We start from the raw sequence: 243,793 nt of genomic DNA, 5'->3' as shown, positions 1-243,793 counted from the left end.
TGGCCGGCGATTTGTTGAAAAGGGTCGTTTCTACTCCGTTTTCCCGCGAAGGAAAAGGAGTTGAGCTGGAAGCGTTGGAAGAATTATCATCTCCCCCAAAAAGAAAAGAAAACCCCAAAAACTAACTTTAGATTGTGTACAATTCTACGTCTCCCCGTTTGTAGGTCTGTAAGGGGTATGCATAAGCGCACCACTGTGCCTACCGTCCCTGCCCCATTGTCCTCTTTTATCGTTACATTTTACTTATGTTTATACAAACTACTATTATCCTATACATGTTTGGCAAATAAATTAAGTAAAAACCCCACCACAAAGTGGCGTTAATCTGTAGAGCTTTTCCACCTTTCCCGCTTTCAGATTCAATTATTTAATTTACAATACAGTATTTCCGCTGGAGCGCTGCTCCCCTAAACTATTTGCTCTGCAAGATAAGTTTCCCAATAATATCGATTTATTCTTGCGGGTTTAAATGAGGTTTGTTTCGTGTCTAAAATGGACGAAATTCCCAGAACAAGAGATGCTTTTGTGGGCTACCCTATATGGACTGCAAACATTCCCACGACTGCTAGACACAGAACAGTAAAGAGCTTTTTTTATCCCTCGGTTTCCATCTAGTGGAAATGGCTGTTCTGATTTTTCCACCTAAGGGTAGTTTGATGATATTGTACATGTAAACTAAGTTAGCAGCGTTTGATTGAAACATAGGATGAAACATTTAAACAAATGATACACTATGTCCCAATTCTTTTGGTTTAACATACCAGGCACAAAACCCCCACTATGGTTTATATGGCTCCATGTGATGTCAACATAAATCTATCTGATTTACATTGCTGATTCAATATTTCTTCAGCTGAGAAATCTGATTTTCCAGAATTCTCAAATCTCTTCCCATCCCTGCTATTGACAGCTGACCATTCTTTTTTTCCCTTCTGGGCTCTGGGTATGTTTTTCCTATCACAGTAAATGAAGTTTAATGTGTATAATTTTAAAAGACCTGTGTGTATATGTATACAGTTTATATAGTAGATAATGTTTATTTTTGTGTGCCTATGTGTTATATGTATACATATGGCATATGTACATAGAATTAAATAGTATACAGTATTTTGAATGTTCAGTAATAGTAAATAGATAGGGAAATTATATCTGAGACAAGGACAGGCACTCTAACCCTTGATGTGAATGCCCTCAAGTTGACCACCTTTAAGCCACCCGTCACATGATCATCAAGCCACTCCCACCTGATCACATGGCTAGCAAGCCGCACCCACAAGATAAGCCACGTCAAATATGGTAGTAAATTTTTTTTGCACTCTCACCGCAGCTGACATATCATTTAGCAACCTAGATCCTTGTATTGTAGTTTCACTCACTGTTCACCTCCAGCTGTGTGGCCTGTTTTTTAACAGGCCATACACCAGTACAGGCCCACAGCCTACGGCTGGGGACCTGCTTTACACCGCAGGAAAAAAAGTTGGTTCATAAGTTTATTGATGGTTTCACACACTTGTGCTTTTTGCTGAACAAAAGAAATACACCTTGCTTTATACACTTGCCAATACAGTGGGGATGGGAGTAGTAGATTGGTATGTACCATTACTGTTCTAATTTGTATGTGATCACCGACTTGAAAATGGCATATCATTTCCTATGGCTTATGCCCAGTGTCATTTGCAGAATCATTACATACTTTGTTAACATGATCCAAAGTATAAGTCCAGCAGGTCAAACTTTTGAAAATTTTCAGAAACTATAAAGAACAAGCTAATTCAGAGCATAACAACACACTCACTTTATACAAAGATGAATCTAAAAAGGATTAATTCCTCAGAATCTGAAATTAGAAATCAAATCTGAGATTGAGCATAAAAACCTATTCTTTTAACCTTTTTAAGCACACCCATTTCTTATAAACATCTTTTACCCCTTTAAACATTGATTCCTTAAAAAATGCCCATTCTATACTAATATAAGTTGTTACATTCATGGAAATATGACAGCAGTAATTATTGTAGGCTATAACCTGATGTGAATCTATTTTATATGCATAACACAATGAAAATGATATTAATTGAACAGCTAGAGAAGAATCCCATATAGTGTTCCCTCGACTTTTGCGGGGGATCCATTACAAGACCACCCGCGAAAATTGAATTTCCGCAAAGTAGAGATGCGGAAGTAAATACACTATTTTTGGCCATGGACAGTATTACAAGCCTTCCTTTAACACTTTAAACCCCTAAATTACAATTTCCCATTCCCTTAGCAACCATTTAGATTATTACTCACCATGTTTCTTTATTAAAGTTTATTAAAAAAAATATTTATTAAAGGCTGACAAATGTTTAGCGATGACATATGACACCATCGGGCGGGAAAAACTGGTATAGGGGAAAAAAACAGCGAAGTATTTTTTTAATTAATATTTTTGAAAAATCGTGGTATAGACTTTTCGTGAAGTTCGCACCTGCAAAAATCGAGGGAACACTGTATTCCCATTTCAAAAGTCGGTTCATTCTAATCTGACAGTCCATCAAGATTGTAATGTATTTGATGTCAGTTTCAGTGCAAGCCTTCCCTTCTTTGTGCAAAGGGAGAATAATGCCAAATTCAGAAAAAAATGCATTTAATTGATTATCAGACCAGGATACTTATGAATATTGAACTGTAAGTGGGTGGGTGGGTGGAAATAGATCTCTTGACATCCAGAACAGAATTTATATTGCTTTGTCTGGTACACTTAAAATACACCCTAATGTTTCAGTTTCATTGCCTCCTGATGTATTTTCTTGGGAAAACCGTAAGCTAAAATAGCAAGATTGTTTAATAGAAGGAGGAAACAACCTGTCCATAATTCACAAATTTTTACCATTTTTATTTACATTTATGTTATGCAACTGACAGTAATATATGGGAATTCATAATGTGAACGTTGCTTACAGAAATTCACGTTTTGTCTGCTAGGACAAAATATCTATTTCCAGTAAAGGTTTTAAAAATCTGCTTAAGGCCCATTTTCTAATACACTGAAAAAAAACTTAAAATGCAATTGAACCTTTCAGATGAGATTTTATCTTCCAAAGTTTGTTATCTGAAATGTTTTTAGAAATACATCATTGCTTAGCAGAACCATTTCCCTACCTAATTCTTTTATTGTCTATGGTCAAGTATTAGCAATAACTTTGTTTTATTATGTTTTGACTCAAGGCAATCTTATAATTTTTTTTTAAAAAAACACCTCAGCTGCAAGAGTATGTAGAAAATAAATGAGACTCGGGCACTCCCACTATAGTTTAAAATAGGATAATATACTGTTTCTTGCATTTGCCAAGAGTCTGTTCCTCCTTATCCACAATATTTAACAGTGTTTGTAACAAGTCCAAAAATAATAAAATCCATCCCAAGAATAAAAGTGATAGATCCATTACATACTACTTTTTGTCATGGTCTTGGCTTTGTTAGGAGAGTTTTAGTAGCTTTTATTAGCAACAATTTGGTTTCTTTCATGCATAGCAAACCTTGTACTGTAGACAGTTCATCAGCTGCTTGCATAGTACAGTATCAACATGGATTATTTACAAATTAAGCTTCAATATCACAATAAAACAAAATATATTAACAAAGCTGCAAGGAAATTCTACACCTTAGGGATAAAAAAACCCTTTACTGTGTTGTCTGAGTGAATTATCAATAATTTTCATTCTAAATGAAAACGTATTTCCATAAATGTAGTCCAGCTTTCACATTTGGCCATTTTTGATCTTTTCTGAGTGCCTCATTTTTTAAAATAAAACAAGTAATTTATGAAGTTTAAACTTAAGCGTGCCAGGCACCATCTTTAAAGGATTCCTCCATAGTATTTACAAGTAAATGAAAAAAGCATTGTCAATACACCTTTTTCAATGTTTTTATCCAGTTTTCCTAGTGATAATCCAAATTGCTGTACCAATTTTTATAGATATTAAACTTTAGAAAAGTTCCACAATTAAAATGGAGCAGATTGCTAAGTATATACTGAAATACCTTACTCTAGGAATGATCAACAGTAAGCAGATAGGGTATTTCCAATGCCTTATCAAAGTTTCTTTAATGCAAAGGTTTTCAACACCTGTAACACTATGGCTGCTAAAGCATCATTTTTAATATAATTCTGTATTGTTTTTGAAATGGGATAGGGAGGTGAGGGGAAAGGAGAAAATGTTTGCTTGTAACAAAGGCAGAGAATAACAGAGATGAAGGAAATATAAATTTTGAACATATAAACAATACTTCATATTTTAAGCAGCTTCCAAACGTTGATGAATTAAGTAACATGTATTGGTCATTTCTCTCACTTTTGTGAAACACTGCATTAAGCAGTTAGATGTTACATCTGGAATTTGTACCATACAAATCCAGTGATTAGAAACAACTAATACACACATATATTGTAATATAATAGAAAATTCAGAGATTTCCATTTCAAATATGTACGTGTACTGTATATATCATACATTAGATGTGTACAATACTAAAATGCCATATCCAATAAATACGTCACAAGACAATGTGGGTAGTAGGGCTCCTAAACTGCATTAGCCCACCATATACAGTTGCTTAAAATGTTTGATGAACAGAATTTAAAAGATACAAATTCTCTATTTTAAATTATTCATCTTCAGAACTGCTCAACTTTTTGCAAGAAGGGAACACTGTACCTTAAGAGAGGTAAGAAAAACATCACATAAAATATTTCAGTATGGAACAGCTGATTCATCACATACAGATTTTGTTGGCAAACAAACTCAGATCTTTTAAAGTATGAGCTTGTTATTACATTTGTAGAAAATGTACATTGAATAGTACAGTTGAGATGACAGAATACAGCATCAAAGAAAAAACATAACTAGTATTTCTATCATGAACAGTAGCCTGAAATCATGCATGCATGTTCAACCTATAAAATCCTTGTATTCTGCATGATTTTAGGTCTTGGGTCAATTTCACATATACTGGTGAATTAAACCCATTATTCCTAACCTAGCATGGCAGATGAAGGGATCTGTAGTTGAACTAAATGTGTATATGTCGCATATTTCTATCATTGCCATACCCAGCCCTTTATAGATCAATGTTAAAGAGAACGGAGCATAATGAATAAAAGCATGTAATCGTATCTCCAACAAATCCGTTTCATGATTGTCATGAAGCTAAAAGGCTTCTCTGGGCACCTTAGAACAGGTGGGCATCCTGTGGGCAGCACAAAGTCAATTCAGTATTTTTATTGCAGCTTCTAATATCCCTCAGATCATATTACTAAAATTTGATGGTAAGGTGCTGCACTTCTCATTACTGGTTAAAACAAACATCAAAATCCAAGAAAAAAGAGGTAAATTAAGGCTTGTGTAGAAAAGCTTTTAGAAAAATCCACCCTATTAGCACACACACATACACAAACACTCACCTTCACATAGCCTGGATTGTGGCCCATCCAGTTACACTGTTACTGTCCTAACACCTACACTTGTAACTATCAAAAATGTGCAACCTTTGGACACAAATACTATTTGCTATATCTTTGTGATATGATAAAAATGTAATAATTAAATATACTGTTCAGTTATTGAATGTCTATCAAGAAGTTGTAAACGATTTTCATTTCAATTTGAATATATCCATCATGTCATATTCTCTCTCTAGTTCTAAATTTGAAATGTTGGGTGATTAAAAAAAACAATTAGCAACACTGTTGGCTCAAGAAAAGGCATTCTCACTTAATATAAAAGTCCTATTTATGTTCCCTTGTTTAATATATGATTACCAGGAACTTATTTTGCACAGATGAAAATAAATGAAAACTATGGAGAAAATGAAAATAAAATCACCATGTGGAGTGCAGCACTAAAGTATTTTCAATTTTGTCTTCAATAAAGTATTTGCAATCTGGCAATTTTATTGTCACACCTCCTTCACAATAGACAAGATGTTTACCATATTAAGATTACATGTTGCCACCAAAAAATAAAAAGCCCAAACCAAAAGAAAACCAACTTTACACAGTTACTGTACATCTAAGCTGAAAAACTGTCCTTGATGAAAAACATTTACCTATAAGTGAAAATGGAAATAAATTTAAGATTAAACTCTTCGTAATGTACCATTTGGTGTTTCAATTTTTTCTCTATTTTCATTCATAATATGTTTAACCTACACAATTAAGGCAAACAGCTAATCCATTTCTGAAGAGGTGTTATGGAAGTTGTGAGCAAATAGCAAACATTTGGCATTAAAATAGGTAACACATGTAGCTTCTAATAATATACATAAAGCATTTTTGGGGAGGTGGGGACTCTAGAATGACAAGACAACAAACATGCTAACATATTAATAAAGTTTAAAATTCAATATCTAAGCAATTTCTAATAATGCTTTGCACTTCCAAGCTCTAAATGTATTGAATTTATGCAAATGCATTAAAGTATTACAGCTTGGCAAATACATCCAAGCAGGTTGTTAAACTATATATACAGAAAGTAAATGATAAATACAGGATTAAGAATCCCTTTTTTTCAAGAGCTGAAAATGGACAAAATTGAGGACAGTTCTACAATAGTAAACATTAGGTATCCACAGTAGCTGGGCCACCTAACTACATAAACTGAATAAAGTACTCAGATGACTTTGTAGTGTTTAATACAGTTCGTAGTCAAGGGCACAAGACAATATTTGACAAAAATAATCACAATAATGGACTTCAAAATTAAATGGAAATATAGATATGAATACAATCTCCAAAACCTGTATTTTAAGTGAATGTTAACCATTTATTCAAAGTTGTACAAGATTTGAAGAATAAAGTCTTCCGCAACATGATGCCATCTTACAATAATTTCGTGTCATAGTTGAAACTGAGTGGAGAGAGGGGAGGATGAAAGTTAGTAGGTCTCATCAGGCAGCTAGGAAGTAAAAATAGGTTCAACAGCAGCCTCCACCAGCTTGTTGTCCTCCTTGATTGCCTGCAAGTGTTGCATTGGTAGCAGCATGCTGAGGGCCGATTTTAATGCCATTTGCCTGAAATAAAAATGGAATGCACATTACTGGTTTGAAACATTGTCATGGAGTTTGAAAACATTCTATTTGTGATTGATGAACATGTTCTTTTGTTTTTATGTTAAACAAGCTGTAATTATCATAAATTGTAACAAAGGAAATGGTATATAGTTTTATTACATTACTTCTATTTTTAAAACAATTTTAAATGAATTTTAACAAATTCAGTACCAAAATCAAGTCTTGCTATTATAAATTCATATAATGTATATAAGCATTTAAACATGAAAAAGTTTTAAACTGCTTCATACCTAGAATTCCTCAACATTTCTAATAAACTTTTATTCACATCAAAAGAAAGTTCCTAGCTCCATTGCTCTCACACAAATGCTTTCTTCTTCTAAATGCATTTCTTTCTATGTTGAGTCAGCTGTACAGGCTAAGGGCATACAAGTGTTCTGTGTCATCAATAATTTCTATGATCCCCAAAGATGTGGCAACTTGCCAAGAACCACACAGAGAGTAGTTCTTTCATTCATCAAACTCACACTTATATCTTAACCCTCACTCCCTCAAGTGGATTGTACCTAAAATACAGCAATTTAAGAAAAGTAATACAGTAGCTTCAGAAATTAAGCTCTTAAGGAAACTTTGCGTCACAGTAAATCTCAGATTTATAGTGCTTGGCAGTTGTTCTGCAACAGTAGTAGCCTTGGGGTTTCTGGCACTAGCTTAGTATTGACAGCAGCTGATGTGGTTTCTTTTTGCTCTTTGACTCCTCTTTAATAAAAAGCATGCCCTATGGCTCATTGGTTTTGCCCCCTCTGGGTGGTAGCAACTTTTTGAGGAATCAAGTAGCTAGAGATGGCACTGAGCCAAATAAATAGCACGCACTGTTGGCTCCTGACAGCATATTGTAATCAAATCTTCATAAGGCACCATACAGCAGTCAGATGCTGTATGAAACTTGACAGATACAACAAGCATTCTTTTTCAAGAGCCATGATTGCTGTCCAATATATATGCTATTAACTATAAGCTAAAGAACATCTGGTATAAAAGTTATTAAGAGAAATCTGGGGAAAGAGTAAACAAATAGAAAGAGATGCTATACAGTGGTACTTTGTGATACGAACCCCTTGTGATACGAATCCGGGGTTCGGAAATTTTTTGCCTATACTTACAAACTTTTTTCAGCTTATGAACCCACCGCAGATCACAAAATGGCACTCCGCTGGGCGCTGCCGCCCGGCTGTCACCTTTTAAAACAGCCGGGGGGGGGGGGGGCTTCTCGGTGTTCTCCCGAACCTGAACTTTTCGGGTTCGGGTGACCGCCGAGAAGCGCCGCCGCCCAGCTCTCACCTTCTGAAACAGCCAGGCGCTTCTCGGCGGCCTCTGGAACCCGAACTTCCGGGTTCGGCGTTTGGGAGAACGCCGAGAAGCCCCCTGGCTGTTTCAAAGGTGACAGCCGGGCGGTGGCGCTTCTTGGCGGCCTCCCGAACCCGAAAAGTTCGGGTTCGGAAGAATGCCGAGAAGCCCCCAGGCTGTTTTAAAAGGCGACAGCCGGGCGGCGGTGCCCAGCAGAGCGCCATTTTGTGATTTTTCCCCCCCTTTGCACGCATTAATCACTTTTACATTGTTTCGTCTTACGAACTTTTTGCCTTACGAACCTACTTCCGGAACCAATTAAGTTCGTAAGACAAGTATTACTGTATTGTAAATTTCCCTTCCTTTCAATTTAAAGGAAAGTACCATTTTAGTGAGTATTTATGGAAGCCTTAATTTTACTGGGCACAATGGGCTATTCGATAATATATTTGGGCCCTGAATTAACATATATTCAAGCCTTCATAAATAAGCAGCAGGCCTTTTATTTTATTCATTCATTCATTTGAATGTTTTATAATGGTCAAACAGTGATAGACTCTTATGAGGAGGTTCTTCTTTGTTGTACACCATCTTCCACAAAACATCATACCCTAATAAACAAAATATGCTATGAGCTTCAAATAATTGTAAATTATTATTAGAAATTGCTTATATATTAATACTTTCACAAATATTTATTAGTTTTATTATGAACTTCGCATTTTGTGATGTTTCAATATTTATTCATATTTTGATATATGAGTACTGTATATTCAAAAACTACCACTGTGTAAAGCTGATAAGCTATCTTGCAAAAACACAAAACTTTAGAAAAAGATATACAACAGATGATAGGCTAATACAGGTAGTCTTTAACTTATAACAGTTCATCAAGTGATTGTTCAAAGTTACAACAGCACTGGAAAAAAGGACTTCTGACCATTTTTTCAGTTATAATCTTTGCAGCAGCCCCATGATCATGTGATCAAAATTCAGATGCTTGACAATAGGTTCATTCTTATGACTGTTGCTGTGTCCCAAAGTCATGTGATCCCTTTTTTAAATCTGAGAAGCAAAGTTAGTGGGGAAGCCAGATTCACTTAACAACCAGGTTACTAACCTATCAATTGCAGTGATTTACTTAACAACTGTGGCAAGAAAGGATGTAAAATGGGGCAAAAGTTGATTAGCAAATGTCTTACTTAACAATGGAAATTTTGGGCTCAATTGTGGTTGTAGGTTGAGGACTACCTATACAGGGGAAATCCAGATTGTTGTCAAATATCTAACCCAAAAGCTCACTCAATGAATTTGGGCCAATCTCCCTCTCCTACTCATCTGTAGCATAGAGGTGATGTATAGAAAAACAGAAGGAGGGACTACTATGTATGCCACACTGAGTTCCTCAACCAATAGTATTAGCATAATTACAAAGAATGAAAATAATAATGAACTACAGGTTAGGCAAAAGTCACATCTTATTAAAGTTTTTGCCTTAACAATTAACCCTCACACTCTATCTCACAATATTTATCCAATAAAAGGGAAAATGGGAAAACATAACTCTTAGTTATTATTTCATTTAATGAGTAGAATTAATAGAACATACTCTCCATTCTATACATAAAATTCCTAGTATTTCTGGCTATACAAAAAGGATTTTAAAAACTATTTTTTAAAACTGCTAAAGAAATACATTAGGCAAATTCAGGTGTCATCCCTGGTATGCCTGGGGCTGCCATTCCAGCGGGGAATGAAGGAACCAGGAACGAAGGAACCCAAGGGGACCTGAGAACGCCCACCCACCGCAAAGCATGCTACATCCAACGGACATGGGGGGAATAAGATGAAGTCATAAGATGGACTGCAAAGCACACACTGGATGGACAAAGAATAGAAAACCCCAAGCGAGCTGTTGCCACGGATCATAAGCGCAGAACAGCGGGGATGTTCCTGAAACACGAATGAAAACAGGAGAGCATCTGCGCTGGGTGCAAATAGCAATTGATAATCAATTGCCTTCCCTTGCTAGTGAATAATAAAACAGGTAGAAGAGTGAGGGTTGGGTGGCGCATAGGTGTGAATGGGCAGGGCTAAGGGAAGATTTAAACGGTGGAGAAGGAAAAGATGTTTAGTCCTGAATGTATTTCAACTGATAAACATCAGTTCAAGCTGGTAGTTTTGTGAGGAAGATAAAACAGTAAAATCTATGTCCTTTCGTTCCCCTCCCCACATTACACTGAAACCTGACATCAGGTTTTCCCTCCCTCCCTCCTCCTCATTGCTTTAAGTAGCAACTTTCAATGATATACAAGAAAGTTATAGTTTGGATCAAGATGTGATGTTCTCAAAACATATGTTCAAAATCTTAGATTTATGAGACAAATTGTGAGGAATTCTTTGAATTCTAGCAACTAATTAATTAGCTGAACCCACAGAGCCATACACGAAAACCATAGTCCATGGCATTTGCAGCCCATTGCAATCTGTCATTTTTAATTATAGAAATAGATTAAGATATTATGGTATGTCTTTTAGAAACACCCTATGCAACAATGCAACATTCATTAAAATAGCTGGACAAGACTAAAGTATATACTTATTATCTCATAGATATTAAGGATGCATTCCTAACCATGTTTATTTGGAAATAAATTCCATCATCATTCTAATACAGTAATACCTCGTCTTACGAACCTAATTGGTTCCAGGGGGAGGTTCGTAAGACGAAAGGTTCGTAAGACGAAACATTGTTTCCCAAAGGAAACAATTTAAAGTCAATTAATCCGTGCAACCAAAAAAAAACCCCGCAAAAAAAACACTGCCGCCCGGCTGTCACCTTTTAAAACAGCCTGGGGGCTTCTCTGCGATCTCCCGAACGCCGAACGCCAAACCCGAACTTCCGGGTTCGGCGTTTGGGAGGCCGCCGAGAAGCCCCCAGGCTGTTTTAAAAGGTGACAGCCGGGCGGCGGGGCTTCCCAGCAGCCTCCGAACGCCGAACGCGGAAGTTTGGGTTTTGCGTTCGGCTTCGGGAGATGGCTGGGAAGCCGCCCGGCTGTTTTAAAAGGTCACAGCCGGGCTGGGGGGCTCCCCAGCAACCTCCCGAACCCCGAACTTTTGCCGAACTTCTGGGTTCGGGAGGTTGCTGGGAAGCCCCCCAGCCCAGCTGTCACGTTTTAAAACAGCCGCGCGGCTTCCCAGCAGCTTCCCGAAGCCGAACGCAAAACCCAAACTTCCGCGTTCGGAGGCTGCTGGAAAGCCGCACGGCTGTTTAAAAAGGTCACAGCCGGGCTGGGAGGCTTCCCAGCAACCTCCTGAACCCCGAAGTTCAGCAAAAGTTCGGGGTTCGGGAGGTTGCTGGGAAGCCCCCCAGCCTGGCTGTGACCTTTTTAAACAGCCGGGCGGCTTCCCAGCAGCTTCCCGAAGCCGAACGCCAAACCCGAACTTCCGCGTTCGGAGGCTGCTGGAAAGCCACCCGGCTATTTTAAAAGGTCACAGCCGGGCTGGGAGGCTTCCCAGCAACCTCCCGAACCCCGAACCCGGAAGTTCGGCAAAAGTTCGGGAGGTTGCTGGGAAGCCCCCCAGCCCGGCTGTGACCTTTTAAAACAGCCAGGCGGCTTCCCAGCAGCTTCCCGAAGCCGAACGCCAAACTCGAACTTCCGCGTTCGGAGGCTGCTGGAAAGCCGCGCGGCTGTTTTAAAAGGTGACAGACGGGAAGTTCGGCAAAAGTTTGGGGTTCAGGAGGTTGCTGGGAAGTCCCCCAGCCCGTCTGTGACCTTTTAAAACAGCCGGGCGGCTTCCCAGCAGCTTCCCGAAGCCAAACGCCAAACCCAAACTTCCGCGTTCGGCGGCTGCTGGGAAGCCCCCCAGCCCAGCTGTCACCTTTTAAAACAGCCGCGCGGCTTCCCAGCAGCCTCTGAACGGTTCAGAAAAAATTTGCCTCTTCTTACGAACTTTTTTCGTGTTACGAACACCAAACCCGAACTTCCAGGTTCGGCGTTCGGAGGCTGCTGGGAAGCCCCGCCGCCCGGCTGTCACCTTTTAAAACAGCCGGGGGGGGGGGCTTCCCAGCAGCCTCCCGAACGCCGAACCCAGAAGTTCGGGTTTGGCGTTCGTAACACGAAAAAAGTTCGTAAGAAGAGGGAATTTTTTTCTGAACCCCGGGTTCGTATCTCGAGTTGTTCGTAAGACGAGGGGTTCGTATCTTGAGGTACCACTGTACTAGAAATATTTCAATGTAATATCTTACTTCAATAGTATTAAACAAATTTCAACTGGGTTCCCATATAGATAAGTAAAAGTGATTTTGAAAGGTATCTTTGCCTTGGAAAATAAAGTAACTATAACTTAAAAGTTTTTCTTTGGATGAATTAATGTTGATTCATGAATAAGGAGAATCAGTTTATAATCCATTTCAATTACAGTACAATGCCATCCTGTTTTATCACATAAGGCTGTCAAAAGATATTGTTCAGGAGCTATGCAGCTGGGTAGGTAAACAAAATGAATTCTCAGAAGAGTGCCATTTTCAGAGCCACAGTTGAGAAACATGAAGAGATTAAACAGGCTGATATCCAGAGTAGTCTGCGAAGTGGGAAAGTTCAGAAAGTCCAAGAATCTTGATTTACACTAAGCTAGGACCAAAATATTAACTGTTTATACTTCTCATGAATTAGAAAACAAAAGTTATATCCCCTGAGAAATGGTTACTTCTATGCTCTCACAAGAGTTTATGAAACTGAGTGTCTCTAGTTCTATAGTAAAGTTCATTTTATTTCACTGTCCTGTATTTTCTGAACCTGCACTCTGAGAAGCATTCTCTCTTTGGGCTACAAGAAAAATTCAAGAAAAGGAGGAATCTATCAAGATATGATGCTCCCAAGTTAGATTCTGTGGATTTATGACAATAGGGACTAGAAAATTGATTGTAGTGCATTCATTAAGTGAAGCATCATGTGACCATACCTAATTTAATGACCTTTTTGCAATGTGTGCCTCTAGAGCAGCATGCGGTTCTTTGGACCCTCTCCTATGGGGTTCCATCAGATGATCCCAACCAGTGGGTGGCATCGCCCCTCCCCCTCACTCCTCGCCTGCTCTGAGAACAGAAGGGCAACTGTGGCGGATGGAGGCTCTCTACGTATTGTGGAACAGGAGTTTTCCAGGCTTTGTTGGGGTTGTGTGCATCTCAGCTGCTGGGGGAAAGCATGACTTTTCTCTTCACCCGGATACTGGCTGTGCCGCCCAGCTGCAGTTGATGCTCCACGTCATAATGAGCTCCAGGAAGAGGAGGAGGGCACGCTGTCTCCACTATAGTGCAGCGTGCTATGTTTAAGTGCAACAGCAGCCATGGAGACGATGAGAGTTGTAGGGGAGATATGCCCCAGTTGGGGTCTCGAGGCAGAGAACGTCACGCATCTCCCCATGTTCCTTTCAAAATCTCCAGATGCTTGCTACTCTTGCACTTAAACCTGGCATGCTGCACAATGGGGGAGATGGCGTACCCTCCCCCTCCTTATGGTAGATTTAGTGCAAATCTTCTCAAGGGCTTTGGCCCTATGGCTCTAATCTTTCTGGGCTGGCTTTGAGGGCTTTGGCAGCTCAGATGGTGGGGGAGCCTGCCTTTGAGGGGACCACTCCCTCTGGGAGGAGGGCCTGGCCACTCCAGAGCTCCAGTCACTGGGAAGGGGAGCCACCCTACCCTCTCTTTACACTTGGTCGTAGACCAACCTCTGTAGTGCTTGCCCAATTTATCAGCCATAAAGCAATAAAATGCTAAAGGCGAAACGAGGCAATGGAGAAGTAAAAGGGATCCTTTAAAATGGCCACTGCTGCAAAAATGACCAAATGCCACACAAAATGGCCAATACTCTTACGGAGGAGTGAATAGGGGCCTTCAAAATGTCTGCCGCTGTGGTGTGGTTGAGTGACACACAAAATGGCCGCCGCTGCTGCGGAGGTGTGAATAGGATCTCTTCAAGATGGCTGCCGCTGTGAAGTGACCAAGTGACTCACAAAATGGCCGAGCGAGGCCAATAGCGGCAGCAACAGCCACAATTAGGAAGATCAGGGCCAAGAAGATCAGGAGAAGGAACACACTCCTGCCAGAGGGAGGAAATCAGTGACCACTCAAACACAAGGCTTCTGTGGCTAAGAGCAAAGTCCGAGGCGTCCTTCCCTTTTTGAGTAGAACGTAGCATGCAGCTACCCTAGCCATCAGCCACCTGAATGCAAGATTCATGTGCCTAGCTGTCAGATGGTAGTGGTGAGGAGCTGAAGCTGAATCAAAGCTCCGTGGCCAGTCCACCTTGCCTCCAAACCTCTAAGGTCAAACGATAATGCTGTGGGCGAAGGTTCTCAGCTGGAGGCTTGGCAGAACACTTACAATTTGTCAATGGCTTCTTAATGACCATTGGAGTTAACCTCAAGAATGGGAGCTATATATACACATCTTTTTTTGCCTGAGGACTCAGTCAAAGAGGAGGAATGGAGGCAGGAAGACTAAGATATAAATTGTCAGGCTCAGTCCTTACTGGCTGAAGGGACGATGTCTTCCCATTCTTGGAGGTTAGCTCCACCCACAATGGAGAATGACTCTTGATTTAAAATTAAATCATATGGTAAACCGCAACCAGAAGAAGAAAGAACTACATCAGCCAAAAAACCCCCACCTTGACCCTGGCCTGTTTTTGGAAATGGTTTGAAAGGAAAATCATGTGCACGCACACACACACACACACACACAAATGAAAGAGACAGGGTAGAGGTAGAGAGGTGAAAGAGAGGGAGGGGAAGAAAAAGAGACAAGAGGGAGGAGGAAAGAGGAGAGTGAGAAAGAGGAGAAAGAGAGGGAGAGGGGTAAAAGATGAGAGAGAATGAGAAAGAGGGAGAAAGAGATGGGGAAATGAAAAAGATGAGAGGGAGAAAGATGAGACAGAAAGGGGGAGGAAAAAAGAGATGAGATAGAGGGAGGGAGGAAAAGAGATGAGAGGGAGAAAGAGAGAGGGAAGAAAGAAATAGAAAGAGATGAGAGAGAAAGGAGGAGAAGAAAAAGAGACGAGAGATGAGAAACAAGAGAAAGATGAGAAAGAGGGAGAGGGAGAAAGAGAAGGAGAGAGAGAGACATCTGTTTAAAAGAAAATACCTGGAGCCATAAAACCTGGATAGGTGTGGCTTGGAGTGTGTGTAATGTGACTGAGTGGGAATGACTGATGTTGAGTTGGCCACGCCCACCCAGATTTTGTGGCTGTTTTATTTTTTGTGGGAAACAGGTTCAAGTGGTTCTTTGAGTGTTCAAGGTTGCAGGCCCCTGGGCTTTGTATTAGTATTTGAAAAACCTACCTCGTTATTAATGTCAAAAACTCCTTCCTGTATTTTTTCATAGATTTCCTTTGCTGTGTTAATAAATGCCTGAAAGAAAATGGAAACATTTGAAATAAATACAAAATGTATTTCATTTAGTTCTTCAATGGCTTATTATGTGTATGTCAACTTTAGAAATCTTTTTGCTTAACTTTTGGTTAAATTGCTGCTAAAACAGGGATTCCCTGTTTTAGAAAGACTGTGATAACCTTTCACTTGGTCACTGTATGTCTTTTGATTTTTTGATGAAAGTGCAATTCTTCATTTGGAGGTTCTTTGAATCCTGAGAAATTTCAACATTACTATTCCAAATGGACTAGTTTGAGAGTAATTACCAGGTTATTAATGAAATCTAGTGATAATCTTAAAACCTTTTCAAATGTTTAACTGTTTAACATACAGATAATATAGCATCAGCAGGCAAAACAAATTAATGTGTCCAACCAGCAAAGAATCAAGTATTATTTTCAAACAAAAAATTTCCTTTAAACCATGCTACTTATTTACAAACAAAGCTATAGTAAGAATCTAGAATGCATAATATTGACACCCCAGTTGAGGAGAGGAAGAGGAAAGATTCTGCAATATAAATATTCATACTATACGTGAGTAGAATTTGATGCATAGTTTAAATTTAAATTTGATGTGAAGTTTAAAAATGCTGCTCTACCTTATTCCAGGTGATACCCTTTGACCATCTAACCTATTATGATATGACTTGGCAGCAGTTCTATGGGGACTCAAGCAGAGATCTTTCACATCAGAAACTATCTATTCTTTTGTAACACAACAGGGAAAGACAAATTAGTTTTGCGAAAAGGGAATAGGGGAGAATGTTTGCCTTCTTGCCTTAATACATTTCCAAAATATAAATAACAACATGATCTTTGTTGTAAGTCCAATAATCCGGATGCTTCATCTGGAAACCCAGTATCAGGCAAACAAATGGATATACTGAAAATAATCTCAATCGCTCTCTCTCTCTCAGAGGAAGGGAAGGAGGGACGGAGGGGGAGAGAGAGAGAGAATGAGAATAAATTCATATGAAGTTGATCAGGACATTTTGCTTTCACTTATTTCATTAGAGCACTGTATTCCCATCACCATATATAGTAAGCTATTCTTCCGTCTTAAATAAGAGTATTCAACTATAAAGCAGCCCAGGGTCACCTTATCATGGAGATGGGTATTATATAAATAAAATAATCATATTTCATATAACATAATATTGGCCTTATGTTTTATTTACCTATTTATCACATTTATTTTTGCTGTCGCCACAAGGCAATTCTGGGTGGCTTCCAACATTAAAACAATAAACAATTGAATATATATATATAAAACAGCAAACCTATAAAATAAGGTAAAACAATGGGGAGGGAAGGATCAAAGTATGCAAGGGATGAGGTGGAATCTGCTATTACTCCATCAACCACTTCCTGCATGGCATTTGTTCACTGGGGGCCCAAGCCAAGTGGCAAAGTCAGGTTTTCAGGCCCTTATGAAAAATCAGGAAGGTAGGAACAGATCTCAATAAGATGTTCCAAAGGGCAAGAGCCTAAATTGTAAAGTGTATTTAAAATGTATCAATATTTTATTCAAAAATATATCAACATATCATACACACAACCCAATTAGTATTTGATACATAATTCAGTTCCTATCACTGTAAAAATTTAACATGATATACTATACTGACAGTAAGAGAGATAGCCTAAAGAATAAATCAAGCCCTGCCCTACCAACTTTTTATAGTCACTAAATTCTAATATCATATATTCAGGTGTGCTATACCTGATTGCAAATCTAATTTAAATACTAAAAAATAAACAGGGTTCATGGTGGAGAACAAATCATACCTTTCCTAATTTCTACTATAGAAACATTTGACTGCTGAACTTGCCACCAGAGCTTTGTTCCCTAATTAACAGGACTGATATGTTTTCACCTTTAAAGGCCTTACAGCTCCCCAGAGTAATCAATCTACTGCAGCTCAATTACTGCAAGTGCATACTACAGCCAGTGAAGGAGACTCAAATAATTGCAGCCATAAGTAGAAAGATATGAATATGCATAAACTGTAAGTGGAATGATAGAATCATCACAGAGGGTCATGAAAATTTGCAGCAACATAATGAGAAGAATTAATCACTACAGCTTCACAGGACATGTAGGAAGCAAGAGTTTTCAGACATGCTCTAGAACTCGGAAATGAATTATCTGATGACTCGGATCTATACTCTATAGAAATAATTGCTTTCAACATTAAAAGGGTGGTTGCAATGATTAAATTAAATATTATGAGGGCATAAATGTTCAAATAATTTAAAACCATAATACAAACTTTGAATTTTCTCACAGCTACAATCTCTTAAGAGATTTTCAATTTTCTAAAACAGAACAGAACAACTTTATATCAAAGCTCACACATATGCACACCATCAATCTGTTGCTTATTTAAAAATACACAAGTAATCGGATGTCCATTATCTAACATGGTTGTATCAAAGATACTTTTTCAGGAGGTTTTTTTTTGAAGATGTTACGCTTCTCACCCAAGAAGCTTCTTCAGCTCTGACAGGATAGTGTGGAATGGAAGGATTTATATTCCTTGCAGACTGCTAGTCATTTGCATCCTTTTAGAACAGGGTTGGCAACCTGCAGTTCCTTGAGCCCTCTGCTGTGGCTCCCTGTCATGGTAGTGGATGGTTGGAGCCTTAGTGCAGGAGCAAAGCGCCCCTGCACTTGCCTTTGTGCTGCTGCAATATCATTCCGCTGGTACATTTGCTGTTGTCACCAGCAAAGACTGCTGAGAGAGAACAGCGGGGGTGGATCTTGCGGGGTGGGGGCCATCTCCCAAACCTGCCCTTCTTCCTCCCTTGTTGGCAGGTCCAAGAGAAAGAAAAGGGCAGCATGGGAAAGTGCTCCCCTGTCCTGCAGAGGACAACAGCCCAGCGGTGGCAGTGGGGGAATGGCCCGGCAAAAGCATCCCCACAGCGGACAGGCATGGTCCAGCTCTCGCAACAAAACATACCACTTTCTCTTTCCTGTGCATTCCCCGATCTCTGATCTTTCAGCATGAGCTATATTTCTGTTTGCTTTCATTTCTCCGGGCAGCAATGGCTGGGGCCATGGGGTGGGGAGCAGAGGCGTCAGAGCTGCTACCCCGCCCCTCCCCAGCAAGACGGGCTTGGAGGAGCATGGGGAGTTGTGGGCGAGCACCGGAGGCTCAGAAGACGCGTTCCGATGGCACCCGAATACACATTTCCAGCACGTGCTCCTCTGTCCCAAGGTAGAATTGAGGAGGGAGCAGGGTGAAGGGAAAGAGGCGGCTGGCTGGTTTTCTTTTGGTGTGGGGCAGGGGGGGGAGGGAAAGACCCAATAGCCCCTCCTTAACCAGCAAAAGAGTGTTTCACAATGGAGGAGACTGGGTTCCTCACCCTCCTGAAGCCCATTCCCTGCCTCACTTGCCCCTGCCTCTCCCTCTGTCCCTCTCCCTCTCTCTTGGCACTGAGAGCAAACCCAGAAGTAGCTGGCCACCGTTTCTCACCAGTCAGGCAGCGAGCGAGAGGGAGGGACAGAGAAAGTTTCAGCTCAATTCAGTATCACTAAAGGCACTCGCCCCTCAGTCAGTCTCCCTCACTATATGTCTCTGTGTGTCTTTCTCTCTGTGTGTCTTTCTCTCTTTCACTCACTGCCTCTATGTCTCTTCTCACTCTCGGAAAAACCTGCAGCCCTGTGTATGCTCCAGCTGTGTTTCTTTCTTCCTTTTGGAAAGGCGGGCTGGCGGAGCCATGAGCACAACCTGTGGCAGAGGCTTCCCTCCTCCTCCGCACCCTTGCAGCCCCACCACAACCGATTAGGGGTCGTGAGAGGAGGAGGGGGAGGAGGAAAGCCTCTGCCCCATATTTCGCTCATTGCTTTGCCAACCCAGCTTTCCAAAAGAAGAAATAAAAGCAGCTGGTGAAAAGTCCCAAAGAACACACGTAGAGCTGCGGGGCTTTCCGAGAGTGAAAAGAGACACAGAAGCAGTGAGCAAGAGAGAGTGAGATACACACATTCACAGACATAGAGAGAGAGACACACACGGGAGGGGGGGGGGAACAGAAAAAGAAAGAAAGAAAGAAAAAGGAGAGAGGGATGAGAGGGAGATAGAGAAAAAGAAAAATAGATGAGAAAGAGGAAGTTAAGAGAGGGAGGGAGAGGGAGAAAGAAAAAGAGAGATGAGAGAAAGATAGAGACAGAGAAGGAGTTACCTATTTCACATAGAAAACATGGAGCCATAAAATCTGGATAGGCGTGGCGGGGGAGGTTCATGTGACTGGGTGGGAGTGAGTGACGTCCAGTTGGCCACCTCCACCCTAGTCTTGTGGTTCTCGGTATTTTGGTTTTTTTGTGGGAAATGGGTCCAGGTGGCTCTTTGAGTGTTTAAGCTTGTGGATCCCTGTTTTAGAGGGTGGTTGAAGCACTTTGAAATTTATCTGTGTGCTCAGGGTCACCTGAGTAATACTCCTGGTTCCTGTAATCTGCAATTTTTCCTTTGGAAATCCATTCCTACTCCCACACCATTCAAAAGGTGTTCATCCCAAATTGTATAGCTAAACAACTGTAGAGATTCTCAGTCATCCAGATCATAGTTGTCCCAAAGGTGCTTTTTCAAACTAGACTTTGTTTTTTCTTTTGAAGTCATTCTGCTTCTCATCCAAGAAGCTTCTTCAGCTCTGACAGGATAGTGAGGAGTGGAAGTATTTATACGTATTCCTTGCAATTGGAATAGATTTCCAGAGCAAAAATTGCAGACTACAGTAACTAGGAGCATGACTCAGGTGACCCCTCCAAGTGCTTCAATGACCCTCCTCCACTTGTCTCCTGAAAAAAACCACTTTTGGGACAATGATGACCTGGATGACTGAGAATCTCTACAGATGTTTAACTATACAATTTTGGATGAACACTCTTTGAATGGTTTCTGGTTTATTTATTTAAAAAATTTGCATAGTTGCCCACAATACAACTCTGGGCAATTTACAACCAATAAAACAATAACCGTGCGAAAATAAATATATAATTTAGGATGCTATTAAGATTTTAAAAATCCATTGTTTGATACTGAAAAAGTCAGATTCCTTAAGCTTTTTATGTAACATGCTGCCATCTGGTGGCAATATATTGATGATGAGATTTATAGTACCAAATCAATCCTAAAGTAACAAAAAAAACCTGAATACTATGTTTTCCCAAAAATAAGACATCCGCCAAAAATAAGTCCTCTTCCAAAAATAAACCCTTATCCAAAAATAAGCCCTCCCTAAAATATTTAAATGCATGGGCAGACGGCCCCTGCCATTTCCTGATAGAGTTAGGGAGACAGAGCTGGAAATCAGTAAGACAGTAAGAGGAACCCCGTCTTGCTCTACGCACCCCAAAATAATAAGACCGCTTCAAAAATAAGGCCAAGCGCTTATTTTGGGGTTCAAAAATTAAGACAAGGTCTTATTTTCGGGGAAACACAGCAATATATTTTTGAAAGGAAAATGTTTCACTTTACAAACATTATTTTGCATCAAAACCTCAAAATTTCATCCAACATTTTTTATTAAACTGGACATGTTTTCCTGGATACAAAACAAAATAGTTTTAAGTCTCTAAAACACGCATTTTATTCTCATACATAATTTTTGTATTTAAAAAAAATATTACTGCTGGATTGCAGGTCTTGAATGAGTATTTCAAAATATTTTTAAAATACAAATAAATATTTAATATCATCATCTATTTTAAAGTATTTAAAATGTATGACAATCAGATTAAAACAATTTTGGAATAACTGAAGTCTCTTTGGATGAAATATCAATTTCACAAGAACTGAATGCCTATAATAATGAAAAATAAGAGAACTTAAAACTGAAATGAATTTACAATAATGGAAGAGAAAACTTTAGCAAAGGGATATGTATCAAAAAGGAAATATTTCTTATTTCAAAATCAGAACAAGCCATTGTGTTTAAAGTCTACCATATTATTTTGAATCAGCCACCTCTCAGATGAACCTAATTATAGAAGTTTTTGGTAATTCCTGATTCAATGAAATAAAATCCAGAGAAATAAGAAGGGCAAGATCAGCACATCAGCGTTTTCCTTAACATAGTAGTTCTCACTGTGTAGCATATTTTGCCACTTAGCTAATGCATCTTCCTAGCACAATCCATTCAATTCCTCCTCACAAAACTGTTTTACCCAAAACTGTTTTAGTATATTTTGTAGAAGGGAAATGAAAATGCAAAGTTACATCCATATTTATCTTTTCTTTGGGTATTAAAAATAGGGTTAAATGATACAAAGTAGTTTACTTACAAATCATGTTTGCTGTTGACCTGAATACTGTACAAATCTTAATGTCTGCCTCATGTCTCTGTCATCCAACTTTGATCAAAGTCTTTTGTAAACAACCGATCAATGAACTCTAAATACAACTTGTGATTTACATTGGAGGTTCTATTGAAAATCATTCCTCCACTCCTTGGTGAAATACAACTCATATGGCACATTAAATCATGTGGCACATTTAATGTGCCATATAATTAAGAAAAAAATAAGCTTTTGTAGTTTGATTTCTGTCTTTTCTAGTCTCTCTCTTTAGGTTTTATTTTTAATCTCCAGCATTTATTCTACTTCCTCTAAGTAAAAAACGTGAAGACGTTTTAAAACTATTCTGAGGAAACCTATGGCTCTGTGAGAACTTGATGATTTTGCATGACAGACTAACTCAGTGGTCTTTAAACTTGGCAATTTTAAGACTTGTGGACTTCAACTCCCAGAATTCTCCAGCCAGCTAAACATAAATAATAATAATAATAATAATAATAATTCTCGTTTGTCAATTGGCAAATTTTCTAAGGTACGGTAGAAAAAGCAGGGCTTTTCAGATGACATTTAGATCCTTTCCCTATCCCTAGAGCATTTGACAGAATGAGAAGTAGCATGGAAGATAGCATGCTATATTTATTTATTTATTTATTTATTTATTAATTTATTTATTTATTAATTAATTTATTTATTTATTTATTAGATTTTTATATCTACGGAGGTATATATTGGTATATATACCGGTAGCTATTCAGGTCCAAAGTAGTAATAGTTTTTTAAATTTGGCATGGTCATGTTCACTCTATCATTCAATGGTTCCTTTAAAAAAAGAGTTTTGTGTATTCACAAATTGGCCATGTGGTCTCAGGATACACATTTGAGGTAAGTAGGCATTAAGGTATCAGTGAAAGGACTGAAACATGGCCAACAGCTGCACAACTTTACAATCTGCATAAAATGCCTCATTTCATCCTGTAGATTTTAAATGGGATTCTGGTATGGTTCAATAGTTCAGGAAAAATATTTTTTCTTTATTTTTGTATACTTAGAATTGTCATCTAACATATAAAAAAATACTCAAAATTACCTCTTCTACATTTGAAGCAGTTTTGGCAGATGTCTCCATAAAGATAAGGCCATGCTCTCTTGCAAATGCTTCGCCTTCTTCTTTTTTCACTTCTCTTCTGGACTCTAAATCACTAAGGGGAAAAATTGAGAACGATCAGAATTACTTAGCTGTACCTGTTTATAATATTTAAGTAATATTATAATTATGTCAAATTGTCTTCTCTCAGGCAGTATTATTTTTCTGAAGTCTGGATTTAATAAATTGCAAATATATTTACTGTTAATTAAAAACTTCAAATGGAAAGCTTTAAAATTTCTATCCAGTGCCAGAAATCCTACTTCTGGGTTTGCTCTCCACTCTGAGAAGAGAGAGAGAGTGAAAAAGAATTGCCAGGGATGAGTGGTGTAGGAAATAGGTTCCAGGAGAAGGGGACCCAGTCTCCCCCACTGTGTTGTTTATATGATTATCTATTTATTTGCAAGAACAAGTTACCTGACTATACAATAAATGGCATTTAATATTTTGCATAAAGAAAATGCAAAATATTTTAATTAAACTACTTTTAATAGCCTCAAGATTAGAGTTAAGGTTTTTAATTTTATCATTGCATTTGTTCCATACTTTCTGCAACTGAGAACCAGTTTGATTTAGTGGTTAAGGCACCCAGCTAGAAACCTGAAGACTGTAAATTCAGGTTCCATCTTAGACACAAAAGCCAGCTGGGTCACCTTGGGCAAGTTACTCTCTCTCTTTCAGCCCAATTCACCTCTGAGGATTGTTGTGGTGGGGAAAACAGTATGAGGCAGGAGTATTAGGTATGTTCACAGCCTTGAGTTATTTATAAAAATAAGATGGGAATTTAAAAAAATCTAAACTGTAAATTTTTATATCTAATTATAGAATTACAGTTATCTTAATGTACACCATTTCAGAAAGGAAAATACCTTTTATTTCCAATTAGCATAATAACCATATTGGAATTAGAATGCTGGCGGGCATCTTCTAACCATGTTGTCAAATGGTTGAAAGTATCCCTCCTGAAAAGAAACTAAAATGTAAATGAACGCCAAAAAAAAAGACGCAATAAAATATGTCAAAAGATTAACATATTAATATAACCCTTCTTAAAAAGGCCTTACATTTTGAATTTATATAAGATGCAATCCAGAGGTGGGCTGCTAAGGTGGAACGGTGATGAGTGCTCGCCTCCGTGGCTCTGAGTGCTAGCGGAGTTCAGCGCAATTCTGCTACTGCACCTGGACAGGCAGGTGTGCATGTGTTTCAGTGTGGTAATCTGTGTGTCTGTGTGCGATTTTGCTACCTGCCCAGGTGCAGTACCAGAATTGCGCTGGAGTCCGCTAGCACTCAGAGCCATGGGAGCGAGCACATGTCCACCTTAGAAGCCCACCTCTGATGCAAACTACTTAGAAATCATTTTTGCTTTGACCGATGTGATAAAGGAACAAGAATCAGTATTTAAAACTATTTTCATTCTGGTGCTTTATAATCTGAATAACATAAAAACTCTCAGCACAATATGATATTAAAATGTAATCTAATCCAGACAGAAAAGTAATCCACTATTTAATAACACACACACACACACACACACACACACACACACACACACACACACTTTCTCCACCACCTCCCCGCACACATTCCTCAAAGTGTTTATGTAATCTTTAACCAAAAAATACCTAGCATTCATCTGGTTGGGAATTCTGAGTTCCTCTACAGAAAAGTATAAATGCTTAAGAATGTAGCAGCAGCACACTGTGAAATCTTGTCTCAAGCTACAAGCTTTATCAGCTACACAGAAGATTCACTTCAGAGTTAAGTATTTGCCTTAGCCACATTAAATATTATTTCTGAAATTCAACATGAATATACACACCTACAAAACTTGAGTGTATTTTGACAATAGATATAATCCATCTTAATAAAATTTACAATAGATCCACTGATAGCAATAGCATTTAAATAAAGCATGAACTAGTAGACCGCCAGCTCAGTATACTTTACAAGAGTTACAAGAGTCTAAATCACACTAAACTGCAAGATTCTTACCTTGTAATGTCATACACTAGTAAAGCACCTGCTGCCCCTCTGTAGTATGACCTTGTGATGGAACGGAAGGACTCCTGCCCAGCCTGTAGTAAAATAAGAGCAACAGTTTTTTATTACTCATTTGAGAAGTATCAGTTTATTTAGCTACTCTGAAATTTATTTTAGTGAGATTGGGAACAAAATAAACAGCCACTATTTCTTGAAAATAAGACCTACATATTGAAAATAAGACCTACATATTCAAAATCTACAGTACCTTTAGAGGTAAAAAAATCAAGAACAAGATCTCTAAACCTTTTTTGGCAATCCCTGACAACCCAATTTACTGAATGGCTTCACAATACATGAATCATTATTAGAGTACAGAATGGACTCCTAGCAACTAAGCTCTGAAGACAAATTTGAAAGGAAGCAAATAGCCCAGTGCTTCACATTTGAATTCAATAACTCCCTCCCTTGGGCAGCTGTTGACACTAGAATAAATAAAGCCCATTGTAAATAAATGATGAATGACATCTTTACGCCCACCATCTGCTGGAATAAAAGTTGTATGAAGGCCAAGGATGCAGATTTTATCCATTATATCATAAATTGCAGCCAGATTTCAACAATCTTCAGATGGGTTTTTTTCTCCATCATTTTGTTATGAAAAGCAAGAGTTTTTAATTTGGTTTTATATATGTCAGTTATCATTTAAATAACACCCTGTACTTCTTAAACAAAGCTTATCAAGAAAATGAAACACACACACACAGGTAGAATGGCAAGCACAAAATACATACAAAACATCTTGTAAGTTGGTATTTCAAATAAATTACCCAGAAGTCTACATAAACTAATTATCAGTATAGTTTAGCACAGCAATGCAAAATATGTAATAGATGTTTAATCCATAATGTAATTTATAAATATAGAGATGAAAAAAATGAGCAGAATCCATGTCAGTATCAATAGTTTTTAATAAGCAGCTTACAGAAACTGCTTATTGTCTATTAGCAATAGTAAATCATGTGGTAATGTAAACAACATATAGAAGAAAATATATTTCTAACATCATCATCAGAAAAGATATAATGACTTTACTATCATATCTAAATAAATTATAGTGAAAATAAATTAAGGACATTTAGCAACCAACATTAAATATACCATGTTTATGTAGCTTGTGAAGTTTTAGTCTAATCAGAGCAGGACAGTTTGTTTCAAAAGCTCTGTTATATAGTACTGTATTAGGCAATTGGTCCATATTATAGAAACTGATATACAGTGTTCCCTCGATTTTCGCGGGGGATGCGTTCTGAGACCGCCCGCAAAAGTCGAATTTCCGTGAAGTAGAGATGCGGAAGTAAATACACTATTTTTGGCTATGAACAGTGTCACAAGCCTTCCCTTAACCCCTAAATTGCAATTTCCCATTCCCTTAGAAACCATTTAGATTATTACTCACCATGTTTATTTATTAAAGTTTATTAAAAAAAATATTTATTAAAGGCAGATGAACGTTTGGCGATGACATATGACGTCATCGGGCAGGAAAAACCGTGGTATAGGAAAAAAACCCGCAAAATATTTTTTAATTAATATTTTTGAAAAACCGTGGTATAGACTTTTCGCAAAGTTCGAACCTGCGAAAATCGAGGGAACACTGTACATGAAGATAGTACATAAAACATGCAATGTCAAAGGCCAATGATCATATATAAACCATACATAAACATATGATTTATATCCAGATCAACTCTATATTACAATTTACTGCACTTTTCTGTCTTGCTGTTTTAATTGTAAATTTGATATTGTTAAGATTTCTACTTGCAAATTACAAGATTTAGAACAGGAATACAGTGAACCCTCGAGTTTCGCGTCCTCAAGGATCGCGAAAGGGCTATTTCGCTAGTTTTCAACCCGGAAGTAAACTCCACCATCTGCGCATGCGTGCCCTTCCACGCATGCGTAGATGGTGGAGTTTCCCCGCCGGGCAGAGGCTTCCCTGGGTCTTCCCCCTCTTGCCCCGGTAAGACCTCAGCGGCGGTGGGCTGGAGCGCGAGCTTGGGGCAGCCTAGCTCCGCTTCCCAGCTGGGAAGCGGAGCCGGCAACAGCGTGGGCGGGCGGGCGGCGCGCGCGAGCTTGGGGCAGCCTAGCTCCGCTTCCCAGCTGGGAAGCGGAGCCGGAAACAGCGTGGGCGGGCGGGCGGCGCGCGCGAGAGCTTGGGGCAGCCTAGCTTCGCTTCCCAGCTGGGAAGCGGAGCCGGCAACAGCGTGGGCGGGCGGGCGGCGCGCGCGAGCTTGGGGCAGCCTAGCTTCGCTTCCCAGCTGGGAAGCGGAGCCGGCAACAGCGTGGGCGGGCGGGCGGCGCGCGCGAGCTTGGGGCAGCCTAGCTCCGCTTCCCAGCTGGGAAGCGGCCCCAGCACCGCGCGCGCGCTTGGGGAAACCCCAGATCCGCTCCCCAGCTGGGGAGCAGCCCCAGCAACGCGCGCGCGCTTGGGGAACCCCCGGCTCCGCTCCCCAGCTGGGAAGCGGCCCCAGCAACGCGCGCGCGCTTGGGGAAACCCCAGATCCGCTCCCCAGCTGGGAAGCGGCCCCAGCAACGCGCGCGCGCTTGGGGAAACCCCAGATCCGCTCCCCAGCTGGGAAGCGGCCCCAGCAACTCGCGCGCGCTTGGGGAAACCCCAGATCCGCTCCCCAGCTGGGGAGCGGCCCCAGCAACGCGCGCGCGCTCCCCAGCAACGCGCTGCGGGCGGCGGTGGAAGTAAAAACACCATCTGCACATGCGCAGATGGTGTTTTTACTTCCGCACCGCTACTTCGCGAAAAATCGATCATCGCTTGGGGTCCTAGAACGGAACCCTCGCGATGATCGAGGGTTCACTGTAATGCTGTAGTCTTGACTACATAACAGAACTTACAAGAGTGACTCTGTTAATGTTTCTTAAGGCAAAATGTTAGTCCTGTTAAAAATTATAATTTTTCTCATTTCTTGTTGGATTTGATACATTTATAAATAGAAACTTTACACTAAATCTTACTTATGTATTACTTGGTATTGTGAAATTATCATAAACTGAACTGTTACTACAGGATCCACATGGTCAGTCATCAGGACTAGAGGTTTAGTCCACCAAGCTTTTGTATTCATGCTGCAGCCCATCCTCAAAGAGAAGAACAGTAACTGAATTTAAACATGCCTGGGATAAACATATATCCATCCTAAGATAAAATACTGGAAATAGTATAAGGGCAGACTAGATGGACCATGAGGTCTTTTTCTGCGGTCAATCTTATATGTTTCTATGTTTCTTAACTTCTCTCTAGTGGAATAGTCTTTGGACTACTGTATGCATTATATTTATGTAGTTCCTGGTTGGGTGTGGCTTCCTATTGGTTAATTAATGTGTTGATGGTTGGCTATTGGCTGTTATTTCTTTGTGCTATCAAATCCTCCTAAGTATCTGACAAGCTGATGGTAAATTAGCTCTGCAGTTGACTAACAAGGGGCCTGTTTCTCAGGCTTCCTTCAATCATTTCCCTGGCTATCTTTTCATCTGCTCGGCCAAAATTCTTAGTAGCTGAGAAATTGAATGTATGTCCTTGTTCACTGCAATGTCAGGCTACCAATGAGTTCTGGTCTTGTCATCTGATGCTCACTTCTGCTCTTGCAGTCTGGAGATTAGCTTCCTCCCCATCTGTCCTACATAGTCACAAGGGCAATCCATGCAGGGGATCTGATAGATTACATTAGAAGTATTTCCTATCTCCAAGTGATCTTTGCAAACCATGATTTGTCCTCATACAGTAGCTTCTGGACGATATGCAATGCCCACTTTCAAATCTCAAAAGCTGCGTTGTACTGCTTCCGACCCATATAGGATCCTGCAACATTATCCTGGGATGTGTATATTTGCCTTCATTCACAAAGTATTGCTCTAATATTAATATAGAAGATACATTAATAAATATGATAAGGGAGCAATCTAGTAGCTTTCCACTATAGCAATGGACAATCTGTAATCTTTACCTATTAACTCAATCTTTTTTTATGTATCTCTCATATCCATCCAGGTTGTATTGCAAAAGCTACAATTTAATTCTGATTGGAAAGAGTCTCCCAATATCAGGGATGGGTTGCTACCAGTGCGGTAGGCAACTACGCAGGGGCAATCCATGCAAGGGAAGCAGCCACCAGATTGCGCAATTTATGTGTAACTGCTCCGGTGCCAGTCTTTTGGGCGCTGCTATATTTTTTCTTTAATTTTTAAATATTTTTTGCTTCCTGCACATGCACGGAAGCAAAATCACGCTGGGGACGTACATGCACATAAGATTCCCCATGCTGTGCACACAGCGCACCGGTAGAAGGAGGTAGGAGCAATCCACCCCTGTCCAATATTGTTGGAAATCATGACCCTTGTTCACTTTCACAACATCCCTACCTTGCTAATTCCAAAGCTCAATAGCTGAAGGGAAATCTAAGGCTTGGTCTTGTTTTCTCTTCCAGCAATTCTAAAGCAGAGTTATTTGATGGAAACAGGAAGCAACAAGACTTCCATGCTCTTTCTAATGTCCTGCTATAAGTGTCCAGTTTCTTGTTATTAGGTGCAGAAAGCAATACAAATACTTTTTTCTGTTTCTTTTTATGGCTAAGAACCGTGAACCATTATGTATTTATTTAAAATCTGGAGATTCATATTATTTTTGGTAGCTTCTATTTTTAAAAAAATAACAAACTGAATTTGTCTTAACAAAATCTTGCAGGAAGATTTTTACTTACTGTATCCCATATCTGAAGTTTTATTTGTTTCCCGTCAATGGTTATCATTCGAGCACCAAATTCTACACCTAAATAATGAAATAAAATCAATGAAATACACCGTTTCTTTATTTTGATTAACTATATACAAAAACAACAATCAGAAAAATACAAAAAAATTGTAAAAGAAGAAAATGAAATAAAGATCTACATTAGTTTTTCAAAAACATTGCAATACTGTTCTCCAGCTGTTTCAGTTCTTTTACACTATTTGAGACAGATTTGTTAAGTTTCCATTTATGACATAGTATATTTTCTAGCACTTAGGTGGCTCACACTCAAACCACTACTATAGCACAAAGAGGTCCTTTCTAAAGGATATAATTATGACTTTGCCTTCATCTCTGGAAGCTACTGTAAAGGCAACTTATATTCATTTTACCATTTAGATTGACATGCAAATGAATGGAGCTGCCTTACTTATGATGTTAGTGATAACATGGATTGGGATCTGTCTAATTCTAAGTTACAGCTTGAAGCTGTAGCATGTATGCCCTCTCCTTCCAGAGAATGAGCACAGCCTGTACACAGTCACAACTGTTTCTGGGACTCCAGCTCTGGATTTTGCCTCCAGGTTTACTCTTGAAAACTTTTCCAATAATGGATATAGCCACAAGGCAGTAGAGGTTTGGTAATCAGAGTTTCCCTTCTCCTAGAAGATGGTTTTGACATCTGCTGTTGGGATAAAGAGCCCTCTCCCACCTTCAAAACATTAACCATCTTCTCCTGTAACGCTGGAAAGGGGCCCTTATGAGCTGCTATGAGTTGGGCCAAGATTTTTTAATGAGATATTACTCCTCCGATATGATGGTGTAGCAGATGATGGTCTTTCAAGCATCCATATGTATTTGGACAACTTCAGCTCCCGCAATATTTCTCCTACTATAGTGGTTCAACCTTGGGACACAGCAACAATCATAAATATGAACCAGTTGCCAAGCACCTAAATTTTGATCACATGATCATGGGATATTGCAAAGGCCGTAACTGTGAAAAATGGTCATAAATCATTTTTTCTCAGTGCTGTTGTAACTTTAAATGGTCACTAAATGAAATTTTGTAAGTCAAGGACTACCTGTACAAATCTCCAGAAGACAGCAATATTTTCAATTCCCATCTTCCTATTTTTCTGATCATTTTAGTTAGGAATAAAAAGAGTTTCCATCACTTGGAAAGATTATCCTGGCTTGTTATTTTCTCACATACCATTTTTTTGATTCTGAAAGGAAATGATAAGCTATCATTTCCAGTTTATTTGCTAAGCACATTCTTCCTGGCCCAATCAAAAATCACATAGTAGAGTAGATAAATCATATGAATCAAGTTTTCCCTAGATTTTTCATACAACTATGAAAAACAGTAATTATATACAAATGTAATTATAATTGTACAAATACCGTAATAATCGTTTAGTATATATCTAAATTATGTATCAAATGGATTAGGAACTATTTACGTACAAATGTTTCATTTTTCATGATTTATCTACTAAGGACTTACCTATAGTAAGGTCATGAACTGGTTGAAACCTTTTGTCTGTAAACTGCAACAATAAACATGATTTTCCAACACCTGAAAAACAGGAATTTCAAGAATCTGCAGTTATACAATATTTACAGAGATGGAAGTATTTAAAGGTACACTCTGATTAAAACTTCAGTTTCTGAAGTTTAAAAAGGCTATTGCTTAATGCGCACACATAGCAAAAAAAAGTGACTTAGAACTCATTACTCCCATGATACTGTAATAGTTAAGAATCCACATATATAACAGTAGACCCCGAGTTATGACCATAACTCGGTTGTAAATCAGGACAAATATAAATGGAGGGGGTTTAAAGCAAGGCAAAGATTTTGGAAAGCTCATCCTGAAGCCATTGCCTTAGCATGCAGGTTCTGTTTTCCCAAAGCCTAGCAAGAGATAGGAGAGTCTTGCAGTTTTCCAACAGCCAGCTAGTGACTGGGGCAGAAAGCCTTGAAAGCAAACACAATTTCTGCAAGGAACTGGACCATGATTGTGAGACACGGGAACAGGCCCAAGTCCTGTGGAGTCCCTTTGAGATGGGTTAGGGAGAGAGGAGAGGGGCTTTGCAGCAGGGCTACCAAGTGTACTTTCTATTTGCTGGTAAAGGCACAAAACAGAGATGCATCAGTTCTATAGAATCGGTAGCAAACTGCTGGTGATATCACGGAGCTGGTTCTGTCGGTGCCGGCCTGTGGATGCCACCATCTTTTTAGGGGGGATTTTTTTTTGCTGCTTTTTTTTCTTCTCTGGGAATTTTTGGCACTGTGCATGCGCACCCAACAAGGTGTGGCTACGCCGCGTGAGAGGAAGCAAACTGGCAGTGAGGTAAGTTATAACCCACCCCAGTGCAAAAGGTATTCTTCATTTAGTTTTCTTTGGATTTAGCAGATTTGTTTAAAAAATAACTTAACTTTCGAAACTCCACATTACCCTTCTCTATCTGGTAAGATTATTATCCATTTTTAAGTGGTAAAGCCAAATTTAGTAAAACAAATGAAATCAAACAGAACCGTTATTTCCAATTTTTAAACACTCTCCTTGTAACCCACCCTAAACTCTTACACACGTTAACCAGTCTTGACCCCACTTTTTATAAATAATATTGAATTATAATACAATCAAATAAATTATAGTTTCCTTTTTAAAAAAATTCTAGTCAGGCAGCAATTGCTTAGAAGAACCTACTTTAGTTTTAAAAAGTTATTCCTTGTTAAAAATAAAAAACTTGTAATAGGTATCTATGTATGGTTCCTTATTTAACAACAGAGTAAGTTCATTTTTCTGGATTTCAGATTTGGGTCAAAGTAGGAGCAGGCAGTTGTTGATTTGGTCCCCATTAAATCACTTCATTTTCCAAATACACCTGGACAAACTGCATGTTGAGAACAGAATATGCCATACTTGAAAAACTTTACCTACTTTGCATAACTGCTAGGATTCTATCATTCAAACATTTGAGAAGTTCCCTATTTTATTAGAAATTTATGTACAGTCTTTGTAATTAAGATTCTTGTAATATTTATAAAGACATATCTTAGACATCCCTATCCTTCTGCTATACAGTGATCCCTCGAGTTTCGCGATCTCGAGCTTCGCGAAACGCTATATCGCGAGTTTTCTACCCGGAAGTAACACCACCATCTGCACGCATGCGTAGATGGTGGAGTTTGCATTACCGCCGGGCAGATCAGCTGCTAGGCGGCCAAAGGAACCTTCCCTGGGTCTTCCCGCCGGCATGGGGGGCTTCCTAGCACCCCCCCGAACCCCCAACCCGGGTTTGGGGGGGTGCTAGGAAGCCCCCCATGCCGGGGGAGACCTTTTAAAACACCCGTGCCGCTTCCCAGCTGAGTCCTGAAGCCAAGCGCAGAAGTTCCAAAGGCGCTTGGCTTCAGGACTCAGCTGGGAAGGGCGCGGCTGTTTGAAAAGGTGGCAGTCGGCCTGGGGGGCTTCCCAGTACCCCCCCCAACCCTGTCTCCTGCCGCCGGTTTAGCCAGGAGAGGAGCGGCAAAGTGACTTGGAGGAATGGGAAACTCAAACCGCCCAGTTTCAGCTTTCCATTCCTCCACGTCACTTCGCCGCTCCTTCTGGCTGGTGGGGGGGGGGGGGAGTTAGGAAGGTTCTACTTCTCCCCCCCAGCCAAAAACTCAAAGCCTGTCTCCTGCCACACAGTTTAGCCAGGAGAGCAGCGGCGAAGTGACTTGAAGGAATGGGAAACTCAAACCGCCCGGTTTCAGCTTTCCATTCCTCCACGTCACTTTGCCGGGGGAGTCTGGGAGGGAAGATGACGCGCCGGCAGCACAGGGGCGAGGGGTGGGAGGCAAAGCTCTGCGGGTACAGCCCCTTTCGGCCAAGCCTCCCCCCCCCCCGCCAAGCAGCCAGGGAAGCCGAGCCGGGCGTGACGGCGGCGGCGCTGCTGCTCCGGTCGCCCGATCGTGTCCTGCCTCCTGCGCCGATGTTCCACGCCCGGCTCGGCTTCCCTGGCTCCGTGGCCGGGGAGGCTTGGCTGAAAGTGGCTGGAGCCGCAGAGCTTTGCCTCCCCCCCCCCTGTGCCGCCCGCGCGTCATCTTCCCTCTTGCTGGCGTTGCCCCCGAAGGAAGCCGCCGCCACCACCGCTTCTTCTTCCTTGCGCCCCCGCTGCCTCTCCGCTCTCTTGGGTGGCGGAGCGAAGGAAAACAAGAAGACCCTCTTCTCCAACACGCCCGGAGGAAAGCGGGGGGAAGGGAGGAGAGAGAAGGAAGCCAGGCACGAAGAGTGTCCATGAGGGGGAAGAGACCCCCGCGCCGGGCAGGCCCACCGAAGCGGGAAGAGGGGGCGTGCACCCGGGCCTGTCATAAGCGTCCTCTGAGGGAAAAAGAAAGAGTCCGAGCTTGCCGTCCGGAAACGTTGAAGCGCCCTCACAAGCAAGAGGGGGAAGACCCATGGAAGGTTGGAACTGCAGAGCCGAAGGGCGGCCTTTTTGTCTGGGAGGGAAGATGACGCGCGGGCGGCACAGGGGCGAGGGGGGGGGAGGCAAAGCTCTGCGGCTCCAGCCACTTTCAGCCGAGCCTCCCCGGCCACGCAGCCAGGGAAGCCGAGCCGGGCGTGACGGCGGCGGCGCTGCTGCTCCGGTCGCCCGATCGTGTCCTGCCTCCTGCGCCGATGTTCCACGCCCGGCTCGGCTTCCCTGGCTCCGTGGCCGGGGAGGCTTGGCTGAAAGTGGCTGGAGCCGCAGAGCTTTGCCTCCCCCCCCCCTGTGCCGCCCGCGCGTCATCTTCCCTCTTGCTGGCGTTGCCCCCGAAGGAAGCCGCCGCCACCACCGCTTCTTCTTCCTTGCGCCCCCGCTGCCTCTCCGCTCTCTTGGGTGGCGGAGCGAAGGAAAACAAAAAGTTTCCCTTTCTGCAGCTCCTGCCTCCCGCCCACCCAAGACAATAAGAGCGGAAGAAGACCCTCTTCTCCAACACGCCCGGAGGAAAGCGGGGGGAAGGGAGGAGAGAGAAGGAAGCCAGGCACGAAGAGTGTCCATGAGGGGGAAGAGACCCCCGCGCCGGGCAGGCCCACCGAAACGGGAAGAGGGGGCGTGCGCCCGGGCCTGGCTAGAGCGCTTGATCTGCGGGCGCCTTAAAAGGGGGTGTGGACTCCTGGGAGACCTTGGCGGTGGAAGGGGACACACTCGAAGCCTCAGCCGCCTGTCATAAGCGTCCTCTGAGGGAAAAAGAAAGAGTCCGAGCTTGCCGTCCGGAAACGTTGAAGCGCCCTCACAAGCAAGAGGGGGAAGACCCATGGAAGGTTCCTTGGGCCGCCTAGCAGCTGATCTGCTCGGCAGCGCAGGCTGCTGCTGCGCTGCCGAGCAGATCAGCTGCTAGGCGGCCCAAGGAATCTTTCATGGGTCTTCCCCTCTTGCTGGCGAGGTGAGCGGGCGGGCAGCGGACAAGTGGCGGGCAGCGGGCTGGCGGTGCGGAAGTAAAAACACCATGGAAAAGTGGCACGCATGCGCAGATGGTGTTTTTACTTCCGCACCGCTATATCGCGAAATTTCGATTATCGCAAGGGGTCCTGGAACGGAACCCTCGCGATAATCGAGGGACTACTGTATATGGCAAATTTCTCAATCGGAACTCAATTTTATAGTGTGTTGAGTGAAACAGGCTAGTATCAAAATAACCATTACAAAAAAGAAGCAATTGCTTTTTCTGTCCTAGATTATGGCTAATAATTATTAGTCCAAGAAATTATGACGTGTGAGAACAAATATTTCTCAAATTTTATTGAAAGAAACTTTATCCGAAGCAATGGAAAAAACAGATATTATGCTTCAATCAGAAGAGAACAGATTGTGTCTAAGAATGCTCCAAATAAGATCCTTCTTACCTTATACAAGTTCCAATCACTAATTATTTATTCAATAGAAACTTCTTTCTCCTTTTAAAAATAATGTTTGTATATTTAAATTTATCAAAAATAATTATTTTAGAAGTTTGGTTCAAACATGCATGTCAATCATTTCAGTAGCATTTTTCACACACACACACATATGCACACAGATCAAAATGGTGATTCACTTTCAAAATGTCAAATTGGTATATTTGGTCTTGATTGCTTCATAATGAACAGTGTCCTGAAATAATAATGCTGTCCAAAACAGTCCAATTAAATTTAGAAGTTAGTAAATTCATTGCACATGCTTTCCTATCATTGCTTTCTAGTATTATCATTGCAATTATTTTAAATTAAATTAAATTAAATGTATGTTTCTGACATGGTTTTGTATATTTTTTAGAACAGGGGCTCTAGAAATGACTCAGAAACAAGTATGGAAGGCAGCCTACAGTACCTATGTATTTTATTTAATGCACGTTCTAGTGCAACTATATACAGACATCTGAACCATGCTATGAAACATAATACATTTAGTTTTAATTATAAAATATGTTTAAATAATTCCAAAAGAGTGTGTTAAAAGATACTTATAATGTCTTAATTTATAATTTTGTTAAATTGCAATACACCCAAACTGCAAAACACGCCTGAGACCCAAAACAGAGCTGGGGTGAAGGTGCGCGTGCCCACAGGTAGGGCTATGTGTGCCACCTCTGGCATGTACCCCATAGATTCGCCACCACTGTTCTAAAGTATACTTTGCAGGTGCCATAGTCAATTTTTTACTTAGTAGAGGAATTTAGTAAACTATTCTCAAACAGGTAACCACCTCATCACTGCAAAAAAAATCTAAGCAGGAAAAATCCATTAGTGCTCTATTCAGATTGTTAACAGCTCTTACCATCAAATTATTTTCATGCTATTAAATTTGAATCTCCTTTTAATTTCAAAGAGTATTTTATCTTCTTTAAGTCTTACGTTTTGCAAGTTTAGGCCTGTGGTTCCCATATCATGTACCATAGTAGTCCAGTGAACTCACAAGGATGCCGTAGGGTATTTTACTACTTAATAAACAAAACAGCTCCATGAGAATGTTTGGGAACCTCTGCTTTAAGCTATTATTCATGAGGATAAATTTCCAACCTGGTAATAAAACCACTTCAGCTTTACCATGTCAATTTCAAGTGGACATAGTACTCCAAGTGCTCAAATTAGCCCAGACTAAAACAGAGCTTTTACCTCATGTAATTTTGCTATAATACTTTTCTTAATGCAGACCAAAATTGTACTGGCTGTTTCACTGCAGCATCACGCTGGCTGTTTACATTCAACTGACCATTCATATAGATATTGCCACAAAACTAAGACTCCACATTTGTATACCTATACAATTAATACTTCTTTTTGAATCAATGCTGAACCATTTCCAAGTCCACCAAATCTCAAAATCCTCTAGCCCAGGGATTCTTAAACTTTTTACCATCACATTTTCCTTTAGTGTAATCTTAATACACACACACACACACACACAAATTTCAAACTGCAAAATAAACACAAATGAACAATGCCAATATAATGAAACTGGAAAAGTAGGATTTATTGTAGCAATGTAAATAAAAGGTTCCTCATACAGTAGAACCTCTGGTCACCACTATTATTTGTTCCTTAGGTTATGGAATTTGGTTGTGATCCAAACCTAATTTCCTACTTACAAAATTTGGTGCTTACAAAAAATGATGTGGAAGGGGAAATTGGCCTTGGCCGTGTTTGATTACCACCTAAGTATGTTTTTGTGACCAGATTCAAAAGTTTTGAGAATCTTTTGGTCGGAACCCAATTTGTTCAAGGTACGAAGTCTTCAGGACTAGAGGTTCTATTGTACTTCCCCTGGACACTGTCTGTGTCTTCCCAAGGGGATATAACTCAGAGTTTGAGAAAGCCTGCTCTAGCCTTATGTTACACTGCAAGGTTATGATGAAAGTCTTGTTATATGGTTTACTACACAGCATTTTCTTGGTTAACAAACACCATCATAAAAATAGATAAGGCTATTCTGGCACAAGTTTTTCTTAAGAAACGATGCTGCTTCTTGATAACAGTAGCATTTTATCTTAATGCTTCAAGACATGCTGTTGTACAAAGCATTTTAATTCCCTTGTCTAGAACAAATTCTAAACTGGCATGTGGTTCTGAAATTACTTCAGCCTGTATTTTTTTAATTATCAAATTTGTATGCCACTCCTCTTGTCAAAGGCAACTTTAACAACCTGGGATGTAATTTGTTTCACCATAGAGATCTAAATTCATTTAAAATAGCAAATTGGATTCTTACTATAATCTGAACAATCCTGAGACTTTTTTCTCTGTGTCCTGACATTAGAAAAGGCTCTTTTTGTCTTCTGAGACATCTCAGAACTAAGATATTAAGGAGTTCCACTTTCTCTTTACCTCCATCATTATGATTGCCCTGCTTTCCTGATGCAACAGACCAACAGCTTCTACTCCTTCTAAAATTTAGATACTATTATTATTGGAATTTTTCAGTAGCCTGTTATTAGTGTGAGCTTTATTTTTTATATTCTACCTATTCAAATAATCCCTTTACTTTTCCCTCACTACCCCCACTTTCCATTTTCTATGTACAGTGATCCCTCGATTTTCGCGATCTCGATTATCACGAAACGCTATACCACGGTTTTTCAAAAAATATTAATTAAAAAATACTCCACGGTTTTTTTGCTATACCACGGTTTTTCCCACCCGATGACGTCATACGTCATCACCAAGAGTCACTTCTCTGTCTCTTTCTCTTTCTTTCCTGTCATTCTCTGCTTCAATCATTTTCTCATTTCTCTTTTTTTCTCCCCTTTTTTCTATCATTTCTCTCTCTCTTCCTTCCACTCTTCTCTCTCTCTCTTTCTTCCTCTGTCTTCCTTCCTTTCTCATCTTTCTTTCTCTCTTTCTCTATCTTGCTTCTTCCTCTCTCACACTCTCTTCCTCCCTCTCTCATCTCTTTCTTTCCTTCTCTCTCTTTCTCTCTCTCTCCCCCTCTTGCTTTCGAGCGGCAAACGGCGGGCGGCCGGGCAAACGGGCGAGCGAGCGGTCGGGCGGGTGAATGGGCGAGCGGCGAGCGAGCAGCTGGGCGGGCGAGCGGCGAACGGGTGGGTGCTGGGGGGTGGGGGCAGCCGGCATTCAAAGCAATCTGTTGGCTTCCGCACTCTCGTCGCTCCCCGCCTCCACCATCTGCGCATGCGCGGCCATGGAAAAAAGGCGCGCATGCGCAGATGGTGTTTTTACTTCCGCACCACTATACTGCGGAAAATCGATTATCGCGAGAGGTCTTGGAACGTAACCCTCGTGATAATCGAGGGATCACTGTATTTCTTTTTTCTGCTTCAACCAATATTCATCCATGTAGGCCTGCTAAAATTTCTCCCATTTTAAACTGTTTTAGAAACTATTTGTGCCTATTCCTTGAGTATCTCGTTTAGAGAGATTTCCCAATCTTTTTATCTTTAAGGTTTTAAGTCATGGCATGATGCCCACATTTTAAAATATTAAAATCTTCCTTCTTGAGAGCCAAGGTATATGACTGACTTTGCTTAGCTTTGCATGAGTTATCTTGAACTCCAATATGACATGATTGCTTTCCCATGAGTACCACACACCTCCAGTCCATTGACTAATTCCTCTCTGTTGGTCAGGATTAGATCCAGGATAGCTGAAACCCTTGTTTCTTCTTGCAATTCTGAGAAATGAAATTGTCAGGAAGAGAAATCAGAAATTTGCTGGGCCTTCCATTACTAGTTTTATTAATTTTTCAGCAGATATTATCACTATAATCTACCTCTTTGAAAACGTGGGATGTAATTAAAAAACTCAACTCTTTTAAATTTAGTACTCAATGTCTTATAATAAAATTCGTATGTAGATATGACTTTGTTTCTTTAGGATTTTTAATCTTACTCAGAAGCTTTCAACAAAAGTTCCATATTTTTGGACACATAGCTAATTTACATACAAAATTACCACAATTTCATTGTGTCTGTCTCCTGAATAAACATCGCTTAAGCTTTGATCATATCCCAACAGATTCCTCTTTATTTATATCATATTATTTATATCAATAAATACGATAATATATCATATTTATTTATTTATTTTATTTATTATTTAGATTTGTATGCCGCCCCTCTCCGCAGACTCGCAGATTTGTTATAAGATTTCTAGTCTTCTTTATCCATATTGTACATAGTGAATACAAACACTGAAGACTTGAGGGTATCACTATTTATTGATGTCCCTACCACAAAATACTCTTTCCTGCTTTACAATTCCTCCATCACCATGTGCGATCACATTTATAATATCTAAGACTGAATGTCATTTTGTCTACCTTTCCATTTGGGGCTTAATTCAAAACTACCCTGATTTTCAAAGCTTCTGTCTACTTTTCCCTTAGCTTAGTTTTGCTTAAGAATCCCTATTACAATTCTGACATCATCATCTCCATATCTAGTTTTTCATTTTCAGAACATGACTTTCCTTCCTGTTCCTTGAACTTCAGCAGGAAAAACAAATGAACGATCACTTCAAGTAAGAATTTTGTCATCTTCCTATGCAGGATGTTATAATAACTTTTAATCAAGAGTATTCACTCTTTTCTAGCCTTGTTCCTTGTCTGCAAATGATTATTCTGCCAAAAAATATTAGAGAGAAGATAAAAGGTATCAAAAAGTGAACAGTGGCCCTATAAGTTATTGCATCCACACTGCCCTCATCGGGAATGTAGCTCTGAACAAATATTTTCAAATGAATGTTGCCCTTGATAAGGAAAAAAATTAGCCAAACCTGTTTTTGGACTTGATACTGTGTAAAACAGAATATAAAGCATATGCATATTTAACAAGCTGTGACTTTGCACAACATTTGAAACATTTGCAATATCTACTATTAAGTAATGCCTTACTTAAAGAGGATTTGTCTTGGAACACAATAGCATCAGAGGCTACAATAGTGTGGCACTAATAGCACTTGTTAACACAACCTTTCTAAGGTAAATTACTATGGGGAAAAGAAACATGGGAAACTAAATTAATTACAAAATTTGAATCAAGGTTTATTTGTTTGTGAAAGACAGTGAACACTGCATTTAAAATGTCTGCACCAGAGACAAATCCATTGAGTTAATCACATTTGACCAAATAAAGTATACTATTCTGTCCTGCTCTGTTCTCCTCTATACTATATGATACTATGATCAGAGCTTCTTCATAGTTTAGTTCTTTTAACAGATGAAGAAATTCTAATTAGGCAAACAAGTTATAAAATAGTGAACGACATAATGCTTTTTGAGACAAATGAAACAAAGACAAAGAGACAAATGTATCTTTTTCTTTTATGTACACTGAGAGCATATGCACCGAGACAAATTCCTTGTGTGTCCAATCACACTTGGCCAATAAAAAATTATATTCTATCCTATTAGCAGACACAGTCAACATTTACTGTACAGTACTTGTTAGACTAAGTTTATAAAGTCATAAGAAATCAGCACTCTTACAGAATAATATAGATGTTCCAATAAACGGGATGACAATCAGGTGTAAATGATGGGTTTTTCTCTATAAAAACATCATTGTAGGCCGTTCTTCATGACAGAGATTTCTGGAAGTGAATGATGCCCTGATCAAAAACAATCTGTGAACTTCAGAAAAAGTATTAATTTTATGAAGATTGAAAGAGCTACAAAGCCATCACAGAGTAGGTTTCTCTCTAACAACCCATGATAAAAGACAGAATGCATACAAGTGGAGAAAATGCAATACTACTGCTACTCTTCCCAAGACCAATGAAATTTTCCCCAAGAGCAAGTAATACAATACCTTGGGAGGTGATACAGGACTTGCCTAATGCTATCAACTCCCATAAGGAAAGCACTGAACAAGAATGACACACATGGAAAGGTATTAAAATCACTGCTCTCTAGAAAACATACTGGTCCCTTCCTCAAGTTTGTTAAAATTCACCTGAATGATTTAGAACAGGGTTGTCAGACATGCAGCCTATAGGCCGAATCTGGCCTGTGATATAGGTCCAGAGTTGTCCAGTGGGGCCATCCCAGAGATGGCAAGGAACCACCCCATGCTACCCCAGCAAAAGTCCACCACAGGCCCACTCACCCAATTGGCCACGACTGTGCCTACCCTGGCTCCCCAAGGGCAAACAAAATCCTGTTATAGCCCATAATGGGATTGAGTTGGACACCTCTGATTTAGAAGGTTATTTAAACTATGATCTATAGTGAAGGTTATTTAACTGTGATCTAGATCTATAAACAAGACTGGGACTTTCTAACATTAATGAAGATTGTTTGGGGGGAAAAAAACCAGAAGACTGCATTGCAACAAAAACATTTCATCCAAATATGAATAAGACGGGAGTTGGAGTGGGCCTAGATAGTGTGCTACCATTCTGAGAGTAATTGATTTTAGATTCTGTCAGCAAATTTTGTAAGACGCTGTCAGCAAATTTGTCCATGAAATAAAGCTTAAGCAAATGAGTCCTGCAGTACTACAATAATCACAGGTAAATCATAAATAAATGTACACAAGTAAACTATAGTAGAATGGCTAAAGCATAAAATAATTCACATTTGGAAGTGGTCAAGTCAAAACCTTTACTGTAGAATTTCAACAATAATGAGTTGGAACAGTTCTATAATGAGTCATGTCATTTGTAGAAACAATCAACAGGGACAGGAAAAGTTTGGTTAAAATCATGGCTACTAAAGAAGATTCCATAATTTACTAAATCAAAAACTACATATATTTTTTCCCAACAAAATTAGAGAATGCTATGTTACTGTGTTCAATAAAGATGTAAGATTCTACACTATTTTGTAGGTTGTTAATCCAAATCTTACCTATTAACAGGATTTAATAATTCCATGCTATTATTAGTATTTTTCGAATAGTACAAACTATTGGAATGCTTTCCCCTTTATCTTCCTCTCTCCCCCTCTGGTGTACTGAAGCTTGAAGTTAGAGCTTGCAAGTTTCTATGCTGGTGCTACTCGGAAAATTCCAAGTCTATTTATATTTTTATTTATGCTGTTAAAACTGTTAGTTGAAAAAAATGTGAATGCACAGTAAAACAATTGCCTGCTATACAGAGTACAACAAGCTATTGTGTTTGATGTTCAATTTTAGCTAGTAGGTTATATGAACTCAAGCAATTTGATTTCTTAATAATGCTAGGAAAACACAGCTAATAACTTGTATGATTTCTAGTAAATATGCCTCATACTTCCTTTTGCTTCCTTCTTGTATAAAACTATAAACTATAAAACACACACATATAGCCATACATGAAAACATGTTACAGAATTTCCAGTGTTCTGATATTTTATTTACTTGTTTGATAGTTATATCCTGTCTTTGTTATTTTTATAAATAATTCAAGACAGTGAACATATCCAACCATGCCTCCTCCTATTTTCCCCACAACCACCTTGTTAGATGAATTGGACTGAGACAGAATGACAGACCCAAGGTCACTCTGCTGATTTCCATGGCTATATTTGTAAATTGCCTATGTGCTTTAGGATTGAGACAGCAGATAAAGTACACAAATAACTAAAAAATAAAATCTATGAAGATGACTGTTGCTTATTGCCATCTGGAAGTATTCTAAAAATGAGTTCCAAATGAACCAGGAATGTTTTCTAAGCCAGTAAAAACAAGCAGAAATGTACATTGATAAATTATACAAATAGATTTCAAGTTACTATTTGTTCAGTGACCCTATGAATTTAAGGTGGCGTTGAAAAAAAATCACAATTATTAATTCCCGAAGTTACTATTGCTGCAGCACCCGCTTGTCACATAATCAAAATTCAGTTACTTGGCAACTACAGGGACAGTTCAACCCATCCCCAATCTGCCTATCTCTCTCTATCTCTGCCCCTTTGGTAGCCCTGCACTCTGGTGGCTCAGCCAACTAGCTTGTGCCCTGCCTTTGTTAACTGGTCCTACAGCCCCTGCAAAATAAAAACACAATAAAAATCCAAATTCAAATAAAATCACCATATCCAAATTAAAGACACAATCATAATATTAAAATGATATAGCATGCACCATGCAGTAGAGCTTACCTAACACCCCAGGCCAAAGCCAAACTTTAAATCCTTGTTGAAACAGCAACAAGGTTGTGGCCATCTGAATCTTATAAGGCAGTGGTTCTCAACCTTGGGGTTGGGACCCCTTTGGGGCTCGAATGACCATTTCACAGGGGTCGCCTAAGACCATGGGAAAAGACAAATTCCCAATGGTGTTAGCAACTAAAGCTTCTATTCTGGCATCTCGGAACATATTTTTACAATCCAACCAATCAGGCGTTTACAAGGGGGTGTCCCTCTGACCTCTTGCCAATCAGCTTAAAGATCTGTTGGAAGAACTGACGCTAAACTTAATAGTTGGGGGTCACCACAAGATGAGGAACTGTATTAATGGGTCGCAGCATTAGAAAGGTTGAGAACCATTGTTATAAGGGATGATGTTCTATATGGTTGGGTGCTGCAACACTTTTTTAAAAAGTGCCCCCCCCTTCTTGATTTATACCTTTCAAAATTACTTAAAGCTTTTATAATTGTTCCCTTTTTCCACCCTTCATTACCAATTTGCCATTTTCAGTGTTAAGATTCTGGATATTTTAATTATGATTTTCAGATGAATTAACAAATGAAATAGAATTACTATAAAAAGAATATTTTAATATAATAATTAATCAATACGAGGCACACTATATAAGAGACTGTAAGATAATTCCATTACAGATCTATTCATAATTGGAAGAAATTAAGGGCATCTCAGAAAACAGATTCCCTTGGGGAGTTTGCTTTGCTTCTCCAGATTAATACCTAAAATGATATGCTGTTAGCACACAGATCATCACACACAAAGAAATCTACCAACACACATATGGGTGTGAATAATGTGAAATCTCAGATTTACAATAGTGGTATACTAATAAATACATCTGACACTAATATGAATGTCATCATTTTTGAACCTGAGCCTTCAGAAAGATCATAAAGAAATGTATGAAACAGGAAAAAACATGGGTCACCACAGAAGTCAGGGTACTGGTTACTACAGTAGTAAGCTGCTGGATCAAATTCAAAATGTTGGTGATGACTTACAAGCCACTATGTTGTTACATCAAGTACCATCTTCTTAAATTTGAATCTGCCTTTCCAGTAAGAACTTCATATTAAACTCTTTAACTCCAAAGTTCAAGCAGCTTATTGCCTTTTAATACTGTACTTCATAAAACTGTTAAAACATTATTTTATCATACTTTTAAGCAGGATTGAATATTTTGCATAGTTGTTGCTTTTATTCAGCATTTTTTATTCTATTATATAATATTTGCTGGAGCAGGATACCAGAATTGTGAAAAATCCTTCCAATTACTTTGGGTTTTGTGCTGATTGTTCCCAACTTCATCTGCTGAGCTACATATTGATTTCAATCTGAAAATCTGTAGTCTTTGTTTAATATCTTAAAAGCTAATCCATACTGGTTCTATCCCCTATTTTAATTTTGTTTTCTAAAGTAACTATGTAGCAGTAAAAGTATGGTAGTCCTCACTTACCAAACACCAATAAGACTAACAACTCCATCACTATGCAGCATAGTTATAAAGTGAAAAATCATATGGATGTGCCCCATTTGTCCCTTGTGGCTGCAGTTGTTAAGCAAACCATTTACATCAAGTGCAACATCATGTGAATGCAACTTCCAATTTTCTGCTGGTTTTCCTGCTGATTTTACTTGTTGAAAGCTGGCTGTGAAGGTCGCAAATGGCAAACGTGTGACCACACAAAAATGCAACCCTTGAAAATGCACATTGGTTGACAAGCATCTGAATTGTGATCATGCAAATGTTCTTTTTCAGTACCATCATAACTTTGAATGGTTGCTGAATGACCAATCAATAATTGAGGAATGCGTATAAATATGTTGTGTTATTTTTGTACCACTATTTATGAAATACATGAATTATCATCAAAGTCGAACATGGTCCAACTACATCCCCAAAACTCAATGTCCTACTATTTTTAAAAAACCATAAAAAGAATCCTGCATAAATTTTCAAATTAGCAAAATATTCTTTTTTCTATTTTAGATCATTTCAAGTTTGGAAATAAAAATATTTTGAGCATTCTTTAAAAACTGGACAGAAGATCTGCATAGCACCGCTGTAGTATTAAGGAAGCTTGGATATTGTTTGAGACTGGACATATGTGTGTGGGTGGGTGTTGTTCCATAAAGAGCTGACTTAAAGTTAATGCAATTGTTAATGAAATAGCTGTTTAATGAAGAGAGATGTGCTATGTTCAGAAGAGATCCAAAGGATTTCTTCCAAATCAAAGTTTGTAGCTATATTAATATGTGCCTATTTGCTTTTTGTGTCTCCCCCCCCCCATCTTAATTGATTTTGTTACAACTTATTGACAAAGGAGTCCCTGGTTTATCAACCATTCTGAGAAGTTTATACTGAATAATATGGAAAATTTATGTATTAGTAATTCTTATATGCCATCCAACTCTATAAGATGCTTTGTATACAGTAAACCAAACATTCATTTTTAGTAATCTCAGAGTGAAAAATAAGGATCAAAATCACCATTGCTCCTCAATTACTAGTGAAGGCAGGGTTTACATAATTGCACCATTTAGGTTGCCAAATTTAGTTTAATGCCTCTTTCATGAATAACTATAAATATACATAAGCAGCATGATATATATCTGGATATCCTGTCTACCCAAAAGCAAATTACAGGATCAAGCCTTATACCAACCACAATATCGCTTATACTCTGGACTTTTCTTACAATTCGTTTACCATTCTTATGCTTCAGGAACGTTGGCCAATTTCACAAATCACTACAAAAAATACATTACACAAGAAAATACAAAAACCTAGAATACAGAGTTGCCAAGAATATATTAGCCATCTCCTTCACGTGGTTTTGTTTTTAAGTTTGCAGGAACTCTTTGGCTTTAGCTTTGTACCTACTTGGTGTCAGACTTTATTATATCTCTTTCTGACATTAACAAAATGAGTAATGCCTTGTTTTGGAATATATACACCTTCAAGTACAGCCGCCTTAATACACAATCACTGCTTCTTAAGAAAAGCAAATACAGGGAATCCAGAAGATGTAATTACCACAGAACTGTATCCGTATAAACAGATCAGATGACAAGTTACTCCAAGAGGATAAGGAGACTAATCTCAACAGGGCCAATATAAACTAAGAGAACAAAAAGGTACAGCAATAAGGGAAAAAAATCAGTACAGCAATAAGAGAAAAAAAATCAGGCCTAGAAATGCTGAAACAGGAGACTGCATATTCTCAATATTATATAGCTAAGATGCTGAGGCCCAAAGAAAGCAGATTATCTAAAATCATCGATCAATGTTAAAAACTCTATTTTAAAACCCATTTAATTCCAATTAAAAGACACTCTAAATATTTTGTGTTTCTCCAATAACTCGCCAATCTCCAAGGAATGGAACACCTTTTTTGCTGGAGCACCTTCAACTAAATTCCCGCAGGAGCCTCACTTGTACGTAATGAGAGGCTTAGCCAGGAACTTTCCAAAGGGTGGCAGGTTGAAAGCCTAGAATGGGAAACTATCGGGGCGTTGTCACGCTCCGTCACCATTATTATTATTATTTTGTTTTTCACCTCACCGAAGCTTAGCGCTCTTTAAAAAAGGGGGAAAAAACCATTAACCCACCCCAACCGCTCTTCTTGCGCGCTTCAACAGTTACCAAGGTTGGTAATGGCGTTGCCACTCCTCAACGAAATTGGGGTAGTATGAGGGGAGGGGAGAAAATAACATCCCGAGGCTTGACGGGAACCGCCGGTGTAGGCCTGACACTAGGCCGGCGTCAAGCTGCGGGCGGTCCCTAAGTCCAGCACCGCCCCCCTCCCGAAGCAGTCACTACCACGTCGGCGCAGCCAACACTGCGGAAATGGAGCGGCTGAGGCGGGCGTTTGCGCAGGCGGCTTGGCCCTCAAGGCCGGGCTTCCCAATTCCGCAGCGGCTTCTTTTTCTCCCCACCCCTTCCCCGCCCGCCACCTTTGGCTCTCTCACCTGTGTCCCCGATTATGATATACTTGAAGAGATACGCGTAGGCCATGACTTCCCGGTGCCCCGCCGCTTCAGCCCTCCTGCCTCTTTCCTCCGGTTAGAATTGTCGCTCCTCTGTGGCGTGGCGCGGCGTGACGTGACCGCCCCCTCCGCCCTTCTATGTCAGAGCTCGCGCTACGTAAAAGATTTGAAGCCCTGAGCGGCTTCCACCGCTCCACTCCTCCTCTTCAGCGCGCGCCGCACGACTTCCAATTACACCCCCCCTCCTCTTGTTTCCTTTTCCGAAGCGGTCACCAGCCAATGTCCTTCGGCTGTGCCGGCGCGCGCGGCCCCCTTTCCTTTCCTCTGCTGCTTTTTTTTTTCTTCTCCTCGCCGCGTCTCCGAAGAGGCTCGTTAAACGTCCCGAGGCGAGAGAGAGGAGGGAGGAAGGAAGGGAAGGGCAGGAACAATAACAGGCGGTGAGGCTCCTAGACAGTTCGCCGACGTCACGGAGCGCTCTCTACGCCGACCCCGGAAGTGTTCGAACCCCCTCCGCTGCCTCTTCTTGGCGTGTGGGCGGGGGAGGAGCCTTGGAAGTGACCTGCGGGCGGAGGCTGAAGGGCTTGGGGCGGGGTCTCGTGAGAAGGAAGATCACGGAACGGCCCTTAGAAATAATCCCGTCTCCCCTGCGGGGAAATGAGGGGAGCGAAGGAAGAGGAGAAATCCGTGTGAAACTGAAAAGTGAACTGGCGGCGTTCCTTATGAAAACAAGTACAAGTAAAAGGGCAGGAAGAATCAGTATTATAAAATATGGGACAAAAACTACAAATGGTTAGAAAGGAGAAACACACAAAATCCAATTATACATAAATACAAAAGCAATTTAAAGCTGAAGTAGCAATGCAATTGATATGTAATAATATAAGCATGTGAATAATGAACGGTATAAGAATTTTATGTTAACAGAACTGTATAAAGCAGTGTTTCCCAATCTTGGCAACTTGAAGATATCTGGACTTCAATTCCCAGAATTCCCCAGCTAGCATTCGCTGGTTGGGGAATTTTGGGAGTTGAAGTTCAAATATCTTCAAGTTGCCAAGGTTGGGAAACACTGGTATAAAGCATTAGTAGGGTATGTTGTAAATGTTAAAGAAAGGTAAATATTTAAGTTTTAGTTAATTCACTTATAGCTCTGGAAACAACGTCTGACAAGAGGGGCTGCAAAGAACCCCTCTTATATGTTTTGTGCTGGTTGGGTTTTGTATTGTATTATCTTAAATTATTTAATTAAACAATTAAAAAAACAATTTATGTGAATTTATAAACATATGATAAACTATTTTGTTTTTATTCATTTATTTTGTCAAATACCTATTGGTAGTATTTTATAGATATAATGCTGTTTATATACATGAGTACTAACAAGAGGGAAACATTAGGACAGGGATGTGCACTTGTACACTTACGCTCACCCACTTAGGAATTGGGTGAGGTCAACAGTGGATAGTCAATAAAGGTAAAGTTTTGGGGGTCAGGTAGTAAGTTCCAGGCATCAACTACTCGGTTTCTGAAGTTCTATTTTCTACAGTCAAGTTTGGAGTAGTTTACTTTAAGTTTGTATCTGTTGTGTGCTCTTGTATTGTGGTTGAAGCTGAAATAGTTGTTGGCAGGAAGGATGTTGTAGCAGATAACTTTGTGAGCTATGCTTAGGTTGTGTTGTAAGCCCAGGATTTCAAGTCTGATTGCATAAGACATTCTGTTGAGAGTAAACTGATTCATTTTGAATTGAAGGGCAGGAATGAGTCTGACATAAAAGCTCCCACATTAAAAATAATGGCCAGGAACCAACAGGCTTATTGTAGGGAAATAGAATGGTGTGTTGGATATGTTTGCAACCTTGAGTTATTTATAAAGTAATAAACAAGCAAAGAAACTATAGTGGCTACCGGAGTAGGAATAGGAATATACTTTTGTAGAAAACAATGACACAAGACTGTAATAGTAGCTCCTGTAAGTACTTTTAGGATAGGGTAATGGCAGGAATGATGGATCCTGGGGGAAAAATGTCAACCCAACAGCTAGGTAGATGGCTGTTAAAGACAAAAAAGATCAGGCACTGGAATTACTATCAGCAAAGTAGGAGCAACTGGCATCGTTCCAGAGACTGGAATGAGGTCAAGATAATAGAGTATAGATCAAGAACTAGAAAACCTTTCCTAAGGCTATATGGGCCTGATGTGTAATTGAAGAGTAAACTCTTGAAAATTGCCAAAACTTCTTATTCACAAGCATTTTCATTCTATTTAATTTTTCTGGGACTGTTATTCCACTCATGCAACTCATACTTTCAAAGCTCAGCCCTATCCCATTCCATGCCTTATTTTAAGAACTGTGTTATATAAATATTCACTGCGGTTTTACTCTCTTTTGCTGCTGGGGGAAAAATATCTCTCTAAAACAAACTCAAAGCCTATTGGATCAGTAATAAGACAATTCCTCATTTTGAAAACTAAAATCCTAACATGAAAAGAAAGTGGCTTTGAGATGGAAGAGGTGCAAACAAAGTTCACTCACTGATTCTGAGCTGCAATAATTTTGACAAGCAGCTGAAATAAAAAATGAGTCCTTAGTAAACCTTAGTAAGGCGACACCTGGAATATCACATCCAGCTTTGGTCACCATGCTACAAAAAAGATGTTGAGACTTTGGAAAAAGTTTGGAAAAGAACAACTAAGTTTATTAAAGACCTGGAGACTAGAATATATGAAGAGCGGCTGGAGGATTTGGGTTTAGCTAGTCTAGAGAAAAGAAGGGCTAGTGGGAATATGATAGCAGTGCTCTGCTATTTGAGGGATTGCCCCAAAGAGGAGTGGGTCACTTATTCTCCAAAGAACTAAAAGGCAAGACAAGAAGCAACCTGGATTTGAGAAACTTCTCCAAAGTGTGAACAATTAACCAGTGGAACAGCTTGCCACCAGAAGTTTGTGGATGCTCCAATACTGAAGGTTTTTAAGAACAGACTGGGCAATCATTTGTCTGAAATGAAATACTGTCTCCTACCATGGCCATAGGGGTTGGACTATAAAATCTCCAAGGTCCCTTCTAACTCTGTTACTCTGTTCTATTTCTTTCTAATATTCTTCTCTCAATTTTAGCATTGTTCTTTCAGATGCAGCAATGTTGTTCCAATGTATGTTACGGTATCACTGTATTTCAGTTACGTGGAATGGTCATTTGAGACTTTGGCCTGATGAATTATGATATTTTAGACCTTTGATCAAATGGATTACGTATGCAGATCTCTGGGAACAGGTTTAAATCTTGAGTTTTAGACACACATAAAACTCAAAACTCGAAAAACTGTTTGCCAATATATCTTTAATTCTTTAGTCAAAAAGAATGTTAATATTGCATGTTAATATAAAGGCAGCAAACACATTGTTGATACTGCATAAATAAATTCTGTTCTACTAGCTACTACACTATTTCTCCAAATTTCAGAATGTCTACAAAAGCAAGGAAATTCATCCTTCCCATTAAAAACATGTTTTTAAAATTAATTTAGCTTTTGCTTCCTCTAATGCCAATGATTCTCAACTTGGGGGTCGGGACCCCTTTGGAGGTTGAACGACCATTTCACAGGGGTCACCTAAAGCTTCTGTTCTGGCACCTTGGAATATATATTTACAATCTGACCAATCAGGAGTTTACAGTGGCGGTGTTCCTCTGACCTTCCGACCAATCAGCTTAAAGCTCTGTTGGGAGAATTGGTGCTAGACTTATGGTTGGGGGTCACCACAACATGAGAAACTGTATTAAGTGGTCGCGGCATTAGAAAAGTTGAGAACCACTGCTTTTGTAAAGTTGCATTTTACTTTATAAAGTCATAAGGCTATATCACTGTTTTATCTGATTCATTCATTCATTCATTCATTCATTCATTCATTCATTCATTCATTCATTCATTCATTCATTCATTACACCCTTCTGAGATGCAGAGTGGCTCACAACAAAGCAAATACAAAACATACAAGAAATCTAATATTAAAATACTCTAAAAACCTCAATACTTAAAACATAAAAATCTAACTTAATTTATATTCTAAAATCCCAATTCATTTAAAAATCAATCATCCTCATTGATCCTATCATATTCAGTCAGGCCGGGGCAGATGTCAAAATTCAGTGGCCCTAGGTCTGTTGGCAAAGGTGCGTTTTTAAAGACTTACGGAATACTGGGAGGGTGGGGGTGGTACAAATATCTGGGGGGAAGTTGATTCCAAAGGGCCAGGGCCACCACAGAGAAGACTCTTCCCCTAGGCTCCCCCAGACGGCATTGCCTGGCTGACTGGACCTGGAGAAGGCCAACTATGTGGGACCTGACCAGCCGCTGGTCAGATGGTATACTACTAACTTTCTCATTGTGTTTGTTTGTACTCTCATATTACTAGTTGAAATGGTCCATTATATGTTAAATTAAAAAATCTGGGACTCATTACATCTGTGAAATTTATATTTCTATGAACACACCAGTTTGATTTTAAAGTTGTGGCTGCTGCAGCATCCCTACAGACATGTAATCGCAATTTCCTATGCTCCCTGCTAGTTTCCCACAAGCCATCAATGCGAAAACCAACAGGAAGTTGGAATTTACTCCCACATCAATCTGTTTTTTTGCTTGGGTAATTAAATGTTGACTAAGTATTGCAGTTTATTTGCCAGTACAATTATTTTTCTATTTATGATATACAGTATATACTCTTCTTAAATGATCATGGGACAATACGGCATTGGCATAAAAGAAATATTCTCAGTCTAAAATTTAATATTTATTCTGATCACATCAGGCTTCATTACCTTCATCTCAAAGAAGGACCCAATGGCTCACAGGATTGTCTAGTATAGATTAAAATTTAACTAAAATTTAACAATTCAGCATGTAATATAATTATTTTGCCCAAATAAAAGAATTGACACTAATATCAATGAAACCATTACTTTTATTGGGGGGGGGGGGGATTTCATAATTTTATTTCCTTATTTCATGAAATCCCAGTAATATAAAGTTTTCAGAATTTTTGGCATATGAATAAATGCAACCCGTACTTATTGGCAGATGTATCATCTAAGCATTACGAAATATCAAGAAGTCAGAGTTTCAGAAGTACTATATTTCAGTCCTATGACACAATGATTGTATAATGTATCCATGAATGTGTTGTTTAAATCTTTATGATTTCTCATAGATTTTTAAAAAGAGAGATAGGGATTACATTCTCTGTAACAGCACATATTTATGGTATATAGCTTGGGGGTAGGTCTTTATATTGCTGGTCACCTATTGGGGGACTTATGTAGGCAACTCTACATGTATTTTTATAATAGCTATTAATCCTGTAATTTTCTTTTTAGCGTAATACTATGTACTGGGCAAGAATGTGACATTTAGCAATAAGAACTGAATGGGTCTTTCTATACATTTAGTTACAAATATCTAAATGTCATTGGATTATAAAATAGACTTTTGAAAGCTTCAGTAACATCTGCAAGTTTTTTTACTGTCGTTAAAAAGAGTAAAATGTTTTTATATAGTTTTTCTGAAGCAAGGCCTTTTGACAAATACTTTGCTACAATTATAAATCTGCTTCAAAAAAATAAGTCTTTATTTTTAACTGGATAATTGGGATGTTTGGTCATTTGTAGAGAGAACTCTGCAATAACTGCATAGCAATTATTAATGCATAATCAAATGATACCAGAAATAAACAGTGGATTGTTCTTTAACAGAATTAGCTTCTACAGATATTGAATTAATTATCAAAGTTATTAAGTTATGTTCCAGACTCAAAGGAGTACAGTGTTCTTGATATAATACAGAGAAGTTAGATGTAATCTTATTTTAGAACAAAATATGCATATGGCCCTTTGCATTTAGTCCATCTAGTTGACTACTATTAAGATAGGGGTTACTTGAACAAAACCTCCTTTTAATTTATAAATATTTATCTTAGGTTCTTTTTCTGTGAAAAACAAATCTAGTTAGCAAGTGTAAAATTAATATTTTACAATCTGTCACATGTATCCAGATATTTACATACTTACAGAAAATATCCCAATTCTAGTGATCAGTGAACTCAAAATTTGATACAAAGGTCATTGTAAATTCAAAAATCCAGTTTCCACAACTCCAAACTAGCAGGCCATCAGTTTCAGGCAACACAAGAGGACTGATCCTTTGGAAAATACTGTACTGCTGATCACAGCATGGAACTGTAGAATTGGAAGATAATTTGGCCTACTTTCTGTGGTGTGTAGGGGAATCAGTTAAATCATCCATGAATGGTGGCTGTCCAGGCTCTCTTATGGAAATGGAGATGTAAAACCACAATCTCTCTAATATTTCCCTGTTGTACAGGTCTAATTGTCCAAAAAGAATTATTCACATTTAAACAATATGTAGCAGTTGCAAATTATAACCATTATTTCCGACTGATTTCTGTGACCATATTTCTTGATCATCTTCCTTGTAATTCCCTCATTGGATCAGAATAAAGCTATGTCTCCCTTCAGTTTCCATTTCCTCATAGGGTATGCCCTCTAGTCCAGCACTCCCTAATCTTTAGCACATGCTCCACTTAAAACTGTGCATGCACAAATGGAGCTTTGTGCAGTCGACTGCCTCTTGTGCGGCCTGAGTCCCAATGGGCTGCAGACCAGTACTGGTCCATGGATCAGAGGTTAGAGACCCTTGCTTTAGTGTCTAGTCTCCTGGTTTCCAACGTGGGGCCCAATTTCATTTTTAATGGGAGCAATTGGAACCTTGTTTAAACCCAGTTAATAGTCTTCCTGGCTTTTTCCGCGTGAGTAGTTCACTTTTTGAATAATAAGAATTATACGTATGGGGAGGAGGCCTCAGAATTTTAGAGATGCTTAGGTGGGACATGGCTAAGGTGACCAGACATCCCGTTTTTGGCAGGACAGTCCTGCTTTTTAATAAATTGTCCTGCGTCCCATGGCCACGGGATTTCAAAAATGTCCCAATTTTGGAAGGGAAGAGGGGGATGACCAATGGCGGGGGAAGAGCAGGAGGGGAGTGGCATGTTTTAATTCTGTCCTCCCTCCTCCTCTTCATTGATAGAAAGGTCTTTTCCCTGCCCCTGCCCCAACCAAGCCATGCTGACCACGGCTTGGTTGGTCAAAGGCAGTCTTTGGGAGTGAGGTATTCTGCGGGATGATGCTTGGGGGCCACCGTAGCAGCCAGCGCCGCAAGGACCCAAGGAGATGGCAGCGTTGAGCCCTGGAGTGGCCCTCAAGCCGCGTGCAATGTCGCTCTCCCTCTTCCCTGGGCACAACTAGCGTTTGACAGGTTTTCCTCTTCCTCCGCTTCCCATGTGAGTCCTTCTGGCTTGCTCCTTCGGTGCGAAAGGCCCGACCGGCTCAGCTGCTGAGCCCCTTCTCTTTTTCCTCCCCCCTCCTTCTCTTCTTCCTCTGCCCTCCCTCTTGACTTGTCGTGCAGCGCGACCTTAAAATGGACTCATGATTTCGACCCTTTGCTGAGCCCGGCCTCACTGAAATGACGGGGGAGGGAGGGAGGAAAAAAGAGAGAGAGACAGAGAAACAGAGTGAGACGGAGGGAAGGAGGGAGAGAGAGATAAAGGAAGAGAGAGAGAGAGAAAAGAGGAAGGGAGAAAGAAAGTAAAAGAAAGGGAGTGAGAGAAAGAAAGGGAGTGAGAGAGAAAGGGAGGGAAGGAGGGAGAGAAAGGGAGGAAGGAAGAGAGAAAAGGAGAAGGAAGAGAAAGCGAGAGGGTGGGAAGGAGGGAGAGAGAGAGAAATAGGGAGGGAGAAAGAAAAAATAGAGAGGAAGGAAGGGAGAGAAAGAAACAAAGAAAGAAAGGGAGGAAGGGAGAGAAAGGCAGGGAGGAAGAGAAAGAGAAAAAAGAGGAAAGAGAAAGAAAGGGGAAGAGAAATAGAAAGGGAGGAAGAGAGAGAAAGAGGAAGGAGGGAGAGAGAGAGGAAGGAAGAGAGAAAGAGAAAGGAAGGAGGGAGAGAGAGAAAGAGAGGAAGGAAGAGAAAGAACGAGGGAGGGAGGGAGAAATAGAGAGAAAGGGAGGGAGGAAGAGAGAGAGAGAAAAAGAATTGTTTTTGCTCCATATTGACCAAATTTTTAATCAAGCACACACACACACAGAGCTAGCCAATGGTGTCCCACTTTACCAATGACCAATGTTAACATCTGGTTACCTGGGAACCACTAGTTTAGTCCTTCTATTATCTGTACTGCCCTCCTCTCACTAAACTCTCACTAAAATGTCAATAACCTTTTGAAAATGTAATGCCCAGAATTGTATACAGTACTTCAGATGTGATTTCACTAGTGACATATAAAAAGAATGAATTACTTCATGTGTCTTTGATGGTTTCTTCTAATCAAGACCAGAACAGCATTAGCCCTACCAGCAGCTGACTGGAATTAATGACACATGTTCAGCTTGTTGTCAATTACCACATCCCAGGCCTTCTCAGATGTGTGCTCCCACCTCATGGAGTTTTATTCCTGTAGGCATATCTTCTATTTTGTGGCTAACCAGCCAGTTGTAGCTCCATGGTATTATAATGCTATCCAAACCACACTTTAACTGCTTGTCATGTATAACTTGGTTAAGAGCAAAGTAAATTAGCTTCAGTATTTGCTTTCTTATCCTGTCACAGGAGGAGACAAAATTTGCCTCATGTGCTCTATTTTTGACAAGGGCATGTTTACTCTTAGCAGTTGGGTTATTTTTAAAATAGTGTGTTGTGTTAACTGCTCTAACATCATCCCAGATATCTATATCAGGCTGACTGAGCTATAATTACTGGGATTTTTTTTATGAGGGAGTCAGCATTTGCTGTTCTTCACTTGTGTGTGTGTGTTTAATACATGTGTATATATACATGTGTGTGTGTGTGTGTATATATATATATATATATATATATATATACATGTATATACATGTGTGGGTATGGCTAGCTGATGAGGCCAAAATAAGGCCGAAATAGATCTATCCTAGTCTCCCTTAATTTTCAAATTCAGCTTAAACATGTGACACATACAGATAGAATTGTCGGCTATCAATAAAAATTAACTGCCTTGGAAATGGCCCTGGGTTGGGCCGAGAGGCAAAAAAGGAGCTGTGATGTTCCTTCAATATACCAGGGTGATTCGACACAAAATGTAACCCTTCCCTGGTACAGAGCTGAAGGGATTGGATACTGTAGCCTAGAGAATAATTCTCTGCCTTACAAGGCAAAGGTTGCAGGTACAAGTCCCAGTGGGTATGGCTAGCTGATGAGGCCAAAATAAGGCCGAAATAGATCTATCCTAGTCTCCCTTAATTTTCAAATTCAGCTTAAACATGTGACATATATATATATATATATATATATATATATATATATATATATATATATATATATATACTGCTCAAAAAAAATAAAAGAGAACACTTAAACAACACAATATAACTCCTGTCCACTTAGAAAGCAACACTGATTGACAATCAATTTCACATGCTGTTGTGCATATTCAACTTTGTACAGAACAAAGTATTCAATGAGAATACTGTATTTCATTCATTCAGATCCACGATGTGTTATTTGAGTGTTCCCTTAATTTTTTTGAGCAGTATATACAGTATATGCATACCTACATATAAAAACAGGCATTTATGCCCCTAAGGCACTTTGTTGCAGTTGTCTCTCAGATGTGATCATCAGGCAGAGAAAGCATAAGGCTAATGAAGTAAGAAATTACATTATTATTATTATTGTTCAGTTCAGTTCTAAATATGGTGAACCATGGTCCCGAAGTATTGCTGAAATACAAATTTGAGCAGAATCAATCAGCATGCCAAGTGATAACAGAGGCTAAGACCTGTAATTTAGCATCTGGATTACCAGTCATCACTCTGGGAAATGAAGTTTTTAAAAAAATCAATCACTTCCCTTGTCTATCACCACCCCAACTATATCTCTTTCTTTTTCTCCTTCTCTTCTTCTTTTTCCTAAATAACTTCTTGGATTTGTTAGTTTTGATAGCTCCATCTTTATTTCTCCTATGACTGGAATAATTTTCTCTTCCTCATGGAACTGAAAAGATAAGTATAGTATTCTCCCAGATGAATCTTTTGGGATAGTTGCACTGACTTATACACAAAATTGTGTAAGGAACCCAAATAAAATCTTTATAACACTCCCTTTTTCCCAATTAGTACTGCTGATTTAAGACAGACTAGCTGTAAAATATGTATTAATAAGAGTTTTCTGTCTGCAAATGCCCCTTCTGTTTTTATTTTTATATATTCAAAAAGAAAGAAGACAGTAATATTTGCAAGTCAAGCAGTATCATTGTCATTTTTAAAATCATAATGTTTCTTTGGATTTCACTTACTAACCTTTTTACATAGCCTGTTTTATTTCCATTGGTAGTCCTAGATAATATTTTTCATTCTCATGAACAATGTCTGTTTACAACCCAGTAATTTGTGGAGGCGTACAGTTAAAATTTCAGTCTAGTCTTAGTACTGCCTATTACATTGAAGTCCTAAATTGATGTTTTCAGGGCTTGCAAAGGTTTTGATTCTACGATTACCTGAGAATATTTGCTGCAGAAAGCAGCTGAAAAAGTAGTTTTTAAGGATTGTTATCTGCCTGTATACAAAAACAAACTTACTGAATATGTTGAGTATTGAATATGGTATATTAAATATAAAAAAACGCTTTCATATATTTAACTTAATATTGTCATTGCCTCTAATGGTTTTTAGAAAGTTTATTTTTAAATAGATTATATTTTTAAATAGTTAATGTTCAAGGGCAGACATGATGCATTCTTTAAAAAAACAAAATCTCACTTAAATGGTGATATTCTTGAAAATGTTGTAAATGTTGATGATTTAATTTTACCAGAATCATTTTAATAATCTGATTCTTTTGTAATCCTGTAAATATACTGAATTTGGTCTTACCACTCTTTGTGTAACAATTAAAATTCTATTTGGAATTATGTTTCCTAATATCAGTCTTACATAGCATTGGTTTAGATAGTAAATTATAGTGAGTTATTTACAGGACAGCTAAGTTTTTTAAACAATACACAATAGATATTTGTCTGGTTTTAGAATTAGCAATTAGTCCACTAGGTGGAGAACTTGCATTAAGTTACATTCAACACATGTAATATAATATTAAGTACTGTAGTTTACATAAATGAATTTTCTCAGATATTATTTTTTCTCTGTGTATTAGAGTTGTAGTGAGATTCTGATACCTGATAAACTTAATTGATGAACAGAATATTGTACATTAAAAACAACCTCTATTAACTAGAAAAAGTAAGCAGTATCCAATCAATATAAAACTTTTTAAATATTATTGATTTAAGTAAAACTTTTCACATTGTAATCAATGGACTTCAAAATGCTTTGCTTTGACTGGATCATATCAGTTGTTAGTAGGTAATCAATTAGCAGAATTCTAATCATGAAGCATTTTTCTATTAACCTGCTCCATTTTAATATTCAGGTTTAGTACCAAATGTTTTTTAAGTTTTCAGTGTTAGCAAATAATGTCTGAACTTCCATGTAGCATTTTTCAGGTGCTAGAATCTTTATACTCCAATCAGTTAGTATATTTGAATCATCTAAAAAATGCCTTGGAGGGCACCTAGATTGAGCCATGTCCAGAGACCAATTAATAGAAGAAAATACCACAGGCAGTGTTGGCAAATCTTTTTAGCACCAAGTGCCGAAATGGTAGCGCGCAATGGGGAGCACTGGAAAACAGAAGAGCAACTCCCTGGTACACATGCCCGGGAGTGCTGGAAACTGAAAAAGCCATTCACCTGGTCGTCCATTTTCTGGTGTGCATGCGTGTGGCAAAGACAGGCTGACCAGCACACATGTGCACATTAGAGACTGGAATCTCAGCTTACCAGGATGCACGTGCACCAGGGAGCTGCTCTTCCAGTTTCTGGCACTCTCATGCGTGCAAAAATCAGCTGGCGCCAGCATGCCAGGGAACTACTACTCCATTGCTTCCACATGTGTGAAGGCCACTGCCCGGTACGCATTTGCATGCCAGAAACTGGAGCCTCAGTTTACTGGTGCACGTATGGGTGCCAGGAAGCTCCTCTTCCAGTTTCCAGTGCTCTCCCACACATGAAGACGAGCTGACCCGCATGCATGTGCCTGCTGAAAACTGGAATCTCAGCTTACTGGCGCACGTCTGCACAGCAGGGAACAGATCTACTGGTTTCCGGCACTCCCACATGCATGAAGACCAGCAGGCAGACGTGCATGGCAGAAACCAGAAGTTCAGCTTCCCGGCATACATGTGTGTGCCAGGGAGTTGCTCTTCTGGTTTCCGGTAGTCCCACACACGTGAAGACCAGCTGGTGGGCATGCATGTGCACACTGGAAACCAGAAGTTGAACTTCCCAGCATGCATGCATGCCACAGAGCTGCTTTTCCAGTTTCTGGAGCTCCCATGGTGCACATGCACAGGCTGGAAACCGGAAGCTGTTTCCTGGTATGCATGCATGCCAGGAAGATGTTCTTCTGGTTTCCAGCACTCCCGCACACTTGAAGACCAGCTGTCTGGAGTGCCAGAACCCGGAAGAGCAACAGCTGGCGTGCCCAGAGAGATGGCTCTGAATGCCACTTCCAGCCACCCCAGGTTTTCGGAGAAGGGCAGCATACAAATCTAAATAATGATGATGATGATGATGTTAATAATATGTCCATGGGTTTGCCATCATTGCCATAGGTTTTCTCTAAAGTGGGATAGCTTTGATGTCAAACCCAGGTTCTTCCCACAGTGATATGAGCATGAAACCCAATTGTAAGAATTGCCAAACCAATTATGGAATATAGCTTGTCCGCCTGGAACCCACACTGTATATCGGACATTAACACAATGGAGCGGGTTCAGAGGTATTTGACAAGAAGTGTACTCCACTCCTCTACTCACAATAGAATTCTCCATGCCATCAGGCTTGAAATTTTGGGCTTGGACAATCTATGGTCTGCCTATGGTCCGATATTGTCTGCTAAAACGTCTTGCCTGCCAACTACTTCTTCATTTTCAACTACAATAATACACGGGGAAATAATTGATACAAACTCAAGGTAAACTGCTTGAAACTCAATTTGCAGAAAATATGGCTTCGGCAACAGAGTGGAAAATGCCTGGAATGCTCTACTCAACTCCACTGTTACAGCGTCAAACCCTCACTGCTTCAATCTCACACTGTCTACCATGGACTTCACCCTATTCTTAAGAGATCCATAAAGGGGGAGTGCTTAAGTGCACCACCTTGCCTATCATTCCTGCCCTACTGTCTCCATTTATCCATATTTACTTCCTGTGATCATGTTTATGTTCATAGCCATACTTGTTATCTTGTACATGTTTGAGAAACAAATAAATCAATTAACCCAGGGGATATCCAGGTCCCGTTGGCCAGACAATGTTGTCTGCTGGGGCCTAGGGGAAGAGACTTCTCTGTGGTGGCCCTGGCCCTCTGGAACAAACTTCCTCCGGAGATATATACCGCCCCCTCCCTCCTGGTCTGTCGTAAAGCTCTGAAGACCTACCGCTGCCCACAGGCATGGAGGCTGTGAGAGACAAGATTGCCTCCGGCCGATGTTGTGAATGATTGAATTGAATGAATGGGAATGATTGCACATGGTTTTTTTAATGATTTTATAAATAATTCTTTTTAATAATAATTAGATTTCTTTATATACAGTATATTGTTTTTTCATTATGTTGTACGCTGCCCTGAGTTGCTTCGAGAAGGGCAGCATAGAAATCAAATAAATAAATAAATACGTTTATAAAGTCCTAAAGCATGCATAGTCCTTAATGGGACTATCTAGATCAGACCTGGGCAAGGGGCAGCCCGCCCACTGTCTCTGACTGACCCACCCTAGCAGGCCCTCCTGCCTTCACCTCAAACACACACGCACACACACACTTTTTGAGGCAGGAAATGGCTCGCCTCAACGTGTAACTGCTTCCTCCCTTCAAGTAGCCTGTCTTTTCTGGGGATTTTTTAAACATTTTTTTAAATTTTTGGCCGCCGAGGTGTCGAAAAGGGAGCCGCCGTGCTGCACTGAGGCGTCTTCAGGTGGAGGGAGGGACTCAAAGATGTCGGTGGCGTTTGCGTAGAACTGAGTTAATTATATTAGTCCGGCCCTCTAAAACCATCCCAATTTCTCATGCGGCCCCATGGCAAAATTAATGGCCCACCCCTGATCTAAATGGAGGGAAGTAAGTTTCCTCAAGGTCCTGTCTTGGGCCCTGGCACATACGCGCACTGGGAAGCTGAGCTTCCGGTTTCTGGCATGCACATGAGTGCCGGCCAACTGGTCTTTGTGTACACAGGACTGCCAGAAACTGGAAGAGCAGCTCCCTGGCGTGCATGCGCACACCATGGAGCTCTTTCTGGTTTCCAGTGTACACATGCGTATCAGCCAGCTGGTCTTCATGTGCATGGAAGTGCCAGAAACCAAAAGAGCAGATTCCTGGCAGAGATGCATGCTGAGGACCTGAGCTTCCAGTTTCCGCTGTACAAATGTGTGCCAGCCAGCTGGTCTTTGCACATGTGGGATGGCCAAAAATGAAGAGGAGGACCCTGGTGCACATGCGCACTGGTAAGCTGAGCTTCCAGGTTCCAGTGTAGACATACATGCTGGCCAGCTGGTCTTTGCACGTATATGCATACCAGAAAAAGGAAGACTAGATGAACAGCTTTTTCAGTTTCCAGCGCTCCCGCTCATGCATCCCAAAATGTTGTTCTGTTTTCCAGTGCTCCCCTTTCTTTTTTTAAAAGTTTGTATTGTTATTTTTTTTATTAGAATGTTTAATAAAATTCTCATTCAAAAAGATATGCAGTTTGTTTTTGAGAATTATCCTTATACCTTTTTTTTTTGGTTTGGCAGTTTCTGAATACTGCTACTAGTACAACTTTTACACTTGGTTCTGAATGATAAAACTAGCTTCTCTTAGCACACCAATTTGATTAACTTGTATTTCTGTATACAAGCTGGAGATATTTTAAATGCAGTACAACTTATTTTCTCTTTCTATTATTTTGTAGTCTTCTGAACAAGTTATCTCATTAAAATACTTTATTCCAGTCATGAGAATCAGCTTACTGTTCAACCCACATTCTTACAAAAGAATTATAGCTTAATTCCTTTCTCTCTGATACTTTGAACATTAGGAAATAGACATTGGAAGCTATAGTCTTCATTAAAGTTATTCCTAAGGTTTTTTTTGAGTGGTTTAATAGTACAAATTCAATTTATTTTCTCTTGAAATGTATAAGGCCATCTCTGAAATTTTAATTTCTGGATTTCTGTCTTCAGCTTCCACAGCTTTTTAATTTAAAGTCCTCCTGACTGAGATCAGAGTGATGTAGCACAACACATTCTCAGTCTTTGTGTGATGCGCTTTCAGGAGATAATAACAGAAGAGTAAAAATGGCTTAATTAAGAAATTTAACAACAACAACAATAACAACAACAACAACAGAGTTGGAAGGGACCTTGGAGGTCTTCTAGTCCAACCCCCTGCTTGGGCAAAGAAACCCTACACTACTTCAGATAGATGGTTATCCGACATCTTCTTTAAAACTTTCAGTGTTAGGGCATTTACAACTTCTGGAGGCATTTGTTCTTTTTATTGGTGCAATAAATTTTAACAATGAAGAAAGCTGTAACAGGATGTAGCAATCTAGCTGTAGAATTTAAACATTGCATTTTACACAATAATTGAGATAGAGCCTTCCAAATTATGTCATGAATTTGGTTTGGTCTCAGATGCCATGCTAAAGAAAGACAGCGGTTTCAGGAGAACAGGCAAATAAACAGATTTATTTATTTATTTATTTTATTTTATATTATTTTATTTATTTTATTTATTTATTTGATTTTTATGCCGCCCTTCTCCTTAGACTCAGGGTGGCTTACAACATGTTAGCAATAGCACTTTTTTAACAATTAGGCTATTGCCCCCACAATCCGGGTCCTCATTTTACCCACCTCGGAAGGATGGAAGGCTGAGTCAAGCTTGAGCCGGTGATGAGATTTGAACCGCTGACCTTCAGATCTACAAGTCAGCTTCAGTGGTCTGCAGTACAGCACTCTACCTGCTGCGCCACCCCGGGCTATCATAGTGGAGGTAAGGACAATTAGCCATTTTAAAGAAAGGTCAACTTAATCAGAATGCATGATCTGTGATCACAGATCACAGCCTATGATCTGTGTTACACTACCAACAAAGTCCAAGGGAATTGTTTTCCAAAGCCACTTTGGACGGAGGAATGGATGCAGCAGTCTTGGATGCTGGATAGTCAGAAAATTTGCGTAGCAACAAATATGTCTACTTTTACACAAGGTTGTTTTAAATTATGGGTAGTCCTTGAAAAACACCAGGCCACTTAACAATGGTTCAAAGTTACAACCAATATGTCAAAACTACATACAACCATGTTTCAAAATTATAACCATGTTTCAAACTTATAACAGATGCAGTGGTCCTGTAGCCTCCTAAACAGCTGTAAGGTATCTCTCTCAATGTGGATTTCCTATTATGTGCTTGCTAACTCTTTTGTAATCTTTCCCTCCAGTGAATAAGAACATAAGAAGAGCCATGCTGAATCAGGCCAAAGCCCATCGAGTCCAGTATTCTGTGTCACAGAGTGGCCCACCAATTGTCCATGGGGATCTTGAGCAGAAAGAGAAGGCAAGACCCTCCCTTTCCCTTGTTCCCCAACAAGTGGTACTCAAGGGAATCCTGCCTGCCTCAACCAACATAGAGGCGGTACATGGACATCCGTTTCAATAACCATCGATACACTTGGCATCCATGAATCTGTCTAATCCTGCCTTGAAGCTATCAAGGCTGACAGCTGTCACGACCTCTTCTGGAAGTGAATTCCATAAACCAATGACCCTCTGGGTGAAGAAATATTTCCCTTGATTTGTCTTCACTTTCTTACCTATGAGCTTTAGGGAGTGCCCCCTTGTCCTAGTATTGTGTGATAGAAAAAACAACTTTTCTCTATCCACCTTTTCTATCCCATGCATGATTTTATACACTTCGATCAAGTCACCCCTTAAACACCGTCTTTCAAGGCTGAAGAGACCAAGGCGTTGTAACCTGGTATCATAAGGGAGGCGCTCCATTTCCTTTATCATTCTTCTTGCCCTTTTTTGCACCTTTCCAGTTCCATTATATCCTTCTTGAGGTGCGGTGTGCAGTACTCCACAGTACTCCAAGTTAATATAAACACTAATTTCCCTTTATCAATAATCCCATAACTGAGGTGGAATTCCAAAGGGTGGTGAAATAGCAAAAAAGGGTTATAAAATTTATTCCTTTTTCCCAGCTTCTCCTGAATTGCGTTCTGGAAATCTTCCCCACCATTTGGGCTCACCCAGCTGTTTTGTGCTATTCTTCCAAGTACTGTATGTTGAAGGCAAATTTTTTAATAAATGTTTTTCAAAATTTAGTTCCATATTGTCATATCCCTTAATGTTCTTGTTATTTGGTATTTGTCCTGCAAATTCTAAATTAACCATCAATGCACAGTTTAAAGACAACATGTCCACATTCAGAACCTTTCATTATCCCTGAGCTTTCTCTTTCTTTTTTTAAAATCATATTTTAGACTTATGTTCATACAAATACACTTAACTTCGTAATCCTTTTTATAAGCAGATACTCACCAATCACATTCTTATTCGTTTTTGCATTTCCAAATGGCCTACTCATTTTTTCTGTACTGTCTTGTCTCGGTCGTGCCAATCTATTCAATTATTCAATATGAGAATTTTCCCCTAAAAATATTCATTTGAAATTCATGCACAATTTCCCCAGAACTAATTTATGATTATTCCATTATCACTGTGCACTGAGGCAAAACTGAAGAATGAATTTCCAGCTTTACAAGATTCAAAAAATTGTTACATAAACACCATCTACAATGAAGAGATAAAACCCCTCAGAAGTTCATGAAAAAAGTCGTTAAAAAAGAACCAGAAAAAAATATGCCGTAATGTATAAAGAAATATTATAATTCTGAACTGAAACTAGTTCCATTGATGAAACTCCTTTCATTCCTTTTGTTCATAATTACATTTTCATTCTTCTCTCAGCTGGTACTAGGATTAAAAGCCCTGCAGGCAGTGATTGAAAGATACAATTCTAGGTAAGCTAAGTTTACTGAAAAACAAGGAAATCTGCAAAGAAGAAATCCAATAATTATTGAGAGTAAAATGTAAGCCATATTTATTGTGGAACCAGCACGCACTTGCATTATAGTGTGATAAATGTTTTGAGTAGGGCAGCGATTAGCACATTTATTTATTTAATAATTTCTTCCTCATCTTTCAATTATCACTGTAAAATGTTTTGTTTCATTTACAGTAATTCATTGGACACTTGTTTAGATGAAAATAATTGGGTTCTTTTTCTTGGACTTATATTTTGCACAAAAATGCTCTTCTGCAATTTTGTTTGTGTGTGTATTCAAAAACAAGTCTGTTGATAAGGTGTTCAATGTGAGAATTGTGTTACACTTTATATTATGTAGATCTATCTAAGGGAATCCTCTTTATATTCATATATGAACTATTTTTTTATGGGATGGAGAATGGCACTGCATGTAAAATATCTGACTGTGGAAAAGTCAAAAACTCTTACCAAAACTTTTTCAAAGATAATCTAAAGCTAAATACAGTGATACCTCATCTTACAAACGCCTCATCATACAAACTTTTCGAGATACAAACACGGGGTTTAAGATTTTTTTGCCTCTTCTTACAAACTATTTTCACCTTACAAGCCCACCGCCGCCGCTGGGATGCCCCGCCTCTGGACTCCCGTTGCCAGCGAAGCACCTTTTTTTTGCGCTGCTGGGATTCCCCTGAGGCTCCCCTCCATGGGAAACCCTACCTCCGGACTTCCGTTGCCAGCGAAGCGCTTGTTTTTGCGATGCTGGGATTCCCCTGCAGCATCGCAAAAACACAGAAGTCTGGAGGTGGAGTTTCCTATGGAGGGGAGCCTCAGCGGAATCCCAGCAGTGCCAAAATGGGCGCTTCAGCTGGCAAAAGGGGTGAATTTTGGGCTTGCACGCATTAATCGCTTTTCCATTGATTTCTATGGGAAACACTGTTTCGTCTTACAAACTTTTCACCTTAAGAACCTCGTCCCGGAACCAATTAAGTTTGTAAGACAAGGTATCACTGTATGTTAAAGATACTGTATGCCTCCTATTAGGGTCTAACTGTAACTGCTTTGGGGTTATTGTGGAATAGTCATTCCTGTCAAATGGAGATAGGAAATCACAATCTTTGGATATTGGCTTTTCATTTTTCTCCTGAAGGATCAGATATTTTTATTTGTTCATTATCCTTTAGAGGCCATTGTGGCCCTATGCAATCACATCTCCTTTAATTGGTCCTTTGCACATTCCTCAACGTGTCACAGGTTATAGCGACATCATTTATACGGAGACTTTATGTCTTCTATTCATGACCTGTATTTGTTTGCCTATAGCACTTGCTATGCTCCAGCCAAGTTCCCTTCGCTGCCCCATTAGTCTTGTGAGGTGAAGGATGAGTGATTCTTTTGTAATGTTGCTACCAAAAAAAAAAAAAAGGCTCAATGTCAACTGTGTGCAATTTGTACCTAAACAATTCTAAGCACAAATATTTAAATAAACATTATAAAGTGAGTTCTTGTGATATTTATTGAACAATTGTACCTGAGTTTACATGCAGGACAAGATAGAAAGACTGACAGATAGACAGACACCTTAAATGTGCCAGTATATATCTATACATCTCAAATGTAAATACACAAAAATATGTATGCATGCATGCACACAATTATATGCATGTATACAACACCAATCACACATCTTCTTAAATATGAGACTTAATCCCATACTTTGTTTTATTCCTTTCTAAATATACTGAGCTGTAATAAATCTTATTCTAGCATTTGCATGTCTTTCTTGATTTTGCCGTTTCTCTGGTGTATGAACAGTTTTTCAAAGGTAAGAACAATTAAAGTTGAATGAGTGAATGAGTTACCCTAATTCTTTCAAGAATCCCATCTGGTCTTTGAATTAATTTAATTAGGTTGATTATCTTCTAATGTCTGATGGTGACAGTTTCATTGCGATAAATCTTGATTTATTTACGTTTTCCCATTTTACCTTCCTCTATAATTTGTTCTCTTTCTATCCTGTAAAGATATTGTATTGTAGACATTCTGTCACTTCATATCTTTTATTATTATCCTTTACTTAATTGACTCAGTATTGTGAAGATCTCATCACTTTTGATCTTGTGTACCACAAGGCTCTGTCTTAGCCCCAGTACTCTTCAATATCTTCATAAACGACTTAGATGTGGGAATAGAAGGAGAGCTTACCAAATTTGCAGATGACATTAAGCTGGCAGGAATAGCTAACACCCTAGAAGATAGGCTCAAGATCCAGATGGATCTTGACAGACTTGAGCTTGGCCCTATCTAACAAAATGAAATTCAATGTAGAGAAAAGTAAAGTCCTACACTTAGGTAAAAAAAACCCAAAAGTATATATCCATAATGGCGAATCTATAGCAAGTGGCACATGGAGCGATATCGGGCATGCGAGCTCAGGTCCAATGCACAAGTGTGCGCTGGCCAGCTGATTTTCGAATCTTTTGGGTCCATCTGGGAGTTGGGTAACAGCCTGGTTTCAGCTTCCAGAGGGGATGGGGAAGGCCCATTTTTTGCTCAAGGAGGGTGAAAACGGCCTTTTCCCCACTCCGGAGGCAGGAAACGTTCCATTTGCCGACTTCCATTTGAACCGGAATTTCCTTTTTCTTTTTCCCCTCCCCCCAGGCTTCAGAGCCTTTCTAGGAGCCTAGAGAAAGCAAAAATGGCCTCCCCTTTCAAATTGGGAAATGGGCCATTTATGGCCTCTGGAGGGCCTCCAGGGGTGTGTGTGAAGGCAATTTTTGTTCCCCCCAGGCTTCTAGAAAGGCTTTGGAGCTTGGGGAGAACAAAAAAATGGGCCTTCCAGTTAAACTTTCAACATCTTTCAGTGCAAATTGGGTGATCTGGGGTGGAGCTCCATTTTTGCTACACCACTGTGTTCCCCCCATCTGGGCAGTAGCCCACCCCTGGGGGGAGAGGTATGTTTTTTTATTTTTCTGCACCTTAAAACATAAATGAAAACATACATATCATTGGAACATCATCTTTCGGCTGTGGCGAGGAGGGCGTTTGCCCAGGTCCTATTTGGACAGGGAGTCACTGCTCACAGTTGCTCATGCCCTCATCACCTCGAAGTTCGATTACTGCAATGCTCTCTACATGGGGCTACCTCTGAAAAGTGTTCGGAAACTTCAGATCGTGCAGAACGCGGCTGCAAGAGCCATCGTGGGGCTTTCTAGATTCGCCCACGTTTCTGCAACACTCCGTGGCCTGCATTGGCTGCCGATCAGTTTCTGGTCACAATTCAAAGTGTTGGTTATGACCTTTAAAGCCCTGCATGGCATTGGACCAGAGTACCTCCGGAACCGCCTTCTACCGCACGAATCCCAGCGACCGATAAGGTCCCATAGAGTTGGCTTTCTCCGGGTCCCGTCCACCAAACAATGTCGTTTGGCGGGCCCCAGGGGAAGAGCCTTCTCTGTGGCAGCCCCAGCCCTCTGGAATCAACTCCCCCGATATTAGAACTACCCCCACACTCCTTGTCTTTCGTAAATTACTCAAGACCCATCTATACCGCCAGGCATGGGGGAGTTGAGACACCTTTCCCCCAGGCTTTTTTATATTTATGTTTGGGTATGTATATGTTGTTTGCTTTTTTAAATATGATAGGGTTTTATGTGCTTTTTAATATTAGATTTGTTTTCGCTGGAATATTGTTTTTATTATTGTTGTGAGCCGCCCCGAGTCTTCGGAGAGAGGCGGCATACAAATCTAATAAATTGAATTGAATTAAATTGAATATCAACCTCTAACGGTGTATCTAAAAGCATCTTATATAATAAATTCATAATCGAAAAGCTAAATTATATCTAAAAACAAAAGAAAGACTAATTCAATCTAAAAGAAAAAAAAGAAGAGAAGAACAATAATTCAAAATACACATTTTCTCCAATTTCTAATATTCATATTTTCAAATCTTAATTTCTTTAAATCAGGGTGAAATAATTTATCAAATGCTGCCAGCTTTCTCTTTTTGTCATTCAGGTTTTTACAAACTTATTCTTTTGAATTCGGGGAGAACCGGTATTCCTGACCACTGAAATTAGAATTGAAGATAGGCTGTAGTTTAAAAGACTAGTAATATTTCTGAGCGTGAAAAATGAACTTTGCTCTGTTCCAATTTAAGTGTCAGCTATAAACATTCCTGGAATAGGGAAGACCAAGGGGAAAACAAGGGGTTTAAAATTTTTTTTTTAAAAAAAACTCTCGTAATTGATTCACTACGGATCCAACTTCCTTTCCACCACATTTTCTAGGCTCCATCGCTTTACCTCATCGATCTTCTGACACAGACATTTTTTTCTTTTAACGCCGCCTTAACCTAAGCAACCGTGCAGACACAGCTAGTTGGCCGCCAGTAACAAACCGCGCCGTCTCAAAGAGAGGCGCCGCCTTCTGAACACGTGTCTCCCCGCAGCCAAGTTGCCCCGTCTTCACGTAAGTCCCAGCCTAGCAGTTCGCCAAGAAAGCGCCGGCTTCTGCTTTCGGTTCAGGCGACCGCCAGGTGGGAGAGGCGGCTTCCGCGCAGGGGTCTTGCCAAGCGCGGAAAGAAAAAAGCAACAAAACTGGCAGCTCCATGGAAGAATCGGGGCAAGCCGGCGAGAGAGAGGAGAGCGTGGATTGGGGCTACGAGGAAGGTAAGCAGGCGGTGGTGGCTGGGTCCAGTTTGTGACCTGGTACCAGTCGGAGGAATGGGAGGGAGTTGGAGAAGACGGAAAGCAAAGTAAAACCCATCCTGGCTCTTGTTCTCCCCCCCCCCATCAATATGGGCAAGTAATATTTTTATTTTTTTAAATTTTATTATTAGAGTTGGAAGGGACCTTGTAGGTCATCTAGTCCAACCCCCTGCTGATGGAGCAGACCCGACATCACACTTTATTTTTATTTATTTATTTTGTCCAATACAAATTGAAAGTTAAGGAGAATAAAAACGTGTAGTAGTAAATATCAGGGAAGGGATAGAAGAAGAGATATGAGAATAGAATACATCAATGGAGAGTAGAGGAAGGATATATGGATGGGAGAAAAGATATATAAAATATTGGACTAGATATATATATATATATATCTAGTCCAATAGCAGTCCAGTCTTTTCTTGAAAGTCTCTAGGGTTTTTTTTTATATACACTGCTCAAAAAAATAAATAACGGGAACACTCAAAGAACACATCCTAGATCTGAATGAATGAAATATTCTCATATTTTGTTCTGTACAAAGTTGAATATGCACAACAGCAGATGAAATTGATTGTCAGTCAGTGTTGCTGCCTAAGTCAATGTTTCCCAACCTTGGCAACTTGAAGATATTTGGACTTCAACGACCAGATATCTTCCAGTTGCCAAGTTTTGGAAACACTGGCCTAAGTAGACAGTTTGATTTCACAGAAGTCTGATTTACTTGGAGTTATATTCTGTTCTTTAAGTGTTCCCTTTATTTTTTTGAACAGTATATATAATATTTTCATTCATTATTAGATGGTGTCCGGGGTGTTCAATAAAGCAATTTTCTTTCAAGGAAGAACCAAAGGTTGCCGAGTGAAGCCAGCTGAATCCCAAAGCGAGGGGTTTTGTTTGGAGGTACAGTAAAACCAAAAATTGCAGGCAATGTGTATTTATTAGGGGCTCAAGATTCTTTTTCGGGCTGGATATTAAGTGAAAAATTGTGTGTGCATGCAGGAATAGACCTAGAAGGGACCTTAGAGGTCTTCTAGTCCAGCCCCCTGCTCAAGCAGGAGAATCTACACTATTGCAGACAAGTGGCTATCCAGTCTCTTCTTAAAAACCTTCAGTGATGGGGCGCCCATGATTTCTGGTGGCAAGCTGTTCCACTGGTTGATTGTTCTCACTGTTCGGAGGTTTCTCCTTAATTCCAGGTTGCTTCTCTCTTTCAATGGATGTTGTTCATGTGATTGTGGTGAAAAATTAAAAATTTACATTTTTTCTGAGATGATGGGAAGGAAGCATTATACGAAACTAGAAAGGTTAGTTAGTGAAATCAAGACATTAAACATTTATGGAAATTCTCAACATCCAGGTCATAGATTTCCCAAAGGTTGTTTTCAAAAGGCAACTGGACTTTCTTGGTTTGTTTTCCTTGAAAAACAGAAGATGCTTCCTGGATGAGAAGAGAAATGTTTTCATGGAGAGTGGGAACAAGAAAATCTAGTTGCCTTTTGAAAAAAAACACCTTTGAGAAGAGTCTTCCGAGAGGGGCGGCATACAAATCTAAGTAATAAATAAATAAATAAGATGTTAAACAGGAATTTAATCCCTTTATTCTAAAAAAAGAGTTTTAATCAACTTACATTTATTCCCTGTTTTGTGATGTTTCATGCCTTTTACTCAGGCTTAGCAAACTTTATCTTAAAAATCTCGATTTCCAGTTTTTATACCTGAATGACATTTTTATGACTTAAAATAGAAGGAATTAGCAGATCATGTGTTATTATAATGTTACTTTAGGATTCTTTGGCTGGCTCCTGTTTAACATACCTGCTGGAATTTTACTTGTAGATCTCTGTTAAGTTATTGCATGTCAGAAAATATACTCTTCTGTAGTTAGCTTATTCTATGTTCATCAAATGAGGACCCGGATTGTGGGGGCAATATGCTGGCTCTGTTAAAAAGTGCTATTGTTAACATGTTGTAAGCCGCCCTGAGTCTAAGGAGAAGGGCGGCATAAAAATTGAATACATAAATAAAATTGAATACATAAATGATGGTCATGCCAATCTGGTCTTCAACTTGTACCTCAGTCAAACTTAATATAAAAAATTCTGATCAATGGTTATGATAATAGAAATTGAAAATGAGAAGAGGTCACATAGTTTTATTTTCCCTAAAGAAATCTTTGGCATTTTTATATTATGGTATATTTAATATTCTTAAGAATAAATATTTGGCTTGATCTGCTGGTCCAAAGAGGATGAGATATTAAACACATCTTTGCATTAGACCAGTCCTTGTCAAATAGTGGGGCGCACCTCCCTGGAGGAGTGCAGAGCAATGGCAGGGGTGCACGTATGATCCCGGAGAACATGCATGGTCCCTCTCAATCGATTACCCCGGATGGGGAGTGTTTTCCCACTTGCACACTGCTCCAAGCCTGGAAGAGAAGGCGGCCAGTTGGGGCAGGACAGCTGCATGCGTTCTTGTTTTTCTCGGCGGGCGCCGCGGTAGCCATGAACTTAAGCTGCCCTGGCCCCATGTCAAAAGAGGGCACTAACCACGGTAGCCTATGCCTGCCTAACCGAAAACAGGTTCCACTGAGTTCAGTGTGACTTACTTCCAGGTAAATAGGTTGAACAGTCTTCCCCAGCCAATAGTTTGCTTGCAGTTTATAATAAGTAAAATAATAAATATTAACACTACAATTCCATTGGGGCCCAGATTGGAGATTTGGGGGTGTGCAAAATGTTTACTTCTTCTTGGGAGGGGGGGATAACACAAAATAAATAATAAGCACTGCATTAGACAACCATTTTTGAAAAAGCATCTTCGTGAATATGTGGGTATACATTGTTTATTGCTGGTGTTGAGCAGATGGAAAATGCAATCTTTCTAAATGTTGAAGCTCTTATAGGAACCATAACTTGGAAGCTTCAATTTGCATATAAAGAAGTAGTCCTCTGGATCATTGAATAGTTAATTAAATAGTTAATATTTTGACCCTGTCTTGAAGTGTGATATGTGTAAATAATTTTGGTTCATTTTCTTAGGGATTTTGTTCCACTTCTTTTGATAATGTGATCTGGAAAAAGTAGAAGCTAGTGAAGCTATATAAATCTAGTGACTGCTAGGCTTCAACTGCAAGCCCTATTGATAATGAAATACAGTACAAGGTTAAATTCTTGTGTTGCTCTTTTTGCCTCTGGTGTAACTAATATAACTACTCGTATTCGCATGGGAGGGATAGTTTCCATCTGCTCTTGTTTGGACTAGTCTGATGTCAGACTGTTTACTTCTGATCTTATGAAAATTATCTTCAACAGACTTTGAAAAAGGATAAATCTTGTCACAGTCTATTTTTCTAAGAGCATATAGATAAACGATTAACTTTCATTTCAATGAAATGTGTTATTCTCTTTTTCAGGAGTTGAGTGGGGGCTAATCTTTCCTGATGCAAATGGGGAATATCAATCTCCTATTAATTTGAATTCAAGAGAGGCCAAATATGACCCATTGTTATTGGAAGCACACTTATCACCAAATTATGTTGTATGCCGTGATTGTGAGATCCTCAATGACGGACACTCAATTCAGATCCTCTTGAAGACCAAATCAAGTATGCTTTCTTCACTAGTTACTTCCTTTGTTTGCTTTAGGATAAGTTAATACCAGCACCCATTGTTTCATTTTAAAATTACTGTATGTTACTTCTCATTACTATCAATAGTAGCAACATATTGAGAAATATTCTATTTGAATCAGTGGTGAAATCTAAAAAAATTTCCTATCGGTTTTGTGGGCTTGGATTGGTGGGGTCATGTGACTGAGTGGGCGTCGCTATGTAGTCATGTGACTGGGGTATTAAAAGACAGACTCTTACTTTAAAACTGTCCTGCTGGAGCAGGGTTAGGCTAGATGTCCTCCAGGTCCCTTCTAGCCCTAGATTATCCTCTGAAGCTTCATCCTGTGACAGATTAGTAGTCCTTCCTTTCCCTCCCCCTTCCTTCCTTCCTTCCTTCCTCCCTTCCTCCCTCCCTCCTTCCTTCCTTCCTTCCTTCCCCCCCACTCCCTGTTTTTCGCCTAGCAGGCTTCAGAGGGGGGAAAAAAGTTCCAAAGATCAGCTGTGTGGCCTGCGATAATTGGAACTTTTTTAAAACAACAACCACAACCTTTTTTTAGTATTTTTTTACTACCGGTCTGTGAACCAGTAGCATTGTTTACTATCGGTTAGGGCGAAGGCGGCATGAACTAGTAGCATTTCACCCCTGATTTGAATCAGAGAACTGAATTTATAATTAATTCTACTGCTCACAGTAATAATGTAAACTAATCTGTCAGAGAGTTATCTGGGCTTTCTTTGAATCCGTCCTGGAAGTAGAGGACACTCCTGGTAATTGGTTCCAGTGTCCAATTGTTCTTAACGGAGAGGAAATTTCTTCCTAACATTCATTCACTGTCTGTTTTTCTCTAACTCAAATGAATTTCATGATCTGCATTCTGAGGGATTGGAATCTTTGTTTGTACAAAATTCCTTTATGTACATGAGCAATGTCATAAAATTCTCCTTCTGTTTTCATATTGCTGTAAGGCAGAGAGGTCTTCAAACTTGGCAATTTTAAGACTTGTGGACTTCAACTCCCAGAATTCTCCAGCCAGTATAGCTGGCTAAAGAATTCTGGGAGTTGAAGTCCACAAGTCTTAAACTTGCCAAGTTAGGGGACCTCTGCTGTAAGGTATTGATTTTCCCCTCAATTTTTCTTTATGCTCTTCAGCTTTATTCTCCTCTGAACTTGCTCCAGTTTATAGGAATCCTCCTTTCTTTCATATGCATTAATTCTATCATTAATTCTATCATTTCTGAGGAGATTGAGCCAAGGTCTCTCATCTGTACTCTGAACTGAACTGTATCGGAACTGAAATTTTATGGTTGTGTAATATAGTATAAGAGTGAAAGAAAATGATGTTCCATGTATCAAATAACTGATTGGCTCAGGGCTTTCATTATTGATTTTCAGGGGTCTTAATTTATTTCATTTTAATTCTCCCTGTCAAACTGGGGCAAAGTATTTCAGCTACCCTTCACCAAATTGTTGGCCTCTAAATATATTAAACACATGTCCTTTGATTTTTTTTAATCAGTTAAACTTGTATACTTGTACATACTTTTCAGCACCATGAACAATAGTTCAATATATCTTTCAATATATCTCTAGAATGCCTGTTTAGAGAACATTGGATTCCTACTTCTCTGCTTTCATGTACATAATCCAAGTGTGATCAGTATGGAGAAGGCATCCCGTGAGCCTCGTGGAGATATTAGCTACCTATTGTTGTAACTCAAAGGTTGCTTGGAAAAGCAGATGATGGCTAATTGCTGGGAGTAAAAGGAATGAGAACACACCCCAGCAGGAAACATATCACATGTGTAATGTGTGCACAAATAGGAGATATGAATATACAACTCTTATACCTCTTTCAAATGGAAAAGAGCTCAGAAAATTACCTTGTCTAGTATACATTTTAAACAAACAACCATTCAGAGTTGATTATATACAAAAAACGTTAGTGCTTATAATATTCTTGGCAATGTTCTAAATGATTTGAGGCAGCTGGGTGTAGACAAAAATAAATTTCATTGTGATTAGAAGAAATGCTGCCCTGGTAACTTGTAGCTTTGAGTCAGGAAAGTTTTTAAGTCCACTTTAGATATTCTCCAAAATTAGAATTAAAAATAAATTATATGTTGCATATGTACAGATACTGGATTAGTGTCAAAGTGGAGGAATGTCAAACCTACTGAAGGATAGAGATGAAGGCAAATCCTTTAAAGTTTTTTTCCAGACTGTGACTGTAAGGATCGCTGGCACTGTCAAACCAGTGCAGAAGTTGGTGATAAATCAACGGTTTGCCACACTATCTCTAGAAGGCCTGGTGTTGATGGGAACTTGGGGGGGGGGGGGGTGATTTTCATGAGGGGGCAGATGCAGCCACAAAGCATTCTTTCGAGGGGTTCAAGGACATCCTATACCCTCCCACCTGGGCGGAAGCGGAAGGAGGACTGGCCACGCTGGCCTGATCTGAGTGGGCAACATGACAAGTTTGTGGTTGGGGGAACAAGGGGTGTGAACTTTCAACTGGGTGGGAAACTCAAGATTTAGGCTTCCCAGTATAGGTGCCAGGATGGCTCCGGCAATAAATTGGAACTTTCAGGAATACAGTGGTACCTCTACCTAAGGATGCCTCTACTTACGAACTTTTCCATATAAGAACTAGTTGGTACATGGGCGTGGGCGTAGTGGGTGTGGCCTAGTCAGCCTCAGCAAAGAAGGGTGTTTTTGCCCTCCCCGGGCTACAGAGGCTTTCCTGGAGCCTCCAGGAGGGCAAAGATGGCCTTCTCAGGCTTTCCTTAGGCCCATTTTTTTGTCCTCCCTGAGCCTCCGTGCATGCCCTGCACTTAATTGCATCCAAAATGGACTTCATGGGGACACCTGGGAGGGGAAGGGTGGGTGCGGCTAGCCAGGAGTGGGATTTGGGGGTTTTCCAAATTGCACAGAATCTTAGCTAGAGGTTCTCCTGAACCTCTGGAACCCCCAGCAACCCATCCCTGTTTGAAATTTAGGATTTAATTTTGCCCCATTTTTTAAAGAGTGGCCTTATTACAATATGATATATGAAGTAAATATGTACTACATTTGTTGATCTCAAAATTCAGAGATTCCCTTTCAATTTACCAGTCTGGATTTTGGGGGGGTTTTGGTTTTACTTTCAAGGAAAAAAGAGTCAAAACTGTGTGCCCTAAAGGCAATGTTTTTATGTACCAGAACCAAGGCTGACCAATGTTTTGCTTTGTCCATGACCCTTCTCTTTTGCAGGCTGAAGTAAGATTACGAAGTTCAACACTATATTAATCTATCAAACAAAGGCAGTTATTTTGTTTTTAGTTATGCAGAATGCTCATAATAAGCAAAACTCCACAAGCTTAAAATTAAAAAAAATAAAACTTACAAACTGTGTGTGTGTATAAACTCCCCAGAAAACCTCAAAATATACTGTTTTATAATGTCAGTCTCATTTTTCATCGACAATATTATGAAAAATGGGTTTTAAAAAAATATTTTCCAAATTTCCAATGAGAAGCTTGAGGAACATAAGAGCCGTGGTGGTGCAGTGGTTAGAATGCAGTACTATAAGCTACTTCTGCTGATTGCCATCTTCCTTCAATTTGGCAGTTCGAATCTCACCAGGCTCAAGGTTGACTTAGCTTTCCATCCTTCCAAGGTCAGTAAAATGAGAATCCAGATTGTTGGGGAAAATATGCTGACTCTGTAAACTGCTTAGTGGGTTGTAAAGCGCTGCAAATTGGTATTTAAATATAAGTGCTATTGCTTTTCTGAGTCTGGCTGGAAAGAAATAATTGAACACTAATTTATGTTTTGTAACATTTGCATGCATTTACTGTTATATAGTTTTAACACAAAGGAAAAACACAGCTTAAAATACTTCAAAATACAGTGGTATCTCTACTTACGAACCTAATTCGTTCCGTGACCAGGTTCTTCAGTAGAAAAGTTTGTAAGAAGAAGTAATTTTTCCTATAGGAATCAATGTAAAGGCAAATATGATTAGGGAAACCACAGGGAGGGTGGAGGCCCTGTTTCCTCCCAGGAGATTCCTAGAGAGGCCCAACAGAGGCTTCTCCCCGCCTTTTCCGGCCCTGTTTCCTTCCAGGAGATTCCTAGAGAGGCCCAACAGAGGCTTCTCTCTGCCTTTTCCGGCCCTGTTTCCTCCCAGGAGATTCCTAGAGAAGCCCCACGGAAGTTTCTCCCTGCCTTTTCTGGTTACAGTTTCAGAGGCTCTGGTTTGTAAGTGGAAAATGGTTCTTGAGAAGAGGCAAAAAAATCTTGAACACCCGGTTCTTATCTAGAAACTTTCTTAAGTAGAGGCGTTCTTAAGTAGAGGTACCATTGTATCTCTCAAGTATATTTATATGAATGTATGCGTTTGATATTTACTTGCCTGCTGTTGCTTCTCTTTATATTAATTAGTTTTGACTAGCTGATCAATCTTCATTGTTACATATTAGCAGGGCTCTCACATGGAGCTCACGTTTGATGTTTTATCTACAATTGGTTGCATGAGCCACTGTTGCTGAAATCAGACAATATGTGAAGTTACAGCCAAACAAATCACATTGTGGTGACAGTAATGTGTGTGTCCAGCTGCTGCTTGTTACTACTTATTTCATTCTTGTATTCAAATGGCCAAATATTTACTTACTTACTTACTTACTTATTTATTGGATTTGTATGCCGCCCCTCTCCGTAGACTCGGGGCGGCTAACAACAATAATAAAAAACAGCATGTAAATCCAATACTAGAACAACTAAAAAACCCTTATTTTAAAACCAATCATACACACAAACAAACAAACATACCATGCATAAATTGTAAAGGCCTAGGGGGAAAGAGTATCTCAGTTCCCCCATGCCTGACGGCAGAGGTGGGTTTTAAGGAGCTTACGGAAGGCGAGGAGGGTGGGGGCAATTCTAATCTCCGGGGGGAGTTGGTTCCAGGGGGCCGGGGCCACCACAGAGAAGGCTCTTCCCCTGGGCCCCGCCAACCGACATTGTTTAGTTGACGGGACCCGGAGAAGGCCCACTCTGTGGGACCTAACTGGTCGCTGGTATTCGTGCAGCAGAAGGCGGTCCCTGAGACAATCTGGTCCGGTGCAATGGAGGGCTTTATAGGTCATAACCAACACTTTGAATTATGACCGGAAACTGATCGGCAACCAATGCAGACTGCGGAGTGTTGGTGTTATATGGGCATTTTTGGGAAAGCCCATGATTGCTAGTCTCAAGGCAACTGTCACATAGTAAAACATGGACCCCTTATACGGTATAGCTTCCTAACAGACAGGAAGCAGCAGGTGAAGCTAGGAAAAATCACATCAGATACAGGTACGATTAGCACAGGTGCCCACCAAGGCTGTGTACTCTCACCACTTCTCTTCTCTCTATACACTAATGACTGCATCTCATACAATCCATCTGTTAAACTACTGAAGTTTGCAGATGATACAACAGTGATCAGACTCATTCGAGACAACGATGAATCCGCATACAGATGGGAAGTTGAACAACTATCCTTGTGGTGTGACCAGAACAATCTAGAACTGAACACACTCAAAACCGTAGAAATGGTGGTAGACTTTAAGAGAAACCCTTCCACCCTTCCACCTCTCACAATACTAGACAACACAGTATCAACAGTAGAGACCTTCAAATTTCTAGGTTCTATCATATCTCAAGACCTAAAATGGTCACCTAACATCAAAAACATCATCAAAAAAGCACAACAAAGAATGTTCTTTCTGCGCCAGCTCAGGAAGCACAAACTGCCCAAGGAGCTGCACCTCTATAACTGTCTGGTTTGGTGCTGCAACCCAACAGGACCGACACAGACTTCAGAGGATAATCAGAATTGCAGAAAAAACAATTGCTGCCAATCTGCCTTCCATTGAGGACCTGTATACTGTACGAGTCAAAAAGAGGGCGGGGAAAATATTTACTTACCCCTCACATCCTGGACACAAACTGTTTCAACTCCTACCCTCAAAACGTCGCTACAGTGCACTGCACACCAAGACAACTAGACACAAGAACAGTTTTCCCCCGAACGCCATCACTCTATTAAACAAATAATTCCCTCAACACTGTCAGACTTTCTACTAAATCTGCACTTCTATTCTACTAGTTTGTCTCATCATTCCTATCACCCATTTTCTCCCATGTTGACTGTATGACTTTAACTTGTTGCGTATATCCTAAGATTTTTATTAATATTGCTTTTTCATTGCTTATTTGACCCCTATGACAATCATTAAGTATTGTACCACATGATTCTTGACAAATGTATATTTTATTTTATGTACGTTGGGAGCATATGCACCAAGACAAATTCCTTGTGTGTCCAATCACACTTGGCCAATAAAAATTCTATTCTATTCTATAGTTTGTTTTCATAAACACAGTTTAATGTATATTTTTCACTAAGAAAAATGGTTACATTGCATAAATAAAAGAATGCAACTGGATACTATTTGTAGCATATCCATGAAGTATATTGCTCCACCAACTGTGTTAAGTGTGAACTCCATTGGAGTTTTCACATTTGACCTTTGCCCCAAGAGAAACAATTTCCCAACTGTTTGTTGAGAGCGGTTTTAGAACATTGCCAGCCATGAATATCACTTGCTATAATTTGTATTGTGCTCTTTTCCAGTGTTGGTGGGAGGCCCATTACCTCGGGGCCATGAATTTGAACTTCACAATGTTCGATTTCACTGGGGCAGAGAAAATCAGCGTGGCTCAGAACACACAGTTAATTTTAAAGCATTTCCCATGGAGGTAAGCGTGGTTTCACCTTACGTAGCCTTAGAATTTATTCTCTTAATGTTAAATCATTACCTCAATACCAGTTGGTTTCATTTTAACCCAGCATCTTATTGATTTATAGCAACAATTAAAGACAGTCACTTGAGGTGGGCACAGAGAATTTAAATTTACATGCATAGGATTATGCCTCTGGTGCAAATTCTGTATGATTAATTGGTCATAAAATTAGCAAACAGTACTATAAACTTTGGCATTAATAATATACTGAGAAATACCTGCCACAATAGTAATTTCTATGTCACCTTGAGTAACAAGTTGTTTTGCTTCCTCTGAATGGAACCAGCAGCCAAATCTCCAAAATCAAATAATGGCTCGGTCCTGATACTGAAGTTGTCCCCCATTTTGTGGTTTGAGGTGACTCTGAACAGCTTTATAAAGTGATAAAACATGCAGATATCAAAATAATTATGAGTATACAGTGTTCCCTCGATTTTCGCGGGTTCAGACTTCACGAAAAGTCTATACCACGGTTTTTCAAAAATATTAATTAAAAAATACTTTGCGTTTTTTCCCCCTATACCACGGTTTTTCCGACCTAATGACGTCATATATCATCGCCAAACTTTCATCTACCTTTAATAAATATTTTTAAAAATAAACTTTAATAAATAAACATGGTGAGTAATAATCTAAATGGTTGCTAAGGGAATGGGAAATTGCAATTCAGGGGTTTAAAGTGTTAAGGGAAGGCTTGGGATACTGTTCATAGCCAAAAATAGTGTATTTACTTCCGCATCTCTACTGCGCGGAAATTCAACTTTCTCAGGCGGTCTCGGAACGCATCCCCCGCGAAAATCGAGGGAACACTGTAAATCATATTTAAACTACAAACTAAAACAAAATTTTAAAAATTACATGTTTGGACTAGAGAGGTGGTGATGCCTTCTCTGTTACTGTGCCAACCCCTTCCTGCCAACAGGTCCTCCAGAGTCCCATGCCAGCCAGCATAGCCAAGTTTTAAGACTTTTCCCGAGACCTTAAAAAAGGTGGGGCAGATCTCACCCTCTGTGGCAAGATGACTCAAAGGATGGGGCCCATGGCAGAAATAGCTTTTCCCCCGGATCCCACCAGCTGAAATTCCTTGGCTGGTGGGCTTCGCACTAGGCCTTCCGCCAGCACGACTGGGGTAAGGGGGATTAGCCCCATTACAAAAATATGGTTCCATAAATTATTCTGGACCCATCCCATAGAGGGTTTTAAAAGTGATAATGAATACTTTGAGTAGAACCCAGATACAGTTTGGCCACCAATGCAGCTCACATAACAGTGGTGTTACATGTACACAGGGGCCTCCAAAACTATCTGTCCTGCTGCATTCTGGACCAATTGTATACAGTTTCTGAATGCTTTTCAAGTGTATCCCCGTACAGAGTGTATTGCAATAATCCAAAGGTGAGAAGACTAGGGCACCAGTGACTGAGCATAGGACCACATATATATAAATTCTTCAAAGTACTGTCCTTGGACCTCTACACATTTTTTCCAACGACTCTGCCATGACCAGTACTTGCCATGGAAGGCGTCTTCAGGGACGTCACGCAAGGTCTTTGTCATGGCTGATTAGATCTCTTCTATGGACAAAAAACGCTCCTTGCCACAATGCGCTACGAGTCCATGGGTTCCTGGCCAAACACCAGGTGCCAACGCTGCTCCATCACCCCTATAGTCCTGACGTTGCCCCAGCAGACTTCTTTTTGTTCCCAGCCCTGAAAGGAACCCGTTTTTCGTCCATGGAAGAGATCCAATCAGCCATGATGAGGACCTTGCGAGAGGTCCCTGAAGACGCCTTCCAGGGCGCGTACCGGTCATGGCAGAGTCACTGGAAAAAATGTGTAGAGGCCCAAGGACAGTACTTTGAAGAATTTTAAGTGTTTGTGCAAATCTGTTCAATAAATTACTTTTAAAAAAAAAAGCATTACTTTTAGAACGCACCCTGTATTCTAACACATTCCAATGGCTTTTTCTCCTGAGGACCCTGGCTACTTATGCCATCCATTGCCCATGGCAGTCACCTGTATACACTGAGGCACATGGCAGCAGTCACGCCCTGGCACTTCCCCCACCCAGCAGCAGTTACTTACCTACCTGCCAACCTGCTTACAAACCGACTGAGGCTTGCAACTTCCCACTGGCTTTCCCATTGACTGTAAATTGCACTACCCTATCAGCCAAGCTCTTATTGTCTTTCAGGAATAAATCAAAAGCTGTAGATGCTGTCATTTCAGCCTCAATAAGCAAAATTTAAGGAAAGTGATTGGGAGATTGCCCTGGCTCTGTTTCCCTTCCCACCAAGCATCATCTATGGAAAGGAAAGTATCTTACGTATTCTGAATTATGGTAGAAAACGTTCCATATTTATGCTCTGAATAGTGTAAGAGGCTGGCTGCAGGTAGAGAAATTCTGCATACTGCATGTCCTCCAGGAAACAGCAGAAGCTGGTTCACCAATTTAGATGAGGAATATGACAAGGACAAGGGAAATATATTCTCCAACTTATAACATGGCATGTATTCAAAAACACAGACCCACATATTTAGTAACATAATTAATGTCTTGACCCTTAGAACAATAGTGGTTGCTGAATGAGAAAGTGCCTTATAGCAGATATGTTTTTCAGTTTGAATTAGCTGAAGCTGATATAATATTTGCGGATGGTAGAGATTAGTAAGATTGTTTGCTTTATAAAATTGAAGTTTACCATTAACCCTACGCCACAGAATAAAAAGAAAAAAGTCAACAGATACTGGTACATCAAAGCTTCACAATTGTGGTATTATTTTCCAATTATAAATTGTTGAGAGGTTTGCTCTGGTTTGTTTTGTAAAAATGTTCTGCTTATAGGACCTTGACTGCTTTATATGATGTGCTCTTAGAGATCTCAGTTGTGGTTAGCTATGTTGAGAGCTATGTGTGCTAACACTATTTTGTTGCCCCCTTTGTAGTAAAAAATGCTGTCCTTTCCCACTATTAAAATAAGGTTCAACTAACACACGAGTAAGTAGACTAGACAGAAGCTGCCATTTTGTTCTTTTGTCAGCCCAATACAGAATACAATGATCTGCTCTCTGAAAAAGGCAGCTGAGGAAGAGACTCAGTCCATGTAATTACTACAACTATTCAGAATTTGTTGCAATGCAAAATGTATTTCAAATGCCATTTTGGTACTGTGGTTAAGACATCATATTAGAAATTGGGGGAATGTGAGTTTTAATCCCACCTTTGGCACAGAGCCAGCTGAGTGACCTTGAGATTGGTATATTCGGGTTTCTTCCCGTGTAGGATTTGGAAATTTCTGGCGACGTTTCGATGAGGTCCCACTCATCATCTTCAGGCTGGTGTTTCTGTCCTTGTTCTAAGGTGAAGCCATCGAGATAGAAAAACATCCCCAAAATATGAATAAGCGGGATGATACCTCCCGCCTCATCTGGAAACCAGCCCTCAAACGTAACCCAGCCATAAAAACAGAAACTAGACTCAGAACACATATTGCAAAACAATCAAGTAGCCTACAAGCTCCAACTACTCAGGATATCACGCCTAATCAACAACCATTAACTAATCAGCATACTTCAGCTACATCAACGACCCCAGATGTTACCCCACTGACTCACCAGGAAGTTTCTACACAGCAGGCAATTGCTGAGCCATCAAACCACACCCAGCCACCAGTATTTATAGAAGGAAGGCAGCTTAGGTCTCGCAGTGTTCGCTTTAGAACAAGGACAGAAACACCAGCCTGAAGATGATGAGTGGGACCTCATCGAAACGCCGCCAGAAATTTCCAAATCCTACACGGGAAGAAACCCGAATATACCAAGACTGTCATACCTGTACCCGTGAAAATCTACGAAAACAAATATATATATAAGAGACACCCCCCAAGAAGCAAGACACAGAACAGGACAAGGGCATCGCCCTCCTCCCTTACATCAAAGGCACCGCAGATAAAATCAGTAAAATTCTCTGCAAACACAACATCAAGACAGCCTTTGGTACAGATAAAAAAATAGCCAACATCCTAAGAAACCCGAAAGACAATATCCAGCTAGAAAATCAGGGAGTTTATCAAATACCGTGTAAAATCTGCCCAGCCACATATATTGGACAAACTAACAGGAGAGTAAATGCACATGTTGCAGAACATAAGAATGCATTAAGGAAAAAAGAAAAAACCTCCTCCCTTTTCCAACACTTCAAAACTACAGGACATGAAATTGATTTTGACAGTACCAAATAAATTTCCAAAACAGAACAATACAGCAAAAGAATAATCATGGAAGCCATCGAGATAGAAAAACATCCCCAAAATATGAACAAGCGGGATGATACCTCCCGCTTACCAGACATTTGGAAACCAGCCCTCAAACGTATCCCAGCCACAGAAACCAGACTCAGAACACACATTGAAAAACAATCAAGTAGCCTGCAAGCTCCAACTACTCAGGATATCACGCCTAATCTACAACCATTAACTAATCAGCATACCTCAGCTACATCAACGACCCCAGATGTTACCCCACTGACTCACCAGGAAGTTTCTACACAGCAGGCAATTGCTGAGCCATCAAACCACACCCAGCCACCAGTATTTATAGAAGGAAGGCAGCTCAGGTCTCGCAGTGTTCGCCTTAGAACAAGGACAGAAACACCAGCCTGAAGATGACGAGTGGGACCTCATCAAAACGTCACCAGAAATTTCCAAATCCTACACGGGAAGAAACCCGAATATACCAAGACCGTCATACCTGTACCCGTGAAAATCTACGAAAATGGGACCATCCTAGTCTCCCTTAATTTTAAAATTCCAGCTAAAAAAACCCAAACAAACATTTGACATACCGTGTTTCCCCGATAGTAAGGCAGTGTCTTACTCTCTTTTTACCCCCAAAAGCCCCACTGTGTCTTACTTTGGGGGTATGTCTTACATTGTCCCGGGCACCGGGGCCGGCTCGTCTTCGGGCGCGGGAAGCTGCCGGAAAGGAGGCGGGCGCCGACCTCGACGTTCGGCGGGTTGCGGGGAGCATCCCCTCGCCGCTCCCGGCAATGTTTCTCGGCAGGGGAGGCCAACTCCGCGGCGACACGGACGCTCGGCTGGCTGGCTAAAGGCAGGTCAAGGGGTGGATGGGCAGTCAAAAAGGGTGAGCGGCCGCCGCTGTGCCCTCCTTCGCCCGCCTCCTTTCCGGCAGTTCCCTGCGCGCCCCTCGCCTTCGCTCGCCGCGGCGCCACCGCCTCTTCCCCTGCCGAGGCTCAGCTGCAAGCGGCTCCGAGGCGAGCGGAAAGGAGGCGGGCGAAGGAGGGCGCAACTCCGGCCGCTCGCCTTGGAGCCCAGCGGCCTCGCTGGCCGCTTGCAGCTGAGCCTCGGCAGGGGAAGAGGCGGTGGCGCCGCGGCGAGCGAAGTGAGGGGCGTGCAGGGAGCTGCCGGAAAGGAGGCTGGTGAAGGAGGGCGCAGCTCCCTGCGCGCCCCTCGCCTTCGCTCGCCGCGGCGCCACCGCCTCTTCCCCTGCCGAGGCTCAGCTGCAAGCGGCTCCGAGGCGAGCGGAAAGGAGGCGGGCGAAGGAGGGCGCAGCTCCGGCCGCTCGCCTCGGAGCCCAGCGGCCTCGCTGGCCGCTTGCAGCTGAGCCTCGGCAGGGGAAGAGGCGGTGGCGCCGCGGCGAGCGAAGCGAGGGGCGCGCAGGGAGCTGCCGGAAAGGAGGCTGGTGAAGGAGGGCGCAGCTCCCTGCGCGCCCCTCGCCTTCGCTCGCCGCGGCGCCACCGCCTCTTCCCCTGCCGAGGCTCAGCTGCAAGCGGCTCCGAGGCGAGCGGAAAGGAGGCGGGCGAAGGAGGGCGCAGCTCCGGCCGCTCGCCTCGGAGCCGAGCGGCCTCGCTGGCCGCTTGCAGCTGAGCCTCGGCAGGGGAAGAGGCGGTGGCGCCGCGGCGAGCGAAGGCGAGGGGCGCGCGGGGAGCTTGGAAGCAATGTCATCGCCCCCCCCCCCGCAATACCGTTTATACCGTGTTTCCCCGAAAGTAAGACATATGTCTTACTTTCGGGGTATGGCTTATATAAGCCGACCCCCCTGAAACCCCCCATATGTCTTACAATCGGGGGGGTCTTACTATCGGGGAAACACGGTATATATATATATATATATATATGTAGATTGTTCTGAGTTCGGGTTTTGCCCTGTGTAATGTTTTGCATGTCTATGCGACGTTTCGGTGAAATCACATTCACCATCTTCAGGCTGGAGTTCCAATCTTTGTGTTGTTGTAAATGGAATATTAGCAAACTGACATTTCTTTCTAGTATGTAGTGTGGGGGTGGAGATTTGCTTTGAATGTAGCAAATAGATTGGGTGACTATGCTTCAGTGATCTGATTGGTTGGTGTAATCATAGTTATTAGAAGGAATGACATGAAGATTTTATGAAGTTTTTTGTTTAAGGCTGATTTCCAAATATAAAATTCTAAAATCATAATAATTAGAAGGATTGACATGTTGATTATTATGAAGTGTTTATTTTGTTTAAGGCTGGTTTCCAAATCTCTGGCAGACGGGAGGTATCATCTCTTTTATTTAAACAAAGGGGTCTCCTTTCAATTTCGATAGCTTCTAGAGAGATTCTTTTATATAAATTCTCTGTTTTGTGGAGTAATTTAGTTTTTTCAAAGTCAATTTCGTGCCCTGTTTTTTTAATGTGCTGGACAAGGGAGGAGGTCTTTTCTTGTTTTTTGACTGCATTCACATGTTCTGCTATGCGTTGGCTCACTCTTCGGTTAGTTTGTCCAATGTATGTGGCTGCACATGTTTTGCAAGGGATTTCATAGATTCCTTGGTATTCCAATTGGATTTTATCTTTGGGGCTCCTTAGGATATTAGATATTTTTTGGTTAGTGCAAAATGAGGTTTTGATGTTATGTTTGTGCAGGATTTTACTAATTTTATCCGTGGTGCCTTTGATGTAAGGAAGGATGGTGGTGCCATTGTCCTGTTCTTGATCTTGTTTTTTGGGGGGTGTCTCTTTATTGATTAGGTTTGTTATTGTTTTCTCTTTGAATCCATTAGAAATTAGTACATCTTTGAGTTTGTTCAATTCAGTTTTTAAGTGCTCATGGTCAGCTAAGCGTTTGGTTCTGGTGATGAGAGTTTTGGCCACTGAGGTGATTTGTGCGGGGTGGTGGTGTGAGTGTGCATTTAGATAACGGTTGGTATGGGTTTTCTTTTGGTAGATAGTATGTCCTAGGCTGCCATTGGGTTTTTTATAGACCAGTACATCTAGAAAGGGAAGTTGATCATTGATTTCTGTTTCCATAGTAAACTGTATTTTGGGGTGTAGGCTGTTGAGATGTGTGAGGAAATTGTCTAGTTTTTCTTTACCATGTGGCCAAATTACAAAGGTATCATCAACATATCTCAGCCAAAGTTTGGGTTTGTATTTGGCTTGCTCTAAAGCATTATTTTCGAAATATTCCATATAGAGGTTGGCTATGACAGGTGATAGAGGTGATCCCATGGGGGCTCCCTCTATTTGTTTATATCTTTGTTCATTATAGATGAAGTATGTATTGGTCAGGCAGTGGTTGGTAAGGTCTAGGATATATTTGGGGGGTTTGTGTTTGTCCTGGATAGCTGTCAAGGCTTCTTTAATAGGTATTTGTGTGAACAGGGACACGACATCGAAACTTACAAGTAGGTCATCGGGTTGTAGGTTTTGTTTTTTAATTATTTGTATAAAGTGGAATGAATTTTGAACATATGAGGTAATAGTTTCTGTATATGGTTGAAGGTATTTGGCTAAAAATTTGGCAAGGTTTTGTAGAGGGGAGCCTATAGAACTGACTATTGGTCTGAGAGGTATTCCTTCTTTGTGTATTTTTGGAAGGCCATAGAGTTTTGGACATATGGAAGATTTTTCTCTGGGGATGATTTTTTGCTGGATTTCTTCGCTGATGGGAGAGGCCTTGATTTTAGATTTGGTGGTTTTTTCTAGGTAGGTGGTAGGATCTGTGCTTAGGAGTTTGTAGGCCGGGTTTTGTAGTAGATTTGTCATTTTTTCTTTGTATTCTGCTGTGTTCATTACTATAGTGGAGTTTCCTTTATCGGCTGGGTGGATTATTATTTCCTGGTTTTTCTTCAGATTGATAAGAGCATCTCTTTCTTCCTGCTGTATGTTGCTTTTAGGAGGTTTACTAGAGCAGAGAATATTAGTGACTTTAAGTCTGATTTTGTTAGCAGTATCTGGGTTGATTTTATTTAAAGTTGTTTCAATTCCACATATGATGTTTTCAGTTGGTATCCGTCTTGGAGTTATTGCAAAATTAAATCCTTTTGAAAGAATATTGGTTTCTGTAGTGGTGAGTATCTTGTCTGATATGTTATGTACTGTTTTGGTCATAAGTTGTTGTGGAGGGCTGGGTTTTTGCTGTACCTCTAGTATTTGGAGTTTCTTATTATGTGTGTCTGTCTTGTATTGGGTTTCTGTTTCTGCCCTCCAGATTGATATTTGTTTGAATTTATCCCAGAGTATAGGGTGTATTTGGTTACTGATTTTAAGGTGAAGAGAGAGTAGACTTTTGTTGATTTCATCAAGTATGAATCTTTTTTTGTGGAGTTCATTTCTGATTAGGGCTAATTCAGTTCTTTTTAGGATCCTCTCTATGGTTGGGGTTTTTGGGTGGAATTTTAGTTGGAAGTATTTGGGAATTATTTTTTTGTCCCTGCAGTTGCGTAGGAATGTGAGATCACATAAGATGGAGGCTTTTCTGACTTCAAGTTTTTCATAGGTCCTAGTCAGTAGGAAAGTGTCCTCCCCGTAGAGGCAAGATATTTGTTTTCGTAAATTTTCACGGGTATATGTATGTAGATTGTTCTGAGTTCGGGTTTTGCCCTGTGTAATGTTTTGCATGTCTATGCGACGTTTCGGTGAAATCACATTCACCATCTTCAGGCTGGAGTTCCAATCTTTGTGTTGTTGTAAATGGAATATTAGCAAACTGACATTTCTTTCTAGTATGTAGTGTGGGGGTGGAGATTTGCTTTGAATGTAGCAAATAGATTGGGTGACTATGCTTCAGTGATCTGATTGGTTGGTGTAATCATAGTTATTAGAAGGAATGACATGAAGATTTTATGAAGTTTTTTGTTTAAGGCTGATTTCCAAATATAAAATTCTAAAATCATAATAATTAGAAGGATTGACATGTTGATTATTATGAAGTGTTTATTTTGTTTAAGGCTGGTTTCCAAATCTCTGGCAGACGGGAGGTATCATCTCTTTTATTTAAACAAAGGGGTCTCCTTTCAATTTCGATAGCTTCTAGAGAGATTCTTTTATATAAATTCTCTGTTTTGTGGAGTAATTTAGTTTTTTCAAAGTCAATTTCGTGCCCTGTTTTTTTAATGTGCTGGACAAGGGAGGAGGTCTTTTCTTGTTTTTTGACTGCATTCACATGTTCTGCTATGCGTTGGCTCACTCTTCGGTTAGTTTGTCCAATGTATGTGGCTGCACATGTTTTGCAAGGGATTTCATAGATTCCTTGGTATTCCAATTGGATTTTATCTTTGGGGCTCCTTAGGATATTAGATATTTTTTGGTTAGTGCAAAATGAGGTTTTGATGTTATGTTTGTGCAGGATTTTACTAATTTTATCCGTGGTGCCTTTGATGTAAGGAAGGATGGTGGTGCCATTGTCCTGTTCTTGATCTTGTTTTTTGGGGGGTGTCTCTTTATTGATTAGGTTTGTTATTGTTTTCTCTTTGAATCCATTAGAAATTAGTACATCTTTGAGTTTGTTCAATTCAGTTTTTAAGTGCTCATGGTCAGCTAAGCGTTTGGTTCTGGTGATGAGAGTTTTGGCCACTGAGGTGATTTGTGCGGGGTGGTGGTGTGAGTGTGCATTTAGATAACGGTTGGTATGGGTTTTCTTTTGGTAGATAGTATGTCCTAGGCTGCCATTGGGTTTTTTATAGACCAGTACATCTAGAAAGGGAAGTTGATCATTGATTTCTGTTTCCATAGTAAACTGTATTTTGGGGTGTAGGCTGTTGAGATGTGTGAGGAAATTGTCTAGTTTTTCTTTACCATGTGGCCAAATTACAAAGGTATCATCAACATATCTCAGCCAAAGTTTGGGTTTGTATTTGGCTTGCTCTAAAGCATTATTTTCGAAATATTCCATATAGAGGTTGGCTATGACAGGTGATAGAGGTGATCCCATGGGGGCTCCCTCTATTTGTTTATATCTTTGTTCATTATAGATGAAGTATGTATTGGTCAGGCAGTGGTTGGTAAGGTCTAGGATATATTTGGGGGGTTTGTGTTTGTCCTGGATAGCTGTCAAGGCTTCTTTAATAGGTATTTGTGTGAACAGGGACACGACATCGAAACTTACAAGTAGGTCATCGGGTTGTAGGTTTTGTTTTTTAATTATTTGTATAAAGTGGAATGAATTTTGAACATATGAGGTAATAGTTTCTGTATATGGTTGATATATATATATATATATATATATATATATATATATATATATATATATATATATAGAGAGAGAGAGAGAGAGAGAGAGAGAGAGAGAGAGAGAGAGAGAGAGACACACGCCTCTACTTAAGAATTTTTGTAGATAAGAACCGGGTGTGCAAGATATATATCTTGCACACCCGGTTCTTATCTACAAAAAATCTTAAGTAGAGGCGTTCTTAAGTAGAGGTACCACTGTGTGTATGTATATATCGGGTTTTGCCCCGTGTAATATTTTGAGTGTCTATGCGACGTTTCGGTGAAATCACATTCACCATCATCAGTCTGAAGTTGTAAGCTTCAGTTGTAAACTATATCTACAGCAGCACGAAGCTTACAACTTCAGCCTGATGATGGTGAATGTGATTTCACCGAAACGTCGCATAGACACTCAAAATATTACACGGGGCAAAACCCGAACTCAGAACAATCTACACACACACACACACACACACACACACACATACACACACACACACAGAGATACACACACATACACACATATATACATATATATATACTCTATTCAATAATAAGGTAGAATTAATATATTCTATTCAATAATAAGGTTATTATATGTTGTTAGAATGATTTCTTTTTCTTTTTCACAACTTTTTTCCCTGCCTGATAAAATCACAGATTAGTTCTCAGCATCCACCCTTAACACAGAGCTCCAAATCCATTTAACATGGAAGGAAGTTTCATTGATTTCACAGCCTGGCCGTCTGATTTAATGCTGCCATGTCAGCTGCAACAGTACAAAAAGTGCTTTGTCCCAGGGTAGCCAATTTAGCATTCTATCTTACGTGTTGGGCAGATAGCCCTGCAGTTCTTTTTCACTTTTGTCTTAAAAATTCTATGCTGTTGTGTCTTTTGAATTTGTAAGCTTCACAAAAGTTGCCATGCAACAATTATGTATCACACCTATAAGAATAAAGAAGGCACCTGAAGAGGGCTAATTATCTTTGTTCAGCTATAGAAGTCATATGCCATTTTAATTCTTAAAAAGCACTTCTGGGATAGTGTGGGAAACAGACATATAGCACTGTAGCAATAAAGGGGAATATTTGTAGCTCAGGATTGAAATGAGGGGTCCTTGGTACTCTCTGAGCTTGCCTGTTTTCTTGCAGACATTTTATTACCCTAACCAGGTAACATAATCAGTGCTAAGGTAGTAAGTGGTGTGCAGTACACTAACACTGATGATGTGTTAGTTTAGGGTAATGAAACATGGGAAATCAAGCTCATAGAGAACCAGAGACCCCTGATAGAGCACTGTCTGTTCATTTCAAAGCAGCTGGGCCATACTTGCATTATCCCAGTACAGCTGCTTTAAGATGTTGCAGAGAGGTGCTATGTTACTACATGTGTTTGGAAATGATCATCACTACATCTGGTGGCAGTGAATTCTGTAGTTAAACTATACCTGTGATGGAGAGCCACATCTGAAGCACTCGAGGCACTCAGTTCCAGCTTGTATGTGTTTTCTGGCCAGCTGATTTGAGGCCTTCCAGAGGGCAGGGGGGAGATTGTTTTAGCCTTCCCCAGGCTTCAGGAAAGCCTCTGGAGCCTGTAAATGTTGTGTGTCCAATCACACTTGGCCAATAAAGAATTCTGTTCTGTTCTGTTCTATTCTATTCTATTTAATGCAAAGTATCTTTGTGAAAGATATTAAGACAAACCAGGAGGTTGTTTTCTTGAGCAACACACATGCTAATTCTAGAGGTGTTTATTTTATACCTTTTTCATTTTTAGTAGTTTATAGATGGCATAAATTATTTTAAATCAGCTTAATTGAGATTGAGCATTCCAGTTTCACATCATAAAGTGACTCCCCAATGTGTAGACATGTAACTTCATTAGCATTTCACTGTTCTTAGCTCAGCAGTACTTACTCAATTGATTTAGAATAAATGCTCAGCTCATTACACAGACTGTAGATATCACTTTTATTTGAGAAAAGAGACTACTTCCAAACTCAAATAAAATGTTAAATTGGATATGACTGAAGCCAATTCAAATATTTATTAAACAAAATAGTAATGTCTATTTAGAAACAGAAAAAGACTCTTCAAATCATTTTAGCTTTAATACAGTTTTATACTTTCAGGAGGATATTAAACATTAAGCTCATACACTCATTATATATAATTTCTATTTTACCTTTTGTTCTGCCGGGTTCTCTGGTAGAAGCCTCCTGAAAATTCACGGGTACAAATTTCTTACACACACACGTTTGAAAATTCAAAACAATGTCCTTTATCACAAAATTCAAAAGAAACAAAGCACCCTTTTTGTATTGCAAAGAGCACTCTTCCCCAAAACAACCTTGTAGGCTGTACAAGTCCCTTAATCAGTCCTTAAGTACTTAGCTAGTAGCTGTGAAGAAACGTCGCAGCCCTCCTTCTTCCCACGAAGTGAAACGCACACACACACACACTTTACTCTGCTTTGGTGTCAAAGGCATGAAAAATCCACAAACAAAGTTCAGAAACATTGAGGCACGATCCTGAAGAACTGCAATCAGATAATCTTCCACAACGGCCAAACTAGCACGCTGCTATTTATAGCAGCAGCTCTAATTACTGGAGCCCTACCCAAACACAGGTGGCCTCTCTTATCTCTTGTAACATTTCCTCAATTGGTCTCTTCGATGCATAAGTCTGCGCCTGCGTGGGTCTAACACTTTGTCATCCGAATCGACCGAAGATAATGGTGATTGGCTTCCTGGGCTGTGTGCCAAGCCCCCCTCTTCCAAGTCACCCCCACCTTCTTCGTCCAAGGAAACTGCACTCCCTGACTCTGCCGGCAAAAAAACAGGCCTAGGACATGTTGACGTTTCCCCTGCCTCCACCTCCACATTCCCTGGGGCAGGAACTGGGCCAGAGCCAACCACAACACCTTTCATATTTTTTCTTTCTTTAATCATGCAGGAAAAATAATTATTTGTTTGTCTCTCTTTCTAATAAACAATGGCCCTGGAGGGAAGGGTTAGATTTGTCCTATTTTTGCACTTAAGATGTCCCAACTCAGGTCATGCCATATACCTGCAATCAAGTAAATAAAATTACAAAATCCCAAGAGCAAAGTGTAAGAAATACTTCAGCACTTTGAATTGAATTAGAAGAAAAAAAAATCAGTTTAGGCCAGTGATGTGTGGAAACGTGGTACAATCCGCTGGCCAGCATGCATGCACAGTCCAGTTTTCAGCACTGTTGCATGCGTGAAGGGATTGCGCTCCAGAAAAGTCAAACTTCTGGATTCTAGCACGCATGCACACTCAATAATCAGCTGGCCAGTGCATATGCTCATGCGAATTTTTGGCACTGCCACATGCACAGAGGGATCGCGTTCCAGAAAAGCTGAACTTCCAGGTTCTAGCATGGATGCGTACCTGACGATCAGCTGGGCAGTGCACATACGCGCACCTGTTTTGGGCACTGCTGTTTGTGCCAAGGACAGCTGATTATCACGTGTGCAGGAGCGCTAGAAACCCAGAAGGCAAACAGGCGGGGCAACATGGTTTCGCGTTCCACTTTGGGCACACATAGCATAGGTTTTCTATCATGGCTTTAGGGCAGTGATGGTGAACTTTTTTTTCCTTGGGTGCCAAAAGAGCATGCTTGTGCACTATTGCGCATGCATGAGTGCCCACACCCACAATTCAATGCCTGGGGAGGGCGAAAACAGCTTCCCCCATCCCCTGGAGGCCTTCTGGAGGCCAGAAATGGCCTGTTTCCCAACTTCTGATGTACCCAGTAAGCTCAGGTTCTCCACTGCATCTGGAAGGAGAGTCCAACATGGGTAATTTACCAATCCTATTGGTAGAGACTGAGTTAATTTAAATATTTAAATATGAGGTAGTCACCGCCCCTTAGCAGCCCCCAATACCTCAGTTTTAAAAACTCAGTCCAAGAGTAGAGACTGTTGAGTTTTCTTCTGTATAGAAGTAATGTATAGTAATAAATATCTTGATTAATTCTTGTGTTTTTCTGTTTTTTGCTTTTTACAGATTGCAGTGAATGAAGAGGAAAATCCTGGAAGGGGTCTCTGCCCTCCACGGGCACCCCCCCCCCACCGTATTCCTCCTCGGGTTTCCCTTCCCTCAGCGGGTACTATTCCTATCAAGGAGCGACTCAGCCTGGGGTCACTGGCCTCCGTGGCCAAACCCGGCTGCCAACCGAAGGTGAGGGGGTCAGTCCCCCTCACTGGGAGGCTTGGGGATGGCCTTTCCCTCGGCAAAAAAGACTTGGCGCAGGGCCAGCGCCTCTCAGTTGTTCGGCGGTGAAAGAAAAAAAACCGCCGCCGCTGCCGTGACCGCCGAAACCGCCGCCGCTTGAAAGCCGCTTGGATCGGCAAAGAGAGTCATTAAATGGAAGGACGGTGGGGCAGGCTCCTTCAAAGGGGGGGAAGTCACCCCTGAGGAAGAGGAAGGCGGCAATAGCGCGGAGATCGCCATTTTGGGCAAACAGTTTCCCGCGCCCGCCATTTTTAGGCGGGAAGGCAATTGCTCTCCGCCCAATCAGTGGGCGCGATCAACAAATAGAAGGCGCAGGCGTAAGCTCTGAGATGCTTAAATGCCATTTTGTTGAGAACTGGTTACGAGCAGCCTTCGTTCTCAACGTGTCTCTTCAGTCTTTGTAGACAATTTAACAGCTGTTAAAATCATAAGTAGCCATGGAGGATAAGGCTCCGGAGAAAACTTCCCCCAGCTTGGTGCCTCAGGATAAAGGCAAGCTGAAGCCCAAAGAGAAATCTAAGGCTCAGGCCTCCTCTTCCCTCAAAGAGGCAGAGAGGCGCATTAAAGCATTGGAGCAGAGGTTAGAGGCAGCCCTTCTGACACCAAGAAACGCCTCTCCTTTACTACAGGCCAGGGATCAACCAGCCCCTCAATCTATTTTGAGACCTGCAGAGACTCTGTCAGAAAGAGATTGGTCTCCAGAAAGGCAGAATCCTTTTATGCCTCGGGTTGTTCCTCCATCTGGCCATCATCAGGCGAGACCAGGGTCTGCTAGTCATTCATTGAGGAGTGCTCCCTCAGCCACCTTTACGCCCACGGCTGCTGGGCTTAGGGTGCAGCCTGACACTTGGCAGCAGATGTCCCCGGCTTTACAGGAACTCATCTCTGATGCATACTCTCAGGGGATGGCAGTGGGGGTGCACCAAAACGTTTAGCTGCTGGAGAAGCTGCTGGAATTTCCGCCTATTGACCAGCCGGTAATGACTCTGATTCCAAAGGCCTTGGTGCCATCAGAAACAGGCGATAGTTTAAAGCCAGAGGATAGAAAGGCGGAGATATTGCTGCGCAAATCTCATCAAATGGCTAGCTGGGGGTTTCGAGCAGCCACCGCAGCTTCATTTTTTAATCGAGCTTCGATAATGTGGCTGCAGGAAGTGCAGGCCCGCCTAGGTCCAGAAGAAGGCCGATTGCGTCAGGACCTCAGTAAATTGTTGGCGGCTGCAGAATTTTCGGCAGACGCCACCCTCCACGCAGCAAAATTTTCGTCTCGAGGGATGGCGGCGACGCTGGCCTCCGCACGCCTCCTTTGGTTTGAGGAGCTGGCCAGCTGACCTAAAGTCGAAGTGGAACTTGGCCTCATCTCCATGCCAAGGTGATAAGCTTTTTGGAGAAGCTTTGGACCCTGTCTTAATTGAAGACAAGGACAAACGGAAGACCCTTCCCAGAGCATACCGATGCCAGGAACGCCGTATTAATCCCTACACTCGCCGTCAGCCATTTCGGTGGGACTCCTCCTCGTCTGTGGGACAGACTAATAGGTCATACCCGCAGAACCAGTATAACCAGCCCACCTTTCGAGGTGACCGCGCGGCTTTTCAAGACAGGCCCAGAGGTTACCAACAGGCAAGGCGACCCTTCAGAGGGAACCAAAGGGGCTTCAAATGCACCAAATGACTTGGCTTCACTACAGCCCATAGGAGGAAAACTCCAATGTTTCAGTGCCTCCTGGAGGGATACCTCCACCGACAAATGGGCAATAGCCACAATATCTCAAGGGCTGCGTCTGGAGTTCCTTCAGCCCCCACCAAACCGGTTTGTCCAATGTCCAATGACTCGAGATCCAATAAAAAGGCATCATTTGCAATTGGAGAAAGATCATCTTTTACACATAGAGGCAATAGAGAGGGTGCCCGAACATGCCAAGGGCACGGGATTCTACTTCATCGTTTTTCTCGTGCCAAAGTCATTGGGAGGGTTCAGTATGATCCTAAACCTGAAACTCCTGAATACCTTCATTCGATATCGGAGATTTCGAATGCATTCCCTCCAATCGATTCTGGCCTCTATTCGACATCACGATTTCCTCACGTCTATTGACCTAAAGGAGGCTTACCTACATATTCCGGTTTGGCCGGCCCATCGTCGATTTCTCAGGTTTTGTCTCAACGGTGTCCACTACCAGTACCGGGCCATGCCCTTCGGCCTGTCCTCGGCGCCTCATACATTTACAAAGCTGATGGACATCCTGACAGCCCATCTCAGGTCCCAATCCGTACGTGTCATAGCGTACTTGGACGACATCATCGTTCTGTCCAAGTCACGGCCCCAGGCGCAGCAAGATCTGGCGCTCACATGGCGGACTCTGGAGTGGCATGGCTACACGGTCAACGAGGAGAAGAGTCACCTCCACCCTACCACGAGGATCCAGCACCTGGGGTCTATCATAGATTCCAACAGAGACACTGTATCCTTGACTCCAGAAAGGCTAGCCAACATACGGCGACTGGTCATCAATCTCCGTCAACAACGTCAGGTATCGCTGGCCATGTTGTTCAAAGTGCTTTGAACTCTAGTATCATCCATAGGAATTGTTCCATGGGCTCAGCACCACATCAGAGGCCTCCAATGGTTCCTCCTCCCATTCCAGAGGGACAAGGTGAGCCATTCACACCGGAAGGTAAGGATTCCTGCATCAGTAAGGCGATCGCTGAGCTGGTGGTTGTCCCCGGCGTTGATCCGAGGTTCCCCTCTTCACAGTCACGAGCGCGTGATTCTCACGACGGATGCGAGCCTGTCTGGCTGGGGGGCTCACATGGGTCCTCATATGGCCCAAGGTCTGTGGTCTCAGGAGGACTTGACCCCGGTCAATATCAACTTCCTCGAACTCAGGGCAGTTTTCCTAGCCCTTCAGACCTTCGCTCACTGGGTTCGAGGCAGGCATGTCCTATTTTTGACGGACAATGTGGCGACCAGGGCCCACCTGAACCATCAGGGGGGTACGAAGTCACATCGTCTCATGGTCGAAACCACAGCTCTTTTCGATTGGGCCGAAACTCATCTGGCTTCATTAACGGCAGAACACATTGCGGGGACCAGCAATGTACAGGCGGACTGGCTGAGCAAAGCCACTTTGGATCCTTTGGAGTGGCGGCTGGACCCAGCGCTTTTCAACCAAATAGTTCTCCGCTTTGGATCTCCAATGGTGGACCTCTTCGCAACCCCGGGCAACACCCAATTAGCCAGGTTTTACTCCCGGTTTCCAGCGCCAGGAGCAGAAGGGGTCAATGCCCTTTTGTCAACCTGGCCCCAGGGGCTGCTTTACGCCTTTCCTCCAACGTGTCTCATTCAAAGAATATTGGACAAGATAATTCAGGAGGGGGCAGAGGTGGTAATGGTGGCCCCCCATTGGCTGAGACTCCCTGGTTTGCAGACCTGATAGCCCTGTCTGTGTCTCCTCCGTGGAGGATTCCGGACCACGAGATATCGCTGAGCCAAGGGTCAGTTTGTCATCCGAACCCTCAGTGGTTCAAGCTGACCGCCTGGCACTTGAAAGGGCAAGTCTAAAACACCATCTTTTACCGGACAATGTCATCTCTACCATGCAGGCAGCTCGTCGCCCATCAACGGTGAGAATTTACCAGACTACGTGGGCAGCCTTTTGTAGATTTTGTTCAGACTAAGATGCTAACCCCAAGGAGGCTTCGGTAATATCTGTATTACAATTCCTACAGTCAGGGGTCAAGAAAGGACTAGCTCCAAATACCTTAAAGAGGCAATTAGCTGCTCTGGCAACCATCTTTCGAGTTCCTCAGTCTCGTTCTCTAGCCAAAGATCCTTGGATTAGGGACTTTATTAAAGGAGCAATTAACACTCACTCACCTCCAGTACACAGGTTCCCAACATGGGATCTCTCCCTGGTGCTACGGGCACTTACAGCACCTCCTTTCGAACCGATGAGGTTAATTCCGGTACGTTTGCTCTCAATAAAGACAGCCTTTTTGGTGGCGATTACGTCAGCACGCCGAGTGCCTGAACTGTCAGCTCTGTCTACTCGAGCAGATCTGTGTGTCTTCTACCCAGACAGGGTTGTGTTGAGGTTAGACCCGTCATTTATTCCCAAAGTGAATTCCGGATTCCACAGAGCGCAGGAACTAGTACTGCCAGACTTTTGTACGCATGGCCATCACCCTTCGGAGTTAAGGTGGCACAAGGTGGATGTTAGGAGAGCCTTAAAAATCTACATCAGACGGACTGAACAGTTCAGAAAATCTGAAAAGCTATTCGTGTCCTTTGCCCAACGAACAATGGGACTTAGAGTCTCATCAAAATCCATCAGTCGCTGGCTTAGGGATTGTATTGAGGAAGCATACAAAGCTCGATCTCAATTACCACCGGCCGGGGTGACAGCACATTCTACCAGAAGTGCAGCCACGTCGGCAGCTTGGACTACTCAGGCGTCCATTGAGGACATTTGTCGAGCGTCGACTTGGCCGTCTCCTACAACCTTCATCCGCCATTATAAACTTGACTCTGTAGCTTCGGCTGAAGCTTCCTTTGGGAGGCGTGTGTTGCAGCGAGTGTATTCAACTCCAACGACCGTGGCACAGCCCTTTCCCTCCCAGGGGATTTGATCTTTGGTATATCCCATGTTGGACTCTCCTTCCAGATGCAGTGGAGAAGAACCGTTGTACATACCTGAACGGTCTTCTCGCTGCACTGGAAGGAGAGTCCAAACCCGCCCGGCATGGTTTTTCGCCAGATCGCCGGAGTATTTGGGTTTACAAGTTTTCAATTGTTATGAGGTTTATGTGGTTATAGTTCAATAAATTCTGTTATCCTTAAACTGGCTTCGTTTTTAAAACTGAGGTATTGGGGGCTGCTAAGGGGCGGTGACTACCTCATATTTAAATATTTAAATTATCTCAGTCTCTACCAATAGGATTGGTAAATTACCCATGTTGGACTCTCCTTCCAGTGCTGCGAGAAGACCATTCAGGTATGTACAACGGTTCTTTCATCCTCCCCAGGCTCCAAAGGCTTCCCTGGAGCTGGAGAAGGGTAAAAACGCCCTGTCTCATCCCCCTGGAGGCTCTCTGGAAGCCAAAAACACCATCCCGGAGCCTCTGTGTGAGGCAAAAAATCAGCTGGCTGGCACACACATGCACGTTGGAGCTGAGCTAGGCAGCGGCTTGCGTGCCAGCAGATATGGCTCCCTGTGGCACGTGTGCCATAGGTTCACCATCGCTGCTTGAGGGTATAAAAACTTTGGAAAAGTTGCGAAGCAAATTTCCCCACTAGTTCCAGTCATAACAGTCCTCCGAACCACGGGAAATGCATAGGCTTGAAAGACCTGCAGAATTTTCATATCCCTGACTGTTCTTTTTGTCTCACTTGTATTTTTCTTAAGCCGCTTTTCAGAAATGTTGCAAGAGGAAGCAAGCTGTGATATTGTCACTGGTGCATTGCTGCATGTAGATATGTCACAGCAAAGGCTGTTTTGTGAGTGGCAGAAGGAAATGAGAAGGGCGTTGTGTCTGTCCCTATTCTTTAGAAGGTGTGGTCAGTAATGCACCTTTACAGGAAAAAGAGGTTACATGGCAATCTTGAGTTTGTATAACTGGATGTCTAGGTTCAAGCATGTGACCCAATATAGCATTTCCTGCTGAAGTTCCTCCCTGTGTTTGCTGGTAACAAGCTAGAAAGTCTGGCCCCAGGACTTAATATAATGTTTTTGTTTGATGAAATCTTGTCCTTTGGAAACATGGGCGAAAAACCTTAAATTGCGAAAATGTTCTTGTAAACAAAGAGTTTTCTAACTTTGTTCTTTAGTTTGTATGAGAAAACTAACTTCCAAAGACAAATAAACGTATCTGTATTTTTGAGTATCTGTAATTATTATTTATAAAATAATAAAATAAATATTTATTTATTTTATTTAGATGTAAAAGATACTGCTTGGATAAAATATAAAGCATCTTAAATTATTCCAGGATCTTAGGCATATCAGTGGCCATAGGGCCATTTCTGTATCCTATTTGTGCCCTTTTTAATACACATTGAAAAAAATAATAATTTGTTACTTGCTTGCTAGACAAAAGTTAAATGTTTTGCTCAAAATATACACAATCTCATGTTTATTGAACATCCTTTGTTCATATGTGCATATGTGCAATATGTAGTTCAGGTAACACGTTCTCTGCTAGCTATTGTATTTGATACCTGGAATCCATGTAAATTATCCAAAGCATCACTTGGATATACTTTACATATGGTTTCCTGCTGTATCACCTGACTTTTTATCTTTGCCTGTCTTGAAAGTTCTTGAATACTTTTTCTTCTAACCAATAAAAGTCTGTTTTATCTTGTGTATGAATAATAGATGAAAATACATACCCAGAGCACTTCCTTTAAAAAAATCCCTCAGCACCACTTGAAGCTTATAAATAGAATAAATTTATATCTAATTTTTGAGGTCTTTTAGATGCTGTGCACTCTTCATTCTGCTTTATGTTCCCAGTGCCAGATATATCAGGTCATTCATTTTCTCTAGCAGTGGAAAAAATTCTTTTTTCTGCCCTGGTATTTATCATTTAAGTATCATAAGAACATCCCGGAAATAAAAGGTAATATCAATGTGTTCCTTTAAAAAAAAAAGAAAGATACATCGTTTAGGTATTTTTTTAAGGTTGGGAAATGTTTAATTCCTTTGTATTTATATAAAAATATAAATCGGTGCTAGAAGGAAATAGAAAGCAAAATGTTTTGCAAATGCATGTTCACCTATTTGGAAGTTCAAAAACAGTGGCATTTATTTTCTAAATAAGCATGAGCCAGATCAAATTGCATAGCACTACTTTGGGCAAGTTGCATACAAGTTTTGCTCAAATAATATTTGAAGTCTAGGAGCTGTCAAAGTTTAATTCTATGCTATACTGTGTTGATCCACAGAAGGCCTCCTTGAAAAAAATATTTTTTGTAGGGAATGGACCATTTGTTTTCTTCCAAATTAATGTTGCTCAAGATGAATCCAGGCACAAGTGCCTACCTATCTGTTTCTCTCAAATATGATTATGATGTTATATAAAGGTAGTGATATAATGTGATACAATCATCAATGAGTATAATAACTACAGTGTTTCCTATGTGTGTCTTTGTTTCCTAGTAACCTCCTAATGATCATACATCAAAGTCTTAACATTAAACAATTTGTACAAAGCCTTTAGTTGGTTTGTATTAATAGTGTGACTGATGCATGACTGAGTGAAACATAATGGCAATACGTGTTTCGTTCTTGGAATACAAGTTTGCTCTTTGAAGGAATATGTATTTCTCAGATCATTGAGAAATACATACTCACTTTGTTTCAATTACTATATGCTTGCATTGAATCAGAGTTTTATATAAGTATAGGTTTCAAACAAAATTATCTTCATATCAAGTGACTAAATGACTGACAATTACATCTTTTCTCTATTAAGGAACAGTAAATACAGTGATCCCTCATTTATTGCAGGACCATCCGCGATAAATGAAAAACCGCAAAGTAGGGAAAAAACCATATATAATTGTATGAAAAATTCAGTTCTGAAGCCCACACTCACATAACCAAAAGTACAGCACTTTTGATTATGTGGGAGTGGGATCTTTAACCTTTATAGATATATAAATTTTGATTATGTGAAAGTGGGATCTTTAACCTCTATAGAAATAGAACATTTTAAAAGCACCAAATGACTTTTCTTGTGCTTTTTCCTTATAAACTTGAGGAAGATTTTAAAGGCATAATATGCTATTCTTCTTAATTGGTACTATAGTGAGATGATTTGCTCTAATTTCACAATAAATTGACAATTTCACAATAAATTGACATTGCTGTGAGCTGCCCCGAGTCTGCGGAGAGGGGCGGCATACAAATCTGATTAATAAATAAATAATAAAAATAAATTATATATTATCCTTATTCTATTGCATGCCTATATATAAGATGATTAATCCCACCAAGCATCTATCCATCCATCCATGTTTAGAGAATGGTTGGTTTCACATCTGAAAATTTGGTTTCTTCAAAGTTTCTTGATTAATCCATTGAAGTTGGGCAGCTAATGAATTAAAATAAATAAATAATGAATTCTGTTTCCAACCAAATGGGAGGACACAAAGTTAAAGAAAATAGCCTAAGCAAACTATTGATATTCTATTGGTTGGAATTTTTTCAAAATGATCAAGTACCATCAGTCACAAACTGAACCTGAAAAATTAGTTACAAAAGTTGTTTTAAAAATACACTGTAGTTCTTGCCTCAATTTGACATTAAGAGCTCTTTTTAAAATAAATACAGGAAATTTCCCTATTATTAAAAATGAGGTTCTTTACTTTTCCTTTAACATTCTTTACAAAGCAGTATTTTCTATTTAAGAGAGAAAAAAGATCCTTTGCAGCAATTTACCTCTGTGAATAAAGCCATGGAGAGAGATAGCATCAATCTCTCTCCATGGCTTTATTCGCTAAGATGTATAAAATAACCTGTGTAAATTGGGTAACTATTGCCTTTCATAGCATTGTTACAATTTTCTTTCTTTTATATGTTGACATTAAAAAGATAACAGGTGGAGTCACATAGAGAGCACTGTTTTCACAATAGTATTTGTGTCTAGATCTTTAACTCTTTAATGCAAGGATTTTCTTTCTGTAGATCTGTCTGTAAGATCAAGAGAGAAAAAATAACTTTTTCTTTGTTTTTGTTTTGCTTTTTATTTAATGTGATAGAGAGCAGGAGTGTCCTCTAGTGGGAACAATGAGAAATGTCAATTAAAATATGCTTAAAATAGATGTGATTATTGCAGGAGTTTTTTGCTAGCCTAATCCTAAAAAGAAATAAGGACTGAAATATCAACACATGATTTGGTATATAAATGGATCATTTAGCATTGAGAGAAGGAAAAAAATACCCATAGTTTTAAAACTGACAAATAATTGAAAAGAACAAAGTCAAACAATATATTTTGATTCTTTAAATTCACCAAACACCTTCTGAATGCCAAGCTGAGTGATATGCACCTTCTGACATATTTTATATTGTATAATATGAATTTTCCTCTTTTTGTTCTAAAATATATATATGTTGATGCTATAAGAAATTGTGCAATGAATATGACCTAGTAATGTTCATTGTCCAATATCTAGCTTGATATGGTAGTAGTGAAGGTTTTTGAATTAAACAACCAATTTTGAAATGCTGTGCAGGTTTCTGCATGCATCTGTTAGCAGCTCAGTTATCGATTAAGATGTTAGGCTTATCAGTTGGAAAGCCAACAACCCAGTTTGGAGAATTGAGAGCTGTGAGACAGGGTTTGTCTCCATTCTCAGCCAGCTCCTGCCAACCTATCAGTTTGAAAGCAATAGAATACTAGTACAGTGATACCTCGTCTCATGAACAATGCTTCCCATAGGAATCAATGGAAAAGCGATTAATGCGCGCAAGCCCAAAACTCACCCCTTTTGCCAGCCGAAGCTCCCCTCCATGGGAAACTGCACCTCCGGTCTTCCATGTTTTTGTGATGCTGCAGGGGAATCCCAGCATTGTAAAAATGGGTGCTTTGCTGGCAACGGAAGTCTGGAGGTGGGATTTCCCAGCGAGGGGAGCCTCAACAAAATTACACGGAAGTCCTCGAAACCCCACCTCCGGACTTCTGTGTTTTTAAGATGCGATTTCGCTGAGGCTCTCCTCGCTGGGAAACCCTACCTCCAGACTTCCGTTGCCAGCGAAGCGCCTGTTTTTTGCGCTGCTAGGATTCCCCTGCAGCATTGCAAAAACACGAAAGTCTGGACATAGTGTTTCCCATGGAAGGGAGCCTCGGAAATCCCAGCAGCACAAAAACGGGCGCTTCGCTGGTAACAGAAGTCTGGAGGCGGGGCATCCCAGTGGCGGCGGCTTGGGTTTGTAAGGTGAAAATAGTTTGGAAGAAGAGGCAAAAAAATCTTAAACCCTAGGTTTGTATCTAGAAAAGTTTATATGGCAAGGGGTTTGTAAGACAAGGTATCACTGTAGATAAATAGGCAGTACTTCGGTGGGAAGGTAAGAGTGCTCTATAATGTCATACTGTCCACATAACTGTGGAAATATCTTCTCTGCGAAGTTTCTGAAAATGCCCTAATTAATTCATGAGCCATGAGCCAAAATCCAAAAGAAATATAAAGACTCATTAGGAACAATATTTCAGCAATACTCCAATACAGTCAGAACTGAGGCCACTGAGGCTGCGTGCCCTCATGACCCTGTTTCCCCCTCTTCTCATTGGACATATCATAAATCACATTCTTCAATGTTGGCGGGTTGTGAACCCCACACCCCTCCTTTTTACTCCGGTAACCTAGGACACAATCAGTTAAAGAAACATTTATGGAATGTAGTTTCAGTTAGTTCAATCAGCCACTTCTTCATCTCTCTGTCCCCCTCCATTTCATGGCAACTTGAGAGCTTTGCAAATTGATATTCGCACAGTGCTGGCTCAATGGCCTTGAAATGGAGATGAGCAGCATCCTCTATAATTAGCTGTGACTAAGGGAATAAAATCTGCAGAGACTTCTTTACCTTTTACCTGTTAGCATATGATTTAAATTTTTCAGGGGTATATGCATATGTTAAAACTATACATTTATTTATTTATTTATTTATTCATTCATTCATTCAATTTTTATGCTGCCCTTCTCCTTAGACTCAGGGCGGTTTACAACATGTTAGTAATAGCATTTTTTAACAGAGCCAATCTATTGCCCCCACAATCCGGGTCCTCATTTTACCCACCTCGGAAGGATGGAAGGCTGAGTCAACCTTGAGCCGGTGATGAGATTTGAACCCCTGACCTACAGATCTATAGTCAGCTTCAGTGGCCTGCAGTACAGCACTCTACCTGCTGCGCCAGCCTGGCTTTCCTTCCCTCCCTCATGGATCCTTTGGGGACTCTTGGGTCTCCCGATGGACTGTCCACCCTTTAGGCATTTATTCGGTTTCTCTCTCCAGTGGATCCTTTGATGTGTATAAAGATTGCTCCTCTGACTGAAGCTTTTTCCGCACTCAAGACATTTATGTGGTTTTTCTCCAGTGTGAATCATTTCATGTGTATGCAGAGTTCCTCCGCTACTCAAACATTTTCCACACTTGAGACATAATAATGGAAGATAAAGTGAGGGAATATTAGATATAACAGCAGGACTGGCTATTCATTTCTCTTAACCCATTTTGGAATGATGTCTCCTGAATATCCCCATCAAGCTCCCATCCTGATGATGTTCTCTCAGCCCTTGGAGTAGGACAGATTGGACTGCCCTGGGTGGGATGTTTTTGATATATTACCTGGAATACTATGTTGTAAAAATTGTGTATGTTTGTTTGTTGGTTATAATTTCTTATTTTGTAATTTAATTTGTAATTTATTTCTGTAATTTATACTTGATCATTTTTGTTGCATTTTAATTTTATGAGCTGCCCATGTACTCAGTTGACATCTGATACGAACTCTGAATAACAGCGTATCTATATGAATGTATCTAAATATTGATCTCATTGGAAGATTCAGATAGTGACTCCTGGAAAAGACCATTTCTGTCTGGTGCCCCATCAAATTAGAATGGGTTCCTCTGGAAAATCTACCTGATATTCCAACTGGTTTCTCTCAGCTACTCTGTGAACCTTTATTATGCTAAGCGTGCTACAGGTACTAGATTGTTTTAATTGTAGTTCACTTGTTTTTAGGATGCTTGGCAATGCTTTACCATTTTTGTTCAATTGCTTTCATTAAAATTTTAAATGATCTTAGGACATTGCGTAGAAAGACAAAATAGAAATGTTTCAAAAACTGTTTATTTATTTATTTTATTAATTTAACTTATAGACTGCCCAACTCCCTAAGGACTCTGGGTGGCTCACAACTACTAAAAAACAATATAAAAAGACAGTTAAAATCCATAAAAAAACCCACATTCATATCTTTTTGTGGTCGGACCTAGGTGGTTTTATTTATTTTATTTTATGTTTCTATTTATTCATTAAATTTTTATGTTGACCATCTCCCCTATTATGGGACTGTGAAAATGATCTTTGCAAGGGCTTCTAAACAGCAACTGCTAGGAAACTTCTTATCTATGTAGTGTCTTTTTGGTACAAGTGATCTCTGTGTCTCTCTCTTCCTCCCCCCCCCCCCCAGTCTCCCTCTCTCTTCCTCCCTCTCCCTCCATCCCTCTGTGTTATGTCCTGAGAAGCTGAGAAGTTTTCACTGCAGTCTGACAAGGAAGTGGAGCAGGGAAATTCTGATTGTCTCCCTCCCAAAAAGGTCTCCCTATTTAAATCCCTGCCAAAAGCAGGCAGGGATGTAACCAATAAAGAGCTGAAGTCTCACTGCCAGTCTTCTGCCTCAATTCTCAACTCAACTCTCTCTCTCTCTCTCCAGCTCCATCTGATCCACTGGAACACTACCATGTATCACAGTATTGATGATGCAGTCGGAAAGAAGAATGGCATAGCCATTATTGCCTTATTTGTGCAGGTAATTTTCCTTCTCTTTGCCTTGATCATTTATTGTCTCTTAATTGCAGTTTCATTGCAATACTGCCTGATGGGAGTCAATTCCTCCCTTCAACAGCTATTACAGAAACAAAAGCAGACTGTCATTATGTCAGTTATACTCTGTCTTTTGGCAATACAAGCCCCTTTCATTCAAGCTGCAGATGCCACTTAGGTTTGTGTTTTATAAGTGAATAAACTGAACTCATAAAAGTTGAACTGTGGTCTAAAGAGTGAGCAAGGTGGCAATTTTCACAGCCTTTATCAGTAATAGAAAGGGCTGTGTTAAATAAATATGATTTTACTTTTGTGTTAGATTTTATAACATGTAGTGTTAACCTTTGGAAATAATCATAATGTTTTCTTTCCCTCACAAATACTAGGTGGAAGAAAAAATTTAGACTTTTCTGTATCTCTTTGGTACCATTTTGTGGTTATCTTGTGGAGCCCATGCACAGTTGGCATAATGCATACTTTCCCCACTCCACATAGTCTATACAGCGATCCCTCGATTAGTGCGGGGGTTACGTTCCAAGACCTCCCGCACTAATCGATTTTCCGCGGTATAGTGGTGTGGAAGTAAAAACACCATCTGCGCATGCGCGCCCTTTTTCCATGGCCGCGCATGCGCAGATGGTGGAGCCGGGGAGCAACGAAAGTGCGGAGGCTGGCAATGGTTGTTTTTAATGTCGGCCACCCACCCAGCACCTCCGGCCTCCTCGCCGCTACCCCCCGTCCGCCCGATTCGCCCCTCTCACTGGCTTTCTTGGGGCACAAGTCTTAACAAGTTCCAACAGTTCCAAAGCTTTTTTTTGCGATTGCAAAGCTGATTGGCCGAGATTTTGGCCAATCAGCAATGGCCGACGTCAGTTTGGTGATGAAGTATCACGTCATCGGGCGGGAAAAACTGTGGTGTAGGAAAAAAAATGCGGACTATTTTTAAATGTATTATTTTTTGAAAAACCGTGGTATAGCGTTTCGCACTAATCGAGACCACACTAATCGAGGGATCACTGTATTGCATTTATTTTTGCGTTAAATTTATATCCTGTATTTTGTTCAGAAGCTCGGAGTTGTTTACATACATAATACATAATCTGCCTCATGTATCCCAATGGCCAGTTAGGTCCCACAGAGTCGGCCTTTTCCAGGTCCCATCGGCCAGACAATGTCAACTGGCGGGGCCTAGGGGAAGAGCCTTCTCTGTGGTGGCCACGGCCCTCTAGAATGAACTCCTTCCGGAGATACATACCACCCCCTCCCTCCTGGTCTTTCCCAAAGCCTTAAAAACCTACCTTTGCCAGCAGGCATGGGGGCCGTGAATGATGAGACTGTGTCCGGCCGATATGAGATATGATTGGATTGGATGAATGTATGCAAGTGTTCATGGTGTCTTTTAAATGATTTTAGTAAATTTTCATATTTTAGAGATATTAGATTTCTTATATATTGTTATATTAATGTTGTATGCCTCCCCAAGTCGCCTTGAGAAGGGCGGCATAGAAATCTAATAAATGAATAAATGAATGAATGAATGAATAAATAGAATAGAATAGAATTTTTATTGGCCAAGTGTGATTGGACACACAAGGAATTTGTCTTGGTGCATATGCTCTCAGCGTACATAAAATAAAATATACATTTGTCAAGAATCATGTGGTACAACACTTAATGATTGTCATAGGGGTCAAATAAGCAATAAAGAAGCAATATTAATAAAAATCTTAGGATATAAGCAACAAGTTACAGTCATACAGTCAACATGGGAGGAAATGGGTGATAGGAATGATGAGAAAAACTAGTAGAATAGAAGTGCAGATTTAGTAGAAAGTCTGACAGTGTTGAGGGAATTATTTGTTTAATAGAGTGATGGCGTTCGGAAAAAAAATGTTCTTGTGTCAAGTTGTCTTGGTGTGCAGTGCTCTGTAGCGACGTTTTGAGGGTAGGAGTTGAAACAATTTGTGTCCAGGATGTGAGGGGTCAGTAAATATTTTACCCGCCCTCTTTTTGACTCGTGCAGTATACATTTCCTCAATGGAAGGCAGGTTGGCAGCAATGAATGAATGAATGAATGAATGAATGAGTGAACTTAAGAAGTAACATAACTTACCTCAATTTTTCTTCACACGGACAACCTTATGGTTGTTGGGCTGAGAGAGTGACAGGTTTGAGCTTTGATCATTGAGGATAGACGAGTTAAGGCATCAAGGTAAAACCTGGAGGACTGTGAGATGTAGTCACACTTTAGGCCTGTAAGCCTGCTTGGGTGAATTTGAGCCGTTCATTCTCTCTCAGCCCAATCCACTTCATAAGGTTGTTGTTGTAGGGAAAATAGAAAGAAAAAAGAGTATTAGGTGTATTTGCTAAATAATAAAGGCGGGATCATAAATAAGTTTTGATGCTATGCAGATGAACCAGGATGGAATTTTGGAGGTTGGGGTAAATTGGGGCCTTTATTCAAGAAAGGTTTAATTATGTTTTGAATTATCTGTTTGTTTCTTCTTCTGTACAAAAAAATAATCTTCTGTTTTTCAGAAGCAGTTTCATTATGGAGATTCCCCATGACCACAAAAGAATTTTTAAAGTAGTTTTAAAAAGAGAAATATAGTAGATGTTTGGAAGAGTAAAGGGGTCATGGAACATGTCATGTCTAGAACTGCTGTAAACTTACCAAGTTATAGGATATAGTGGTCCTTGACTTATGGACATTCATTTAATTATGGTTGAAAGCTATGGTGGCCTTAGAAAAAGTAATGTACAATATGATCCATATTTGGCTTTCCTACCATTGCACCCCCAGGTCAGGTGATTACAATTAAGGTTCTTGACAACTGGCTTATATTTATGACTGCTTTGTAGGGCCATGTGGACATGATTTGCAACATATTTTTTTTGCCAATTTTTGGCAAACAATACCCATGGGTTTGACAGTTCTGACCTACAGCATAATAGTGCATGGCAAATAGAAATGGTTCTTTATGAACCATGTGTGAATGCTTTTTTGTAGCCTTCTATTTCTCATGTCTTAAATACTTTGGAGACTGGTGGTTGATTGGAAAGATGTATGGCTCTAGTGCAGAGAGGACTGCTAAAAATAATGAAAATTTGGTCTCCTAAAGGACTCTATAATTGCTTTGGAAGCTATTATCCAATTTCTTCAGATCTAACCTTGGAATTACTCAGAAAGTTAAATTAAATTGTTAAATAAATCTCTTTAACTTATTACTCCATCCCATTTTCTGTTCAATGTAATCCTTTTTTGGCAGGAGAAGTAGGTATTTTTACTTTAATTGAAAATATCTCTTCACTTGATCCTTAAGTGCTGCATATCCTAAGATTAAAACCCAATGGGGTGAATGCCAAACACACACATTTATAGGTACATGTTATATAATTATGAGCAATTAGGTACAAATAGTAATTGACTATCTAGGACAGTGTTTTTCAATAATTTTTTGTTATGCCCCCCCTGCCCCCAGATAAATAAACATTTTGTGCCCCCCAACCATCTCTCTGCCGGGACAATTGTTTGTAATATTCAGCATGTTTTCACTGGAAAAACTCAAATGGCTTATCAGCGTGATTGGGGTATACTGTGTTTAAGTGACACTTTAATGTATTTGTCTTCATGATGTCCACTGCCAACATTTTTAATCACATTAAACATACCGGTCTTTCCTCTTCTCCCACCATAGTCACAGTGAAGCCAAGCACTACATATGATTTGCAACCTGCCACATAGCATTCTTGTGGGCATATAGTAGAAGTAAGTTCCCTTGAACTCTTTAGAAAGATGGTTTTTTATATAAGAAACGATAGCACAAATAATGTTACTTGTTTTTAGTTTGATATGATAAAGTGTCAGAGAATAAAGTGTTGTTTAACCTATTTCAGAGGTACTGTAGAATAATCTCTATTATATTTCAGAATTAATTGTTGGTTTTATTTCAGATAGGAAAGGAACATTCAGGCCTGAAGGCTGTGACTGAGATTCTGCAAGACATTCAGTACAAGGTAAAATATTTTCAATATATAATTGGAGATCAGGGACTTAATGTGATCTGAACTTGTGGAGAAATGAAATATGTAGCAGTGATTTATTTAATTTACTCATGCTTCACTTTTCTCCTCAAATGTTCAAAATATTGAAATATCAGTTGCAATTCTATATTAAAATCACATTTGACATTAATATTGATTAATAAAAAGAAAAACATCTTTATAATCAAGACAAGAAGCAGCTAAAATGTAACCTTTAATTGGATAGCTAAAGTAAAACTATGTTTAATTTGCAAATATGGTTCCATTTGAGAAGCCATAAACAGTTTTAGAGATTTTAATGTTTTACTGTTTAAATGCTTTTTAGTGTTTTTATTGCTGAATTTTGTTTCTGAATTGTGATCCACTCAGTCATTTGCTATAGAAATCAATCAATCAAACAAACAAACAAACAAACAAACAAAATAAGCTAAAATCTATGAGCATTCCAAAATAGGGATAAGAATGCTTTTTCATGTGTAGTAAAACTTAATCCAAAAATAAGCTATCTCATAATTCACAATTCCAGTTTACCCCGAACCCATCTGTCTTATCTGGATTTAACTTTCATTGGATGTGTGTCTTCTAGTTATTATTGAACTTAGGCAATAATAGGTTCTAAAACTGCTACTGGTTTGGGCGTGCCATTTTTGCTCTTGCGCAGAAGCATCCTGGGTGGATGGGCGAAGCATCCTGCTGATGCCGCTACCGGTTCACAGACCCAGGCCAAACTGGGAGCAACCCACCACTGAACTTCAGCAGTTATAAACGGTACTAGCATTGTTGGATTTGCATTCTAAAATTCTATAGGTACTACTGATGATACCTTTTCCAAAAACCTGGATGACCCTACCACACAACCACACACCCCAAATAATCTTGAACAGAAGAGAGGCAAAATGAAATAATATGGCTCACCATACCTCAGTATCTATATAACATTGGAGCTTGTTTGAGAGAAAGGAACAGAACTCTTGCGAAACAGAGCCCAAAGATCAATCCCTCCAAACATTCCAAAAGTATACCATTCATGAATAGTCTTCTACTATAGCCCTGTGTAGGAATTTTAAACCTGCAGTAAACATTTACAGTAGGGAAATTTTCAAGACCCTTTGGTTTCCATGTTGCTAGAATTGGATTATGTGAAACATTTAATTGTATGTTTTGAAGATTCTACATTTGTAGTATCCAAACAGTCCTCTCTAGATCAAGTCATTATTTTCAATTAAGAGTATTACAAATTTCAATCACTTTGATATTGTCAGACATTGATAGACATCTTAAGGGTAACCAAGTCCATCCTGAATAATGATGTGACATTCTGAACCAAACTTCCTTCCTTCCTTCCTTCCTTCCTTCCTTCCTTCCTTCCTTCCTTCCTTCCTTCCTTCCTTCCTTCCTTCCTTCCTTCCTTCCTTCCTTCCTTCCTTCCCTCCCTCCCTCACTCCCTCCCTCCCTTCCATCCATCCTAAGTACAGTGGTATCTCTACCTAAGAATGCTTCTCCTTACGAACTTTTTTTAGATAAGAACCGGATTCAAAAATTTTTGCCTCTTCTCAAGCACCATTTTCCACTTACAAACCTGACCCTCCGAAACTGTAACCAGAAAAGGCAGGGAGAAGAATGGGGCCTCTCTAGGAATCTCCTGGGAGGAAACAGGGCTGGGAAACGCAGGGAGAAGGCTCTGTGGAGCCTCTCTAGGAATCTCCTGGGAGGAAACAGGGCCTCCACCCTCCCTGTGGTTTCCCCAATCGCACACATTATTTGCTTTTACATTGATTCCTATGGGAAAAATTGCTTCTTCTTACAAACATTTCTACTGAAGAACCTGGTCATGGAATGCATTAAGTTCGTAAGTAGAGGTACCACTGTACTGCAGAAATTACTGTCCACTTTTCCCTTTTTTGTTTAAAAACTAAAAACAGTCTGGATTCTATTAACTTTTCAGGACAACTCCAAGACAATACCTTGCTTCAATCCTAACACATTATTACCAGGTGAGTTCTTCTTTTTGTGCCACAAATTTTTTGTGTACACTAAACATTTGCTTTTTAGTTTTATTAAGAGTCTTTGAATATGAATCAAATTAAACTGCTGTCAAGTCATCAACTTTGACCAACAGTTTTGACTTAACTGAATTGTTAACAAATATAGCTGTGAACACAAAACAATTCAGTGTTCTGTAATTTAGTTATACTCTAGCTACATTGAGGCTGCAGCTTCAGCCAGTCATTCTCAGAGTTGAAAATTCATTCTCATTAAGAGATCATCAGGATGGGAATACTGGTATTGCCCATTATAACAAAAGTATTGAGGAAAACATAATGTGTGGAATACTTACCAGGTAACATTTCTATTTTTTATAGTATTGAATCATAGTTTTCAAAACATTTGTCCTTGTATTACATCAAAGTATAATGCCAATAGAATTCAGGCAGGTAATACATCAGTTGGCAATTATATGTATAATAGTTTCACAGTATTGATTTCTGACAGTCTCAAAATGGGTGAACAATGCAGTCAGACGGTAGGGAAAGCAAGTAGGATGCTTGGCTGCATAGCTAGAGGTATAACAAGCAGGAAGAGGGAGATTATGATCCCGCTATATAGAGTGCTGGTGAGACCACATTTGGAATACAGTACTATGTTCAGTTCTGGAGACCTCACCTACAAAAAGATATTGACAAAATTGAACGGGTCCAAAGACGGGCTACAAGAATGGTGGAAGGTCTTAAGCATAAAACGTATCAGGAAAGACTTAATGAACTCAATCTGTATAGTCTGGAGCAGTGTTTTTCAACCAGTGTGCCGTGGCACACTAGTGTGCCGTGAAACATGGTCAGGTGTGCCGCGAAGCTCAGAGAGAGAAAGAAAGCGAGAGAGAGAGAAAGAAAGAAAGCAAAAGAAAGAAAGAGCGAGTGAGAAAGAGAACAAGAGAGAGAGAAAGAAAGCAAGAGAGAGAGAAAGAGAACAAGAGAAAGCAAGCAAGAGAGAAACAGAGAGAGCAACAGAGAGAAAGAAAGCAAGAGAGATAGAGAAAGAGAGGGAGGGAAGGAGAGAGAGAGAAAGACATAGAGGGAGGTAGGGAGGGAGAGAGAAAGAGAGCAAAACAGAGGGGAAGAAAGGAAGAGAAAGAAAGGGATGGAGAGAGAGAATGAAAGAGGAAGGAAGGGAGAGAAAGAGGGAGAAAGAAATAGAGCAAAAGGGAGGAAGAGAGAGAGAGAGAATTTTTTTGTCCAAACTTTTTTTAGCCCCCCCCCCCCTCCACTCAATGTGCCCCAGGGTTTCGTAAATGTAAAAAATGTGCCACGGCTCAAAAAAGGTTGAAAATCACTGGTCTGGAGGACAGAAGGAAAAGGGAGGACATGATCGAAACATTTAAATATGTTAAAGGGTTAAATAAGGTCCAGGAGGGAAGTGTTTTTAATAGGAAAGTGAACACAAGAACAAGGGGACACAATCTGAAGTTAGTTGGGGGAAAGATCAAAAGCAACATGAGAAAATATTATTTCACTGAAAGAGTAGTAGATCCTTGGAACAAACTTCCAGCAGACGTGGTAGATAAATCCACAGTAACTGAATTTAAACATGCCTGGGATAAACATATATCCATGCTAAGATAAAATACAGTAAATAGTATAAGGGCAGACTAGATGGATCATGAGGTCTTTTTCTGCCGTCAGTCTTCTATGTTTCTATGTTTCTAGTACATTTATTGTGTCCATATTCTGTAATTCATTTTTAAAGGTTCGAAATAAAGTAAGTTACTGTTCTTTCTGTAGATATATGAAATTATTATGAATGGTCTGTTTGAGTTTGGGGTTTGTTTTATCCAGGACTACTTAGCAAATAGAATGTAATTGAGGTTCGGAATTTTACACTTATATTTCACATGCATTGTAACTAAGAAATCCATGCTTACAGAGAACTAACAGGACTTGAAAAACATTGTGAGGTCCTGGGAGACTTCTTCCTTTGTCATTCTCCAAGTATTGTTGATATTTAAATAAATATGTATTTTTTAACACAATAAATAGTTGAGCATACAAGATTTCATTAATCAAAAAGCATAAATTTCAAATAATATAGGTAAATCTGTTGTAATAGAAAGGTTTGCTGTTTGGAGAAATTACAGAACATCATAAAACCCATACATATTATTTACCATTCTTAAAAATAAGAAGAAAAGGCATAAAAGAAGCACACAACTAAAACAAAAATTTCCTTATTAGTTATCTAATACCCAGACTGGTAGTATTCTTGAATGACTCCTTTTATCATTTCCAAGGACACAGATTTGAGAAATCTGTGACTATAATGGCACATTCTTGGGGCAATGTATCAATATATTTCCTTGTAATTAATCCACTTTAAGGTGATGAGCTTGATGGGTACCCTTATGGATAGAACAGATAGAATTATGAGCAAATTCAATGGGATAAAATAAAGAGTCTCAAGGGAATTAAATCCGATTAAGTCAATGCATTCCATCAATCTCTAGATAAATCTGGATCCAGTTTGGTTCTTTTGAACTTTAACTAACTGATGTACGTGTATGTGTGATGAAATATTTATAAAACAATATTGTTAGATTTTTATATTATTTCTAGGCATTTCATAGCATTTTATAAAAGAATACAAACGTCTCATGAACTGTGGTTATTGTGCAAGTTTTCAGTAGTAATTAAAACAACAGCAACAATAATAGTACTAATAACAATAATTAGTGATGATGATGTTGATGATGATGCTGAACGAGGTGAACAAGAGAAACCTCTTGAAAACAATGAGATTGAAAGCAGAATATCAAAAGGAAACAAAAGAAGCCTATGCACAGTCAATATCTGAAGAACATTGAAGGAACGGCCAAAGTGGAGCTGGTTCAGGGATGCGAAGAAAGCAACTGGAGGCTTCATTTTGGCTCCTCAAGAACAAACCTTCCAAATTAATTCCATGAAAACAAAATTAAACATGTTAGTAACAATAGCAAATGCCGCTTGTGCAATGAGAAAGATGAAACAATGAATTTCTTATCAGTGGCTGCAGCTGATTATCTACAACATCATGACAAAATCATATATTGGAAGATTTGCTAGAAGTTTGGGTTTGAATGTGGTAAAAATAACTGGGAACATTAAGTTGACAAAAGTTCTTGAAAATGAACAGATCAAGATTTTGTGGAACTTGCAGATCCAAAAAGACAAATCTCTGGTCCACAACATGCCTGATATCACTATTGTGGAAAAGAAATAAAATTTATTACTATCGCAATACTAGGTGGTGCACAAATTGAAGACAAACAGCTACAAAAAAATTACAGGATATTGTGATTTCCACATTGAAGTTGAATTATTGTGGAGGAAGAAATCAATGATTGTTCCAATAGTACAGTAATAGGAGCAAGGGTGTCAAACTCGCATTATCACATAATGTATCGTGACTTCTTTCTGTTTGCTAAATTGGGTGTGGGCGTGACCGGAAACTTTGGTGCTATCGGCTATGGGTTGCTTTGTGCATGCCCAACAGTGAGACACAGAGAGAGAGAGAGATCAGCAGGTTGGAGAAGAGACTGAGCGTGCACCTCTCCGGCATTGGGACGGGGGGAAGAGTAGGGAAACCGCTTTCTTTGAGGTGAAGCCTCACTCTAACACTATTAAGTGGAAATTTTTCAGTCGTCTGTCCATACGTGCTCTCCCCCCCCCATCAATGATGTCCCGCTTTACCAAAGTTACAATCTGGTCACCTTAGCCTAGATACATGGACATTTTGAACTTACTGGAACTGAATATTCCGACTTTGCAAAAAATTGCCTATATACTCAGACATTACTTTAACAACTCTTGTTAGTACTTGAACTGTTAAGTTTTTACCACTCCCAGGCTGTGAATTGAATTGAAGATTACATCTTAAATAATAATAATATAGAACACTATCTTATGTCTGATGTTCCTTTGGATTTAAATAACATATTTTCCACTTAAAGCTACAAGGTAGATAGTAAAATTGGCCGACAAATTCCAACCCTGGTTTTCATCTCACTTTAAACTTTAAAAAAATATTTTCTAATTTCCACAATAGCACCAATATTCAGATTAATCTGTACAGTTGATCTGTAGCTTATAACAACTACCTTCCTCCTCTTTGACCTTCAACATTATTTTTTAATGGAAGAGTACCCTTCATCTGTTTTTAAATTTTATTCCTATAATTCCATTATTTAAATCCATTAGATAATTGCATGACAGTGTTTTTCAACCAAACATGGTAAAGCTAAGTATATATATTGAACTGGTACTGGTAGGAATTTCAAAAATACTGTATATGCAAAAGAAAAATTGTTAGGAAGAAAAGGTCAGTAACATTAAATTTGTACACTTGTTTAGGATAATTCTGAAAAGTAAAGGAAGATGATTAAAACTGAAGATGTTAGCAGAGGATTGGAAATTTAATTAATTAATTAAATATTAATTAATTAATATGCCATCCAAGGATATTAGTTCTCATGGCTCCCAGGCCTGTTGGCAGAGCCAGGTTTTCAAGGCTTTTGGGGAGGATAGTTGGTTCCAAAGAGCCAGGGCCACCACAGAGAAAGCCCTTCCCCGTGGGTCTGCCAACCAGCACTGCTTAGTCGACGGGACCTGGAGAAGGACGAACCTATTGGCTCTAATCGGTCACTGGGAGGTATGTGGCAGGAGACAGTACTATAGATAGTCTGGTCCTAAGCCATGTAGAGCTTTATAAATGAAAACTACTTAGGCACAAAACATCATAAAAGCCTATTTCGACAAATATCATACATCTATATCTTGAGTTCAGTGCAATGGGTGAAGTTTGGATAACTGGGTTACTTCAGATATTTTTGTTGTTAGAAGTTCATATGGATGTCCACAAACTGGAGATACCAATCTAGAAGAAGCATTGTGGTCGCCCTGCTTTCTGTTTAAAATGTTTCTAATGAGAATGATTGCTTGGAAGCATATGACCATGTTTTCTGTTGCATTCTGATAGAAAATCAGTCTACATAAACCTTTCTATGCTACAATACGATCTAGGGATAATAAAACCCTGCAGGTTGCCTTTTATGTGATATTTCCTAGAGACTCTGTTTGAACAGCTGTAGATTGCATACAGTAAAATGATATCATTTTTTCAAATTTGTTTACATTATTGCTTTCAAACCAAGGTATTCATTCAATTTCAGATCCACTGTTAAGAGACTATTGGGTATATGAAGGCTCTCTCACAGTCCCACCCTGCAGTGAAGGTGTTACGTGGATCTTATTTAGATATCCTTTAACTGTATCCCAAGTTCAGGTAATGGTTGTTCATATAACTACAGCCTAAAATTCTCAGTGAAAGGTTACAGCATGCAAATATATTGCAAGGCATTATACTTGCTTTTTTCTGGAAATCTCATTACATTGACCAGTTTGTGGCTTTTAAAATAAAGGTTAAATCATTTGTGTTATTAAAATGGAAAGGTCAGAAATGAAGAAGTGTTGTTACCATTTTGTTTGTATATAGTGGTACCGCTACCTACAAACGCCTCTACTTATGAATTTTTCTAGATAAGAACCGGGTGTTCAAGATTTTTTTGCCTCTTCTCAAGAACCATTTTCCACTTACAAACCTGAGCCTCTGAAACTGTAACCAGAAAAGGCAGGGAGAAGCCTCAGTGGGGCCTCTCTAGGAATCTCCTGGTAGGAAACGGGGCCAGAAAAGGTGGGGAGAAGCCTCCGTGGGGCCTCTCTAGGAATCTCCTGGTAGGAAACAGGACCAGAAAAGGCAGGAAGAAGGCTCCGTGGGGTCTCTCTAGGAAGCTCCTGGGAGGAAACAGGGCCTCTACCCTCCCTGTAGTTTCCCCAATCGCACACATTATTTGCTTTTACATTGATTCCTATGGGAAAAATTGCTTCTTCTTACAAACTTTTCTACTTAAGAACCTGGTCATGGAACGAATTAAGTTCGTAAGTAGAGGTACCACTGTATTATGAAAATAAAAACTTGACATGAAAGAAAGACAGAAAAGTAGAGGGGAAAAGAGAAGTAAATAAATGCCAAGCAGTTTTCTTAAAAAAACCAACCCTTTATCTTGTTTCCCTTAAAATAAACACTAGCAGATGTTTGAACAGATGTGCAAAATGGCCTTATTTGTGTGCTTGAGGACTTAATGAAATACTATCCAGCAGTTGCTGACTAGTTTTGCTCCCCAGAGCCATTTTTTTCCCAATGTTCCAAAAATAAAAGATTTGAAACACACTCAAGAAGCTATCTTCATGCATTTCTGATATTTTAATATCCTTTTCCTATTTGAAATACCCACCTCATTTGCAGGGTGCACAATCTGGAGCCTTCCATTATGAATCTGAAATTTTTTTGACTAGAGTTCCATTACTTTTGTTTTCCAAAATTTAAAAAATTCTGATCATAAAGAACTTAAATGTGTATTCAGAATGGCATGTCCTGCTGGAAAAGAAGATATGTTTCAATAGTACCCTACATCTAACATTGAATGAATAAATGTATTTTAGTCCATTTCCTTCATTTCAACTCTTTGGGTTTAAAAACTTCATCCATATAAAGGAAAACTCCTAAACTGAAAATAAATTCAATGAAGAAATTATTTGCTTACATTCATTCATCCAATGATTCATTAAAAAAAAATTGTTTGTGGAACAATTAGCTTTTCCCTACTTCTCGTAAACCTTTTCTTTATTTTTCTGTTTTTAAAGGGTCAATTTTGTCCTGGTTTTCCAACAATTGGATTGTCTCTTTGTAAAATACAAGACTCATGTTACGATTAACCAGAATAGGTTATCAAAGCTTAGACTTCAATTAGAATAGCCAGGTGGCTTGGATGTAGTTTGTTCAGCCTTCATGATTTCAGCCTTGTAATCATGTCATAAAACACAGAAATGGAAACCTGTTGAAATGTTGGCACATTGCCTAGTTCGTAATGGATGTTTTTCCATTTCTATTTTAATCCAACTTCTGTTTGAAACGATCATCAGTTTGATACAGCAAAGTCCATAATACCCCCAAAGCATTCCTTAGAATGTTCCAAAAGATGATAAGAAATTGTAAATTTTAATGTGAGAAGAGGGGAAATGAATTAATGCATGGGAAGAAAGGGTGGATTCTAACTTACCTCGCTGCCAGTTTGCTTTGACCCGCATCCCATAGCCACAGCTCATGGCTGTGCATACACTTTGCATGTATGTGCATGTGTAGTTGTAAAAAAAAAAGAGAGTTGAAAACAAAATGATGACACATGTGCAGTACCAGAAACTCAGTTTCTGTGCATATTGAAGAAAAAAAATCTGGGGAAAAATGTGATTAAAAAAAAAAGAGATGGCGGTGCCCATGGACCTGCCCCGACCGATCCAGTTCTGTGACATCAGGAAACATGATCGAAACATTTAAATATGTTAAAGGGTTAAATAAGGTCCAGGAGGGAAGTGTTTTTAATAGGAAAGTGAACACAAGAACAAGGGGACACAATCTGAAGTTAGTTGGGGGAAATATCAAAAAGCAACATGAGAAAATATTATTTTACTGAAAGAGTAGTAGATCCTTGGAACAAACTTCCAACAGACGTGGTTGATAAATCCACAGTAACTGAATTTAAACATGCCTGGGATAAACATATATCCATCCTAAGATAAAATACAGAAAATAGTATAAGGGCAGACTAGATGGATCATGAGGTATTTTTCTGCCATCAGTCTTGTATGTTTCTATGTTTCTATCATTGTAACATCACCAGTGGGTTGCTAGCAGTTTGGGCAAACCGCTCCAAACCAGAACCCACCTCTGATACACTTTCTTTAATTTATTTTAATTATATACAATTCAGTTTAAATGTGTTCTTGGTTACATGTTTTTTTTTAAAGCTTTGCATGTCATAACTATTGAAATGGTGGGTTGTATATTAGAGGAAAAATAGAGTTTAAAAAAATCTATATCTTTAACAGTGTAACTACTAATCGAGAGAGTCAAATGTCCATTTCCTTGTTTTATTAGATAGAAGAGTTTCGAGGCCTGAGGAATCATATTAAAGGAGCAGACCTCCTAGAAGGTTGCGATGGAAATTTAGGAGATAATTTCAGACCAACACAGCCACTTAATGACAGGGTCATAAGGGCTGCTTTCCAGTAGCAGAGACAAATAATTTAAAAAGAAAGAAAAAGAAAGAAAGTCAAAATATAGGTAAGTGAAAAATAAAAATACTGACTTGTATAAAATGTGACTTCTGCACAAACTTCAGCATAATTTCCATTAAAGACATATTCATTTCTTTTGGAGAACTGGAAATGTATAATGTATGATTTCCTGGCAAATAACAATTCAAACCCTTGAACCACATTGGTTCAAATATTTAACCTTATATCAAATTACTTAATGATTTTGCATTATTTTGTATTTTGGAAACACATCACAAACATGTTTTTTAACAGAATTACAGAGTAAAAGGGTTTCTGCAGTATTTGCCTCTTTCTGTCGTTGCAATTTAGTCTAATAATTCATTTGGACACCACACTAAGCCACAACAAAGCGGTAAAGCTGGTGCATGGCATTCAAATCAGGCTCTTTACTTACTTTCATAGAGGTAGCTAACCACAAATGGATTTGCAACTGTACTTTGCTAACTGTATTGCCAAACCACGAACTCTAACTATCAACTTTGACTTGTTCAACAAAGAATTTTAATTACACAATGAACATCGTGAAAGATATAAAATATAATTTTTATAACCATGATATACTATGTTCTTTTTCATCTATCAGCCAGCCCCTTGATTCTGATCTGAACCAATTGATCTTGTCTGAAGATTTTGTGGTCTTTGGACCTGCCTAAAAGCTATTAAAAAGAGTCACCGTAGAATTCTTTCTGAATAATGGATCACATTGCTGGATACTTTCCTGAAGATACTGAACTGAATTTTCCTAGCAAGGAGCATAATTCCCCTTTGAACTGACATATTGACTTAATGTGATTTGCTTCAGTAGAGGTGGCTGAAAGTATAATGTGAAGTCATTCATCAATTACACAGCACAAGGATATAATCTTGAAGACTGTTTCTTTTTATCTAAAGGCTAACAATAGCTTTGAGACTACATTGTCATTTAAGAGCTTACATAATGTTAGATTTATATTGGAATAAAGATCTGTGATATTGCCCAAGGTTCGTGGAGCTTTTTTAAAACCTTGATTCTCATTCTACTACTTGCTTGTTGGCATTAAATAGTTTTCCAACTGCTTCAAGTCAATTCCAATACTCTTCATTAATTGAATGTACTGTATACTCACTTGGTGCAGGGCTGCTTGTAACTAAATGTAGTATATGTGCACATTTATGTTGTTATATGAAAACTGAATTTAATGGCTTCATATAAAGGAGAAGTGATTGAATTTATTCCTGTTATGAGTCCTTTTATGTTCTGTCCTAGAAGCAAAGCACATAGCAATGAAACTCAAGATAATTTGATGTGTCCAGTGACAAATAGCAGTGGAATGACTTCATCCTGGAAGTAATATGAAGCTTGTGTTTGTCATATTGTTAGAAATAGTCACATAAAGGCGTGATGTAGAAAAATATTTTGTTTGTTATTAATTGATGGTTGTAGTAGAATCTGTTGTGTTAAATCACTTGTTCTTAAAACACTTCAAAGTGTTTTAATAATTAGTCCCTTTTCCGACTTAGTTTCCACCCAAAATAAGATATGTAGGACACTCATAGTTATATTGTGATATGTGATATGGATAAAAGATGAAAAGGGATACTTCAAAGGACTTAAATTTACAGACTACCTTCTTTTAAATATGTATGTATTTTCATGCTTGTATCATTCTGACATCATATAAATTATTCACAGTAATAACTTATCACAATAACACAGAGAATATTTCGCAGATTGCAGTTACTGAACATGCACTTACGCATGATGTTTGATATATCTTATGAAAGAAAGCACACTCATGAAGAATTTATGACAAAGAATGAATTATTCAATTATTTTGTGTTTGTTTTCGGGATCTAAAATAGTTCTTTCTTTAAAGCCTGCCCTGAAAAGAAATACCAATTTAGCCGAGGGATTTATTCTTTAAGAAAACAATAAAAAGTTGAACTCAATCTGAGTATTGCATTGGCAGTTCTGTGTTAGCAAAAACTTCAGAAGAGAAGGATTTAGGGTTACTGATTTCTGACAGTCTCAAAATGGGTGAGCAGTGTGGTCGGGCAGTAGGAAAAGCAAGTAGGATGCTTGGCTGCATAGCTAGAGGTATAACAAGCAGGAAGAGGGAGATTGTGATCCCCTTATATAGAGCGCTGGTGAGACCACATTTGGAATACTGTGTTCAGTTCTGGAGACCACCTACAAAAAAGATATTGACAAAATTGAACGGGTCCAAAGACGGGCTACAAGAATGGTGGAAGGTCTTAAGCATAAAACGTATCAGGAAAGACTTCATGAACTCAATCTGTATAGTCTGGAGGACAGAAGGAAAAGGGGGAACATGATCGAAACATTTAAATATGTTAAAGGGTTAAATAAGGTTCAGGAGGGAAGTGTTTTTAATAGGAAAGTGAACACAAGAACAAGGGGACACAATCTGAAGTTAGTTGGGGGAAAGATCAAAAGCAATGTGAGAAAATATTATTTCACTGAAAGAGTAGTAGATCCTTGAAACAAACTTCCAGCAGACGTGGTTGGTAAATCCACAGTACATGAATTTAAACATGCCTGGGATAAACATATATCCATTGTAAGATAAAATACAGGAAATAGTATAAGGGCAGACTAGATGGACCATGAGGTCTTTTTCTGCCGTCAGTCTTCTTTGTTTCTAACTCAGAAACTTCTTGAATAAAGAAGAGCAGAGATTAAGCTAGAGTTCCTGATTAATCTAAAGATTGTCAGAGGTACTGAAAATCTTGTCTAATAAATTAACCTGGAAAATAGAAACATAGAAACATAGAAGACTGACGGCAGAAAAAGACCTCATGGTCCATCTAGTCTGCCCTTATACTATTTCCTGTATTTTATCTTACAATGGATATATGTTTATCCCAGGCATGTTTAAATTCAGTTACTGTGAATTTACCTATTAGAACTAAAGATGCAAGGTTTTTAATATTAGATTTGTTTACATTGTCTTTTTATATTGTTAGCCATCCCGAGTCTTCGGAGAGGGGCAGCATACAAATCTAATAAATACAAATACAAATATAAGGTATCAGGATGAGGAGAAAATTTTCCAGACATAAACTTGCTGTTAGTCCTGATTTAACAGCAGTAATGGGGACTGGAATTTCCATTGCTAAGCAATGCATTCATAATGTGTGACATCAAAAGACTGCATTGCTTAGTAATGGCAAATTCTCCCCTGCACTGTTCGGAGAGTCCAATGTGGGTTGTTCTTCAGCCTCATTGGCAGGGACTGAGTTAAAAATTAACATAATTATGTCCCGCCCCCCTCTACCTCCTCAGGTTCAGTCTTAAAAACTCAGTCATAGTGTAGGGACTATGAGTTTTCTTCTCACAGTATGTGAGATTTATAGGATGTTTACTAACAATAATTTTTTCTCCTTTTTTCCCCTTTCTCTATAGGAGGAAGACCTGGATCTCGAGAACCACTGCCCTCCGGGGTATTGTTCTCCGTCTCTTCAATCCCTGAGAGGCCACTGCTCTCCGGAGTATTGCCTTGCTGAAAGGGATCGCTGGATTGGGGTCCCTGACGCCCGCGATCAGACCCCCCCCAACCACTCTTCCAGCGCAACGAGTCTCCGAGTATCGGTTCTTACCGATCAGAGGAGCAATCAGTACACAGAATTTCCCCATGGGGGGAAATCAGCTGTAAGGCGATCCCAGCAGCTCCCAGACAGCGTTCCTGCCGATCGGCAATGGAAAAAGAAAAAAAGATCAGCTGTTCGGAGGCCCTTTGCAGCCACCTTGTTCCCGATCGCTCAGAGGAGCAGCGATCGAAGGAATTGAAGGGGGGGGGGGTGCAGAAGGTGATTGCCGAGCTGCCCGAAGTTGCGCCCGCCATTTTGGCGCAGGGCCAAAGCCTCTGAGTCCCCCTCCGGCCGTTTCAAAAGCAGAGCTTTTCCCGCCTGACGTCACGGCCGCCATCTTGTTTGCTAAGGGGTCAGAGTGACTAGGCTCTTTTCAGCCTATCCCAGGGCCGCCATCTTGCTTCAGGGCGTTGCCAGGACAACGAAGCTATTATGGGCTTCTACCTAGTATCCAGCCAATCACGACCAGGAAAAACAGATGACATGTTATTTAGGGGACACCAGCTTCCCTAGTCCACCATTTTACTTGCTTTTAAGCAGTAACCTCGTGTTTTTGGCTCGGTGTTGTTACAAACATGTCTCAATCCAGTCCCAGCGCTCCTGTGCCCTCCTCCTCCAAGAATAAAAGTAAGGACAAGGGGCCCAGCTCAAAATCTAAGGGGAAAAGCTCTCAGTCCTCCAATGCACTAAAGGAGGCTGAGAAGAAAATAAAGGCCCTCGAGGCCCAGCTGGACAAAGCAAAACCGAGACAAGGGCCTAGCCCCTCAGCTATGGTTATTCCACCCGTTTATCAAAGCCCGCTGGGTCCTCCTCCCCTGTCATCGGCCACCTTCGAGGGGCCTCCCTTTCAAAGCGCTGGGGGTCTTTCACCAGACCGCCCATTAAGTGCCCCCCCACCATCTGAGGGATTTCAGAGATCAGAATGGAGCAGGCCTGCCTCTCAACCTCCAGCAGCTACAGCCACATTCACGCCCACAGCAGCAGGGCTCAGGGGCTCTACAGATAACTGGCAAGCCATGTCTCCCTCGGTACAAGACATGATTGCTTCAGCTTATGCACAGGGCATAGCAATTGGGGCCCAACAACAACATCAATCCCCACTGCCACCTCGCCCCAGCAGGCAGGATATCTGGTCAGCTCCTGCACCTGCACCTTTCCTGCATGACTCTTTTCAGGAGAAGCAAGAGTTCAGAGAGGCCTTTTCAGACCCAGAGAATGAGCTGTCGGGGGATGAAGCCACCTTACCAGAACAGCCTGTATTAGCAGGCTTATTCAAGGCACCCCTTTTCAGGGTTCTCCTAAACAAGGCCAGAACCACACTAACTTTGACCAGTGCCCAAAAGACGGCTGACCAGGATGTGGGCACATTACCCGCTTCCAGACTCATTAATGAGCCTCAAAGGGACTCAGAAACTATCCCTGCAGTGCCCATATTTGCAGAAAACATAAAGAGGCCCTGGCAGCAACCAGCAGCAGCTCTGGGTCCCTCAGCTCTGGACAAGAAGCTTTACTCCTTCGATCCAGAAATAGAGGATTTGCTCCAATACCCGGCTGTGGATACCCCGGTTACCTCACTAATTTCCAATGCCCTGGTTCCATCGGAGATGGCGGATGGTTTGCGGCCCGATGATAGGAAGGCCGAGAACCTGATCCGGAGAATGCACCAGCTATGTGCCTGGTCCTTGAGAGCTGCTATGGCAGCCTCCTTCTTCAACCGGGCCTCAATCCTTTGGCTTCGAGACATCCTCCCCAGGTTGGGCCCGGAGGACGCTCACCTTCGCCAAGACATTAATAAATTGATCGCCTCCACGGAGTTCTCCGCCGATGCCACCTTGGCTGCTTCTAGGTTTTCATCCAGGGCGATGGCTACCAACCTTTCCACTCGACGCCTAATATGGCTCCGCTCTTGGCAAGCGGACGCCAAATCGAAATGGCGTCTTGCAACCGCGCCCTACCAAGGGACCACACTTTTTGGAGAATCACTAGATAAAGTCTTGATCGAGGATAAAGACAAGAAAAAGGTGCTGCCAAGGTCGGCGAGGAGGCAAGACAGGCGGGCGGCCCCATACTACAGAAGGCAGCCCTTTCGAGCGGACACGGCCGCGCCTGCGGCCTCAAACACCAGGCCATATGGACAGAGCTCCTACACGCAGCCATCCTTCAGGTCCGACAGAACAGGTTATGGAGACAGGAACCGACAGTTCCAACAGCCCCGCAGATCCTTTCGGGGCGGGAACAGAGGAGGGTACCGAAAACAAAAATGACTTACCCATCCAGGTACCCATCGGTGGACGCCTGCAGTCCTTCTCAGGCTCTTGGGCGGCTATTTCCACCGACATTTGGGCGCTAGATACCGTGAAGAATGGTCTGCGCATCAACTTCCTACAGACTCCTCCGGACAGATTCCTACAATGCCCGTCGCTATCTCAACCAAGATGTTCCCTGATTGCCAGGGAAGTACAACACCTGTTGGACATTGGGGCAATAGAACCGGTGCCAGTACATCAACAAGGACAGGGGTTCTACTCTATCGTGTTCTTGGTCCCCAAGACGTCCGGCGGCTACCGCCTGATTCTCAACCTCAAGCAGCTGAACATCTATGTTCGCTACCAACGTTTCAAGATGCATTCCTTACAGTCAATCCTGGCATCCATCCGACACCACGACTGGATGACCTCCATCGACCTCAAAGAGGCGTACCTGCACGTACCAGTTCATCCACATCATCGACGTTTCCTCCGCTTTTGTATACAGGACCATCATTTCCAGTACAGGGCAATGCCCTTCGGACTTTCATCGGCCCCCAGAGCTTTCACCAAGCTTCTGGATGTACTGACAGCCGACCTGAGAACCAGATCCATTCGTCTCATGGCCTATCTGGACGACGTAATCATCTTGTCCAGCAGCCCTCAACAGGCCAGACTAGATCTACAACGGACAATACGTTCTCTAGAGACCTGTGGTTTCACGATCAACTATGTGAAAAGCCACCTGAATCCAACCAAACAGCTCTTACATTTGGGAACTCTGATAGATTCTGCAGCCGGAATCGTTTACCTGTCATCAGAGAGGCAGCAGAGGGTGAGGACGCTGATAGCTTCTATTCAGCACCGCACCAGGGTCCCCTTGGCCCTTCTATCCCAGCTGCTAGGAGTCTTCATCTCCTGCATCAGCATCGTCCCATGGGCGCGGCTGCATGCCCGCCCGCTTCAATGGCTCCTCCTCCCCTTCCAAAGAGCACGCATGAGCCACTCCAAACACCAGGTACGTCTCACGTTACCCGTCCGTCACTCTGCCCTGGTGGACGTCCCAAGCGCTGACCAGAGGCTCTCCCTTCCTACACCATCGGGAGGTGACGATCACTACAGATGCGAGCCTCTCCGGCTGGGGAGCACATTGCGGCTCCAGAGTGGCCCAGGGTCTCTGGACAGCAGACGACCTGAGGGACCCCAATATCAACTTACTAGAACTAAGGGCAGTCTTCAAGGCACTCCACTCCTTCAAAGACCGGGTAGAGGGACAGCATGTCCTCGTCATGACGGACAACGTAGCAACAAGGGCCCATATAAATCATCAGGGAGGTACGAGGTCGGGCCGTTTGGGGAGGCTCACTCCCTGATGTCTTGGGCGGAAACACACCTGGTCTCGATCCAAGCAGAACACATCTCAGGATCAGACAACACCCAGGCGGATTGGTTGAGCCGCACAACCATCGACCCGGGGGAATGGTCATTGAACCCGGAGGTTTTCCAGGACATTATACACCGTTATGGGGAACCGGTAGTGGACCTGTTCGCGACCCACCTCAACAACCAAGTGGTCCGATTCTACTCCCGGTTCCCGTGCCCGGGAGCCGACCGTATCAATGCGCTCCTCTCCCCATGGCCAAGGGGTCTACTCTACGCCTTCCCTCCGACTTGCCTTCTACCCAGGGTAGTCTCCAAGATACTCTCGGAGCAGGCGGAGGTGATTCTCGTGGCCCCCTTTTGGCCCAGACAACCATGGTTCGCGGACTTGATGGACCTCTCAACCTCCCCGCCATGGAGGATCCCATACCACAGACTCTCCCTCACCCAGGGGTCGTTGGTGCACCCAGAGCCTCAGTGGTGGAGGCTTGCCGTGTGGAGATTGAGGGGGACCGCTTGAGGGCGGAATCCCTGTCGGAAAAGGTCATCCATACCATCCAATCGGCTCGACGCCCGTCAACGACTCACATTTACCAAGCAACATGGGCAGCGTTTTGTAGATTCTGCAGAGCTCGAGAGATCCCCCCTCGCTCAGCCTCCATCTTACATCTATTAGACTTCCTACAGAAGGGGCTGGACGAAGGGCTGACCCCAAACACCCTTCACAGGCAGGTGGCAGCTATCGCCACAGTCTTAAGACCAGACCCCCTTCGACCGATTTCCCATCATCCATGGGTTAAAGACTTTCTCCGAGGAGCCTCGAATCTTTCTCCTCCAGTTATCCATCACTTCCCATCCTGGGATTTGACTTTGGTCTTACAGGCCCTTACAGGACCTCCTTTTGAACCACTGAGAGAAATCACGCTTCGCCTTCTATCAATCAAAGTAGCGTTCTTAGTGGCCATCACATCTGCTCGCAGGGTGTCGGAACTCGCGGCATTGTCAGTCCGGCCGGACCTTTGCGTGTTCCACCCAGATCGGGTTACTCTTCGGTTAGATCCCAGCTTTCTGCCGAAGGTCAACACAAGATTTCATAGATCCCAGGACATAATATTACCGGACTTCTGTACCCACGGCTCACACCCGTCAGTCTTACGCTGGCACAAAGTGGACGTCCGTAGAGCTCTAAAGATTTACATTCGACGGACCAGCTCTTTCAGGAAATCAGAAGCATTATTCGTTTCCTTCTTCCCAGGATCCATGGGCAACAAGGTGTCCTCTAAAACTATCAGCCGATGGATCCGGTCCTGCATTATGGAGGCATACAGGACACGTGGGACACCTTTGCCAAGGACAATCACGGCTCACTCTACCAGAAGTGCAGCCACCACTGCCGCCTGGAACACACAGGCGTCAATCGATGACATCTGTCGGGCCGCAACCTGGGCGGCCCCCACGACTTTCATCAGACACTACCGTATAGACTCATTCGCTTCATCGGAAGCGGCATTCGGTCGCAGAGTGCTGCAACGGGTTTGTGTTTAGACACCCCTGGTCCAGCCTATCCCGCCCTAGTTGGTTTGCTTGGGTATATCCCACATTGGACTCTCCGAACAGTGCAGGGGAGAAGGACCGTTGAACTTACCTGAACGGTCTTCTCGCTGCACTGTGAGGAGAGTCCAAACCCTCCCGGCTTCTTGGCCCAGGGGTTCAGTTCGTTACCAGTTTAACTTCTTAGTTAATAAAATTGGTTTGTTTACACTATTCCTTCGTTTTTCTTGACTGAACCTGAGGAGGTAGAGGGGGGCGGGACATAATTATGTTAATTTTTAACTCAGTCCCTGCCAATGAGGCTGAAGAACAACCCACATTGGACTCTCCTCACAGTGCAGCGAGAAGACCGTTCAGGTAAGTTCAACGGTCCTTCTGTCAGTCTCTATTGCTATTGTTAAATGAGGATCATGGTACTGAGGTAACAAGGCTGAGTGGCTCACAAGCTGGCCAGAAGTGGCTAAATGGCTGGTGTGGTGCATTGTGGGTATGGTCATGTACGGGTTGGCTCACGGGTGAAATTCAAGATTTTTTCCTACTAGTTCTGTGGGCGTGGCTTGGTGGGCGTGGCAAGGAAGGCTACTGCAAAACCTCAATTCCCACCCCATTCCAGGGGAAGGATATTATTGCAAAACCTCCATTCCCACCCCACTCTGAGGCCAATCAGAGGTGGTATTTGGCGGTTCTCTGAACTACCTCAAAATTTCCACTACCAGAATCTGTCAGAAGCTGTTGAATTTCACCCCTGAGATGGCTGCCCTTCATGGCACCGGACCAGAATATCTTCGGGACCGCCTTCTGCCGCACGAATCCCAGCGACCGGTTAGGTCCCACAGAGTTGGCCTTCTCCGGGTCCCGTCGACTAAACAATGTCATCTGGCGGGACCCAGGGGAAGAGCCTTCTCTGTGGTGGCTCCGACCCTCTGGAACCAGCTCCCCCCAGAGATTAGGATTGCCCCCACCCTCCTTGCCTTTTGTAAACTCCTTAAAACCCACCTCTGCCATCAGGCATGGGGAATTGAAACATCTCCCCCTTGCCCATGTTGTTTGTGTATGATTTATTGTGTGCTTGTTTTTTATATATATTGGGGTTGCTTTTATGAATTTTGTAACCTAAAACTGTAATTTAGATTGCTAAATATTAGATTTGTTACTATGTACTGTTTTTGCCATTGTTGTGAGCCACCCCGAGTCTGCGGAGAGGGGCGGCATATAAATCCAATAAATCTAATCTAATCTAATCTGCTGCCAAGTGTGGAAAGACACCCGTGTGATTGCCATGGCAAAGCAGAAGAGTGGGGGGATTGGTAAACTTAACAGGAGTGACTTATGACCATTGAGTTTGCTTGTTGCAAGCCGTCATGGAAGGGTACAAACAATGATCAGATGACCACAGGACACTGTAACTGTTATGTGAGCCAGTTGTCAGCAGCCCAAATTGTGATCACATGATGGAGAGAGGTCGACCAGAACTTTGGGGACCAATCATAAATACTATTTGTTCAGCACCGTCATAACTTTGAATGGTTGTTGAATGAGTGGTTGTTCATTGAAGCATCAAAAAAGTCACTGTGGAGAACTGCAATTCATCGAGACCAGAGGCATTAAATGGAAAGAAATGGAAATTTATTCAGTGAAGAGTGTTGGTATAACAGTGGTTCTCAACCTTTCTAATGCCGTGACCCAATACAGTTCCTCATGTTGTGGTGACCCCCAACCATAAGTCTAGCGCCAATTCTCCAAACAGATCTTTAAGCTGATTGGCAGGAAGGTTAGAGGGACACCCATATTGTAAATGCTTGATTTGTCGGATTGTAAAATTGTTCCAAGGCACCAGAATAGAAGCTTTAGATAATAATAATAATTATTATTATTATTATTATCATTATTATTATTATTAATTAGATTTGTATACCGCCCTTCTCCGAAGACTCGGGGTGGCTCACAACAATAATAAAAACAATATTATAGTAGAACAAATCTAATATTAAAAAGTATATAAAACCCTAAAAAAACCAAACAACACATTCATACCAAACATAAAACAAAATATAAAAGAGCCTGGGGGAAAGGTGTCTCAACTCCCCCATGCCTGGCGGTATAAGTGAATCTTGAGTAGTTTACGAAAGACAGGGAGGGTGGGGACAGTTCTAATCTCCGGGGGGAGTTGATTCCAGAGGGCCGGGGCTGCCACAGAGAAGGCTCTTCCCCTGGAGCCAACCAACCGACATTGTTTAGTCGATGGGACCCAAAGAAGGCCAACTCTGTGGGACCTTATCAGTTGCTGGGATTTGTGCGGTAGCAGGCGGTTCCGGAGGTACTCTGGTCCTAACACCATGGGAAATTTCTTTTTCCCATGGTCTTAAGCGACCCCTGTGAAATGGTCGTTCGACCCCCAAAGTGGTCCCGATCCCCAGGTTGAGAACCACTGGTATAACTGAATAATCCCTTTGCTATTTGTTTGGGTAGGAATTTTGCAGCAACTTTTGAAAAACTTCTGGTCTTCTCTCGCAAGTGACATTTTTTATATATTGATTCTAAGGGGTAGAATAATGGGACAGCTTAGCATGACAGAAACACCACCTTTTCTTGTTATGATTCAATATCAGTATATGACGAAAATGGAGAACCTAATTATGCTGCCAGGATTTTCATCATGGTTAGTTATGGAATCCCAGAATTCCTGAGTCAGTATGGAGTTCAGAATAGGAATAGAGCTGCAAGAGATTTTGGAGGTCTTCCAATCCAGCCTCCTAACACTTCTGCCACACAGAATTTCAGCACATGCCTTCCATCTTTCATAGATACACTTTTAATTACCTGTCTGCTGCTGTTCTTTTACATACCCTACCAATTCTTGGAATTTTTCATGAAAATGGTGGGTATAAGATCAAGAATATATTATGTCTAATTCTAATGTAGCACATTAACCATCTTTCATTCTAAGCCCCATCAAATGAAAAAGTGTATAACATAAAAAATGTCAGAAGCAAGTTTAATAAAATAAGAATAAAAAAGCCAATATGATTTCAAATGTAAAAGTAATATGTTAGCGTGATGCAGTTATTTAACTAAAAAAGAAAATGTGACTACTACCTTCTGCCGCACGAATCCCAGCAACCAGTTAGGTCCCATAGAGTTGGCCTTCTCCGGGTCCCGTCGACTAAACAATGTCGTTTGGCGGGACCCAGGAGAAGAGCCTTCTCCGTGGCGGCCCCGACCCTCTGGGACCAGCTCCCCCCGGAGATCAGAACTGCCCCCACCCTCCTTGCCTTTCGTAAAGTTCTTAAGACCCATCTCTGCCGTCAGGCATGGGGGAACTGAGACATCTCCCCGGGCCTATATAGTTTATACATGGTATGTTTGTGTGTATGCTTGCTTTTAATAATGGGGTTTTTAGTGTTTTTTAAATTATTAGATTTGTTCTTACATTGTCTTTGTTATTGTTGTGAGCCACCCCGAGTCTACGGAGAGGGGCGGCATACAAATCTAATAAATAATAATAATAATAATAATAATAATAATAATAATAATACCTAAAGTGTTATTTTTTATGTTAATACAATCAGAGACTAATTTTTAAGGAAGATTAAAGGGACATACATTGATGTAACAAATTTTAAATCAGTGATTTGTATTCGTGGTCTATATATTGACGCTACTTTCAATAAATTCTCTTTTTATCAATACTTTGCATACAAGTTTCATTTCTTTAATATGGGAATATATTTCTTATGTCACTTGGTTTCATTTAGTTTTAGTACAGAGCTTGAACAAGTATTATAATGTTTAAATATAATTATGGACTAATTAGCTACTCAATCACTCTTACATTACACCAGGGAAGAAATAATGGAGCTATTGTACACAAATATATAAGAGAACTGTGTTAATTAGTTTAGTGCTAATTGAGGCCGAGAAAGTATATGTTTGTCCTAAGAGATTTTAGTAAAAGCCATTCTAATTGCAATGTTGCAGCTTAACTTTTTATATCTTAACATGGAACTTGAACACTAGGCCATGTTCTAAATTAAGTGATATATTTCTGTTTTCTTGTAAGTACTTAGTTAATATTTTCTCAGAATTTTATTCAGTGCTCCCTGGCATTAAAGGTCTTCTACAATCAATAGTTAAATAATAGAAACATAGAAACATAGAAGACTGACGGCAGAAAAAGACCTCTTGGTCCATCTAGTCTGCCCTTTTACTATTTCCTGTATTTTATCTTAGGATGGATATATGTTTATCCCAGGCATGTTTAAATTCAGTTACTGTGGATTTCCCAACCACGTCTGCTGGAAGTTTGTTCCAAGGATCTACTACTCTTTCAGTAAAATAATATTTTCTCATGTTGCCTTTGATCTTTCCCCCAACTAACTTCAGATTGTGTCCCCTTGTTCTTGTGTTCACTTTCCTGTTAAAAACACTTCCCTCCTGAACCCTATTTAACCCTTTAACATATTTAAATGTTTCGATCATGTCCCCCCTTTTCCTTCTGTCTTCCAGACTATACAGATTGAGTTCATTCAGTCTTTCCTGATACGTTTTATACTTAAGACCTTCCACCATTCTTGTAGCCCGTCTTTGGACCCGTTCAATTTTGTCAATATCTTTTTGTAGGTGAGGTCTCCAGAACTGAACACAGTACTCCAAATGTGGTCTCACCAGCGCTCTATATAAGGGGATCACAATCTCCCTCTTCCTGCTTGTTATACCCCTAGCTATGCAGCCAAGCATCCTACTTGCCTTTCCTACCGCCCGACCACACTGTTCACCCATTTTGAGACTGTCAGAAATCACTACCCCTAAATCCTTCTCTTCTGAAGTTTTTGCTAACACAGAACTGCCAATGCAATACTCAGATTTAGGATTCCTTTTCCCCAAGTGCATTATTTTACATTTGGAAACATTAAACTGCAGTTTCCATTGCTTTGACCATTTATCTAGTAACGCTAAATCATTTACCATATTACAGACCCCTCCAGGAATATCAACCCTATTGCACACTTTAGAGTCATCGGCAAATAGGCAAACCTTCCCTACCAAACCTTCCCCTATGTCACTCACAAACATATTAAAAAGAATAGGACCCAGAACAGACCCTTGTGGCACACCGCTTGTAACCTGACTCTGCTCAGAATACTCGCCATTAACAATAACTCTCTGATGTCTATGCTTCAGCCAGCTTGAAATCCACTGAACTATCCAGGGATTAAGTCCAATCTTCACTAATTTATCTATCAGCTCTTTATGTGGAACCGTATCAAAGGCTTTGCTGAAGTCCAGATAGGCAATATCCACGGCACCACCTTGATCCAACACCTTTGTGACATAGTCAAAGAACTCAATGAGATTAGTCTGACACGATTTGCCTTCAGTAAAGCCATGCTGATTTGGGTCCAATAAGTTATTGTTTTTTAGATGCTGATTTATCCTCTTTTTGAGTAGAGTCTCCATCATTTTAACTACAACTGATGTCAAGCTAACTGGCCTGTAGTTACCAGCTTCTTCTCTACTGCCCTTCTTGTGGATAGGCACAACACTGGCCATTCTCCAATCCTCAGGAACATCTCCTGTTAACAGTGATTTGTTAAACAAATCAGTCAGGGGGGTAGCAATGATAGATCTGAGTTCTTTAAGAACTCTGGGGTGGATGCCATCTGGACCCATTGCCTTATTTATCTTTAATCTTTCAAGTTCTTCTAAGACATCGGCTTCTAAGATCACTGGAGCTGAATCCGTACAGCTGGAAGCAATGCTATATCCCTCTATAGTATTATTATTATTTTGTAAGGTGTCTTTTGAGAAAACTGAACAGAAGTAGCTATTGAAATGGTCAGCGATCTCCTTATTCCCATCAATGTATGTATTATTCCCGGTACTAAGCTTTGTGATGCTGCAGTTTTTCTTCTTCCTATCACTAATATATCTGAAGAAGGTTTTATCCCCCTTCTTTACAGATTTTGCTATTTCTTCCTCTTTTGAGGCTTTAGCAGCATATATTATCTGTTTCGCCTCCTTCTGTCTCATTTTATACACCTCTCTATCAGCTATACTTCCAGACTCTTTATACCTCCTATAGGCAGCCTTTTTTTCATTGACTATAGCCCTTACATCATTGCTAAACCATAGCGGTTTCTTCTTCCTTTTACCTTTAGTTACTTGCTTTACATAAAGTCTTGTGGCTTTTAAGATGGCCTTTTTTAATACAGTCCACTGGGTGCTTGCTCCTGCCATTTTATCCCTCCCCTTTAATTCATTATTTAAATATTCCCCCATTGCATTAAAATTTGTTTTTCTGAAATCCAATACTTTGGTTGCAGTATAGGATTGCTCACCATCAGTTTTTACATCAAACCACAAACATAGATGGTCACTGCAACCTAAATTTTCTCCCACCTTGACCTCTGAAACCCGATTCCCATTGGTAAAAACTAAATCTAGAATATTCTCCCCTCTAGTTGGTGTCTTAACTAGCTGTGCCATAGCTGCTCCTGTAAAGGCCTCTACTATATTCTTACTTTTGCATGTAAGGGCACTGGGGATATTCCAGTCAACATCAGGCATGTTGAAATCACCCATAACCACAATATCTCCCTTTACTGCCATTAGGGTAATCTCATCCACCATCTTGTTGTCATGTTCAAATAAAATAAAATACAGGAAATAGTATAAGGGCAGACTAGATGGACCATGAGGTCTTTTTCTGCCGTCAGTCTTCTATGTTTCTATGTTTATTCACATTAAAAATGATGACTTAAAAAGCACAATAATGTAAGTGATCATAAATTTGCAGAATAGGAATTATTACAGAAACTCAGTCATGTCTAGAAGACACAAAGGATAAATATTATACCATTCAACTACTACAGGCATGGACAAACAGACAATGAAAATGTGTGTGTTGTCTAATGACAATAAAGTCTTTATAAAGTATTAATAAAACGTGTGCAGTGTTTTGCTTCACTGGACTACATTCATTTCACCAAATGTAAAACTGGTGAGACTGAAAAGCTAGTAATTTGATCAAGAAATCAAATCTTTCATGGTAGCGATAAAGGTACCTGTGAGATTTTGGATCTTTTCCAGAAATTGTTTACTCCATTTCTTAATCCTCACCTTTCGTAAGCTTCTTAAAACCCACCTTTGCTGTCAGGCATGGGGGAACTGAGATACTCTTTCCCCCTAGGTCTTTACAATTTATGCATGGTATGTTTGTATGTATGTTTGGTTTTATAACAAGGTTTTTTTTAGTTGTTTTAATATTGGATTGTTACATGCTGTTTTTTATCACTGTTGTTAGCCGCCCAAGTTTTAATTTAAAAACTTTTTTGAAAATGGGGCTACCTCTGAAAAGTGTTCGGAAACTTCAGATCGTGCAGAATGCGGCTGCAAGAGCTATCATGGGCATTCCCAGATATGCCATGTTTCATCACGACTCTGCAGCCTGCACTGGCTGCCGATCAGTTTCTGGTCACAATTCAAAGTGTTGGTTATGACCTATAAAGCCCTACATGGCATCAGACCAGAATACCTCCAGGACCACCTGCTGCCGCACAAATCCCAGCGACCGATTAAGTCCCACAGAGTTGGCCTTCTCCAGGTCCCATCGACGAAACTGCCATCTGGCAGGACCCAGGGTAAGAGCCTTCTCTGTGGTGGCCCCAGCCCTCTGGAATCAGCTCCCCCGGAGATTAGGACTTCCCCCACCCTCCTTGCTTTTGCAAACTTTTGAAAACTCAACTATGTCGCCACGCATGGAGGAATTCCTTAGCTGCCTTTGACTTTATGGATGGTGTGTTTGGATTGTATGACTGTTTTTAATAAGGGTTTTTTAAAAGTCTGTTTTGACATTGGATTTGTATATGATGTTTTAGTTGTTGTGAGCCTGTCCGAGTCCTCGGAGAGGAGTGGCATACAAATCTAATAAATTATTATTATTATTATTATTATTATTATTATTATTATTATTATTATTATCTGTAGATTTTCCTCTGACTTACACTGTTGTGAGACACAGGACCATCCGATCTGCCATGCCACAGAAGAATCTATGTCAAATCTTCTATCCTGCTGTCACGAAACTCTTTTCAGTCTTCACTGTCTCCCTGCCTGGACATAAATGCTCTTTCAAACTCACTACGGAATTTCACTAACATAATTGTTCCATTCTCTTCTCAGAGAGGGGGAAGACAATGCTGCCACAGTGCCCTTGAATGAGAAATGGAAACGCTGGAGGCTCCTGCTTTGCTTCCCTCACAAAGCCTGCTTTGTCTGCCTTCAGCTAATTCAGGAATGATAGACAGCTGTGACAGTTGGCCTGTCCACATGGTCCAATGAAATTCTGGGCATGAGCTTTATGTTACAAGATGAAAACACATTAAACTGTCCAACATGCTTTCTTAACTTTTTATTGCTCATGAGGCTCTGGTTTTGTCCAGCACTCCTCTATTATAGCCTATACTTTTCAGCATGTTTGATGGAAAAATAGTGAACAGCAGCAGGTATATCAGATGTATCAGTGACTTTTTTAAATAGCAGTTTTAAATATTCAAATTGCCACTATTTCTCCAGAGCATGTAAATAAAAATATGGGTCATTAGTAGCTTATAACAACAACAATAACAACAACAACAAAAATATTTTTACAAATAAAAAAGGCTACTTTACCAAAAGGTATACATCTTCTGATGAAATATTTAAAAGACAAATATGCTATTTGAATTTATTTTCAGTATATATTGTAGTATGTGATATATATATGAAAGTTGCTTCCTCCCATATTTGGGAATACCAGGGTGATTTCTACAGAAAATCAACCATATGACTCTTTCCCGGTAAAAGCTGATTCAGAGGTGAGCCTGTAGCTCAGAGGTTAATATCCTGCCTTGCATGCAGTGGGCTACAGGTTCAAATCCCCATAAGGGTATGTCTAGCTGATGAGAGCATAACAAGCTCTAAATAGATCTATACTAGGCTTTCACTTGTCAGCAAAATATCATATGTAAACATATATATATATTTAATATCATATATAAAATTATATATATATATATATAAGTATAAATAAATAAATATAAATATATATAAATAAAATTCTAGGAATGAGCTTTATGTTACAAGATGAAAACACATTAAACTGTCCAACATGGTTTCTTAACTTTTTATTGCTATTTATTTCTATTATACTGTGTGTGTGTGTGTGTGTGTGTGTGTGTGTGTGTGTGTGTGACTTTGTCACTAATCTAGTCTATAGTCTAATAGTAGTAATCTATAGTAGTCTATCTTCGTTTTCATTATCAGCAAAAATATGTTACATACATATATCCTATTTATACTTTTCCTCCATGAATAGAATGAAAATTATTTTCAGAGAAGTGAACCCAGAAAACTAGAGCTCTTATTGTATGAATGGAACTTTGTTTTTTATATGAGTGAAGCAAAAATGTAGTATCCAAATCATCAATATGGCTTGATTTTTACAGTGCGCGAAGATTAGTATTGGATGCACAGCAGCCTGGGAAGATTCAAAATTTTGTTTAAACATTGAGAAGCCACTATATATATCAAGTCCTATTGGTTATTCATTAGCCTAATAATGTCTTGCAACACACATTTAAACACCACTTCCTAAACGTGGGTAAATTGCCCAAAATTGGGTAAAACAGTTTTTATTCAGGTAACAACTTGTTAGTCCATTACCTGATCGCAGCAGGAACATATAAATAAGGACAAAACTGTTTAGTGAAGTGAATGAAGAAAAAAGTTTGGAAAGCATTGCCTGGCAATTGCAGTTACCCAATATTGTGAGCCTACAAACCTAGTGGTTGACCTTTGGATTTCTGTAACTGTCTTGCAGAACTAAAAAAGAGAGGGCTTTACCATTTAAGCTTCATCTCATTACAACTTTTCCTATATCAGGGACTAGAAAAAAATTGCACAGGTATCTTTCCCCATATCTTAACAATCCAATCTTATGAGACTGAGGCTGATGTTGTGGCTGCTATTTTTTAGAAATGTGAGATCCAGCAACCATGACTTGTACAAAAGACTTAACTTACAACCAAAGCAACTCAAGAACTTGGTTTGAATGTCATTATGCCTTTGTAACTCTTTCCTTCGTCATTGGCCATTTTTGCTTCATTTCAGCAGTATATTTATCATGAAGACTGGGCTCTCTATCACCATTGCTATACTACTCTATTGGAAAATATGACTGAGAAATAGACCATCTCTACTGAAAAGCAAGATTAATGAGAAAGAAAATGATGTATAAAGCCAAGAAACCTAGATAAAGTAATCAATCTGTTTTTTTAAGGGTAATTCTTAAAGGAATTTACTTAGAAAAAAACCCAACCCATTACTTGTTTCAACTCATCATGCTTTCAGTAACTTTATAACTTTGTTGGGCTGAATGCAGTATTCAAATCAAGCCGGCATTATATTTTTTCCAGTTTCTATAGTCATAATAAACTATAGCTTGGGACATTTAAAAAATATGTGCCTTCATAAATGCAAACAATATAGTGAAGTTTACTTAAAGGTAACACAATGTCAAAGGCAGAGTGAAGGCTAAATCCCCGCTGGTTAGGGGTTATTTCATTATATGTTGTTTTGGGAACCATTCATGGTTCTGTTTCTGTTTTTCAACAAAAAATTGAAAGCAGAGTTGTTGGAATTATGCCGCCTATACATTGTTTAAATACAAAATAAATAAGTAAATAAAATGAAAAGTGGTAGCATTAGTGTTGTGGTTAGCTCTGGCCCAGCTCCTGCCCCAAGGACTATGGATGTGGGGGGAGACATCCACATGCTGCAGGCCTGTTTTGCCCCCGGTGTAATCTGCTGATGAAGGCTCCTCTGACCAAGAAGACATGAGTGACAGGGAGGAGGAGAAGTGTGGCAGACAGCTCAGAAGGAGATCAATTATCTAGCTCCTCCTTGGATTCAGAACAAGAGTTAATGATACAGCCACGCATGCGGAGAGCGATGCATAGGCAACAACAACTGAGAGATTATTATCAAAGAAAATGAGGCCACCTGTGGTTGGGTGGGGTCTGTGGTAATTAGTGAGGCTGCTATAAATAGCAGCCTGTGGTTTTGGCCATTCTGGAGGATTATCTGATCATTGTGTTTCGTGACTGTTTACTGACTTTGACCTTTTGTGTGCTGATTTTTCCCCGCTTTGAAACTAAACCAGAGCAAAGTGTGTTTCACTTTGTGAAAGAAGAAGGACTGTGAATTGCCTCACAGCTGCAAGCTAAGTATCACAGAACTGATAAGGGACTTGTACAAATTACCAGTTTGTTTGGAGATGAGTGCTCTTTGCTATACCAAAAGAAGGCTTAGTTTAAGTGAATTTTCATTATAAAGAACATTGTTTTGAATTTTCAAACGTGTGTGTGTCTGAAATTTGTACCTGTGAATTTTTGGGAGGAGTCTACCAGAGAGCCTGTCAGAACAATTAGTAAGTGTGATCAAGGATGGGTGTGGTTCATTTGATTTTCTGGGAAGTACAATGGTGACATTGAACTATTTCCTCCGGCCTCTTAGGATATTCCCCGCAATTGTAGTTTCATTTCTTTCTTTCTTTTTGCTTGGATAGATCCATTCCTGGGTAACCCTGGCTTGCAAATACCCGCTTCTTTTCTTATCAGCACAGATAGTACCACCATTTAAGCCTCAAATTTATTCATTTATTTTTCAAATTAGAAGCATATTTTTTTAAAATAAAGAGATGAACGAGCACTAAGAGAAAATCTGCATGTCCACTGAGGCCCACAGGCTTAATGGATGATCTTAGGGAAATTACTGTGGTCATTTTTAAGTAAATATCCCATTTTTAAAAAACACATAAAATCAGATTTGATAGATTTATTGCAAACCTGAGGAATCTTTGTTCATTTATTTATATGCAGAAGAAAACTAAATGAACACTTATTTTTATAATGTTTTTTTTAAAAAAAACCCTGTTGTTTGAAATGAATTCTAGTATCCTGAAAAGTTTTTATTTGGCGATTGGGATATGTCTGGGCCACATTAAACTGGACTAATTATGCCCCTGATTCAGAGGGAAAGATTAATAGTTATCCTGGGGCTCTCCGTGGTTGCAAAGAGTTGACAAAGTTGGCTCCAGAGCTGGATCTAAGTGCTCAGGGATCATGCTTGGGTAACATTTAATGACAGAAATAGTGAATTTGAAGATTTCTCCCCCTTTAGGAATCTCAGTATCATTAAAATACTAACGGATAGAGCTAGCACTCTTTTTCCAGTTTTCTTTATATCTTTGGAGATTATAGTGTTAAAGTAATAACAGAAACTTCAGTAAACACAGGAAAAGAGCACAGGAAAGGAAAATAATGGTTTCTTTAAAAGGGAGACATTACATCATTTGCTCAGCAGCTCATTCCCCCTTTCACAGCCAAGATACTACAGGCAGTCCTAGATAAGAAACTTGTTTTATTTGGAGAACAAATATAGCTCAGATTCTAGCAGAAAACTGGCTATGCTATTGCTTGTGCCTGATTCATTGATCATTGACAATCTTTTTATCCTGTTGTTTTCTAAGTTTGCCCTTGGAGTCCCTCTTATTTTGGGTAGGCATACCTTGTTCTTTTAGTATAAGAACTGGTAGGTAAAGTAGGTGAAGAAAAGCATAATTGTCTATTTGGGTGCAAGGAATTCAAGGGAGGTATGGTTTCATGCCCTCTCCCTATGTTTGACTCATTACTGTTTGTCTATTGGAAGAACTGCTCTATAGATGGTGGTGGGATTCAATTATTTTTAGCACTGGGTGTGGCTTGGTGGATGTGATGTGTCTTGGTGGGTGTGGCTCGGTGGCATGGCAGGAGAAGGATACTGCAAAATCTCCATTCCTCCCCATTCCAGGGAAATGTTACTGCGAAATCACCATTTCCTCCCGATCAGCTGGGACTCGGGAGCAGTATTGGGCAGTAGCCAGTGCGCTCAGGTGCTCCATCGCGGTAGGAATTTCTGAGGTCAATGAGCAGCTGCATGCCCCCGATACACCCCCACGAGAGAATTGGCTTCTGCACCTGCACAGCAAGAGAAATCTTGCATGAGGCCGCTCACGCGAGTGAGGTTTTAACAATTTTCACTGGGGTTTTTTTTTTGCTTCTGTGTATTTGCAGAAGCAAAAATATTGGTGAAAATTGCTGAAATCTCACTCGCACATGTGTCCTCATGCAAAATTTCGGTTGCTGCGCATGCACAGAAGCCAAATGTCTCACCAACCTGCCTGTCGGGTGCCCACACGCCCACGATGGCCTTGGAGGGTGCACTGCTGGGAGGTAAGGCAAACATCTCTTTGCTGCTTGGGAGGCAGAGAATAGATGGGGGCATGGCCAGTCAGAGGTGATATTTACTGGTTATCTGAAGTACTCAAAATTTCCTCTACTGGTTCTCCGAACTATTCAAAATTCCCCTACCAATTCTCCAGAACTGGTCAGAACCTGCTGAAATCCACCTCTGATGTACTTTCCTGTGTTCTTGGCATATCTGGAGGAGAAGAATATTCATGTGTTGTTTGTTGATTTCTCAGCATTTGGTGAACAAACTGGGCCTATTAGGTTTTATGTAATTGGATATTAGATTTCCTTGTGGATAGGCCGAGTTTGGAAGAACAGTTTCCAACTCTAGCTCCTCGAATACAGGTTCCACACAGGTCTGTGTCTTGAGTCCACTACTGTTCACAATCATGACCCACAACTACTGTGCCAAATCTGCTAAAAATCATATTATGAAGTACCTATATGGATAACATGGCAGTGGTGGGTCTTATCCAAGATAACAATGAACATGCTTATAGGGAAGAGGTGAAGGCTCTGGTGGACTAGTGCAATAAATTTAACCTGGTTCTAAATGTTAATAAAACAAAGGAGACAACTGTATATTTTAGAAAGAACCAGCATAGACATGCTCCACTAAGTATCAAGGATGCAGCTGTAGAGGTGGTCAACAATATTAAGAATCTGAGGTGAAGATAACTAACAATCTGAACTGTTCTTTCCACACATTATTTATTTATTTATTTATTTATTTATTTATTTATTTATTTATTCATTCATTCATTCATTCATTCATTTATTTGATTTGTATGCCGCCCCTCTCCGTAGACTCGGGGTGGCTAACAACAATGATAAAAACAGCATGTAACAATCCAATCCAATACTAAAATAACTAAAAAAAACCTTATTATAAAAACCAAACATACCTACAGACATACCATGCGTAAATTGTAAAGGCCTAGGGGGAAAGAATATCTCAGTTCCCCCATGCCTGACAGCAGAGGTGGGTTTTAAGAAGTTTACAAAAGGCGAGGAGGGTGGGGGCAATTCTAATCTCTGGGGGGAGTTGGTTCCAAAGGGCCGGGGCTGCCACAGAGAAGGCTCTTCCCCTGGGTCCCGCCAAGCGACATTGTTTAGTTGACGGGACCTGGAGAAGGTCCACTCTGTGGGACCTAACTGGTCGGCGGTTCCTGAGATAATCTGGTCTGGTGCCATGCAGGGCTTTATAGGTCTTCCTTAGTAAAACATGCAAACCAGAGTCTGCATTTCCTGCATTGGATGAGGAGAGCACATGGCCAATTTTTACAGAGGCATAATTGAGAGTGTTTTAATAAACTACATCACTGTTTCATTTGGTGGTAGCAGTGCCTCAGATAGAAAGTCCATACAGAGTGGTAAGGACATCTGAGATTAAAGGAAGCTCACTTCCTGCTATTCAGGATACTACTTATAAGTGCTATGTGCTTAGAGCTCAAAGCATTGTTAGCGACCCCACACACCCACTTTATGGTCTGTTTCTGTTGCTCCCCTCTAGGAGGAGATTTTAAAATATTTCTAACAGGACTACCAGATTCTATAACAACTTTGTTCCCTATGCCATCCCTCTGGTAAACTCACAAGATTGGTTTTTCTCACCATTGACACGTATACTGTATATCTGAACTAGACTGTGTTGTTTCTCTCTGTCACATAATATATGTGGATACATGAATAATTTTGTATTTATTTATTTAGTCGTATTTATGTAGTGTATATTGGAGGTGGTCACTCTTTGAGAGCTGTATGCAATGAAATTTCAATTTATTCTATGCCTATTAGTGTACATTCAAAGTGAAAAAGGTGGTGCGAAGACGAAGCTGTGCCTTCACACACCCAATGCGGTCGAGCTCAGCTGGAAGTTAATTTTAGATTTAAACATGCCTGGGATAAACATATAACCATCCTAAGATAAAATACAGGAAATAGTATAAGGGCAGACTAGATGGACCATGAGGTCTTTTTCTGCCGTCAATATTCTATGTTTCTATGTTGCAGGTGATATCTAATCCTTTCTTCCTATGTGTAAATTTAAACATTGAGCTGAAAGAATATAGGGCCGGGATGGCGATTCTATGGCACCTGGAGCCATATTGGAGGGCATGCGAGACATTGCCTATGTCAGCGCCAGCATGCCTGCACATGCTGACCACTGATTTTTGGCCTTGGAGAAGGCCGTTTCTCTTTCCAGATATAGAAACATAGAAGTCTGATGGCAGAAAAAGACCTCATGGTCCATCTAGTCTGTCCTTATACTATTTTCTGTATTTTATCTTAGGATGGATATATGTTTATCCCAGGCATGTTTAAATTCGTGTACTGTGGATTTACCAACCACATCTGCTGGAAGTTTGTTTCAAGGATCTACTACTCTTTCAGTGAAATAATATTTTCTCACATTGCTTTTGATCTTTCCCCCAACTAACTTCAGATTGTGTCCCCTTGTTCTTGTGTTCACTTTCCTATTAAAAACACTTCCCTCCTGGACCTTATTTAACCCTTTAACATATTTAAATGTTTCGATCATGTTCCCCCTTTTCCTTCTGTTCTCCAGACTATACAGATTGAGTTCATTAAGTCTTTCCTGATACGTTTTATGCTTAAGACCTTCCACCATTCTTGTAGCCCGTCTTTGGACCCGTTCAATTTTGTCAATATCTTTTTGTAGGTGAGGTCTCCAGAACTGAACACAGTATTCCAAATGTGGTCTCACCAGCATTCTATATAGCGGGATCATAATCTCCCTCTTCCTGCTTGTTATACCTCTAGCTATGCAGCCAAGCATCCTACTCACTTTCCCTACCGCCTGACTGCACTGCACTATTTCTGGAATGCAGAAAAATCACCCAATGGGCAAACCAGAAGTTCAGAAAATGCACTTCCCCAGGTTTTCAGGAAACTTCTGTACATGCATGGGGTGGAGAGGTATGGCATGTGCACACATGCTAGCATATCCACACAGCCCCTTTTGGCACACGGCCCCAAAAAAGTTTGCCATCACTGATATAGAGTCTCCTGGTCGAGCAGGGAGTTGGTTTAGAAGACCTCTGAAGCCCCTTCTAACTCTATTATACTATGTTCTATGTTCTACACGCTTCTGCTTGTCTTCAGGACACACATTTATTCTGCATTAGCAGTCCATAATTGTTCATATACTGTATAATGGAAACTATTTTATAGGGAAGGTTAAAAATCTTGCTATGCAAATACGGCAATTGTTTTGTACTGTTTGGAATCTAGTTTGTCATGAAGTACTCAGTTCTTTCAACCTTTTTGCCACTTTCTCTGGATGACAACTAAATATTTTGTACCGGAGCTCCCTGAATTCTATGTGGAAAGGACATTATAGTCCCTAAATACCTAAAGGATAGCAGTAATAGTGTCTTGAACTAATCATTTGTGTTTGAGGATGTTTACTACCTTAGAACACAGATGAAGAGGAAGAAGGACAAGGGAGCTGCATAATAATAATAATAATAATAATAATAATAATAATAATAATAATAATAATAATAATAATAATAATAATAATGGACGTGCATAAGTGTACTAGTGTGCCTCCCGTCCCCTGTCCTATTGTCTCTCCTATATCTCCTATATCATATCTACTATTCTTCTATTCTAATCTTCTTATACTACTCTCATATTATTATTCTATTCTCTAATTGATATATTCTATTCCCAAATTTTCCCTTCTATTCTTTCTCTAATATATTTTACCCGAGTATAACCTCTATAACCTTCATTGTGTATTGTTGTGTATTGGACAAAATAAAATAAATGAATAAATAAAATAAATAAATAAATATAAATCCTTTGTCTAGATCAGGGGGATCAAAGTGGCAGCCCAGATGCATCATGTGCAGGCCATATCCAACCCAGCTCCATGAATGGGTAAAATGTTGCCAAACGTCATATGATGGCAACATGACATGGCAGGTTTGACACTTGTGGTCTAGATGATATAGGACCCTTTATTTTTCTTTTAGCAGTGGGAAGAATAACAAAGCATATTGTGGTATATTACAAGTTACAATAGCTTTAAGAATAATTTTTGATGGTGCTTTCTATACAAGTTCCCAAAGTGTATGTTTGTAAAAGATATTTCTTTAGTTTTCTTTTCCTACATCTAATTATTCATGCCAGATTTTAAATGAATCAACTTGCAGTTGATAAACTACTTCAAATTCACAGGAATTCTAACTCCACCCCAGATAAAACAAAGAGATTAACGATTAGTTCCTGATTCTGTTTGGCAACTTTCATTTATGGAGCTCAAGAGACTAATCAGAGTTTAACAGGAGGTCACAAAACAATGCATTTAATTACATGAACAATTAGTTATAGTTATAATTAACTGCATGAAAAGTTGTGTATATATCTGTTGGTGTTACCACATTATACAACGTAAGTGATGCGTTGATTGAGTGAGGTTGGATGTGAAAACTGAAGGATGTGAGAATCTTTCTATTTATTCTTTTTACATTTTAAAAACTGCTTTTGCAAGTGTAATCTATCAGAGGAAGAATATTTATCCCAGATAATAAGTATTCGATTCAAATCTCCCTACTATGCTGCAACCATGACAAAGGAAATAGAAGAGAAAGACAGGCAATCATCTGCTTGAGATAGGAAAATAACTTAGTGTTCTTTCTTTAGCTCCTTTCTTTGGAATCAACAGAAGTACAACACATCTTTCAGACAGGTAACATCATTCCATTCCTCAGAGCAAGGCACTATAGCTCAGTGATGGTGAACCTTTTTGGCACTGAGTGCTGTAACTGGAATGTGCGTGTATGTGCAAGACATATTGAGTGAAACGAGGAGGTGATATTATTATTATTATTTTATTATTTATTAGATTTGTATGCTGCCCTTCTCCATAGACTCAGGGGCCGGGGCGGCTCACAACAATAACAAAGACAATGTAAGAACAAATCTAATAATTTAAAAAACACTAAAAACCCCATTATTAAAAGCAAGCATACACACAAACATACCATGTATAAACTGTATAGGCCCGGGGGAGATGTCTCAGTTCCCTCATGCCTGACGACAGAGATGGGTCTTAAGAACTTTACGAAAGGCAAGGAGGTGGGGGCAGTTCTGATTTCCGGGGGGAGCTGGTTTCAGAGGGTCGGGGCCGCCACATAGAAGGCTCTTCTCCTGGGTCCCGCCAAACAACATTGTTTAGTCGACGGGACATGGAGAAGGCCAACTCTGTGGGACCTAACCGGTTGCTGGGATTCGTGCCGCAGAAGGCGGTCCCAGAGATATTCTGGTCCGATGCCATGAAGGGCTTTATAGGTCATAACCAACACTTTGAATTGTGACCGGAAATTGATCGGCAACCAATGCAGACTGCGGAGTGTTGGTGTAACATGGGCATACTTTGGGAAGCCCATGATTGCTCTCGCAGCTGCATGCTGCACGATCTGAAGTTTCCGAACACTTTTCAAAGGTAGCCCCATGTAGAGAGCATTACAGTAGTCAAACCTCGAGGTGATGAGGGCATGAGTGACTGTGAGCAGCGAGTCCCGGTCCAGATAGGGCCGCAACTGGTGCACCAGGCGAATCTGGGCAAACGTCCCCCTCGCCACAGCTGAAAGATGTTTCTCTAATGTGAGCTGTGGCTCGAGGAGGATGCCCAAGTTGCGGACCCTCTCGGAGGGGGTCAATAATTTCCCCCCCCCCCCCGGGGTTATGGGTGGACAGATGGAATTGTCCCTGGGAGGCAGAACCCACAGCCACTCCGTCTTATCCGGGTTGAGTTTGAGTCTGTTGACACCCATCCAGACCCCAACAGCCTCCAAGCATCAGCACATCACTTCCACTGCTTGGTTGACTGGATATGTGATATGTTGCCTGAGAAAGCCAAGTGAAATCATAAAAAAAGCAAAAGTTAGAACATTTTGGACATGTGATGTGACACCCAGAAAATACGGCATCCTTCACTTAATCCTCCAAGGAAAAATTGAAAGCAAATGAGGTCCAAACAGGAGTAAAACATCATGGCTTCAAAATCTAAGGGACTAGTTTGGACAAAACTCAATAGCATTATTTTGTGCAGTTGTTGATAAAAATAAGATTGCCAACATGATTACATAGAAACATAGAAACATAGAAGTCTGACGGCAGAAAAAGACCTCATGGTTCATCTAGTCTGCCCTTATACTATTTTCTGTATTTTATCTTAGGATGGATATATGTTTATCCCAGGCATGTTTAAATTCAGTTACTGTGGATTTATCTACCACGTCTGCTGGAAGTTTGTTCCAAGGAACTACTACTCTTTCAGTAAAATAATATTTTCTCATGTTGCTTTTGGTCTTTCCCCCAACTAACTTCAGATTGTGTCCCCTTGTTCTTGTGTTCACTTTCCTATTAAAAACACTTCCCTCCTGGACCTTATTTAACCCTTTAATATATTTAAATGTTTCGATCATGTCCCCCCTTTTCCTTCTGTCCTCCAGACTATACAGATTGAGTTCATTAAGTCTTTCCTGATACGTTTTATGCTTAAGACCTTCCACCATTACCAATGTCAAATAATAGATATGGCAGAACAGCAGGAAGAAGATAGAGCCATTCAGTATAGATGCAACCAAACAGTGAATTAAAAGGCAAAGGGTGGGAATCCAGTTTACTATTTGTCTCTTTCACTCCCCTGCAAGTCTTTACAGATCTCATTCAAAAAGGAAATTAAAAATGATAAGCAGTGTTGTTTTCAAACTTCTCATTTACTTGAAAACTTTCATTTTATTTTTTCCTGTAATAATATACATCATAACTCATTGAAGTTTAGCATAAATGTTGGCTTAGAATTATTCTTACTTCTTCAAAACAATATTGAAATACTAATGTAAAAATCCCACATATGTTTTAATTAATGCAAAGTATTTCATTAGTGCTTTCCAAATCAATATGTGAACTAAACCAAATGGAGCTTTCATTCAGTGTTCATACATTTTCAATTTTTTGATGTACTGTAGTTATTAAATCCAAAAATACAGATTTTTAAAAAATACATTCAGGAAAATAATAATATTGCTTTAAATTAAGATAAACTACATTTGCTTGTATATTTGCAGTTTTTTTTGTAAACTTCCCCCAACAATAGATTCTGGGTATTCAACTCCACTCGAAACAGAATATCCTACAAAAATAGACTAACAATCCTAGGCCTAGAAAGCCTAGAACTACGACGCCTAAAACACGATCTGAGCATTGCCCACAAGATCATATGCTGCAATGTTTTACCAGTCAATGACTACTTCAGCTTCAACCACAATAACACAAGAGCACGCAACAGATTCAAACTTAATACGAACCGCTCCAAACTTGACTGTAAAAAATATGATTTCAACAATCGAGTTATCGAAGCTTGGAACTCACTACCGGACTCAATTGTGTCAACCCCTAACCCCCAACACTTCTCTCTTAGACTCTCCACGATTGACCTCTCCAGGTTCCTAAGAGGACAGTAAGGGGCGTGCATAAGTGCACTGGTGTGCCTTTCGTCCCCTGTCCAATTGTCTTTCCTTTTTTTTTCCACCTATCTCATATATTCTCTTCCTTTCATATATCCTCTCCTCTAAGTTCACCTTCACCCTCTTTTTATATTATCACATGTCTATTTTCTTCCTATGTATTTATGTATTGGACAAATGAATAAATAAATAAATAAAACAAATAGTCCAAATATAGGAAAACCCACCACAAACCACTAGTCAAAAACAACCCTCAAATCCTCCCCACAAATTATCAATAGAATTTGTGTGTGCTAATCAAGGCTGCATAGAAAATCTGCATTTGTCTGAAGTGGTGTAGAGTTTCCTGCCTAAGCAGGAGGTTGGACTACAAGACCTCCAAGGACCCTTCCAACTATGTTATTCTATTCATTTTATTCTATTCTAGACACAACTCTTAGAATCATGATAAATATAAGTTGTAGAAAGCTAACACAATGCAATATGTTTATATTATGCACACAGTAAAATGCATAGCATACATAGATGTTTCAGCAAGGACAAATTCAAAATATTTTTCCTTGGTGTTTTGTGTATATGCAGAAGAATGTATGTGCTCTTATCTTCTCCATAATGTTTATTGAGCTCAGAAGGAACGAGTGTACTTATCTGAAAACAAGGCAGCAGAAATGATTAGTACATCATTTATTCAACTGATCTACAATTCCTATTTCTAACATAACACCAATTGTTCATGAACTCAATGGATCAGATTATAATGTAAGTATGTATGCTTACCATAGTGTGAAAGATGTCAAGATGCTCCTGGATATTCACTGCGAGTAATACTGTATATATGAGAAAAAAAATCCTTACGATCATACAGAATGTCTCCAATGTATGTATGGCCAGGAGTGTTTTTAGCATAAACATAAAACTATCCATATTTCATTATGGATTCTCAGTCATCCAGATCATGGTTCTCCCAAAGGTGGTTTTTCAAGCAGCAATTGGACTTTCTTATTTTTCTTGAAGGTGTTTTTTGCTTCCCATCCAAGAAGCTTCTCCAGCTCTGATTGTATTGTGGGGGATGGATGGATTTATATTCTTTGCAGACAGCTGATCATTTGCATTATTTTAGAGAGTTTGGAGGTCACTTGGAGCTTTATCTATGTCCTCAGGGTCACCTGAGTAGTGCAAGCCTTCCTGGAACTGTTGAAGAGACTATGTTATAGACAGTGAAGGGCTATCAAAATTTTTACCACCACACTGTGGGGTTGGCTTATGCTGGATGCCCTGCATTTTCTTTCAACATCTTTCAGTCCAAATTGGGTGCTCTGGGCTAGAGCTCCATTTTCGCTACCCCACTAGGTTCCCCCCCCCGTCTGGGCAGCAGCCCACCCCTAGTTATAGAATGGAGATAGATTATTTATTTATTTTTTCATTCATTCATTCATTCATTCATTCATTCATTCATTCATTCATTCATTCATTCATTTTGTCCAATACAAATTGAAAGTTAAAGAGAATAAAAACATGTAGTACTAAATATCAGGGAAAGAATAGAAGAAAAGATATGAGAATAGAATACGTCAGTGAAGAGTAGAGGAAAGGATATATGAATGGGAGAAAAGATATACAGTGGTACCTCGGTACTCGAACGCTTCCTTTCTCGTACATTTCGGATAACGAACAAAATTTTCGGCAAAAATTTGCTTCGGTATCTGAACAAAAATTCAGATACCGAACAGCCAGAGAAAATTTTGTTCATTATACGAAATGTAATCCCGGCAGCTTCAGGGAGCTGAGGAGCTCTCTAAGAGCTCCAAGCTGCAGGAAGGGTGGGGGCTGCTGTAATCTTGGCAGCTTCTGGGGGCTCTTTTCCTCATTGCTTCCTCTTATTACTGTAAGCAGCTTCAAAAACTTTCTCCTTCCCTGTGGCTGCAACAGCGGCGATTTCCCTTCCAGTAGCAAGAGCGCCGGAAAGTCACGTAATGAAGGGAAGCTGCTGGAGCGGCAGCAACTGCTGAGATGGCTCCGGCAGCTTCCCTTCATCACGTGACGTTCCCGGCGCTGTTGCTACTGGAAGGGAAATCGCCGCTGTTGCAGCCACAGGGAAGGAGAAAGTTTTTGAAGCTGCTTACAGGCAATAAAAGGAAGCAATGAGGAAAAGAGCCCCCAGAAGCTGCCAAGATTGCAGCAGCCCCCAGCCTTCCTGCAGCTTGGAGCTCTTAGAGAGCTCCTCAGCCCCCTGAAGCTGCCGGGATGGCAGCTTCTGGGGGCTCCTTTCCTCATTGCTTCCAGCAGCCCCCACCTTTCCTGCAGCTTGGAGTAGCGAATTTATTTATCCCATTGGAAATAAAGAAAATAGATTTAATTGGTTCCCAGCGAGTTAACAGGGGCTGGGAACCAATTAAATCCATTTCCATTATTTCCTATGGGATAAATAAATTCGGTACTCGACCAAATCGGTTCTCGACCACACTTCTGGAACGAATTGTGGTCGAGTACCGAGGTACCACAAAATATAGGACAAAGAATTGGACAGGGGATGGAAGGCACACTAGTGCACTTATGCTCACCCCTTACTGACCTCTAAGGAACCTGGTGAGGTCAATCGTGGATAGTCTAAGGGTTGGGAGTGTCATATACCTCTTCCATTTCATTATGGAACATAGTCAATGTCTTTAGAGATTACTTTAAAGTTTTCTGGGTTATTTCTTCATTAGTCTTTTTTTCCTGATTTGGTAAGGGAATGATTATATTGACCACAGAGCATATCTGCTGCTGAAGGTGTCTATTGTCAATGTATTCATATTTATTGATGTATTTATTTAATAGAATAGAAAGAGAAATCTAGGCCTGGCATCTCCTACAAAAGCTCTGCTCCCCTTTCCCTAAGAACAGGATAGCTAACATGAAAATTCTATGCAACTCTTTAGATTCTCACATTTGCAATGTGCTTTTTTTTGTTTCAAAAAAGGAACAGATACTAGGATAGTACAAACTAAGCACCAATCACCAGTATCAATTTCATTTCCAAGAATGTCTCTAAAATACTGTAGATATTAGAGCAAGAGGCTGGATAAGGCTTTGGGACTGCAAAGCCTGCACCCATAATTAAATTTTGATCATAGGTATAACAGTTATTTTAATCTGTCCAGTTCATCTGGACAGGGGAACTGGGCATTTATGAATGTCTTGGTGAACTATGATTGCCATTTTTTGGGTAATTGATCAAACTTTCTCAACAGCAGTTATTTTTTAAGAAAAACCAATGTCAATGGTGATACATATTAAAAATTGGAGGAATAAAAAGAGTGTCAAGTGTGATTTTAACAAAGCTACTTTGTACCTACAGAATTTAATGATTTCTGAGTTCCAGTCATAAGAGGAAATGTATATTGCAGCTGACATACATAAGGGAAATAATAAAAAGCCGAAATGAAACCCCTAAAGCTGTAAAAGAGAATAATTATTTTTCTTTGTCTAGCCCTGCTAGCATAAATATAGCAGGGTTTTAATAATGCAAACCTTCTACTTATGAACTTTCTTGCCCTATTTGAGGATTGCCTAGCTAGTCTGTTATTTAAACTGGAAAGCAGAGATAATACATGGTACAATTATTCCCTGGCAGCATTAATTTTTCCACTCATCTTGATCTTCTTGCCTTACATCTTTTTTCTTGGCAAGATTTTTGTAGGCAAGAGCCTACAAAACCTTTGCCAGACCCATCCTTGAATACAGTTCATCTGTCTGGAACCCATACCAAATCTCGGACATCAACACTCTTGAAAATGTCCAAAGATACTTCACCAGAAGAGCCCTTCACTCCTCCACTCGAAACAGAATACCCTACGAAAGCAGACTATCAATCCTAGGTCTAGAAAGCTTAGAACTACATCGCCTAAAACACGATCTAAGTATTGCCCACAAGATCATATGCTGCAACATTCTACCTGTCAATGACTACTTCAGCTTCAATCGCAACAACACAAGAGCATGCAACAGATTCAAACTTAATATTAACCGCTCCAAACTTGATTGTAAAAAATATGACATCAGCAACCGAGTTGTCGAAGCGTGGAACTCATTACCTGACTCAGTAGTGTCAACCCCTAACCCCCAACATTTTTCCCTTAGACTATCCATGATTGACCTCTCCAGGTTCCTTAGAGGTCAGTAAGGAGCGTGCATAAGTGCACCAGTGTGCCTTCCGTCCCCTGTCCAATTGTCTCTCCTTATCTCATTTATCTTTTCTTCCTTTCTAATATGTTCACCTATACTTTTATATCTTTTCTTCTATTCTTTTCTTTACTTATATTATTACATATCTTTCTCTTATGTATTGGACAAAATAAATAAATAAATAAATAAATAAATAAATAAATAAATAAATAAATAAATACATTTTGAAAGTGGTTTGCCATGGCCCCTTTTCTAAAGCTGAGAGAGTGATTGGTCCAAGGTTACCCATCTAGCTTTGTGCCCAAAATGGGACTAGAATTCAGAGTTTCCTGTTTTCTGTTCTGGAACCTTAAGAATCACACCAAACCCACCCAGACACCACCATTTGGGTTGTTTTTTTTAAATTGGTATAAGATTTTTTATTTTTTCTCCACCATAAAATAAAAAATATATAAACACAATAACAATGCTTAAAATCCATCATATACAAACTTTTCTTTTCTCATTACTCCCTCAATGGAGGCTCTTATCTCTCTCTGTAAAATTTTCTGTTAATTTTATACAATATTAGCAATTCTTAAAATTCTAAATTAAAATTTTTCCCTCACTGTCTTACTATAAAAGGTTACAACAATGTAAAGAATAATTAAATCTCTTTTATCTAAATTTTAATCTTATATCATATAGCTAATTAAAAATTCTCTCTCTATACAGTGATACCTTGTCTTACAAACCCTTCGTCATACAAACTTTTTGAGATACAAACCCAGGGTTTAAGATTTTTTTGCTTCTTCCAAACTATTTTCACCTTACAAACCCAAGCCACTGCCACTAGGATGCCCCGCCTCCAGACTTCTGTTGCCAGCGAAGCGCCTGTTTTTGTGCTGCTGGGATTCCCCTGAGGATCCCCTCCATGGGAAAAACCACCTCAGGTTTCCCATGGAGGGGAGCCTCAGGGAAATCCCAGCAGCGCAAAAACGGGCGCTTCTGCTGGCAAAAGGGATGAGTTTTGGGCTTGCACGCATTAATCACTTTTCCATTAATTCCTAAGGGAAACATTGTTTCATCTTACAAACTTTTCACCTTACAAACTTTGTCCCGGAACCAATTAAATTCATAAGACGAGGTGTCACTGTATATGTATCTTTAATAAAAGAAACTATTCAAAATACAGTATATCACCTACATCCTAAAATAAAGTTCTATATGTTTAAGTCTAAACAATAAGTAAATTTTGTGTTATATCATTATATAGCGCTACCACCATTTCTTATCTTTGCATTTGGGTTGTTTTGTGAATGCTTTGCACATGCCCAGAGGGTAAAAGAACCCAAATGGCAGCATCCGGGCAGGTGGGCAGGGCCTCGCACTCCCTTCGCGACCAGCTCCCTGACAACCGACAGGCACAAATGAACCGGGAGCATTTCACCCCTGGATTATAAGTGTATGTGGATTCCCCTTATACATTTGGTCTAGAGATATATACAAGATGGAATCAAGTGACAGGTGTAAGCACGATCAGAGATGTGTTTGGGAAAGCACACACCTCTTTCCCTCTAATGACTAGTCAACATGTTTCTCCCTTGCAATATTTTCCCTTTCCATCTGCTTTTGGTTTCCTAAATTCTTTTCAGGCCTACAATTTCTTTTTTTGACAGCAACTTCTCACCAGCCTTCCAACAAGATAGAAGACAGGAGAGCAACTCTCTATTGTTTCGTTTGGGGAAATAGGACTTGGATAATTGCAGAATCTTTGCAGGGTCTGCCTCCCTTTACTTGGAGGCTGTTTCCATCTGATGTTGCCTTCCTGTATGTTTTTTTAAAATTTGACATTCATTTTACGTTATTTCACTTAACTAAGAAATTGCCTAAATGTGATTTATTTATTTATTTATTTATTATTTAGATTTGTATGCCGCCCCTCTCCGCAGACTGATGTGAGAACATGTTGCCATCCCAAAACTAATAGCACTCAATACTCTTTCCTACAGTTGACATGAAAAGTTGAATGACAATATTTAGAAAGTAATGCATTTTATAGTTTGTAGATCAACTGCTTTCTTAGAACATGCTTCCAGCTTACCTTACTTTCATTTTGGAATAAAAACACTTCAATTTTTGTTGAAGCAAGTGAAAGAATATATTATTTTGGAAATATAAATATTTTGGGAGCATGAGTGGCATATATTGTTCTACTAGTCAATTTTGATAATTTCACTGTAACAAATATCTAAACCTTTTTACCAAATAAAAAAATATAGGGAATAGATTTGTTTATTTATTTAATGACACAGTTGTACCCTCTTGAAATAAAGAGACAGTGATTCAGGGAAATGTTGCTCAAATAAGTTGGTCAATTTTGTTCCTCTCTCCAGAATTTAAACATGTAATAGTAAACTTGTAGTATAATAGTGCCATCAGCTGGCACATGCACACACAAGCCCTTTGGGTGGTTATTAAGTTCGTAGACTTTTGGGATTTCCTTTTTTTTTTTTTTTTTTACAAAAACTGACGAAAGGGAGGAAAGGTGGGAGGTGTTAGAGGAAAGGGAGCACATATGAATCAGAAGCAGAAGTGAGGCGTTTGGTGCGGATGGTAAAAAAATAGTTTTCTACATTGTATGCTAATCTACCAAACTTTCAAATATATATGTATAGAAAATAGGGAAGTAATACCTATAGTTTTGGAAAACAGAAAACAAAAACCACAATAGTCTCACAAGTTCAAAGGGCATGACTTTATCTGAAGCAATGAAAAAAAGCAGACTTACCCTTAAAAATTAAATTAAAAATTTTGGGGGGGTCACATCAGCGGAGAAACTTCCAAAAATTACTATAGGTTGCTTTATGTTATTTAATCGGTTTAATCAGCTATACACCCAGAATAATATGTAATATATTCAGAGCATGCACTGTAAAATGTATTTGTTTGCCAGACTGGTATAGATTTTGCAACGGAAATAAAAAAAAGAACTATTGAAATTATTATTGTTTAACGAAACTGTTTGTACAGTTTCATTCCAATGAAAGAAATTCTGACTCTGTAAAAATTTTAATATAGGGGTTCTTTCCTTACTGATTAATGGAGAAAGAGGAGGAGAGGAAAGAAGGAGGAGGAGGAGGAGGCGAAAGAAGAGGTGGAGGAGAAGGACATGAAGGAGAAGGAAGAGGAGGAGAAGAAAGATGAGAAGAAGGAGAAGAATCACAGCACAGTCTTCATCTTGGTTCTTATTCAGATCCAGGCACTTCCTATATGTTGCCACCAGAGGATGTTCCAAGCACACATTTCCTAAACCAATACATAGAGATTAAGCATGTTTTCTCCCAAGGGTATTTATTTCTAAAGAGATGGAAAATATTGAAATTTTGCATGTATTGGGACATATTTATACATTACGTTGATTTACTAATGGACTTAAAACTACATTCGCAGTTAGCCCAAGAGTAAACAAATAATTCATCTGTAGTTTGATATTCACTATTATAAGAGATTGCATAGTCTATAATGTTTCAATTTATAGGACAGACCAGACTCTAGTGAATGGGAATTATATATGAACAGGATGATAAGAAAAGGGTACCATTTATATCCATCTACATTTCTTCTTGATATTTGTCTCTTAGTTCTTTTGTTGTCTCAATGTCATAATTAAGATTTTAAACTCCAGAAAGCAGGGAATCCTCTCTTTCCCCCTTTTAAAAAATGTGCTATTTTATGAAACGCAAGGCACATTGCCTCCCTGTCTCTATATAAAACTTCTCTTTCCTCTCTCTAAATGTTCTCAGAAAAAAAGGCAATTACACTTGCCTATATTCCCAATTTACTGATCCAGACAAAATCATTTTTCATTTATAATCCATCTCCATTGTCCAGCTCATCTTTAAAATTTTCCTTATCATAGAAAATCTATTAAAGAGAGAAAGATGGAAATTCTGTAAAATCATTCCTTTTCATTACTACATCTAGATAGGTTTTCTGTACTCAGTGCAGGAATGCTTTTAGTACAGGGTTTCAGTATATAGCAAAACACAAATTTAATAGTATAAAGTGAAAAAGTGACTGCATTCATGAAGTAGCTTTTATTGACAATACATATCAGACTAAGCCACTATTATTTCCCAGCCACTGATATTATAATATAAATCTACACACAGAGAAGGGATGTGACTCTAGCTGCCTTCTACACACCTACTATTTGTGCTTCTTATGTGTATTTACAATTTGTATTTGAGTAAACTGTCTTAAAAGTTATGATGAATATAGACTGCGAGCAGCAAGGAAGGGCTTTGGATGTGAATTCTTTTCTGTTCTCTACATGTAAAAGAGTGTTATCTAGGAAAAAGTATAAATAAATACATAAATAATCTTTCTAAAGACTAGCTTTTCTTAACGTGACATCTTCCAATAGCTTGGGACAATATCCAACTTATTTTAGTGAAGTGATCTGTATGAAATAACAGTGCTTAATCTACATATTCCCAAGCACTTACACATTATAATAAGTGGAACAGTCTAGTGCAATTAACCCCAAATGAAATGTGGTCACTGATCTTTCAACCAAACGCCTCATCTAAGAGAAGAAGAATGGAAAAACAATTGAACACTTTGTGTTTGTGGAAAAGTGAGAGACATTTTCATTTCAGATGAAAAAAGTTGGATTTGACAAATTAGATTTTTCCTGATACAAGATGATATATGTGCTCATAGTGCTTTACAGCTCTCTTTGAGTGGTTTAGAGTCAACATGTTTCCCCTAACAATCTGGTTTCTCATTTTACCAACCTTGGAAGGATGGAAGGGTAAGTCAACCTTCAGCCAGTCAGAATTGAATTCCTGGCAGTTGGCAGAATTAGCCTGCAATACTGCATTCTAACCACTGCACCACTATCGCTTTAAAAGCGATCACCACTGTTTCTGCGTATATTTTTTCAATACTTGAACAACTTTTTCCAAAAGCTTACTGTTTTACCATTTCTTTAGATTGCAATGGTGTAGTCTAATTGTGTGGTCCTTCAGCCAATCCACAACAGAGAATAAAACTGCAAAAATACTATTACTGTATACTGCAGAAAACTTCACTGGTGTTTTTGTAAATATGAGTTATAAAAAGTACATCAAGAATCTGAACTGCTTATTTTCCCTAACAAAGGGATGAATAATATTTGTGAGATTAGGAATCACAAATTAGCATTTTTAGATTGAGTTTGATGCTCATTTGGCAGGATTAAATATGGTAACCAAAATGAGAGGCCTCCAACAAACTATTTCTGTTCCCTATCTTCAACCTAGCTCCATATAAAATTATGCCATGCAAGTCCACCCACTTTGCTGCCAAGTCTCAGCAGCATGTACATAGGGATATTGAAGAATTGAAAGTGAGGTGCTTGAATTTTGCCCTGAATAACAGGCTGCTTAACCCAACCCCAAACTAATATCACAAAGGATTGTAAAAAATGAGACAATCCTTTAGAAAATGCAAAGCATGTGTCAATGGACATACAGTATTCTCTTTTAAATTTGGTTTCCATGGCACAATGATAGTATTAAATCTGGTAGTTGATGCATGTAACTCACTACCAGACTGTAGTATCATCACCTAACCCCAAAAACTTTACCCTTAGACTATCCACTGTTGACCTCTCCCAATTCCTGAGGGCAGTAAGGAGCATAACTGCACCAGAGTGCCTCCTGTCCCTTGTCCTAATGTTTCTATTTTTCTAGTATCATGTATATAAATATTATTATATCTTTGTATACCACCAATCTGAACTTGACAAAACAAATAAATAAATAAAAAATTTATTTTATGGGGATTACAATACCGATGATATAATAAATAACTTTTCCATTCTAGAAACGTAAACATCCTTGACCAACTATGACAATTCAGATTATGAGATTGTGTTGCTTGACTCCTTAATGTCAGCTGCTTTGGGGGGAAAAAGCTGCTAATAAAAAAAAAAGCCAAATAAAGGCGGAAGAATCACTTCAGGTAGATGGATTGTATCAAGACACAACACACAAAGGATTTCCTCAAAGGGCCCAAGCATGGTTCTAGATCTGTATTTCAAATCTTCAGAAATATTGCTTATATCTTCCCCATCTCTTTTTAATTATAATTTGGGAGAACAATAAATTACATTAAATAATTAATCATTTGATCAGTTAAAATATGTTCCAGATTAATTTTACAGCAGCGTTATGCTTGTTGACATTAAACAGAAGCTGGAAGTCATCAGCCTGATGAGGCACATGTACCTAAAAGCGAAGTGTAAATGTTTTTCAAGCAACTTGTTCATTCATATGTAAAACTAATTGATGAATTGACTCATTAATCAATTAAAATTCACTCAACTAATAAGCAAATGATTTCTTTAATCAAGTGTCAGACACACATTATTTCTTATGAGCAAGTGCATTAATCTGCACACACTGTCATGTTGGGTCACCCCCTTGTCTGATGAGCTGCTCATCAGTGACATTTCCAATGAAACTTGGATAAAGGTGGTTTGCTCAGGCTAACCTCAATATGGGAACATATTGTCAAAACAGGGCTTCTGTCATTCTTTAAAAAGACATATCTTGAAAGATTTGAGCTGATCTTAGTTTGCCTTTCCTTCTGCAATAACGTTGAGGGAACCGCTTTTTCCTCTTATAACTGCTGCTACTCACAAATTTGTTACACATGGCAGCTTTCAATTATCCTTAGAGCACTGTGCTTTCTGTAATGGACATCTGTCTAGCTAGTTTTTGATGGTAACTCAATCCACCAGTTTCTTGATTTCACTAAAGATTTCAGTGCAGGGCTGATGAAAACCTGTCATCTTACAAGGATGGTTTTATCCTTTTCACAGTTAACATAGAAGCCTAAATGTAAATATTATGGAAATAATACATAATACAGTTATGGAATTAAGTAAACCTAATACTTGCAACATACGCAAAAGTTAAATGGATCAGAGCTTAAAATGTTGATTTTAATCATAAACATTTATTCCTAAATTTTATATTAATGGGAAATAGCAGATGTTTTGTTTAGTTCAACAATTTATATCATATGAAGCATCGCTTGAACATGCGGGTGGGAAGCTCTGTCCACTCACCAGGGATGCTTCTGCGCATGCACAGAAGCTTTGTGTGTGCATGTGAGCAACGGATATGTGTGTGCGTGTATGTGTATATGTATATGTACAGTATATATATGTGTGTATATGTGTACCCAAATATGGAAGAGAGCTCATTGCTCACTTTTGCCTTTTCAGCCCCACTCCAGGGGCCATCCAGACACCAAACCATATTTTTCCAAACTTGCAAAGAACTGATAAAGAAATAAAGGGAGACCAGTATAGATCTATTTCAAGCTTATTAACTTTCGTCAGCCAAGCCATATCCTTCTAGGATTCGAACCTGGGCTGTTATGCCTTGCTAGGGTTAGGGTATGTATATATAAGAAGGGGGTTAGGTTTGGTCACCTAACCCTCAAAATTTTACCCTTAGATTGTCCACTGTTGACCTCACCCAATTCCTAAGAGGTCAGTAAAGGGTGTGCATAAGGGCACCAGCGTGCCTACTGTCCTTGTCAATTGTTTCCTCTTATCAGTACTCATCTTATATATATAAACTATGTTGTATCTATGTATGCTACCAATATGTACTTGACAAATAAATAAAATAAAATAAAATATTGAGTGTCTATACATATCTGTCATAATTCTATCCATACTCTATATCCTGGAGAAATAAATTTCTCACCACTTTATTATGGATTATTAACATATACCAACTTTAGCACTACTTGATAAAATGATACTGTTTAGCATATATTATGGACACCTAGTTAGCTGCTACAAGATCACACTGACTGACTACCAACAAAGACATGACAAAATAGCAACAAAGATACATTAGAATATCTTTAAGAAATAACATTTGCCTGCAAGTAAGAACTGGTTCGACCACAAAATAGACAACGTCATAGAAATGGAAGAAAATGAAGTGTTCTGGGGCTTTAGAAATCAAACTGACAAATACCTGCCACGTAACAGACTTAACAACTGTTGATAAGAAAGACAAAAAGTGTTAACAGTGGGCATGACAATACCTGGAGACAGTAGAGTAGAAGAGAAAGAACTGGAGAAAATAAGAAAATATGAGGACCTGCAAACAGAAGTAGAATAATTATGTCCAAAAAAAAAAAAAAAGCAAAGATGGTGCCAATAGTAACAGGTACTTTGGATGCAATATTAAAATTTGAATAAATAAATACATAAATAAAACTGGGAACTTGAACACCATTGGTTTTGGCAAAATCACTAATAACATCTGTCTATGCCAGGTCCTTTGGAAGAGCTCAATAGGTAGACAAAAATGTCAAATGTCAAAGGTTTCTCTTTCTTTTTTCTCCCTATCCTTTCTTTTCTTTCTCTTAATTATATGTTTATAATAGTCGTTTATTATTCTTTTTGAATTGTATTGTTTTTCTATTTGTGAATAAAAACATTTAAAAAAATGTCAAATCCAGTCTAAGCATCTAGTTGACTGTGCAATTAATCATAATAATTTATTAGCTGTTTATGATGCGCAATTCCCATTAAGTCTTGTTGAGCTGCACTGGCCTAATGTTTGTAATTCTTTCAATTAGGAAAATCTCAGTCCTGCCAACCTAATCACTGAATCACATGGAATACAGGATGATTTGATGGCTATTACTACTATTATAAAAAGTAGCAATAATATAAAGCAACAAATGTCACTCACTAAAGTCAGAGCTGGGGTAGTTTCTAGTGACTACCTAGAAAGCTATCAATTTTTAGAAATAAAGTGAATGTAGGATTAACACCTTGATGGACATAGGCTTACTGTCAGAGAAGGTCTTCCATCTTTGGCATTACTAGTGAGCCGTCCGAGGCCATTGCGGTGGGTGTGCATGCACCCATCAGCATGAGATGTGGCTGTTGCGCATGCACAGCAAGCAAAATCTTGCATGGGGATCCGTGACCGAGATTTTGTTGATTTTTGACGATATTTTTGCTTCTGTGCATGCGCAGAAGCAAAAAATCTGTGAAAATCAGTGGAATCTCGCTCACGCGGCTGTCTTCACACAAGATTTCACTGGATGCGCATGTGCAGCAGCCAAGTCTCATGCGAGGGCATGCATACACGTGTTGGGGGCATGCAGCTGTGCACGCATCTCCAAAATCACTACCGGAAAGTAGAAGCTTACCATTCCAGTAGCAGGCCTTCATGGCTTACTGTGGCCTATTGAGGTTAATGCTGCTTAATACAATGATATTTTTGCATATTTTTTAAAACATGGTATTCTAGGATCTTATTGCAAAGAAAGGTACCACTAGTTAAATAGTTGGAGTACACAACATCATTGCTGGATTCTGAAATGTTTTAGCAGTAACACCAGAGATCAACTGGACACTTTTGGGAGAGAGAGCTGATGTGATAACCTAAAATATCTGCTAAAAGAAAGAATTGAGGCATACATTTGATATTTCTAAAGCATATGCAATGAACTAAAATCTTAAACATCCATAACATAGTCAAATACTGTATATTATCGTTTAGCAATCTTGTTACTCTCTGTTATTCTTTTTTTTACACTAGATATAAGTGTGAAATTAACACTGTCAAGATTTTTATAAATAATATAGAAAACAATAGTTAGAAAGCTGTAGTAGCAATGCCAACAAGTAGGTTGGCAAACTTATAAATCGTTGAGTGTTTAAGTTAGTCTTACATTTGTATAGGTTATGTTTTGTTTTTGTTTTTAGTTTCGGTTTATGTTTTTATTGTGATTTTTTGTTGTTTTATATTTGTTTCGTTTTCTTTTTAATGTTAATAATTAATAAAGATATTTTTTTTAAAGAATTAGAGGGAGACCTAAGAGAGAATTCCATATTGAATTTAGGCAGCCTCTAATGGACCTATTGTGATGGACAAGCAACAGTAGTGTGAAACTTGTAGTTGCTTGCAAAGCAATCTACTAATAGTCACTCCTTAGAACCACAATTTTATGGTTATTCAAACCTATTTTGCATGATCAGAATAGTGTGTATTTAGAATTCACAGTATATTGAGTACTTTCCAAGCACAACCTGAAGCTTATTATAACCTTTACATTTTCTTATGAAGTTCATTGTTGTCACAGTAATTCTACCTCACTTTGGATGAAGAATGTATTTCATTTATTTGGGAATTACAAAGGTTTGTGGTACAGTGAAGTGGTTAAATAATTGCCAAGTCACCATAAAGACATGACTCTGTTTAATGTGCACATCTTAAATCCATTCAGCTATAAGCCAAGCAGAACTAATCAAAATACTGAAGATAGGTCCTCACTGCTTCACATCTCTTCAGCATTGCCATTCTAGGCATTACAAGACCAATCTATGAATTATTTTATACTCAGGGAATTGGATTTTTTTTTAACAGTACATGTGCATGAAATAGGCCATAGCCTAAATGAAACAAAATAAAAGTATTCTAATATAAGAACTGCAGATTTACTGGCTTGAGTTATTTTTTTAAAAGGTTAATATAGATGAAAAGGAAAGCTCTTCAGATCTTGACACTCCTCCTCACTAGTTGGTGTTAAATAATTATGTTAGGTTAATAAAACTCAAGGAGCTCATTCATCATTATCCAGTTTCGTATGAATATTTTTAAAAAATAATATGTTTGGAATGTAATGATACCAATTGTATTTCTTTTTGTGTTTGAATAGCTAAGTATTAAAATAAAGTGATTAGGGAGTTTCCATTATTGTATTTTCAAAAAGTGAAAATCTTTCTGTTTCTTGCCATTTTTATATATTGTTGTACTCCAGAATGACTTCAGGCAATTCACACCAAAAAGGACTCAAATTAATGAGACCATTAAAAACATTCCCTAAACAACCAAATATAAAATGATTCACAAATAAAATATAGTTCAACAATTACATCCATCCGGCACTCTTTGCTCATGGATGACACATCAGTCATAATCTAATAACCTAGCCTGCAGGATAAATCAGCACAGTTTTTACATCAGCAGTTTGAAGTTCTCTGAAGGAAGAAGTTCCAACCAGTGTGTTGGATCCTTGCAGGAATGAAGGACTGCAATCTGGTAATAAGTAACGGTTCTTTATTAACAGAAGTAACGGTTACAGAACTGGAAATGAGACAAACATAGCTGTGCCTGGCAGCTATATATATGCCGGGCTGCCAGGCTGAGCCAACCAATCACCTTGCAGTATTTTCCCGCCCAAGGAATGTGGGGGGTGGTACAAGGCCTAACTGGCCTCTGGACACAACACAGTGGGTCCCTGCTTTTTCCTGGTAGGGGTCTAGAACTTAAGTGGGTTCCTCCTTGTTCAGAACAGTTCACCTAAACCAATAGTGACTGCTGGTGACCAGTGTTCCCTCTAATTTTTTGGGGGGGTGGGCGGAAAAGTATAGTGTCTGAGCGGCAGTCCCTTCGGGACTGGGCGGCACAGAAATATTAAATAAATAAATAAATAAATAAATAAATAAACAAACAAACAAACAAACAAACAAACAAACAAACAAACAAACAAACAAATAAAAAACCCACCCTGTTTTGCCTCAGAGAATTTCAAAATAAAATACTGTACTGTGTGTCTATAACAGTGAGCTCATAATAGGGCAACTCTATCAATATCAAAATGCCACTTAAATAGTTGAGCTAGTTTCAAACTAGATTTTGATTTTCTTTCTCTCTTCCTTACTCCCATTCTTTTTCTTTCTCTTTTCCTTCCTCTCTTTTTTCTATCTGTTTCTCTCTCTCTCTCTCTCTTTCTCTCTCTCTCCTTCCCTCTCACTCTTTCCCTCTCGGCTTCTGGGCAGGTTTGAAAAACTCTGAGTTGATGATGATTTTTAAGTGAGCGATTGCTCACTGCTCAGCTTAGAGGGAACTATGCTGGTGACATCACAAAGATGGCACGGAACTGGTTCATGGACACTGCCATAGTTTTTTTTTTTTTAAATGGATTTTTTTTTTTTAAAAAAAGATTTTTGGGGGGAATTTTGTTTTGTTTTTTTCCCTTCTGCACATGTGCAGAAGCTGAGTTTCCAACACTGTGCATGAGGTCGCCATTTTGGTTTTGGGCTTTTTTTAATTTCGGGGGGAAAAATTTGGATTTATTTCCCTGGGTTTTTTTCTTTTGCACATGTGCAGAAGCCAAGTTACTGTGCATAGGGTCACCATCTTGTTTTCATCTTTCTTGGGGGGAGTGGGAATTTTTTGATATCTTGCCACTGTACATGCATGCATGTGAGGTGCACCCATGCAGCGTAGAAGAAAGTGGACCAGTGGCGAGTTAAGTTAGAACCCTACGCTAGTCTAGAACCTGGAGCTCTCCCTTTTATGTTGACCAAACAGGAAGGACAGATTTGACATAAAGATATCCTGGTGCTTTCTGGTAGCCAAGTCACACAGGGCTTTGTAGATCAAAATCAGTATACTGCATTCAGGCAGCATTTCATTAGCTTAGCCTGGCCATGATAAGCACATTAATTATCACTGTCAATACCATATGTCTCAAGAATATATGTAACTGGTATGTAACACAAAGTGGTAGCGAGGTTGACTTGGTTCTTTGAATTCAGGAAAACCCACAAAATATAACTCCTTAGAGAATCTATCTAGGAGCTATCAAAGATCAAATAACAAACATGCTTGCTGAGTTAAGATTCACTGTGCTTTTATTTCCGTTGACTTTTATACCCAGTCTACAGGGATCAGATTAGAGCCTCTATTTCTGCTTAGTAACAGGTAGCAATACAGTATATTACTTTATATGTTTCATACATTGGAGATTCTAATTCCAAATTTATAGATAATGTTTCATAGAGCTATTTAAAAACAGAGATTGTCAAGGAATTATTTTGGCCTCCCCACCATCGCCCTGCCGTCTCTCCATGACATTTGTTTCAACAAAGAGCTTGTGAGAGTTTCAGGGGAGCTTTGATAACCTTCTCACAGCTTTCTCCAAATTTCATGCTATAGAGAAAACTTCTTTGTGTCCTGTGCATGGGCTAGGTGAGTACTGGATATATGCCATAGCTTATTCAGGCATTTTCCTGAGCTGAGCAAAATGAAGCCAAATCAAATGTTGGAGGCGTGAGACATTGACTCTTTGGTCTTCGTGAACTATGCAAATACAATTAAAAATGAAGAACTAGAAATTAATGGGCAATGAAGTTTGTTTATTAATATTTGCATATGGCCTGAAGCATTAAACTTTGGGTGATTCACTATCATTGAAAATAATTGAAACCGGTCTCAATGCTCCAAACTCCCTTAAAATAACCATAAACCATATTTATATAATTATAAGCTTATCTACAGTCCTTCTTTGATGGCATAACAAATATTTTTGAAACTTACTAATAGCAGGCATACTTGGCGGCTGGATGCTACATTTGCTCACATTGTGGAACAAATAATGATTAATCAAGTTGCTAAGGTAATGGCAAAACGATGTAACACATAAAGCATATTTACATGTTTATAATGGTCATATCCACACAACTAATTTACACCATTAGAGGATTGGCTGTAGCCTTTTTGATTGCACTACCTCATATATTTGGGGGAAATAAATTAATTTATTGATTACTCTTCTCCTTTTTATTGGAAACATTTTATTTGAATGGGAGAAGTCCATAGCTAGAGCAATTGATCTTTTAGTACCTCAAAACTTACTTAAAAAAATAAAGGGGATTTTTTGTGTGTGCAAAGCATAGATAATTAAATATAGGTACAAAGCATAGATAGTTTATTTCAGTCTATTTCTGTTGCTGTTTATTTATTTATTCATTTATATATCCCATCATAATTATTTCTATAAATGACATAAATAACTGAAGGTAGCAAACATATCCAATACTCGTTCCTCCTCTTTCCCCCCACTACAGCAACACCCCATAACGTGAAGGGAGTTGTGCTGTAAGCAGTGATGGGCTACCATTTTTTTTGCTTCCACACTGTGGGTGTGGCTTATGCATTTTGTTTCAACATCTCTCAGTGCAAATTGGGTGCTCTGGCACCATTTTCGCTACCCCATTGCATTCCCCCCCATCCGGGCAGTAGCCCATCTCTGACTGTAAGACAGAGCTGATCCAAAATCATCTTTGAACTTGCTATTCTAAGGGCACTTCTTTACTCAACTGTTCTCTCTCTCTCCCCCCCCCCCCCTCACACACACCATGCACGCACAAAAAGTCAGACAAAAATAGAGAGAGATTAAATACATGTTCTTGGGCTCCCTTTCTGGTAGCATGTAGATGCCAGACTATAAAATATATGGAAAGTTATTACCATATTAAGAGATGGGATTAAAATAAGATTTAAAAAATAATTACAAAAATATTTCCTGTGGGTTGTTTAGAATTTTTTAAAGCAATAAAGATTTTAAAATTAAGTATAAGAAATGTTCTTGTAGGAAAATGCAGTTGATAAGAAAAAAAACATGATGAGAGAATTAAATAAAGTTATAAATGATTAGGTTTGAAGAATGGTTAAAATGCTGCCTAGAAACCAGGAGGCAGTAAGTTCTAGTCCCACATTAGGCACAAAAACTAACTGAGGGAGCTTGGACCAGGTGTTCTGGTTTCTGGTAGAACTTTATCTATTACAAATAACTCTTACTAAATGCAGTATTTCATAAACCAAGAAAGTCCATTTTTATTTCTCTTCCCTTCCTTGTTCACTACAGTTCATTCTGCCACATTCCTCTTCCTCCCCCTTATCTTTCTTAATTGCATTCCTCATACATTCCTCCCAGTCTTCTCCGTTTAACAATATTTATTTACTCACAACGTGATTCACGAACAGCAGAAATGACTGTAAAATAGCACAGAATGCATTTGCTTGCTTGGAAGCCGAACGGAAAAAACCTTTCATTTTAGCCCTACAACATTGAAACTCCACCCTTCTTCCCCACTGACCCCCTGACGTATCAAATACATCACTACAGTATTTAACCCATTCCTCCCCTTAATATCTTCTTCCAAACACCTGTTCTTTACGTTTTTGGACCCTTCTGAATTTAGGATTGACCCATCGAACATCTGATTCTTCCTTGCTAGATTCTGGACTCATAGCCACATCCTGTGGCTGGCCTCCCATCTGTTCTACTACCTGTAATCCTGGGCCCACTAATTCATAAACACTATCTGTATCAGAGTCCTCAATTTCTTCATCATCCTCCAACTGACCAGGAGTATGTACAACACCAGGCACTCACTCAGCTAAACCCAGCTCACAGAGTTATTGTTGTGGGGAATATAAGACGAGAAAGGGATATCATGCATGTTTGCTACCTTGAGTTATTATGTACAAAAATAAAAAGGTGAGATAAAAGAAAACACTAGATGCAATGTTGCTTTTATTACTAATGTCTGGCCAACATATTGGAGATCGGAAGGTGTTGTTAAGCTTGAATCCTATTTGTAGGTTTTCCATGGGACCTGATTAACCCAAGCAACATGCTAGAGTAGTTGGCCTATGGTCTAATCCAGTTTTTCTGATGTTCTTCTGTTCTATATTTTGCTTTGTTTGCAGTGGTAATTTTTAAAAACTTCAAAAAATGGTTTAGAAACTGAGCATCTTTTCTGAGTATGAAATAATTTTTTGAAAATGGAACAAAACTGTTACAGTGGAAGGGAATAAATTTCACAGTTACAAAAATCCTTTTATGGTATGACTTCTGGGCTTGGTGACAATTACATTCATCAGAACTGTTTACAACAGATATGGATACACAACAGAAATCACTGGTGATTTTCTCAAATCAAATAAGTCAGTAATCATAGCAGTAATACCCCACATGATTTTATAGCTGTCAATTTTCTTCCACATACCTATCCTGACATTTGGAAAGGGAATTTTCAATTTGCCCTCCTCCTTAGTCAGAATATAGTGAGCTGGCATATTTAGTGTGCTGATAAACTAATGAGATATTTAGCTCAGTTTTAAAGCTGTTTCTTTAAGAGATTGCATTAGGGGAATATTGTAACAGATAGCACTTTGGGTAATGTAGTCCATGACATGTGACCTTATCTTACGTTGGTCATTTAGCTATACCTAGGCTGCTGGGTAATTGTGTCAGGCTCTCCAACAGCCATTTTTAAGTCTTAACAAAGGACTGTGCAACAGCCTGGAGATGGGAGAAATAAATCTCTTTTCACCTACGTGTAATGGGACAGATTATGATCATATACTGTGAGGAATTTCAGCTCATTAGTAAAGCAATGATATGAAAATACCAGACAATAAACGTGCTTTGTATGATTTACCCATTTGCATGGGTAAGCATTTGTCTGAGAAAGCATTTCTAAGCTTGGACCAGAACATATAGTATGAATCAGATGGCTCCAAAGGGTTTTTTAAATCATTGATTTATACCCCAAAGTCAACTGTCAAGAAGTCTCATAGTACAGTTGACCTGTCACCATGGAAGAAACTTCTGAATTGCTATCACTGTAACTTCCAAATAGCCTTTGTGGGCAGCTGTCAAGCATTTATTAACAAAGCATGCCCAAGGAACATAGAGTTATTCAGAATCTTTGGATCAGTTTTAATGAAACGAAAAAAGGATTAGATTATAGAATCTGCAGAAAAGATAATTGCTGCCAACCTGCCTTCCATTGAGGACCTATATATTGCATGAGTCAAAAAGAGGGCAGGGAAAATATTTACTGAGCCCTCGCATCCTGGACATAAACTGTTTCAACTCCTACCCTCAAAACATCGCTACAGAGCACTGCACACCAAGACAACTAGGCACAAGAACAGTTTTTCCCCGAATGCCATCACTAAACAAATAATTCCCTCAACACTGTCAGACTTTTTACTAAATCTGCACTTCTATTCTACTAGTTTTTCTCATCATTTCTATCCTTTTCCTCCCACTTAGGACTGTATGACTGTAACTTGTTGCTTGTATCCTAAGATTTTTATTAATATTGATTGTTTCTTCATTGCTTGTTTGACTCCTATGACAATCGTTAAGTGTTGTACCACATGATTCTTGACCAATGTATCTTTTTCTTTTATGTACGCTGAGAGCATCTGCACCAAGACAAATTCCTTGTGTGTCCAATCACACTTGGCCAATAAAATTCTATTCTATTCTATTCTATTCTATTCTATTCTATCTTGAGCATGAATAATATACTCCAGTCCAAATTTCTAAGTGAGTACATTTAAGACAGCATTTTTCTTACTAAGACATTAACTGATCTGTCACTTAATGTCTAAGACTCAAATATACATCTGGTCCTTGTCTGCTGTGTTTTGAAAAACTCCATTATTTTGTAGAGCAAATTGTAGTAAATCTGCCATAATATAATACTGGCATGGATAACTGTTGGTAGGGTCTCCTGATCCAGAGAAAGTCACAGTTGTCATACCAGCTAAGGCTGATCAAAGATCTTGGGCAGAGCTTCCATCTGTTGTCCTTGCCAATACAAAAAGAACTCATATCTACTCACCTGCACTTTCAGGTGTTGATGTCATCCCTTCCAGAATTTCAGAGTTCTAGAAATTCTGAATATATACACAGCTCCACCTTTCACCCTAATCCTTTTCATTCATATTCAGCTGCTTACCATGTCCAGTTGCTTACCATGTCTAGGGGCCAGACCAAAATTCCACCGGTAGTTCCCCAGGGATCCATGTAGATATTGAGGTCGATGGGAAAGAGGTCAAAGTCCTGAGGTACCTCTTTTTTGAAGTGCCTAAGTCTCGACATTCCATTGATGGAATGCTTTTCTCAGGAATGAGCAAATCTACTACAAAACTGTATTTTTGATTCCCAATTCTCACAGGCTTACTAAAAGGATGCTAACATCAAAGTGGTAAAGCAGGGTTGAAATGTGAAATTTCTCCTCACCGGTTCTGTGGGTGTGGCTTATTTTGTGGGTCTGGCTTGGAAGTCAGGTGTCTGTGGCTTTAGATGGGTATGGTCTTGTGACTGGGAGTGGCCAGATTGTCATGTGACTGGGTGGGTGTGGCCAATTTAGCAGTCCATTTCGACAGGGAGGTTAGACTAGATGACTTCTGAGGTCCCTTCCCATCTTTGCTCTGCTATTTCGAAGCATCCTCTGAAGCTGTATCTAGTGTCAGCCAGGTTTGTGGTCCTCCCTGCCTCCCTCTTTCCCTCCCACATCTCCTTCTGTGGGAAGTAACCCCCCCCCCCCAATAAAATATTACTTATAAGAAAAGACTCACAGAAAATCAAGGAAAAATCAAGCTTCTAATAAAGAACCTGCCTGAAGCTCATTCCATACTCTGCTCAATAGAGATAATGAGACAATCTATACAGTGATTGTGGGAGCCTGACATTTGGCTCCATTCACATAAACAGGCATACAGATCCATAGAAAACCCATTCAAGATGGGATATTTTGAAATTACTCCATGGCAAGATTTGGCAGCTAACAAAACACAATAGTAGAATCAGAATAACCAGCCCCACACCCAAAACCCGACATAGGACAAAAGGCAAGACCATAGTCAGTCATTCATAGTTAGTCACCAGTGAAACAATGTACTTTGTCATAAGTAAGGCAACTTGAAGGGCCATTGCATGCAGGTGAGCACACACATCCACACACATTTTGGGAATGAGGCTGTTGAAGCACCCGGAAACAAGGAAGTAAATATTGGACAGGGCCACATCACCTTGCTTGTCTCACTGGGCTTTGATAATGTATGACATCTGCTCATTAATCCAGAACTAAGACATGGAAAAATAAACTCTATGAAATTGCTGGTTCTTCTGACCTTCCCCCTTATATTGGCAAATCTGTTTAAATAGAATGTCTTTCACATACAGTTTCCACTGGCTTTTGAAAACTTCTTGCCATTATATGTTTTTCCTATAAAAAAGTTGTAACAGCTTTGACTTTTTCTATTATATGGAAAAACTAGAAACCATAATGATGGCTTCTATGAGCAGAATCAAATGTCAAACGTGTTGATGGTTAGGCAAATATATTTTTCTAGCTGCAGTTCTTATTTAATAATAATATATAGTGAAATTTATCATTAATATTATTGATCCTAAATGAGAAGATGTTTTTATGTAATGTTAAATGCTGCTTATTTCAGAAAAAAAATTGAACAAAATTTAATAAAAAGAAATGGATTTCTAGGCACATTTGACAGAATGTACTGCCATTTTACTTAACTATTTTTCCTTATAATAAGAAATACACATATTATGAAAGAATGCCATTGATTCTGCTCATCCTTAGTACAGACTACTAACTTGTTTCATATATGTAATAATGGCACACATTTGTGTTTATTCACAAACAGTGCAGTATAACGAGTCTGCGGAGAGGGGCGGCATACAAATCCAATAAAAAAATAAAATAAAATAAAATATGAACCAATTGTTTTTGCTTTTACAGTAGTTCCATTTGCTGAAGAAACTTTGCTATTATTAGACCTGTTAACAGCAACATTGTTTGAGTGAACTTTGCTCAATGAAAAATGGGACAGACCATGAAAAGCATCAATATTATTTCAATTCCTGACAGGCACTGGAGTATTATGCACACAAATTGGAGCTGATAGCTTATTGTGTAAATGCAGAGACCCAGAAAATATCCAGTTGTTCAGACCACGCAACAGAAGGACAATGTTCAATTCACAAGCTCAGTAGGGCAAGGTTAGAGAGTGAAACACTGTCACGAACTAAGTGTGAGGTGCAGATTAGTTATGGTGAGATTCCCCTTAGGTTGAAGAATTTGGAATAGACAAATCTTTTTCCAGAATCCCCTAACCATCATGTGGTTTTTAATGCTCATAGATGCAATGTAATGATTAAAAACATTAGACTTGAGGAGTCATAATAATATAAGAAGGCTTTATTGGTTGAAGCCAACAGCCATCTGGTCTAGCATTATAATGGTTGATACAAAATGTATGAAATTTAAGATATTTATGGTTGGTTTAGCTCATTTTTCTATTTCTAAAAAGTTTTATTAGCATGGCCCTACTGTTTTAGGAGATGTGTTTTAGCAACCTGGTATCCTGCAGGTTTTCTGAATACATACATGCATAAAATATAACATGCATAACCATCATACATAACCATCATACAATTCCCATTTTGCTCTTCCATGGAATATGGAAAAGGAAAATAAAGAGTTAGCCCAAAGAAATGAAATATATGATAAAATAAAAGGAATCAGAACCAATTTATTCTAAATGATCACCTATCTCTCTCCATACTTTTAGATTCTTGTTCCTGTTTCCACTCTCATGCATTATACCTTTTTAAATTTCTTAATTGTTTTTTGAGTATCTCACTAACACTTCTTACTACAAATTTCTTGGTCTTCCTCTTTTCAGTCACTCACTTTTCTTTCATATTTCCTGTTTTATTTTTCAACTTTATATTCAGTCCACAATCATTTAGCACCTACTCATTTCTTACCCTATCTGTTTTGATTTACCAGATTTATTTCTTAAGTAACACATTCTTACTGCATACAATTAACTTTTATGCTTATCCTGACATATCTAACTCTCCCTGTACCTAGCAATGTTACGAAAAATACATACTTAGTCATACAATTTTTTATTCATTTGACAAGTATTTATTTTATTAGATTTATAGGGAGCTTACAAGAATAAAAGAGCAGCTTATAAGAATATTTGTTCCTTACATTTAATTTATTGGATTTATTTTGGTCACCCACTGCAGAAGACCCTGGCCAGCCTACGGAATCCCCCTCCAAAAAACAACAACCCAAGTAGAACAATTAAAACAGTTACAGTCCACGTAAGCAGGCAGCCCAGACTAAACATCTAGAAATATAAACATTACAAAAATATATCATTATATAACAATTACATTAATCCTGGGCTGGGAACATAGCCAGGTCTTAAGAATTTTCTGGAACCCCATCTGTGTCTCTGGGGTGATGCTATTCCAGAGGACTACATACTTTCCATTACCTTCCTATGAGTATTTGTATACTATATCGTCACAATTTACCATTGATTTTCTGACATATATTAAACTTTCTAACAATTATCCACATTCACCTATGAATGTTTCCATTTTTATATACGTACAGTGATACCTCGTCTTACAAACGCCTCATCATACAAACTTTTCGAGATACAAACCCGGGGTTTAGGATTTTTTTGCTTCTTCTTACAAACTATTTTCACCTTACAAACCCACTGCCACCACTGGGAACGGGCGCTTCGCTGGCAACGGAAGTCCGGAGGTGGGATTTCCCAGCGAGGGGAGCCTCAGTGAAATCTCAGCATCACAAAAACACAGAGGTCCAGAGGTGGGGTTTTGAGGACTTCGGTGTTTTTGCGATGTTGGGATTCCCCTGCTGGGATTCCCCTGCAGCATCGCAAAAACACAGAAGTCCGGAGGTGGGTTTTCCATGGAGGGGAGCCTCAGGGGAATCCTAGCAGCGCAAAAATGGGCGCTTTGGCTTACAAAAGGGGCGAATTTGGGGCTTGCACACATTAATCGCTTTTCCATTGATTCCTATGGGAAACATTGTTTCGTCTTACAAACTTTTCACCTTAAGAACCTCATCCTGGAACCAATTAAGTTTGTAAGACAAGGTATCACTGTATAATGGAAACACTGTGGACTTAATTTTCCTTGTCACATTATCATAATTTTAGGATTCATTTACTTCAGTGTATCTTTCAGTCTAACATTTGGTGGAAATAATTTGGTTTTGCAACCAGCACAGTTTAATCCACATTACATGTATATTACTAATCCAACCAGCACACTTCAAGTGACATCAAAAACATTTTTATACTTGTCCATAAATACATTGACTACCAAGACATTTTATTCCCTACTCAACACTGAACCATTTGCTACCCAGACATACTTTTCCAAACATGCTTTAATTTCATCATTTACTACAGTTAATGCATTCAGCAGTCAACTTCAACTCTACATTACATAAACATTCCATTACTCAAGGGTATTGATTTTATTATAAGTTTTATCTAAATCAATAAATGCAAAAGGAAAAAAAACATAAAAACTTCTTTCTGGAATTTTAATATCTCAGTGATTTTTTGAAAAGAAAATATCTACATCAATTGCCCAACAGAAAACCACACTGCAGTTGCCGAATTTTGCTCAGTGTTATCTCTTTCAGACCCACTTAACAAAAAAGCCTCATATAGTTTGTGCGTTCAATCTTTTTTGTGTTTCCCTTTGAACAGGAAAAGAAATACAACTTTTTGGTATGTTTTTCTTGGACTCTAGTAATGGCAATAATATTTAGTCTTATATTCCAGTCCAAAGTGCTTTAAAACATTTTCTGGGCAGTTTAAATATAAATATTTGCAAATTGCCCCCAACAATATAGTTCTTCATTTTATCAATCTTGGAAGAACTCCAGGCTGTGAGCAGAATTTTCCATCTATCTATCTATCTATCTATCTATCTATCTATCTATCTATCTATCTATCTATCTATCTATCTATCTATCTATCGTCTGTCTGTCTGTCTATCTATCTATCTATCTATCTATCTATCTATCTATCTATCTATCTATCTATCTATCTATCTATCTATCTATCACCCTTCTCAGGGCAATATTGCATTTTAGCCACTGAACCACCAGGGCACATATACTTCTACAGTACATTTTGTTTTGTCATTCTCATACAAAACCATAAAGTATTGTTTCCTGCATTGATTCACTTCAGTTTCATTTGTATGCTTTTATTTATTCATTCACTGATATGCTTGCTTGCACTATTGGTTAACCATCTCTGTCAAAGGCCTTGAGAGAGATTACACAAAATAAAAATGGAACAAAATAAATTACTGCAATATCAAAATGAGCTATTAGAACGGAATGTTGTAAGACACATAGTCGCTAGGTACTCATCATGATTTTGATCAATTGAGGAATGCTGTTTAGTAAGACAGAGAAAGAAAAGACTAGGTTACCAGTCATATCCATACGGTAATTCTCTAAGGATAAGTACAATATGAATTTAGACACAAGTTGGACACTATAGCATGAGTACGACCAAAGTCCAGTTTTCTCTAAATGTCATTTTGTGCAAAGTAGGATCCTTACTCTAGAAACTAACTTCATAGAAGCATAGTATTGGAAGGAATCATATCATTTATTTTAATCCCTTGCTCAGAATTGGGTCCAATGGACTATCTCATTCAATTTTGTGCAAGCTAGGATTTCTACTTTAGAAACTACCTTCATAGAATCATAGTGTTAGAATGGACCTTAAAAGTGTTTAGTTCAATTTTATGATCAAGCCGACCATCTCTGACAACTTATTAAGCCTCTTTGAAGACCTTCACTGAAGGACAATTCATCAATTCATGTGGCAATTTGTTCTCCTGTCTAAAAGCTTATATAATCAGGATCCCCCCCCTTTTTTTATAATTTTAAATCTATTCCCTTTCCTATGTGATTCAGCAACCTTTCAAATATTTAAGACTGCTATCTCATCTCTCCTGAGTCATTTCTTTTGTAAATTAAATATATCCCTATCGCATAGCCATACTTCACTGGGCTTTCAATTCGACAGGCTGTTGCCCATCGAATTGAAGAAACACAAGTACTGTCATACCCGTGGACGCAATCTTTTGCAATTCCTGATTTTTCCGGGAGATGGGATAGGAATTCTGAGAACAATTATTTTAGGACTTCTGTAAAACATTATGTTGTTACACATGGGGTGGGCTGCTGCCCAGATTGGGGGGGGATGCAGAGTGGTAGCGAAAATCGATCTTGACCCCAGAATACCCAATTTGCACTGAAAGATGTTGAAAGAAAATGCAGGGCATCCTGCATAAGCCACGGCCACAGTGTCATAGTAGAAATTTTGGTAGCCTTTCACTGGTTTCACATAATACACACAGAAAGAGAGAGACAGAGAGAGAGAGACAGGAGAGACAGAGAGAGAGAGAGACAGAGAGACATACATACATATACATACACACACACACACACACACACACACACACACATATATATATATATATATATATATATATATATATATATATATATGTCACATGTTTAAGCTGAATTTGAAAATTAAGGGAGACTAGGATAGATCTATTTCGGCCTTATTTTGGCCTCATCAGCTAGCCATACCCACTGGGACTTGAACCTGCAACCTTTGCCTTGTAAGGCAGAGAATTATCCTCTAGGCTACAGTATCCAATCCCTTCAGCTCTGTACCAGGGAAGGGTTACATTTTTGTGTCGAATCACCCTGGTATATTGAAGGAACATCACAGCTCCTTTTTTGCCTCTCGGCCCAACCCAGGGCCATTTCCAAGGCAGTTAATTTTATTGATAGCCGACAATTCTATCTGTATGTGTCACATGTTTAAGCTGAGCCATCAAACCACACCCAGCCACCAGTATTTATAGAAGGAAGGCAGCTCAGGTCTCGCAGCGTTCGCCCTAGAACAAGGACAAAATCACCAGCCTGAAGATGACGAGTGGGACCTCGTCGAAACGTCGCCAGAAATTTCCAAATCCTACACAGGAAGAAACCCGAATATACCAAGACCGTCATACCTGTACCCGTGAAAATCTACGAAAACAAATATATATATATATATCACATGTTTTTGCTGAATATTTAAAATTAAGGGAGACTAGGATAGCACTATTTCGGCCTTGTTGTGGCCTCATCAGCTAGCCATACCCTTACTGGGATTTGATCCGGCAGTTTCTGCCCTGTAAGGCAGAGAATTAACCTCTAGGCCACCAGATCTGATTCCTTCAGCTTTGTACCAGGGAGGGAGCTATATCTTCTTTCTGTTGGATCACCCTGGTATATTGAAGGAACGTCACAGCTCCTTTTTTGCCTCTAGGCCCAACCCAGGGCCATTTCAAGGCAGTTAATTTATTCATAGCCAACAAACTATGTTATGTATGTATCACATGTTTTTGCTGAATATTTAAAATTAAGGGAGAGTAGGATAGCACTATTTCGGCCTTGTTCTGGCCTCATCAGCTAGCCATACCCTTACTGGGATTTGATCCGGCAGCTTCTGCCTTGTAAGGCAGAGAATTAACCTATATATATATATATATATATTTGTTTTCGTATGGTTGACAAAAACTCTATTTACCTGAATTTAAAAGTTTACAGTCTAAAGAGGCAATTGTTCTCATACTTTGTTGACACACTGTGATATTCTTAACAGCCCCTTTGTTATGTAATAGCAACTTGCAGAAACAAATTTAGAGAATTCTTTTCCCTATTATCATAAGGAATAGAATATAAATCATGTCATCAGCATTGGTTATCAGGAATAATACTAGACAACCATTTTGTACTATTAGGCTTTGGCAAAATTTTCATATAAATTGAAAGTAAACCATTCTAAGCCATTTCTGAAAATATTCTTATTTTATGGAAAGACTGGTCTCAGGGCTTCTATAGTTTTGCATAATAATATTATCTCATTGTGGAGAAAGTGTGACTTGGATAGACTTTTACCAGTCAAGGGAAAAGCAATCTGTTTCCTCAGTGTATTATAGTCATACTTAGAAGAAGATGGAATGAGGAATAAAATGAGAAAAACCTGAGCAACAAACTTCTGAATACAGTGACCTTACCTTTAATACAGTTCCAATGTTATAAGTGGAACAAATTCGATGTTAGTGCTATTAGTGAGGATAAAAATACTCATTTCATTTTGACGGGTGTCTAAAAATATGCAATTTCATTTATTAGTTTGTGAATATTAGTCTTTGATTTCTGTTTTCAACAGGCAGTTTGGAATAATATTATTGATATTTTTAAAAAATATAAAAACTGCTTTGTGCTAAAATACCTTGCAAATTCAAGCCAAAGCAGGCTCAATCTTTAATTTAACTTACAGTTTCTCTTTGTTCCCTAGGATTTTTTTTAAAAATGCACTTGGACTAATTTCTAGTTTATATGCTGACAAGTAATTACTCACCCCACTTCTAATAACATGATCTATTAATTAGATAAACTCTGCTCATCACCAGACTGTAGACATTGTTTATGATTCTGTATGGAGCAGAAAGAGTATTTGGATTGTGATACTTCTGTTACTTGTTGGAAGCAGAATCATCAAACTGAAAAAAAATATCATTTAACCTAGTAACCTAGAAGCAAGCAGAAATGTATTGACAGAACAATTAATTGGTAGAACAAGTTGTCTACAGAAGTTGGCAGAATACTGATCCAGTAATAAAGAATGGGATCTGATGATCCATGCACAATAATATGGTATTATCTCTTTTGGTTTAGAAACTTCTGCTTATGTGATATATGAATTTGCCTCTTATGTAGTAGCAAGACGACTAGACACAACAACAGTTTTTTCCCCAAGCACCATCAGTCTGCTAAACAAATAAGTTGCTCACCACTGTCAAACTATTTACTAAGGCTGCATTACTATTACTATTAGTCTTCTCACCATTCCTATCACCCATTTCCTTCCACTTATAGCTGTCTGACTGGGCCTTCTCCGGGTCCCATCAACTAAACAATGTCGGTTGGCGGGCCCCAGGGGAAGAGCCTTCTCTGTGGTGGCCCCGACTCTCTGGAGCCAACTCCCCCCAGAGATTAGAACTGCCCCTACTCTCCCTGCCTTCCGTAAACTCCTTAAAACCCACCTTTGCCGTAAGGCATGAGGGAACTGAAACACCTCCCCCGGGCATGTACAATTTATGCATGGTATGTTTGTGTGTGTGCTTGTTAGTAAATGGGGTTCTTTTTAAAAAACTTTTAAAAATATTTTAAATTTATTTGGATTTGTTACGATTGTTATATTTTGCTGTGAGCCACCCCGAGTCCGCGGAGAGGGGCGGCATACAAGTCTGAATAATAAATAAATAAATAAATAAATAAATAAACTTGTTGGTTATATCCTTATGATTTATATTAATATGGATTGTATCCTGATTGTTTATTTGTACCCTATGACAATCATTGTTATATCTTATGATTCTTGACAAATGTATCTTCTTTTTATGTACACTGAGAGTATATGCACCGAAGTCAAATTACTTGTGTGTCCAATCACACTTGGCCAATAAAAAATTCTATTCCATCCTATTTTTCCATTACACCGCTAACTCATATCCCCAGTTTACCATCATAAATAGTCAGATACCGCTTTTTAAATTAAAAGCCCTGCTTTGCTACTGCACTCTGTTAAATTTCATTCCGTTACCTTTAGTTCTTCACTGTAATCCACCAAGGCCATGTTAAATTTAATTTCTGCATTTTGGGGAATTAAATAACTCATTCCTTTTCCTGACATCTACAAATCTGATAAGCATTATCTCCAGGTTTTAATCCAACTAATTTATAAATACAGTGACAAGTACAGGACCCAGAACTGATCGTTTTGATGCTAGCCTGCCTATATTTAAATAGCTTGTTAATCAGATAATGCAGTGTTTGGTTAGCTATTTTGCTGTAATTAAGATGCACCAGCATGTCTACTGTCCCTGTTCCAATGTTTCCTTCTTATTAGTACCCATATCATGTATATGAACAGTGTTATATACAGTACTACCAATACGTACAATGTTATATACTACCAATACGTACTTGACAAATAAATTAAAATTAAAAAATCCACAATCCTCTAAGGAAGATAACAGATTATAATACAGAATGAATCAGATAGGACAAGCCAGTTGTGGCCCTATTTGGACCGGGAGTCACTGCTCACAGTCACTCATGCCCTCATCACCTCGAGGCTCGACTACTGTAACGCGCTCTATATGGGGCTACCTTTGAAAAGTATTCGGAAACTTCAGATCGTGCAGAATGCAGCTGCAAGAGCAATCAGGGGCTTTCCCAAATATGCCCATGTCACGCCAACACTCCGCAGTCTGCATTGGTTGCCGATCAGTTTCCGGTCACAATTCAAAGTGTTGGTGATGATCTATAAAGCCCTTCATGGCACCGGGCCAGGTTATCTCCAGGGCCGCCTTCTGCTGCACGAATCCCAGCGACCAATTAGGTCCCACAGAGTGGGCCTTCTCCGGGTCCCGTCAACTAAACAATGTTGTTTGGCGGGACCCAGGGGAAGAGCCTTCTCTGTGGCAGCCCCAGCCCTCTGGAACCAACTCCCCCCAGAGATTAGAATAGCTCCCACCCTTCTTGCCTTTCGTAAGCTTCTTAAAACCCACCTCTGTCATCAGGCATGGGGGAACTGAGATATTCTTTCCCCCTAGGCTTCTACAATTTATGTATGGTATGTTTGTATGTATTAAAATAAGGGTTTTTAGCTGCTTTAGTATTCAATTGTCGCATGTTGTTTTTACCACTGTTGTTAACCGGAGAGGGGCAGCATACAAATCCAATCAATCAATCAATCAATCAATCAATCAATCAATAAATAAATAAATAAATAAATAATAAGCCATTGAATTCTGGAGATTATTAGTCTATAAATTGATCACTTATGATCTTGTATATTCAAGATAGTGATGTCCACAAATGTCCACATTTGCCATCATCGGGAGTCTAAACTTTGAGCTTGACTACTTAAAAATTAAGAACTGTAGCATTACACAATTGAATTCCTCTAAAGTTCTTGTGCCATCACCTTCCTCAATTAAGTTTCCCACATTGGTTAACATGAAGTCACTGATCTTTTTAATATACAGTATTTTCCTTGTGAAAAAGAAAATTGTCATTATGTTAGGAATTTCATGGAATGGAATGAGCATGCTTGAAAGAGTTTCTGTTCCAATAAATATAAGTACCGGTAATTGAAATGACATGATTCTATTTCTACATACATCTTTGACAAACATTGGCTACTTACTAAGTTCAAAAGTAATATTAGAAAATACTATTTCACGGAAAAGGTTTGGAAGTTTGGAACCAATTTTCAGCAGAGGTAATGGGTCAGTCATCAATAAGTGAGTTTAAGTATGCTTGGGATAAACACATGTGCATTATTCAACATTTTTTAAAAAAACCAACAACCCTGAAAAGGAAGACTTGATGGACCATTAGGGTGTGGGTGATTTGTTTTTGTTTTTTTTCAGTTTTCTATGATTTCATCTTCTGGGCACTGTCCTCCATGGCCATTTTGGCTTGGCAGCAGGACAAACTGACCTCTGATTCTCATCAGAGACATCTGTCTACATATTGCCTGACTTTGAAAAAAAGCAGATTTGTCTGTTAAAAACAATTATTGTTTAATTTAAATTGCAAAAATGAGCAGTGGCAGGCCTGGTTCTCATAGGAAGATCATACTTTTTATTATTTTGTGGGATGGGATATAAAAATTCTGTATACTTCAACATAATTTTGTCATTATCTTTTCTCTTTAAGAATAGAAGCTGGATTCATGCGTACTATTAAGCCATTATTTGTTTTTACCTTTTTTAGACAATTAATATATTTTGCAGCCATCTTGTTTCTCGGGTGAAGTCTCGCGATGCGAGACTTCACCCGAGAGTCGGGCCTGCATAGGCCCGGCTGCTGATTGGTCCGGGCGGGGCTTGCTCGCCCTATTTAAGGGCGGGCAGGCCCGAGGCTCAGCCTTTTCGCCCGGACCATCGCCCCGAGCAGACATTCGGCTGAATTCTGCTCGCGGCGGCCATTTTGGAGCGGCCTCGTGTTGCGGCCGCCATTTTGTGGCACTTGAGTCAGGCGAAAAGGCCTTTGCTGAGCTTGCGGCGGCGGCAGAGAGCTTCGGAGCGAGTCGGCGCTGGTGGTCTTCGGTCCCCCTCGGGCTCGAGGGGGAGTGGTGAAGTCGTTCCCAGCGGGGAAGGGGAGCGGTTGGGCCCTGCCCAGGGTGAGGGGGGTGTTTGGCCTCTGGACACCTGCAGCTCCTGGGGGGGTGCCCCGTGGTGACGGTTCTTTTGCCCCGAGGTTTGTTCCTTGCCCATTTAGCTTCCTTGGCCTTCCCCTGGTAGGGCCTGCGGCCTTCGTGCGGATTTGGGGTTTTGAGTGTTCACTTCATCTACTCCTCACCCCGATGTTTCTCCCTCTCTTTCTTGGGCCAGGGTCCTGGAGAGACTGGATGATTTGGAGCGGTGGCGATCCGGATCGGGCCCAGGCGGGCTCCCCCCGGCTGCATCGGCGGCCTGGGGCAGGGATCCTGAAGATGAGGTCGCCCAGGCTGGGCAGACGGCCCAGACCGGGCAGACGGCCCAGACCGGGCAGATGGCCCAGACCGGGCAGATGGCCCAGGCCGGGCAGATGGCCCAGGCCGGGCAGATGTCAACGTTCCAGAGCCCTGCTCGGATGGGCCCTCCATGGATGTCTTCCACCCCATATGGGGCAGGTGAGTTTGCACCACACTTAGCCACTACACCGCTCCTCCCCGTGCAGGGTCCGGGGTTTAGCCCACCTGTGTTGGGGAGTGGCACGAGTTTTTTGGGGTCCACTTCAGGCACATGTGGTCAGGTTTGGGCCCCGTCGGCCCCATCGGCAGTAGCACCGGGGGTAGCTTTCCCACCTGGGGCAGGGGTGGGGGATTGGATCCCTCCAGCTCCTGCTATTATGCCCCCGCTCCCTTTGGTGTATCCACCGGGGCTAGGAGTGCTGGGAACGGGGGTCTCCACCATGTGGGACCTGTTCACCAGCATCAAACCCGCGGCCATCCCTTGTGGGCTGCCTGCTACACCCTTAGGGTACCACCTCCACCCATTAGTGAAGGAAGCAATTTGGCGGAGGGAGTATGTGGACCTCTTCTCCCTCTTAAATAGGGAGGTTCCTAAGCAGGACAAAGATGTCGTGCCTGGGAAAAAGGTGAAGAAAACGAAGGTCACAAAGTGTTTCAGCTCGTGGCTGTACGCTTTCTTGACTTTCGCATCGGTAGTGATTTAGAGGCAGCCGGTTAGGGCTGCTGCTCTGCTTAAATACATTGATTTAATTGCCAGGGCTAACTTCGAGTATGGAGGTACCATTTGGAGGCATTATGATAAGGGGTTTCGGATGCGCATAGCCCATGACCCCTCCTTGCCCTGGGATATGGTGGTCCCGGACCTTTGGTTCCAGGCCACATATATGTCTGGCAAGGAGGGTTATGACAGGACCGACAGCGGTCACTTCATGGAAGAGGAGCCCGTGGCTTCCACGCCAGCCAAGGCGGCTGCGGGGGGAGCGGGAAAGGGGGCTTCCCCGGCGTGCCATGAGTTTGCCGCAAAAGGGGTGTGTTTTCGTCCCTTTTGCAGGTATAAGCATGCGTGCGGTAATTGTGTGGGGAACCATGCCTCTTCCGTGTGCCCCCGCCCCAAGAAGGGGGTGGAAAAGAAGGGTGGGGGTCCCCCAAAGCCTCCCCCACCAGCTGGGGGTAAAGGGGCCCAGCCCAATTAATTTACAGGTACTTGAGGGTTGGTTAAAAGACTACCACCCTCGCTCGAGAGCGGCCGCTCTCTTGCTAGGATTCGCTAAGGGATTTAGGATCCCTTATGTGGGGGTTAGGAAGGCCTTCATGTCCGACAACCTCAGGTCGGTTGTGGGACATGAAGACATTGTTAGAGAAAAGATTCGGAAGGAGGTGGCCGAGGGCAGGGTCCTTGGGCCCTTCCCGGAGCCGCCCTTCCCGAATCTTAGGGTGTCCCCCCTAGGTGTGGTCCCCAAAAAGGCGAGTGGTGAATTTAGGTTGATTCACCATTTGTCTTTTCCAAAAGGGGAGTCAGTGAATGACTGCATTCCTGACGAGCTTTGTTCAGTCCGGTATGCATCCTTCGATGCTGCCATGGCTATGGTTAGGAAGTGTGGGGTGGGAGCCCTTATGGGTAAATGCGACATTAAGTCGGCATTCCGGCTCCTCCCCATACACCCAGACGACTTTGAGCTGTTGGGCTTTCATTTTGAAGGAGGTTATTACGTGGACAGAGCTTTACCCATGGGTTGCTCTGTCTCGTGCTCTCTTTTTGAGAGTTTTAGTACCTTCTTGGAATGGGCGCTCAGGAGGCACAGTGGTCTGGGTTCGGTCGTTCACTACCTTGATGATTTCTTGTTGGCGGGGTCTGCGCGTTCGGAGCAATGTTTTGCTCTAATGCGGGACTTCGAAGCCCTTTGTGCTCAGCTAGGGGTGCCTTTAGCCTCTGAGAAGACCGAAGGCCCCGCCACCAGGATTACCTTCCTCGGTATTGAATTGGACTCAGAGGAGCAATCTTCTAGATTGCCCCTCGATAAGTTACTTAAAATTAAAGGAAAGCTCGATGAGGTTCTTGGTTGCCGGAAGGTCACTCTCCGGCAGCTCCAGGAACTAGCGGGGATACTCAATTTTGCCTGTCGGGTGGTGGTTCCGGGCAGGGCTTTTTCAAGGAGATTGTACAACGCGATGAAGGGGCTACGTTTGCCCCATCATCGTACCTGCCTCTGCGCGGGGGTCAGGGCTGACCTCCACGTGTGGCGGGAGTTCTTGGACAGGTTTAATGGCCTGTCTTTTTGGAGGCACGAGCTTCTTTTGGAAGCTGAGTTGCAGCTATGCTCCGATGCTGCGGGAACTTGCGGTTTTGGGGTAGTCTTAGGTGACCAGTGGTGCTGGTTGGCGTGGCCTCCGGAATGGAGTGCCTCTTCTCTGGTTAAGGACCTGACTTCCTTAGAGCTCTTCCCCTTGATAGTGGCCTTAGAGCTTTGGGGGGAGCAGTTTAGGGACAAGACTGTACATTTTTGGTGCGACAACCTAGCGGTTGTCCATGTTGTGAACGCCCTGTCCTCTAAGAGCGACAGGGTCATGCGGCTTGTCCGCCATTTTGTGCACAGGTCCTTGTCCCTAAACACATTGTTTTTGGCTAGGCATGTCCCCGGGTTGGATAACGGGGTCGCTGATGCCTTGTCCCGTGGTCAGTTGTCCAGGTTTCGGACCCTGGCCCCGTGGGCCCGAGAGTCACCGGAGGCGTTCCCCGGCCACCTTTGGAGTCTGGGGGAGCTCCCGAGCGGTGGAGAGACGAGGCATCCAGGGCAATCTCCCTATCTGTAGCGCCCGGCACCCTCGGGGCATACCAGCGTGCAGGTAAGGAGTTTGGGGATTTCAGGCAGGGTAGGGGTTACCCCCTTAGTTGGCCTGCCCCTGTTGAGCACCTGGCAGAGTTTTGTGTCCAGCTTCGGCAGCGTGGCCTGTCAGTTAAGACTATTAGGTCCTGGTTAGCCGGTCTCGCCTTTTTGTCCAAGGCGGGGGGGTTTGCGGATTTTTCGGGTGACTTCCGCATCCGGAAGATGCTGGAGGGCTGGATGAGGGAGCAAGTGGGGGCCCCTGGTGACACTCGTCGGGCTCTGATGGTTCAGCAGCTGTCCTTGATTAATGGGGCTTTTGACAGTCTGTGTGCCTCCTTGTATGAGGCCGGTCTTTTTAGGGCTGCGACTTGTGTCATGTTTTTTGGGGCCCTCAGGGTCAGTGAGGCCATGGCATTGTCTCAGGCTGACACGTCACTCCGCGCCTTCCAGTATGCTGATCTGGCCTTTAGGCAGGGGGGGGGGGTATCCCTTGTCGTAAGGCATTCTAAGACGGATCAGCTGCACAGAGGGGTTAGTATACAGCTTAGTGCGGCCGCCGACCAGTCGGTGTGTCCGGTGGCCGCCCTACAGCTTTATTGTAGCTTGCGAGGGTCCGGGCAAGGGTACCTTTTTAGGCATTGGGACAGTACCCCCCTGACCCGTTACCAATTTTGGGTGTTAGTGTCCTGGGCGATGGCCCAGGTAGGCATGGATCCCGCCAGTTATGGAACGCATTCGTTCCGTATCGGCGCCGCCACTAGCGCGGCACTTTCTGGTTTCCCGGCCCATCGGATTCGGGAGATCGGCCGCTGGCGGTCAGCGGCATATTTGGGTTATGTTAGGCCCGCTGAGGATTCTAGGCAGGGCTTAGGCTAGGTAACCTCTCTGTGTGTGTCCTCTTGCAGGTCCCCATGCCAACGCGAAACCGACGGCGCTGCTGTGTGGCCACAGCATGGTTTTTTGGGCCGGCCGCTCAGCAGCCAGAAGCGCCATCGGGACCCAGTTGTCATTGGGATGGTGGGTCACGGTCGTTTGGATGGGCCGCAGAGGTATGCGGTGGGAGGGCCTCCTACCGTCTTTGCTGGGCGGGCGGCATCCTGTGGCTGCGCCCAGATGGCTGATCTTGCACCTTGGTGGCAATGACCTGTGCCTGCTTGGGGGTCTACCGCTGATCGTCCAGTCGAGCGAAGACCTACGACGGCTTCGCGATGTGTGGCCCACCACACAAGTGGTGTGGTCAGAGATCCTCCCAAGCATCGTGTGGAGGGACACCCTTTCCCTTAGGGCCATTCACCGGGTCAGGCGTAGAGTGAATAAGGCCCTGGGACGGATAGTTAGGGAACTAGGTGGGGTTGTAGTGGCCCATCCCCTCATCACTGTAGATCGGCCGTGGCTTTACCGGGCCGATGGCGTTCACCTGTCAGAACAGGGGAACGCCATTTTCCTACAGGACCTGCAGCGGTCTCTGCGTGAGCTGGCGCAGCTAGAGGGGGGAGCCGGGGGGCCAAGATAGAGATCTGACCACCGCTCCATGGCAGGTTAGGGGCGGAAAACTGGGTGGTGGTCTAGCAACTGCGTGTTCTCCCTTGGGCATCTTTGGGGATGATTGACAGGTTCTCTCCAAGCTTGTGGTGGAAGCGACCTGAGCAGTTGGGGGGAACCTGTCTTTGGGTCACGCACCTTTAAGTCCCCTGTTAGGGGTTAGCCGGCGTGACCCCCCTCATGCAAGTGCATGGCAGGGTCTCAGGTGAGGGAGGGGTCCCTCACCTGGACTAGCATCGAGCTACGCCCATAAGTTGCCCAGGAAGTTTATGTGATGTAACTTTTCCGCCCCGGAAGCAATTGTTTGACCCTGCAGGTCCATTGTTTGGGTCATAGTTGTTTATGCTATTTATGCTAATTTTATGCTAATTTAGTTGAACAAATTATGAAATTTAATTTAATAAAAATGACCCAGTTAAATCCAGCTCTTGTGTCCGTGTCGTTACTCCGCCTCTCCTGCAATCAGACAACCACTAAAAGTTAGATTGTCCCATTTCCTTGTTGCCATCTAGTGGTTATCCAGAACTTTGCAGCTCAGATATGCTGGGCCTGTTTCTACTTAAGGGAGAATCCTATAGATCAGAGTTTCCCAAACTTTTTCAGTCTACCATCCCCTTGGTGCTACAAATTCAGCCTCAATGGGCCCACCTCCACCCCTTCAAGTGGGTGTGGCTTGGTTGTCAGGTGACCGGGTAGGCGTGACCAATTTGTAAAATTTGGTGAAATTCACTTAACAATGCTCTTGCTTAGCAACTAAAATTTTGAGCTCAATTGTGAAGCCTACCTTCCTTCCTTCCTTCCTTCCTTCCTTCCTTCTCCCTCTCTCTCTCTGTCCCCCCTTCCCTTGCCACCTCTTTTTGTGATGTTTTGTGATAGCAGCTATGGGATACTCCTAGAATTCCAAATTACTCACCCACTCCCAAGATGGAGGACTCCTATCATACAGTTTATGGCTTATAAAATGGTTCCATGTGTGCAGGTGTATCTGGATGAAAGTGAGGGCGTTCCTGAATGCGTGAATGCACATAAGAAATATCCATGCCTTTTCCAATATTCTTTCTTTCTCTCTTCCCAGTGGCAGGAGAAGGAAGAAAGTGCTCTGGCTGGCACTTGGCTTACTTTCCTGGAGAGGATCAGACACTGCCCGAAGCCCCATCTGGTTTTTTTAGTGCGGCTCAACCATCTTGACTTTTCTGACCACATCTTGTGGATAGCCCTAGTTGACATTATGAACTTTAAGCTAAAATGTGAAATATAAATTGAATTATGAATAATTAAAAGATACATTTACACTGCTTGCATTTTTGATAATCCCCAAGTCAACCAGCAACATTACATCTATGTAGGGCCTTAGCTAATTGTTCGAGGTAGTCTATCTTTGCCCAACATGCTTTTTTAAAGGATGTTTTCATAATGACAGTTGTGAATTGCAATGGCTTATTTTCTTGATAGTTAGTCTGCCAAAGTGCCTATTTATTTTGTAATACAAAAAGAATAAAATACAGTGGTACCTCTACTTAAGAACTTATTTTGTTCCGTGACCAGGTTCTTAAGTAGAAAAGTTTGTAAGTAGAAGCAATTTTCCCCATAGGAATCAATGTAAAAGCAAATAATGCATACAAACCCACTAGGAAAGAAATAAAAGCTCGGAATTTGGGTGGGAGGAGGAGGAGGAGGAAGAGGAGGAGGAGAGTCACTGCTGAAGGAAGACGGTGGAATAAACCCCCCCCCAAAACTTTAAGGATTAAAAAAGAAAAAGGGTGACTGCCCAGAGCAAAGGCACCGTTTCTTTTCTTTGGGCGCTGGCAGAGGTTTATTCCCTTTCCAAGCGCCCAGAGAAAGGAAAATGCTTTGTTCGCTCTGGACTGCCAAAGCCTCCTTAAGCGCCACTGAAACGGTCCTCTGGCATCCCAGAAAAGCCCGAGATGGCCGGGATTAAAGGGGGAATGGCAGGAAACTGGCCGGGCCTTTGTGCCACTCTCAAATTTCCTGGGAAATTTTCCTTGGGTTCTTAAGTAGAAAATGGTTTTTAAGAAGAGGCAAAAAAAATCTTGAACACCCAGTTCTATCTAGAAAAGTTCTTAAGTAGAGGCGTTCTTAAGTAGAGGTACCACTGTATTTACTCTTTCAGTTAATTCTTGAATGTATTTAAGGAGGAGAATGGATCATTTTTGAGCAAATATCCATTGTTTGGAAATCTGCAATAGCTTATTAAAATACTACAAGGGCAGTTGTTGAATTATAGGATAATATAAAAATGTCTAACATATGAAGTAGTTTGCTTTCTACATGAGGGATTTATGTCTATAAAATACATTAATAGAATATATTCATATTGTTTTCCGATTTGTCTTTATGTTTCATTTTCTTTTGGAACTATTTGAATCCAAATGCATATTAACGTACTACTTCATTATTTATTTGGATCATTATGTGTTACTTTCATTTCAAGTAGTGCTGGCAGTCAGTGGAGAGAGTAATAATTTTGAAAATTGTAGTTGAGCCATTTCAACTTTCTTCAGTTGTCAGCAGCAAAACATACAAATCTAGGTTCTTTCTGCTTTGGTTGGTTTATCTGTTTTTTTCTACAGTGGTTTATCTTATTAAGCTTAATGATTTTGTATGTAGGAAAGAGGTCTGTAAGAGCACAGTAGAGTTTTTAGATTATTATATGTGTTGTATTTTGTAAAAGAATAACAACTAATTATTCGTTTCTCAGTGATGAATGGACACACAACTTACAATACATAAATTAATTTAAAAGAAGTAGTGAGAGAGAAATATGTTCACATACATTGTGGCCAAAGACCTGAAAAGAATAATGACTCTAGCATACATACAGAAAATTTACTACAAAATATGAACTTTAAAAGAATGCAGTTTGCATCTGGAGCAGGGGTGGGGTGCTGCCCGGGCTGGAGGAGGGAGGGAGACGCAGTGAGGTAGCGAAAATGTAACTTCATCCCAGAGCACCAAATTTGCACTGAAAGATGTTGAAAGAAAATGCAGCATCTTGCATAAGCCACCAATGGACAATAGTAAAAATTTTGGTAGCCCTTCACTGATCTGGAGTCTGATCGTTTAAATTAACTATACTATGTCAGTGCACAGTGGGATATGTTATTACCTTTGAAATTATTTTAGCAGTTATTTGTCATGGACATTTAGAGTTATTTTTAGAGCAATCATAAATGTATTTATTTATGAGATTTTATCCTGCTTTTAAAATATATTACTTAAACAGAGAACATACCTTTTATTAATACTGGTTTCACGGATGCATTAGACCTAAACATTTCATATTTAAACTTCAGTATTTGTATCCTTATTTAGAAGTCCCTCTGTGCATATATTAATAGTCATGTTTAATGCCCTCAAGCATGATTCCATTGAAATTTCAGCCAGATTAATGTAATAATATATTTATGTGAATATTCCAGTTAAACATTTGAGAAAACCACAACAAAACTTTCTACCATAGTACAACAATTTTACAATGGACATAATTACTAAGACTTCTATTATTTCACTTGCAAGTGACTATTATTATCCTTCTAATTCCTATCACCTATCTCTTCCCATTTATGACTGTATGACTGTAACTGGTTGCTTGTATCCTTATGATTTATATTAATATTGATTGTTTCCTAATTGCTTATTTGTACCTTACGAGAATCATTAAGTGTTTTACCCCCTGATTCTTGACAAATGTATCTTTTCTTTTATGTACACTGAGAGCATATGCACCAAAGACAAATTCCTTGTGTGTCCAATCACACTTGGACAATAAAGAATATTCTATTCTATTCTATTCTATTCTATTCTATTCTATTCTATTCTATTCCATTCCATTCCATTCCACTCCACTCCGTTCTGTTTCATTCCGTTCCGTTCCGTTCCTTTCCTTTCCATTCCATTCCATTCCATTCCATTCCATTCCATTCCATTCCATTCCATTGTATTCTATTTTATTCTCACCATTATAATAATCATAATCTTCCTTTCTGAACTACAAGCAATTGTCCAGAATGCTGGTAGAAAAAGGGCATGATCAAATTGTTGGAAAAAGCACGTGGTAACTTGTTATGGTCCAGCGCCAAAGCCCCAAATGATTATGCACCACACACAAATTTATAATCATGGTTTGTTTTTATAAATTAAATGCAGAGACTCCTGATAGACCTTTTAGGAGCCCAAAACACAAAAAGAACACTTTAATGTACAATGTTGGCAAAGTTCCTAGAAATTAGTTCTTGAAAACATCCAAGCCAAATAAAGCAAATGAATTAGACAAGTTAGACAAATCACTGAGCAGACTATGAACAGATAGGCTTTCTCAAAGCTTCTTAGGAACCACGGAAGTCAAGATTCAAATCATGATACAGACTGGAAAACACAGAGGTTAAATATTCGGAACTATTCAGGCAAATTTCAAGATGCACAGTGCAAGAATTCTGGAACTTCTGGAATTGTAATGCAGGAGTCATGATTCAAGATTCAGGAGTGGCGTTGTTCCGAGCAATTAGCTTAGCGGGGTTAAGGCTTAAGTAGTCTCAGGGCATGGCCATTAGCTTGCAGCTCTACTCTTGGGTAGACCCTACTGCCTCTCAGCAGCGCTACTCTCAAGTAGACTTCAACCAGAGTAAACCTTACTGCATTTTGGCAGTTACTACATTTCAGCAGCCTTGCGTACTCTGGCATTCAGGCAAAGAAGGGGCTACTCCTTTCTCAGCCCTGCCAAGAGGCACTGAAGGTTTCCAAAGGCTCTGGCTGCACAAGCTGCTAGGCAAGCCACAACATTAACTGTCACTCTGACAATTACTATTCTAGAAATCATTCACTTCTTTAAAACAATTGGTACTTTTAAGCTTTGGAAATGTATTTACACTTTGCTTTTACTCTACTAAACAAATAATTCCCTCAACACTGTCAGACTTTCTACTAAATCTGCACTTCTATTCTACTAGTTTTTCTCATCATTCCTATCACCCATTTCCTCCCATGTTGACTGTATGACTATAACTTGTTGCTTATATCCTAAGATTTTTATTAATATTGCTTCTTCATTGCTTATTTGACCCCTATGACAATCATTAAGTGTTGTATGACATGATTCTTGACAAATGTATATTTTATTTTATGTACGTTGAGAGCATATGCACCAAGACAAATTCCTTGTGTGTCCAATCACACTTGGCCAATAAAATTCTATTCTATTCTATTCTATTCTATTCTAAAATCTGATGAAGAACAAATAAAAAACATATGAAAAACACATCTTGAGAATTGTGGTACTTTATATCTGCACCAAAAATTGAATATCTAAAGGCACTAGAGTGGCTCTAAATTGAGGATTACCTATTTGCTTTTAATCAGATTACATGTAAAATAGTATTCCTTCTTTGGAGCATATTTTATTAATAATTTTAAAGCTTCCACAAATTATATGTCTATGTAGAATTGTCCATTTTGTTCTTATGATATAATGAATATGTATCCCTGGAAAAAATGTCCGGTGGCAAAGAACATAATTAATTTATCTTTTTTCCTTTTCAAACGGGCCTCTCTTGTTTATCTGATGGATTATGGAACTTGTTAGCATGTCATCAACTGACTCAACTGAACTGCTTCAGACATTTGTAAAGTTACTCACATATTCCACCAAGCAGCATAGAAACCTCACTGGTGAAGCAAGAACAATCTAAAGATAACAGTGAATATTTTGCTGGTTTCATAGGAGTAAAGTTAAATTTTGCATTAATATTTGTCATAGAAAAACTCACACTAGATTTCCTGTGTCCTCTCAAAATGTGTTCTTGTGGTGTTTCTTTCCTTGTGCCATAGGGCAATTTCATTTCCTGATTCTATTATAGACTAAGTGGCCACCTGAACCTTCCAATGAACTTGTTCTATTGTGTTTTTCTATTTTTAATCTTGAAAGAGTAAACACATTTCTCATCAGATGTGTAACAGACTGCTATACATTGTAGAGATTTATGAAGGTGCCACAGGGTTATTACACAGTCATTCATTTATAAATAAGTATCCATTCTGAAAGGAAGCCAGAAATGATAGCAGCATTTTCCATCATTTCAAAAATCTATATTAAAAAAATGATGTACTTTTTTTTATGGCAGCAACAGCTCTATTGCTGTAATTTGGATTTCATGCTTTGTAATGCCTATACATTTTTAGAACTAATGTATGATTTGGGTACCCCCTGCCACAACCACCATCCACCACTTCCAAGAAAGAAAAGATGCATTAGATCCTCAGGAACTTAGGCTGCAGACAAGAAAGAAAAATGACTGTTTCAATATTCATTTATAAAATGCAAGCTGCAATTTGCTGCCTTGTTTACTATGCACACCAAACTTTAAATCAATACTATTTCAAAACATGTGGTGAACTTTACTATAAGATGATTATTAAAATATTTTTCCAAACAATGATATTGCAGCTGAATTCTTTGAACAAATATTTTACATTCTAGAATTCATCAATAATGTGATCAAATCAAATCTTTATGGATCAACAAAAGTGGGGTTTAGTCAGTAGTGGGCAGCCAATTTTTTTACTGCCACACTGTGGGTGTGGCTTATTTTGTGGGTGTGGCTTAATGGTCATGTGACTAGGAAGGGGTAGCTTGCAGGCCATGTGATCAGGTGGGAGTGGCTTGAACGATCATCATAGTTTCCCGTGCTCTCCTTCTTGGGTGCTGCCAGAAGCATAAATGCTGCCAGCGTCGCTTCTGCCCATGCCTTCTGTAAGTGGCCGCGTGAGGATGGAGGGGAGCCAGGCAGGAGAAAGGGAAGCTTGTATGAGGCCAGGAAGGAGGAAAGAAAAAGAAGCAAGAAGCGCAGATGCAGCAGTAGCAGCAGGGGGAAAAAGGAGAGCCAAGCCGAAACCAGTAATCCAGGAAGTGACAGCCGCCGATCAGCTGGAGCTGTGCACGCATCTTCATTTCCGCTGATGGAACTGCGTTTCACCCCACCTTGCCTGCTGCCCAACCCTAGGTTTAGTCAATTAAAAACCAGAGAAGGTGCATCATATCTTGAAAAAAATATGAAAAGCTAAAAGATATAAAATATTTATGTATTAAACCAGAAAGCATGTATAAAAGATTGTTCTGTCTGGGTTCCCCCAGACCTCAACACCAACTGGAAAAAACAGCCAGACACTCTGGTAAAAGCCAAAAGTATTTTATAACTGGAAAAAATAAGCACAGAGGAAAACCTGTTCTTCCCAACAGACAGGCTATAATACGGTACAGCAGGGTCCTGATGTCCAGACAATACAGCAAGCTTCTTGCTGGCACCCCCCCCAAGGTTTCAATAGTCAAAGGCACAAACCAGGATTCCAAGACGCCAAAGTTCACAGTCATGTCCCACGACTCTCAAAGATAAAACTCCACAAGCCAGGAAGGGTGGGTCTGCCTTTTAGCCTTTCCCAAGAGCACCACACCCAAACCCAGCTGTTGCCACTTTAATGCTGAAAGTATTTAGCCAATTGATTCCGTCTCTGAGTAGCTCTTCTTTGTCGCAGATCAATTATGGCTTGTGCATTTTCCTCTAAGGAATCCAGGCTGCTTGCTGGGGAGAGCTCCCCCTGGTGGGACTCTGGCTGTCCTCCCTCTTCTTCAGCCTGGGATTCCTCCTCCTCGTCTGTCTGCACCTCCTGTTCCTCAGCCTCTCCCTCTGAGCTGGAAACCGACAGAAGATCAGCCGTTCCCGGAGGGGCCTCAGACGGAATCACAACAAAAGATAAGGAACTTTTTTAAAAAAAGGTGGGGTAGAGTGAGGTGGATGGGAGCATTAGATGGATATAGGTATTATTGGGTTCTATCGGTACGAATGAGGATACTAAAACAGGAGCTGAGCACATAACTTTGAATCTCTGCCATGCGCGTGCACATGTCCCAGCAAGATTTTGCTTCTCTGCATGTGCAGGAAGCAAAATCTTGCAAGGGGACACATGTGTGAGATTTTGGTGATTTTTTTGCTTCCGCGCATATTGGAAAGCAAAAGAATAACTGAAGTCTCTCGTGTGCGTCCCCTTGCAAGATTTTGCTTCCTGGCATGCACAGAAGAAAAATCTCACTGGGACGTGTGCATGCACATGACAGAGATCCAAAGCTATGCTCACAGCACACTGGTAGCAGCAGCAGCAGCAGCAACCCCCGCCTGAATATGGGATAAAGCATAAAGATTAGTTTGCGAAAAACTACAGCTATCAAATTACAGAAATTACACAGTTGTCCTTGCCATATGACTGTTGGTTTACAGATGGTTCAAAATTACAATGACCTTAGGGGGAAAAAACCTACCACCAGTACTCACACTAACAACATTACATCAGCTCCATTCAGGTGATCACAATTGGGCACGTGCAACTGACTCACATTTGCAATATGATTGGTTACAGTGTCCTGAGGCCACATGACCATGATTTCCAACATTTTCTGTCCTGTATACCGGAGTGGGCAGCAGGCAGGACGGGGTGGAACACAGTTCCATCAGCAGAAATGAAGCTGTGTGTCCAGCTCCAGCTGACTATCCCCCCCTCCCATCCTCCTCCTCTTCCTTGGAAAGCGGCAGGGAGACCATCACTGGCAGGAGTTGCAGGGGCCCATTTCTTCCCCCCTCTTTTCTCAACAGCTGATCAGCACCCATTCGCCTAGCTACCCAGCCTGAGGCAAGGGACAACCCAGGAAGGAGAGCATGTGAAACACGAAGCAAATTGTCACCCCAGAGAGCAACACTGGTGACATTGTAAGTTGAGGACTTAACAGTTCACTTGAACGACGATTATCGTTCAAGCCACTCCTACCTGATCACATGGCTGGCAAGCCACTACTACCCAGTCACATGACCATCAAGCCACACCCACAAAATAAGCCACACCCACAGTGTGGCAGTAAAAATGTTGACTGCCCATTACTGCCTGTTTATTATAGGTAGTTATGCAGTAAAGGTGAGGCTGGTATAAATTGCTCTGTAATGCAGGCACGGAGAAGCACATTTTCAGAAGGACATTGTCTCTTCACATAAGAAATCTTCCTTATATTGGTCTTCAAGGATAGTTGAGGGGAGGGCCTGCCATCATGCCAAAGTAAAAGCTCTTCATTATTTAGGTACTTTGAGTTTAGTTAAATGGGGAAGGCAGAATACCTTTTGGATTCCTTGACAATGAAGGTGGGGATACTCTGTGTCTGTTATATGCTGTTTAATGAGTGCTTTGACCAGAACATTTTCTATGCTGAGTAGAAAAGCTGAAGAGAAACCAAGGATGGCAGTTTATTGCCTGTTTCCATATGGATTGAAAAATTGTCACTCATAGTTAATGGAGGAAGGTCAAGGGGAAAAAAAGGTTAGTCTGAGCCAGCAGTTCAATATGGTTGCACTCTAGCCTCTATTTTCATGAAGCCTGTGTCTCGATATGAAGTGGCTCTATAAGGATATTTTGAGACTTGAAGGGCTAATTTTAGAAAATTGGATTGTACAAGTTTTAATGGTACAAAAGTGAATAAGAAGCCTACTGTAAAGAAGTTGTGTTATTGGCTTGGGTTCAAATAATTTAACTGCTACGGAGAGGGGCTGCATACAAATCTAATTAATAATAATAATAATAATAATAATAATAATAATAATAATGTATTGATGACTTCTTGTCTTAAAAGAATTTAAGGATGGCAGGAGAGAGTCTTTATGCAATGTTGCATCCATGGGATGTCCAATTGTGAGTGCTGTGACTGTTGTGAGTGCTCTTTGTTCACCGCTGGTAATGATAGATTCTGAAGAGGATGAGCCAGGCCCCTCTGGATACCCTGGGTCAGTGGGGTTGCCAGCTGATGCAGAGAGTGAAAGTGATGGAGAAATAGACCTGGATGAACCAGAGGAACCACCAGAGGTGGCAGATATGTCAATATCAATTGGTCTGAGTCAGAGGATTAAGCAGACACTAGAGTGGATGAGCCATTCTTAGATGCTTGATTCAGGAGGTTAAAAAGCAGACAACAACACTTGTATGGTAAAAGAAAGTTATTTGTATTTTTAACTCTAAGGGGTTGCTGACCACTCCCAGCAGGTAAAAAAAGGAAAAGATTATGGATAATTCTGTGTGGAGTTTCAACGTTGATTTCATGAACGTTGTGTTAGATCTGGAGTTCTAGAAAATGCTTTCCTAAATACCTGATTTCTGCTTTGCAAAAGTCCTCTGCTAGAAACTGCCTGCCTGTCAGAATGTGGTGAGCTGAATTATCTACCCTGTGACTCATTGCCTGTTTTATCTTGCTGGAATGTATTTAGCTCTGAAGCTGGCGCCTTTCCCGGAAGCTTATGTGATAGGTTTGCTGCAGAGTAATCTATTCTATGAACTTTCAAAGACGGAATTCTGCAGTACATGTTGCTTTTTCCAATAAACAGTGTAATTCAAGGCTTAAATTGTGGGGTTTAGCCATTTGTTTCAATCTGAAAAGCCCAGGATAGAACATTAACCAACAGCATAAAGAGTTTGGAATAGGGAACCTTCTCAGTTTTGTGGCTATTTATGATCCAGGAATGGATCTTGGGCCTTTTGGTAAATGCCATGATTTTACTGTTATTAAATATTACAATTAAAATGGTCAAAACGTGTTCTGCCGGCGTGTTTCAACCGCCTGTAATTACAAGTTAATTAGTCCAGAAAGACACACACCACATGATAAAAGGAAAACCCAAAAGTTTTTATAAACAGCTCCCTTTTTAAATGTCAAAGGGATTTTATGGCACACACAAGGCACAGTTTAAATGCAATCCAATTGCTCACCCAATAACTGGGAAATTGAGTCCAATTCTAAAGTCCAGAGAGTCCACACACAATCTTGAACAGCACAAAAACCACGATCTTGATGAAACAATTAATCAGATAAACTGCCATGAGGCTAAAACACCAGGTTGAACTTTTATCTGTAGCACTAATTACAGCAGCCCCAACCAACCACAGGTGGCCTCTTTTTCTCTTGTAATAATACAGTACTTCAGTTGTTGTCTCCTATGTATCACTCTACGCATGCGTGGATGTGTCATTAATTCTTGTTCAGAATCCAAGGATTATACAGATGATTGATCTCCTCCTGAGCTATCTGCCAAACTCCCCTCTTCCCTGTCACTCATGCTTTCTTGGTCAGAAGAGGCTTCGTCGGCAGATTCCATCAGGAGCAAAACAGGCCTGCGGCATGTGGATGTTTCCCCCACATCCACCTGCACATTCCTTGGGGCAGGAGCTGGGGCAGAGCTAACCACAACAAAACTAATACAAATTAAGGAAAAATATGGAAAAAAATTGAAAGTGTAGAAAATAAAACAGAAAAGATAAAAAAGAAAGAATAAGAAAAGGAAAAGAAATAGAAATATATAAAGAAGTGACTTCCTTCAACACAAAAGTTATATAGTATTTTAGTAATGAAGTAGAGGGATGGGATACTTATGTGCTTTTGCTACTCTGTTGAGCTGGTACAGAAATTGGTGATAAATTGGTGGCTTTTCCGACAGGCCTGGAACCATTGACCTGGGTGGGGCGGCTACTAGCGAGGTTGTCCCATGAATGTATGGATGGCTGCAATTATTTTAAACTTTAGGGTTTTTTTAATATTGATCCATATTTATTCTGCTGTGAGCTACCCTGAGTCCCTAGGGAGTTGGGCGGCATAGGAATATAAACAAACAAACAAATAAATAAATAAATAAACAGCTTGCCACACTATCTATAAAAGGCCTAATGTTTATGGGAACTTGGGAGGGGTGATTTTCATGAGGGAGCAGATGCAGCCACAAATTATTCTTTTGAGGGGTTCAAGGCCATCCTATGCCCACCCCCTGGGTGGAAGTGGAAGGAGGACTTGCCACGCTGGCACAATCTGAGTGGGCAACGTGACATGTTTGTGGGTGGGGGACAAGGGATGTGAATTTTCAACTGGGTGGGAAACTCAGATTTGGGTTTCCCAGTGTGGGTACCAGGATTGCTCCGGCAATAAATTGGAACTTTAAGGAGTACTTTGACTCTGATTTAGTTTGGATACTATCAGCAAAAGACATAATCAGCAAAAGACTGTATTGGCATGCTCATACCATGTTTTATGGTGCCCTCACATGCTGAAGAACAGTGGGTAGGCAATCTGATTCATTCCAAATATTTTGGACTAATTTTATCCAGCTTGCATGACCAAAGGCAAGATATTATAGATGCTACAGTCCAAGACATCTGGAGGATATAGGTTTATTAACCTTATTTTAGCATCTATCCATAGACTGATTATATTATTGCTAACATGCAATGAAACGAAACATAACTTGCATATGTTGTGGCGATCCAACTTTTACAACTCTCAATTGCAGTTATCGAGCAATATCTCTCTTGATTTAATCTTAATTACTTGATACTTGCTTTAAATGATAATAAAATTAGCAGTGTAATTTCAAACTTTAAAGCAATTTGAAAGTAAACAGTAAAGGTCTAGATCAATTTAACAGATATGCTTGCAGATGTGTGTATCCTTTCTAAAGAAGTGTAAACAAAAAATACAAAGATGGCCATACTTGTTTTAAGATGGGAATATTTACAATGCCACGTATGTTAGTCCCAGATGTTTTCAGAAACTGACTTTAAAACTACAAGATACCTGTGATTTATTTGGTTTGTAATTTGTGTCCACCCTCCCCTCCCAAATGTAAACCATTAGGTTCATTGACATTTATTGTCCTGGTTTTATCACTTAGAGCAGAAATATACTTCAATGTTGTCAATACAGCTATTTATTTAATTTGGAATTTCAGATGGAAAAGCAGTCCATCTGAAATGAGAATGTAAAGTGAAGTCTATGGTTGGAAAAAAGGTTGCAATTTTTGGGAGACAAGTTAATTGCTCTTCTTGAATCAGTTCTGTATGCAGTGATGCCATTGGAATATCAGCATTTTTCTCCTGCAGGAAAGAACAATACTTTTTCAATTAATACCAGCTACATTCAGAAGTGAGGCTGAGAATTAGCAGAAACATAGCTAAATTCAGGAGGGGATTAAACTCGTGTGTTCCAGCAGCCAAACTGATGAAATTACTCCCTATGATATCTGATCTTAGTTCGAGGTGATAAGGCTAGTTCAATCATCAGATAACTATTAGATTTCATTAATAGTTGAAGTATTAGAGAGCTTGTGATTTTCTTTGAGAATTTAATGGGAGGTTTGGCTAGACCTTGATTATAACTTGAAATAGGTAGGATATGAGGACTTGGACTGGATTGCTCCTATTCAGCCTTTCTCTTTATACCAATTATATTTCCTGAGCAGCAACAGGAGATGAAGGGTCAGAAGTGACTTTTGGACCATGCTTCAAAAAGGCTAAGACTGAATCTGATTGAACATAGGTAAGAGTCCATATATAGACCCACATCATAGTGTTAACATTGCAATTTCTCCACCCTTACTGTATCCTCTAATAGATTCCTGGCAGCATTGTTGAATGGCATAATTTTGTGATGATATATACAGATGATGACCAAGTGTACATTTTGGCGCCAGGCTGCTCAGGAGAAGCAGTCAGCATACTGACCCAATGTCCAGGGGCTGTTAGAGTCTGGATGGGGGTGAAACAAACTTTGGCTCAGCCCAAGCAAGACTGAATGACTGTGACTCTTTGGGTCCCCCTTGCTCAGAAATATCTTCACCTTTGGTCTTGGATAGTGTTCTACTTCCCCACTTGAGGATGAAGTGACACTTAAGAGTAGTCTTGGACTTTCAACTGCTGCTGAAGAGCAGGTAATAGTTATGGCCATGAGGGTCTTTGCATAGGTTCACGTTATGTGTATGTTGTGCTCTTTCTTCAACCTTACAGTCACTAATGTCCTTGTCATCTTGTAATTGGATTAGTGCAACCTGGTCTACATCATAGTTCCCTCTAAGCTGAGCAGTGAGCAATCGCTCACTTAAAAATCATCATCAATTCAGAGTTTTCCAAACCTGCCCAGAAGCCGAGAGGGAAAGAGTGAGAGGGAAGGAGAGAGAGAGAAAGAGAGAGAGGGAGAGAAACAGATAGAAAAAAGAGAGGAAGGAAAAGAAAAAGAAAAAGAATGGGAGTAAGGAAGAGAGAAAGAAAATCAAAATCTAGTTTGAAACTAGCTCAACTATTTAAGTGGCATTTTGATATTGATAGAGTTGCCCTATTATGAGCTCACTGTTATAGACACGCAGTACAGTATTTTATTTTGAAATTCTCTGAGGCAAAACAGGGTGGGTTTTTTATTTGTTTGTTTGTTTGTTTGTTCATTCGTACGTTCGTTCGTTCGTTCGTTTGTTCGTTCGTTTATTTATTTATTTATTTATTTATTTATTTATTTATTTATTTATTTATTTATTTATTTATTATTTCTGTGCCACCCAGTCCCAGTTTGTTTGTTTGTTTGTTTGTTTGTTCGTTTGTTTGTTTGTTCGTTCGTTCATTCATTCATTCATTCATTCATTCATTCATTCATTCATTCATTTATTTATTTATGTGCCGCCCAGTCCTGAAGGGACTGCCGCTCAGACACTATACTTTTCCGCCCCCCCTCCCAAAATTAGAGGGAACACTGGTCTACATAGCACTGCCATTGAAGATAATCTGGAAGCAACATCTAGTTCAAAATAAAGTAGTAGAAACAGTAACAGCACTTCTTGTAATTCCTGTGTGTCATCATTGCTACATGAACTGCATTAGTTGCAAGTCAGCTTCCTTCTGCAATTCAAGATACTGATCATTACCCACAAAGCCCTTTATGGCATAGGTGTTGATTATCCAACGGACAGCTAGTCTTCAGTGGGATTGCCCATGTGTCACACCAGTATATTCAACACATCCAAAGTCTCCTCAATTAAATTGTTTCTATGAATTGTTTCTGAAATGAAATATCCTGGGGAATTGGATAAATAATGGAACTGGATAAAACATGAAATAATGGAAATTCAAAAATCAATATTTAATTCAATAAATAAATAAATAAATAGATAAAATTGAGGCTTTATTCTAGCAAAGATGTATAAATAGCTGAAACTGGAGCGTAAATATCTAGAGCATTACTGGAAAAAGACAAAGACTACATGTTCCTACCCATTCTGTGTAAACGCCTCTATGACAGCAGAAATGGCAAAATGTAATTATCATGCCTGCAGACAGCTGACTTGGTGCTTCATGGGAAGAAAGGAATATTTTCAGGACTGTTGTGAGGACTACTTGTGAAGACTACTTGAGGCATCTGTCATTTAAAAAAAAATCACTTGGCTTTGCTTGAGCCAGATTCTAACTAAGCATTTTCTATGGAACTAGGAATGGTCTAGCTAGGTTTTCTGGAAAGACTTTGAGTCTATATGTCCTGAAAAATCTGTTTTTAAACCACTAGGTAGACCAGAGCAGAACAGAATACCAAGTCTACAAAAATGCTAAAACTATTTTCATTGAGATTAGCCACATAGTAATAATTGAATCTTGCAAATCTGATTGTCCTGTACCTCTTTCTCTTATACAGTTTCCTGAATAAGGGAGTCATCTGCCTGAGCTGTCCAAATGTTATCTTGTGCATTTAAAAGTAATAGATCCTGCATATGTGATTTGTCAAGATCATCTTCCTTTCTGCCTGTAACTGTGGCCACTTGTCAAATAGATCTATGTCCCTCCTGGTTTGTTCAAGGTCACCTGGAAATTATATAGAATTGAATACAGGGAGGAGTAAATTCATATGGATTTGGATTTGGAACAAGGAAATGGACCCACCTTCATTTAATGAAATAGTAGTCAAGTTCTGGACTCAACAACATTGGAAACTATATAGCTTCCAAATATCTTTTAATGAATTCTTCAGAGGTAAGTGGAAAACAGGAACAGATCTTACAATGATCTTATTTATTTATTTATTTATTTATTTTGTCCAATACACAATAATGCACAATCAAGGTTATAGAGGATATAGTAGAGAAGAAATACGAGATATAGGAGAGACTATAGGACAGGGGACGGAAGGCACTCTAGTGCGCTTATGTACATCCCTTACTGACCTCTTAGGAATCTGGAGAGGTCAACCATTGATAGTCTAAGGGTAAAATGTTGGGGGTTAGGGGATGATACTACAGAGTCCGGTAATGAGTTCCACGCTTCAACAACCCGATTACTAAAGTCATATTTTTTTACAGTCAAGTTTGGAGCGGATAATATTAAGCTTGAATCTGTTGTGTGCTCTTGTGTTGTTGTGGTTGAAGCTGAAGTAGTCTTTGACAGGCAGCACATTTCAACATATGATCTTGTGGGCAATACTTAGATCATGTTTAAGGCGTCGTAGTTCTAAGCTTTCAAGACCCAGGATTGTCAGTCTAGTTTCGTAGGGAATTCTGTTTTGAGTGGAGGAATGAAGGGCTCTTCTTGTGAAGTATCTTTGAACATTTTCAAGGGTGTTAATGTCTGAGATACGATATGGGTTCCAAACAGATTAGCTGTATTCGAGGGTGGGTCTGGTGAAAGTTTTGTAAGCTCTGGTAAGTAGTGTGAGATTTCCAGAGCAGAAGCTATGTAGGATTAGATTAACAACTCTTGAGGCCTTCTTAGCAATGTTGTTGCAGTGGGCTTTGGCACTTAGATTTTTAGTTATTAGTATTCCAAGGTCCTTGACCGAGTGGGGATTATCTGTGATAATTTGTTTATTAAGTTTGTATTTGAAGTTCTGATTCTTTTTGCCAATGTGTAGGACAGAGCATTTGCTGGTTGAGATTTGGAGTTACCATGTGTTGGACCAGTCAGAAACTGAGTCTAGGTCTAGGGACGGGTGTGGATATGGAGCTTCCTATTTTGACCACTTGTTGCCTGTTAGACAGAAATGCAGTAATCGAGCTGTGGAGGGATCCTGAGATACCATAGGATTTGAGTTTTTGAAGTAGTTTGTCATGGACCACTGAATCAAAGGCTTTGGAGAAGTCAATATAAATTGCATCTATAGATTTTCCTTGATCAAGATGAGTTGTCCATATGTTTTTGCAGTGAAGGAGCTGTAGATTGCAGGATAGTTTTTTTCTGAATCCAAATTGTTTGTTAGAGAGCAGATTATTAGTTTCTAGGTGGAGAGTAATTGATTGGTTTATTATTGATTCCATAACTTTACATGGGACGCAGCATAGTGATATTGGTCTGTAGTTATCGACAAGAGAGGGGTCTCCTTTTTTGAAGATGGGGATGACCATTGCTTTTGACCATATCTTATGAAGTGTGCTGGTACTGAAGGATTTTTCAAAAATTATGCTTAGTGGTCTAGCTATAGCAGAAGAGAGCTTTTTTAGGAAGTATGCACATAGACCATCTGGTCTGACTGATAGGGAAGGTTTAAGGTCACGTAATGCTTTTTCAACTTGGTCTTCAGTGAAGTCTATTTGGGTTAGGTCATTGAGAGTGTTTGAGGTGCGAGTGATGAATTTGGGGGATGAGCCATTGCTGTTGACAAAGACAGAGCCAAAGAATGAATTGAGAAGGTTAGCTTTGGATAAACCATCATGGTATTCTTTGTTCTTGGGTCCTTTGAAAGGTGGGATAGGCCTAGAGTCCTTGAGTTTGTTGTTGACAAAGTTGTAGAAGGCACGATTGGATTTGGTGCGTAGAAGGTTTTCCTCTTGCATGCTGTGGTAGTGGAGACATTCTGCTTTTTATTTGTTTGCATATGCTTTTATAATGGCTTTTGAAGTTTACTACTTGTCCTTTTTTGTTTTTACGCCAGAGATATTTTTTTTTAATTGTAATTTTCTTATTGAGATGGGGAGGTTATTTTTCTTGGTTGAGGCAGATGCAAATGGTACGTAAAGTCTGATGATTATTTTCATCTCAAGCAAGAATGTGTTGTAGAGGTCATCCATAAAGTTGCAATTAGAGAATAAAGTTTGCCAGTTTAATGTTGAAAGATGGACATCAATGAATTCATAGTTCGCTTTTTTGAAGTTGAATTTTGGAGTCACGTTATTTGGGTGGATCTTAGTGTGGCTTAGGTTGAGACTGAAGTTTATCATGCTGTGGTCACTGTCGGAAAAAGGTTCTTTAATTTCTAAGCCATATATTGTACTTTTGCTGTTGCAGAAGATGAGGTCCAGACAGTTATCTAATCTAGTATTGCCACTTACTAGTTGGTCAAGTCCCAGACTGGTGACTGTGTTTTATATAGTAGAGTGGATAGGTTCGGTGCTACATTCATTTAATGTCCAGTTAATATGTGGTAGGTTGAGGTCACCAAGGAAGATGATGGGGTGTGGGCAGTGGGTAGCCCACGTTAGTAGAGCTGATAATTTGTTTGCATGTGCAATGTCATAGTCAGGAGCTCTGTAGCAGAATAAGAAGCGAATTGGGTATTTAGGGATAGATCACAGACAATAGTTTCAGGGAAGAATAGATCCTGCGCAACTTTGATGTTTTAAATGTTTAGAGATTTTTTGTAAAATATAGCTACCCCGCCTCCTCTGCAGGATTCACGGTCATAACGAGAGACAAGATAGTTCCTTGTTGTAATAATGGAGTCTGGATAGAATGCTTTAAGCCATGTTTCACAGACAAAGATAATATCAAAGACTGAGGAGTCAAGAAGGAGGAGGAATTCTGACATCTTATTTACTATACTTCTAGCATTTAATAATTTGCATTTGAGATTGGTTTTGTGTTGGGAGTAGGTTTTGGGTTGCTTAGAGATAGTAATAGGTGTGCTTTCCTAGTCTTTGTTTGTAGTGTTAGGGATGACATTTTGTTTTTGTTGTTGTAGTTCTGGTTGGTATGTGTCAATTTTTTGTTGTGAAATGGTCGGTTGGAAGAAGTAGGGTGGTTGATGAGAGATGTTAGGCTGGAAGATGTAGGGAGGATTGTGGGTCCTGGATTTGGTGCATTCTGTGCGATAGTCGATGTATAAGTTAGTTTCACCCAGGTCAAGGTGTCTCTTTAGTTCCGCCCTTAGTTCACGGGAGCAGATGCATTGAAGTAGCGAAAGGTCTGGTCTGGATTTGAGTTTGTTGAAACTCAACTCTTTGTAACATATGTTTCTGTGACTCAAAATCTGAATGACATTGTCTCAGCAATTTCATGGAGATGGTTAATAATATAAACACAAAACAAAACTTTGTCAAGCCAAATTCTAAGGAGCAAAGCAGAAGCATCTGAATTCTCCCTGAAGATGTCCAAATTGTTATCTAATTCACATTGCATGGCAAAGGAAAACAAAGGCAATATCTGCAAAATATCACAGGGATGCAGCTTTTCTCTTTAGAATAAAACATAAAATATCCATTTAGTATTCTTCACGGAGCACAATATTACAGTTATAATGAATCTTGTTAAAATATCTGCATTTCATTGGAAAATCTGCACAAAACAAGTTATTCAGATACTGTAATACAGTTTTCAGTTATCTCTTGTTCCACATGTCTGCTGAAAATAGTAATAAAGCAAAATATAGAATTCATGGAATAAATCAATAAATAACCTTTGTACTCTTGTTGTAGAGTGGATAGGAATAAACCCCCCATTTCCATCCTTGGAATTGTTGCAAATTATTTTCAATGAACTATATATTTCAATAACATCTAGTTAAGGTTTTATTATGACATTTTAGTCCAACGTATGATATACTGCTTCTGTCATGTTTTCACAAAACATTACGATGAGTGAGATTTTCACATTAACTACAATTGCAGAAATGACTGATGTTCAAATCTAAAGACAATTTCTGTCATTATTAAACTTCATTATGGAATAATATATGTGGGTGAAATGGTGGTTTGATGCCTTTGTAATTTGCTCTACCTTTCCCAATGTACTTTTCAGTTACATTAACTGAATCATTTCATCATATGGATCTTAAGATGAGAGAAATGAACAAAAACATATCCATTAACTGAAGCATTGCAAATGTGCATAGTTAATGGAAACCATTTTGGCATATTGTATTTGATTCCATAGTGTATCTACTCAAACAATTTCAGTGGCATATTAAAACAAAATGCTGCATTGTGCTTTTCACTATGAATGAAAGTAATAGACTTCAAAATTAGCTTTCAACTGAAAATGTTGGAAATGAAGAAATGTTTTACCTTAGGGGGGAAAAAAAAGCTAATGTCAATGAAGGGAAAAAGTAGACCGGAATAAAAAATTCAGCACACACAGATTGTGTATTTTTTTCTCAAAGAACAAATACAGTACTACATCCATTTCCTTAAGTATGAAAACTCAAACATTTATTCGACAATAATTAATTCACTGATTTTTTTTTGCAGTGAACTGATTTTTTTGGTAGAATATTGTATTAATTTAATTATATTATGTTTACCAAAAAGAAAAAAAAGAGGAAAAGACTGATTTTAATATCATGCTTTTTGTTCTCCAAAGATTAGAAAGCAGGTAACTCCATATTTTTAGTGAAACTAAATCAATCCATTTTAAATTTGAATTATTGGGTGAGTCTGTCTGTTTTTTTAATTACTGGATGATATTCATGAACTGGGAGAGCCATGTTAACAAGGTTAGCCAATGAATAGGCATAGCAACTGAGTCAGCCAATGGGAGCTAACCTCATCTGTGTCTGTGCAGAGAATCAAAATTATAGGCTTAAGCTTAAGGCTGGGCGTGGCCCACTCTCCACTCTGCACTATCCTCCTGTAGTCTGCTGAAATGAAACTAACTCCTGCTTGCATTTACTTGAAGACATAATCTGCTAATGGCATCTGCTATTGTATTTATAAAGAAGTTATTGAATCCAGCTGAATCAATCATCTGTATGTGGTTCTGGTTCTGGTTTTTGCAACAAACTTTAACAGAATCTCTATTTCAGATACATTTAAAATTTTTAGCGGAGCCAGAAATTAACTGCATTTGACCATCATATATACTGCTCAAAAAAAATTAAGGGAACACTCAAATAACACGTCCTCGATCAGAATGAATGAAACATTCTCATTGAATACTTTGTTCTGTACAAAGTTGAATGTGCACAACAGCATGTGAAATTGATTGCTTCCTAAGTGGAGAGTTTGATTTCACAGAAGTTTGATTTACCTGAAGTTATATTGTGTTGTTTAAGTGTTCCATATATTTTTTTGAGCAGTGTACTTCCAAATTCCAAGCATGTCATCACTCTAATTCTCTTATACATAACTGTTTTATATAGTTTTTAACTAAAAGCTAGTTTTTTAAAATGTCAGATAAATTATGGGACGGAGAATTATTATTTTAGTTTTACTATACAACAGAGTGTTCATAAAATGGAAAAGCTGCAATTTTTTGTTGATTTTTCAACAAAATCAACAACCAAAAGTGCAACCAAAAATTTAAATATTTTTGTTTGTCTCATTCATATCAATTGCTGAACTGCTAGTAAATCCAAGTGACATTTGATATCATTAATATTCAGCAATCAGTGGAAAAACTAGCTATAATATTTTGAGATTTGGCTCTTGAAGACCTCTGGACTGTGATTAATACAATATATGTAATATGTGTATATATATTTATACATGTTGGTGCCATTTTTGCATAACTTGAAATTTTTGGATCCTATTGCTGTTATGCTTTATTAATATTATCCTTGGGATGGTGACATTGTTTAGTGGATGGCATTCCTTCAAGAGCGGAATTTCATTTTAATATGTGCAATTATGTGTACAGGAAAATGACAATAAAGGTTATTTTTCCATTTTAATCTTAATCATATCTGTTTAGAGTTATGGAGATGAAGAGTTATTAAATTTCTGTGATGATGATTGGAAAACACTTATATATTTATCTTTTTCTTTGTATTATTTCTTCCTTTTCTTCTTTCTTGCTAGCACGTTTTATCCTTTTTTCATTCTCTTGTATCTAAATTTAATTTGTATTAGTTTTTACTATAATTATTATTCATAATAAAATTATATTAAAAATTAAACAAAGAACAGCAGTTCTCTTAATTGGCATGTTCTCTGCCATTATCAGATAGAAAGATGAGTTTGAAAAGCAATGCAAATCAAGAGAGGGGTATGAAAGAAAAAGGAGAACAGCCGCAGAAATGAAATACATATAGTTTCAGAAATACATGTTGATTCTGAGGAAGGGAGTGTGTGCTTAAGGAAAAGACCTTTTAAAACTAATCCTGTACAATATTATGTGTCCGTTATATTTTTAATGAATTTGATCTCTAGTGTCTCCGAGGCAGACTTCTTATTGTAATATTGCTGTTTTATTATTTGAAATAACCTTAAACAGACACATTTGAGCAAAAGAAAATTCTACTTTTAAAACATAAGAATGAGAATGATAAGAATATAATTTTATTTTTTAAGGTGGCTATACAATCTGCCACTCTTTGCTTTATAAATCTTTAGAAGATTATGCAAACACAATTCACATTTAAATGTGGATTGAGAAAGAAAATCCTGATCAAAATTAATCTTGGTTTCCTATTTCTCAGTGTTTCCATGGTTTCAATGGAGGAAAATTCTCCGTAGATACCAAATAAAGTTTCATGTCACAGGACTGAAAAGATAATTTCTGCTAAATAATTTTTTTTATGAAGCTGTTAGTGACCTGGAACACAGTTAAAAAATAAATATGCCATCCTCAGATTTGTGGGATAATGAGCAGCCTTTCATTACCCAAGAAATATAATATAGTCTCTGGGGAAAAGAATTAAAATAAATCAATTAACCTTTTGATATAGTGAACAAACACACTGTTGGAACTGTCAAACTATTAGAGTGTAACTCTAGATTTAGCAATAATTAGGAAGCTTATGAGCAATACCTACATAATGTTGAAAAGCAAACTCGAACTGAAAAGAAAAATCTCCAAAGTAGCCAAATCTTTTTTCAAATTTGCAGAATATATATTTGCTTGGCAAACTTGCGTATTCAGATCTTCATTAAACAAAACAAATTGCATATACGCAGTGCAAATATTAATTTAGTTCTAACAATCATAACTTAAAAGAAGGTGATATTTTGAGTCATTAAAAATAATAATGGTAAAGTCACAGGTACTTTTCTTAAAATACTTGAATGATAACTTGGTAAAATTCCCTTGATGCAATGAAATCTGCACTGAAAACACTTATCCATATTCCCCAAAGCAGCCGTGGTAGCACAATGGTTAGAATGCTGTATTGTAGGCTAATTCTGCTGACTACCAGCAGTTTGATTTTCATTGGCTCAAAATTGACTCAGCCTTCCATCATTCCGAAATCGATAAAATGATGACCCAGTTTCTTGGGGGCAATATGCTGATTCTGTAAACAGCTTAGAGAAGGCTGTAAAGCACTGTGAAGCAAAATATAAATCAAAGTGCTAGTGCTATTATGTTTTTTAATGAATGTCAAATGCAATGTTCTGTTATGGGGATTAGATCCAGACAAACAGCTGGAATCAATGGGAGTTAAGACATGACTAGCTTTAGTATATCATCTCTAGTATAATCCTTGCCTGGATTTGGGGATTGACTGGGCAAAGGCCAATAAACTGAAACTGAAGGCAGATGAGAACAACCCTGTGATATGATGGGTCTCATGTTCAAATATATTTAGATGAATTGCAGTGTTCCAGCAGTTACTTACTTAGGAGTGCTTCTTAAATAACTGATGTAACTTCATAATTAAGAAAAAAAGAAAATCTTTGAATTGAATTTGGCTCTGAAGATTAAAAGAGCCTTACCAATAAATTTTGCTTTCTTAGCTGCAGTTATTTGTGAATTTAAAAACTATCATGGCCCAGGGAACCGTGAAGCAGCTCATGCCTACCATACAAGGCAACCGCTAAAACCACAGAGTATTTGGCTGGATAACTTCCAGGGAAATCCCATTCAAGTGCTTGGCAGAGCGGAAGTCCTGATCAAATTTAAAGACTTCCCTTAATGGTCATCAAAGGACACAGACCAACCCTTTTGGAGTCAAATGGTTGAAGCTCCTTGGCATCAGCATCACGGGACTGCATCAAATCCAAGGAGACAAGCTGGACAAGCTCATAGCCAACTGTCTTCGATGGAAAGCTAGGTAAATATAAGGGCAAGCGGGACTTGAGTCTAATAGGGTTACATTGGGGTCTAGGTTATAGGTGAGTAATGGTAAACCTATGGCACGGGTGCCACAGGTGGCACGTGGAGCCATATCTGCTGGCACACAAGCCATTGCCCTTGCTCAGCTCCAACATGCATGTGTGTACTGGCCAGAAAATTTTTGGCTTGCACAGAGGCTCTGGGAGGGCATTTTTGGCTTCCAGAGAGCCTCCAGAGAGATGAGGGAGAGCACTTTTACCTTCCCCAGGCTCCAGGGAAGCCTTTGGAGCCTGGGAAGGACGAAACACGAGCCTAGTGGCCCAACAGAAGTTGGGAAACAGGCCACTTCTGGCCTCTAGAGGGCCTCCAGGAGTGGGGGAAGCTGCTGATCAAACAATGATCACAATTCAACAAAGGGGTGATTAAAATTGGTTTCAAGCAATTTCTAGTTATACTGCATAAGCAGAATTAAGATACAAATACTAGGACATCCAAAGACCTATACACAATTTATAACTGGCAGTAGCAGACTTCTGTTTCCCAGGAATGATTATAACTTCATTTAAGTAAAGCTTGATGTCAGATTCTATTCTTTTTTTAATGAGTTTCTAAATGATTTAAAATAAATAACAAGGAAAAAAATGCTAGAACCATAACTTAGGCCTTTGCACAGTAAGTTTCAAAGGACAGGAAGAAAACCAGATACAAATGCTTATTAATGAACATGTTTTCAGTAACTCAGAGGTCCTTAAACTCATGAATACTTCAAAAGATAATGGAATCATCAAGAATATTTGCTCTTGGTCCTGAATACAATTAGATTTTTCTGCAGTGGAGATTAAAGATGTTATGACCATCTGCCTTTTTCTATTCAGTTCTCTCTCCGTGGGGTCTGCAGTTCACTCTTCAGAATATTTTTTATTTAGTTATGCCCCTAATTGGTTTCAAGAAAATCTCATAATTCTTCAGATGTGGACATTTTATGTATAGGATCTTAAGCATAACTATAAATTAGTTTTAATTTTAGCCTGGTAAAATTAATATTCTCTTTTAATCTCTGAAAAATTTAACACCTTGTTTGTTTCAATAAAAACAAAAATAAAACCCTCTGGCATTTGCCAGTTGATTCCCAGGGACATTAAGGAAGAACAGTGATGATCTATTGCAGAGTTGTCAAACTTGCGGCCAGTGATGGGCTCCTACGGGTACGGTCAGGTATGCAGAGCCGGTAGGAAAAAAAATGATATTTTTTCTCCCCCTTCTGGGCTCTGGGTATATTTTTCCTATTGCAGTAAATGAGGTTGAATGTGTATAATTTTAGAAGAGCTGTGCATGTGTGTGTGTGTGTGTGTACATATGCATACAGTTTATAGAGTAGATAATGTATATTTTTGTGTGACTGTGTGTATGCCCATGTTATACCAACACTCCGCAGTCTGCATTGGTTGCCGATCAATTTCCGGTCACAATTCAAAGTGTTGGTTATGACCTATAAAGCCCTTCATGGCATCGGACCACAATATCTCCGGGACCGCCTTCTGCCGCACAAATCCCAGCAACCGGTTAGGTCCCACAAAGTTGGCCTTCTCCAGGTCCCGTTGACTAAGCAATGTCGTTTGGCGGGACCCAGGAGAAGAGCCTTCTATGTGGCGGCCCCAACCCTCTGGAACCAGATCCCCCCAGATATCAGAGTTGCCCCCACTCTCCTTGCCTTTTGCAAGCTTCTTAAAACCCACCTCTGTCGTCAGGCATGGGGGAATTGAAATTTCTCTTCCCCCTAGGCTTATAGAATTTATACATGGTATGCTTGTATGTATGAGTGGTTCTTTAAATTGGGGTTTTTTAGATTGTTTTTAATATTAGATTTGTTTACATTGTCTTTTTATATTGTTGTTAGCCGCCCCGAGTCTTCGGAGAGGGGCGGCATACAAATCTAATAAATAATAATAATAATAATAATAATAATTTGTAAGTGCACATATGGCATATACACAGAACTAAATCGTATAATAATATAATATTTTGGATGTTCAGTTATAATAAATAGATAGGAAAATTATATCTCTTTGAGGTGAGGAGAGGCCAGGCACCCAAACCCTAATCCAAACCCGTGATGTGAATGACATCAAATTGGCCACCTTTAAGCCAGTCACATGACCTTTAAGCCATCCCTCTCACATGATTGCCAAGCCACTCCCACCTGGTCACATGCCGGCAAGCCACACCCACAAAATAAGCCAGGCCCACAGTGTGGTAGTAAAAGATTTTGTAGCCCTTCACTGCTTGCAGCCCATCGGCGAAACACAACACTTACTGGTCCTGTCCATATCCAGTTTAGCAAAGGGGAAAAAGTCGAGATGCATAATGTGATGTCCCGGTGATGACAAAAGCTTAACACCATGATGTACTGCATCTGAGTACAGTATCCCTAAAGCTTACTGTGACTGAACCGTCTAGATCTTTATCTTGAAGTAAATTCCATGAAAGTCAACAAGAGCTTTTCCAAGAGGACATTTGATACAATCTGAGCCATCTAAACAGATATAGAAAGGTTATGATTTAGAGAACAAAATAGAAATGTAAGCTACTTGCTTTGTTTATGGATGTCTTCATGTTTGGCGAAGGGAATGATATTTATTTATTTATTTATTTATTCATTCATTCATTCATTCATTCATTCATTCATTTATTTATTTATTTATTTATTTATTTATTTATTTATTTATTTATTTATTTATTTATTTATTTATTATTTAGATTTGTATGCCGCCCCTCTCCGCAGACTCGGGGCGGCTCACAGCAAGATACAGCAAAACATGACAAATCCAAATAAATTTAAAATATTTAAAAAGATTTAAAAAGAACCCCATTTACTAACAAACACACACACAAACATACCATGCATAAATTGAACATGCCCGGGGGAGGTGTTTCAGTTCCCCCATGCCTGACGGCAAAGGTGGGTTTTAAGGAGTTTACGGAAGGCAGGGAGAGTAGGGGCAGTTCTAATTCAGGGGGGAGTTGGTTCCAGAGAGTCTTGGCCGCCACAGAGAAGGATATCACAATAAGGATAGGAAGAAAGCATCTTCCATTCCATGAAATATAACGACTTATTTTAAAAAAGTGTTCACACAATGTATCTGAAGAACTGTTGCAAACAATGCTTAGTTTTATAATTTAAAATTTCTGCAAAAATGCAAAATATGTTCCTTAATTTGTCAGTTTTCTTGGATGTTATAGGTTTTAAACTATAGAAATGTGTAAATATGATTCATGGGGAGTGTTTAATATTGGGATGCTGAAAAATCTTTTTTCATTTCAGCCTGTTGTAAATAAATTAAATCTTTACAGTAGGTTTTTTGTCAGATTCCCTGAAAGACAATTTTATTTTCTAGCACATCCTAGACTGACAGCCAGAAACTGTTCTGCACCACCTCAGTACAAACAAAATTAGCTTCTCACAATATTTTTGCAGATGTTAAAGGTCATTAATAGAATGAAACCAGATGACTAAAGCAATACATTTGGAATGATTGGGTTTTATTTTTCTCTCTAGCTTAAAGACACAGAGTACCCTTTTCATAACTATTTGGCTGCATTTCAGGTTTTTTTCTAAGTCATTTAATGGTTTCCAAAACCATAAAAGTAGAAGTGTTGGTATATGTATTTCTTGGCTTATAAAATGTTGTGTGTGTGACAGTTCAAGGATTTTTACAGAGATGAATGTAACATTAACTATTCAAACAACTCCATGTTTCACCAATTGCCCAATTTGTATATTTTGATCAAGGTCAAGTTTTTGTAAATGATACAAACCAAGAGTAGGAAGACTGGAATATTGCTAGTTGTAATATTAAAGGGTGGTGTATGGTTGTTTTTTTAAAAAACACCTATTGATGCAACTCTATTCTTTATTGCATCACTATTATTGTTATTACAGAATTTGATGTGAAAACTGTTGAACATCTTTTCCTAATATGATCTGAAGCAAAAACATGTATTTTAATCTACTAATTCCACATGGATGCAGAACTTTAACAAATAAAAAGAAGCACCTCTTACAAGGTTTTCTGAATTTTTATCAGCTGACGTGACCGTTGTATTCATAAAAAGAAATACGAATTTGATGTGCCTCCCACATCACAAAGATTTTTGGAAAACATCTCATAGGGACATTTATATTTTAAACTGTGTTGTTTACCAATAAAAGCTGTCATAAAATGTTGGGATATGGAATTCTTTAGCATGTTGCTCAATAAATTATGACTTCATTTCAAATATTCCAATCATTCCTATTGAGTGCCCCAAAGATGGAAAAACATTAAAATTTCCTGACTTCCGGTAGACCCATTTTTTGCCCTCCTCAAAATCCATAGGCTTTCTTGGAGCCTGGGGTGGCCAAAAATGCCCCCCCGAGGCCATCCAGAGGCTGAAAATGCCTTCCCAGAGCCTCCCCATGAGCTAAAAATCAGCTGGTCAGCATGCACATGAATGCTGGAACTGAGCTAGGGCAACAGCTCAGGGTGGTAGATACTGCTACATGTGCCACCTGTGCCATAAGTTCACCATCATGGATCTAGGTTGACCAATTGACCAGTCAATATACCCATTTAAAAAAAGAAACTGTGGAAGTTGAATTGTGGCCTCCCCCATAGCCAAAAAAGAATAGTAAGGAGAGAGAATAAATCAGGTATTTGATAGAAGGAGAAATGGAAACTCCCAATAGAAACTAGGAGAGGAAACAGAAGGTGCTAGTTGCAACACAGAACATGCCATTTCAGGGACATTGGCAGACCCTTTATTGTCTGCACATAGCATCCTGGACAAATAAGGAATAAAAACCACTGGCAGAGTATAACACTGAAGCCACCCTTGGATCCTTGGCTGTGGTTAGACAATGTGCTACAAGTGAAGGTGTCCAGTGAACCTTCTCATATGGGGGAAGAAGGATTTGTCCATAGCTTCAAGTAGTGGTAAAATTTTTAGTAAACATCCTTTTACTTATTTTCAAGTCAGGATTGTAAAAATATTGAATTCTGTATTCAGTATCAAACTTTAAATCTCTGCAGTTGTACAAGTGAGAGCTATTTATACAACTATTAAGGAGAAACCTATGATTCAGCTGAGACTTCTTTGAAACTATCCAAATCCCCTTCAGCTTACAAATGCAACTTATTTTTTAAAAAATTCTCTTTCATCTTCCATATTCCTTCTATAAAAGAGGACAATTTAGATGTGTATATTTAAGTTAAATCAACATATGAAATTACCATCCCTGGTTTTCTTTTTAGAAACAGCAGTGGTCTGTACCATTTGCCTGCTTTTATGATCTTACTCCATGAGATCATATATGTTTAGGGCTGAGAAACCAACTTGCAGAGAAGATTGTCTACATGCTTTTGATTTCTTTCTCCCTCTCTTTTCCCTTCCCATAACTTTATGTATAATATATGTATGAGGATAACAAAATAAAAAATTTAAAATAATAATAATAATATATAGAATTAAATAAAAAGTGCAAAAAAGAAAGAAAAGAAAAAAAAAGAAAAGTTATTAAAATGGCTTAACTGCACTTACAAATTATTTTACCCTGATTACAAAATAATTTCCTTCTTTCTATATCTACCCTCCCTAACAATCAAACCCATAAACCACAATTTCATTTTTTTCCTTTTCTTTTTTTAGCAAAAAGCCTATAAGAGGTTTTCAATCAATCAATAATAAATATAGTTGTTACAATCAATGCTTTCTATTCAGAGGCATTTAATCTTTCATCCCCAGTTCATATTGCAAATAGCAGGGTTAGAAAAGCCAAAATGTGGGGGAAATGGAATAGAAGAAACTGATGGAGAGATCTTTTGTTCCAACTATAAACAAAATACTTAACTATAAAACGACACATAAATTCAAGGTATATAGAAAAGTTAGATAAAAAATATATAGAAATAATGGTTTTGAGTTCAGGTATTCAGTAGTTAATTTAAAATCAGAGAAGTTATGTAAGGGAAGATAGATAGGAAATGTGAATAAATGTACAGGGATTCTCCAAAGGCTTTAGAGGAGGCTGTTCCTTTTCCAGAAATCTGCCTACTGGGTATTAGGTTCTGTGTCTGCAAAGGGGAGACAGATGGGGTAGATATTGCCATTAATGAGGCCTCTCAGAGACTCTGCTCCATACATAATAGATTTGAGACTCTCTGGTTGAAGCAGTTGTATTGCTGCTGCTTTACTGCCCTCCCTACCATGTAGTATCATTCTGTGGCTGAATTCCATTGATGAGTTAGTGGTGGAGTCCATCAGCCCATCCCAAGTGAATTATGGATCCTGCTCAATTCCAGAAGAATGTTTTGTTGGACAACTCAGCCAAGGCCCTGGTTGCAGTCTGGAAGAGGTGATTGATTGAGGCTTTGCAACGTATTGTTGCTATGCATTGATTCCAGGATATATTCTGGTTTTCTGAGAAGTTCCAGGAGACAAATGATGCCCAGGGTGATGTTGGATAAAATAAATATATGAATTTGACTGAACAAAACAAGAGTCCATATCTACATCATGGTGATAAAGGCAGTGAACTGCCATTATTTCTCTGCCATTATTGCAATCTTCTGATTGCCATTTGTAGACCCTGTTTACCCTTCTATGAAGGATGATTGAACCTTTGTAATATCATCAGATTCGTTGGTGTGTTCTAGATCAAATAAAATAGCATTTGGATGTTTTTGTTCATGTTCGATGGCATCTTTGATGAGTAGGAAGATATTATTAGCTGGGTTGGTGGTCATTTGTGGTTCTGGTTTTTGAATTTGGAGAGGATTTTGAGCTGTTGGATGTTCACTTTTCCGTGTTGTATTTTTTTCTTGAAGAGACCTTAGCAGCAAGTATAGGAAGTCATCTCTAGTCATCTTTAGCTCCTTTCTTTCCTTGAACTAATGCTTTCTAATATGAAGAACCAGCACCAGCCTGGATAATGTGATGAGTTCCATCTAGGCAGCATAAAATTGACAAGTCTCTTTAAACAAGCCTGATAAGAATCATCCCAGAAATTGCTTTATCCATAGACTTCTTTGTCATCTTCTGGCATGTGTATTTCCCCTCAACCTCAGAGCAGTCTTTATGTTAAAACAAGCATTGAGTCTGCAGGCACTTATAGCCTGGAACTGTGGCTTATTCACAAGGAAACTAGTGTTTTCCCTTCATCACAGACCTATTGTCCCCCTGTTTTTAAGTAGCCATAAGAGACTGAAGAGTCAATTGCATCCAACAATTCAAAGGAAAATATAAGCTTCACTAGTTTCCAATTAACTGGAGCAGAGTTATAAATCAATTCAGTGTCTCCAAATAGTTCAGTCAAATAGACAGAGCCAAAGTGGTGCAAAACACTGTTGTTTTTCTATTCTATGATTAATACATACACATATTCTATATTTTATATTTTTGGCTATTGCCGTAGCACTTTCATGAGCAGTTATTTATTTTGGGGAAGGCTACATGGGCAAACATGGCAGCTAGGAATAAGATGCTGCTGCCATTAGTATTCTGGGTCATTCAGCTTTATGCAATTAAAATTCATGATCTATGCATTCTTTAATCTGAATGTGTTAAAAAGGATTTTATCTCATGTAGCATCCAAAGATTTAGAGCTTTAGATAAACACAGATGACTTTCTAACTACTGTCTCACCACCCATGAGTATACTTTTAAATTGGCCAATTTAAATGTTGGCTGGAAATATGGTCAAATCCTGGAGCATCATCACCCATCTGGATGCCCCTCATAACTGTTGATCCCAAAATATTTGACTAAATGTCTTTAGACAATCTGACTGCAGTCATGTAGTTAGAAATTACAATAATTTTTTATTTTATATTACAGCATCAAATCATTGATTCTTTTATTCTTCATTCTAAATCCACATTTAGATCCACCTCCTAAGCCAGTGTTTCTCAACCTTGGCAGTTTGAAGATGTGTGGACTTCAACTCCCGTTGCTGGCTGGGGAATTCTGGAGTTGAAGTCCACAAATCTTCAAACCGCCAAGGTTGAGAAACACTGTCCTAAACATTGCATTTATAGTACTCAAAATCCAGTTTCTGAATTATATTGAATCCAGCTTTCACATGTTTTCAGATTTTTATAATATTTCTAGTAATTCAATTGTTACAACACTTACAGTATATCAACCTTGGGAATTAAATATAGTGTATCATGATATATTGTGGTCTAAGATAATTGTCATGATTGAAAGTGGGAAAGAACCAGAATAGATTGTGGCTATGAGAGATTTTGAAGTGATTATGACAAATCAGGACATATAGTGCTTGGTGAATCTCTGCTTTAAGGATGGTACCTGTTTTGCTTCTTCCTAATGTAGGGCAGCTAAAAGACACACCTCTTTTGAAAATAATAATAAATGTGGACAATGGTAATAAATGTGGAAGTGGTATTTTATTATTAAGTTAGGGCTGGGAATGTTAATTTTGTACAAAAGATACAATAATTAAAACTTTGGAAACATCACTTTGTCCAGCAACTTACCGGTAGAATTCAGTAGAATGATCTTAATGGGCCATAAAAGTAGAAAATGAATTTGACAGCTCTGTATCTAGTCGAGAGGTTGCAGGTGCTTTCAGTTTGTCCTTTACAACATTCATTTTTTCCTTTATTAGAGGATGCCACAGAATCTACTTCGTAGCTTGTAGTCTACAATATTTGCAAACAATCCTTATGTTTCCCATTTGTCAGGAATACTTGTAGATGTGCATGCAATGTATGTATGCATGCATGATGAAGCATATTAAAAAAGAAATTAGCCAAAGTGATATGACCTAGAGAAAAGACAGACCAAGAATAAAGTTGTGGATATAAAAACAGAGAATGAGATTAGAAAGGCAAATAAGTTATAACAAAGAGATAAACTCTTAGATGGATGAAAGGAGCTCACTGAACCATAGAGAATGTTCTACATGTATACAAGAGCACTATGTCTGTTATATCTTGTCCATGTGCAACTGGATTATTATGTGAGATTAAGATACTTTTGTATTCAAGTGTGACTGACTAGATAGGACAGTTTTTGTAGGAAAGACATTCAAGTCTCTAATTATCCAGATCAGCGGATATTAAAATTGGAGAAACATGAAAACTCCAGGAATAATTGAAAGTAACTTTGCTTTTTTGTGTTGCTTTCTCTTTGCATTTATCAGGGAGAACTGTGCAATGTCTGAATTTTGAGTAACTGATAATTGTTTATGACGTTTTGTAGATTTGTCAATGAATGGAAAAATCAAAGATGCAGCCAAATTCAAATCATATCTACTGACGTAAGTCCTGCCAGACTTACTGATACTTTCATGTATGTTTGACAGAACTATACAACTGTTACAAGGCAAGTAATTGTGTTGCAAACTTGCTACCAAACAATATACAGTATTTTAGAGCAAATTTCTAATGACCAGAGAAATGAATGAATCTTAGGGAAGCACTGTATTAAAATCTATAGAATAGAGTAGAGTAGAGTAGACTAGAGTAGACTAGACTAGACTAGAATAGACTAGACTAGACTAGACTACACTACACTAGAATAGAATAGAATAAAATAATGTTTACTGTGGAATTAGTCAACAAATTTTCAAACATTCTACATTGGTTGGGCAAAAATGTATGAAAGTTCACTGTTCAACTTCTAGCCAGTAATTTATAATAATTGAAAGTCCCAAATTATGGCCCCACCATTGGCTGATAATTTATTTTTTCTTTTAAAGTTTTATTTATTAGTTTTCAGGTTTTAAAAACAACATTTCTATAGTTTAATACAGATTTATGCCCCTTTCCCCCCCAGTTTGTTACATTTCTTATAATCACCTATTTATAGGAACATAGATTACATTGCATTTTTATATATTTCCCATTTTTTGTACATCCTTTCACATTTTATCCCAATCTTTTGCCTTTATCGCTTATTCAATTATACCAAATATTTCAAATCTCATAATATACTGAGTTGCTAATTCCCTTAATCTCCATGGTCATCCTGTCCATCCTTTATTTCTAAGGATGATAATTTATATTCCAAATGATAGATGCTGTGATCTTTATAATGCCTGCTGTTAATCTGTACATAGTGGTTATATGAAATCAATAAATAACTATATGCAGATAGGAAAGAAAACCTTATTTCTACAACTGGTCACATTATTTTATAAAAATAGCCAATTATTTTGTTAGTGTTCAGATTATTTGGCTTGTAAAGGAGATCAAAATGAACTCAAGAACAAATATAAAAAGATAACATTTATACATTATAATGAGTTCCAATTAAAACCAAGCAAATAATTGAGTTAATTCAGAGTTAAAACTATGGTTACCATCCAGTAATTACAAGAAAAAGTGCATTATAAGTGATTGGAAATGTAACTGAATCCAAAGTGTGCATTACCTCGGTATTATTTAATAATACGAACGAGGAGGCAAGCACTAGTTTTTTTCCACATATATTCATATTTATAGGATTTCGTAAACACCAATAGGTGTATGTTGCTATCATTAAAATAATTGACAAAACTAATGATCATTTTATATAATGTCACTTGACTGTGGAGTCAAATTTCAGTTAAATGATAATGTTCAGCAATGTTGTCACTGCAATAGCAGATAGTCTCTTGAAAAGTTTACTTTCATTATGCAATTTTACCTGGATAAAGCTATTGCTCTTATTGCTCTTTTTGTTGCTCATCACTCTTAATATATAAAATGCGCACAACCATTTTATACATCATTAACATTTCTTCCTTGGCCCAATTTTCCTTCACATTTCCCTCCAACTCTCCTATGGTATTCTGCACAATATATCATACAGACCACAGTAAAATATACTGTTATAATGGTGAGGAGAAATAACTTCTGCATCTTTTAATCAGGAAGGAAGTTCTCTTTGATTCCAATAAAAACATTTCCCACTGCTAATAGTTTCTGGCAGGGTGGATTTTATCAGAACTGCAACTACAAATTCATTTCTAACACTAATTTGTACCTTTAAGAGTATCACCCCGCTAAATTTTTAAATTACATTTTCAGTTAAAAATAGACTGAATCTGCACAATATGTGAAGTGAAGTTAAAAATACTTTATTATTTAATGATATAGGAACTTTGCCATTGCCTTTACATATTATGTCAACTAGACCTGCTATTAAGTGATCAAATGATTTGAGTGTATCAAGTTATGGGAACCCATAAATGGTGCTTTGATAATCCAGGTTTAAGGGTTAGCATGGTTGAGCCCAAACATGAGTGTCAGTAAATGCACAAAACGCTTTTTTATTTTTTATTCAAAAAGTTAAAATTTTTTTAAAAAATTTAAGAAACAAAAAAAATACCCCCAAACCCAAACAAGACATTAAAAGGAGGCAAACATGCACCCCCACCCCCGGTGAATATTGGTAAATATATTGCAACAATATTAGCTTCCCATCCTTTGAGAAACAGGCTCAAAATGTTTAAATTTCTAATTCCATTTTCAAATTATTGACCACTCAACTTTCTACTATATTAATAACAAAATAGTTAGCAGGTAGAACAACAACAGAGAACAAGATCAAAATGTCAAAATCCTGTGTTAACAAACATTGTCAATTATCATTCAGTTTCCAAAAATAGATTGATGTGTTAATGGAAAAGAATTGGAACATGAAATTAACATGGACTGAAATTGTTTTGATCCTCTCAATCCTAACTCCAACTAGTAAAAAGGATTAAATGCCTCTCACTAGTAATCACAATAGCTGATTCTGTTTATATATGCATTAGTGGTAAAATGCTACGAGCATACCCCTTTTCAAGCGTACTGGTAGTGGTGGCAGCTGTTGGTTCAGAGAACCAGTGGCGGCAGTAGTGTGAGACTCTGCCCACTCTCCTGGACATCACCATTTCCTTGATTTTTGCACTCTGTGTATGCACAGAGCCTTCTATGCAGAGAGTGAAAAAGCACGGTTGACAGAAGCATGCACTTCTGAACAGGAAGGGAAGTTAAGTAGATTTCACCACTGATATGCATGATATGTGTCTTCCTCAAGATCATGCCCTCTACCAGAAGCCAGAGAGTTTGAGGGTTCTACACAGTATTTTAGCCATTTGAACTAAAATGAACATGCAAAGAAATGTTCTGGGGATCTGTGTTGGAGCCACTCTACCAGCTTAAGAATCACAGCCCAGAATGCTCTTACTAGCTGTTGTGGTTGGCTCTGGGCCAGCTCCTGCAACGGGGAATTTGGATGTTGGCTTAGGAGAGTCCTCAGGTTCCCAGAGACTTGTCTTGCTTCCATCAATTTCTGACAGTGAGGATTCATTGCCAAGGTCAGACGCTGGGGAGAAGAAGAATCAGATAGAGAGATGGCTGCTGCCAGCCCATTAGTTAGTGATCCCATTAGTGGGTAATCGGACTCGGACTCGGAGGATCGATGGATAGATGCCAGAATGCGCAGGCTCATTGCTACTGCCCGGTGCTGCTGCTGCCAGCACCCTCTCACCCCTGCTTGGAGGCGCCACTTTCACTGCCTTCCTGCTGCCCAATGCCTGACAGAGCTGCCCAGCCCTGCTGCCCCTGTAGGCCCACCTCGGGCCTCAGCCCTTCCCACCGCCCATGAGCTGCAAAGTTCATCTGCTGTTCCCGGGCCCCAAAGCTCACCTGCTGCCACTGCAGGGAAGCTACAGCCGGGCAGGGTGCTGGAGCTGCGGGAGAGCCCGCCTCCAAAGCCAAAGGGTGGAAGCTCAGTGCCTCCCTGGAAGGGCTGTGCACCCATTTGGCTCCAAACATTTTGCAAACTTTGCCAGACTTTAGGACTCGGGGGGGGGGGGGGGGAACCAGCAGAGGTGTTGGGGTTATAATTGAAATATGCCTTTTCCCTCCTGACCTTTCCACCTGCCACTGGCCGTCCCTCTCTTCCATCCCAAAATTGGGACATTTTTCAAACGCCGTGGGACACAGGAAAAATCATTCAAAAGCGGGACTGTCCCGCTGAAAGCGGGATATCCAGTCACCTTATACTAGAAAGAATCCATGTTAGGTATGCAATATCATCTCAATAACTCAACCATATTTTGTGAAACAGTGTTTCCTGTATCTTTCTAATATTTTGGAAAATTGTTTATCATGAATTCTCATGAATAAACTTTACTGTAACTTGATCAATAATAAAATATACTGAAACAGATTGTTAGCAGCTTTACAATGGAGGCTTTTTCAATTGATCCTCATATGAACCCCCCAGAATTATGGGCAAAGCTGCTGGAAAAATCCGAATATCCTTCCCTTTATATTCAAAAGGTTCATCCACTTTAGAGCTTGAAAAGATACAAGAGACAGCAAACCAATAAGGAAAACTCGCTAGCATGTCTGTTATAATACTTATTGGATTTAATAATATTACATGAAACTAGAAATTATTAAAAACAACTAGGTAATGAAGTTCTATTTTCTATGCGTGTATTGTTAGAAAAGGAATAAAGGAGAGAAATAATTCTGTAATGTCATTTTGAAGTAAGCCATTTCAAATATTCTTGAAAAAAAATACTTGACTAGAAGAAAAATTGTAACTGGTTAGAGCCTTCCAGCTGTGAAGGCTTTATTCATTGAAGTAATTTGTATGCTGCCCATCAGATGCAAAGAACTGAGACAGACTTTTTATGAAATTTGCAATTGCTGAATGATCAGCTGAAAGAACTGCAATATTATTTTCCGATCCTTTCACAACCATGTTGAATTAAATCTCTGAATCTAATTATCATATTTTGAACATTTAAAAGTATTTTGAAATTTAAGGGGGAAAAACATATATACATACATATATGTTTTTGTAGATTTTCACGGGTACAGGTATGACAGTCTTGGCATATTCGGGTTTCTTCCCGTGTAGGATTCAGATATTTCCGGCGACGTTTCGACGAGGTCTCACTCGTCATCTTCAGGCTGGTGCTTCTGTCCTTGTTCTAGGGCAAACACAGCGAGACCTGAGCTGCCTTCCCTCTATAAATACTGGTGGGTGGGCGTGGTTTGATGGCTCAGCAGCTGCATGCTGTGTTGAAATTTCCTGGTGAGTCAGTGGGGTAACACCTGGGGTCGTTGACGTAACTGAGGTAGGCTGATTAGTTGATGTTTGTGGATTGGGGGTGATTTATTTATTTATTTATTAGATTTGTATGCCACCCCTCTCCGTAGACTCAGGGCGGGTATCCTGAGTAGTTGGAGCTTGCAGGCTACTTAGTTGTTTTGCAATGTGTGTTCTGAGTCTGGTTTCAGTTTGTATGGCTGGGATAGGTTTGTTAATGAGGGCTGGTTTCCAGATGTCTGGTAGGCAGGACGTATCATCACACTTGTTCATATTTTGGGGATGTTTTTCTATCTCGGTGGCTTCCATGATTATTCTTTTGCTATAGTGTTCTGTTTTGGAAATTAATTTAGTTCTGTAAAAATCAATTTCATGTCCTGTAGTTTTGAAGTGTTGGAAAAGGGAAGAAGTTTTTTCTTTTTTTCTTAATGCATTCTTATGTTCTGCAACACATGCATTTACTCTCCTGTTAGTTTGTCCAATATATGGAACAAATTTTACGTGGTATTTGATAAATTCCCTGGTTTTCTAGTTGGATATTGTCTTTGGGGTTTCTTAGGATGTTGACTATTTTTTAATCTGTAGCAAAGGCTGTCTTGATGTTGTGTTTGCAGACAATTTTGCTGATTTTATCTGTGGTGCCTTTGATGTAAGGGAGGAGGGCGATGCCGTTGTCCTGTTCTGTGTCTTGGTTCTTGGGGGGGTGTCTCTTTTTGTATTAGGCTGGTGATTGATTCTCTTTGGAATCCATTGGAAATTAATACATTTATGAGACTGTGTAATTCAGTTTCCAGGTGGTCTTTGTCGGCTAGGCGTTTGGTTCTGGAGATGAGGGTATTGGCTACGGAATTGATCTGTGCAGGGTGGTGGTGGGATTTTGCGTTCAAGTAGCGGTTGGTGTGTATCTTCTTCTGGTAGACGGTGTGTCCTAGTGAGCCATTGGTTTTTTTTGTAGATTAGGACATCCAGGAAGGGAAGTTGGTTGTTGGTTTCTATTTCCATGGCTAATTGTATTTTGGGGTGTAGGCTGTTGAGATGTGCGAGGAAGCTGTCCAAGTCAGAGGCTGCTTCTTCTTCCCACTGCTGCTTTTGCCTGGGAGATGGAGTCTTTCACAGAATAGTTCTTAGGGCCACTGCCCTCCCCCACCACTGCCTGGAGCTTTTACCTGCTGCCATCATCCCAGCTGCCTGAACTGTGAGGGAAGCACATGGGAAATCACGGCAGTGGAGCTCTTTCTGTGTGTTTCCACCAGCCACCTGACCTGCAAGGAAAGCACACAGAGATGCTAGCTGCAGTTTACTTGTGAGCAAAATTGGCCAGAAGAGGCAGGGAGAAAGGCCAATGATACTCACGAATAAACTGAGATCCCTAAGAGGGGTTGAGCCTTCCCTGTTCACAACATTTTCACCTGAGGAAATCCGGCCCCTGGTCCTTGAGTTTGACACCCCTGTAATAGACTATAAAAAATGTTACTTGAAAAACAGATGAGTACACTTCAACCTGTCACATGATCAATCAACTTCTCCAAATAATAATAATAATAATAATAATTATTATTATTATTATTATTATTATTATTATTATTATTATTATTTATTGGATTTGTATGCCGCCTCTCTCCGCAGACTCTGGGCAGCTAACAACAGTGGTGAAACAACATGAACAATCGAATTAATAAAAACAACTAAAAAACCCTTATTATAAAAAACCAAACATACACACAAACATACCATGCATAACTTGTAATAGCCTAGGGGGAAAGGATAACTTAACTCCCCCATGCCTGGCGACAAAGGTGGGTCTTAAGTAATTTGCGAAAGACAAGGAGGGTGGGGGCCGTTCTAATCTCTGGGGGGAATTGGTTCCAGAGGGCCGGGGCCACCACAGAGAAGGCTCTTCCACTGGGGCCCACCAAACGACATTGTTTGGTCGACGGGACCCAGAGAAGGCCAACTCTGTGGGGCCTTATTGGCTGCTAGGATGCATGCGGTAGAAGGCAGTTCCGGATGTATCCTGGCCAATGCCATGTAGGGCTTTAAAGGTCATTACCAACACTTTGAATTGTGACCGGAAACCGATCGGCAGCCAGTGCAGGCCACGGAGTGTTGTAGAAACGTGGGCGAATCTAGGAAGCCCCACGATGGCTCTCGCGGCTGCATTCTGCACAATCTGAAGTTTCCGAACACTTTTCAAAGGTAGCCCCATGTAGACAGCGTTGCAGTAATCGAACCTCAAGGTGATGAGGGCATGAGTGACTGTGAGCAGTGACTCCCTGTCCAAATAGGGCCGCAACTGGTGCACCAGGAGAACCTGGGCAAACGCCCCCCTCGCCACAGCCGAAAGATGATGTTCCAATATCATTATCTTATATTTTGGCTTCTCAACATAATATTTATTCAGACTCTATATTGAGGCAATATTCAGACAAGGAGTTTTTGATGTTAATTCCCAAACTGATATTGGGGTTGCTTCCAAACATCAAGTGTTGAACTGGCTAGTCAAAAATAGACTGAAGTTTCAAACAGAAAAATACTTGACAATAGGTTTGACTCAATACCATAGAATTGTCCCCACTGGAGCAAGATTTGACCAGCTAGTTTCTATAGTCAAACATGGACAATTCCATCAAGTACCACATTTTGAGAGATCATGTGTTTGTGGAGTATCAGAAACAGAAGATGATGCACATTCAATTCTTAATTATAAGGCTCAGCAAGGTTTCAGTGCTAATATAATACTTGACAGAACCATATACTGAGATTCTAATAAAATATTATTTTATTTTTTTCAGAGCAGAAATATATAGTCACTGAAACTGTTACGTTTACAGTCAGAGCTGTCCAACAGAGAGCACAATTTATAGAACACATTGGAATTGCACGTGAAAGTGATGAATTCATCTAACCCACACTGTCTTTAGACATTAATATTCATTTTACTATCAATTCTATTTATCTTTATCTTACCTTACTATATTTTATTCTATTTTATCTCACTGCAGTCTATTCAATCTTACTCTATATTACCTTACATCATTATATTGCACTTTACTGCGGTCAACTTTTATGTGGTCAACTTTACTGTGGTCAACTAATTATTATGTTGCACTGAATTCTAGTAGAGCTGTGTAACCTGGCAAAGATGCAGACAGGATCACTACAAAATGAGAAATGAAGTTATTATTAATTAATATACACTAGTACCTCTACTTAAGAACTTAATTTGTTCTGTGACCAGGTTCTTAAGTAGAAAAATTTGTAAGCAGAAGCAATTTTTTCCATTGGAATCAATGTAAAAGCAAATAATGTGTGCAAACCCATTAGGAAAGAAATAAAAGCTTGGAATTTGGGTGGGAGGAGGAGGAAGAAGAGGAGAGGACAGTCACTGCAGAAGTAAGAAAGTGAGGGGAATTTAAAAAATCCAAAACTTTAAGGCTTAAAAGAAGGAGAGGGACTGTGAGGCGGTGAGGAGGAGCACGTGCCTCCCATACACCTGGTGCAAGGCTGCCTCCCAGAGAGAGAAACCCAGGGGGAATAGCAGGAAACTGGCCGGGCCTTCGTGCCACTCCCAAATTTCCTGGGAAATTTTTCCGGGCTCGTGTTCTTAAGTAGAAAATGGTTCTTAAGAAGAGGCAAAAAATTCTTGAACACCGGGTTCTTATCTAGAAATGTTCTTAAGTAGAGGTGTTCTTAGGTAGAGGTACCACTGTATTAGGTTTTCCCACACAATTACATTAAAACCTACATTAAAAAGACCTTATGGACCATGCGCGAGTATGGACTGTCACTTTCAATTCTGTGGTTTCTTACATACGTCTTATACCCTTCGTGTTGTGAAGATCCTGACTTGGGTTTAAGTTTAATTGAGAAACTCAATTCATTTTGCTCTGAACTCGAGATTGAAAACATTATACTTGAGATTCATAGGAAATTAAAGTAATAGATCCTGGTGGCTAATAGGAACTGGCTTTTCAATTTTGGGGGGAAGGCAATTCATCTTTGGAGTTAGATCAGTATACAAGCATTACTAAATTATGCTGCTCTTTGAAATTCTTAAGTGCTCCTATTTATTTTGTTTGCTATTACAGATAACAACATAGAGATCAGAAAAAACGTTACATTTGCCATCTTAAAAGCTGATTGTAAGTGCTCTTCCCTTTATTAAAAATGTTTAAGAAAGGAGTACATATTTTTAAGACCATCAGTTTCTAGATAACTGAAGTACATGAATATTATTTGACCCATAAATGTTTGGTATCATCACATTAGTTCAGTTGGAGATTACCCATTTCTATCACTCTATTTCCCATTAAAAGTTGAACTTTGCAAGTAGCACAGATGTTTGTAGTGCCTCAATTTCAATTTCCATTGGTAAACATTAGCATTAGAAACATTGGAATCAAATAGGGAACTAGAATGCCAAATGATTTATTCTCTTTCACCATTATAACAATTAACCCTGACCAAGAAAGGTGAGACTAGCAAATACATTCAGGATTATTTCAGAGTTGCATATTAAGCTATTTGAGTAATTAGGCTAGCAATCTCAAAATATGACCCATTTGAGAATATAAGGTTTTTTTAAATTAAAAACAGAAGGAAATATTGTTAAATAAATTGTGGTATAATCCTTTATTAAAATAAACTGAGAAGTTTCAGCAGAAGTCTTACTAAGCAGTTAGAAGACCAGATTTCCTCTGGTGAATATATCAGATATTTTAGTACAGTGGTACCTCTACTTACTAATGGCTCTACCTACAAACTTTTCTAGATAAGAACCGGGTATTCAAGATTTTTTTGCCTCTTCTCAAGAACCATTTTCCACTTACAAACCTGAGCCTCCGAAATTGTAACTGGAAAAGGCGGGGAGAAGCCTCCGTGGGGCCTCTCTAGGAATATCCTGGGAGGAAACAGGGCTGGAAAAGGTGGGGAGAAGCCTCCGCAGAGCCTCTCTATGAATCTCCTGGGAGGAAACAGGGCCTCCACCCTCCCTGTGGTTTCACCAATCACACGCATTATTTGCTTTTACATTGATTCCTATGGGAAAAATTGCTTCTTCTTACAAACTTTTCTACTTAAGAACCTGGTCACTGAACGAATTAAGGTTGTAAGTAGAGGTACCACTGTACAATGGCTAGAAGACCCATTATCGAAAAGAGTTCCATTGATTAATGTTCCTATATCTTTCTGTTTCATTTCTTGATGAATATCTATCTATCTTCTCCTATCCAGCATGTTATTCCATTTCTTGGGCTGATTGTACATGGACACAGTGACACAAAATTACAAATCCTTCATATATTTTTACTTTAATTTGTTCAAACAATTGCAGAAGAATTGTCTCAAAATAGCCTTTATTTGGCCTTTTGCTCACCTAAAAGCGAGAAGCAATAAATGTAGTCACTTGAACTTTTAAACATCTATGGGTATTTTTATATATAGTGGAACCCCTTCCTCTAGTTTTGCTACATTTGAAAAATTTTCATGCTTTAGTTTCCACATTCAACTCAGAGAACTAGATTTTTTGTTAAAACATATTTCCTTCCTTCCTTCTTTCCCTCCTTCCTTCCCAATTTTCCCCAACATTTTTCTTTTTAAATATATAGAATTGGAATCTTTGGAATTCAAAAACTTCAAAAAATCAAGTTTGGAGTATGAACTGATTTGTAGCTCTAGTAATAATACTGTCCTAACACATTTTTGTAGATTTGGAGCTGTGGTAAATGCGCTGGTTCTCTGTAAAACTCTTACATGGTTTATAGCATAGAATATTAATTGCTTAAATAAATCATATAAGACAAGCTCAGCCACCATGCTTTTTCATAAAATCCATATTTGTACAATGAAAACAAAAAGCAATAATGTGCCATAAATGAATATTTCCAATACAAAAAACTCCTTATTTTTTCTCTGCAAATGAATGGAATGCTACTTTTCTTACTTTAAAAATAAAATCAAAATAAATACTAGTCATGTATGCATTGTATAAGATAAAACATCTTGCCAAATGCCCTTTTGCACTCCACCACAAATACATCAAACATACATCAAAGTTAATGCTACAATCTCAAGAGTGATCAAGCTATCAATTTCCATGAAATGAAGTTTCATGCAAAAGCTTCATATTTGGAAATAACTCTGTACCAATGACAAAGAGCTGAATCACAATTCTGCCATATCACATTCTAAATGTTTATGATTTAACTCCAGTAATATGAATGGGGGAGAGATATTTAATGTGAGAAAAATTGAAAAGCCTCATACCATTTATATAACCCGTGATCAAGCGATCAAGACCATTTTCTATACGCAATTTCAGATGAACTGAAATGTATAAGGTAATTGACAATTCTGTCTCAGAAAATCAAAGGTACTGAAACTCTATGTCGCAATTCACTCTGATATAGCTGGATTGTTAGGCAGAACAGATCATTAATCTTTTTATTGGCAAACTTACTGCTTTATTAAAAAAAATGCTCATCCCACAACATTATTTGATAACTACATCTTCTTGAATGTCATCTATAACATTTAACTTATTTTGAATATTTTACCCATTTGGTGGTAATTATGTGAAATATGAGTTGTGAAAACAAAGGCCACAGTGAAGCTAAAGCCAGTCATAACTAATTTAAATTTCAATATTCATACAGAATGTAATCCTTACAATATTTGGGTAATTTAAGGTGATAATATTTTTAAAGTCCACAGAAACTAATTCCATGCATTATCTTTGGAAAATGTTTTCCAGATGTTTTGAGTCATTTTGCTGTAATTATTCAGATGATTCAATTATGTATACATACACATCACTCACACTGTCGTCATGACCTTTACCTGGGCAAAATGATACATCACAGGGAATAATGACTAACTTATGGAATGTATCCAAAACCCAAGACCCATGACTCCTACGGAAAAAAAATTGGGGAAAATTGTGGTTGCTTCGAAATTCAGAAAAAAACAATATGATGAAATAGAATTACCTGAAGATATAGTTCTGTCAGCAAGGACAATGCATGTCTATACAGATTTCATCTGCCCAACATATGATAACCTTGCAAAATTATTCTTAAAGAACTCTATCTTAATTCACCCTAAGAAACGATGAGAAAAGTCAATTCCACATGCTGTAATTGACTTTTCTCATCATTTCAGTAGTAGGTGCTTCCCTGGAATGATAAAAGAATATTGTTCCTTCAATGCTGTCAGTGGAGGATCTAATGCTTCTCCTTTTCCAGCAAAATTTCTGGATTCAATTGCCACTACATAAACTGGACCTGGGGATAGGATCACCCATCTTTTAAATGAGGAATATTGATCTTCCAAAGCTTTGCAATGAAATACTGATGGTCATTGAAGAATTTCATAATAATAATCTCATTGTAGCAAAGAAAAATATTGGTGTATTCAAAAATGACATTGAAAGGATTCCAAGAATTACCTTCAATTTATTGTAAGGTGAAAATATTACTCCTCAATGGGCACAGTTCCAATATAGTCATGCTTTGCTCTAAATATATATAAAGTACAACTGCAAACCATGGAGAATGCACTGACTTATCTGCAGGAGCCAGTATTCCAGCACAGTCAGCTGTAAGCCAAAGAAAAAGAAATGAAAACATTAGAGAATTCTTAAAGAGTTGCAACCCAACTACAATTGTTATCAAATGTTCCATTTGCTAAATAAAAGTCATCTAAATTTGTCTTGCAAAACATCCTTCTTTAATAAAGTGATGTTTAGCTTTACTAGATAAATGTCAAAGCAATGGAAACTGCAGTTTAATGTTTCCAAATGTAAAATAATGTACAGTGGTACCTCGACATACAAGTTTAATTCGTGCCAGAGCCGACCTCGTATGTTGATCAATTCGCATCTTGAACGAATGCATTTAGATTTGGCTTTTCGCGCCGAGTTAACTGGAAAAAAATTGAATTCTTGCGCCACCTAGTGGACGCTCGGCTCGTATCCCGAATTTGAGCTCGGGTGTTGAACAGAAATTTTGCTCGCGTCTCAGCTCGTAACTTGGAATACTCGCATGTGGAGCAGCTCGTATCTAGAGGTACTACTGTACTTGGGAAAAAGGAATCCTCAATCTGAGTATTGTATTGGCAGTTCTGTGTTAGCAAATCTTCAGAAGAAAAGGATTTTAGGGGTAGTGATTTCTGACAGTCTCAAAATGGGTGAACAGTGCAGTCAGGCGATAGGGAAAGCAAGTAGAATGCTTGGCTGCATAGCTAGAGGTATAAGAACCAAGGAGAGGGAGATTGTGAGCCCGCTGTATAGAGCGCTGGTGAGACCACATACTGTGTTCAGTTCTGGAGACCTCACCTATAAAAAGATATTGATAAAATTGAACGGGTCCAAAGATGAGCTACAAAAATGGTGGAAGGTCTTAAGCATAAAACATATCAGGAAAGACTTCATGAACTCAATCTGTATAGTCTGGAAGACAGAAGCAAAAGGGGGAACATGATAGAAACATTTAAATATGTTAAAGGATTAAATAAAGTTCAGGAGGGCAGTGTTTTTAATAAGAAAGTGAACACAAGAACAACGGGGCACAATCTGAGGTTAGTTGTGGGAAAGATCAGAAGCAACGTGAGAAAATATTATTTTACTGAAAGAGAAACAAACTTCCAGCAGACGTGGTTGGTAAATCCACAGTAAGTGAATTTAAACATGCCTGGGATAAATATATATCCATCCTAAGATAAAATACAGAAAATAGTATAAGGGCAGACTAGATGGACCATGAGGTCTTTTTCTGCCATCAATTTTCTATATTTCTTTCTATGTTTCTATGTTTTCTTCTTCAATTTTAAAACGAAAGCAATAGCAATCCACCCATAATCATTCTTTTTGTCTTTTAGATAAGGAAACATCTTTGAAGGAATGACCAATGGATTGTCTAGCAAAAATAGTAAAAATATAAATGCATGTGATGCTAGCATTGTATAAATCACATTAAAGTCAGAAAGTACAATCAGTGGACCAGTTTAATGACCTTGGCAGTTTCCTCTCCAAGCAGCGACCACTGATACAAAAGTTAACTACAGAATAACAAAGATAAGTTCTTTGTGGGAAATTTGAGGAATCAACTTAGTTACAAACCTGAAGGTTTATGGAGCCATAGTACTTACTTTTTCCTGTATGTCTAAGAAACATATGTTTTGAAGAATTGCAAGACAGCTCAGACATTTCCACTTGTCTTTGCAGGATATCAGACATAAGTTTGCTAGAATAAAGTATCAGACATTGAAGTTTTAACTAGAATATGTGTACTATCAATTGACACACTGATGAGAGATCTGTATATGATATCAACATAATATATGTCATCCTTAAATAATACAAATTCCAAAATAAGCAACAGAAGTAGTAATTAACAAGCCACTTTTGAATTCCTTGTGTTATATTTTTGTCTCTTTAATAAGTCCTTTAAAAACCTTCAGATTTCAACTGCAGAAATACTTATAATAGTTGATATATTCATTGTACAATAAGCTGGTCTCAGATGAAGTTTGAGTTGTCACATGGTCAAACTATCTCATAAAACAGAGAAGTCTTAAATCTTGGCAAAAGAATGAAGATACAGTTTATAAATTTGCTTTGGTTTTGTGGGGTAACTTTTCTTGGAAATGCTCAGTTTGATGGATATGTCACACATCAAAAAATGACACCTTTTCAAAACATGGTATTTTATTTTCAGAAACAAACAGTATAGGTTTTGTAATCTGGCATTAAACTAGAGCATCCAGTCCATAGAGTATATGAAAGCACTACTGGGAGATGTCTACAACTGATCTTCCCACCTTGTGAAGCTTCAGATTACATAAAAAACCTTCTTCTTCATTTAACTTCTTCAAAGGCTGTCTCTTCGGATCATAACTCATGTTCACGACTCTACATTATTGAGACACAACTTATCTACAACAGACTGCTCTAATAGACTCCTGACAAATTAAAAGCAATTTCATCTGCCTATAAATGTTCCTGTGGATGATTCTGAGTGACCTTGATATCAACTTTAAGCAATCTGGATATTAGTCTTTTCATATATTTTCCCAGTAAATACGAATATCAGTTATATTAAAAATGATGGATAATAGCAATTATTATTAATTATTATTTATTATTAATTAGAGTCTCCGAAGACTTGGGGTGGCTCACAACATATCAAAAAAATATACAGTATACAGATCTAAAAATCCAATCCAGTTGCTTATTAATTGTTTATAAAACATTTCATTTAAACAATTTGAATGAACTTTTTGAATAGTGAAATCACTATTGTTATAAAACACCGGGAATGAACAAAAAACAATAATTTATTTCCCTATCCACTTACTTCTTTTATAGATTTTATGGTTCTATTTTACTGTGGGTAAATTTAGAAGATTATAAATGTGTGGGTTTTGTGTATTTATTGAAAATCTGTAAAGGGAAATCTTCCTGTGCAATTGGATACTGTATATTACTGTGAATCAATTTCAAAGGATAGAATTATTGAATTTGAAAATATTAATTAAAATTTACCACGTAGTGGTAAAAGTATATAAATTATCTGATAGGATGCTGCAATTGTTAAATGAATGACTTTAAGGATGATTTTGCCTTGATTTGTTAGAAAGAGCATATAACTAATACAAACTCATTAAATAATGGTCTTGTTCATGTACTTTTCATATATATCTGGATAATGCTAGTATAACACTTTATGTACTACCATGTATATGATCTGATAGCTTATATTTTGGCTTCGCATATAAAACTGAAGATCCATATGCAAATCTTTTATATTTTAATAGTATATATTTTATCATATGCAGTTTTGTAGGAAAGGGGATGTCTCCTCACCCCCAGGGAGCGAATTAGCTCCAAACACCAAGTAAATGATATGAATTGGACCATTTGATCTAACTATAGAGTTAATAACACATATTTCTTTGATGGGGTTTTTATAGGAGTCTACGGAGAGGGGCGGCATACAAATTTAATTAATTAATTCATAATAATAATAATAATAATAATAATAATAATAATAATAATTGTGCAAGTTGTCACCTCAAGTTCATCTACAGTTATCCCTCGTTTTTCACAGGAGATGCATTCCAAGACCACACACAATGAATGAAAATCTGCAAAGTAGGATTTCCACTTTTAATTCCCCATACATTGTCCCTCACTTCCCTTTTGCAACCAGAATACCTGTAGACACTCTCCTCCACACGTGTCAGCCCCATTGAGGTCAATGCCAAGTCCGAGCCTTCTTTTGCCCTAGCTGGGCCTTTTTTTTGCCTCTCCACCATGCACACTTGCCCGGCTGCATCCCTGGGCCACGGTGCTTCTGGAGCCCCATCTAGCTTTCCTTTCTCCCCACCTTAGTTCGAGGATTTCTGCTCCCCGCTGCCTTCAAGCCAAACTGATTTGGCTGGCCGGCTTATTGATGGCAGAGACGGGGGAGAGGGGATGAAAGAAAGATGCACCTTCTTCTCCAACTTTGAACTTTGCATCACGGTTTAATTCTGCTGTGTCTTTCTTTCGTCCCTCCCCCCCATCCCTGCCATCAATAAGCCGGCCAGCCAAATCAGTTTGGCTTGAAGGCCGCAGGGAGCAGAGATCCCCGAAATAGGGGAGGGGAGGAAGGAGAGCCAGATGGGGCTCCAGAAGCACCACGGCCCGGGGAAGCAGCCGGGCAAGGAGTTGGAAACACATGCAGTCGAGAGGCAAAAAAAGGAGGCCCAGCTAGGCAGGCAAAAGGAGGCTTGGACTTGGCACTGACCTCGATTGGGCTGACAGGCATGGAGGAGAGTGGCTGCTGGTATTCTGGGTGCAGGAGGTGACCTCTATGGGCGCTCAGGGGAAAAGCCTGGGGAGTGGTGGTGGGGGGGCAAGATTTCCCCATTGGCTCGCTGCCCCTTCCTCACCTCAGCATCATAGGACAGCAGCCACCGCCACCTGCGCTCACTTCCGGTTCCTTCAGCACCCCACGATGCACTGAAACCGCGGAATGTGAACCGCAAAGTGGCGAGGGATCACTGTATTTCCCAGACTTCATGAATCCAGTATTTTTGGCAAAATCTCGGTAGTATTGATGGAGAATACTGTATATACAACATGAGTAAGAATTTTATGAATCACAAAATGAATATGTTGTTTCTAATATAAGATATTATAATGTGAGAATATGTTTCTAATATGAGATATTCTAATATGAGAAATTTTCTGTTAAGAAAAACTCATGGATGGAATTTAGTATTTTTATTTATTTATGAGATTTTGAAGAAGACTAAATGAAATTACAATGTTTTATAGCTTCCATGGGTTCTTTTCCTTTAATCTCTCCAACCAAGACATAGAAGAACTCTTGATTTTCCCCCCTATAGCAATACTATTGTCACTGCTAATGTGAATAGTGAAATTGTTGATTTTTCTCCTTCCTCTGAAAAAATTCATGACATTTTCCATATGCTTTCTCACTTACAAATTTGGTGGAAATTTTGAAAGGTTTTATGTCTCCAGCTTCAATTCTAATGGGGTTATCAAATGAAGATATACCGTAGTCTGTTTTTGGCACAAATTGTGGACTTGCTGGATTACATCAAATCATAGCTAAACCCTTCTAATTGCAAATTATTGTAAAATATATTATTTCATTGAAATGGTTTTTAAAAGCAGTGAAAGAAGAAGGAACAAAGATACCTAAAATTTTAGTTTTGGTTAAAGTGGTGCCATTGACTAGTTAATTTTGGTTAAAGTGGTGCCATTAATTAGACAATTAATTTCAGGAAGGTCTTCGGATTAATAAAATAATAATTTTCTTGCTTCTCTTCCCCCAATATTTCTTGGGAATGGTCTAGCCATGCATGGTACAATGGGAGGGGAGCACTCCATTGCTTTATTCACTGTGATGTGCCAGTCATGTTCGTCTCCTTCTCTAGAGAAGAAACAAGTCAAAATTGCTTGCACCATTTTGTATGTGTTTTGAAATGAATTTTAAAACACTAGGAGATAAAAACTCTGCTAGTATTTTCAACATAGTAAACCTAGAACATTTTCATGTAATACAGTGGTCCCTCGATCATCGCGAGGGTTCCGTTCCAGGACCCCACGCGACGATCGATTTTTCGCGAAGTAGCGGTGCGGAAGTAAAAACACCATCTGCGCATGCGCAGATGGTGTTTTTACTTCCACCACAGCAGCGAGGAGCCGAAGATTGGGGTTTCCCCGCCGCCTCGCTGCTGCCGCTTGTCCGCGCGCGCGCCGCCTGGCCTTCGCCCGCCCACCCCGTTGCTCTTATTGCTTCCCAGCTGGGAAGCGGCCCCCGCGCGCGCGCCGCCCGGCCTTCCCCCACCCACCCCGTTGCTCTTATTGCTTCCCAGCTGGGAAGCGGCCCCCGCGCGCGCGCCGCCCGGCCTTCCCCTGCCCACCCCGTTGCTCTTATTGCTTCCCAGCTGGGAAGCGGCCCCCGCCCACCCCGTTGCTCTTATTGCTTCCCAGCTGGGAAGCGGCCCCCGCGCGCGCGCCGCCCGGCCTTCCCCCGCCCACCCCGTTGCTCTTATTGCTTCCCAGCTGGGAAGCGGCCCCCGCGCGCGCGCTGCCCGGCCTTCCCCCGCCCACCCCGTTGCTCTTATTGCTTCCCAGCTGGGAAGCGGCCCCCACGCGCGCCCCGCCCGGCCTTTCCCCGCCCACCCCGTTGCTCTTATTGCTTCCCAGCTGGGAAGCGGCCCCCCGCGCGCGCCGCCCGGCCTTCCCCCGCCCACCCCGTTGCTCTTATTGCTTCCCAGCTGGGGAAACTCCACCATCTACGCATGCGTGGCCATAGAAAAAAAGGGCACGCATGCGCAGATGGTGTTGTTTACTTCCGGGTTGAAAACTCGCGATATAGCCCTTTCGCGATGCTCGAGGACGCGAAACTCGAGGGATCACTGTATAGGCATAATAAGGTAAGGTTTCTAAGTAGGCATAAAATGTATATATATTCAGTTGAAATTAGAATCCTCCTTCCAGATTTACACAGAATATAAGAAAACAGACATTTTTTTGTATATTACATATAGGTATGCTTTATTCAAGAATTTCTGCACTCTTCTACATTTTATGCCCTAAATAGGATTTTTATTTCTCTGCATTCTAAATATCAGTTTTTAATGTAGAAGTTTGATGCAATAAAGTGTCATTCATGTTTCTAATTTAGTTCTGACTATATTAATATTTATAGTAAGAATGATATGTTGTACATTGCTCCCCAGCCAAAGAAATCATATTTTTCTCTAATTATTTAC

At 39.7% G+C, this 243,793-nt stretch overlaps 2 protein-coding genes across 7 annotated transcripts; one reads left to right on the top strand and one right to left on the bottom strand.

Annotated features, from left to right (window-relative positions):
• Positions 1–5,915: 5,915 nt before the first annotated feature.
• On the bottom strand, positions 5,916–48,679 carry RAB2A (RAB2A, member RAS oncogene family). 5 transcript variants are annotated; one of them, XM_070747807.1, is made up of 10 exons: positions 48,126–48,661; positions 41,516–41,619; positions 39,621–39,700; positions 31,573–31,644; positions 30,034–30,101; positions 25,268–25,350; positions 24,142–24,234; positions 23,216–23,327; positions 15,742–15,810; positions 5,916–7,053 (listed from the first exon to the last, which is right to left on the bottom strand). In XM_070747807.1, exons 5-10 carry the CDS (start codon positions 30,079–30,081, stop codon positions 6,958–6,960), a joined length of 501 nt encoding a protein of 166 aa, XP_070603908.1. In that variant the 5' UTR covers positions 30,082–30,101; positions 31,573–31,644; positions 39,621–39,700; positions 41,516–41,619; positions 48,126–48,661; the 3' UTR covers positions 5,916–6,957. The 5 variants fall into 5 exon arrangements, with proteins under 5 accessions (XP_070603908.1, XP_070603909.1, XP_070603910.1 ...); XM_070747808.1 differs by having other exon boundaries at positions 41,516–41,659; positions 48,126–48,609; XM_070747809.1 differs by lacking the exon at positions 41,516–41,619 and having other exon boundaries at positions 48,126–48,530.
• A 22,204-nt stretch (positions 48,680–70,883) lies between these two features.
• CA8 (carbonic anhydrase 8) lies at positions 70,884–124,293 on the top strand. Of its 2 annotated transcripts, none has more exons than XM_070747804.1 (9): positions 70,884–71,059; positions 74,514–74,705; positions 81,374–81,498; positions 108,726–108,821; positions 112,790–112,852; positions 114,825–114,873; positions 120,078–120,190; positions 122,900–123,085; positions 123,669–124,293. In XM_070747804.1, the coding sequence occupies exons 1-8, from the start codon at positions 70,999–71,001 to the stop codon at positions 123,032–123,034; spliced, it is 834 nt and encodes a 277-aa protein (XP_070603905.1). In that variant the 5' UTR covers positions 70,884–70,998; the 3' UTR covers positions 123,035–123,085; positions 123,669–124,293. The 2 variants fall into 2 exon arrangements, with proteins under 2 accessions (XP_070603905.1, XP_070603904.1); XM_070747803.1 differs by having other exon boundaries at positions 70,904–71,059; positions 123,665–123,750.
• The last annotated feature ends 119,500 nt before the right edge of the window (positions 124,294–243,793 follow it).

The sequence above is a fragment of the Erythrolamprus reginae genome, chromosome 3, assembly GCF_031021105.1.
Source record: "Erythrolamprus reginae isolate rEryReg1 chromosome 3, rEryReg1.hap1, whole genome shotgun sequence".
Lineage (NCBI taxonomy): Eukaryota > Metazoa > Chordata > Lepidosauria > Squamata > Dipsadidae > Erythrolamprus > Erythrolamprus reginae.
The sequence above is the reverse complement of the archived record's forward strand: the minus strand, read 5'-3'. Positions and strand labels throughout refer to the sequence as shown.

What these genes read in the sequence shown, in the direction of transcription:
- RAB2A (XM_070747806.1), bottom strand. Translation starts at nt 48,171, where the DNA reads ATGGCCTACGCGTATCTCTTCAAGTATATCATAATCGGGGACACAG. An exon ending in TATCATAATCGGGGACACAG is followed by an intron (nt 31,645 to 48,125) that starts GTGAGAGAGCCA and finishes CCTGTTTTTCAG; the next exon opens with GTGTTGGAAAATCATGTTTA. An exon ending in ATGCTAATTGGAAATAAAAG is followed by an intron (nt 23,328 to 24,141) that starts GTATTTTCCTTT and finishes TTTTCCCCTTAG; the next exon opens with TGATTTAGAGTCCAGAAGAG.
- CA8 (XM_070747804.1), top strand. Translation starts at nt 70,999, where the DNA reads ATGGAAGAATCGGGGCAAGCCGGCGAGAGAGAGGAGAGCGTGGATTGG. An exon ending in TTATTGCCTTATTTGTGCAG is followed by an intron (nt 108,822 to 112,789) that starts GTAATTTTCCTT and finishes GTTTTATTTCAG; the next exon opens with ATAGGAAAGGAACATTCAGG. An exon ending in TGCAAGACATTCAGTACAAG is followed by an intron (nt 112,853 to 114,824) that starts GTAAAATATTTT and finishes TTAACTTTTCAG; the next exon opens with GACAACTCCAAGACAATACC.